This window comes from Typopeltis vanoorti, chromosome 20 (assembly GCF_054136105.1).
Source record: "Typopeltis vanoorti isolate ZY-2024b chromosome 20, IOZ_Tvanoo_1.0, whole genome shotgun sequence".
Taxonomy (NCBI): Eukaryota; Metazoa; Arthropoda; class Arachnida; order Uropygi; family Thelyphonidae; genus Typopeltis; species Typopeltis vanoorti.
The window spans coordinates 79,249,925-79,464,297 of NC_143568.1; the positions used below are offsets into that span (position 1 = coordinate 79,249,925).

The following is a 214,373-nucleotide window of genomic DNA, read 5'->3' on the forward strand; positions in this document are numbered from 1 at the left end:
TATGTTCAATGGGATTTATTGTAGTCATATTAGTGTGAGAAAATGATGTAAAACTTGTCTCCGTAGTATTGAAAGGTGAGAGATACTGGATCGGAACAACAAATCAGCTAACGCCTTTTATTCCCTAAAAATATTACTATTACTATTATTATTATTATCATGCAGCATTCCCTGTTGCATGTTAACAGAAAAGAAGCTGTTAATGTAAACCAGGGCTGTTCAAAGCATTGCCCGCATGCGGCCCGTGGTGCGATTTTGTGCTTCCCGTTTGTGAGTTTTGATTTTCACGAGCGAAAAAAATATAACAATTTGAAACGAATGCGTATTAGATATTTTAATTATATCACTAATCGATAATCTCGATGTTGATAGTTTTATTTGGTGTTTTTACATCTCTATATATATCCACGTGTTTTTCGGTGTTTTTCAAATAGTAGATGTATCAAAGAAGGGTTCTTACACTATTTTGTTTCAACATAACGTGAGCGCGCGATTAGTGCGCAATTAGTGTTGTTCGTTTGTTCAGCTTTCGTGGTTGTGTCGCTGCTGATCACCAAATTACTAGATACGCATTGTAATGCGGCCCTCGGATAATTTTTTTTTCTAATACGGCCCTCGGATTACTTAAGGTTGGATAGCCCTGATGTAAACTGTAATTCAAATATCGTAAATTGAAATTGAAAAAAAAAAATGTTGTTCTTTTCTTTAAAGGAATAACAGATTTGAAATACATTCAATAGTTTTTACGACTCTAGATTGAATCCCTTAAGCTTTTCTTTCAACAATTAAAGCAACAATTTTAAGTATAAACAGCATTTACAATTATGAAAAGCAAAGGGAAGTTAAAGTCTTTGTCGATCCAAATCAAATAAGTTTGGTTAATTCTTTACTCATCACTATAGATGGCGGTATGTGCGTACGATAAGTAAGGTTGTGAATATGTTTTGAATTGAAAATTTGCTAGTTTGAATCATATTATGTTATGTTTATGTGGAGATTGATGAGCTGAGAGTTGCTTTTAATTTTCTTGTAAGATGTTATGCTATTAGAATTGTTTCAGGTTGTAATGCACTGTCATTCTATTCAGTAAATTGTTACTAACTAATGATGACGAAATTTGGAAACCGGGAACCCGCATTTAATTTTTAGTTTCCTCGTAAGTATGGAAGTGACAAGTTCTATGCATGGTCACAAAAAAAGTCCAGAAGTTCACAGAGTATTAGAACTGTATAGCGGAATTGGAGGTATGCGTTATGCATTTCACGGTAAGAACAGTTAAGAAATACATTAGCTTTTTGTTTTTTTTCCCGATTAATACAGAACTTGATCTCATTCATCGCCTTTTTATTTTGGTTAGATATTCAGATTATTTTATATTTTGCCATAACTATAAAACTTTGACGTGCATTTCAGATAATTTATAATTTGTTAGAAGGTATAGTACGTGTTTAGTGTCACTCGACTTTATGTAGAATTTTCTTGCGATGTTTTTATACGACACTCTGTCCATAATTGTGACAAAATGATAAAGTTTTTATTTTTATTTTTAAAGTCCGCATCTATTCCATACTAGCGCAGGTTCTCCGTATAGATTTGCCTAGTGCTTTTTTTGGGGGAGAGGGCAATGGTACGGCGTATCGGCACCATAATTAACAGTGACACGTGACATAGGGATTATTATTATTATTTGTCACCTCCAAGGAGTCCAAAGACTCATCGAGGGAGGGCATCTGCTCTACAACTCTGTCTCCACCACTCGCAATCAATACACCAACGCCATCTGTCGCCGACCACCACCAGTATTTCCACAGACAATCGCAAACACCCATGCTGGCGAGATTCGAACCCGCAGCCTTTTGGCTGGAGAGCTGATACGCTAACAACTCAGCCAGCCAGGCTGGCAAAAGACACACCAGCACTCTGGAACTTACTGCAGATTCAAAGCTCAGGTGCTCGGTTTTACAAACGTCCATGCCTACATAAGATTTAAACTCGCAGCTTGCATGTTGTCTCAACCAACCCCGCAGAATATTTCTCCTAACCATTACACCACATATGCTGGCAATGATGGAGGATGCAGTATCGTTTTGAATTTCAACTTTCCTTCTAGCAAAGAATGCCTACCAGCACCTTTTGTTTGACTAAAACAACCTTTTTTTTATATTTGTCCATCTTAGATAACCAAACGGAATGCATGTCAGTGTCAACCTATACGCCTGGGCATGACCATATCTGGGAGTTATGTGTAGCATATGACTTTTTTGTTTACATTGAGTAGTAGGACTGTAATGCGTTCGCGGCTTAGCTCCTGCCGTGTCTGTCTCAGGCATGCACGGCATGTCGTGCCGACTATTGTCATCATCTTGCTGTGCCTTTTTTCCTTGAGAAATGAGAAAAAAAAAATACATTTGGGCAATTTATGTGATTATCTTTACAACCATTTTAACGATTTTAAGTTTCTTTTCCTATTTAAAGAGAATTTGTTATTATGTGAAAAAAGGGAAGCATTTATTTGTGGAGTGCCAAATGTATTTTTCCCCTCACATTATACCATGAGTGGCCTTAGGATTTTTTAAAATTATTTTTAAATAATTTACTTTTGATATAGACCATCTTACTCAAAAACAGTCACAAACATCTATGCTCATGGCCTGATTTGAACCTACTCTCTTTTGGTTGGAGAGAGTGGATCTGCAAACCAAGCTGCCGAATTTTAATTTGTGTATAACTTGTATAAATTGAATTCGTGTAATAACTACTGCTAGGAGACTGAATATATTATGCTAATATTCTATTATTCTATATTCTATTATCAACCTAATTTTTATATATATATATATATATATATATATATAAAAATTAGGTCAAAGAAAAGTTATAGGTAATATCTGCATTTATGTATTTATTTTTGAAAATGTTATTTTCATACATTAGAAAATGATGGGAGCTGAAAATTTTGCTGTTAACTAGAAAGCTTTCCCATTTTGGATGCACTAGTTATCTACACCTTCATTCTTATTATTATTATGGGCAACTCCAGGGAGTCATTAGACTCATCGAGGGAGGCCCAATCATATTCATCACAGCTATTCTACATTCATACGGTATCTATCATACCTCGCCTTAAGCTCATTCACTGTCACAGCATCCACCACAGACTCTGGGAGCGCATTCCACTCATTCACCACTCTACAAGTAAAGAGCCCAGCTCTAACACCTTTACTAACCACACTTTTGCCCAGTTTCCATGGATGTCCCCCCTAGTCCTCCCACAACCAGCCCTGTTCTCAAAAATACCTTCTGAATTAATTTTATAGAAACCCTTCAGTAATTTGAATGTCTCAATCATATCTCCCCTCCTCTGCCTATCAACCAATTTTTGCAACCCACAAATCCTCAACCTGTTCTCATAAGGTTCATTCCACAGACCTGCTATCATCTTGGTCACTCGCCTCCAGATCCTCTCCACCTCCTCCCCATCAAGAAGGAACCTAGGTGTCCAAATCTGGGCACAGTAGTCGAGATGAGGTCTTATCAAGGCTCGATACACAGGAACAATAACCTGCTTGTCTCTGCTTGTCAACGTATTCTTCAGCAACCAAGTGATTTGATGAGCTGATTTGGCTACTTTTGCAATGTGTCCCCTAAACTTCAACTCCTTATCCACCAACACTCCTAAATCTCGTGCCTCATCAATTTCCTGGAGTACAGTTCCACCAATGTAGTAATCTGCTGCTAATCTTTTCACCCCAAAATGTATAACCTTACATTTTGCCACATTAAATTGACATCCATTCACCTTAGCCCAGACCTCCAATCTATCCAAATCATCTTGCAAAATTTTGACGTCATCTGCATTCAATATTGCCCTACCCAACATTGCATCATCCGTAAACAAATGAACTGTTCCTCTCAGATCCTTTCCTATATCATTAATGAACAAATTAAACAGCAGTGGTCCAAGAACAGATCCTTGTGGCACACCACTAGTCACAGGCCGTCTTGTGGATTCTACTCCTGAATAAACCACTCTCTGATATGTCAACCACCCTCCTATCCATCTCACCAACCCTATATCCATCCCCATATGTTGCAATTTACCAATTAGAATTCCATGTGGTATCCTGTCAAAGGCCTTAGCAAGGTCCAGTAGAATCGCTGTAAACCCATTACTCTTATCCAGTTCAGCTGTCACTGTGTTATAGTACGTGAGCAAGTTACTGAGGCATGACCTACCCTTCACAAAACCATGCTGTCCCCGATACATTATCCCATTTTCTTCTATCCAATCTTGTATTTTCTTCTTGACTATTTTCTCCAAGACCTTGATAATGATTCCTGTTATGCTGATTGGCCGGTAATTTTCAATAGCAGCCTTGGAATCAATTTATGTAGCGGAACTATTTTCCCCTCTTTCCACTCCCTTCTGACTGACCCCGACCCGAGGCTCAAATTAAACAAAATGGTCAAGGGCACTGACAATTCTTTAGCCGCTTCACGTACGACACGAGCTGGTATACCATCCAATCCCACAGATGTATTGACATTGAGGATCTGTAATAGACTAGTTATCTCTACTTCATTCATCACAATTCCAGTATAAGCTGTTGGTTCTTCCATTCCTGCAATGTCACCACCTGGATGATATACTCTTGCAAAGTGCTCGCTCAGTAATTCCACTATATCGACTGATTCGGTTACCTCCCTACCCTCAGCATTTTTTAAGATCATTCTACCATGAACATTTTTCCTTTTACTTGCAACATATTGAAAAAACTGTTTGGGATTCTCTTTAGCCTGCATGGCCAATTTTCTTTCGTAATCCGCTTTTGCTTTTCTTACCACCCTTGTTACCATCCTTGCCTGAGCTTTATACTGTTCCTGCGCCTGCTGGTCACCTTTCTCCTTAAATTCCCTCCACAATTGTTTCTTTTTTTGCAGATCAAGCTTAATAGTGTTATTCATCCATTTAACCCCTACTTGATTTATTATTCGGACTCTTGGTATACAGTCAACCATTGCCTCCTGCAAACACTTCTTAACCACCTCCCATGCACTATCAACATCCAGCCCTTGCAGTTTTACATGCCATGGCACTGAACCAAGCACACACCTAAGCTTGTCATACTTACCAGCCTTGTAATTCCATATGTACCCTGTCTTAATTGTAAATTCCACTCCTTTAGCCACCTCCCAAGTCATGACCTTATGGTCACTCTTACCAGTTGGTGGCAACACGGTGATGTTCGTTACAGCCACATTCTCAGTTGCAATTACTAGGTCAAGCACTCTCTGCTCCCTGGTATTTTCCACTACATGCTGCCGCAGATAGTTGTCCCTTAATAACTGCATAAAATCCAATTCCTTCCTCCCATGTGCCCTCTCCTCTTTCCAGTCAATGTTATCATAATTGAAATCACCCATAATAATTACCCTTCTTCCACTCATTTCTTCTATTTGCCTATGCATACTATCTTCACCATCGATTCCATCACCTGGTCTATAGCAGCACCCAATTGTATATTTTGTTCTACTAGCCACAATCTCACACCAAATGGCCTCAAATGTGCTTTTTTCTCTATCCTGCATTTCAACTTCTATTCTCCTTGGCTGCAGCTCATCAGCTATCATCAATAACACTTCTCCCCCCTTTTTATTCACCCTGTCACTCCTGAACACGCTATACCCATCGCATTCAGTCCCACTAGCTTTATCATCTTCTGTCAGCCATGTTTCACTAATACCAACAACCTGTGGTCTGGAAGTGCCAACCAAGGACAAAAACTCTTCCTTCTTACTATTATTACTATTACTATTACTACGGGCAACTCCAGGGAGTCATTAGACTCATCGAGGGAGGCCCCAAATCATATTCATCACAACTATTTGACATTCATACAGTATCTATCATACCTCGCCTTAAACTCATTCACTGTCACAGCATCCACCACAGACTCAGGGAGCGCATTCCACTCATTCACTACTCTAAAAGTAAAGAACCCAGCTCTAACACCTTTACTAACCACACTTTTGCCCAGTTTCCATGGATGTCCCCTAGTCCTCCCACAACCAGCTCTGTTCTCAAAAATATCTTCTGAATTAATTTTATAGAAACCCTTCAGTAATTTGAATGTCTCAATCATATCTCCCCTCCTCTGCCTATCAACCAATTTTTGCAACCCACAAATCCTCAACCTGTTCTCATACGGTTCATTCCACAGACCTGCTATCATCTTGGTCACTCGCCTCTGGATCCTCTCCACCTCCTCCCCATCAAGAAGAAACCTAGGTGACCAAATCTGAGCACAGTAGTCTAGATGGGGTCTTATCAAGGCTCGATAGAGAGGAACAATAACCTGCTTGTCTCTGCTCGTCAACGTATTCTTCAGCAACCAAGTGATTTGATGAGCTGTTTTGGTCACTTTTGCAATGTGTCCCCTAAATTTCAATTCCTTATCTACCAACACTCCTAAATCTCGTGCCTCATCAATTTCCTGGAGCAGGGTTCCACCAATGCAGTAAACTGCCGCCAATCTTTTCACCCCAAAATGCATAACCTTACATTTTGCCACATTAAACTGACATCCATTCTCCTTAGCCCAGACCTCCAATCTATCCAAATCATCCTGCAAAATTTTGACGTCATCTGCATTCACTATTGCCCTACCCAACTTCGCATCATCCGCAAACAAATGAACTGTTCCTCTCAGATCATTTCCTATATCATTTATGAACAAATTAAACAGCAGTGGTCCAAGAACAGATCCTTGTGGCACACCACTAGTCACAGGCCGTCTTGTGGACTATACTCCCGAGTAAACCACTCTCTGATATCTCTCCGTCAACCACCTTCCTATCCATCTCACCAACCCTATGTCCATTCCCATATGCTGCAATTTACTGATTAGAATTCCATGTGGAATCCTGTCAAAGGCCTTGGCAAGGTCCAGTAGAATCACCGTAAACCCATTACCCTTATCCAGTTCAGCCGTCACTGTGTTATAATACATGAGCATGTTACTGAGGCATGACCTACCCTTCACAAAACCATGCTGTTCCCGATACAGTATCCCATTTTCTTCTATCCAATCTTGTATTTTCCTCTTGACTATTTTCTCTAAGACCTTGACAATGATTCCTGATATGCTAATCGGTCGGTAATTTACAACAGCAGTCTTGGAACCACCTTTATGCAGTGGAACTATTTTCCCCTCTTTCCACCCGCTCGGGACTAACCCAGACCCGAGACTCAAATTAAACAAAATGGTCAAGGGTACTGACAATTCTTTAGCTGCTTCTCGTACAACACGAGCTGGTATACCATCCAATCCAACAGATGTATTGACAGTGAGGTTATGCAATAGACTACTCACCTCCACTTCATTAACCACAATTCCTGTATAATCTACTGGTTTATTCGTTTCTGCAATGTCACCACCTGGATGATATACTTTTGCAAAGTGCTCGCTCAGTAACTCAACTATCTCAACTGATTCAGTTACCTCCCTACCATCGGCATTCTTTAAAATCAATCTGCCATGTACATTTTTCCTTTTACTTGCTACATATCTAAAAAACTATTTAGGATTCTCTTTAGCCTGCATGGCCAATGTTCTTTCGTAATCCTTTTTTGCTTTTCTTACCACACTCGTCACCCTTCTGGCCTGCGCTTTATACCGTTCATGTGCCTGCCGGTCACCCTTCTCCTTAAATTCCCTCCATAGTTGTTTCTTTTTTTGCAACTCAAGCTTAATGGTGTTATTCATCCATTTAACCCCTACTTGATTTATTATTCGGACTCTAGGTATACAGTCAGCCATTGCTTCATGCAAGCACTTCTTAACTACCTCCCATCCACTATCAACTTCTAGTCCTTGCAGTTGTACATGCCATGGCACTGAACCAAGTACACACCTAAGCTTGTCATACTTTCCAGCCCGATAATTCCACATGTACCCTGTCTTAATTGAAAATTCCACACCTTTAGCCACCTCCCAAATCAAGACCCTATGATCACTCTCACCGATTGGTGGCAGTGTGGTCATATTTGTTACAGCCAAATCCTCAGATGTAATTACTAGGTCAAGCACTCTCTGACCCCTAGTATTTTCCATTACATGCTGTCGCAGATAGTTATCCCTTAATAAACGCATAAAATCCAGTTCCTTCCTCCCGTGTGTCCTCTCCTCACTCCAATCAATGCGACCATAGTTGAAATCTCCCATTATAATCACCCTCCTTCCACCCATTTCTTCTATTTGCTTGTGCATACTGTCACCACCATCTTTTCCATCACCTGGTCTACAGCAGCACCCAATTGTATATTTAGTTCTGCTAGCCACAATCTCATACCAAATTGCCTCAAATGTGCTCTTTTCTCTATCCTGCAATTCAACTTCTATTCTCCTTGGCTGGAGCTCATCAGCAATACTCCTCCCCCCATTTTATTCTCTCTGTCATTCCTGAACACACTATACCCATCACATTCAATCCCACTAGTTATATCATCTACAGTCAGCCATGTTTCACTAATACCTATAACCTGTGGTCTGGAAGTGCCAACCATGGCCAAAAACTCTTCCTTCTTGTTCCTAATACTCCTAGCATTAGTGTACATGAATTTAAGACCCCCATTAGCCCCAACCCTACCTTGATGCCTTATATTAACTATCTCACTCAGATTTGTTGTCCTTATTTGCTCTGGCACATTATATTCATTCTTACATTCAACTGCCTCCATAAGGACTGTATCTCTACTCCCCCCCCCTAACAAATCTAGTTTCCCTGAATTTGCACATCCACTACATTCAGCAACACTTTCTCAAGTCTTCTTACACCGTAACCATTCAAATGCAAGCCATCCATCTTATATAGATCCTTTCGCCCATCAAACTCACTCCACACATCCACAAATTCCACACCACTCGTCATACATAACCCACGCATAAAGTCATTTGCAATTATAGCCCTCCTTTTAAACATTTCACTGTCATACCGTGGCAAAAGACTAATCATTCTAACTCTCTCACTCTTTTCTTTTGCTACCTCAAACAATTCATTCAGGTCTTCTATCATTTCCATTTTATCTCCTTTCAAGTCATTCGTACCTGCCACAACAATCATTTCTTTCACCCTTTCCTTTTGCTCTCTAATAAACGCAGTTACGTCCTTTATGGTCGCACCAGGTTGGTACGATTTTGTCAAATCCTCTACTAGCACACCTCGTACTAACGAGTCTCCATACAGCACTCTATCCTTCATTTTGTTCATGTTCACATTCCTACGTCTATTTTTCCTGTCATACCTTTTATTATTGGTTGGCTCATTCAGTCTACTTTTGTTCATGCACTCTAGCTGCTGTTTTGCTCTTTCTATCGCACTATTCAACAACGCGATCTCACTCAATGCATCTATCTCATCTTTTTTGTTCTCTGAGAAACCATTTATACTATCATTCACACTTTCTACATTCACACTCTCACAATTTTCATGTACAACCTTGCCGTTTCTTGTCATATCCCTATTTCCTTCATTCTGAAGGTTGACAAAAATATCATACTCACGATCCGAAATACACTTCAATTCCTCATTCTCCCTACATTTTCTACACACATTCAATCCTTTATTATCATCTAACCACACTCCGACCGCACTCCGCAAAACGTACATTCCACACCTAGTACACTGACTCATTTCTTTTATGCCACCGTTCTTTGATAACGATGGCGAACCTTCATTACTGGCCGCCATTTTCCTTCGCACAGGTGCCATAGTTATCTGTAACGTGTTTTGTCAAATTATACGTTATAACACACCAAAAATAGACGCACTAAAATACGCAAGGCAAACAAAACAAAACTACACAATATTAAGTAATTTGTATCGATAACTGAAAATGATACTTATCTTATCTGGAGCTTGCACGAACACTACTCATTACGAATTCATCTAGCGGCGACTTCCCGACATAGATTATGTTATAAAACACTTTAGTACACTAACCACGCTAATAAGGCTCCAATAATATACCAAAATTAAACACTTTAGTCCATTAAATTGAATCCAAAACACCAATAAATCGACAAAAAACACAAATCTCTCAGGAGCTCTCCGATAGCATGTCCGTTCACCAGCTAGCCTGGTATTAGTGTACATGAATTGCAGAAGCCCATTTGTCCCATCCCTACTTTGATGCCTTATACTAACTATCCCATTCTGATTTGTTGTCCTTCGTACTCGCTCGGGCATAATATACTCATTCATACACTCAACTGCCTCCCTAAAGTCTGCATATCCACTCCCCCCCCTTAATAAATCTAGTTTTCCTGAGTCTGTACATCCACTTCCACATCATTCAACAACACTTTTTCAAGCCTCCGTACACCAACTCCATTCAAATATAACCCATCCATCTTATATAAGTCCTTTCGCCCATCGAACTCATTCCACACATCCACAAATTCCACACCACTCTCCATGCATAATCCACGCATAAAGTCATTGGCAATTATGGCCCTCCTTCTAAACGCTTCACTGTCATACCGCGGTAAAATACTCACTATCCTAACTCTCTCTCTCTCTTCTCTTTTGCTACCTCAAGTAATTCCCTCACATCCTCTATCATTTCCATTTTGTCCTCTTTCAAATCATTTGTTCCTGCCACGATTATCATCTCTTTCACCCTCTGTTTTTGCACTTGAATAGATTCGCTGACATCCTTTATTTTCGCACCCAGTTGGTACGACTTCGTCAAACTCTCAACTATCACACCTCTTAATAGCGAATCCCCATACAGCACTCGCTCCTTCATTTTATTGACGTTTACGAACATTCTATTAATTGTCGTCACAGACTTACGGCGGTTATTAGTCGGTACGTTCAGCACACATTTTTCCATACGCTCCAGTTGCCTTTTCGCTTTGTGTATCGCACCGTTCAAACGCGCAATTTCACTACTTGCATTTATCTCACCATTTTCATTATCAACCAAATCATCCATTCGTTCTGTATTTCTACCTTCATTTACACTTTCAACGATGCTCTCACACCTATCTGGCACTACCACGCAATTCTATATCACTCTGCCATTTTCTACATTCTTACTATCGTTAACGATATCACTCTCGCCACCCGAAACACGCTTGAGATCCTCATTCTCCTTACACTTTCTGCACATATTAATTCCACTATCACCCTCTAACCAAACTCCCACAGCTCTTCGCAAAGCATACATCTCACAGACAGCACATTGCATAAATTCGTTTACATCAAAACTCTTAAACAAACATGGCGACCTGGCTGCCATTTTTTTCTTTATCGGTGCCATATGTACGCTATCTTATCTTAAAAATAATATTTAAAATAACAGAAAACACACAAAAATTGCACAGACACACCAAGAAACAAAAAGCAAACAATATTATTTAAAATTCTAGTAAAATTGCCAAAGTTAACACAAAATACTACTAATCTTTTCAGGAGCTCTCAAAAGCCGACGATCAAATCAGTGTGACACCAAGCAGGAACCAACCTACCACTGTCGATGGTAGGTTATGCACCTACCATGGTCGTAACTGGGAATCAGGGTTCGATTCCGGAGAGGGAGCATGAGAAACGGCTACCACATCCAAGGAAGGCAGCAGGCGTGCAAATTACCCACTCCCGGCACGGGGAGGTAGTGACGAAAAATAACAATATGGGACTCTATTGAGGCCTCGTAATTGGAATGAGTACACTCTAAATCCTTTAACGAGGATCTATTGGAGGGCAAGTCTGGTGCCAGCAGCCGCGGTAATTCCAGCTCCAATAGCGTATATTAAAGTTGTTGTGGTTAAAAAGCTCGTAGTTGGATCTCAGTTCCAGATGGGTGGTCCACCGCCCGGTGGTTACTGCCTGGCCTGAACAATCTTATGCTTAGAGAACATCTGTATTTCAAAGAGCAGTGTGTGCAGAATCCTGAGATGATTTTCTGCTTGGATGTATTCAACCTGTTTTTCCCCATCTTTTTTGTGGTAAGTGCCACTGCAGCTTCACTTTATTTTGTAACTAGGATCAGTATTGTAAGGAAGGGTGTTGGAACATAGTTTTATATTTTTTGTAATAGTGTAGGTGCATGGTAATTCATATCGATTGAAAGACTTGATCATTATAATACTCAAGAAAAGGCCAAACATTATAGATCTTTTCATTATAGCACCATGTTGATCTTTTGTGTGAATTTGGTACAGCAAACAGCACATTCAGGTTATACTAGAATTTCAAGGTTTTGAAAGACAAAAACAGAAAACAGACAAAGTGTACAGAAAATAAAGGAGTAAGTAAAAACTGTCAGCACAATATTGAACAACTTGACTCTGTTTTGAGGTGTGATAATTTGTTTCTGTAATAATGGATAAATATCTAGAAAATCCTGATGATTGCATCTTTGAAATGTTATGGGAAACTATCAACTTAGAATAATTCTAATATGACAGAGAAAATATACAGTATATATATATATATATATATGTATAATGATGGATTCCAGTTAATTGGACCACACCAGTAATATCATAATTTGGACCAAGTAAGTGGCTGTGCCAATTGCATGAAGTTGATGAAGCATTTAAAAAGTTGCTGACTTACAGATAAACAGTTGGCTTCATTTAAAGTATTTCCTCATAAAAAAATAATTTAATTTATATACATATTAAAAGCACATGTAGTTTTAGCAGTTAATGATGTTCCAGGAATTCATTGAATGTATCATGTCAGGTTTTTTGATTGAGGATGATGTGACACTTCATTTATAACAATATCTTGTGATGGCCTCTGTTATGTACTGCTATCTATAATGATTTTTAGTAGCCAGAATGAATGGTAAAATTAAAAAGAACAATGATATCCAGTGGGGGGGAGGGGGATATTTCTTAGTAAATTTAAAGTTTCAGAAAGAAGGATATTGGTAAAAAATGGAGGTGAGATGAAAGCTAATCACGATATTCTTTAAAAACTCAAATTCATTCTCTTTGGTTCCTGATGCTGTCTCTTCATTCCAGTCTATATTACCATGATTGAAATTGGCCATAATGTGATCACCTTTTTCTTATTAGTCAGACCAATTTGTCTAATAAACATTTCCTTCTCACTACCGTCTGCATTACCAGGTCTATAGCAACAACCTACTAAACATCCTGTCCACCACTTCATACCTCTTGAAAACCACTATCAGTATTTGTTTCTGGCATCTTCACCCTAAACGGACACAACTCCCCTGCCATAATCACAACTCGCCTGCCATAATCAATCGCACTCCTCCTCCTTTTGTTATGAATGCTTTTAGCATTTGTAAACATACACACTAGCTCATTTCTGTTTCTATAATGTATTTCACTAACCACTTCTCGGACATGACCTGTATACTCTTCCCTATCCATTCCTTATGAATGGTATCTTTCAAGTGAAGTAGCCAGAATGAATAGTAAAATTAAAAAGAACAATGATATCCAGTGGGGGGAGGGGGATATTTCTTAGTAAATTTAAAGTTTCAGAAAGAGGGATATTGGTAAAAAATGGAGGTGAAAAGAACAATGATATCCAGTGGGGGGGGGGGGTATTTCTTAGTAAATTTAAAGTTTCAGAAAGAGGGATATTGATAAAAAATGGAGGTGAGATGAAAGCTAATCACAATATTACGGTGTCTAAAACTAAATTTTGGATTAAAGATTTTAAATGAGTTAGATTTTTAATATAAGAAGAAGAATGGTCTGTTAGTGGGGTTAAGGATTTAGATATTCAGTAGATGGTCAGTAGCACCTACTATGGGATAGAGAGTTATTGGATGTACGAATATTTGGCAATCCATATATACAGGGGATGGGAACTAAATGGTTTGAATTTTAACTATTTTAGAATTTTAACTATTTTTTTAACTATTTGGTAATTTCTATTACCAAAAGAAAACATTTAATGTTTTCTTTTGGTAATTGGTGGAATCATAATCCAGTGGTTTATAAGTAGTGCAGTCTCTGAGTAACACATTCATTTTCTGATTTTATTCACTAGCATTGATGACCACAGTAGTGTTATCCATATTAGCTCTAGTGATTATTATGCTACTGTTTTCATCTAATTTACGGGGAGCAAGGAACTAGCTGTTGTAGAGATTTCTTCTAGGCAGCAAAGCCTGAGAAAGGATGTTCGCTGTGTCATAGCTGATGTTGTTGGTGATGGACAAAGGTCGAAACTGGTCTGGGTAGTGGCCCTTCCCTTAATGCATAGTAGTATACATGTCTGCAAGGAAATGTGTTTTGCATTATGGGAGATACTGAGACAAGGAGTGATGAGCGCTTGGTCCACCTTTGCTACGAGTTGCCAAGGGATGTACCACCTTACCTCAGTCCTGAAGATATTTTCAGGTGCAAACTTTGTTTGCTTACACTTGGATAAAGGATTAAACTAAATTTATTATAGTCTAACCAACTGCAAAATAAACTTCCAACATCTTTCTCTAAATCTAGAGTAATTTAATAATAAGGTGGTACACCGGTTGACAACTCGTATAGGTAAATATGACCTCTCCATTGTTTCTGCCTTAGTATCACCACTCTGGGTCTGCCTCCCACTGACAAGCTCTCAATAATGGTCGAAACTGGTCCGGGTAGTGGCCCTATGAAACTGTGCATAGCAGTATACATGTCTGCAAGGAGATGTGCTTTGCATTATGGGAGATACTGAGACAAGGAGTGATGAGAGCTTGGTCCACCTTTGGTATGAGTTGCACCACCTTACCTCAGTCCTGAAGATATTTTCAGGCGCAAACTTTGTTTGCTTACACTTGGCTAAAGGATTAAACTAAATTTATTATAGTCTAACCAAGTGCAAAATAAACTTCCAAAATTCCTCTTTGACCAGAACTGTTCATTAGTTCTCTTCAACTCAAGCTGCCACCAGTCATTGGCAGTGTTGATATCTTATTCACAGTCAGTGATGTTGTCTGTGCAGGAACACATGAGCTTATTATTTCCATGCAGGTACTGGTAGAGGAAATATTATCACACATCTCAAAAATAAAATAAATACATATAAATTAATCTTTGATGGTGAAAGAGATTGTTACATTTGACTATTCAAGAAAGGATGGAATGAACTTTCCACACCTTGTAAAAGTGACTTGCGAGACACTGACAAGCACATCAAAATTAGTAATGGCAATCAACAACATGATCAAAGACATTTGCCCCCAATCACTATACATACTTGACCAGACCTAAGATTTGCACAGAGGGAACAAGAATGCCAACTTCGAAGACAACTTGAAGAAAAATCTCGAAATGGAGACAACAGTTGGATCATCGATTACAGACAAGTTAATTGGTGCAAGAAATCAGGTGATGCCACTAGCTGCCATCATGGATACCAGTATGCAGGTGTAAGATCTCTCATGGTAAATTAATTTTTTTTTTTTGAGTTCGATTTTACAGAGGTTTTCAAACATATAAAATGGAATTTATGTTTTCATAAAATAAATGTAATAATTTTGCTGTAAAAATGCATAATTTAATCCCCATTGAATTTTGTGTAACATGGAATAGAGGGGGATTAAGCCAGATTAGAATGATGACTAAGCAGAAACAAACATTCTCAATCTTGCAAACATAAAAATATGTGCCCACGAACGAAGGGAGCCGAAATGATGTCATCATGCTGGCAGGTAACCCTGGAGACTACATCGTAGTAACAAAGGATTACAGATGATATAAAAGAGGATTGAGACGAACCAGCAACATTCTCAATTTTTAGATTTCAAGTTTTGCCCTTTCCCGGATAACGGAGGTTCCAAGTGTGGAGATGAGGCCGTTATTCGCCCTCATCTCCTGCTAGGATGCATGGATGGTTGGGAGAGTGCTACTATCCATAGACACCGTGGAAATTTCGGCAGTTCCTTTCCAGTTACCGATAGAAGAATTGCAGTGACCTTGTCCAGCAATTCCCAGAGTGAGAACAGATACATTATCCAAGCTATGATTGTAATCTATGGTGAAAACAGACTGAGGTATTGTGCAATTGACCAAAATGTGTATGTAAAGGGCTATTGTATGTAGGCATAAATTTTGTTAATGCTATGTAAAGGTGAAATTGAAATTATATGTAATGAGAGTGCTTACAGAATTTGCTAGTAAAATGTTAATTAATGAGTTATGGTCACAAAGGGGCAGATTGATTGTAAATTTGTACATATAATGGAAGAAAATAAGCTAATATGTAACTTAGGGAATAGCTACATGTTTAATTTAAATGAGTTAACATTGTGATGGGATTAAGTAAGTTGCATGTAATACAGTCAGTTGGATGTTGCCCCTATTGTATTTAGATAGGTTGAGAGAGAGATAGCATTTACTCCTTGATGTGTATATTATACATTCTTTCTAGGTTTAAATAAAATGTTTTGTTTAACTACCTTGCCTGATCAATTGCCAATGCACTATCTCTAAAAAAAAAAAAAAAACTGGCAAACCTGCGTACTCTATTGATTAAGAATTGCTATAACATGTTATAGAAAAATATGTGTATTGACTAAGATCTTACCTTAATTCTCAAACTACATTAGTTCAATTAGAATGATGCAGTGTTTAAAAAAATAAATTTTTGTGATCGATTAGTGCGAGAATTGGTAACTTGTGTATTGTAGATAGGCTAATAACTTAGTCTGTTTGCTAGCAGTGGGAACAGGAAATAAGATTTTGTAGGATTAACAGTGAGATATATGTTGAGCAGATTAACTTAAAGTAAAATTAAGAGTAAAGTAGCATAGTTAGTTAAGACATAAGGTGCTGGGAGTGCAGCACGTATAAGATTAACTAAGGCGCAGTTGATATTAAGACAATACGAATAAGGAAGAAGAAAAATTTAACAATGGTGCAACAGACAACCATAATGAAATTTAACAGAGGCATTGTATAGGAAATGTGCAAGAATCTTGTGATCAAACATTATGTAGAGAACAGAACCCTACATATCCACTTCACCAACATCCATGGCCTAAACTCCAAACTTAATAGTGTCCACTAAGTCTTCAGTCTACCAAACCCCACCTACTCTTTCTTCGGTTTCTCAAATCTCCCCCCCCCCCCAGCGTTATTTATCTCAACCTTCCTAACTGCACACTCTTTAACTCCTTTCGATTCAAGGGTGGTGTCTGCGCATATATCCGCTCCGACATACCTTGCCAGAGAACACCCAACCTAGATTCGCCCAACTTTGACTTTCTTTGGTTGAAAATATCACTTTCCCCACTCAGTCAAATTCATTTGTCCCTATTGCTCCCCTAATGCAACCGACCACTCTGAGCTCTTTAATTTTCTCTACTTAAAAATTGATTTTCTTCAGTTACACTTTCCCAACAGTGAAATCATCCTCCTAGGAGATTTTCATGTTCACAACACCAACTGGCTTTCCTCCTCCAGCTGTATATTTCTTGCGGGCAGAGATGCTGAAACATTTGCTGTCAGTAATGACCTTACGCAACTTGTTCAGATGCCAACCAGAATACCTGATAGCCCGAACCATTCCCCAAACATCCTAGATCTCTTCCTCACAAATGACACTTCCAAATGCACAGTGCATGTTGTGAGCTCCTGGGTGATTCCAACCACAATCTAGTGCTCACCTCCCCCACTCCATGCAACAATGTTTACACAGCCACTCCCATACAAGAGTAGTTTGGCATTATAACAGTGCCAAGTGGGACATCCTCCATAACGTCTATGCTTCATTCCCATGGTTGGACTATTGCTTCTGGCTTTCCAACCCAACATATGCACCGATCCTATAATGAAAATCCTCACCGGCATGGGAACATACATTCCCCACATTACACAGACCTGCCATTCCCTAACTAAACCCTGGTTTTCCAAAAGATGCACCAAGGCTGTTCAAATGAAAAACCAAACATACCATAACTGGCTCAAATCAAGAACTCCATCCTCCTTTAGAGCTTATACCCAAGCCCGAAATAGATGCAAAAAAAAAAAACCAATCAATGCTTCCAAAACAGAGTTTGAAAGAGCAGAAAGCAGAAATTAGCAGCCTGTCCAAATGGCAGCCGAGCCTTTCGGTCTTGTGCCAAAGCAATCGGTCATAACTTCTGCCCAACACTATTCCCACCCCTATCATACCCAGATGGCTCTATTGCATCATCACCTACAGAATAAAGCCAATCCCCTGGCCTCGCACTTTGCTCCCATTGTATGCATAATTGGCAGTGGTCCCTCAACTATTCCAGATGTCCACATACAATGCCCACTTTTGCCAGAAAGAAATCAGAAAAATACCATCCAAATTAGACACAAAAAAGTCTCCTGGCTCTGATGGCATTCCTTTAATTGTCCTGAAAGTTTTTGTATCAGAACTGACTCCTATCCTATGTCACCTGTATATACTGTCTTACTCCACTGGTCTATCCCACAGCCTGGAAATTGGCCTATGTTCAACCCATTCCCAAGAAGGGTGACAAGTCACTGCCGTCCAACTACTGCCCTATTTCACTCTCCTTAGTTCTGTCTAAAGTAATGGAAAAATCATCAATTCCCAACTTCTACACTACCTTGAAGGTACTCACCTAATAAACGACCACCAGTATGGATTCCATCACTGCTGATTAACCGAAGATCTGCTCACATATGTCACCCATCTCTGGACAAATGCCATGGAGAAATTTGGTGAATCAAGTGGTTGCACTTGATATTTCCAAGGCATCTGACCAGATCTGGCTCAAGAGCTTACTAAGCAAGCTGCCATTGTTTGGTCTGTCTCAAGACTTCTGTAGTTGGATTGCTAGCTTTCTGTCTGGATGCACATTGTGTATGGTGGTGGATGGTTTTTTATCTTCTCACCATTCAACTAATTCTGGTTCCACAAGGTTCTGTCCTCTCACTATCCCTCTTCCTGCTATATATCAATGGCCTACTTCAGCTGACCTCCAACACAATATACAGTTTTGCAGATGATGGCATTGCACTCCTCTCTTTCATTTGATAAACTTTACTCTACACAACTCTCCTCAACCTACAGAACATGGGAGTTCAGATAACCTAGTCAATTTCAATGCTAATAAAAACCAGTACTGTCTTTTTTTCTCATTAAAAAAAGTTTTCTCCCAGTATTATTTTTGACAACACTTAAATTTTGAGACAGTTTGAGATTTCTCTTCTTGGAATTACCCTGACATCAAGCCTCTCCAGGCATAAACACATTACAACCATTGCATCCTCAGCTTCTAAAAAATGAGGATTTTTCTTCGCTCAAGACGTTACTTCACCCTTGAACAGCTGTTAACCTTATACAAATCTGCCCAGCTATTGAATACTGCTCTCACATATGGGGTGGGGCTCCTAAAAGCTCCCTTAAAATGCTTGACTCAGTACAGAGGAGAGCAATTACTTATTAATGATCCATCTCATACCAACTCACTCCCCACACTTTCGCATGGATGATTGGTCTGTGCAATATCATTATTATTATTACGTGACACCTCCATGGAGTCCAAAGACTCCTTGAGGGAGGGCACCTACTCTACAACTTTCTATCTCCACCACTCAATCCACCAACGAACCGCAACTACACCAACGCCACCTACCGTCCATCACCACGACCACTTTTCACAAACAATTGCAAATATCCATACCCATGGCAGGATTCGAACCTGCAGCCATTTGGCTGGAGAGCGGATACACTAACCACTCGGCCAGCCAAGCCGGCTGGCTGAGTGTATTCTACATATATTTCCATGGAAATGGTCATCTGAAATAGCTTAAATAATTCCCCCATTTAGTATACTAAGCTCAATGGAACACATTCATCTGCTGCTCAACATCCCTTCACAAGTGCACCTTGAAACCCACAGAACAAGTTTCTTTTCCTCCTCCTTCATCCCTGCAACTGCTGTAGTGTGGAACTCTTCCCCCCTGTTGTGTTCCCCAAGGAATACAATATACAGTCTTTTAACCAAATATAAAGAAATTCCTCCTTTCCCAACCCACTACTCATACATAGTACTAATGTACTATAGGTTAGTCAACCAACCTATTGTGTATGGGCTCAACATTCAGATAGAAATGAAATATATTTGTTTAATACAAATTTGTTATGAATGGGTTTGTGCAGAACATATATCTCTATGATAGCAGCAAGGCAGTACTTTGAAGATACTATCATTTCCTTCATTAAGATAATTATAATATTTATTGAACTACAGAGTGCCGTCTTGTTTTAGTAATATGCCCTTCTGCTTTGAAGAACATTACATTTGTTGAATGTAATGTTCCTGGTTTCCCTTGCACCAAACCAAATGGTAACTAAGCTTTAATAATGGTTTAATAGTTTTAATTTTGTATTTAAATGCAGTAACTCATGTTATTGTGAATTGAGTAGCTACTTCCATTGGGATCCTCTTCTCTCCCATAATTCAAGTGAAGGATATAATGGAAATACATTGCAAATAGCCAGCCTAATTATTGAATGGTAAACATATCTGCTCTTCAACGCAGGCTATGGGGTCAAACCCCACCATGACATGTCTGTAGGTGGTAGATGAATTTCATTACCTGATGTGAGACCACCACTGCCTAAAGTGGTTTTAAAAAGTTCCATGTTTAATCTGTGAAAGAAAATCCCTAAATTATCTAACCCTAATTCCAACTATGGCAATAACACTAATGTAGTATAGGCTAAAAGCCTTTTATAGATGAAAATAAATAAATAAATAAAAGAAGTGAATGAGTTGGGGACACATAAGTGATCATGATATAAGTTGTTCAGAAACTAATATCGATGCTCGGTTTATCATCAAAAGGTCCAGAGAAGGCTGACTAAGGTCATAACTGATCTTTGGGATGTGAAAAATGAGGACAGATTGAGGGGATGCAGTTTGCAAAGCCTTGTGAATGTGAATAGGAGGCAGAGAGGGAATATGATAGAGACATTTAAGTTGGTAAAGGGTTGTTACTTGGTGAATGTGGAAGAAATTTCATAGGATGGGAGGAGGGAACAGAACAAGGGGTCATACCTTAAGCTGTATCAGGAGGGTGTGAGCAGGGACATATGGAGTCGATTCTTTGTATGGAGAGTGGGTGGTGAGTGGAATGCATTCTGACATTGTGGTGAATGTGGATGCATAGAGTTTAAAGCACCGTTTCGTGGGCTTTGTGTGTAACAGTGTGTGCCTCCTGCGATGAGTCTTTTGACTCCATGGAGGTCTGGTGTTAATAATAATTAAACAAGTGAGCAAGAGGACTAGTCTAGTGTTTAAAAAAATGTTATGTTAGCTACGTGGGCTATACTATAGGCTGAGTACAAGATTGGGATTTTTTACTCGAGTCTTAAAATATGTTAATTTTTTATCTTTGATGGTTTAGACACACTTGTTGGTGATCATTCCAGTGAGGATTATTTTATTTATTTGGTTTAGGGCTGGTGTTTTGGATCAAGGTAATAGAAACGGTAATCAGACCAAGGAAAGGAGACACATAAAAATAACACTAGGTATTCCATTTTGTGTTATAATGCTCAAGGACATGAGAATAATGAGGTGAAGGTCATTCATTAGAAAAAGAAACAAATGTTCTCAAGGTTATGCTGTGAATTACTAAGAGGAGAGATGATATCTATATATTTGGAAGTATAGCTGGTTTAAGGAAGTATTTAGGATCTTGAGAAAATTATGTGGATTATCCAGTATTCTGGTTGGTGGATGGATTTGTGTTAGCTCCATCAGCAAAATTTTCAGCATCACTTGATCTGTGGAGTTGCAGAAGGAAAGCCCATTAGAATTAGGAAAATGTCTCCAAGAGAATGGCCTCATTTGTTTGGATAATTGGAATGTGTGTGTAAGCTTTTAACAATAGCGGTCAGATAAATTCTTACTGATTCTTATAAGTTTCAGTCATCAAAACTTATTGTAGCTTGTTGAGTATTCTTCTTTAAGGAATACTAAATATTCCTTTCTAGAGGAAAATGATTTAGTTACTCACTTCTAGATCCTTTCTGAGATTTCTTAGCATTGGTAGATGTAGTTGGCAAAAATTTGTTATTGATGAGACCTGATTGACAGAGGAAGTTGTTGTTACTGGATATAACACAATGAGTTATGTATTCAAGGAGAATGGACAAATTAGGAAGGGCAGCGAGTAATTAATGATTGCAGCGAGTAGAAATCTTGAGGCTATCTGGTTTGAGATAAAGTCAACAGGACACAGTTGTTCTGTTGCAGACTAAGATCATCTGAAGAGGACCATGAACTGCATAAACAGATAAATCTTATGGATACAAGGAGGACTTATTTCACTATCAGTCATGGGAATATACAGAGTGTTCGGGATAAATTTGACATATTTATAATTAATTATATTTTTCCGTAAGTTACATGTATTAACACACACTTCTCTTCATTTAAAAGTTTGGACCCTTCTTCATTCATATACAAGATGTCAGAAAGGATGGATAGCTGGAACCCACCTGAATCATGGAAGAGAATAACTTGTATCATGATGATTCGTGCCCGCCATCAAAATAAGGATATTACGACTGCTGCCCAATGCTCCCTGAATACAGTAAAAACAATCAGGCATGAACTAGAGACTTGCAATGGTGACTACGAGGATGTAGCAAGAAGAAAGATCCCTAGCAGACGATCTGATTGCGTTCGTACAGCAGAATTCCTCGCAAATCTGCAGGAACAGGTGTTGAAGAACCCTGGCATTGGAATTCGGGCTTTGTTCGTGGAGTTGCTAACTGTAGTCAAGCCCTGGATAACAAGGGTAGCCAATGGTAGGCCGTATGTATGGCAGCAGGATTCGGCCCCTTGCCACACCTCTGGGAAAAGTCAAAAATGGTTGTCTGAAAATTTCTACGACTTCACCAGTCCAAATGTTTGGCCTCCAAACTCCCCAGACCTTAACCCCATGGATTATTTTGTATGGGGCGCAGTTGAAAAAGACACCAATCGCACTTCCAGTAATACAAAAGCCCAGTTAATGGATAAAATTAAAACAGTTTTTGCGGCCCTTCCCAGGGAGACTGTAGCATCAGCTTGTTCGAGGTTCCGAAGCAGAATTGAAGCTGTGATCGATGCTAATGGTGGTTATTTTGAGTAAATCTTGTTGATAGTATTGTAATTAACTCTGCCTGTAATGTTTTTTTGTCAATTCATTAAATTTAATAGATACAAAGAAGATTTTCTTTTTCCTTACGAAACTGTCAAATTTATCCCGAACACCCTGTATATACTGAATGGAGGAGAAAACATGCAGGTTTAAGGGGAAGTGAATTTATAGAATTACTCAGGGATAACTACTTAAGTAGCATAGGACTGGATTTAGGGTATAAGTACATTGAATCTAGTAATTGGACCTGAGAATCTGTCTCTAAATAAGGTGACCATTATGCCTGTGATTGTGAGAGTGATAATGCAATTTTGACTCAGAGGTGAAGGACATGAAAGCTTTAACTAAGAAGGAACATGTGGAACTATAAGTGATTCTGAGAAAGCAACTTTAGGCAGGGCTTTTGCATGAGAAATTACATGGTAGAGGAATCAGTGTATGGGAAGCAGAGTATGTCTGATGAAAACAGAATATCTGACTACATCCCTAGAGTTAGGAGAATAAATCATATGGGTATGAAATGGATAAATAACATTTTAAAACAAGAGCTGCATGCCAAGAAAATGCTGTGGATTCAGTATTATAAAGATTGATGACTAAGTTCAAGAGCAGTATAAAAAGCATGTAACAAGACTGACCTCTATGATAGAGCATTAAAAATTGGATTATAAAAAGAAGGCAGTGTACTTTTTAGTTTATAAGGCCAAATGAAATCTTAGAGAATTTGACATTGGTGAATAAGGATGGTAGGAAATTGTCTGACTCATTAGAAATAACTGAGTTGTTAAGTGATCACATTAGTAAGGTATACAATCTGGGTAGATCCATTAGCTCTCTGAATTGCATCTGAAAGGTAGCAAGCCTTTCAGATGCAAGCATAGCATACTGTATTGTTATCTTGTATAATAAATTTAGTTTAATCCTTTATCCAAGTGTGAGCAAACAAAGTTTGTGCCTGAAAGTATCTTCAGGACTGGGGTAAGGTAGTACAACACCGGGAAACTCATTGCAAATGGTGGAGCAAGCTAACATCACTCCTATCTCAGTATCTCCCATAATGCAAAACACCTTTGCAACGAGTTTCCCGGTGTTGTACCACCTTACCCCAGTCCTGAAGATACTTACAGGTGCAAAATTTGTTTGCTCACACTTGGATAAAGGATTAAATTAAATTTATTATAGTCTAATCAAGTGAAAGTGGAACAAAGGAAATAGCTGCTGTAAGAGGAAAAAATGGTGAACTGATAAAAAATAGAGATGCAATAATCAAAAGAATTCAGGAATTTTATACTGAACTCTATGAAGACAAAGACTGGGACATCCAAGAATCATCTTTGGATTACTCAAGTGAGGAAGAACATGATGCTCCTGAGATCTTACATGGTGAAGTGGAAATGGCACTGCGGGAAATGAAGAATGGCCCCAGGAGAAGATGGAATTATGGTAGACTATCTTAAAACTGGGAGGAAGCCCTGTCATCACACAGTTGAGTAAACTCTTCAATAAATGCCTAAAACAGAGAAAAATTCCAAAAAATTGGAACAATTCACTTCTAATATTAATTTTTAAAAAGGGCAATAAGGAAGAAATTAAAAACTACAGACCTATAAGCCTACTCCCCACCATATATATAAAGTTTTCACAAAAATTATAAATAATAGAATAAAATCTAAACTAGAGGGAATGTAATCCTGTGAACAAGCTGGATTTAGAAAGAATTACAATACTTTGGACCATATTCACACATTAAGACAGCTCATTGAAAAATCAATTGAATACAATTAACCCCTTATGTCTGGCCTATATAGACTATGAAAAAGCATTTGATTCAGTTAAAACATCTGCAACACTAAAAGCACTTGAAACCCAGGGAACTGAGAAACCATATATTGAAACACTAAAACATATTTACAATAATGCAACTTCTGTAATTAAATTATATAAAAACAGTGAAAAGTTCCCAATACAAAAAGGCATCTGTCAAGGCAACACCATATCTCCCAAATTATTTACAGCTGCACTAGAGGAAGTCTTTAGAAGCCTTGATTGGGAAACAAAAGGAATAAACATAAATGGAGAAAGGCTGCATCATCTGAAATTTGCAGATGATATTGTCCTGATAGCAGATAATTTTGAAGATCTGGAAGAAAGGCTAAATCAGCTAAACGAAGCCTCCAGAGAAATTGGATTAAAAATAAATAGAGAAAAAACAAAAATAATGATGAATAAATGCATAAACCATAGAACTATCAAAGTTGAAAACCATGAAATAGAACAAGTTACTTCATATGTATATTTGGGCCAATTGTTATCCTTTGAGGAGTGCCAAAGAAAAGAGATTGAAAGAAGAATTCACCTTGGATGGATGGCTTATGGGAAAATGAGAGACATATTCAGAAGTGACATCCCTATGAGTCTAAAAAGGAAAGCTTTCGACCAGTGCATACTTCCTGTCCAAACATATGGAGAAGAAACATGGACTTTAACAGAAGCCCTAAACAAAAAGCTGAGAACAACACAACATCGCATGGAAAGAAGTATGCTAAAAATAACATTAAGAGATGGGAAGACAAATATCTGGATAAGATCTCAAACAGGTGTCATGGATATTGTAAAATACATTAAACAGGCTAAGTGGAGATGGGCTGGCCATATTGCCAGATGCAGTGACAGGAGATGGACTAGGAAAACAACAGAGTGGAGACCAATGGATGGAGAAAGACAAAGAGGAAGACCGAAAGGAAGGAGGAGAGATAAACTGGAACAAATTGCAGGAGTGAGATTGATGGGAGAAGCAGAAAACCGAGTGATCTAAATCATAGGGGAGACTTTTGTCCAGCAGTGGACAGAACTAGAAGGTTGAAGAAGAACCAAGTGAAAAATAAACTTTCAATGTTATCTTGTATATTAAGGATATCAGGGATAAGTATAAAGATATCTAATTATTTCCTAATCATCTTCAGTGGGAAGAGTGATATGGAACAAAGCTGATGCAGAATACCTGAATGTTGATTTGAATAAATTGGTAAAATGACAATGAATGTCAGTTCAATTTTGCCAAGTGTAAAGGTATGCCATTGGATGGAAGAGTATTGTTGCAAATATAGTATTATTGGAACTTTACAGGAAGAGTATTATTATATTAAATGGAATTCACTGTGATGCCCAAGACTTAGGTATTATAGTGGACAGAGAGTTAGTACAGTTACTTAATCACCTTAGCAATGTGGTCTCTAAAGTTTAGGGGCCATATTGCTAAGGTGATTGTCATTGAATCTGATAACTGGACTGTGGAAGAGAACACCAACTTGCAAGAAAAAGAAGTTATTCTCCCATGTTACAAGACTTTGATGGACTATTTTGTGCAGATATGGTCACCTGGGGTCTGAGGAAATGGGAAGAAAGAGACTCCAGTAACCAAATAATGATAAACTGGTCTGAAATTGCACATTTAGGACAGATGGAGAGAATGTAGTCTTCAAAGTTTGAGAAATAGATTGGATATCATAAAAACATGCAAGTTAGTAAGGTGATCTTAACAGTAGAAATACAAATAAGATTTTGCAGCTTATTTATAGCAAGTGGGGTGTGGTTAAGAAACATGAGGTCTGAGTTCTTTTTATGGCATAGTGAGTATGTGTAGTATGGGCTTCTGTTAGAAACTGAGTGTATCTTCAATGAATGTGTTCAAGACAGATGATAGGTATTAAAGTATGAGTGACCAAAAGGCCCTTTCTTAATGAATCTTTGCATTCCCTGAAAGAGCATTCATGATAATATTGATAAGAATAATAGTATATCTTCTAGCTAATCAGGATTTCCATACACTACATACAATGGCACAATTTCTCTTTCTTATTCAAACTTGTTAGTCCCCATCTATCTATATATATGCACACACAGTCATCCCTCGACTTACGTCGAGGTTCCATTCCATCCGGCAGGACGCAAGTCGGTTTGGATGTAAATCGATACATTAAATCAACAGAGTTATAGGGGTTAGGGACTTAACAGTAATAAGTATACTGTCATTTTAATTTTTAAACTTTATTATAAAACTCTACTGTGCGTTATTACTGCCACTATAAAACAGGAGAATAATCACCCAAATCTTTGTCCACAATCTCATCTTCATTACCTTCCCTATATGAAGGACCATGCTGCAGCTCTTCTGGTATAACTTTTTTTTTTTTTGATGAAAATGTCCAGTATGCTTTGCTTATTGCTCTTCTTCTTTCCATCATAAATTTGTTTATAGCAAACAAACGCATCATGTACTTTCTTTTCTACTAATCAGCAGTGTTCAACATTAGGATCCATGTCTTCAGCCATTTTGAAAACATCGCTAACTGCATAGAACCTTTCTGCAAGACCCTTCACTGTAAATTGATAAACTACCTCTTCTTGTTCTTCTTCCTTTTCTCATTCTTCCTCTTCTACAACACGTTGTTCCTCCATTTTGACCCATTCTTCTTTGGTCAACTCTTCAGGGGCACTTCCTATGAGTTGAATGATGTTGTCATCATTCACTTCGAGATTCAGGTTGTTTGCGGCCCACTATTTCTTCACTCAATTTACAAAGATCTTAATTTTTTTTTCAAAACTTCCAAAGTCATGCACAAACCTTTTTAATGTCTTTTTCCATATGCCACTCATATATTGACAGATCACTTCGTCCCAAACTACAGCAATATTTTTAATAGTATGATAAGTATTGAATGCTTTCCAGAATTGTATGAGAGTCTTGGCATTTCCTTCATTAGCAGAAATGGCTCATGAAAAAGTTCTCCATAGATAAACTTTAAACACTACTAGAACTCCCTGATCCATCGGTTGGATCAGTGAAGTAGTGTTTGGAGGGAGAAACATGACCATGAACTTGAAGATCACCGATATAAGATGGATGACCTGGAACATTATCTAGAATTAATAAAATTTTAAATTCTACATTTTCTTTCACACAATAGCTTTCCATTTCACTTGCATAACAATTGATTAAGGCATCTGCAAACAATTTTTGAGTCATCCACGACTTCTTATATGTCTGCTAATTAACTGGAAGAGTATCCTTCCTAATGTTTTAGAAGGCTCGTGAATTCAGTTTATATCCAGCCACATTACCCCCTAACAGAATCGTAACACTGTATTTAAGAGCTTTGAAACCAGGCATAGATTTTAGCTTTTTGTGGATGAATTTTTCGCTTGGGCATTTTTTCCGAAACAAGGAAGGCTCATTCATATTAAATATTTGCTGTGGAATAATTTTCCTCCGTAATAATTTTATCCAATTTCTCCACAAACTCCTTGACAGCCTTCTCATTGGAACTTGCAGATTCACCATACATTTTCACATTATGCAGTGCAGAATGCTTCTTGAATCTTCTTGAACCAACTGGAAGAAGCATTGAATTCGTAGTCGGGTCCTGCTTTCTCCTTTAACATGCTGAAGAGACTTAGTGCCTTAGCAAATATGGTCATAGTGCTAAGAGGTATGTGCTTTTGGTTTAGGTCCTCTATGCATGATGGAAGTAACTTTTCCAATCACTGATAGGATCTTGTCGTTGCTTCGTCACTATCGCTGAACTTGCAACTTCGTTTCAAGATCAATTGCTCGCCTCTTTTTCTGTGATTCTTCATTAGGTTTTTTAATTGGGCATGTAGGGGCCATGTTGCACAAAATATCACGAAATATTTAATGATAAATACACAAATAACATATTTTTCAAGCACAAAATCAACAGAGGAACTGTTGAAGTCAAGTGCCGACTTCCAAGGGAGGTTGCCGCTGAATGTGCTGTTGCCACTGCATTGTTGCTAAATGAAAACTTTTTTTACTTTATGCTCGTTTGCATATTGTTTGAAAGTACAGTGTCAAAAATGTTATTTATTCCATTATGGGATCATGGATGTATCTTCGAAAGGACGTAAGTCGAGGGATGACTCTGTGTGTGTGTGTGTGTGTATCACAATTTTTTTTTATTTATGTCACTTAGAAAGGGTGAATATGGAAGGCTGACTTTAGTTGCAGGAGGTGGAATACCAGTCACATCTTCTGAATATGTAGTGGTAATGTTCAGTGAGTATTTTGTTTGTGTATTTCATGTAGTGTGTGTGTGGAGGGGGGAATGTTAGGAGAAGTGTTGAATTCCAATAGGAAGGAGGACAGAACGCTGACATTTCAGATTGGGTTAATAAGGCTGCTGAACTGGATGGGATATCATTATGTATACAAACCTGGATTGATGAGAATGGAAATCTTTCAAGAGATCAGCACATGTTTGTTACAGGGAGGTCTTGTTTTAATAACTTAGTTATAGTTTACAGTAGTTTGACTAGTGTTGAGGAGATGCTTATATAGTGATTTATCTGAACTTTGTTGAAGCATTTGATAAATACCATATGATAAACTACTGTTGAAATTGAGCAGGATGGGGATGGGTAATCAGTTGGCAGCTTGTTTACAGGGTTGGTTGACTGATAGGAGCCAGATGTATAAGTTGGTTAGAGGAACCTATCAGATAGATACAGGGGAATTAATAGGGTAATGGGAGAACAAAAGGTCATTCCTAGAAATTGTACAAAGGTCATGTAAGGAAGTGAAAAGGAGATTTTTTTTTTTGCATGGCAGGTCGTGAATAAGTGGAATATGCTAGAGTGGATAGTGAGTATTTAATAATAAGGTGACCATTTTTACTGCTTGTGTATGGAAAATATGACTTCTACATTAATTTAACCTTGATATCTTGAGTCTGGCTCTCACTGATGAGACCTCAATAAATGTCAAAACCAGACTGCATAGTGACCCTTTCTATAATGAAAAAGCATTATGGGATACTGAGGCAATTGATGCGAAGTCAAGAGCTTCTATATACAAAGGGACAGCTGTGAAGTTACTTCGGGTATAGGATTAAAGCAATAGTATAATTTTTTGTCAAGAATATACAATGTATAGTGGTGAGTTCACATTGTAGGAGAGTAGAGATGCAATACACTTGTCCAGCTGAGCTGGCATTCCTGGAACCCTGCTTTTGAGACCAGATGGATTTTACCACAACATCTGTACCACAATGGGATTCATTCCTCTCTAACCTTGATTGCCAAGTGGAGTTGGTCTCCACTTTGCAATCAAGACTAGTAAAAAGAAAGCGAGATACCTGTTTTCCATACTTTAGGATAATACTGTGTAAAATCTACATGCCAAGACTGAATCATTTTTGCATACAAAAGTAGGCAACGATTTATTTATTTATTTTTATTTTGAAGGAAAAACAGATTTGAGGAATAGCCTCTCATGTTTGGATTTGCTTTGGCGCAATAGAATGACCTTCTTCCAGTGTATCGTGTGGTGGGTGTCCAAAGCATGGTCAGCAAGCCCACAATGGCTGCAATGGTAGAACTGGATATAGTTGTTGTGTTTAGAAATAGTGATATTGGTTGTTCCCTGCCTGTTTCGCTTTAGTACACAGTTAGTAACTGGTAGGTGTAGGACTGTGGCTGGTCTTTGGTGGAGCAGATAAGGAATGCCGTATTTTTTTTTTAGTCCACTAGGGGCACTACTTAGGACTTTAGGCCTGACTTTGGTTGCCTTTCTTCAGCTTCATTTGCCCAATGTTAGTGTCTATATGTGCATATCATTGTTTTGTGATTCCTTATGATGGCAATGTAACATTGTTGAAATATAGGAAAGTATTAAAGTTATTATAATTAATATTTAGTATACATTGTTATTTTCTGAAAAATATTAGTTATGTAGCAAATGCATAAGCCTGTCTACCAGAAGTCTCCAAACTGCAGGTCTAGTTACTGATGCTGTCCTATTCCACAGAGTTTAATAGGAAATTTAATAATTATACTGTGCCATTCCTTGAACTTTCTTATGATTCCATCTTTCTTTTTTTCTATGTTGGTTGAATTGTGTACTTTATTTTTGAAGTTTTAAATAGCATAGAGTGGAAAATAGTGAGTTTTATTTTTATCTAGTTGCTGAAATTCCACATGAAGTAATAGGTGCCATGGACATAAATACTACAGCTAATGAGATATACTGCCATAATTTTGGAAAAACAGCACTGCTGCAACAAAATATTGAAGTATGTAACAATAATTGTACAGTAGTAGGTTTGCTGTGTTAATTATTTTCAAATAATGATACAAGAGTTTTTAAGATTTGAGGCATAAAATGCATGTACAATGCATCATATTTTTCAATCTTGTCAAAAATGTGTGTTAGAATGTTAAAAGCATATAATTCATAACCATAAAAGTACTTGATTATTCGAAAATAGAAATATACATTTATCCAACACATGGTTTTATACCAATAGAATTTGACCAAATAAAATAGATCATCCACTTTAATCATGTGATATTTGAGAGAACTTTTTTTTTTTATTCTTGTATTACCTTTAGATTATACTCAAGTTTATCCAAGTTTTGATACTGTCATAATTAACAACAGTTCATATTTCTTATCTTTTCTCTTTAGTCTTAATTCTTGTATTTCTGATTAATTTCTCTTAAGGCTTTTGATCTTTAGTTAAAACACAAAACCTCTTTATACAATTTCCAGAGATATGCTGTTATTCTATTCTTTTCCTTCTACTGTATGAAAAATCTCTTCAGCATTAATTTGGTAAAATCCCTTTAACTTAATATCTCTATCCAATAGGTTCTGAATCCAAACTCAACATGTCATAGATCTGACATTATTATTTGACCAGAGTGACCAGATCTGTATGTAGCGATTTGTATGGTCTGATTGAGGCCATGTAATGGAATCATAACCTCTTTACATGTCAGTGTTCTCCTCATCATTACCATAGTCCATTGTGTTGTCTCAAACTTTTAGTAGTGCAGACTCTAAATTTTAGGTCCTTGTCACCCATCAGGTCTCTTATTTTTTCCTCCACCTTTAAGATATTTCACCAGATGCATCGCATCTTTACCTTAACACATTTTCAGTATTGAATTGGTTGTTCTACTCATGTGTCTATACGCTCAGTTTGTTCATATCGTGTAGAGCCAGAATATGTGTGCTCTTCACTTCTCATATCTTTCCTAAGTTTTGCATGATATGCAAACAGTGTACATTCCCATTTAAACTGTTTTTAAGATTATTTAACAGTAATGGCTATAAGTTAAACAGTTAAGTTAAACAGATATAAACCAAAGATCAACAACACACTACTAATGGCTGCTTTTCCATGATACTGTCCCCCCCATACACAACTTGTTGCCTTTTTAGAATCTCACTATATACAATATATGCATATTTCTTATCTAGTACATTTGTCATCCTGTTCAAATGTAGTTGGATTGCTAAAACAAACAGAACAGCTCTTCTTAATAAACCTGTGGTTCCTCATAAAGCATCTTGTATTATTAACCCAATTCTTATCTCCAGGTAAACAGATTGCTTTGTAATTTGAAGACAAATCACAAGGAAGTCTATTTGTTCCTCCTTTTCTTTGGAAAATGGAACAGTTTTACTTTCCTTCTGCTCCTTTAGGCTCTTTTGTTGCAAGGCTGTCATTAATATACATTCCCTTAAAGTACATACCTTGTTACCTTCCTGGATTAAGTACACTTCCTGGATGCTCACCACTAGTCCTTTCTCCACTGTTCCTTCTTCACCTAAGCTGTGCACAATATCATATGATGATTAAATATGTTGTAGTTCATAAAATATTTCAGCTACATTTTCTGCAAAATTTATAAGTCTACTATTTACATCATCTAATATGATTCTCCCATAATAATTTTCTTTTTTAATATCAACATATCAAAATAACTCTGGATTTTTTTTGTCCTGCTTACTAATTGCTCCTCATTCCACACGTTTTTGTTACCAACAAAGGTCAAGTTCCTGATCTTTATACACAGTATGTGTCTGTCAAATAGCAAGACAACATTTGTATAAAATTATAGAGCAACTACAGGAAGATGAATCATTTATTTTCAGTATAATTTCCCATTCACTCAGTACAACATTTACTTCATTCAAATTTTCAAAACACCTGATAGGCATCTAAAGACATAGTGGTGAGCTTATCACACTCTTCTGGGTGACCTCCACTGAGTCAAACCAGTGTCCTTTGAATTTTGATTTTAATTTTGGAAACAAACCAAAAGTGCTGGTGCCATATATGGCTGGTGTTTGAATCCTGTGGTGGATTTGGAAGTAAGAACCTGTTGCACATTTAACACACAATGTGCAGGCATATTACCATACAGCAATGCAGCAAGTCTGTTTCCTTTCCAATATTTAAGTTCTGTGTAGTCAACAGACTTGTGATTTGATGATTGCTGTTATTCTCATTCCAACATTGCTCTAAGCAGGTCACAAGAATTTTCCTCACTAGCATGAAGGCCTTCATTTCCTATTCCATCAAAATTCTCACCCACTTTCCAAGTCATGGTTTAACAAAAGGTGTACCAAAGTATTTGAATTAAAAAAAAAAAAAAAAAATCAGCATGCTGTATCTGCAACATGAATTCCAGATTCATACCTGGCCTCTGCTTTAGCATGCCATAAATGGAAACCAACTATCAGCAGTTAAGTATAACTTCATAGAGGCCATCAGATGTGGCTTCTGCTCACCTGTGCTCTGCCTCTCTTTCTTTCTCTCTCATTCAGATCGCACTACAGTTAATAGCACTTGAATAACAGCTTTTGCTATCACCCTTTTTAATCTGTTTCATAATGACCAAGACAAATTACCTGCTATACCAGAAACAGTGCACTATGTGCTTCATGTGGTTTTTTGGCCAAAAGACATAAGGTGAAAACTAAACAACTTAGGCACTTACAAATTTTCTAATACCAACATCTCTCCAATTGAATTTATATGTTGTGCCTCAGAATACCAGTTCTGTATAGTCTCTGCAATCTTTTATTCTCAGCTGGCATTTATGCTATTGCATGGAAGGAAACTTCTAAACTGGATGAGACAAAATCATCCCTTATAATCACCTCAATGATTATGAACATTGTATCATTAACAGTTACGTAACTTAGTCACTCTACACATCCAAAAACTCGCAACCATTCCTACACATCCCATGTATTGAATTATTTGCCACCATAGCCCTTCTTAATTCAGTATTATTGTATGTTGGTAACAGACTAATGATTTTTCACTCTTCACTTTCACTTCTTCCAGTAATCTTTTCATATTCTTTCTCTCTCTCTGTATTTATCACTAGTAAAATCATTTGTACTTATGAAAACTAATATCTCTTTTACTTTTTACTGTTTTTCAATTGGGTTTCACATCCAGAGAACTTGAAGTAGTATTACAAGTAGTAAGATTATGAGTGGCATGCTTTATAAGTGAATTGTAATATCATTCTTTTTATATCCTACTTTACTTACTTGTTTCAGTGTTTTGTTGTTAATTTTCTTCCATAGGTGAAGCATATGTTCCATGAATTCTGCTAAGATTGTGTATAATGCATTGTATGTGTGTAGGCTAGAGATTAACATATTGATAAAACAAACATAGCAAGAACCTGTTGAAATTTTTTTTGAAAACTGCAAATATTATTTGAGTAAAAATGAAAGCATTTGAAAACAATCAGACCTTGGAGACTCATAGCAGACTGAAGAAAACATTGATTTAACCAGAGTCATATTTCAAAGTTATTAAAATTAAAAGTTGGAGAAGTGGTAAGAGATAAGCAGGGCTAAGAAGAGATAGAAGCAGGTGGTTATAGGCAAAAATCAAGACCATATGAACCAATGAGAAAAACAAGGTAAGAAGAAAATTATGTATGAAGACTATAATCAGAGGAGTATTTAACAAAAGTATAACAGAATCATGTGTTTCTCTGGTGCAGAAATTTATGATATTAGTTGTGGCACCTGGATACAAAAAAAGGTAAGGTGAAAGAACTAATTGTCTTGGTTGACACTAATGATCTGAGGGGTGAGAAGTATTCTATGAGGGGAGGACATGAAGAAGTTGTTGGATGAAACAAAAATCAAGAGCGAGAAAGTGAAGATTGTAAGTCTCCTGCTATGCTATAATGGAGGTGTTAGATCGAGCTTATATTTCCTATATTTATTTTATTTTGGCTCTTTTGTTCTTAGAACGTCGTCCTATACGTGCTTACTATAACCTACTCCTAGCTTTAATTCTGGGGAGGCACTTTCCTTTTATCTCTGAGAAAATTTATATTTTAACTGTGCCAGTCAGAAACTAGGGATGGAGATTTTCTCATCCTGAGAAAGTATACCAGAAATTAAATTTGCTATCTAAGCAGACTAAGAGTTTAAATAATGCTGGAGATCATGTAATTTGCAGTCATGGCTCACTTTCCCTTAAATCTATGGTATCCCCTCTATGCATAGGTCTGAACTTTTGTAAGTGGTAATTCAGTCTCGCATTTAGACAATTCTCAGATTAAAATTAACAAAACATTTATTAGAGCAAAAGAAAGGTTACAGTTCGATTACACATTCTAAAATATATGAATCAATAATCTCACCACTAAGTTATCCATTATTCACAATTGAAACTCTAAAATTCCCCTCCCCCCTCAAAATTTAAGTCATCAAAAAAATCATTTACTAAGTTTAAGTATCTTGACTATAATCTCTGTATCACAATTAAGCTCAGATTCAAACAATATTCACAAAAATTATGCAATATTCAATCTCTCTCTCTCTCTCTCTCTCTCTCTCTCTCTCTATATATATATATATATATATATATATATATATATATATATATATATATATATATATATATATATATATACATACAGGGTGTTCGGGATAAATTTGACAGTTTCGTAAGGAAAAAGAAAATCTTCTTTGTATCTATTAAATTTAATGAATTGACAAAAAAACATTACAGGCAGAGTTAATTACAATACTATCAACAAGATTTACTCAAAATAACCACCATTAGCATCGATCACAGCTTCAATTCTGCTTCGGAACCTCGAACAAGCTGATGCTACAGTCTCCCTGGGAAGGGCCGCAAAAACTGTTTTAATTTTATCCATTAACTGGGCTTTTGTATTACTGGAAGTGCGATTGGTGTCTTTTTCAACTGCGCCCCATACAAAATAATCCATAGGGTTAAGGTCTGGGGAGTTTGGAGGCCAAACATTTGGACTGGTGAAGTCGTAGAAATTTTCAGACAACCATTTTTGACTTTTCCCAGAGGTGTGGCAAGGGGCCGAATCCTGCTGCCATACATGCGGCCTACCATTGGCTACCCTTGTTATCCAGGGCTTGACTACAGTTAGCAACTCCACGAACAAAGCCCGAATTCCAATGCCAGGGTTCTTCAACACCTGTTCCTGCAGATTTGCGAGGAATTCTGCTGTACGAACGCAATCAGATCGTCTGCTAGGGATCTTCTTGCTACATCCTCGTAGTCACCATTGCAAGTCTCTAGTTCATGCCTGATTGTTTTTACTGTATTCAGGGAGCATTGGGCAGCAGTCGTAATATCCTTATTTTGATGGCGGGCACGAATCATCATGATACAAGTTATTCTCTTCCATGATTCAGGTGGGTTCCAGCTATCCATCCTTTCTGACATCTTGCATATGAATGAAGAAGGGTCCAAACTTTTAAATGAAGAGAAGTGTGTGTTAATACATGTAACTTACGGAAAAATATAATTAATTATAAATATGTCAAATTTATCCCGAACACCCTGTATATATATATATAAGTAAGGCTCACACATGGCATAATTAATTCACACTATTTCATATTCAAATATAGAGGACAAAGTTCAATTCTGTAATTAATGTGTCCACACCTTAAGTGTAAGTCAGGCTTACATTCAGCACTACAATTATTAGCTTCATTCAACAAACTGTTCAAAAAGGCATGTCTCCCCTTTGTACAAATTAAGAATAGCACAAGTCTTCTAACACAGACAATCAGCCAAAATGGTCACTAGAACACATGCATAGAATTCTTCCTTTCTTTGTCCCCCTTTTCTTCTTTACGATTTACAACTATATAAGGAAAATAAAGTGCTGTACTTTACCATCTTGTCTTTGCAAAGGAGGGTTCCATGGTTTCCCCTATGTGCTCACTTCGGATATGGCAAGACTTCCTTATCAATCAGCCCCTCACTTTCATGGCTGCTGCTGCGATTCACTTCTTTCTTCCTCGAAGGATGTCCTTCACTGTCTTTATATTGGTATGGTTTACCAATGACTCCTTACTGAGAATCTAGCATCATTCCGCAGGTAGCTTTGTTTGTCTCAGATCTAACAGCAATGGAAGGTAGTTGCTGTTCATTGGGGACAAGCTTCCTTAGCCAAGCAGGCTCGAATGGGAACACAGGAACAGAAAATCAAGAGAGAGTTTCAAATTGCGCACGGTTACTTTTATTGTACTTTGCAGCGCCCTCTTTCAGCACTTTACTCGTACTCCATGTCTCCTTCCCATTTGTCGTCATGGATGACATCAGATCTTCTCCCTTCTTTGAGTACTGCTTTCACGGAAGTACGCCATGCTTGTTTTCCTCGAGTGCCTATTCACCTTGCATTACGTCATCATGTCGTCATTAGGTAGTGACCTTTTGGACTCTCGTTGGCTGGTAGATGTGGAGTTTTTTTTATCTTGCACAGAGCATAATTTACATCTATGTTTTTTTCAACATTAGATTTTTTTTGTTAGGCATGTAGTTTAACACATTTTAGAATTTTGACTATAATATTTACACAAATCAATTTTTAATCTACACGTTCCATGTTTTTATCTTATTTAATCATACATTATAATTTTAACTTTAATACCCCTTTTCTAACTAGACTGCGACATGCTTTGTCCTACAGAAAGTGTTTATCATCTCCTTTTCTTGGAAGTACAGGTATATCTTTGCGTAATTTTGTCTCCTTGTTAGATCTTAGAAGAATGGCTCAAAATATGCTGGGACCCTTATTCTAAATCTAACAGAGGCAATTCGAGGAGGAGGGCACTTATAGCAAATGAATCAATACATAGGTTGCACAGAAGGAATGATATTGAGTTTGCGGACCTGTGCCCTGAGTTTGACAGAAAAAAGGATTTGTATAATGCTGATGGACTGCATCTAAATGGGTTTGATGTTGGGTCCAGAGAGAGAGAGAGAGAGAGAGCTTTGTTCGCTGAGCATGCTGAAGCACAAATTCAGGAAAACTTAAGCTGTTAAAGTGGATACAGGGATGTATGTGAAGGCACCCATGAATCGAGTGAGTGTGAGAATGACCAAGTGCAAAATCTAGTCTCTCGAGCAAAATTATTGAACAGGGTGGTCAGTGCAGGAAGTAAAGGTGATTGGGGGGTTTAAAGAGATGCTGCAGTTTCTATATACTAATGTCAGAAGTGTCAGAACAAGAGGGAGGAGTTCTTGACATTAGTTAGCGCAACCTCACCAAAAGTGATACGCATTAGTGAGCCTTTGCTAACAGTAAACGATGTAGTTACAGGGATAGAATGTGAAGGGTTTAGTATTTTAAGAGAAGATAGGATAGTGGGAGGAGTACTAATGAGAATAGATGAATTGCAACCAAAAAGAAAGGAGGTAGGTAGGAGGGTGGCTGTTTGTTTGAAGCTGTCTGATGTGAGATTAAGGCCAATAAAACAAAATATATGGTTGGTTGCTGATGCTGTAGGCCTGGGAGTTCCAGCAGGATGATCTGGAAGACATGTATCAGAATTAGTACAATGAATACAGGTCAAGTGATTATTATGGGGTACTTCAACTATGGAGATATAGATTGGAAGTAAGAGAGATCACATGGCAAGAAGGAAATGGAATTTATACACCTACTGAGAAGTAATTACTTGAGGCAGCATGTGATGGAGGGGACTCTGGGTGCAAGAGTATTTGTCTTAGTCATAGGATCAGAAGAGATCTGATCCTCTTCGAAGCAAGGTGGCCACGTTGCTTCTAATTTGAGAAAGTGACCATGCAGTATTGCTTTTGGAGATTGTAAAAATGAGGAATATTCTGTCAAGGAGAGGTATACATGGAACTACAAGGCAGGTGGTTATGACAAGCTTATAAGAAAGCTTGAAACTGTGCCATGGTATAAAACTTGGCAAGTTTTATGCCATGTAGTAGTGCATGAAAGATAGTTTAGGGGCATATGGAGAAAGCAATATTAAATTGTATAGCTAAGATAAGAAGGTTAATCAGGTAAGAGTTATGTGGATGACTAATGTCATTCAGCATAAACTGCAAAAAATAAATTGTTGCAGAGGGTATATAAGGAGAAAAGCTACCAGCAAGCTAACAAACAATACAAAAGTCATGCAATAAAAGTGACCAGAATGTAAGAAGGCAAAATCAGATTACGAGAAGAAACTAGTCAAGTAGTCCAAAGGAAATTCCAAAGAGTTCTTTTGATACATGGCAAGAAGAGGAAGAATAACTTTAATGAGTACTAATGGTCATGAGGTGACAAAATCAGATAAAATAATCGAGTTAATGAGTGACCCCCTTTGCAAGGGTATGTCATCCAAGTGAGGTTACTGCTGTGACATGTTACAGCAGTAACATGTGTTCTGCCTCTGTTCTCACATAAAATGTGAGAACAGAGGCAGATGAATTGGAGATTCTTAGGATATTGCAGAATCTCAATGTAAATACAGCAGTGGGATTAAATGCTATGTGAGCTCTGCTTCTTTTGTGGGAATGCGTAAGGGAACTGACAGTGCTTCTGACTAGACTGTTTAATTTAAGTCTCAGCTATGATAGAGTACCAAGGGATTGGAAAGAGGGCAAAATAATCATTCCCTTACATAAGGGATGGTCTAAGACTGAAGTAGCAAATTATAGACCAAATCAGTATCTGAGGTGTGTTGGTAAAAATACTGGAAAAATTGGTCAAAAAGAGAATTCAAGAATGAGTGGATAAGAATACAATACTATGTAAATGGCAACATGGCTATGTGAAGGCTTGGTCATGGTTTAGTAATTTACTAATTTTTTATAATAGTCACAGCTGAGTTGGATAAAGGAAATGTTGAAGTGATGATTTTGCTGATTTTGTATGGGCATTTGACAGAATACCACATGGAACTCTGTTATGTGAATTAGAACAAATGGGATCGATATGACCTATCTACACATAAACACAAGGAAAAATATTATTTATTAAATATGCTGCCAAATATTTCAGTTTGAAATTAACAAACTATCATCAGTGGCTTACAAAAAACAGTTTTTATAAGGTAGATTGCAAACAATTGATTCAAAATAGAACGAGCTACATGATGTTAAATCACTAAAAGTGTTATGCTTTCACTGAAGAAAAGCTTAATCATAAAAGTGTAAAATATAAATATATAATTTATAATATCATACAAGAAACTTAATCTATAATATCACAGTAAACAGATCATTAGACAGATGTGGCATCCAGATATCTTTGTAAATATTATTATTGGTTTTAATAAAAAAAATAAAAATAAAAAAAAAACCTTGAATGTGTTATTCGAATCAAACTTTCCCATATTTTTGCCATGGATAGCAGTCATTCCGATTCACATTAGGGTGGTGAAGTAAGGCCTCAGCACTCTCTTTAAATAGGCGTTTGAATTTATACTGACATCTGTGTAGAAGGCATGTTTCAGACCAGAGAATGTTGTGGTCTGCCTCTGTTCTGTGTTGCACCAATCCATACTTATCAGATTTTTGTGAAGAATATAAAATTGATGTTTTTGTATTCTTTTTTTTTCTATTGAACGTCCAGTTTGTTTAAAGTATGGCAGTCACACGGTACTTGGTATACACCAGAAAGAGACATAGTTGAGTGTTTATTTTTAGAAGAGGGGAAATACATGGATAGTTTCTTAATAGTAATATAAGTAGCTATTAAATCATATTTCTTCAGAATTCTTGAAATAGGTTATGAAATGCCGAAGATGTATGGATTGGAACTCGACACATTGATTCTTTGTTGTTTTGGTTAGGTTTGTAAGAGTCAAACAGATGGTGTGTAGTCCTTTCGGAGAAGCCATTTAATTTCATATATTGTTTGATAGTAGAGAGTTTTTACTGAAAATGATGGGGAGTTGAACAGTTAGTTCTAGCTTGTTGAATTAAACATTTTATGATTCCTGTCTTTTGAGAAGGGTGATGTGCAGATTATTGGAGAATGTATCATCCAGTAAAAGTGGGTTTTCTATAAACTGACGTTGTTAAATTACCTGGTGGTAAGTGGTTGAGAATAATGTCTAAAAAGGATTATGTATCATATTCACTATGGGCAATTTCTATAGTGAATATGATACAAGGGTGTAAAGTATTGATTTTATCTAAAAAAAATAATAAAAAGTAGGGAAGGAATCTATATTCTGAGGCCGCACTGCCAAAATGTCGTCTATATCTAACCCAAAATGAAGTATGAGGGAGTATAGATGAAAAAAGAATGTCTTCTAAATGCTCTAAATAAAAGTTGGCTAAAGCAGGTGAGAGTGGACTTCCCATGGCCATTCCTTTTTATTGGTTGTAGAATTTGTTTTGATACAAGAAATATCTGGAATGCATCACAATTTTGAATAGTTTTACTATATCTTGTAGGAAAATGTCAGTAAGTAGTTGTGAAGTTTCTGAGAGGCACATTTGTGAATAGGGATTCTACATTGAAGCTCACCATAAGATCAGTAGGTTGTATGGAGACATTTTTTAATTTGATTAAGAAATCTGAATAGTTTCTTTTTTTTTAAAAAAAGAGCAAGATTTGCCTATATGTGATTTCAATAGGTTTGCTAAATATTTGTGTATGTGGTACTAGGTGAATCAATACAGTCTACAATCGGAGAGGAATCTTTCTTATGGATCTTTGGTAGACCATAAAACCTAGGAGTTCTTGTAAAATGTGTTTTTAACTTATCTATAGTGTCTGCATCTAAACTTAACTTCATCTAGAAGGGAATTTAATTTCTTAAGTTGCCTATTAGTGGGGTTATGATCTAATTCTTGGTAGGTTGAGTGATCTCATAGTATAAATTTTTCTTTTATAATTTGAGGAATCCAGAACTACTGTAACTTTTCCCTTGTCTGATTTGGTGATAACAAAGTGATGGCTGCGTCTTAGGGAATGTAGAGCTTTCCTTTCAGATGGAGATATGTTCGATGGAGGAAGCTAGGCTTTAAGTAGGATGGATGAAACTTCTAAGCGGAGATTATTATTAGCCTTTTCACTGGAGAGGTGAAATAAGTTTTGTACGATGTTAAAAAGGAAATCTAAATATGGTATTTTTTTTTGGAACTATGGCGAATTCATGTCCTTTTGAAAGAATACGTATTTCACTATCAGTTAAAGGGTGTCTGGACATGTTGATAACCCACTTATCTGGAACATAGAGAGGCTTGATTTGTCTAGCAACAAGGACATCGAATTTACATTTAGATGCCAATTTTGTGTATTAAATGAACATTGCAGAGAGTGTTTAGCCACATTAAGAACTATGTGCTGAGCCTTACTTCACTGCCCTAACTTTAATTGGAATGACTGCCTATCCTTGTCACAAATATGGGAAAGGTTGATTCGAATAACACATTAAAGTTTTTTTTTTTTTTTGCTGCTGCTTATGATTAAGACCAATAATATTTACAGACATAAGGTCCTAAGAAACCATTTGGATAATACATCGGTCTAATGATCTGTTTAGTATGATATTATAAATTAAGTTTTTTGTATGATATTATAAATTATATATTTATATATGCAATTTATTTTACACTTTTATGATTAACCTTTTCTTCAGTGAAAGCATAACTCGTTTAGCGATTTAACATCATGTGGCTTATTCTATTTTGAATAAATCGATTGTTTGCATTCTACCTTGTAAAAACTGTTTTTTGTAAGCCACAGACGATAGTTTGTTAATTTCAAACTGAAATATTTGGCAGTATATTTAATAAATGATACTTTTCCTTGTGTTTACGTGTAGATAATTTATAATACTATGGCACAAGTTTCCCTCAAAACTAGTTGGATATGACATTGGTTATGTGGATAAGAGGATGGCTGCTGGACAGATATTGAAAACTGGTATACGGAGGAGTAGAATCCAGATGAAAGCTGGTGATTAGTGGTGTGCTGCAAGGTTCAGTGTTAGGACCACTATTGTTTAATTTATATATAAACGATATAGGAAATAACTTGAAAGGTTCAGTTGTTTGCTGATGATGCGAAATTAGGTAGAGTTATAGTGAATCACATTTACAGTGATACAGTCATGAAAAATATTGAAAAACAAAATATAGGAATCAGTATCGATGGTATAAAATACAACAATCGTAGATATGCTGATGATAACAATTTAATTGCAGAAAACAAACTAATCAGTTATCACCTTCTAATTGAAGAAGGTAAAGATTTTGGCCTGCATTTAAATGCAAAAAAGACCAAATTTATGAGAATCTCAAAAGAGAGTAGCTCCAAACCAGAAATGTTCATAAACAATATAAAAATTGAGCATATGACAGAATACAAATATTTAGGTACCTACTTTACTGCAGATGGAAAACAAGATAAAGAAATAAAAATAAGAACTGCCATAGCTAAAGATAATTAAAAGAAACACATGTATTAACTACAGTGAAAATTATTTAATTGTAAATATTTCATATTAAGTATCTTAGGACATCATTAGTACAGTAGTTTAAAACAATAATAGGAATAACATACAGTTAGGGTGCATGATTACAATAGAATCTCATTAAACGTGCATAACGTGTTACAGAAGTAAAAAAAAAAATTATTTAACACAATTTTGTATGACAATTTCCCATACTTTAGGAATAGTAAGAACGTCGTTGCAGTTTAAGTTTGGTCTGTGTAGTAGGGCTTCAGAACTTTCTTTGTATAAACGTTCACGTTTATATAAAGATCTATGTAAAAGTTTAGACTTTTCCCAATGAATCCTTTGGTTTGGATTTTCAATTCCGTGTTGAGAGAGGCCAGATTTCTGCGGTTTAAAAAGACGAATGTGGTCTTGATGTTCCGAGATTGTCTTACTTTGGACAGACCTACCTGTCTGTCCAAAGTAAGACAATTTGCATGAGCATGGAATCTCATAAACGCCAGGCAACATCAAAGGTGAGAGTTTGTCCTTAGGAGAAGGTAACAAGTTGTAAATTTGGTTGATAGGTTTGTAAGTAGTAGAAAAATTGTATTTCTTCATAATTTTAGAAAGACGTTCGGAGATGCCTTTGACGTAAGGTATGGGAATCCTATGTATTTCTTCCTGTCTGGTTTGATGTGTGGAGAAGTGACTGATGATTTTTTGAGTTGTTTTAGGATTATATCCATTTAGGATAGCTGTATTTTTGATTACTTCTAATTCCTGGTTTAAAGATTCTTCAGAGGAGCAGAATTTGTGTGCTCTGGAAACTAGTGATTTAATAATGCCAGATTTCTGAGATGGATGATGAGCGGAAGAATTGTGAATGTAGCGACCTGAGAATGTAGACTTGCAAAAGACAGACGTGGCGATGGAACTGTCTTCTTTTCTTTGTATGTGTAAATCCAAAAAGTAGATACCCTGTGGGTAGTTGATTTATCTAACCGTCCACTAACAAAAGACGAATTAAATGTTCTAGCAAGAGGCCATAAATTTGTGATTTCAGGAAAATGTTTCCCATATTTAGACTTTATACATATTATAGAAAGAAACGTCAATCATCCTTCCAGTATTATTATTATTCCGGGCAACTCCAAAGAGTCGACAGATTCATCGAGGGAGGCCCTAACATCATGTCAAGAACAACTATTCGACATTCACACAGTATCTATCATACCCTGCCTTGAACTCATTCACGGTCGTATCACCCAACAGACTCTGGAAGCTTATTCCACTCATTCACCACTCTCCAAGTAAAAAACCTAGCTCTAACACCCTTGTCAACCACACTCTTGCCCAGCTTCCATGCATGGCCCCTAGTCCTCCCACCACCAGTCCTATTTTCAAAAATATCTTCTGGATCAATCTTATAGAAACCCTTCAGTAATTTGAATGTCTCAATCATATCACCCCTCCTCTGCCTATCGACCAATTTCTGCAACCCACAAATCTTCAACCTATTCTCATAAGGTTCATTCCACAGACCTGCTATCATCTTGGTCACTCGTCTCTGGATCCTCTCCACTTCCTCCCCATCACGAAGAAACCCTGGCGCCCATAACTGGGCACAGTAGTCCAGATGGGGTCTTATCAAGGCTCGATACAGAGGAACAACAACTTATTTGTCTCTGCGTGTTAAAGTATTTTTCAGAAGCCAAGTGATTTGATGAGCCACTTTTGCAATGTGCCCCCTAAACTTCAATTCCCTATCCACCAACACTCCCAAATCCCTGGCTTCATCAATCTCCTGGAGTACGGTTCGACCAATGTGATATACTGCTGCTATTCTTTTCACTCCAAAGTGCATAACCTTACACTTTGCCGCATTAAATTGACATCCATTCTCCTTAGCCCAGTCCTCCAAACTATCCAAATCATCCTGTAAAATTTTGACATCCTGTGCGCTCACAATTGCTCTACCCAACTTTGCATCATCAGCAAACAAGTGAACACTTCCTCTCAGATCCTTTCCTATATCATTGATGAACAAATTGAAAAGTAGTGGTCCAAGAACAGATCCTTGCGGCACACCACTAGTCACAAGCAGTCTTTTAGACTCCACTCCTGAATAAACCACTCTCTGGTATCTCTCCATCAACCACCCTCCTGTCCATCTCACCAACCCAATATCCATCCTCATCTGATCCAGTTTACTGATTAGGGTTCCATGTGGTATCCTGTCAAAGGCCTTGGCAAGGGCCAGTAGTATCACTGTAGACCAATTACCCCTATCCAGTTCAGCCGTCACTGTGTTATAAAACTTGAGCAAGTTACTGAGGCATGATCTACCCTTCGCAAAACCATGTTGTCCCCCCATACAATATCCCATTTTCATCTTTTCCAATCCTGTATTCTTTTCTTGACTAATTTCTCTAAGGCCTTGACAATGATCCCTGATATGCTAATCGGTCGGTAATTTACAACAGCAGTCTTGGAACCACTTTTATGCAGTGGAACTATTTTTCCCCTCTTTCCACCCCCTTGGGACTAACCCAGACCCGAGACTCAAATTAAACAAAATGGTCAAGGGTACTGACAATTCTTTAGCTGCTTCTCGTACGACATGAGCTGGTATACCATCCAATCCCACAGGTGTATTAACATTGAGGTTATGCAATCATCTCCACTTCATTCACTACAATTCCCATATAATCTACTGGTTCATTCATTTCTGCAATGTCACCACCTGGATGATATATTCTTGCAAAGTGCTCACTCAGTAACTCAACTATATCAACTGATTCAGTTACCTCCCTACCATCAGCATTCTTTAAAATCATTCTGCCATATACATTTTTTCTTTTACTTGCAACATATCGAAAAAACTGTTTAGGATTTTCTTTAGTTTGCATGGCCAATGTTCTTTCATAATCCTTTTTTGCTTTTCTTACCACACTCGTTACCCTTCTGGCCTGCGCTTTATACCGTTCATGTGCCTGCCGGTCACCTTTCTCCTTAAATTCCCTCCATAGTTGTTTCTATTTTTTGCAGCTCAAGCTTAATGGTGTTATTCATCCATTTAACCCCCTACTTGATTTGTTATTCGGACTCTAGGTATACAGTCAGCCATTGCTTCATGCAAACACCTCTTAACTGCCTCCCATGTACTAACTTCTAGTCCTTGCAGTTGTACATGCCATGGCACTGAACCAACCAAACTCCTAAGTTTTTCATACTTTCCAGCCCGATAATTCCACATGTACCCTGTCTTAATTGAAAATTCCACACCTTTAGCCACCTCCCAAATCAAGACCCTATGATCACTCTCACCAATTGGTGGCAATGTGGTTATATTTGTTACAGCCAAATCCTCAGATGTAATTACTAGGTCGAGCACTCTCTGACCCCTAGTATTTTCCATTACATGCTGTCGCAGATAGTTATCCCTTAATAACCGCATAAAATCCAATTCCTTCCTCCTGTGTGTCTACTCCTCACTCCAATCAATGCGACCATAGTTGAAATCTCCCATAATAATTACCCTCCTTCCATTCATTTCTTCTAATTGCTTGTGCATACTGTCACCACCAACTTTTCCATCACCTGGTCTATAGCAGCACCCAATTATATATTTTGTTCTGCTAGCCACAATCTCACACCAAATGGCCTCAAATGTGCTCTTTTCTCTATTCTGCAATTCAACTTCTATTCTCCTTGGCTGTAACTCATCAGCTATCATCAGCAATTCTTCTCTCCCTATTTTATTATCCCTGTCATTCTTGAACACACTATACCCACTAGCTATATCATCTACAGTCAGCCATGATTCACTAATACCAATAACCTGTGGTCTGGAAGTGCCAACCATGGCCAAAAACTCTTCCTTCTTGTTCCTAATACTCCTAGCATTAGTGTACATGAATTTAAGACACCCATTAGCCCCAGTCCTACCTTGATGCCTTATATTAACTATCCCATTCTGATTTGTTGTCCTTATTCGCTCGGGCATATTATATTCATTCATACATTCAACTGCCTCCCTAAGGACTGTATATCTACCCCCCCCCCTTAATAAATCTAGTTTCCCTGATTTTGCACATTGTTGAAGCCAACAGACTTCGATTTGAAGTAGCTAAAGTGATCTACAATGCCAAGCCTTCAGAATTAAATATCCCACCATCAGAATTGAAAGCTATTATTTCCTTAAAACGTAATAAAAACATAATCATTACCAGAGCTGATAAAGGAAATACCACTGTGGTTCTTGATACAAACTCATATGACCGAAAAATGAATTTACTTCTTGAAGATCGTAATACTTATGCCAAATTGGATTATGATCCTACAAAATGTCAACTCAGAAAATTAAATAAGCTACTTAATGAAACTTCCTCCTTAGATAAAGAAAGAATCAAAAAACATATGACATACCATGCAAGACCACCTAGAATTTATGGCTTACCTAAGCTACACAAAACTAATGTTCCACTTAGACCCATCGTAGACTGTATCAGCAGTCCAACTTACAAATTATCAAGATTCTTATCTAATCTTCTCTGCCCTCACATAGGCCACTCAGTCTCTTCAATCAAAAATTCTACTGAGTTTCACACAAAAATTAAAGACATTCAACTATCAAGAACTGACTTGTTAATCAGCTTTGACATTGTCTCCCTCTTCACAAACATTCCCTATAATGAAATAATAGAATTACTAACTCAAAAATTTCCGTTTGATATAGTTGAATTGTTCAAGTTTGTTATTGCATCAGGTTACTTCACCTGGAAAGGTCAAATTTACAATCAAGAAGAAGGAACAGCAGTGGGATCTCCTTTATCACCAAACCTAGCAAACTTGTTTCTAGAACACCTTGAGGAAAAAATATTCACTTTTGAACCCAAACCAAAAATTTGGTTAAGATATATCGACAACGTATTTGCAGTCTGGGATCATCCCGAACATGAATTACAACTGTTTCTAGATAAAATTAACCTTCTTCATCATTGCATCAACTTTACGTTGAAAAAAGAATCTCCACAGGGTATCTCCTTTTTGCTTTACACATCCAAAGAAAAGAAGACGGTTCCATCGCCATGTCTGTCTTTCGCAAGCCTACATTCTCAGGTCGCTACATTCACAATTCTTCCGCTCATCATCCATCTCAGAAATCTGGTATTATTAAATCACTAGTTTCCAGAGCACACAAATTCTGCTCCTCTGAAGAATCTTTAAACCAGGAATTAGAAGTAATCAAAAATACAGCCATCCTAAATGGATGGCCATACCTTATGTCAAAGGCATCTCCGAACGTCTTTCTAAAATTATGAAGAAATACAATTTTGCCATTACTTACAAATCTATCAACCAAATTTACAACTTGTTACCTTGTCCTAAGGACAAACTCTCACCTTTGATGTTGCCTGGCGTTTATGAGATTCCATGCTCATGCAAATTGTCTTACTTTGGACAGACAGGTAGGTTTGTCCAAAGTAAGACAATCTCGGAACATCGAGACCACATTCGTCTTTTTAAACCGCAGAAATCTGGCCTCTCTCAACACGGAATTGAAAATCCAAACCATAGGATCCATTGGGAAAAGTCTAAACTTAGATCTTTGTATAAACGTTCACGTTTATACAAAGATCTATGTAAAATTTTAGACTTTTCCAAATGGATCCTATGGTTTGGATTTTCAATTCCGTGTTGAGAGAGGCCAGATTTCTGGGTTTAAAAAGACGAATGTGGTCTTGATGAATTTTTTACTTCTGTAACACGTTACGCATGTTTAATTGAGATTCTATTGTAATCATGCGCCCTAACTGTATGTTATTCCTATTATTGTTTTAAACTACTGTACTGATGATGTCCTAAGATACTTAGGATGAAATATTTACAATTAAATAATTTTCTCTGTGGTTAATACATGTGTTTCTTTTAATTGTGATGATCTCACCACAGGTTTTGTTATTTAAAAAAAATAGCTAAAGATGCCTTCTGAAGAAATAAAGATCTGCTCAGAAGTTCTATGAATATAGAGACAAAGAAGAGAATGATGAGAACATTAATTTGGCCAAAAGTTTATTTTTCACTTGGTCAGACTATAATAAATTTAGTTTAATCCTTTATCTAAGTGTGTGCAAACAAAGTTTACACGTGAAAGTATCTTCAGGACTGGGGTAAAGTGGTACAAAGTGTTGTACCACTTTACTCCAGTCCTGAAGATACTTTCAGACACAAACTTTGTTTGCACACACTTGGATAAAGGATTAAACTAAATTTATTATTAATTTGGCCAGTTTTCACATATGGAAGTGAGACCTGGGTATTCAAGAAGAGAGTAAGACAACAGAAGCCCTTAAAATATGGTGCTACAGAAGAACCCTGAAAATTTCATGGACAGAGCATGTGACAAATGCAGAGATACTACAGAGAATGAAAACACAGACATCTTTTTTGCAGGAAATGATCCAGAAAAAGGTGAAACTGGCAGGACATGTATTGAAGGGATCAGCAAGACAGAGGACACTAACATTTTTGGAAGGAAAGATTATGAAAGAGGATCAAGAGGTTAAAAAAAAAAAGGATATAATATAATTATGTTAGTTTAATGTGTAGAAATGTCGTTAGGCATTTTGGGGTAAATAGATTACAAGCTGTGTACCACATTGATGGAACCGTACTCTATGAAATAGATGAGGCTAGGGATTTAGGGGTAGTGGTAGACAGAATGTTGAAGTTTAGAGGACATGTTGCTAAGGTAGCTCATAAGATTATGTGGCTGTTAAAGAGCACACTAACAAATAGAGATAAGGAAGTTGTTATTCCCCTTTATTAAGGCCTTGATATATCCACATCTGGATTACTGTGCTCAGGTCTAGTCTCCTGAGTTTCTTGGGAATGAGAGGATAAGGAATGAGTAGTAGTGGAGAGGATTCAGAGGCAAGCATCCAAGTTTGTGAGTGGCCTGTAGAACATTCCCTGTGAGGATAGATTTAAGGTATGTGGGCTGCAGAAGTTGGTTGATAAGAGAAAAAGAGGGGATATGATAAACATTTAAGGTGCTTAAAGTGTTTTATAGGATAGATGCAGGAGGAAATGTATAATCACTTGGCTTGAGGCTGCAGAACAAGAGGTCATCCTTGGAAGTTGAATAAAAGTGTGGTTAGTAGGGTTGTGAGGACTAGATTTTTTTGCTTGGAGAGTTGTGAATGAATGGAGTGGGTTGCCAGAGTCAAATGTTAGTGCTTTGTCTGTTAATGGGGGTCAAGGAGAAGTATTGACAGATTGTGTGGATAGTGTGGATCTCCTGCAGTGAGTCTTCAGAATCCATGGAGGTGTCCATATAAAAAATAATACTTTGCAAGGATAGAAAAATCAGACTCCTTAGCAGACTTTGGAAAAGATGATATATAAACTGTGTGTGTGTGTGTGTGTGTTAAGAATCAAACTGTAAATATTTCTTTTTGATTTAATTAAATGGTTGTGAACAACACATTGGACTGATTCTGTCAATGTACTATCCTGAAAATTTTGAACCTGCATAAGATAAAGTTTAAGTGAGCAATTATCAAGCCACGACTAATTAAGCATAAAGATTAACATGAGCTGAGAATGCTGACAATATCTGCTTTAGTTTAAATTCTTAGTCTTGCACTCAGTACTGGCACAGTCATAAAACAAATAAATTTGTTAGACTATAGTGTGAGAACATAAGATATAGTGGAAAGAAATAAATGGTGGCAGTCAATAGTTAAAGCAATCAACCATTCACAAAGTTTAAGTAAAGAACAAAGACAAAGCAAGGTGATAGAAATTCAGAACGTTTATAACAAAGGAGTATCAAAGGCATGGTGTCTGCTAGACTAGACTTGCCATAACGATAGTGCAGATGTATTTTTTATATTCACCAAGGCGAATGTCAACAGTTCTTCCTGTCTGTTCATAGTAAGCCAGGTCACTTCATAAACTCCTGAATGTGATAAAGAAGAGAGTTTATCTTTAGGTGAATGGATGAGAACTGTTAATTAAAACCCCCTTGATTTGCTAAAGTCACTTCCCCCCCTTCCCCCAGATATATTTGAATTATTTAAATTTACAGTACATGCAGATTATTTTGCATGGAAAGGAAAGATATACAAACAACTAGCTTGCCCCCCCCCCCCCTTTAGCCAATTTCTACATAGAACACTTGGAAAAGCTAGCTATGAATACAGCCACTCTCAAACCAGTGGTTTCGCTATGTTATATTGATGATGTGTTTGCTATTTGGCCACAGGGTCCAGATACATTGGATACATTTAAATAGCCAACATACTAAAATCCACTTCACAATGGAACAGCAAGTTGATGGCTATTTGCCCTTCCTGGATACTAATCACATGGTTTCCAGATGGTTCCTAATCTTTTTCGGTTGATAGAAAACCAACACATAGAGGGGGATATTTGCATGAACAGTCACATCATCATCCAGCTCAACAGTATGGTATCCTAAAAACACTAATTCACAGAGCTAGAGCTATATGTTCCAGTGACACTGCTCTTACTGCTGAACTCACTCACTTGCATCACAATTTCTTAGCAATGACTATAATCTCCATAGGACATAAAAAAATACAAAATCTCTCCAGAAATCCTCCTCCATTGCTTATTTCACAAGACTACAGCAAAACTGTTACCATTCCATACATTCAAAGCATGAAAAGATATCTAGAGTCAGTGGTGTAGCTAGGAGGGGGTGGTCCGCCCTGGGCAGCACTTTGCGTTTAAGAAATCTTGCCATACTGTCTATAGAACAGCAATTGAGTGATGAAATAGATTTCGACAATGTCATCGATTTCGCTAACGTAAAAGCAAGAAAAATAACATTTTAGAAGGTTGGAATTAAAGTTTTACTTCAAAAATAAACATAATGTTTTAATTTATTTCCCTATATGTCATTTTGACCTGTTGTAGTATTTTTGGTATGTATTGAGAGGGGCGGCAAAACTCTAGCTACGGCACTGTCTAGAGTGCTTAATATATATCAGCTATTCACCATATTTAAACCATATGTCAAATTGGCAGTTCTCATTTATTCATCTAAGGACAAACTCTTTATCATGTGCCCTGTTCTTGTGACCTGGCTTACTATGGACAGACAGGGAGAACTGTTGACATCCACCTTGGTGAACATAAAAAATACATCCAGCACTATTGTTATGGCAAGTCGGGTCTAACAGACTATGACTTGGATACCTTCACATAGGATCAAATGGAAGAAAACAAAAGTGTTACATAGAAGTCATAAGTCAGAGAGAGATTGTTTTTGGAATCAATAGCAACTTTAAAACATATTCCAAACCTCAACAAATATAGCTGTATAAATTTACCAAAAATCTGGGAGACAGTCATTTTAAGATCCAATTAATATTTGTTTTCTTTTCTCTCTTTTTTTTCAACATAGAAGGCACCTAATTAGGATTTAATTTCCCTGTATTGTCCAATACAATTTTTTATTTTATTTTTTTTTTCAAAACTAGTCCCACTGTTATACCAAATTGTTGTTTTGTGTATTATGACAAACTGTTCTTGTGCTCTGAAGATGTTGGACTTATACCAGCAAAATATCAGCTAATACGTTAATAAATATTATTTTCTTATCATTCAATGTTGTAATCAATACCATGAAAATAAATTAACAAGTTAATAAACCATTGATGTACCATGGACAAATAGTCACATCTGTCATAGATGTGATAGGGAGGTCTGATGTGAGAATAGAGGTTGATGAATTGGAAGTACTAAGGATATTGCAGAATCTCAATGCAAATACAGTTTGGGGATTAAATGGCATATCATCTTGCATTTTGAGAATGTGCACAGGAACTGGCAGTGCCTCTGACTAGGCTGTTTAACTTGTCTCAGCTCTGCAAAGTCCCAAGGGAGTGGAAGGAGGGCAAAATAGTTCCCTTACATAAAGGAGCCTCAAAGACTGCAGTAGCAAATTATAGACCAATCAATATCTCAGGAGTGGTGGTGGTAAAATTACTGGAAAAGTTGGTTAAGAACAGGCATCAGGAATGGATGAATAAGAATGATTCTCTGTGGAGAACAGCATAGCTTGTTGCAGGGTCAATCATTCCTTAGCATGTATACTAACTTTTTATAATAGTGACAGTTGAGTTGGATGAAGGGATGGCTACACAATGATAACTGCTGGAGTTTTGCAAAGGCATTTTTTCCAATTTGTTAAATATTTTCACAAATTGGAAAAAATTGAGATGGCTGATGGGCAGATAACAAAAAGTAGTACATGGAGGAGGAGAAAACAGGTGACTGGCTGTGTGCTTGGACTGCGGCTGTTTAATGTGTACATAAATGATAATTTGAAAAGAGATATTCAGTCATTTGCAGATGCAAAATTGAGTAGGGCAATAATTAATCAAGCCAATGTAGACAGCTTACAGGATTATTTAAATAGGCTGTGACACTATGGGCAAAAGTAATGGGTATCCATTTAATGTTGAAAAGTGAAAGATATGAATTTTGGGATAAAAAAAAAAAATTACTGTGTACCACATTGAAGCTAGAGATTTGGGAGTGGTAGTAGATAGAGTTGAAGTTTAGAGGACATATTTTTAAGGTTGCTAAGGTAGCTCATAGGATTACTTGGTTATTGAAGAAATGTTAACAAGCAGAGATAAAGAAGTTATCATTCCTCTTTATAAGGTCTTGATATGGTTACATCTGGATTACTTTGCTCAGGTCTGCTCATTTAGTCACCTGGGTTTCTTATTGATGATAAAAAAAAAAAAAAAAAAGTGGACAGGATTCAGGGGCTCATGATCAAGAGTGGTCTGCAGTATGCTCCTTATGAGGATAGATTGAAGGTTTGTGGATTGCAGAAGATGGTTGATAGGCAAAAAAGAGAAGATATAATAGAAACATTGTGTTAGTTGAGTGTGGATAGTTTTTGGTCTAACATAATAATCCATGCAATAATAACTTTTAACATTTACAAAGATTTTTTTTATGTGTTACATTTTGGCTTCTTGATATTGAAATAAATGCTTTAGAATTTGTAAAGTTGTTGCAGGCTGACATAAAGATGTATTACTATTATTAATATATGGGAACCTCCATGGAGTCCAAAAACTCATTGCCAGATACACAACCTGTCATACCTCTCCTTGAACCCATTAACAGATAAAGCACTTACAACTGACTGGCAACCCATTCCACTCATTCACAACCCTCCAAGCAAAAAAATCTAGTCCTCGCATCCCTACTAACCACACCTTTATTCAACTTCCAGGGATGACCTGGAAGTTGAATAAAGAGATGGCCCCTTGTTCTGCTTCCTCTAGCCAAGGCCTTGATATGCCCAGATGCAGTGGAAACATTTCTGCATCTATCCTATAAAACTCTTAAACAACTTAAATGTTTCTCTCATATCCCCTCTTTTTCTCCTATCAACCAACTTCTGCAATCCACACACCCTCAATCTATCCTCATAAGGAACATTCCTCAAGCCACTCGCCATCTTGGTCACTCGCCTCTGAATTCTTTCCACTGCTTCCTCATCCCCAAGAAACCCAATGGACCAGAGTTGCGCACAGTAATCCACATGTGGGCATATCAAGACCTTGTAAAGAGGAATAACAACTTCCTTATTTTCTGTGTGATCATCTTTATGTCAGATTGACTTTGTGATCATCTTACTTCTTTGTATTGTTGTTCGAAATGATTTTTTTTTTTTTAACAATCTAAAACATTATTCAACTTAAAAACCATAAATGAGGTTTTATTAATTTAATCACAAATGACCCTCCATAGTTCACTTGGTTTTGATTATGCCTTTTGGTTGGAAAGACCTGGGTTTGAATCCTATCTAGGAAATGAAGAACCTTTTATCAGCATTTACAGCTGAAGGTAAGTTAGCTGAACTGATAGGAGCCAGCAGGGGTTTTTACCTCCAGACTCATGTTTTTCAAGACACACAGACGAGACAGGAGAACACACTTAATTGACGGCCGTAATACATTATGCATCTTGCAAAAGTCCAACCCCCACGTACAAGGCATTTTCCCACATTCAAGGCAGAAGGGGCAAGAAGTAGGGATTTGAAGCGCCAATGTGGTAGCATGAATTTTATTTATTTATTTATTTTTATTTTTTGCTCAATCCTGCCTCTGCCTTTTTTTTTAAGAGTTGGTTGGTTACATCAAACCCAGAAAACTTTCTAATATCTTACCGAAGTTTTCTTTTGTCTAAGCCTGCTAACCACTTTTTTTTTCACTTGGATTGTTATATCAATCCCTGCAGAGAACCCTGAAAATTTACTGGCTAACGGGGCTCTGGCAAACCCAATTCCATGAAGAACGTCTGTTCTGATCGCAAACTTACTAATGCGTCTGGGGTAGCCAATGCATCAAGAACTGCAGTCCGGGATCTCGATGAGAAATATGCTACGAGGGCTCTCAACATACTTCAGCTGAACATCAATGGCACTCAAAAAAAGACGGAAGAACTTAAGAACATTTTATACAAAAATAACATCCACATTGCATGCTTAAAAGAAATGAAACTAAATCAAAATCTGAAGCTTCAAATAAAAGCTATTCAACATTAAGGAAAGACAGATGGGATCGTTCTGTCGAAGGTCTAGTTATACTCCTATGGAGCAAACACATCAAATATAAAGAAATTTTATCAACTACAAACAGCAGCATAAATAATAACAGAGGCTCAAGCAGTCAAGATATTTCTACCAAAGCACATTATTACAATAGTCAATGCATATCACCCAGATAACACAAATATAAATACAGAATTACTTCAACAACTAAGCCAAACAATGTTGGACACAAAGATCCTTTTAGGAAATCTAAATGCGAAAAGCTCAACTTGGGGCTCCCCACACAACTAGATCGGAAAGGAGCACAGATAGAAGACATAATTGATGATCTAAACCTTGAGATCATAAACAACAGGCAAAATACATGCCTGTCACAGGCACAGAATCAGCATTAGACATCACAGCAGTATGAAACTGCAAGTCTTACCCAGTGGAAAATACTAAAGAATGCCATCAGTGATCATAGACCTATTATCACAACTATTAATTTGCAGCTAGACCAAAAACCACAGACAAAGGGATCTTGGAGCTTCAGAAAAGCAAATTGGCCTAAATACACACAACTATTAGAAACATATTGCACTGGCACATCCACTAGTAAACTTCATCAGCAACTACTAGAACTAACAACATACAGAAAGCTGCTATTCTTGGATCTCACAGCTGCCTACGATCACATCTCGAGACAAAAGTTAATAAAAATTGCATATGCTACTGGAATAAGGGGGAATGGATTAATTTGGATTTCAGATTTCATGAAAGGAAGAAGAATGAAAGTAAAAGTTAATGGAATTTATTCCAACATGCATCGAACTTGGGTAGAACCTGGAGTCCCACAACGTTCTGTTTTAAGCCCACTCCTATTTCTCATCTATATGAACAATATCCATCCTCACATAATAAGTGACGCAAAAATAGCATGCTATGTAGATGATATAGCAATGTGGCACACAAGCAGTAATCCTCAACAATCTGTAAAAGTCTTAAATAATTCAATAAAAGGCTTAGAAAGATGGACAAAGAAACTTAAACTACAGATAAACCCAGAAAAAACAAAACTGAGCATTTTCTCGACTGATAGAAAAAAAGACACAATTACAACCCTTAAATCAAAATATATAATACCAAAATAGAAAAAACAGTCTCCAAAAATAGACAAACCAATCTCCAAAATATTTAGGCCTAACCCTAGACACTGAACTGAGATTTACAACTCATATTACAAATATATCTAATAAAGCTCTTAAAAAGCTTAATATTATCAAAAGGCTTTGTGGAACAAAGTGGGGTGCAAAGCCGAAGACACTCAAAACTACATATGCGGCTCTCATACGACCCACTATGGAATGTGCCTCATCAATCTGGGCTCCAGCTTCTAGCTCAAAAGAAAAACTTGATAGAATACAATCAAGAGCAGCAAAAATTATCATAGGTGCAGTCTCATCCACAAATAATTTAAAAGCTCAACAAGAGTGTGGGCTTCACATACTAGAAGACGGAAGAAAACTCTCCACAGTTAAATTCACTAACAGAATCAGGAGCCACCAACAGGATCACATCTCACTCAGGACTTTCGATGCCTGGACAAGAAAATCTAGACTAAAGAGATCATCTACGTTATATGATCAAGAAATTAGAAAACAGATTGACTTAGAGCAGTGCTTCCCAAACTTCTGGATGTCAGGGCCCCTTTGCAAAAATTAAAATATTTCAAGGCCCCCCCTCGAAAAAAAATCGTAATAGAGAGATATATTATTATAATATTTATTGTATTTATATTCAATACAAAACATACACAGTGAATATTGCAAAAATCAAATGCATATATTACATTTTTGCCTCTTACCTTTTGGTTCTGAAGACGACGCAGGCTGTTCTGGTAAAATATGAAATACTGTCCTTTTTTTTGAGTCTGTTTCTGCTTCTTCTGATTGTTCGTGGGAATTTTTTTTATTTTTTTATCAACCACTTATCCATCTCATGGTTAAATTTTTTAACGTAGAATAGATCAAATAATATCACCACTTACCGATACTGGCACACCACAGACTGATAACATGAAATTAGTGAATGTTACCTGAATAAGATAAGGGAATCCCCAGACCAGGAACATTTTTCTCTTTTGTGACTTTTCTCCTTTTACGGTAATTAAGCCTAACGCGAAACAGACAGCAAAGGCAGGTTACTAAAACGTGCATATGATTGGTGCGGTATTAACAAAAGATCCCGCAACCGAAAGATAAAAGCATAGCTGACAATTGAGTTGAAATGCTAACTCTCTTCAACCGAATTCCATATGTGAAACTGCCATAACATTCATTATATATATATATATATATATATATATATATATATATATATATATATATATTACTTAGTTTTAACACTTTTATGAATTTTAACACATTCGGTGTTGAATTTTATTGCTGCCTTGGGAAATCGAACTCACACACATCTAATTAATAACAATAGTTTTTAGTTAGATACTGTGTTTGCCCATGCAACATATGGTTTTGTTTCAGTCTATACAGCATAGTTTCTGTATGAGGGGACATGTGATTCATTAATTAGTGTGTTTTTATCCCAGTTGTCTCTAATTGCACTATTTGTTGAGAAATATATTACACAGACTACTAATATCTTATTCACTGGCATAATAAAAGTACTTGTTTTTATTGCCTCTGCAGTATGGTGGCTGTTAGGGAGGGATGTTGTTTACCACTACAAGCGAGTTACTACTCCTCACATGAACTTGTTTAAGGTTTTTTTCATGTGTGAAGTATATGCGAAACTTTTATTGGTAACAGAAAACTAGCTCGGATGACAGTGATAATATAAAACGAGTTTTGATATGTATATAAAGTCAATATCAACAGTCCCTGATTGCGAATGCGTGATGAAAGGGACAGGAAGATTTGGAGCTTCTCTGGAGAGCATTCGAAGTAAATACAATTAACCACTGCTTTGAAATGAAACATATGAATAAGCAATATTTACTAATATTCATTCAGCGCTGAAATACGCAGGAAGCAAAGTTTGTGAACTAACACCAATGTGTGAATTTTTCCATTAAAATATAAAAAATAACAAAAAAGAAATAATAAATAAAAGTTAAATACGCTTCTTTTAAAATAAAAAAAATCTACTTAGTCTTAAAACATTTTTAATTTTGTTTTCATTATTTCACGGCTCCCCTCAACAAAATCTACGGCCCCCAAGGGGGCTGTGGCCCACAGTTTGGGAAGCGCTGACTTAGAGCACCTATCCATTGAAATAAGGAAAGAACCATTCTTTTCCACCATCTACCAAAAAAACACAATGATAAACTTAAATCTCCTAGAACCTTGTTCAAAAAAGGATTCACAGCAAGAAAATAAAAGGACTTGACACTATACATCACTTAAATAATCTAAACCATGTCATTGCCTACACTGATGGATCATCGGACGAAGCACTCAAATAAGGAGGTTCAGGGGTTTTTCTAACTCTACCTGGAGGCGAGGAAATGCAAGTCAAAACCACAGCTGGCAAAATAGCTTCAAACTTCACTTGTAAATTAACAGCCATACAAACAGCTCTCTCTCAAATCCAGTAATAAGCATTACAGAAGGAATAACGATCTACAGCGACTCAAAATCTGCACTTGAAGCATTAAAAAAATGGAAAAACAAAACTCACACAGGAAATTCATGAACTACTAAAAACCTTAAATTTGAAAAATAAGAACTGCACACTGCAATGGATACCAGTCCATGTAAATATTGAAGGCCATGAAAGAGCAGACAGACTAGCCAAAGAAGCAAGATACTTACCTCAAAAATTACACCCACTATCACTAACCGATGCTAACGCTGTTGCCAAAATAAGACTGGTAATACAAACTATCAAGAAGAAGAATGAAATCAGTGAAATTAATGAAAATAGAGAAATAACCACAATCATCACCAGACTAAGGATGGAACATTTTAAAGGCATGAAAATTCAGCCAGACTGTAGTAGGAACTATGAAACATGCAAAAACTGTCTAGAAGTTGAATTAACACCTGTCCATATTTATTCTTGTCCAGCAATTGCTGCTGCTCTACAGAAAATTGACAATAACCCTAGAGAAAAGCTCTACTTCAACAGATTGCCAAAGCAGTTCTATAGATCCACTGTCATATCTAGAAGCTCTTCAATGGACTCGACAACAACAATACATTATGCAGATAGGATTAACTCTTTATCAGAGCATCAATTAGGCTATAATAAGCCAAGTTTGACTGCAATTGGCCCTCAAGCCTAACATGCAAGTGAAGATGAGGTGATGAAATGTAATTCCGAGTCTAAATTGCAATTATTTTACTTTGTTTTCATGCAGAACAAATTTACTGTTTTTATATATTGGATCAGCTAGTCTTGCATCACTTGCAGGTGCAAACTTGACATTTTTGTCTGTTTGCTTACTTGGGAAAAATGGAGTAAAACCAGGTTTAAAATTGCTTGGTATCTTTAACGTGTGTGTGTGTGTGTGTGTGTGTGTGTGTGTGTGTGTGTTAAAGATACCAAGCAATTTTATAAACTTGGTTTTAATCCTTTTTCCCAAGTAAGCAAACAAGTAGGTAAGGTCAAGTTTGCGCCTGAAGTATTTTCAGGTCTGAGGCAACTCGTGGTAAAGGTGGAAAAAGCTCTGATCACTTTCCTTAGTAGCTCCTATAATGCAAAGCACATCTCCTTGCAGACATGTATGATGCTATGCATTAAGGTAAGAGCAGTATGGATTTTCACAGTAAGATTCCCTTAATGCATAGCATCATACATTTCCTTAGTATCTCCCATAATGCAAAGCACATCTCCAAAGAGATGTGCTTTGCATTATGGGAGATACTAAGGAAAGTGATCAGAGCTTACTCCACCTTTACCACGAGTTGCCTCAGACCTGAAAATACTTCTGGCACAATCTTCATTTACCTACTTGTTTGCTTACTTGGGAAAAAGAATTAAAAACAAGTTTATAAAATTGCTTGGTATCTTTTAACATATAATATACTCAAGGTAAAAATCTTTCTATATATATATATATATATATATATATATATATATATATATATATATATATATATATAATCCTGTGTATCATATTCTGCCTTGAAGAAAAAGAAAATTGAAAGCAAGTTCACATTAAAAAGAGATGCAAGCATTACACTTATATCTATGCATAAGGCATTCATGATTGCTATATTTCTAAGATCTCTTCCAGAACTTCTGTATTGCATAAAGGAAGAAAGACTTTAAAGCATAATAATTACATAACTTATTTAATTATTAATTAATATTTTGCCTCAGTCACTGTCATTTTGTGATATACACATGCATGCGGGCACAACCATGGGGAAGGGTTCCATGAAAATTCACCTAAAACAGTTAATCAAAAGACAGTTTGCCGAATGGGAATTCATCAAAAAGGTGATTTATTGAATAACCAGTTCGTCAAACCACAGTTCATCGCATGACAATTCATGCAAATGGAACTGATAGAAAAGATAATTTTTCGATGAATTATGACAGAATTCATTGAAAACGTACTTTTCTCGCAAGCTATTGTTTAAAAGTGTTCGGTAACGATACCTAATGTCACTTAAGATACAGACAACAATATAGGTGGCCATCGAGACATAATAATTATTTTGTTGTATTAAAAAAAAAATTCTGTAAACGTGCACACTTCATTGTGTTGATAGTGATTATCTTTAGACAACAAATTTCATTCTACCTAATTTATTCAAAACAATGGTTAGATTGAAATCAAAATTGACAAATTTTAATATCGATCTTAACTATTAAATTTCATCCAGCCAGAGTGGAATTACTAATATCATTTCGAAACTTCTTTATGAAAATGTTATAATAAGTGATCCAGTTGGAGCTAAAACTGAACTGCACAGATAACTTCTTTGAATTCCACTAAGTCAGAGAGTTATTGTAATATATAATTTTGACATGTCCCTTTGTAGCCCCGAATATAGTTGAGCTGAAAAATGAAACAGTTCGACAAATTTTTGTAAAAATTTCAAATACCAGATCTGAGTAAAATTCATCTCATATAACTGGTGTGTGCACCTGCGTGTACATGCAGAAGTCACATACTAATGCTAGGTTGGCTAAGTGGTTATCCACTCTCCAGTCAAAAGGCTGCGGGTTCTAATCCTACCTTGGGCATGGGAGTTTGTGATTGTCTGTGAAAATACTAGTGGTGGTGGGCAGTAGATGCCGTTGATGTAGTTGCAGTTCGCTGTAGTTGGTGGATTGAGTTTAGTGGTGGAGACGTAGAGTAGGTGTCCTCCCTCAGTGAGTCTTTGGACATCTTGGAAATGTCATGTAATAATAATAATAGAGCCTCTGTACTTCTGTTGGTATAAATAGAGCCCTTCAGTTGAAAGACTGGTTCGAATCCCCTCTGATATGAATAATTATCATCAGGCCTCTTCAATTGAAGGTAAATTAGTAGGCCTCATACAGAGATGGCAGGGTTTTTCTTCCAGGAAACAGGCAAACCAGTCCATGAACACACACATTTACAGTCAGGAAACACTTATCAGACAAGAAAGATAATGGAAACCATGTTGTTCTATAATTATTCCCTAGTAAAGTAGCATTGCTATCCTACTAATCATTAAGCTGATGAGAAAGGATGATGGCAGGGAATAACAATAACCATTATTATTACTAACAATAATAATAATGCACCTACTATTAATAATAATTAGTGATAATAGTAGTAATAGGTGCCTTTTAATTAGGAATGTAAGGATTCCATGCAGTAACGTATCCATGCTGATATAAAGATTTTTTTACATTATCTTTTCCAGATTGTGTAAAACATACATAAAATACACAAAGAGCATATACTGACTGAAAGTTATATCTCAAAAAAAAAAAAAGAAAGAAAAATTACCACATGCACATACACACATCTAATACGATAACTAATATTTAAGGAATTGACAGCGTATACTAGAAATATAAATTAAATAAACTTTAATATATACTTTCCGATATTTCGGCAAACGTCACGTTGCCATCTTCTTGGGAACTTAATACAAAGACAATGTTGTCTTTGTATTAAGAATAACGTTGATGATGTGTTTGCTATTTGGCCACATGGCCCGGATTCACTCCTCTCCTTCCTAACACACTTAAAAAACCAACACCCTAGAATCAAGTTCACCCTGGAAAAAGAGGAAAACAATAACCTCCCCTTCCTAGACACACTAGTCACCCGCCAACCTGATGGAACCTTGGTTTTCTCAGTTTATAGAAAACCCACCCATACAGGCAGATACATTCACCAACAATCCCATCACCCTCCCCTCACAACAATATGGAGTTATTAAGACACTATTCAACAGGGCAAAAATAATCTGTTCAAATGATCAAGCCCTAACCACTGAACTAAATCACATCCGTGACACTTTTTCAGCCAATGGCTACCCCCCCCCCCAAAAAAAAAAAAAAATCCAGAAAATACTTAACCCAGTTATCCACAACCCACCACCCCCTCCCCTTCACAAAAAAGATTACTCTAAATCCATCACCATTCCCTACATCTGAGGCATCTTGGAAAAAATCAACAAAATCTTAAGAAAACATGACTTAACCACTTGTTACAGACCACATAGAAAATTGGCATCCCTTATCTGCTCCACTAAAGACCAACCACTTCCCCTAGACCTACCTGGTGTATACCAGGTCCCTCGCAGCTGTAAATTGTCTTACTTTGGCCAAACAGGCAGGACAGCAAATATCAGAATCTCAGAACACAAGGATTACATCAGATTTCACCAGTACAGTCACTCTGGGCTTGCAGACCACGCTCTGGATACTCGCCACAGAATAAGATGGAAGAAAGCCACAGTCATACACCGCATCAAGTTCAAGTATGAAAGACTATTCATGGAATCTGCCTCAGCCCTTAGGAACATGCCAAACCTCAACAAATTTGGATGCATGAGACTGTCCCAAATTTGGGAAACATTTATCAGAAGAACTTCAGCCCAAAGGCCAAGAACCACCAATATAGCCTGCCAGGGGGCACCATCAGGACTTTAGGAAAAAGTTAGCTTCCTAGCTTCAGTTCTCAATTGCTGTTATGTAGTACTTGTGTGCACATGTCTTTGTATTAAGTTCCCAAGAAGATGGCAACGTGACGTTTGCCGAAATATCGGAAAGTATATATTAAAGTTTATTTAATTTATATTTCTAGTATATGCTGTCAATTCCTTAAATATTAGTTATCATGTTTAACCAGCGTATAAGCCTCTCAACAAGAATAACACATCTAATACATATATTAAAAAAAAAATATATATATATATATATATAAAGGGGATATCATGCTAACTTTCAACTGCATCACAAGTTAATCCAATAAAAACTACAGTTCTTTTTGATAAACAAACTTCACATCTTATAATTCATTTTTCGATGAACCATTCATTTGATGATTTGTAGTTTTGATGAATTGTTGGTTTTCAATGAATTGCCCTTCGATAAATTGTTTTTAGTTAATTGCTGATCAAGGAATTGCTTTTTTGAGGAACTGCTTTTCGATTAATTGCTTTTTCAGTTAACTGTTGTTCGATGAACCACCTTTTGATTTATTTTTTATTTGATTAATTGCTTTTTTTCAATAAATTGCCGTTCAGTAAATTATCGTTTGATAAATTGTTTTCAATGAATTTTCTGGATACCATGGGGAGGTAGACATAGAAGAGATTAAACATGTTTTAATTCTAATGTCCTAGTTGGTGCACTGAATAGGTGAGTGTATCTTGTTCTTTCAGCTGATGATCTCCTGATCATAGCCTCTCAGATTGTTGATAGTGAAGCAGCCAACTTTGGATTAGGTGAGGGTGTAGAACTCTGACAGATTTGGAAGCAGTCTTTCAGATTTGTGTTTGCACATGGGCCGTAGTGCAGCTTTTTCTCACAGAATCTGGTTTATATCAGTGGCATGGTCTGTAACCTGATAGTAGCTATAGTGTAGATGTTGGACATCCATTTGTGTTCATCCATTTGAGTATTATCTCTTCTTTCAGTTTGATTATAATGTTGGTTTGCAGGATTAACAAATACTGTAAGTGTCAGAATGGTTTAGGTAGTGGAGAGGATTTTTTGGTACTAGATAAGAGTGGTTAATTTTTGGTAAGGCTTCAAGGAAGTCTGAATGTTATATCTTTTATGGGCTCAAGATATTTTCTCTGAGGTTTACAGGCGTAAAGGATAGCAGTGCTTCTCTGTGATCTAGGTTTTTTGGGGAGGATTTGGTTTGGGAAAAGAATGTAGAATTTTGTTGATATTTTGGAGGGAGCAAAAATGGGTTGCCAGAAATATATAAACGGAACACATTGAGACCCATGGGTGATGTATTGGTGTCTTCCACTTGTAAATTGGCCTAATACTTAGCCCCAAGAGATTTTTCTTTATTGGCTGTACTTCCCTTCCATATAAAATTCTATGCACTTCAAATGAACAGTCTTGGATATGTTAGAAGAAGATTTTCTTTTCAATACCTGAATGGCAATACCCTGTGATCCTGTTACCATTTGAAAAAATTAACAACAGTTGTCTGCCCTTTCTTGGCATCCTAGTTACCGATCTATCCAGTGGATCCTTTTCATGCTACAGGAAACCTCCAAAGCTGGTAAGTGCATTTCCCACCTATCACATCATCATTCCTCCTCCAGCTCTGTTTAGACCAGCCTCTCCACAGAATCGTTCACATCTATGATACTTTTTTAGCCAGTAGTTTTCCCCTCTAAAAAAATCAGCAAAGCTATTTTTCTCCCAAACCAAAACCTAGATTAAAAGAACAAACAACAACAACAAAAAAATTGCCTCTTATATCTGAAGTTCTTAGAGAAAATTTCACTATGTCAGAATATGATATCTCTTTTTTAAGAGATATATCATATTCATTCTTTCAGCTTTACCAGACATTGGCTCCACATCTCTTTACCAAAAGATCCTTTCCATCTCTTAGATTCATCCTGACCTCTTTAGTATTTTGTGCTCTTGCAAAGTGCCATGTTTTGGTCAAACTGGAAGAACAGCCACTATTTGGCTGGATGAACATAAATATGTCCAACATCTACGTTGTAGCTGCTCAGGGGTTGCACACCATACCATTGACACAGATCATCACATTCTTGAATACAAATGTAAACAGAAATCTGCTGTGTTTGGAATCAGCAACAGTTCTACGAACTCGTATAATTTGAACCAGTTTGGTTGCTTTTCTGTACCAAAAGTTTTCGAAGCAGAGGCTATTTTCATGAGATCACTACCTGAAAGAACAAGATCCCCCTCTAGTTTGTGTTTGCTCTGCTAGGTTTGTGCTTGCATGTGTGTGTTGTTGGCCAAGGTGAAATATTGGTTAATCATTTAATAACAAGTTAAGTAATTATTACCCCTAGAAGTTTTGTTTTTTCTTTCAAGAAGCAAAAACATCAGTGATAATCAATAGGTATATCAAGTTTGTGATCTGCTGCAGAAGAGTGATCCAGAACTTTTGTAAAAATCCATATTTGAGTTTATTGATATTTTTAGAAAATATCAATATTGAATATCAGGCAAATAATTATTCAGATAAAGACAACTCCCCCACCCCCCCCATTGTCCTTTCAATCTCAAACTCCATTTTTGTCATTTTTTTTTTCAGTTATTTTCTTCTTTCATTTTTGATGCTTTGATCTCTTTTTTTTTTTTAGCAATGCAGAATAATCAGAATTTATGCTAGTCAGGACATTGTATATTTAAGAATGTTCTGCTGATCTGATAGAGAAACCACAGCATGTTAATTATTATTATTGTTTTAAGACCCCATGGAGTCCAAGACTCATCTAGGAGGTCCCTTTGTCATATACATAGCTCATCATACCTTGCCTTAAGTACATTCAAATTCTCTGCAGATTCTCTCAGGCAAGGCATTCCAATCATTCACAACTCTTCATGCACAAAACCTGCTCCTCTCTCTCTTGTTCACACTCTCCTTATACAGCTTCCAGGGATGACCTCTTGACTTTCTTCCCCGATCTCCCACCATTTTTTTAGCATTGATCCTATAACAACCCCTTACCAATTTGTGCATCTCTATCATATCACCCTTCTCCTCCTATCCACTAGACTATAAATTGCATCTTCTCAACTTTTCTTCACATTCAACATTCCAGAGATCAGAAACTACCTTAGTCAATCACCTCTGCATCCCTTTCAACATCTCCTCGTCCTTTTTGAACACCAGGTGACGATATCTAATTAATATTCATTTATAATGAAATAAATATATTTTCTTTTATAGTCGCTGAGTGCTAAACAGATTGACAAAATGCAACCCAGTATTATAACCATGAGTCCACCCTGCCAACCTTTCACAAGGTAATTAATTTTCTCATTAATGACTTAAGATGTTGAAATACTTGAAATATTTTTGCAGTAGTTAATATAAATGGCATTAGACCCGATGAGCTGATTGAATATCTAAATAAAATTTATTACAATAACGCAACCCTTAAGGACCTGTAACTCATAAGAGCCTCTGTAGCTCAATCAGTTTCATCAAAGTCCCTTTTTTTTAAAAGACCTGGATTCAAATCCTGTTTAGGACACAAAGAACCTTTATAAGAGCTCTTCATTTGAAGGGGGAGTTAGCCAATCTCACATGGTGGTGATGACAGTTGTTTCTTCAAGAAACTTGGAAATTTTATCCCACAACCAGGAGGCATATGACTTAACTTCACCAGTGGTTGCATGCTCACTGCATGAAAAAATCGATGAATCAGCATACACATTTGTGAACTTGAACCAGCCTTTCTTCTGCCCATTCTCCTCCCTTCCCACTCTGAGACAGTTCTTAAACTTGGGAAAAATGCATTGAAAGCAGTACTTTGCTTTCAATGCATTTTCATTTGGAGCAATGCATCGAAAGCACTGCTCCAATGCATTGGAGCAGTGCTTTGCTACTATTGATGAAGTGTTCTCCCAAAAAACCAAATTAATTGAAGCCAAGCTGGAATATATCCATAATCAGTGCTTAGGCAGAAAATCACCCACCACTGATACCAGTCAGCTCTGTAGCCTCATCGTGTCAGCGGTGCACAACTTGATTGAAAACAAAAAAAAAAAACTCGATTATACTCGACTTCAACACCAAAAGTGATGATACACTGAAGGAAGACATCACTAAACTAATAGAAAAATCTCGTTTTGATTGCGGCAAAATTACCAGTTTTCCACTGCTTTGGGCCTATGAACAAGAAATGGGATGGGACGACTTTCCACGACTGGTGAAAGTGATTACTTATATGTAATTACTTTTGTCTGACCTTACCTTTATCCAATGCATGCGAACAAGGCTGACTTCACAAATAACTGGAAGAAAAATGACAAAGCAACAACAAAACATGGTAAATTAATTACAAAAGGGGAATTTTCCCACTCAGTACTAAACATGTACAGCTGCCCAACATCCTTTCACAGTAACCCTTGAAACCCACAAAACAGAATTTAATGTGGAAATTGAGTGTTTTTTTTTTTTTTTAGCCCATACATGAGAGGTTGATTAACCTATGGTACATTAGTATCATACAGAGAATGGATAGACAACGTAAAGGACTGGTGTGGAATGGGTGTACAGAAACTGCAACACTGCACTGGACAAAGAAAGGTGGAGAAGATATTGAAGGAGGCATCAGACACCAATGGGCAGTGAGCCAATGGTTCGTGATGATGATGACATTGGTATCGTATATGGGTAGTGGGTTGAGAAAGGAGAAACTTGTTTACATTTAATTTAAAAGCCTGTATATTGTATTCCTTGGGAAATACATCAGGGTAGGAATGAAGGAGGAGGAAACTAAACTTGTTCTGTGGATTTCAAGGGTTACTGTGAAAGGATGTTGGGCAGCTGTACATGTTTAGTACTGAGTGGGAGAATTATTGATGCTATTTCAGATGAACATTTGCCTTGGAAATATTTATAGAGTACACAAGTTGCAGAAACCAAACATCTGTGTGAAACTGGGGTGAGTGAGTTGGTAAGAGATGGGTCATTTATCAATCTAATTGCTCTCCTCTTATTGAGTCAAGCATTTTGAGCTTTTAGCAACCCCACTCCAAATGTGAGAGCAGTATTTGATAGCTGGGCAGATTTGTGGTTTGTATAAGGTTATCAACTGTTCAGATGTGAAGTAACATCTTGAGTGAAAGAGAAATCCTAATTTTTTGGAAGCTGAGGATGCAATGGTTGTGATGTGTTTATGCCAGGAGGCTTGATGCTAGGGTAATTCCTAGAAGAGAAATATCATCTTTTTTGGAAATTTGAGTGTTATCAAAAATAATACTGGGGAAAATGGTTCTTTTTTGTGAGAAATATGATAGAACTTGGGTTTTACTAGCATTGAAATTGACGAGGTTGTCTGAGCTCCCATTGGAGGATGTCCTGGAGATCAGAATTGAGGGCAGTGGTGGTTGATGTTCTGTAGGTTGAGGTGAGTTCTGTAGAGTACAGTGACATAGCTAGAGCTTTTGCCACCCCTCTCAATACATATAAAAAATACTACAAAAAGTCAAAACGACATATAGGGAAATAAATTAAAACACTATGTTTATGTTTATTTTAGTTGTAAGTATAGTTGTTAAAAACTAATTATTAAGTAATAAAAATTACTAAGTTAACATAAATAAAAGAATCATCGAAAAATAAAATTGTCTCACGTGGAAAGTGCCACCTGGGGCGGACCCCCCCCCTAGCTATGCCACTGGTAGAATAAGGTTTATCAAATGCAAGGGAGGAGTGCAATGTGCTGTCATCTGCAAAACTGTATTGGGTTGGAGGTCAACTGAAGTAGCTCATTGATATATAGAAGGAAGAGAGTTGGTGAGAGAACAGAACCTTGTGGAACCCTGACAGTTGAATGGCGAGAGGATAAGGAGCCAAATCTCCAGTGCAACCATTTGAGATGCGCCAAATTTCTCCACGTCATTTGTCCAGAGATGAGTGATATATGAGAGTAGATCTGTTGATCAGCAGCGATGGAATCCATTACTGGTGGTCACTTAATATCTGGGTACCTTCAAAGTAGTGTAGGAATTGGGAATTGTTGGTATTCTCAATCACTTTAGATAGGGTTGAGGTGAGTGAGATAGGGCGGTAAGTTAGATGGCAGTGATTTGTCACTCTTCTTGGGAATGGGTTGAATATAGGCCAATTTCCAGGGGGATAGATACCAGTGGAGTAAGAGAGTATGTATAGGTGGCATAGGATAGGAGTCTATTCTTTTTTGTGTCTAATTTAGACAATTGGTTTCTGATCTCTTTCTGACAAAAGGATATAGGGAGCATTGTATGTTGTCAGCTGTCAGTTATGTGTGCATTAGATGCAAAGTGTGAAACCAGGAGATTGGCTTTTTCTGTGGGTGATGATGCAATAGAGCTTCTGAGTATGATAGGGGTGGGAACAGTGTTGGGCAAAAATTATGACCAATTGCTTTGGCAAGAGACCAAAAAGCACAGCTACCATTTGTGCAAGCTGCAAGTTTCCTACTTTTTGCCCGTTCAAATTCTGTTTTGGAAGCATCTATTCAGGCTTGGGTATAATCATTGAAGGTGGATGGAGTTCTTGTGTAAGCCAGTTCTTGATAGTTTAGTTAGGGGGCGGCAGTTCAGATTGCTCTCCCAGTGAGGAATGTATGTTTGAATGTATGTTATGAATTACATGCCAGTGAGGATTACTTTGATATGTTTGGATTGGAAGACCAAGAATGAAACATGGAAGTCACAGAGGCTATCCCACTTGGCACTGTTATAATGCCAAACTACTCTTGTATGGGAGTGGCTGTGTAAACATAGTTGCATGGAGGAGGAGATGAGCACTAGATTGTGGTTAGAATTATCCACGGGGCTCACTACATTCACTTTGCATTTGGAAGGGTCATTTGTGAGGATGAGATCTAGAGTGTTTGGGGAGTGGTTCGGGTTTTCTGAATTCTGGTTGGCATGTGAACAATTTGGCAAGGTCATTAATGATGGCAAATGTTTCAGCATCTCTGCCTGCAAGATCTGTATAACTGGAGGAGGAAAGTCAGTTGGTGTTGTGGACATTAAAATCTCCTAGGAGGAGGATTGATTTTGCTGTTTGGAGAGTGGGACTGGAGAAAATCAATTCTTAAGGAGAGGAAATTAAAGAGCTTAGAGTGGGTGGTGACATTAGGAGAGCAATAGAGACAGCAAATGAATTTGACTGAGTGAGAAACTGATATTTTCAACTAAAGAAGGTCAGAGTTGGGCGATTCTAGGTTAGGTGCTTTCTGGCAAGGTATGTCAGAATGGATATATGCGCAGACGTCACCCTTGGGTCGAAAGGAGTTAGTGTGTAGTTTTGGAAGGTTGAGATGAGTAGTGCTTGGGGAGGTGAGATTTGTGTTTCTGCCAGAAAGAGTAAGTGGGTTTGGTAGACTGAAGATGGTAGTGGACACTATTAAGTTTGGAGTTTAGGCCACAGATGTTGAAGTGGATATGTTGGGTTCTGTGAGGCATATGTTTGACTGCAAGGGTCTTGAACATTTCCTATGGTGGCTGCTAGTGGTGTCAGTTTATTTTTGCACTAATTTAGCTTGTTTGTAGTTGATGATCCAACTGTTGTCTCCATTTTGGTGTTTTGCTTCAAGTTGTGTTCGAAGATGGCGTCCTTGTTCCCTCTGGGCAAATGTTAAGTTAGGTCGAGCACATATGCACAATTTGTGGTAAGCATGCTTTAACTTGTTATTTATCACCACTATTAATTTGGATGTGCTTCAGTGTGTCACAGGTCACTTTCACGAAATGTGAAAGTTCGTTCTCTCCTTTCTTTGATTTATTGGTCCAAAATGATGGCATCTGTGATATTTCTGGGATTGATGTATGGACCATGGTGTCAATGTCATTATTTTGAACTTTCTGATGGAAAATTATTTACCATTTTCCATCAGAAAGTTCAAAATAATGACATTGAGTCTCCTGTTTTCGGCCTCAATCAAGTCTTGTATCATTGATGCGATTGTCGAGTAGCTCGAGCTTAGTTTCCAGCATTTAGATTTTGAAAGAGAAGGTTTCAATCATGGTATTAAGGTGTTGTTTGAGGTTTTCAACTCAAAGTGCCACCAGAGTACTAGAAAGTCTCAACCGCTCTCCAAACATATTGGACCTTTTCCTCAATAGTGTCCTTCCAAATATACTCTGAAAGTTGTATCTCCCTTAGGTAATTCAGACCACAACCATGTTCTTGTTTCTTCCTGCAACAAGTTACACACATACACAGTCATTCTCAATTCCCACAACCTCAAAGATTTGCAACTGCACATCCTCTTTCAACAGGGTGGTGCCCCGCCACACTGGTATTTGGAGGTCTGCATCTCTTGACAGGGTTTTCCCTCAGCAGTGGATTGGACGTGGAGGACCGATTCCCTGGCCACCATGATTGCGGATCTCAACCCACTTGATTTCTTCTTGTGGGAATATGTGATTGATACAGTCTATTCAACTAAATTGGACAGCCTAGAGAACCCAAAACATCACATTTCTGCTCCTGTTCTCCATCACCCCCTGACATGCTTCAGAGAACCTGGTTGGAGATAGACTATTGACTTGACATTGTGCATGTTACTAAAGGAGCACACGTGGAAGTGTACTGATTTTTTTTTTTATACAAAAACTTGGGGAGTGTTCCTTCTCATTTGTACAATTTTGACACCATGGTCCATACACTTAAGTAGTAGTAACATGTTGAAACTAGGAAGTCTGATGCAGACACCCTGTACTTAAGATTGTGCAGAAGTAATCAGTTCTTTAGTACCTGCTGTTAGTTTTCCCTTTACTGATTTAATTTGCACAAAAAGCACAATAATGATAAAATGTGGGAGGACAAGTTTAGAGTAGTGCCACTAGTGCCACCTCTGCTTTACAAATATACATGGTTTCTGCTCCAACCTCAATTGTCCACTTCCACCTCCAATCTCAAAACCCCACCTGCTTTTCTGACAGAAACCCAAATTTTAGAATCTCCAAGCACTACTCATCAGAACTTTCCCAAACTTGAACTTTCAGTTTAAGGCAAGGATAGCATTGGTGCATAGATTCGCTCTCACATACTCTCTGTCCCACTGTCAGATTCATATGCTGTCTATATTGCTCTCTCAGTGCCACCACTCTGAACTCTTCAACTTCCTCTCTTTGAAAGTCTGTATCCTTCAATTCAGCTTTCCTAGCAGTAAAGTTATTTTCCTCAGCAATTTCATTGTATACAATGCGAACTGACTTTTCTTTTCCAACTGCACAGACCAAGCAGGTAGAGATGCTGAGATATTTGTCATCACAAATGATCTTATGTAAATGGTTCACATGCCACCAGAGTACTAGAAAGTCTCAACTGCTCTCCAAACATACTGGACCTTTTCCTCAATAGTGTCCTTTCCAAATATACTCTGAAAGTTGTATCTCTCTTAGGTAATTCAGACCACAACCATGTGCTTGTTTCTTTTCGCACCAAGTTACACGCACACAGTCATTCTTAATCAAGAGTTGTCTGGCATTATAAGAATGTCATGTGAAAAGACCTTTTGAGATTTCTCTGCCTCATTTCCATGGTTGGATTATTGCTTTCTGCCTTCCAACCCAGAAACTTAGGCACTGAATTCATCATTGAAGTAATCCCTTTTGGATTGGAAATGCATATTCTCCATTTCATGCTAAATTTCCATCCACTAAGTAAGCCCTGGCTCTCAAGATGTGCCAGGGCTGTACAAATGAAGAACCAAGCATACTGCAACTGGCTATCATCAAAAACTCAGTTTTCTCTTGCTGCTTATATCAAAGTTCAAAACAGCATCAAGAAAATCATCAATACATCAAAACTGATTTCCAAAGAGCCAAAAGCAGGAAACTTGCATTGTGCCCAAATGACAGCTATGCATTTTGGTCTTTGTCCAAAGCAGTTGGCCACAACTTTTACACAACACTGTTCCCACTGCTGGTGCACCCAGATGGGTCTTTTGCACTTATCATCCACAAAGAAAGACAATCTCCTGGAATCATACTTTTCATCAAATGAAATAGAGGATTTTGGGCCCAAATATTCCAAACACCCAACACTCAATGCCTCCTCTCAACTTTCACCAGGAAGTGATCAGAAAAATCCTATCCAAGTGAGGTACCAAAAAGTCTCCTGCCCCTGAGGGCATTCTTCCAATTGTCCTGAAGATTTGTGCTCCAGAGTTGATTTCTATTCTATGTCTCCTCTTTATTTTCTCTCTCTTATTGCACTGGCATCTACCCTACATTTTGGAAATTAGCCCATGTCCAACATATTCCCAAGAAAGGTGACAGATTCTTACCATCAAACTCCCATCCAATCTCTCTTTCTCTCTCACTTCAGTCCTCTCCAAAGTAATGGAGAGAACCATCAATAGCTTACTCCTGAGCCATCATGAAAATATTTAATTAATAAATGACTGCTGGTATGGATTCTTCCAATGCCATTCAACAGGAGATCTGTTCCCATATGTCGCACACCTCTGGATAAGCACTATGGAAAAGTTTGGCAAATCCCAAGTGGTTGCACTAGATATCTCCAAGGCTTTTGACTGGGTGTGGCACAAGGACCTATTAAGTAAGCTTCCATCATTTGATCTGACCCGACATACTCAACATCCAAGTGGGTCACCAGTTTTCTCACTGGATGCACATTACATGTGATGGTTAATGGTTCCCTATCTTCTGACTGTGTAACTAATTCTGGGTTCCCACATGGTTCTTCTCTCCTCCACCTACCCTGTTTCTTCTATACATCATTGACCTGCTCCAGTTGACCACCAATCCAATACACAGTTACACTACATTCCTCCTTCTCACTTGACAAACCTTACACCAAACAACCTATTGCAAGTCACAGAGAAACAACATCTTCAAGCCTAAATTCTTATCTCCAAACCATTCTTTGATGACTTAGATAACCTTATCAATTTCAACTCCTGCCTTATTTCCCACAAAAAAAAAAAAGAGAACCAATATTATTCCAGTCTTACTTTGACAGCATCCAAATCCCTAGGCAAGATGAGATCTCTCTCCTTGAGATTTACCTTGACATCACAATTCTCTTGGCATGAACACATTACAGCAATTGTCTCCTCAACATCCAAAAAATTAGGATTCCTCCTTTGTTCAAAGCATTACTTTATCCCCAAACAGTTATTAACCCAGTACAAATCACAACTCCACCCACCCATCCAAAAATACTCAATGCAATACAGAAGAGAGCAGTCAGACTGATTAACAACTCATCTCTTACCAACTCACTTCAATGACTCTTGCACAGCCATCTAGTATCTACTGCATACCTCTTCTATAAATATCAAACTAATAAATAAATAAGCTAACACCTCTTATTCCCTTATAGGAAGTAGGTAAGGCCTTTTAACTCTATCTAGCTTTTAGAGACTGAGTAGGCAGCTCAATCTCCACTGGTAGGCAATCGGAGATAGCTGGCCCAAGACTATCACTAATTTACGTGGCCCACAGTAAAGAGACAGCTCAACAAGTGCAGCCATCTCGTCGTCCCTAATCCTAACACACTATTTTTAATATATGAAATACTGTGGGTTCTATGGTTGATTTTCTTGAGTTCACAGTATGAAAAACTTGAGTTTCTGGGAGAAAAAACCCGCTTGCCCATGCCAAAGATCGACTAACTTGGGAATTGGTCGAAGATAGGCTAAGAAAAAGTTCTTCCATTCGGTGACTAGACTTGAACTTGAAGTCTGTCTTTGGGCAACCTAGCACAGAGGATGCAAGCCACTTCCACTGAGTTACACAGGTCTTCTCTATAAATATCAATAATCCCTCCTACCCTCTACCAAATCCATTGGACTGATTGCAGCTACCATCCAGCATCCCTTCACAGTCAAACTCCATACCCATAGAACAAGTTTTTCTTTCTCCATTCTTACTACTGCTGTATTTTGAACAGTGTTTCATTTCCCATGTGCTTCCCAAGGAATACATTGCACAGACCCTTCAAGTTCAATGTGAACAAGTTCATTGTTTCCCAAATCTCTTCCCATACACAGTATTAACATATTATAGGTTTACCAGCCAACTGCTCATGTAAGCCCATCCAACATCTAAAAAAAAAGTTCCTTATCTTAAAATTTTGGTTACAAAAGCTAAACTGGGCAGGTCATGGGCCTTAAGTATTCATACATAGCATGGATTATTATGACATTACAGTAACTTGCTCAAGCATTCTAAAACCTATGAATTTCATATGCTGGGTAACTGAATTTATATAATCTCATATATAATAAATAATCATATATCATATATAATAAAAAATTAATATATAATAAATAAATAATAAATAATCTCAGACAATGACAAGATTGTCATTGTTTGAGAAGGCTTGTACAAACAAACAGAACTTCCAGTGTGCAGCAATTGACTGATGCATTTAATGAAGGCTGTTCCCAACCCTTATCTCACTGAACTGTGGAATTGAAGAGGATTGGTATTGGCAGTCGCATGCCTATACAGAAACCACTGATTACTGTGAAGTTTTTAATTCAGTGGCCAGTATGTGTACTAAGTTATGAAAATAATTCATTACCTTATGAATGACTCACTAAAACAGCAGAGCTACTATTAAGTGAATCTTAATAGTAGCTCTGCTACTATTAAGATTCACTTAATAGTAGCTCTGCTATTTGTGTATTGTGTATTGGAAATTTGTGTATTGGAAACTCATCTCAATGAGAAAGAACTGATTTTCTGTACTGATGCCAAGGTTAAGATGAATTGAGATCTTTCCAGCATAATAAATGAGACAGGAGTGTGTTTTGGTAATTTTGAAGGCATTTTCTCTTTGGTTACTCTTTTCCCAATGGAGAATAGTATGAAGATCATTAAGAAAATCTTAAAGCTTGGACTACTTTGACCATTGCAAGGTTTGTCAAGAGTACAAAAAATGGAGTGTACTGTTAGCAGCAAATCTGTGATAGGACTTGAGGTCAGTGAAAGAAGATAATTTATGTATACTTAACAATAGGTTATAAATAGGGGGTGCTTAAGGGTCAAAGCTATATAACTGAGAGGAGATCTCCACATAGCCTTCAAAGGAATGCGGAGAACCGACCAGGGCTTCTGACCTAATGTCCAATCCTCGTGGTGCACCCTGTTAGGTATCTACCTCGATACTGAATGGACGAGGATGGGCTGGCAATTTGGGATTTAGCCAACCAAATTGTATCCTTATTGGTACAATAAGGATACAATTTGGTTGGCTAAATCCCAAATTGATACAATCCCAAATTGATACAATTTGATACCAAAATTTCAAATGATGGTACAACATGACAGAATTTCATGCCGGCTGGGGCATCGCCCGGTTAAACAAGGTTAAACTTTTAATATTTTCCTCATTATTTTGGAAAAGACTAAGGAGGGACAGTGGGATAGCAGACTTTCATCTCCCCTTTTTCTTGAATGGGGTGAATAAAGGTTTTCTTACATGCTATGGAATTGATGCTTATTTCCATAGCATGTAAGAAATGAGTATGAAAGAGTATAGAGATGGTAATTTGATGTTCATTCTGGAGTATAGCTTTTGATACAACTGGAGAGAGAGAGAGAAAATACCATCATCATCAAAAGACTGCTGTAGATTTGCCAGGTTCTTCATGTGTCTTTCTGGCAAAAGACCACCAGAGAGATAGTAGGCAGGAGTTGTAAAGAATGAAACCAAATAGGTAATCTTTATCTTTAAGTTATGTTACTAGTACCATTTGGTACTAGTAACATAACTAGTACGAGGGAGAGAAACACTGTCATATTCACAGCATTTTCTGGGAAGAAGTTGCATCTTGCAGCCATCATAAGAGACTAGGCTTGAATGCCAGTCTACATTTAGCCCTTTCATAATCAAATTTGGATTTGCGGATGGTTGTTTTGCAGTTGTTGTGAGTTTCAGCATAGACTAAAAATGACATTGTTGTTTTTGAATATATAATTTTTTTCTTTAACTGCCTTGGCACTTTTGTTGGAAAACCAATTCTTGGATTAGTGGGTGTGAATTTGAAATGGAACAAGAATAATTTTTATAACTTGATATGAATAGGTGCTTGAATCAAGTGAGTGGAAATATTAGTCTAATCATATAAAGAGAGAGAGAGATGAAATCCTGGAAGTTGCCCCCCCCCCCCCCCCCAGTTGTATTCTATTGTATTATCAAGTGATGTTGAGAGTAGCTGAGGGAATGATATTTCATCGGAGGAATTTTGCACAGGACTGTGGGTCTGAGTTCCTGAGAGGAGAGCCGATCTCTTTGGATTACTTAGATTGTGAACTAGTTAAGAAAATATCAGAGTGTTAAGAGGATAAAGAGGGTTATTTGTTAACTATTTTGGTGGGTAAGCAGATGATATCTGTTAGGCAATTATTAATATCAAATACTTAAAATATTTTAAATTCTTCAATTCTGTTAATATATAATGACATCATGATTCTCTTTTTTAACATAATGTTTTTGCCATGAGCTATGTATGTATGATATCAAATACTTTATAGCATCTTTTCCGGCTTAGTAGAATTGAAATAATGGAAGCCATTTGGAGTTGTGGACAAGAATCTCACTAAGGAAGATGGCTTTGTTGTTTAGATAATTGCACTGCCAAAAATTTAGCTTCGGGGATAAAAAAAAAATCAGAGGTCAGTATCATATAGAATTTAGAGTGGTAGAAACAATATGAATATTTTAGAATGGGATAAGTAAACAATCCTTTAAAAAAAAATTCTTGTCGATCATGGAATATTGGATCACATGGAAGCTCATTGTAGTAGAAGACATCATGGAAAATAAAGTTTGAATAGTCAGTATGTATAGTGATAGATGTAGCTATAAATTTGAGATTGTTGAAAATAGGAGGCTCAGTTTTAGATGTCTGTCAGTGGATGTGCATGTGTAATTATTACTATTCACGTTATCTAATTGTGTAGCAAAAAATAATAATTTTTTCACGGTTGATGTTGACAGAGTTAGTCAGAGACATGCTGTGAGGGAAAGGTACTCTTCACACATTTCGTATACTGAGAGCAACCAGTCTCCTTACTGTATCATGGTCTTGACCATGATATGAGAGGGGTACATTCTCATTATATGAGAAGTACCCTGAACACATTGCAAGAGCTCTCAGTAAGTTTCGGTTGTGTGCTCTCTTAAAGACAAGCTTTAAGAGACCTTTGTCACTATCAGTTTATCAAAACCCATGCTATATTACTTCAAGCAAGTAGGCTGTTTGCTGAAAAGGAAATCTGCACTAACACTGTATTAGTTTATAAAACCTCATAAGTCCAGATTAGTCCAGCATGAAACTAACACTAGTGACAGCATCAGTTAAGTTTAAGGGAGCCTTATTATATCATCCAAATGGGAGGGGGGGGGGAAAAGACTTCATGGTCACTTTCCCTAATCAGAGGTAGAGTTTCTACTGTAGTTATAGATAGATCTGATGCTATTACTAGATCCAACACTCTCAAATCTCTGGTTCTCTCCATCATGTGTTTTCAGGTAATTCATTTCAGGTCATTATTCTTAGTAACTGTATAAATTCCATTTCCATTTTGTCATGTTCCCCCCCCCCCAATCTATATCCTCATAGTTGAAGTTTCCCATGATAATTGCATTGCCTGCACTCATTGTGCTAATCTGCCGATGCATGTTGTCCACATCTTCTTCTGGACCCTCAGGTCTATAGAAGCAACCAACAACATATTTTGTCCTATTGGCCTCTATCTCACACAAGGAAGCCACAAATGAAACATTTCCCTCAGATCTACAATCTTCCTTAACTTCTATTTTTGTTGGTTCTTCAGATATCATTAATAATACTCCTCCTCCTGCCTTATTTTCTCTGTCTTCTCTGAAAATACAACATATATTACATTTTATCTCTGTAACCATATTCTCTGACAAGGGTTCACTGATGCCAATACTTTTTGCCAAGTTGAGTTGAACAATGCTATAAACTTCACTCTCCACATTTCAACATCCCCTTGGGCCCACAGTTGCCCTTACATAATGTCATTACCAGTCCATTCATATTCATAAACTTGGAAAATGTACCCAGCTCTTCACAATCATTCTTGCACTCATACTCATCTATCCCAGAGGTGGCTATTTCATTCCTGCACTCGCACTCATTTGTCCCGGGGTGGCTAGACATTTGATTGTTTCCTCCTAATTTCTCTAGTTTCCATGGTTTTGTACTTCTAAACTCTAACTGAACAACAACACTTTCTCCAAGCATCTCACTGAACAACACTTTCTTCATCAGACATATAGGTCCTTTTGTCAATCAAATTCACTCTACACATCTATAAACTGCACACTATTTATCCCCATTAAAGGTACAGCAGATAGACTGGATTTACTTCTAAAACAAAATAAAATTTGAACAGTCTATGAACCTATTGACAAAGTCTCCATCTTGTTGAGACAAAACAGTACAGACCTTCTTGGTAAGGAGAAAAAAACTCATCAGTTATAGTCAGTATGGGCAACTTAAAAGCAGACAAACTGCTACACAGAAATTTGTCTTATTTCAAATCACACAGATTGTTCCTTGAAGCAGTTCATATTCTACAGATCCCAGTGAACTGCAATAGAACTGATGGTGTAACTCTGTGCAAATTTTTGCATGCCGCTCTATCCATACATGTTTGCCAGCCTGGCTGGCCGAGTGATTAGTGTGTTCGCTCTCCAATCAAGAGGCTGCGGGTTCGAATCCCGCTGTGGGCATGGATGTTTGTGATTGTCTGTGGAAATACTAGTGGTGGTGGTGGTCAGCAGTAGATGGCGTTGGTGTAGTTGTGGTCAGTTGATGGATTGTGAATGGTGGAAGCAGAGTTGTAGAGTGGATGCCCTCCCTCGATGAGTCTTTGGACTCCCTGGAGGTGACTAATAATAATAATAATAATGTCTCTAAAGTGCTTTGGATAATGACTTGAGTGAGCAAAATGTTGGTGTGTAAATATTGAATTTAGTTAGTCAGTTATTTATTTTCAATCCAGTTCCACATAGTGTTTATTCCAGTAAATTCAACATGAATAATTAACAGTGAGACCAAATTAGTGTTAAAAGCAGATTTTTTTTAAATGACTTTTCTTACAAAACTCAACTGGGCTATATTCTGGTGTTTACTACAGTAGTTTTCCCCTCAACTCTTAGTTATAATTATGTAACTGTTTCATATTTGTTAGTATCTGGAATGTCTATAGTAAGTTACAAAAAAACTTAAAACTTTCAGAATTGCTAATCCATTTTTTAGAAGTTTTATACTTGTTTGGAATATCACTTCACAACATATGAATGCTCATACTGTCATCAGCCCGATGCACATATTACATGACTAAAAATTGTGTTGTTATATGCAATTTTCAGCTTTTCTCCATTCGGTAATACAGTCGGTTCCACCTTATCCACAGGGGATACATTCCAAGATCCTCCCAATGGCTACCTGAAACAACAGATAGTACCAAATCCTATATATATATATATATATATATATACACTGTTTTTTCCTATACATACATAGCTAATATAAAGTTTAATTTATGAATTAGGTGCAGTAAGAGATAACCAACAATGACTAATAATAAAATGGAACAATTACAGGTAGTTTTCGCTTTATGAATTCCCACTTTACGAATTTTTTGGATCAGAATTTTTATTTTAAATTGTGCGTGGCGAAGGCGATTAAGAGTGTATAGGGGGAATTACGCAGCATGTAATGACGTAATGATCAGTTAGAACGAGCTTCAGTCACTCATGAACCTTGCCGATGCAAGTATGTTATTCATAGTTTTCTTCAATTACACCTGATTTTTTCCTTCAATTACATCTGATAACTATAACCCTTTCACTTTTCCAACAATGTCAAAAAGAAGCAACAGTGCAAAACCAGAAAATGAGCAAAAGAAACAAAGAAAAGCAATTACGTTAGAGAAAAAATACAAAATTATTGTGACATTTAAAGCACATTATCTCAAAGAGACCATTATCTCAATGATCACATTATCTCAAAGAGACTTTTGAAATAACATAGGAGCAACTGATAAAGATGGAAACTTTTCTATCAAAGAGTTTTGGAAGGGATTCAACATTTTAGATGCAAATCGAGTAATGCAGAGCGCCTGGCATAAAGTTTCCTAAAAAAAACTATGAAAGGAGTATGGCATAAACCTTGTCCTCAGTTTAATGATAATTTTGAAGGCGTCGAAGACCCAACGAAGATTGTGAATTCTGAAACTCAAGTGATCTTAGGTATGGCTAACAAGTTGCAAATGGAAGTTTCAGAAGGTGATGTTAATGAGCTGCTTCAATCTCACACTGTGGAACTCTCACCCAATGATCTCCTTGAATTAGAGGAAAAAGAAAGAAATGAAGAAAAAAACAAAGAAGATAACGAATATAAAGCTCCATCTCAGGTTTTCACTTTAAAAGGCCTAGAAGAAGCATTTAAACTTCTCTAAAAAGCTCAAGCAATTTTTGAATCACAAGATTCAGACTGAATGATTTAGTAAATTTTTCCACGAAATGCTTCTGCTTGCTATCGAACTATTTTAAATGAAAAGAAACGAAAGTCAACAAAGCAGATGACACTCAAGGCCTTCTTTGGAAAAAAAAAAAAAAAAAAAGAAGAAAAGATGCACCGAAGCTTCCTACCTCGACGGCTGCCGATTCACCCAGTGATATAGAAATGAGCTAATTTTTTTTCAAAGAATCTTTTTTAATTTAAAATTTTTCTTATGTTATTTTTTAAATATGTAAATCTTTGGCCAGTAAAGTATTTTTCTTATTTAATATTCATTTTATGTTTTATATATTCCCTCTTACAAACATAACTCTCGCTTATAGCATTATTTCTAAGGCAAATAAACTCCTGCTTTAAGAATTCCTGATTTATGAATGGTCGCTAGGAACCAATTAATTCGTAAAGGTGGGAACTACCTGTATAACAATATACTATAATAAAAGTTATGTGAATGGAATCTTAATAACCTCAACATGTGATTTTTTTTTTTTTCCTTTCCTTATGAAGTCGAGAACTTTCACCTTTTTACTTAAAGGAAGCACTTTTATATCTTCTTTTTGGCATATCCGAATTGCCAGCATCATTATTCTTGCACTTTGGAGCATTATTAAGTAAAATAAGCGTTACTTAAACACAAGCACTGCTGTACTGCAGCAGACGATCTGATAACCGAGATGGCTACTAAGTGACTAATGTGCAGGTAGCAGATACAGTACAGTGTGGATATGCTGGAGACAAAGGGATGATTCATGTTCCAGTTGGGACAGTGCAAGATTTCAGAACGGTGCACAATTTAAAACTTATGAATTGTTTATTTCTGGAATTTTCCATTTAATATTTTCTGAGTGGATTTGACTGCAGGTGACTGAAACCGCAGAAAGCAAACCTGCATATAAGGAGGTGACTACTGTTCAAAAAGCAGTGAATAAAAACAGTGAGCACTGAGGTAAACAATAATTGCTGTACTTGAGAAATCCTGCACTCGCTGTCATTCATTTGACTCTGTTTATCTAACAGAATAACCTAATCTAATTTCATTAATAATATAGGAGTCTTCTGTATAAAGTTGAAAACATGAGGCAAGAGTAAGTTATCACTTTAAATGCAGATTTTAGTTTTGTAATTTGAATAGCAATAATTTAAACTTCTTGTCACATTTTATTCATAGTGAACAGTGCACTAATTCATATATTTCATTTCATTTTTTTCTTTTTAATACATTCCAATTAGCTGAGTTTACTTTTTAAAATAGTTTTTTTTTATATATGTCTCCCATTCAAGAAAGGTTGTAAACCAATAGTATATAAGTACCATTGGCAGGCTAAGGATTTTTTACAACTTTTTTTTATCATTTTTGTTTAACTTTTTTGTATTTTTTATTTATTTTTTACATAGTCCAGAAACACTGCTTTATAGGGAACTTTATAGACCAGATAGGGAACTATACACTTAATTATCAGATGTAACAAATTGTGTTCATACCAAGTGTTAAGGAAAATTTACAAGAGTTCATATCTGACTGGTGATATGAACTCTTGTAAATTTAAACTTTAAACTTAAGTCTTTTTAAAATCCAGGAAATTGACTCAAGACCAAATATTTATATATATATTTATTAATTTATGAATATTTATATATATTTAATACAACTAAACAAAACTATATACAAATATAAAACAAATTGGATCCAAGACTTTCCAAATTCTTTTGAGGTTTCCTTTATCTTTAGAGGATAAAATTATTTATTCACTGACTCATCTGTTATTGCTTTGTTGTAATAGTGTAACACATTTTTGAATAAAGATTATTTTTAAAAATAATTTTTGACCAACCTGCAAGATTGAAAAGGACTTTTACTACCAATTTATAGATAATAAAGGTATTGAATATATAAACTTTTTGAAAATAAAAGTTTTTCTTTAGACAAGGCTTAAAGCAAGATTGTCAAGATTATAGAACAGAATCATTTCTACATCTGTTAACAGTATTGCCTGAGTAAGTATAATTTTCTTAAAAGGCGCATACATGTTGCACGTTAAAATTTTAATGTATTATTAACATTATAGCTTTAGTTCTGGTTTGCAAACCTGTTGCTTATAAAACAAATAAATAGATTTGAGTAAAATTTTTATCATATTACTGGAATATTTCTAAGACAAAGTGAGAATTATTGTATACATGCAGAATCAGTTTCTCACTCATTCACTCTCTCTCTCACATACACACACACAAGATTTTCTGTCAGCATAAATGGACTCTGTTTTTTGTAAAGTAAATATAGAAGTTATTGTACTAGCATTTTACAGTCCTCAACTTGATATTAGCATGTAAAGATTAGAGAATTATATTAAAAAAAAAAAAAAGCAAAATTGCAAGCTAGTAATTTCCTGCACAAAAATTAGTGAAAATTCACTACAAAGGCAAAACGAATAGTTTATTATTATGTGAAATTTGCTATAGTGAATTGCCTTAAGAATAGCATTGGTGCTATTGAGTTTTGTGCAAAATGCTTTGGTTGTTTAAAGTGAATAACTTTCTGTAATGCTATTTACTGTAGTGAGAGTTGGTTATAGTTGTTGCAACGTCCTTCTTGGTTCTATGGTTCGCCATCTTGTTCACGCTGATCAATACTACAGAATTTCTTGCTAAATAAATTTGCTGGTATCACTCAGTTACACTATATTTAACACTTAGCAAGCACTTATAACATTATTAATCACGGCAGTTATTGCTTCAAGTGGAATTACTTTCAACTTCTAACTTCGGTTAAATTCAGTGACAGCACAGTAAATGTTTAATATTCGAGACGGAACTATCACTTAAACCTTCACTCTGAAATAAAATAAAATAGGACTGTTCTTACCAGGATTAATCCTTAGCACATCAGATTCAATTGAGCACATTTCAAACTTATATTCACTTATTACTCCGATAGAACACTATTCAAAAGAATTCTTCAAGGAGATAACAGAATTATTATTTATCGCACTACACAATTCTTGATGGGCTTACTATAGGGCAGAATATTTATTCCATGTTTACTACTGTATAACAAATTGAGCTTTGTACAATCCTTCTTTAAAGCGATATAGGAATACGTAGTAATTCTAAAACTTAGTGGAATTATTCTGAATCTTCTGTTAATCTTCCGGTCTTTTTAAATTATCCTATTACAGCACTAAATTCCTATTACTGCCACTGCTGACTTTACTCTCAGCTGTCTATAAGTTTCTCCTCGTTTCCGTACACTTCTGAATGCTACTCCCTTGAATTCCCTGCCCTTCAGTGTTCTTGTTTACTTTTACCTCTCGCTTATATGCTTTCCTTCTTCCTGCCTAAAACTTGTTCACTCCGTCCAACTCATTAATTTCTCTTCTCCCAGTTATCGAAGCTCGCGCGTTCTATTTCATTTCTATCTCCATAGCAACGACCAAAACAGAACGTAAATATAAGCATTAGCGTTACATAAGGTTATACCTTTACACTGAGTAATGAAAAATAATAATAAAAATATTATAGTTACTTAATTTCTCTTTCATTTCATTTACAAATAATAATAATAAAATATATGTTACAGTTTATATAAGGCACATAAAAGTTACATACATAGAATTCCTCATAATATTATTGAAGGAATAAAGTAATAAGATAAATGTTATTTACTACAGAGTCCTTTCAGTAGTATAATATACATTAAAATTATATAATTAAATAATAGCTGATAAAATTCAAGGATAATACATGAATAATAAATTTTAAGCAAGGGACTAACAAATAATATTTAAACAAGTCTTGCTTAGTATATGGTAGATTATGTTAAATGTGAATGAAGAATAAAAACACGCAAAACAATTTCATTCACAGTTTAACATAGTTCACATATTTTATCACTTCATCAGTTGACTTACAGGTATGTTAAACAGTCTCCTGTTTTGACCTGTTAAGAAATAATAATGAGGCATTATCAAGACAGAAAGTAATAGTTGAAGTGGATTTAAATGGTATTGATGCGAACACAGATTGATAAGAAAATAACTATTTATTAACTTAAAAGCTAATATTTCACTGGTATTATATCCAACATCTTCAGAGCACACAAACAAAGTTTGTTACAAATGCAAGACAACCACAATTCAGTGTAACAGTGGGGCTAGTATAAGTAATTGCTGCAACACAAGACTAGTGTCCTAATACGGCACCATCTAAGTTAAAAAAAAAAAAAAAAAAAAGTAGTCCAAAGTTTTGAAAAAAATATAGTAGTCCAAATAGTAGTCTTTGAAAGTTTGAATAATAGTTTTGAAAAAAATAATAAAATAAAAATAAATAAATATTAATTTGATCTTAGGATGACTGTCTCCCAAATCTTTGGTAGATTTATATAGCCATATTTGTTAAGGTTTGGAGTATGTTTTAAGGCTTCTGTTAATTCTGGGAACAACCTCTCTGACTTGTAGAAGCTTCTATGCAGTACTTTTGTTTTTTTCCAGTTGATCCTGTGTGTCGGCGTATATCCAAAGTATGGTCTGCCAGACCTGACTTGCCATAGCGAAAGTGCCAGATATATTTTTTGTGTTCACTGAGGCAGATATCCACAGATCTTCCTGTCTGTCCGTAGTAGGCTCGATGACATGAACAGGGCACTTCATAGACTCCTGGATGTGATAAAGGAGTGAATCTGTCCTTAGGTGAACGGATGAGAGTTGCCAATTTCACATCCGTGTACAGTTGGTGTTTGTTAAGCACCCTAGATATCTTTTCAGATGTGCCTTTAATGTATGGGATGGTGATAGTTTTGTTGTAGTCTTCTGTGAAAGATAGTGGGGGGGGGGATTTCTGAGCTCACTAACTGTAGAACTGTAGACTCAAATGTATAAATATTATTGGAAGGAAATGAACAAGATTGAAAACCATAACCCTGGAGACCCAGTAGCATCTCTGAAAAAAACATTGATTCAGCCAGAGAGGCATGTGACGTTATCTGCAGGGAAAGAGAAATAAAAACTGGAACCTGGGAGGCTAAAGACCAACAAATGTGTAGAAAGGCTTATGTGTTCGTCGTGCATGTTGACTAATTTTGACGGTAATATATCAAAACATAGAAAGATAAGTAAATAATTATTTATTGACTTATTGCATATTTCACTGGTGTTATAACCAGCATCTTCAGAACACAAAACACAGTTTGTCACAGTATGTGAGACTACAACAACATGGTGTAATAATGGGATTAGTCTGAAACCCCTCCCACTATCCACTACAGAGAACTACAACAGAACAGTCATCCCATACATTAAAGGCACATCAGAAAAGATATCTAGAATTCTCAATAAATATCAACTACGCACTGTATTCAGACCATGTGTCAAATTAGCAACTCTCATCCATTCATCCAAGGACAGCATCTCTCCTTTATCACATGCAGGAGTGTACGAAGTACCCTGCTCGTGTGATCAAGTTTACTACGGTCAAACAGGAAGAACTGTGGACATCTGTATCAGTGAACACAAAAGATACATCCGGCACTATCGCTATAGCAAGTCAGGCCTAGCAGACCATGCTTTGGATACCCTTGCACACAGGATCAACTGGAAGAAAAAAGTACTGCACAGAAACTTTTAAGTCAGAGAGATTGTTTTTAGAAGCAGCTGAAGCCTTGAAACATACTCCGAATCTTAACAAATATGGCTGTATAAATTTTGTTCTAAGATTTGGGAGACAATCATCTTAAGACATAACTAGTACCTGCTTTCTCTCTCTTTTTTTTTAATTTATTTTATTTTTGTTAACATAGAGTGCGCCTAATTAGAACTTTAGTCTTTGTGTTGTTGCTCCAATCTTTCAAACTAGTCCCGTTATTACACCATGCTGTAGTCTTGCGTACTGTGTTTTGTGCACTGAAGATGCTGGTTATAACACCAGCAAAATATCAGCAATATGTCAATAAATAATTATTTACTTATCTTTCTGTTATATTACCGTCAAAATTAGTTGACAAAAGACCAACAAAGTACTCTTAGATTTTCAACAAAAAGATTTTTTCTTGTTTAATATTGGCTAAGCATGCACCTGTGCAGGCATATCAAACATTGTGCACAGGTGCTTGCTTAGCCAACATTAAACAAGAAAAAATCTTTTTGTTGAAAATCTAAGAGTACTTTGTTGGTCTTTTGTTGACTAATTTTGATGGTTGCATGAATCAAAGATGGCAGCAACAAAGCCAAGCATTGACAAAGCACTACAAGTCTGTCTCACTAACGTTACAAGAAAGATAAGTGGGATGATCTATGCAACTGTTACTAGACATTTTCTTGGATTATTGCTTCCTGCTATTTGACCCAAACCTGTGTTCTGAACATATCGCTGAAATACTTCTTATCAGAATGGAAACATTTATTCCTCGTTCCACCCTAAGTTCCCTCCCCTATCTACACCTTGGTTCTCCTACAGGTGTGCCAAAGCTGTACAAGAAAAGAATTGAGCATACTTGGCTTGCTTCCAAAACTCCATTTACTTATAGTGCTTATACCAAATCTTGGAATAGCTATAAGAAACTGTCAACATCTCAAACTGATTTTGAGAGCTAAAAGTAGGGAACTTGTATCTGTCAAAATGGCAGCCATGCATTTTGGTCTGTAGCCAAAATTATTGGTTGCAACTTCTGCCCAGTGTCACTCTCACCACTATAAGGAGGTAGGTTCCATAAGTTTTCAGCCTGACATCAAAATTCGTGTTAATTTTAAAATGCCATGTGTACCAGTTGCAACTCTACCTGTGTCATTCAGTTGGAGGCACTTGTTTGACTAACACATGGTACGCAAGTGGTTGTAATGTCAAAAATTGAGTACTGGGCTGTGATCAAGTTTCTCATCAAAGAAGGGCTTTCTCCAAGTTGCTATCAAACAGCAATTGGATGATGTTTATGGGGAAGCTTCTTCACATTCCACCTTGAAGGAATGGGCTGAACAGTTTCTCCTAGGAAGAGCATCGAAGATGATCCTCGTGATGGTTGGCCTGTGGAAGTGATGACTGAGGAAAATGTCTCTTGTTTAAGAGGACCTGCTCAATGGCAGATGACTGAAGCTCAAAGAAATCTCAGCAAGGTTGGGGGTTTTCTATAACAACTGTCTTTCACGTCATTCACAAGAAGCTTCATGTGATGAAGGTCAGTGCAAGGTGGGTGTCCCTACTTCTCTCTTAAATTCAGAAGGAGCATCATGTGATCTGTTCCCACACGTTTTTAGAGCTGTGGCAAGGGAATCGGAGAGATGTGCTGGAATCCATTGTCACTGGGGATGAAACCATAGTCCTTTCTTACAATCCTCTTTCCAAAAGGGAATCCATGGATTGGCACAAACCAGGTTAAGTACCACCGAGAAAAGCCAAGGTCACTCAGTCCACCAAGAAGATCATAGCAACAATCTTTTGGGATTGCCGGGTAATTCATTCTCTTGATTGGCTTGAAGGAAAGGAATACCACCATGAATGCAGAATATTATTCTTCACTCCTGCACAAACTGTGCAACTCCATAAAGGAGAAGAGACAAGGAATGCTGAGTCATGGTGTTCACCTGCTTTATGACAATGCTCGTCCATATGGCTATTGTTGCAAAAGTTGCAGTGAAGGACTATGGTTCCAGGAGATTGAACACTCACCCTACAGCTCAGATTTAGCACCGAGTGACTACTACTACTTGAAACTGAAGAAAGACCTTCGAGGAAGAAAATTTGCAAATGATAATGAGGCGAAAGATGCAGTTTTAGGCCATTTCCAGACAAAAATACACACTATTTTTTCAAGGGCATAGAAATGTTAAGATGTGAAAAGAGTGTTGAAGTAAAGGGAGATTATGTTGAAAAGTGACTTTCTTTCTATAACCTCTAAAAGTCGATCAGGCCAGAAACTGATGGAACCACCCTTGTACATCCTGATGATTCTGTTGTATCATCACCTACAGAAAAAGCCAACCTCATGACTTCCTGCTTCTCTTCCAATACTTGCACTTCTGATTTTGGTAAATATCTTCCCAACCATTCCAAACACTCAATGCCCAGTTTATCTTTTTGCCTGAAAGGGATCAGAAAATTTTTTCTCAAATTAGATACCAAAATGTCTCCTGGCCCAGATGGCATTCCTTTGATTGTCCTAAAGGTTTTTCTACTCCACAGTTGATTCTCATTCCATGTTGCTTTTTTACAGTTTCTTATTGTATTGACATCTATCCCATAGTATGGAAATTAGCCAACATTCAATCTATCCCTAAAAATTGCAATATATATATATATATATATATATATATATATATATATTCAACCTGTCCAATTTTTCTTATCCCAGAGTGATGGAACAACCAACTGCTATTCTACCTTGAAGGCTTTCAACTAATAGATGACTGCCAGTATGGATTCTATCACTGGAATTCATAATGCAGATGTGGATTCCATTCGATCGGTAGGTGATCTATTTATGTCAACCATATCTGGACAAATACCATGGAAAAGTTTGGTGAGTCAAATGGTTGCTCTTGATATCTCCATGGCGTTTGGCCTCTCCTGGCACAGAGGCCTATTAAGTAAACTCCCATCATTTGGTGTGTCTGTTGACTTCTTCAGTTGGACTGCCAGTTTCTGACTGGACACTCACTTTGTGTGATGGCAGATGGTTCTGTTAATATTTATCATTTACTTGTCTCTGTAAATTGGTTTTTATACTCGGAGTGTTTATTACTTACTCAAGGGTCCAATTCCGATTGGTGCAATGACTTTTATTTCTTTTAGAATCCAGAAAAACGCTGACTCAAGACCAAATAAAAAAAATATACATTTAATGAAACTAAAACAATACAGGGTGTCTCAATTAAGTTTTATCTGCAATGATTTGTTTCTTATTAGTGCTCAACATGACTTCCATCTTGTGCGATGCATGTAACTAGGTGATTTTCGAAGTTCCAGAAAATGTTTAGTAGTTAGTGAGCAGTGACTGCATTGATTGTGTTTGTGATTTTAGTCTTAAGGTGATCGAGAGAAGCAGGTTTTGAAGCATCACTACAGTTTTGATGTGACCCCATAAGAAAAAGTCTAATGGAGTCAGGTCAGGTGACCAAGGTGGCACACAAGAGCACCTCCTCTACCGATACACCTGTCTGTGAAAGTGTTATCCAGAAACTTTTGTACCTGTGTCGCATAATGACAGGGTGCCCCATCTTGTTGGAAAATGGTTTTATTCATAACATTTAATCACTTTAATTTGGGAATAAAAACAAATTCTAAAGCATTGCTAAATACAATTCATCCCCAACAGTGGGCTCATCGAAAAAGAATGGGCCCGATAATGCAACACCTCCAAACCATGCACCACACATTAACTTTTGTTGAGTCTTCCTTCATGTTGCCACATTTCCTCAGACTTTTCTGTATCTCAAATATGACAATTGTGAGGGTTAGCTTTCCCACTTATGTGAAATGTTGCTTCATCTGAAAAAGTCACATGTCAATAACATCTGTGTCATTTTCTATTTGTCTTCAACAGTTGACAGAAATCCAACCTGGCATGATAATCCTCTTCTTGTAGCATTTGAACAGTCGTAATTTTGTAAGCATGTTTATGGAGTTGTCTAGTTAGAATTCTGTGCACTGTGGTTTTTGGTACATTTAACTCAGCAGCAGCATATCACACTGATTTCTTGGGACTTATCAAATTCTCTTTCAATTCTGACAACATTTGCTTCCCTTGATGAATGCCTCCCTGATCTGGGTTTCTCATGAATTGATCCAGTTTCTTTGAATTTTTTCATCCAGTTATTAATTAAATTTCTGTGTGTGGGGGGGCCTCCTTGTTATAATGGGCAGAGAAGTTTCTTCTTACTGCTGTTATAGACTTGAGTTCAGCAAGCCACAGGATGCAATTGACTTTTTCTTCAACATTTGCTATCTTCAATCACACCAGTCTTAAAAAAAAAAAAAAAAAAAAAAAATGTAATGAAATAATAATATTCATGCATCAAAAATTCTAATAATTATACTTTCAAATGATATTTATTGCAACTCTGTAACTGTGATGCTTTTGAAGTAGTTAAAGATCAAAACTGCACTAAGAATTATGGGCTACACTGTGGAGTTTTCATGGAACAGCCCCATGTTACTATCAAGATGACAATGCCCCATGCCACAAAACTGCAGCTGTTATGGAATGGTATGAAAAGATGGTCATTAAATCGAACACCTGTAGGACAAATTGAGCAGCGATTGAGGTTCAGAGCAACGCATCCTTGATCTGTTGCTGAATTCAGTGCTGCTTTGATGGAAGAATGGTGACAAATTCCACCTGATGGCTGCCACACATTGATGGAAAGCCTCCCTCAAAGGGTGCAGGAGTATTTTTGAGGTATGAATTTACAGTTGATACTTCAAAGGATATCAACTGTAAATTGCTAAATTTTCCACACAATTATTGGTAAATTATTGGTAAATATGTGCACTCCTCCCATCTTATAAAAGTCCTATACATTAAACTCTAAACAAGGATGTCTTGGCTTCTGTTATACTGTTACTCTTCATGCCATTAGCCTGCATTATGTTTCTTCATCAAATAATCAAATTATGGTCTTCCTTTCTGAAGACTATTCACAACACACTTATACACATTCCCATTGGCTCAAACTTATGTAATGGTTTTCCATACGATATGGTGTCATATGCTTTGCAAATTCCAGCAGTCTCATGTCATAGCTATTGCATCATGTTGGAGGCTTAATGGATTTTTTACAACACTCAAAAAGAATTAAAATAGAATTTAATATTTCCTATATTTCGTCCTAGTCACTAGGACATCTACGGGGATTACAAAAATAGTTAATGCAACATACACACAAATAATAAACAATACTGAGCCCAACCACGTGGGTGACACTAAAGTCCTATCTAGTTGGAGCGCCCTCTAAGGGCAGTAGTAGGTGGCCTGGAATGTAAGGTGGGACCTCTGGTGATGAGTGTTTCCCAAATCTTCGGAAGCTTAATACAACCGTATTTATTCAGATTTGGTTGGTTTTTGAGAGCTGCTGCTGCTTCCAAGAAAAGTCTCTCTTTCTTGAATTTGCTGTGGTGGAGCATGGTGGTTTTCTTCCAAGATACCCTGTGGGTGGTGTCCAAAACATGGTCAGCCAAGCCTGAATGGCCATAGTTGTGTTTGCAGATGTAAGACTTGTGTTCCTCTAAGCGGATGGATGCTGATCTGCCTGTCTGTCCAAAGTACGCCAGCTTACAGGAACAGGGTACTTTGTAAACTCCAGGCAGAGAGAGAGGAGGGAGCTGATCTTTTGTAGAATGGATAAGCAACAAGAATTTAAAAATGCCATCACCATACCCTACATCCGTGGCACATCCGAAAAAATAGCCAAGATACTAAAAAAGTACAACCTACACACAGCATATAAGCCCCACCGCAAACTTGCTATCCTTATCTGTTCTACGAAAGATCAGCTCCCTCCTCTCTCTCTGCCTGGAGTTTACAAAGTACCCTGTTCCTGTAAGCTGGCGTACTTTTGGACAGACAGGCAGATCAGCATCCATCCGCTTAGAGGAACACAAGTCTTACATCTGCAAACACAACTATGGCCATTCAGGCTTGGCTGACCATGTTTTGGATACCACCCACAGGGTATCTTGGAAGAAAACCACCATGCTCCACCACAGCAAATTCAAGAAAGAGAGACTTTTCTTGGAAGCAGCAGCAGCTCTCAAAAACCAACCAAATCTGAATAAATACGGTTGTATTAAGCTTCCGAAGATTTGGGAAACACTCATCACCAGAGGTCCCACCTTACATTCCAGGCCACCTACTACTGCCCTTAGAGGGCGCTCCAACTAGATAGGACTTTAGTGTCACCCACGTGGTTGGGCTCAGTATTGTTTATTATTTGTGTGTATGTTACATTAACTATTTTTGTAATCCCCGTAGATGTCCTAGTGACTAGGACGAAATATAGGAAGTATTAAATTCTATTTTAATTCTTTTTGAGTGTTGTAAAAAATCCATTAAGCCTCCAACATGATGTCCTCACAGCACTTAAGCCTCTACACACGAATCATAGCTATTGCCTTTATCTGATTCTGCTGTACCTTTAAAATAATTCCCCTTGTGCAACAATGCACTTAGACAATGTTAGATGATAGAGGAATTACTTTGAAGGTGACAGTAGTCACTGGTCTACAGGTAAGCAAATATAGTTTTTATGTGCATCACAGGAATCTAATATTCGTAACTTGTATATATGAATCTCGCCTATGAAACATCAACCTATAACACATTAGTATTGGTACTCTGTGTGTGTGCTAAAAACTTGATAATCTGGAAACACTGTTCTAGACGCTAACAGAACGTGTTTAAGAAAAGCGACTATTTCCCTCCAGCAATCAAGGGTAGTGGTGCACTGGGCAATGAATTTCATAAAGACATTCACAAACATCCATGCTTGTTGGATGCAATTCCACACCCTGTTAGTTGAAGAGTGGGTATGTATGCTTTGGCCATCCAGGCTAATGTGTATGTTGAAGAATCACATTGATTAAGTGTTTGACTGTTGTTGCATTATAATGAACTTTTTCCAAATAGTTTTTTCATTTATGTCTGTAACCAGTTTTTATTTTTTTTTTTATTTGTGAATTTTGAGCCACCTGAATGGAAATAAAAATTAATTCCAAAATTTATGGCATATATCTGTTTTGATGTAATTGTGGATCTTGTTGCTTTATATGTTTTGTATAAAATTGTATAGTACAGAATAATATTGATTATGGAGTGATATATGTAAATATTTTACTTCTTGCAGAGTTAAACAGAAACCTAGTTTTTTACTTATTGAGAATGTAAAGGGATTTGAAGATTCTGTTACAAGAAATATTCTGATTGACACTTTAAGTGATTGTGGGTATATTTATCAAGAATTTCTTTTATCTCCTGATCAGTTTAATATACCTAATTCTCGCCTGCGGTATTTTTTGCTAGCAAAGTTAAAACCACTTGAATTTGGATTTTCAGTTACTAGTGAGGTAAGTAGTTATCTTATTTTATTAATTGATGTAACAGCATTTAATAAATATTTGTGATGAAAGTTTAACAGTCTGCTGGTCTGGTGTGAAGCTTTAGGGAAATTATTATTATTACCCAAGACTCCATGGAGTCAAAGACTCATCTAGGAGGTCATTTTTATCATACACATAGCTCATCATACCTTCAAACATGCTTTAAACACACTCAAATTCTCTGCAGACACCACACTCTCAGGCAAGGCATTCCAATCATTCACAACTCTGCATGAAAAAAACCTGCTTCTCACACCCTCTTTATATGGTTTCCAGGGATGACCTCTGGTTCTCCCCTAATCTTCCACTATTTTCTGTAGAACCTCTCCAGTATTGATCCTAAATAACTTCTAGGTCTCTATCATATCTCCTCTCTTCTTCCTGTCCACTAGACTCTGCAAGTTACATCTTCTCAATCTTTCCTCATACTCGGCATTCCAGAGGTTAGAAACTACCTTAGTCCGTTGCCTCTGGAGCCATTCCAACATCTCTTCATCCTTCTGAAAACCAGGTGACCAAATCTGGGCACAATAGTCCATGTGTGGCTTAATCAAAGCCTTATACAATGGAACAAGAATCTCCCTACTTCTACAAGTCAGTGTCCTCTGCATCATTCCCAGAAGCCTTTGTGTTGTCTTCACAATTTTGGCTATGTGTCCCCTAAATTTCAGACCCTTATCCACTATCATCTCCAGATCTCTTATTTCCTCCACCTCTGACAATATATCCTCACCAATTTTTGTTTTCCAAATTTTAAAACCTTACATCCACATTTCCGTGCCCAATCACTCAATTTATTCAAGTCTTCTCTACTCTTCATGGTTCATCTCAACTTTGCATCATCTGCAAACAACTGAATATCTCCATCCAAATTTTCACCAATATCATTAATATATAAGTTAAACAGCAATGGCCCTAAAACAGACCCCTGAGGCACACCACTAGTAACTTTCCTTTTCCTGGATATTGCTCCCCATACACAACTTGTTGATACCTATCAGATAGCCAGTCTCCAATCCAATGCACTAATCTAATATCCAACCCCATCTGCCTAGTTTGACTGTCAACTTATCATGAGGTACTCTATCAAAAGCCTTTGCGAAATCTAAGTATATTACTAAAACATGACCTCCCTTTAGTAAATCTATGCTGTCCATGAAAGATAATACCATTGTTGTCAACCCAATTCTGAATCCTAGTTCTCACAAGCTTCTCCAACAACTTAACTACAACACCTGACATACAGATAGGCCAATAGTATGATGCTTGAGTTCTATTACACCTTTATGAAGTGGGACAATCTTGCCCTCCTTCCACTCTTTAGGAACTTGACCCAGTGCAAGACTCGTATTAAAAAAAATATGTTGAGGCTGGTGTCAACTCCCTGGCACATTCCTTCAGAATACGTGGTGATATATTATCAAGTCTCACAGCTTTATCAACTCCCCATACACCTCTTGTTCACTTACAGTCAGTCTCTCCTCCCCATCATCAACTGCTCTCAATCTCTCCATGAAGTCACATTCACAAGATCGAAAGACCTTTATGAACTTCTCATTAAGTATCTCCACTACACCTTCTGCAACAGCTGCCTTTATACCATTTTTTCCAATCAGTGTCATCCTTCCATAATCATTCTTTCTTTTGCTGGCTACATATCGAAAGAACTCCTTAGGATTCTTTTTGGCTTCATTAGCTAACTGCTGTTCATTCCTCTCGTTATCTACCCTTGCCAACCAAGTCACCTGCCTTGCTTGGTCTTTGTAGTCCTCACGGAATTGGTTATTTCCGCTTCTCTTATGCTGCCTCCATAATGCCCTTTTTTCTCTGTATCGCAGAGAAAATCTTCTCACCGTTGGAATACATTTAGACATTGCATCTACTAGATAGTTTTTGAAAATCCCCCAAGCTGCATTGATCTCTTTTCCAGCTAACTCATTCCATGCTACACCTGTAAGCTGTCTCTTGAGCTCTTCATAATCACCTCCCTTGTAGTTCCACATACACCCTTTTCTTACAGGGATCCTCACACTGCTGGCAACCACCCAGGTAATCACCTCATGGTCACTCTCACCAATTGGTGGGTGATTTGACACTTTATAATTACATCCTCTGATGAGATGATGAAATCCAAGACCCTCAATCCTTTTGTGCCCTCTGTTACATACTCTCTGAGGTAGTTATCCCTCAAAAACTCACTCATTTTCTTTACTTCCAGTTGCTATCTCATATTCCAGTTAATTTTGCCATAATTAAAATCACCCATAATAATCACTCTTTTCTTATTTGCTTGACTAATTTGATTATACATTTCATAGTCACTACCATCCACATTTCCTGGTTTATAACAACATCCAACCAAGGATTTCATTCCATTCACCTCTATTTCACACCATACTGCTCAAAACCACTGGCACTATTTCCCTCTTGCATCTCTACTTTGTATGGATATAACTCTTTCTCTATCATCAATAGCACTCCCTCTCCCTTTTTATCCTTTCTATCCTCATGAAACACATTCATACCCTTCCATCTCTATTCCTATCAGGATGTTGTCCTGATCTAACCATGTCTCACTTATTCCAACAATTTTTGGGTGAACAGACTCAATTAGTGCAACCATTTCATCTGCCTTGTTTCTTACACTTCTAGCTTTTGTATATAAACATAACAACTCATTCCTGGATCTACAGCTAGTTCTACTGATACCACTCATTCAATGTGATCTCTCCATACTCGACTTGGGCCATTTCCCTTTCTGCTTATTTATTTTAGAACCCTCTTCAATTCCAACTGTTTCCTCTTGATCCCAGGTCATCCCATTCCTTTCCTGTCTACACATGCTCTCGCATCCTCTTGGATCATCCACCTTTCTCATGCCGTGTACCCCTGTCCGCCCTGAGCCTCCCCATTTTCCTGTTCATTTTGCACACCCATTCTCTCATTTTCCATACTCATGCCACTTACTTCCTCATTCATAACCACCTCTTCAATCTCTCCTGTCATACTCTCCTGCTCTTCCACATCACTTCCCACTTGATATGATTCATTCTCTGTACTCACTTCTCTATCTTCCAGCAACAGTCTCTCCAAGCGACTCGCATCATAACCCCTCAAATGCAGTCCATCGCTCCCATACAGTTCACTTCGTCCTTCAAACTCAATGCACTTGTGCAAAAATGCACAAGTGATAGAGTTATTACAGACATTTAGCCTGAAACCATCTGATACATACACTGCCAATGTCAGCAAAATGGTGATTCAGCAGCTGAATTGGATTGTATGTATTTAAACCGTTTTTTCAATTTGAAGTCATTTTTATCACTTATTCTTGGTATAAGTTTCATGTTCTAGTTAGAGAAACATAAAGCCTTGTGATGGAAAAAATAACATCATACATTTCATTTGAGATCCTGATTTTTCTGTGAATATAGTTAGCATTGCTCCACTTGTTTTGCTAATATTGCAGGTTCTTGACCACCACAATGACTTTGACTACTGTTTTGTTGCGAAACCTCAAAAATAAACTAATAAAAGGTGAATATACTGATTTGAGTCAGCTGAATCTTCTGTTAGTTCAGTGTTATGAGTCTGCATTCTTAGCCTGTCCTACTGCAAAGTTCCAATGCTAATTTTGTTTTACTTTAGGTTTTTGTCCTTTTTTTTTTTTCTTTCATTGTTAGGTATTAATCAGCATTCATTATGTAAAACTTATGGAGGAGTAGTAGTAATGTAGTAAAGTAATAGTAAATTATGGAGTAGTAATATTATTTTAACAAATCCTAAAACACACCCCAACTCAACATCCCCAGAGTTAAAGATCGGTACTATCAACATAAGAAGCCTGAATGGCAAAGAAATGGAGCTAGCTGAGGAATTAGATAAGTACCAGATCGACATAATAGGGGCGACTGAAACAAAAAAAGACAAAAACTGTGAGATCTTTTTGAGTAATAAATACAAAATGTTTTATTCAGGCAATGACAATCAAGGAAAAGAAGGAGTAGCCATAGTATTCAACACAAAATATGAGGCTAATCTTCATGATTGGCAGGCAGTCTCAAGTAGAGTGATGTTGGCAAATATCAGAATGAGGAACTGGACAATGAGACTTATTTTTGCCTATGGTCCTACAGAAGGTTCTACTAAGATAGAAATTTTTTCATGCTTTAGATAAGCAACTGACACAATGAAAAAGGAAAAGTTGGTCCTTATTGGGGATCTAAATAGCAGAGTAGGAAATGATTGTCAGACACAAAAATATTTTGGGAAAATTTCGAGAAAAGAGCAAAGGGTAAGGACTTCTGGTAAGGAACAAGATGAAAACAAATAAATGAAAATGAATTGCTCAAAAAAATGTATTTCAAACAATAACCAGAACTTTATAAAAAAAATGGCTACAATAGGAAAGTAGTCAATAGAATTCTTCATAAGAATATGTCCAAAAATAAAAAAAATTAAATATTATAATAAAGCTACAGCTATTCCTAATTATTAAGATGGACAAAAATGGACAGAATTCTACATGTAAAGCACCCACAAAATTTAAAAGTTTACTCAGCTCTTCTAAGGATTTCCTCTCCATCTGTACAAGTGTATACTAAAACTAATGTACCTATAACTTACTCTACATAGTGGAAACGGGATGCATGTTCTCAATAAGAAAATAACAGATATGCCACATCAAATTCCTTAATTATGGAAAATCAAGACTTTCTGATCTTGAAATTAAACCACCAAATTGGCAGGAAAGAAACTCATTCCTTGCAGATACAAATTCTACTGAATGAAACTTCAAGAAAGCTTGTAAAATTCTAATCTATCACTCCAGTCTCAAAAAGAAAGTCCTAAGGATATGGATGGCCCAAATGCAACCCACAAAACATCTAGTGACAAGAATATTAAAATAATAGGATTGTGTAGCTCTAGCATTTCTCAAATCAAGAGAAAAAATATTAGATATAGAAAAACCAACAACAATGGAATTATAGGCCAATAACCAGTGTTCCTCCTCCTCATCATCATCATCAAATTCCTGCCATGTACCCTCAAGGGGTGTACAGGATATGACAGTACTACATGAAAAAATTACATCATTACTAACTTCCTATCTACAATTTTCCTCCAAATCAGTCTGTTACTTGTCAAGACTCCAACATTATCAGATCTTATATTTCTATCGTCTAAGGCACTTTGTACCGTATCAATCCACCTATATCTTGGTCTTCCTCTGGGTCGTTTTCCTGCCAACCTGGCAGAGAACACTTGTTTTGCTAATCTTTCCTCTCCCATTCTATTTAAGTGACCATACCATCTGAGATTAGCTCTGCTAACGCATTCCTGGATGCTGACAATGTCAAGTTCTTTCCTAATATCCTCATTTTTAATATGATATTGCCATTGATGCCATCTGTTCACGCCTCTAATCTTTCTTAGGACTCTCATATCTGCGGTCTCTAGTCTTTGGTCAAGTGTTTTACTTCTGACCCAGCTCTCAGATCCATAAGTTAAAATTGGTTTGAACACAGTCTTGTATACAGCTAATTTAGTGTTCCGACTAATTTCTTTCTTATTCCATATGAATTTATTCAATTGACTTCCCACGATACCAGCTTTGCTGATTCTGTTGTCTATTTCTATATTTAGTTTACCATCTTCAGTAAAAATTGTGCCTAAGTAGCTGAAATGTTTTACTTGTTCCACAGGTTCTCCATTCACAACACAGTTGACATTTTCAATGATTCTGCCTATTTTCATTGTCTTTGTCTTTTTATTGCTGACCTTCATACCATATCTATTACAACAGCTATTCAATTTAGTCAGAGAATCTTGCAGACTTGTAGCGGATTTATTTAGAAGTATAACATCATCTGCATAAAGCAAAGAGCTGACATTAACATCTCCAATTTTGATATCAGGTTTAATACCACATTCCTTCATAATGTGATCCATATAGATAATGAATAACAGAAGGGATAATGTACATCCTTGTCTCACACCAGATTTAACAGTAAACCATCTACCTGTACTTCCTTCAATTCTAACTGCTGACTCACAACTGAAATACAGACTAAGTATCGCTTGATATAATGCCCCATTGATACAATATAACTGTAGCGTACTGAATAGCTTCTCTCTTGGCACCTTGTCATATGCCTTTTCCAGATCGACAAAACTTAAATACAGATCTTTGTTATATTCCCATGCTTTCTCGACTATTTGTCGTAAAGTGAAGATCTGATCCTGACAGCCTCTATTTGGCCTGAATCCAGCTTGTTCTTCACCAAGCTTTTCTTCCACAATTCTTCTCAACCGTTTCTCAAGTATACTTGCATAGATCTTGCCAGGAACACTCAGTAGGGAAATACCTCTGTAATTCTCACATTCAGTTTTATTTCCCTTTTTATATATGGGTACTATGAGAGCTCTACTCCAATCATCGGGAATTCGTCCCTCTGTCCAGGCTTTCTGAACTATGCAGTGCAGCCACTGTAAGACTCTTATACCACCATACTTCAGCATTTCTGGTCGAATATCATCTACTCCTGCTGCCTTTCCACATTTCAAGCCTTTGATGGCTTTTTCTACTTCAAGTATGGATATGTATTCCTGACTGCATGCCTGGTCAGTGTTTTTTATCACTGTGCTGTCATCACTGCTTGTTTCATTTAGCAGTTTATCAAAGTAATTACTCCATACTTCAAGGATATCTTTTTCTCCTGTTTTCATTTCACCTTTATCATCTCTAATTCCTTTTACAGCACTCTTTCCTCCATTCCTAAGCTTCTTCAACAACCTCCAGAATATTTTGCCACCTTCTTGATATTTATTTTCTATATTCTTGCCAAAGTCCTCCCATGACTTTTGTTTAGCTAGTTTTACACACTGTTTAGCTTTCTTACATTTGTCTCTGTATTCTGTAAGAGTAAAAGCTGACTTATTTGCCAGGAACTTTTGATATGCTTTCTTCTTTTCCTTCACTGCCTCTTTAACTTCCTGTGTCCACCAGGGAGTTCTGATTTTTTTATCTTTGCACACAACCTCACCACATGCCTCTCTGGCAGAATCAATCAATGTTTCCTTCAGAGTTTGCCACTGAATCTCCAAGGTTTGATTCCTGTTCTCAAACTCTTTCATTTTCTTTTCAATAATATTTCTGTATTTTAGTCTACAGTTTACATCTGAGAGCTGCTCAACTTTTATTCGCTTTAAAACTTTCTTACATGTTATTCTTTTCAATATGAAATTCAATTTTATCCTGCTCAAGACTAAATAGTGATCACTTCCAATTTCAAATCCTCTGTACACTCTGGTGTCCTGCACCAGGGAGAAAACATCACTATCAACAATAACATAGTCAATGAGACTTTTCTTATTCCTAGCCTCTTCTCTCCATGTGAATTTGTGCACATTTTTATGTTGGAACATGGTGTTAGTAATAACCAGTCCATGTCCTGAGCAGAAATCCAACAGATATTTGCCATTATTATTAGCTTTGCTCTTTTCTCCAAATTTTCCCAAAATATTTTTGTATGTCTCACAATCATTTCCTACTCTACTATTTAGATCCCAACAAGGACCAACTTTTCATTTTTCATTGTGTCAGTTGCTTTTTCTAAAGCCTCAAAAAATTCCTCCACTTCTACCTTAGTAGAACCTTCTGTGGGACCATAGGCACAAATAAGTCTCATTGTCCAGTTCCCCATTCTCATATTTGCCCACATTACTCTACTTGAGACTGACTGCCATTCAAGAAGATTAGCCTCGTATTTTGTGTTGAATACTATGGCTACTCCTTTACCTTGATTGTTATTGCCTGAATATAACATTTTGTATTTATTGCTCAGAAAGATCTCACCAGTTTTGGTCTTTTTTGTTTCAGTCACCCCTATTATGTCGATCTGGTACTTATCTAATTCCTCAGCTAGCTCCATTTCTTTGCCATTCAGGCTTCTTACGTTGATAGTACCGATCTTTAACTCTGGTGATGTTGAGTTGGGGTTTGTTTTCAGTTTGTTCCAGTAGCTGACTTTTCGCTGTTCGCCCTGGTTCCCTGGCGAAAACAACGGGGGCCTTGTTTAACCGGGCGACGCCCCAGCCGGCATGAAATTTTGTCATGTTGTACCATCATTTTTTTATTTTGGTTTAACCAATAAGAATACAATTTGGTCGGCTAAATCCCAAATTGCCAGCCCATCCTCGTTCGTTCAGTATCAAAGTAGATACCCAACAGGGTGCACCACGAGAAGGTGAGGATTGGACATTAGGTCAGAAGCCCTGGTCGGTTCTCCGCATTCCTTTAAAGGCTATGTGGAGGTCTCCTCTCAGTTATACAGCTTTGACCCTTAAGCACCCCACCAGTGTTCCTTAAGACTCAAAATAACAGGACTCTAGAGAATTAAGCTAAGCCCATAGTTAATGATGCAGTTCTTCTATACAAGTTGTATTTATTTTATTTAATTTTAATCTGTTCTCACCAGAGGTCAGGATAAGGTTAGTAGGTGATCAAAGTAACAGTTATATAGCACATTGCAGTGAATTATGTAGCTTGTGTCTCTCTGTGTATATATTATTTCTGATAATGACCTTAACATAAAGATTGAAATATCAAGTAGTTGTTTTATTTTAATGTTATTACTCCAGCATAGCAGTTATTGCTATACTTTTTATGTAATGAATTTATTCTTTTCTGTTTAAAAAGAAAACCTAGATATATTTATAGATGCTCATAGGTTCATAAACAGGATAGGCTAGATATAGGATCACAGCCTTTATGGAGAAATGTTACTTATGCAATGTTAAAACACTTAAATTTTCATTAACTGCATATACTGTGGACAGAATTTGTTAGCCATTCCTCAGAAAAACTGCAAAAAAGTGATGTCACATATGTAAGTTGACAGCTGCATATGAAAGATCTCACAAACTGAAAATTATATGTTACTAGTTTCTGCAAGAAATAACATTCTAAATATATATATATCCATTGTTTTACTTTGCTGCTTTGGTTTGTGGAATGGATTGTATATCCATTCTCCATCTGCCAGCTGTAAGTTTTAATCTTACCCTTACCTTAGATATGGATATTTGAATGTTTTTAGGTAGTCAGATGAATTTCATTACCTGATGCCGACCTGGTTGGCTGAGTGGTTAACGTATTCGCTCTCCATCCAAAATGCTGCGGGTTCAAATCCCACCGTGGGCTTGGATGTTTGTGATTGTCTGTGAAAATACTAGTGGTTGTGATAGGCGGTAGATGGTGTTAGTGGGGATAGAGAGTTGTAGAGTAGATGCCCTCACTCGATGAGTCTTTGGACTGCCTGGAGGTGTCACGTGATAATAAAAATTTTGCCAGCCTGGTTGGTCGAGTGGTTAGTGTATCCACTCTCCAGCCAAAAGGCTGTGGGTTCAAATCCTGCCATGGGCATGGATGTTTGTGATTGTCTGTGAAAATAATAGTGGTGATGGTGGACAGTAGATAGCGTTGGTGTAGATGAGGCGGTTTGTGGATAAGGTTGAGTGGTGGAGACTGAGAGTTGTAGAGTAGGTGCATTCCATCAATGAGTCTTAGGACTACCTAGAGGTGTCAAATAATAATAATGTGAGACCGTTACCTTGGTTATTGGAGGCCTGAAGTAGCTTGAAAAAGTTCCATGTTTGGTTTCTAGAGCAGGATTTCTGGATTATCTAGCTTTTAGCCCATCTACGGTAAGCACTTATTAGTACTAATGTACTGTAGATTGGCATAGTACTAATGTACTGTAGATACCAATGTGGGAGATTAGCATAAAATCAAAAATGCAGCGATGAGCCATTTTAACTGAAGTCATGCCAAAGTTAGAAGATGAAGAAAATTTTGTTGATAGTTATATTATCTGCTGCCTTTCATTAGATGAGAATGGTTGATCAGCATAATATTAAGGATGTGAGGTGCTGAAAACTTCATCATCAAATTCCTGACATTTACCCTCCAGGGGTGTACAGGATATGATAGTACTACATGAAAAATTTACATCATTACTAACTTCCTATCTACAATTTTCCTCCAAATCAATCTGTTATCTGTCAAGGCTTCAACATTGCCAGATCTTATATTTCTATCTTCTAAGGCACTTTTTACTGTATCAATCCACCTATATCTTGGTCTTCCTGAGGGTCTTTTTCCTTCCAACTTTGCAGAGAACACTTGTTTTGCTAATCTTTCCTCTCCCATTCTGTTTAGGTGACCATACCACCTGAGATTAGCTCTGCTAACACATTCCTAGATGGTAACAATGTCAAGTTCTTTCTTAATATTCTCATTTTTAATATGATATTGCCATCGATGCCATCTGTTCATGCCCCTAATCTTTCTCAGGACTTTTTGGGAAAATTTCAGCATTCATATCTGTGGTCTCTAGTCTTTGGTCAAGTGTTTTTCTTCTAAACCAACTCTCAGATCCATAAGTTAAAACTGGTTTGAACAATGTCTTGTATATAGCTAATTTAGTGTTTTGACTAATTTCTCTCTTATGCCATATAAATTTATTCAGTTGACTTCCTATCATACCAGCTTTGTTGATCCTGTTGTCTATTTCCATATTTTGTTTACCATCTTCACTAAAAATCATGCCTAAGTAGCTGAAATGTTTTACTTGCTCTATAGGTTCTCCATTCACAATGCAGTTGATATTTTCAATGCTTCTGTCTATTTTCATTGTCTTTGTCTTGTTATTGCTGACTTTTCATACCATATCTATTACAACAATTATTCAATTTAGTCAGGGAATTCTTACAGACTTGTAGTGGATTTAGAAGTATAACATCATCCGCATAAAGCAAAGAGCTGACATTAACTTCTCCAATTTTGATATCAGATTTAATACCACTTTCCTTCATAAATTGATCCATATAACAGAGGGAATAATATACATTCTTGTCTGACATCAGATTTAACATTAAACCATCTTCCCGTGCTGAAAACTTTGAGTTCTGTAATTATGCCAGAAATAGCTTAAAAATAAATCTCTTTTCATTTTAAATTATTTGTGGTCTTTATTTGATTTACAGAACTTTATTACCATCATTCTATATTTTGGCAAATATCTGTTGGAATAATGGCAAATATCTGTTGGATTTCTGCTCAGGACATGGACTGGTTATTACTAACACCATGTTCCAACATAAAAATGTGCACAAATTTACATGGAGAGAAGAGGCTAGGAATAAGAAAAGTCTCATTGACTATGTTATTGTTGATAGTGATGTTTTCTCCCTGGTGCAGGACACCAGAGTGTACAGAGGATTTGAAATTGGAAGTGATCACTATTTAGTCTTGAGCAGGATAAAATTGAATTTCATATTGAAAAGAATATCATGTAAGAAAGTTTTAAAGCGAATAAAAGTTGAGCAGCTCTCAGATGTGAGCTGTAGACTAAAATACACAAAGATTATTGAAGGAAAAATGAAAGAGTTTGAGAACAGGAATCAAACCTTGGAGATTCATTGGCAAACTCTGAAGAAAACATTGATTGATTCTGCCAGAGAGGCATGTGGTGAGGTTGTTTGTAAGGATAAAAAAATCAGAACTCCCTGGTGGACACAGGAGGTTAAAGAGGCAGTGAAGGAAAAGAAGAAAGCATACTAAAAGTTCCTGTCAAATAAGTCAGCTTGTGCTCTTAGAGAATATAGAGACAAATGCAAGAATGCTAAACACTGTGTAAAACTAGCTAAACAAAAGTCATGGGAAGACTTTGGCAAGAATATAGAAAATAAATATCAAGAAGGTGGCAAAATATTCTGGAGGTTGTTGAAGAAGCTTAAGAATGGAGGAAAGAGTGCTATAAAAGGAATTAGAGATGATAAAGGTGACATGAAAACGGGAGAAAAAGATATCCTTGAAGTATGGAGTAATTACTTTGAAAAACTGCTAAATGAAACAAGCAGTGATGACAGCACAGTGGTAAAAAAACACTGACCAGGCATGCAGTCAGGAATACATATCCATACTTGAAGTAGAAAAAGCCATCAAAGGCTTGAAATGTGGAAAGGCAGCAGGAGTAGATGATATTCGACCAGAAATGCTGAAGTATGGTGGTATAAGAGTCTTACAGTGGCTGCACTGCATAGTTCAGAAAGCCTGGACAGAGGGACGAGTTCCCGATGATTGGAGTAGAGCTCTCATAGTACCCATATATAAAAGGGAAATAAAACTGCATGTGAGAATTACAGAGGTATTTCCCTACTGAGTGTTCCTGGCAAGATCTATGCAAGTATACTTGAGAAACGGTTGAGAAGAATTGTGGAAGAAAAGCTTGGTGAAGAACAAGCTGGATTCAGGCCAAATAGAGGCTGTCAGGATCAGATCTTCACTTTACGACAAATAGTCGAGAAAGCATGGGAATATAACAAAGATCTGTATTTAAGTTTTGTCGATCTGGAAAAGGCATATGACAAGGTGCCAAGAGAGAAGCTATTCAGTACGCTACAGTTATATTGTATCAATGGGGCATTATATCAAGCGATACTTAGTCTGTATTTCAGTTGTAAGTCAGCAGTTAGAATTGAAGGAAGTACAGAAAGATGGCTTAATGTTAAATCTGGTGTGAGACAAGGATGTACATTATCCCCTCTGTTATTCATTATCTATATGGATCGCATTATGAAGGAAAGTGGTATTAAACATGATATCAAAATTGGAAATGTTAATGTCAGCTCTTTGCTTTATGCGGACGATGTTATACTTCTAAATAAATCCTCTACAAGTCTGCAAGATTCTCTGACTAAATTGAATAGCTCTTGTAATAGATATGGTATGAAGGTCAGCAATAAAAAGACAAAGACAATGAAAATAGGCAGAATCATTGAAAATGTCAACTGTGTTGTTAATGGAGAACCTGTGGAACAAGTAAAACATTTCAGCTATTTAGGCACGATTTTTACTGAAGATGGTAAATTAAATATAGAAATAGACAACAGAATCAGCAAAGCTGGTATTGTGGGAAGTCAATTGAATAAATTCATATGGAATAAGAGAGAAATTAGTTGGAACACTAAATTAACTGTATACAAGACAGTGTTCAAACCAGTTTTAACTTATGGATCTGAGAGCTGGGTCAGAAGTAAAACACTTGACCCAAGACTAGAGACTTCAGATATGAGAGTCCTGAGAAAGATTATAGGCGTGAACAGGTGGCATCAATGGCAGTATCATATTAAAAACGAGGATATTAGGAAAGAACTTGACATTGTCAGCATCCAGGAATGCGTTAGCAGAGCTAATCTCAGGTGGTATGGTCACTTATGGGCGAGGAAAGAGTAGCAAAACAAGTGTTCTCTGCCAGGTTGGCAGGAAAACGACCTAGAGGAAGACCAAGATATAGGTGGTTTGATACTGTACAAAGTGCTTTAGACGATAGAAATATAAGAGCTGATAATATTGAAGTGTTGACAAGTAACAGACTGATTTGGAGGAAAATTGTAGATAGGAAATTAATAATGATGTAATTTTTTTCATGTAGTACTATCATATCCTGTACACCCCCTTGAGGGTACATGGCAGGAATTTGATGATGATGATGATGATGACTTTATTACCATCTTGAGTTCATATAAATATATCACAAAGGAGCACAATCTGCATTTCATAGGCTGGTCTTGACACGAAGGCTAAAACTTTGTGTCATCTTTTTGTTAACTAGCAATGTGTTCATTTATCTCAATCTGTCTTCATAATCTGTATTTATTCCACAATCTTGACATCATCTTTAACACTGTCTCCACTTTATCAGCATCACAAAGGAAACCAGGAGACCAGGCTTGCATAAAATAGTCCAAGTGAGGACATATCAAGACCTTGTAAAGAGACAAAATGACTTAATTATCCTTACATGTTAAGGCCTGTTTCAGCATGGAATTATCCTTCTGAGTTGTATTTGCAATCTTTGCTATCCTTGAATTTCAACTTGCTATATGCTAAAACTCCAAGATCCCTAGCCTGGTTGGTTTCCTCTAGCATAATCTCACTAATATATGATGTTGGATATCTCATTACACCAGAGTGCATTTACATTATATTTACATTAACAATGTTTACACTACATTTCCACTAACATTACATTAGTAACATTTATGGTAACAACATTTACACTACATTTACGTTAACTTACATTAACAACTTTTACATTACATTAATTTTACATATGCTAACATTGAGTTGATAACCATTTTTACAAGCACATAATTTCAGCCTCATTACTTTTTTCACCATCAGCAAACATCTTTATCACTTATCAGATCTTTCCTATGTCATTAATGTGAATAGTGAATAACATTGGATCAAGGCCTTATCCCTCTGTTACACCACTGGTCACAACTGTATAAGAAGATGGTTGAGTGACGTATGAACCACTCCGATACCAATCAGTTAGCTATCATCTTATCCCTGCTAATATTTTATAATTCTTCTTCTTTGGCACTACAGCCCATGTAGGGCCTTGGCCTCCCATATTTGGGTTTCATAACTTACTACGAGTGGCATGGTTGAGTGGGGTCATTAGCCCCATGCTCAACCATGTGTCATTGTCTGTGAGTGTTGTGTTCTTAAGATTGGTTCGCTTGCTTTGCAGGAGGAAAAACCCCAGATAAATTAGGGAGAAAAACCCTGCAGTCCACACCCAAGACTGGCTAACTTGGCTATGTCTGAGAGAGGTCCTTAGCTCCTCACGTCAGCGACAAGAATCAAACTTAGGACACTCCTTTCCCAGGTGTATGGTTGCAGAGCGCATAACCACTTGGCTAACTGTGCAGACAATATTTTATAATACAATCTCCAATTTATGCAATAGTTTTTTCATGCTGTATCCTATCAGAAGCCTTAGCAAAGTTCAAAGTATCACGATATATCCAATCGTCTTGTCTAACTTGGTGTAACATTATTATAAAAATGCAAGCAAGTTGCTCAAACATGAGCTTTCCTTATTCGCAGAGAATCTGTAAATGCATGCTGTTTACTAAGTACAGATTCTCTGCGAATTCATTTCTGTAGGTTTAAATGTTTCCTTAAACTTTTATTGGAATTACTATCTGTGTGTTAAGGCTTAAGTGCTGGGAAGTCATCATGTTGGAAGTTTAATGGAGTACTGACAGCACTAAGAAAGGATTTAAAACTAATTTTAATCCTTCTAGTATTTTGTCTCAGTCACTGAGACATCTTCAGGGAATACAAATAATGCTTGTAACACACAAAGACAACACAATACTGAATGAAACATGTGGCTATGACTATAGTCCTATCTAGGTGGTGTGCCTTCTGTGGGCATTTGTAGGTGGTCTAGGGTGTAAATTGAACCTCTGACTATTAATGTTTCCCAAATTTTGGGAAGTTTTTTTTGTATTCGTTTAAATTTGGTTGATTTCTGAGTGTGCTGCTGCTGCAGATTCCAAAAACAGTCTTTCCTTTTTTAAATTTACTGATGGTTTTCTTCCATAAGATCCTATGAGTGGTATCCAATACATGGTCTGCAAGACCAGATTGACCATACTCATGATTTTGCAGATGTAAGTTTTGTGTTCATCTAAATGGATGGTAGCTGATCTACCTGTCTGTCTTAAGTATGCCAACTTGCAGGAACAGGGCATTTTATATACTCCAGGCACTGAGCTGATCTTTGGTAGAATGGATAAGGGGTAGCCAGTTTCCTGTGGGGATTAAAAGTTGTGTAGAGGTTTTACTTTTTTAAGACCTAGCTGTTTTTTTCCAATGTACTCTAGACATAGGGATGGTAATGGCATTTCTGAAATCCTGAAGAGATGGCTGAGGATTGGGGAGAGGATTATTTTTTTTTTTAATTTTGTAAACACTAGCCATTGTATTGGAAGGTGTTGTGTGTGTATATGGTTGAGTTTCATTGAACGAGAGGTTCCACTAGAACAAAGATTGTAGGTGCCATTGGTTAGTTTTAATGCCATATTGTTGAGATGGTGGTGGGAAAGTTTGTGTCTGCATGTGTGAGTGGTAGATTTCACTAAATGAGCTTGGAATTGATGTAGCAAATTGCAGAGGGCAGGCATATGATAATGCTAGTAACATGTCAGGCAAGTACACAGGATTGCAAGCAAGAATTCTTGAAATAAATCTATTGGCAGAATTCACATGCGCTGGACATTCCCTGTCTCTAATTGGTACTTGCACTGCCGAATCCTGTCAGTACTCTTCCACATTTTTTGATGTCCTTCAGAAACTGTATGTATTTTTCACATCTTCAGCACATCGGTGGAGTGTTCTAAGAAAGCACCTGGAAACTTCTGCATAAGTAATCAAATGTCCTTCGGCTACTCGTTGGCCAGCTTGTGATGATGCCTGTCGGAGTCTTCATAAGGGATGGAAGGAAATAATTTCCACTTTGTCCGAAATTGAAAATGACACTGCTCAGAAGAAAGTTACACAATATGAAGCAAGTGGGATTCTATGGCAACTTCAGTCACTAGAGGTTGGGATAATGACCTGCCTATGGGGTGATATTTTCGCAAGAATGAATGCCACGAGCAAGAAATTACAAAGTGTAAACATTGATGTAGGAACTGCGTGTGAACTGTATGGGTCCATTGAAGAATATTTCAAAGAACTAGAGTTACTCTATGAATCCTATGAAGAACAGGGCAAGAAACTTAGTAGAGTTTACTTGTATGAGGAAGAGAAAAAGAGGAAGATAAAGCCCACCAGGCTTTTTGACGACAGCGCAGATGAAAGTAACAAAAATGAAGACGAGTACAATCCATCAGTCAGTTTCAAAACTGATACTTATGATACAATTTTGCACAGTCTTTCATTCGAAAAGTGTCGTATGAAAATCTCTTGAAGGAGTTCCGGTTTCTCACAACAATGCATGTGATATGTGAAAAGGACGTCATAAAAGGGACAAAAAAAAACTTCAAGAACACTTTTCAACTGATATTGAACCTGAATTTGTAAACTAATGTCTGCACTTCAGAGCGCACCTGAAATCAAGTGGCCTAGAAATAAATACATTCCTACAACTTTCACAGAAAATTTGACAGGAAGTCCTACAGTGTATATATCCCAATCTGGACACTGCTGTTACAATTTTTCTGTGTAAGATGGCAACAAATTGCTAAGCTGAACGATCATTTTCTGTCCTCAAAAGGTTGAAGGACCTACCATAGAACAACTATGACAGAAGAAAGGCTCAGCAACTTGGCAGTTCTAGAAATTGAGAGCAATATTACAAAGGCACTGGACTATGAGGACGTGATAAATACTTTCACCGAGTGAGCGGGAAGCCGTAGAATATTCTAGAACATTTTGGGTGAGTCATAATATATTTATATTATGAATTTACAGTATAAATAGGTTATGCATGTAAATCAACATGTTCATTAAATATGAGGGGTGGCACTCTCTGCAGGCCTAGGCACCGGAAATACCTAAATACACCACTGGATATATATATATATATATATATATATATATATATATATACACATACACGTTGGTGCAGTCTATGTGATTGTTTCAATAATGAATACTAACTAATATTTAAGGAATTGACAGCGTATACTGGAAATATAGATTAAATAAACTTTAATATACACTTTCCGATATTTCGGCGAACGTTACGTTGCCATCTTCTTGGGAACTTACTAAAAAGACACGTGCACACAAGTACTAATACAACAAATGAGACTGAGGCTAGGACGCTAGCGTTTTCCTAAAGTCCTGATGGTGCCCCCTGGCGGGCTATATTGGTAGTTCTTGGCCTTTGGGCTGAAGTTCTTTTGATAAAAGTTTCCCAAATTTGGGGCAGTTTCATGCATCCAAATTTGTTGAGGTTTGGCATGTTCCTAAGGGCCGAGGCTGATTCCATGAATAGTCTTTCATACTTGAACTTGCTGCGGTGTATTACTGTGGCTTTCTTCCATCTTATTCTGTGGCGAGTATCCAGAGCGTGGTCTGCAAGCCCAGAGTGGCTGTACTGGTGAAATCGGATGTAATCCTTGTGTTCTGAGATTCTGATATTTGCTGTCCTGCCTGTTTGGCCAAAGTAGGACAGTTTACAGCTGCAAGGGACCTGGTATACACCAGGTAGGTCTAGGGGAAGTGGTTGGTCTTTGGTGGAGCGGATAAGGGATGCCAGTTTTCTATGTGGTCTGTAACAAGTGGTCAAGTCATGTTTTTTTAAGATTTTATTGATTTTTTCTGAGGTGCCTCTGATGTAGGGAATAGTGATGGATTTAGAGTAATCTTTTTTGTGAAGGGAAGGGGGTGGTGGGTTGTGGATAACTGGGTTAAGTATTTTTTGGATTTTTTGGAGGGGGTAGCCGTTGGCTGAGAAAGTGTCACAGATGTGATTTAGTTCAGTGGTTAGGGCTTGATTATTAGAACAGATTATTTTTGCCCTGTTGAATAATGTTTTAATAACTCCATATTGTTGTGAGGGGGGGGTGGTGGGATTGTTGGTGAATGTATCTGCCTGTATGGGTGGGTTTTCTATAAACTGAGAAAACCAAGGTTCCATCAGGTTGGCGGGTGACTAGTGTGTCTAGGAAGGGGAGGTTATTGTTTTCCTCTTTTTCCAGGGTGAATTTGATTCTAGGGTGTTGGTTGTTCAAGTGTGTTTACCAGGTCCCTTGCAGCTGTAAACTGTCCTACTTTGGCCAAACAGGCAGGACAGCAAATATCAGAATCTCAGAACACAAGGATTACATCCGATTTCACCAGTACAGCCACTCTGGGCTTGCAGACCACGCTCTGGATACTCGCCACAGAATAAGATGGAAGAAAGCCACAGTAATACACCGCAGCAAGTTCAAGTATGAAAGACTATTCATGGAATCAGCCTCGGCCCTTAGGAACATGCCAAACCTCAACAAATTTGGATGCATGAAACTGCCCCAAATTTGGGAAACTTTTATCAAAAGAACTTCAGCCCAAAGGCCAAGAACTACCAATATAGCCCGCCAGGGGGCACCATCAGGACTTTAGGAAAACGCTAGCGTCCTAGCCTCAGTCTCATTTGTTGTATTAGTACTTGTGTGCACGTGTCTTTTTAGTAAGTTCCCAAGAAGATGGCAACGTAACGTTCGCCGAAATATCGGAAAGTGTATATTAAAGTTTATTTAATCTATATTTCCAGTATACGCTGACAATTCCTTAAATATTAGTTATTATGTCTAACCAGCGTATAAGCCTCTCAACAAGAATAATAATGAATACTGTATTTTTTACCAATGGAAGATAGGCCATAAGATGGTATTTTCTATCTTAAGGTAATTGCCATCATAAGACAACAATTAATATGTGGTCATTCCGTTGTTCTGTCAAGAGTGATCACATAATTTTTTTAAACCTTTCTATTAGTTTTGTCCAAAGGGGGTTTAACAAGTATGCTACTGATTTTGGATCATTTGTCCTGATGTTCTGGAAGATAAGAATTTTGTTCGAGGTTGTGAATGTAGAATAAAAAAGAAAATTAATTCTTTTCAAAAAAAAAAAAAAAGTAATCTTTGAAAACTAATCTTCTCAAATACATTTTACAATAATGAAATTGTATCAAACACAAGATAATAATAATAAACAGGAAACTAATAACATTTACATGTCATTTCCTTAAAAGTCATAGAAATGTCAGTTTATTTACTTATTTCAAATAGTGCTATTTTTTGAGTAAACATAAATTAAAGAAATAATATACCAAGAAATTATATACTTGATTTAATCCTTTATCCAAGTGTAAGCAAACAAGTTTATGGGACTGGGGCAACTCGTATAAAGAAGCTAATGACTTCACATCGCTTGCCTTAGTATCCCATAATGCAAAGCACATATCCTTACAGGTATGTATAATGCTATGTATTATTGGGAAGGATCACTACCCCAGACCAGTTTCAAGAGGTTCTCATCGGTGAGAACCAGACCCAGAAGTGATACTAAGGTTGAAGTAATGGCTACTCGTATATGAAAATATGACCTCTGCATGACTTCAACCTTGGTATCACCTCTGGATCTGACTCCCACTGATGAGACCTCAATGAAAGTTGAAAGGCTAGTGAAAGCCGGTTTGGGTAGTGACCCTTCCCATAATGCATAGTATTATACATGTCCAAGTGCTTTGCATTATGGGATACTAAGGCAAGTGATGTGAAGTCATTAACTTCTTTATACGAGTTGCCGCAGTCCTGAAAATAGTTCAGGTGCAAAAAAGAATTAAAGCAGTATAGTATATAATTTCTTAATATGTTATTCACTTAATTTATAGTATAACAAAGTGGAAAAACTTCCGACGACAACTATCTCTAATTTGAGTAAACATCCAAGTTTATACATGTGTAATAGTCTATGAACTTGAACATTCAGACCAAATAATATTAAGTTTGTTACATTCTGAATGATAATTGTTTTTATGATAAATGCTAATTTTAAAATTTTCACTATGTATATATCATACATGGCTTCTAAAAGAAAAGTAAATTTAATGAAGACTTACAAAAGGAATTGTTTTATTAAGAAAATAAAACCTGACAGTGAACAGAAAGTGATGTACAATATTTTTAGAACAAAATCTTTTATATCTCATATTGATTGATCTGAGATCGACTGCCATTTTGTCTTGGATTATCTTTCTAAAATTTTGTCCCTGCTGTCTTTCTAAAAATGTGGTCACCTCAAAGGAGAGGTGTTTTTGCAAAATTCATATTGGCAGTTACTAATTAAGCTGATTGATACCTTTCTCCATTGAGGTACTTAGTATGTAACGCACATCAATTAAATAATCAGTGTATTGATTATTTTATTGATACAAAAAAAAAAAAAGCTATTTCAAGCTTTTTGTATCATTAAGGTTACCTATGTCTGCCATTTTTCAAATGTAATAATATGCACTGACATACTGATACACATTGTATTAATATGTCATTATTACAGTATGACATGTTCAACAGCTGTATGGTACACTTTTTAAAAAGCACTCTGCATGCTTGTCTAAACTGAAACATCAGCTATTTTTTTGAGAAAATGAAGATGGGCATCATTATTACATGAACCAATATGTGGTAAAGAAACAGAGGCTGCAGAAGAATTAGAGAAGTACCGTATTGACATATTTGATGTTACTGAAACTAAGAAGACTAAAACATGTGAGATTCTTATAAATAATAAGTAGAAGTGATTTTAGGAAACAGAAAAAAGAGAGCTTAGTATTCAAACTAAGCATAAGATAAAATTTGAGTAGATGTCAATTTCAAATAGGACACTGTGGGCAAATATACGTGTCCAAAACGAAGGACAAATATTATTACTTGAAGATTACAGCCACAAATCAGCTTGTGGCAATTTATGTAACTGATGATTTTGAATAGAAAGCAGGTACACATTCCAATTTTAAATTGTGTGCAAAAGGATCACATAGTGCTCAACAGGATAAAAGGCAAAAGGCTGCACCAATCAAATTGTATTTGAAGGAAGCTCTTTTCGTGAAGGCATGAAGTTGCAAACTTGGATTTCTTGCAATGTCTTGAAGACATCATCTATATGATTTCACACAGGGAAGAATTATTGGAAAGCTTGAAGAAGGCTGTAGAATTACTGATATTGCCAGAGAGTTTGGAATGTCACATAGCGTTGTATCCAGGCTCTGGGCAGTGTTTCAAACCAAACCAATAGAATGTGTTCCAGACATTTGCTAAGAGGTTGGCATTGCTATGCCAAGGAGCATAAAGACAGATTTTTGGTACACCATTGCTGGTCAGCTCCATGGATATCTCAATAAACTGTAGCAAGATGTCTGTGACAAGTAGGCCTATGACTCCCGAAGGCCTGTAGTTGGCATCCCTTTATCCATAGCTCATCATAGAGCACGTTTTCAGTGGTGTTATATCCATAAAAATTGGACAAGACATCAGTGGGCTAATGTACTCTTTACGGATGAGTCATTTTAGTCTTTCCTCCAATTCCAGTTGAACTTGATCTGGCATGGAAGTAATATTGCTTATCATCATGAGAATGTTCTTGAAAGGGATAGATATGGCGGTGCTGGGATCATGGTGTGGGAAGGCATTATGTTTAATGGATGCACGAAGCTACAAGTGCTGGAAAAAGGGAATATGACTGGTGAATGATATTGCAACGAAGTTCTTCAATGTCATGTTTGATTATTCCTTGGTGCTGTAGACAAAGAATTCATCTTTGGATGATAATTCGACACCACATCATACGTAAGCAGTGGAGATACTTCTGGAGCCCAAGGATATTAATCAAATTGAGTGGCCAGCACATTCCCCAGATATCAGTCCCACAGAACATGTTTGGGACATAACAGAAAGATGCGTTGCTCCTCAAAATTCCCCTCCAGAAAACAAACTAGGTCTTATTCTTACTCTGAAGGAGATGTGGGCCAGTTTGCCTCAAGAACATCTGAATCACTGGTGCTAAATATGGTACGACATTGCAAGAGCTGCATCGCAGTTCGGGGTGGACATATTCCATACTGAAATGTCTCTCCACATAGTTTTCTGTAAGTGCGATCCATTAATTCCTTAACTACATTCCTAGGAAATTTGTAACTTTTGCCAAAAATGTGTTGCAATTTAATTTGTGTGAAATTTCTAACACATTTTTTGTAATATAATTCATCAGTATGCTGGCAATAAATTTATATCCACATTTGGCTGTAGTCATGAAAATTTTTTCATATACAGGTAAAAATGTGTAGTCTGTAGCTTTTGGACATAAGTATATTTAGGAATGTGGAAATTGAATGATGAGACTTAATTTTGCCTCTAATCCTCATAGGACAGTCTAGCATGGCAGAAGTATAGGACTGTTTTGAGTCATTAGAGAGAGCTGCTGATGAGAAGATTAAAAAAAAACACAAAATAAACTGCTGTATTTATTCAAATATAACTTGCCTTCGTGTATAATTCGCACCCCTGATTTTACTTTATGAAAAAAGAAATTGAAAAGTTTCCCATATACCTCCCACACGAAAGTTTAAACACGTTCACGTAGGGGCAACAGTAACTTGGTTCCTGTGGTAAACAACACGCCCTCTCCAATAGCCACTATACTGCAGACACAAGAGAAACACGTAGTTTTATTGTATCACTGGTAAGTTACTGGTAAATTTTGCTTGAAATAATGGGAAAGAAGATGATGCTATTTGGGTAGATGACTGACGATGCACACAAGGAAATTGCTCTTGAGGCCAGAAGTAGCGATAGCAAATAGGAGATTCTTGGTAAGCCATACCCAGTTTCATTTTTTTCCTGAAAACGTTAGTTTCCAAAAATCCCTGCATATATCTCGCATCATGACTTTTTAGCTTTAATTTTGGGAAAAGTGCGTGTTATATTATTCAAGTAAATATGGTAGTTTCTTGTTGATGTTTAGGATATCTACAGGCATGCCATGGTCATATGACATGTTAGATTCCAGTAACCCTTGCATAGCAAATCACTGCCATTTCTCCCCCCCCCCTTTTTTTTTTTTGTTTTCCCTTCACATGTATGTAATAGGTTAAAATTTTTAAGCAGTCATATAGGTATATAAATCATGTAAATAAAGCATTTATGTCAGATACACAAATGAAAAATTTAGAATAAACTTTGCAGACAAAAAAAAAGTTATTCTGAATAACTTGGCTTAAGGAAAAATGCCAACCATCGATCTATACCATTATTTCATTTCAATAATAAAATTTTCACATTTACAGATAACGTATCAACTGGCATAGAACTTTTCACTAAATGATTTTATCTTTGTTTCTTAACATTTGTAACAACAGTATTGTGAGGTAAGTTTAGTCTATGGCCTATCTCTGCGTTTAATCATGAAATTTAATCATTATAATCATCAGTTTCCTGATATGTACTCCCAATGGGTATTCAGGTTACTATGACAGCAGTACATGATTAAGTTTACATTATTATTAATCTCCTATCAACAATTTTCCTCCAAATCAATCTATTATTTATGAGCACTCCAATATTGTCATATCTAACATTTTGTGCCTCTAAGGTGCTTCTGACTGAATCAATCCACCTAGACCTTTGGTTCTCTTTCCTGCCATCTTGACATCAAATACCTGTTTTGCTAACCTTTCTTCACCTATCATTATAATCTTAGTATTTAATGTAATAGATTTACACTTCTTTTCACTAGAAGTAACAGCATTTTTGCTTTTAATTTTATCTGGCATTATTAACAATAAAATAATAGTTATAAACACAGTATATAATTCACAGTGAAACACAGAGCAAGAGAGAGAGAGAGAGAGAGAGAGAGAGATGGGGTGAGTAGCACTGTATTGTAAACAAACATTTACGAAACTCTTTACAATATAAACAAACTGATGAAAACCATACATCAGTTGATTCACTGGAGCATCGCATTGCTAAAATTGTCATGAGTAATTGGAGTATTGTATAAATGGGCATTAGTCATAATTGAAAAGCATCATATGCATAGATGGTTGTAAAGTAGGGTATTACTGTATATATGTTAAGATGCCCCACATTTTTGAAGAACAAAATAGTTTTATTTTTCATTTTAACATGTATTTTATAACAGAATGGGAGCTTCTTTTACAAATTGGAGTAAATGGGGATGGATGGGAATCTGGTGATATGGATAGCACAGTAGCTTATGGTCGAATCTCAAAAGTAGTATATTGAGTAGAATTCAGGAGATGGCAGGTGAGTAATGGTGTACAATAATAGAGGATTGTACTTGGACCACTGTTGTGTAATTTGTACATCAATAATAAAGGAACTTATTTGAAGGGGAAATATTAAGTTGTTTGCTGATGATGCAAAATTGTTTGGTATAATACTTAAGGCAATGTAGGGAGTTTGCAGGAAGATTTAAATAAGCCGACAAAATGGGCAAAAGATAATGGGTACCATCTTAATGTGGAAAGGTGAGAGTTGTGTTTTGGGATGTAAAGATTACAAGCTTTGTATTACATTGACAGAACTGTAGTTTAGGACATTCATGAAGCTAGAGAGATTCTCTAGCTTTGAACTCAGATTAAATGCCTGTCCTAAGTTGTCTATACAAGCTGGCAGAACTGTCTTGCATCTACCTAGCAGTATGGAAGCAAACCTACATTGTCTATTCACCTACAAAAAAAGGGGAAGACATAAATGTCAGCCATCATATTATTGTTCTATGCCTCATTTCATTCCTTTCAAAAGCAATGGAGAAGGCAATCAATAGGCAGCTGTTCTCTGCTACCTGACATAGGTTAGTTAATTAGTAATCACCGCTGTTCTCTGCTACCTGACATAGGTTAGTTAATTAGTAATCACCAGTATAGATTGCTCTACTTGTTCATTTCTTATCCAAAATCACCCACCTTTGAATTCATTGTATAAGGGCTTGGAGAAACTCTTGTGCTTTCTGTTGACATTTCTAGGGTTTTAATTGGATGTTGCATAGAGGCCAGCTTACCCAGCTGTGGTCTGTTCTCTTTTCTTTAATTGCATTGCCAGCTTCCTCTCTGGTAGACCACTGCATGTCATGGCATAAGGTTTTCTGTCTTTGGATTTCTCTCTAAATGCTGAGATACTCCAGGGTTCTTCTGTTGACCATATCCTTTAATCTAGATCTTCTTTCACAAACTCTAAATCCTGGCCATAGTGCTGACTGCAGGATGTTTCATTCTTCTTCTTCACTTGATAAACAATGCTGTGGATTAATGAAGATAATTCAGTGAACTACAATGCTATCAAACGCACTCCTGTCTTATTTCGGTTTAGAAATATCTTGTTTCACTCTCCCTTATTTCAGATAACATTCAGATCTGTAGTCATGGTTGGATTTCTCTTATGTTAATTTACACATCTAGGCCTTTACAAATACCTAATTTTACATCAAAATATCATCTGTTCATCTTTCTATTTTAAGTGCTGACTTATAACTTGAGTATAGCCTATATGTTGTTCTGAATAATATCCTGTTTACACCACATAATTGTAGTGTTTTGAACAATTTTTTCTCTTAGTATGTTATCATGTTCTTTTTTTCCATATCTTCAAAAACTTAAATACAGATTCTTGTTGTATTTGTGTAATTTTTCAATTTTTTGCCTTAAAAAAATCTTGTCCTCATAATCTCCAGTCCAAAGCAGGCTGTTCTTCTTCAGGTTTCTTTTACAGAATTTTTCTTAACCTCTTCTCAAGTATACTTATATAAATTTTGTAATCCACCTAACAACAAATCTAGTGTGTAATCAGTGTTAAAAAAAAAAAAAAAAAAGTGGAAATGTTGACAAATTTGTATTTGGATGCTGCTTTTCTGAAATAGATAGTTCACTAGAAAAGGACCAGTTTCTTCTACTTTGTTCTGCCAAATGCTTAGCTTTATTCTCTTCAGCAATATAAAGTGACTTCAGTGTAAGATTTAGAGACACTGTAGCTGCTGTTACTTCAGCAATATTGGAGTATATGCACAGTAAGAGCAGAATTAAATGTGTGTGTGTGTGTGTACATGCAACATTCAACATCTAATAATCTCCTCACAACACATGTACACAAAAATCCCTTTACATGTCAGTTACGATATTTGTCACTGCTGTAACTTAATATTTTTTCCAATAAATTCCAATAAATATGTGCATTTGGAATATTAGCATTTGTGTGTGTGTAGGAACAAAAGCATTACACTCAGTCATCCCCTCCTGTTATTTTTCATCTATTCAATCTAGTCTTAAATGATATGTAGTGTTTATTTACCATAATTTATATGTGTAATTTCCACTGGAGTTCTTCAGCAAGATTCTCTGGCACCATATCTTTTTATTGTTACCCTACATTATGTATTTAGACTAACAGGAAATGGGTATGGAATAACTCTCAAAGATTCAGCAGGACAAACCCATTTTTACATAAATTATCTAAGTGGTTTTGGACAGTCTGTTTTGCAGATAATGTTGTACTGATTCACTCTTACATTCAGACTGTCCAAAACCACTTAGATAATTTATGTAAAAATGCAGCACTGATTGGATTGACAGTGAGCAGCAAATAAAACTAAAGTCCTAAAGAACAGCCTAGAAGGAAATATTAGGATAAATGACAACATTCTTGAAGTAAATGATTTTCAGTCTCTTGGTTCCTATAAATGTAGCTGGAAATCAATCTCATTATCACAAATACCAAAATTCATTTGTACAAAACCACCAGTCAAGCCATATTTACATATGGTGCTCAGAAATGGACCATCAATGTTCAGTGAGTAGAAAATATAATCAATAGCTTTGGACAACATGCCTTTGAACAATACTAGGATATGCATGGCAGGATCACATTCCTAATACAGTCATACATGAAGAAAGCCAGCAAAGACCCCTAATCGAAACAATTCAGAAAAAGTCAACTTGAGATAGTTGGGACACCACCTTAGACATCAGTCTTCACCTACGTTCATTGTTCTTGCTCTCTACAGGCCAACTAATAAATACAGAGGAAGAGGATGACCAAGAAAACAGTTTTGGTAATACATAAGCAAATTTCTTTTTGAAGATGAGGCTCATATACCATCTGACATTTACCACTTGGCACAAAACAGATCAACTTGACTCACTTTCCTCCACCAGACTATAATATCTCCATAAGTTTTTATGCTATATGACTATTTCTGTATATATTTCCTTGGACAGAATAAGGAAAACTGAACATAAAATGGAGAGAGCCATGCTAAACATCAGACTGCAAGACAAAATAAGGAATGAAGATATAAAAGAAACAAAAAGAGAGAAACAAATGGGAGAGGTCTGTAACCATAAATGGTTATAAAAACGGTTTAGTAGAAGAAGTATTCCCTAAATGATCTGCAATGATTTTTTTTCTTTTTTTGACTCCATGGAGATCTTGTGGTAGTAATAATAAATGAAGATGTGCTGATGATATATGTTATTGAAAATTGCGATTTAGGATCTTCCAGTTAGAACTAAAGTCATTGTGGATTCAAGTTCCATAGAGACATCACTTGTAATAGTAAGTAATATTAGTAGCTTGTAATAGAAAGAGTTCATGCAGGTAATCACTAAAGTACTTTTAATTCTAGACTTTTTATCACAGAGGAATTCACTTATAGTTAATAACTTATAGTTAATCAATTTTGATTAACTATAAATTCACTTTAGTTAATAGATTATTTACAAGCATCACAACAATTCAATACATATGGCAATCACATTGTATATGCTGTGTAAGTTTGATTTAAGGGTTCAAACTCATGTTGTATTAAGACAGTACTGGTATGAAGTATTACCTTGAGAATGCTGTATTAAATATCATTCAGACTTATTCTTGACTTTTCTTTCGATAACCTTAGCTTTTGTGCCATGTACTTTACTTTGTAAGTCACAGTTCCTCACTACATATTTCCCTGTTTCTTTTCTTGCTGTCCTGTCTTCCATCCTCATGTCTTTCGCACCATTTTTCTAATGTTATAGAGGGTTCTTATATATCTTAAGATTTGCATGACATAGCACGTCTCACCACAAGTTATGATTTGCAAGTTTGTTAGAATTTCAGTCATAGGGGTGTTTTTTCCTTATGACTGAATTCTAACACAACTTAAACAGAGAGAGGGAGAGAGATACTTAGTCTTCTGTTGCATTCATGCATCAAAAAAGAAGAAAAGAGGAGGATACAACATCTTTGTTGTATCTTCCTCTTACATTAAAGGAACCTAACGGAAGCCAATGTTTTGAAGGATCTCTCTCTCTCTGTGTATGTATGTGTGTATGTTTGTATATTGCTTTTTACGTTCTTTATCTTCTTGACTGTGTTTTTCATTCTTTTAAATTACTCTATTTTATTGTGTGTGTGTGTGTGTTTTACTCCCACACACACGAGGCAGCAGGGCCTATAACAAATAAATGCTGTGTGTGTGTTGGATTGGGGATGGCTGTACCATCTCTCTAAATATGATAAACTTAGTTAAATTAGCTGATCTCACTGGTGCAATTTTTTCATTAATATTGTCATATTATTTTGCCAGAACCAAGTTCATTAGCAGTGTGGTACAGTCAGTCCTGGCCAAAGCACACAGCTGTTCTAAGTGGAATTAGAATAACACTGTGCTTTGGTCAGGAAATTTAGAACAGCAATTAAACAGCAATTAGCACTCTCCTTGAGTTTGCTATGGTGAGTGTTGACTGTTGAATCTTTCTTGCGTTTGCTTTATTATGAAAACACAACACAACATCAAATCCCAGTCTTAGATCTTTATAACATAATTTTTCTTCTGTCAACTTTGTAAATATTATAGTGGCAATTTACAGTCTGGCAACAAAAGTTATACAGAATGTAATAAACATGAAAGTTTCTTTTATAATATAAAGAATGCATTTACTCACATCAAATACTTGAAACTGCTTATTTGTTCAGCTTTAGCACTTGGGATGATAACCAGAAAGTGCTGTTGCATGCTTTTGGGACATATTCTGTGTTGAGATGCTGAAGATTTACCAAGAAGTTAATTACAATGCTGTTTATTAAAAACAAGGAACCATGTACATTAATTCAGCTGGTGACATTGGTAGCTCTTTAATAATAATCAGAGTGATCTCATCTGTCATCTCTATTATATCCATTAGCTGATTGTAGTCCAAAAAAATGGAAATTTTGTTTGCTGTCAAATATACTAAAGTTTTATGTGCATAACAATGTGCATTAATATATATTTTAGATCCTCCAGATGTTGCCACCTATTGAAAGTAATTCATCTCACAAGCCTTATTTTCCAGTACAAGAACACCAAAGAATGGACTGTAATATGCAATCTTCTTCTAGTACTTGTGACATAAGTGCAGAGAATTACCAAAGGCTTTGTCTATCATCATTTTTAGAAAACAAGCCCATTTCTTATTTTGACCCATATCTGTTATCAGAGAAAGTACTATTGAAATATGCTAAAGTTTTTGATATTGTGACAAAGGAAAGTGACCATTCATGCTGCATTACCAAAGCGTAAGTATTTTATTGTTATTATTTTCATTTTAACCACATGTATTTAAACATAATAAGCATGATATAAAAATGCATGAGTTGAGCAGGAGGGATATCATCAGAAGAGACTGAATAGAGAAAACTTGCATTATAAGAGGGAAAGTTTTTCTTTACAAGAAATAATATTCATAATTGGCAATGCATTAAGTTCTTCAAGGTAGCCAGTTTCTGGTCATTCACCGTATGTCTTGTGTAAATTTCTTTCTCTCATTGAGCTTCTCCAGAATGAAAGTATTTCAGCTCTTTCTTTTATCGCCTACCCAGTTTTTTCCATAACCTTACGCACTCCATCTACTTCATTTGACAAACCATGCATTGCACAAACATCCTGATCTTTTACAACTATTACGTAAAACGCTGATTTCCATACAGTTCGCCAGTGGTTGGTTACATTCAGCACTACTAAAATGCTCACAAAAAGGATTTTTTCTTTTATTTTTAATAACATGCAAATCACCAGACATGATTAACTCTCCCTCTTCTTGGACTGCCATTTACCTTTAGTCTCTGTTGGTGTAAACACGTTACAACAATAGCTTGCTCAGCACCTCTTAAAAACAAGGCATTCTTTTTCCATTCAAGATTCTACTTTTCACTTATCCATCTTCTTCTACAGCTCCTTTCTATGCATTGCTTGATATAGGCACCCATAAGTTTCTAGTTGTCTCTGTTTCTCCGTCAGCTAATGTCCCCACTTTATGTCAAATCTTTGAAGATCATACCTCCATCTTGTTATATGATGACCTTTTTTTTTTCTCTTGGTGGTATCCACTCAGTGCTTAAATTTTGTTCATCTTTAATCTGTTAATATGGTAACATGTCTGGTCCATCTCCATGCTTTGTTTTACAGTACTTCACAATATCTTTCACTCCAGTATCTTTCTAGTGTGATTATTTCTGATACTGTTTCTTTTTGTTATTTGGAACATTTTTTCTTTCCAAGCTTTTTGAGTAGTGAAAAAAACCTTGGAGATAATTTTTTTTTTTTTTTTTTGGTCATTTCCATGTTTCATGTCCATAAGTAAACTGAAATAATGCATACATTAAGCAACTTTCTCTTCAAATGTATAGGTAGGTGATCTCTTAACACATCATCTCTATGCAGCAGAAGTGCTTTATTTCCTAGTGTGATTCTTCTATTTGTTTCTTTATCTTGTTTTTCCTTAAAGCTAACTGATTGTCTAAGGTAAATATACTCATCCACAACTTCAGTTTGATCTGATTTTATTTTTATCAGTTTTGTTTTTGGTTATGTTAAATTTTAAACCACTTTTCTTGCTTTCTCTGAGGTAAATAAACTTGTCCACAAATTCAGTTTGATCTGAATTTTTCATCAGTATTGCTTTGGTTATGTTAGTTTTTAAATCTTTTTTCCTGCTTTCTATGCCAAGGTCATTTAGCATTTCTTGAGCCACTTCTTTATTTTATGCTAACAGAACAATATCATTCTGCAAAGCACAAATGATTTAGATTTCTTCCATTGGAGTTGATTCCATAGTTTTTCTTGAGATATTCCTAAAGATTTCTGTTGCTGCAGAAAATAATTTGGGTGCTATTTGGATCACTTTGCCTCACTTCTCTTGTTGCCAAATTCCTTTCCTTGATGTTCTAACTTTATACTGACTGTTCCCTTTGATATATAGTTTCTAATAGTTGGATATATTTTTATAACAAAAGGGATGCCTTTTGTTTCAAGCTGTTTTATTAATGTTTTATTAATTTAAAAAAAGGCTTTCTCAAATCTACAAACACTAAATATGCAGAAAGTTGATAATCATTTATTTATTTATTTTCTATCACTTGGGTAATAGTGTGAATATGGTCTGTTTTTGTTATTTGGAATATTCTTCTCTCCAAAGATTTTTGCACTATTCACAATCTGTTTTCTAGTTTTTGTGGTCATTGCCCATGTTTAATGTGCATAAGTAAACTGGAATAATGCACATATAAAGTAACTTACTCTTTAAACTTATAAATCTAACTCACTGGGAATCATTGTTATTTTTTTTGTAAAATTAGAACACTGGCAAAGAAATGAGAATATGAGGAAAGAACTTGTGTTGTTATCATTCAGGACTGTGTTAGCAGAGCTAATTTCAGGTAGTTTGGTCACTTAAACAGAAGGGGAGAGGAAAGGTTAGCAAAAAAAAAAAATTTTTTTTTTGTCAGAATAGCAGATAGAAGACACAGTGGAAGGCCAAGGTCTAGGTGGATCAATACAATAAGATGTGCCTTGGCAGACAGAAATATAAGATCTGATAATAATGCAGTCTTGACAGATAGATTAATTTGGAAGAAAATTGATAGGAAGCTAGTAATGATCTAACTTTTTCATGTAATATTATTGTAATATTCTGTACATCCCTAAAGATAATATCAGGAATATGATAATGAACTTTTTTTTTTTTTTTTACTCTGGAAAAAAATGTTGAATCTACATATCAGAATTTTAGAAATTCGAAAATTCTGCAGAAATTAAAAAAAAAAATTAAAGTAGTTCTGGAATTGTCAGATTCAAGAGCTGTTTATTAAAAAATATATATCATCATCATCATGCGTATCAAGGATTTAGGTTTAGCATGGCCTGTTCCGGCCTTAGAAGTCATCGTTGAAATCGTTTAAGAGGACGTCCTGGTTTTCTTTTTCCTAATGGCTTGTACTTCAAGGCTTGTTTTGGTAATCTTTCTGTTTTCATTCTTCGAACGTGTTCCATCCATTTATGTTTATATTTTTTAATTTTTTCTATTACTGGTTCTTGGTTTAATTCTTTCATAATTTCTTCATTTCTTTTGTGATCAAATAGGGTATACTTTGCAGTTTTTCTCATAAACTTCATTTCTGCTGTTGTTAATCTTTGTTTGTCTTTTTGTTTTATTGTCCAGATTTCACTTCCATACATTAAGACTGGTAGAGCTAATGTATCATATACTTTTAGTCTGTTTTTTTTTTTTTGAACTAGGTTTGGTTTAAATATAGAGTTAATTACACCTGTTATTTTTAAATATTTTGCAATGTTTATGTTTATATCTTTTTCATTTTCATATGTGATCGTACATCTTAGGTAGTTAAATGAATTCACCCATTCTAAGATCTTGTTATCTATTACTATTTTAGTTCTTGCTGGATCTTGTCCTTAAAGGCCATAGTTTTTGATTTTTCTGTTGATATTATCATACCATAATCTTTGGATATCTCATTTTGCTAAAATAGATTTCTGTAGTTTATCGTCAGAATTTGTAATTATTATTTGGTCGTCCACAAAGAGGAGAGTGTTTAAGTTTACTGTAGGAGAAAGTTTAATTCCTTGATGTAAATTTTTATTCCATTTTATTATTATTTCATTTAAGTAGATATTAAAAGGAGTTGCTGAGAGGGGACATCTCTGTTGGACCCCTTGGTTTATCTCTCTCGTATATGATAGCTCGTGATTTAATCTTATTTGTATTTGATTATTTTCATATATACTTGTGATAGTTTTTAGGATATTATTTGGTATTTGTCTTTCTTTTAATATGTTAAATAATGTTTCTTTTAATTTTGTCAAATGCTTTTTCAAAGTCAATAAATGCAATATATGTTTCTAAATTGTATTCTCTTCTTTTCTCTATTATTGATTTTAGGCAAAAGGCCAGGTCTATACATGATTGTCCTTTTCTGAATCTATTCTGTACTTCTAAAATAAAGTTTTCGGAATATTTCATTAGTTTGCTATTTAAGATTCTGCTATATATTATGTAACAGGAATTTAGTATACTGATATCTCTATAGTTTTTAGGGTCATCTCTATTACCTTTTTTAAAGATAGGAATCACAATTGCTTTTTTCCATTCTATTGGGGGGATACCAGTTGAATAAATTTTGTTTAAAAATAATAAGAGTCTTTGTTTGAATCTTGTTCCTGCATATTTATATAGTTCTGAACTTAGTTTATCCTCTCCAGGTGATTTTCTGTCTCTTTCTTTCAGGCTGATTTCTAATTCTTTAGTTATTTCCTTTTTATTTTCGTTAATTGTTTGCCAGTTGTCTTTGTTAAAATATTTCTGTCCACAATTCTGTGTAGTAATTTAGAAATTCTTCTAATTTCAATTCAGTGTTTAATTTTATGTTTTCTTTGGTATCTGCATTTAAGTGTTTCGAAATTTTATATACATTGGGTCTTATTTTATATAAATCATGTTCTAAATTAGAAACAAATTTGTTCCATGATTCTATATGTCTTTTTCTGACTTCTTTTAGCTGTGGCTCTTATTCTTTTATATTCTATTTCATCTTCTAATCTTTTACTGCTTAACCATTTGTGATAGGCTTCTTTTTTTCTTTTTGATTATTTCTTTGATTGTATCATCCCAGATCTTCAGTTTTTTTCTTTTATTGAATTTTTTTGTCTTTCCTAAGCTTTCATTTGCTGCTGCATTTAGTATCATTTTTATATTAAGCCATTCTATATACTAAGGAAGTGGTCACTGCTTATTTCATATCCTCTGTGAATGCTAACATCTAGTGAAAATTTTGATGTCTTTTCATTTAATATGAAGTAATCTAATATTGATTTCCATCCTCTTGCTGCCCAAGTATATTTATGTATGTCTTTATGTTTATAGAAGGAATTCATTATTTTTAGGTTATTATAAACTACAAAGTCAATCAATTTTTTACCATTCCTATTTAGAGTATGTTCTCCATGTATTCCTATATTATTATTAATTTTCGTGTTTCCAATTCTCATTTAAGTCTCCTGCTAAAATTACATAATCATTTTTATTTATTTTATTATATATGTTTTGTAGCTGATTATAAAAATCAATATTATCCTGTTCTCTTCCCTCTTCTGGGGCATATAAACCAATTATTGTTAAATAGCCTCTATCTATTTTTATTCTAGCTTCTATTATTCTTTCATTCCATAATTTATAATGTTTTAACTGTTTTGAAAGGGAGTTATGAATCCAAATCCTGACTCCTGCTTGTGCTCTTTGGTCTCTGTTGACTCCACTGTATATCACATTAAAATTTTCAGTTCTCATGGTTCCTTTTAATTTCTTTTTTGTTTCAGTGATTACTGCTATTTTAAAATTTCTTTCATTTAATAATTAGTCTAATTCTATTTCTTTATATGCTGTTCCTCTTACATTCCAATTTGCTATGTGTATTATATTTTGTCATTTCCATTTTTGTTTTACCTTTTCCATTCCAGGGTCATTTCCCATAGATTCAATCCAATTATCTTTTTCTGTCAGCTTAGTAGTAGAATTATGTTCTCCATGTCAGGGGACTAGCCTGACGATGGAATAGTTCAGTGGTAGGGCTGCTACCTTTAGGCTTCTGAACTAGCCTTCTTTCAAATTTAAACCCATAGGAGGAATAGAGTATATTGAAGGAGGCAAAGAGTAGATTATAGAAGAATTATAGTAAGATTTATAGAGAGGGCATAGTTGTAAGGCCAGAAATGAAAAGACTCCATGGCTCTCGAGTACTCTAATAGCATAAGGGTCATAAAATAAGAGTTGGCTGATAAGGCCTTATAGGAAAGATTAAAGTAAGTGGATCTTCCTCAAAGTAGTAGAAGGAGAGGATAGATCCAGCTAGGGGTCCATGGGAGTGTCGCTTCCTTTACAATCAAGATGATTGCCCCTTATGGCCCAGTTAGTCCAGGAGTTCTTATTCAGTATATTCGGACCACCCCACCATATACATGCATGCACGCACGCACACACACGCACTCATCAAAAAAATATATATAATCAAACAATCCCTGGTAGTTTTGCCTAGGAATCAAATATTTTCCTTGGTTTCATTTACTAAAAAATGACATTTTACATCTCTTTTAAATTTAAAAATGACTGTCACATCATGAGGTTTGTTTCAAAATGCAGGTCATGCATAATGTTACACTATTGATAGATTTCACCTTTTTATCATGATTAATTCTTCTTCTGCATCTCATGCTTGTTGACATTACTCATTCATCTAACTCCTACCCGAATAACCCTCCTTACCTTAGGTATACAATTAATATTGCTTCCTCTAGATGGCCCTTAACTATCTCCCATGCACTACTAACATCCTTACCCTGCAGTATTTTATGCCATGGCACAGATTTAAGTTTCTTCCTAAGCTTGTCATAATCACCTGCCTTAATAGTTCCATATTTATCCCTTCTTGACAAAATATTCCTCATGTTGTACAATCTATCAGGACTGCTTGGTCATTTTCACCATGAAGGCAGTGTTGTCACCTTGGTGATGGATAGCTCTTCTGATCCTATGACTGGGTCCAATACACCCACGCCCCCCTAGTTCCCTCCATCACATGCTGCTTCAAGTAATTATCTCATAGTAGATATATAAATTCTATTTCCTTTCTGCTATGTGATCTTTCTTTCTTCCAGTCTATATCTCCATAGTCCCTCATAATAATATTTTGTCTTACTGGCCTTGATCTCACACCAAACTGCTTCAAATGAACAGCCACCCTCCCATGTATCTGCTATTCTTTTTGGCTGCATTCATCTATCCTCCTCCCCCCCCCCACCATCCTATCTTCCCTGAAAATATAAACCCTTTACATTCTTTCCCTGTAACTACGTCATCTTCTGTTAGCCAAACTAATGCCAATGATTTTTGGTGAGGTTGCACTAACTAGTGCCAAAATCTTCTCCCTCTTGTTCCTGATACTTCTGGTATTAGTATATATGAGGGGAGTGGTTTGGAAAGTTCTGATAAACATCTAGAACAAAAATGATATTAAAGCAATTGATATAACCACAAGAAAGAACATATGAGGATATAAGAACATAAGTTACCTTCATAACTCTGCTGCTGGTATGTTCTTGTGTTTATATCAGTTGCTTTAATATCATTTTGTTATAGGTGTTTATCAGAACTTTCTAGACCCCCATGTAGAAATTGCATCATCCCTTTAGGCTCCTGCCCATCTTTACTTCCTGAATTGACTACCCTGTTTAATATTTTTGCTTGAGAGACAAGATTCTGCTCTTGGTCATTCTTACACCTTGCTTCATGGGTGCCTTCACACGAATTCGCCTGCTTCTGCCCTAATTGCTTAGGTTTCCTTGAATTTGCACTTCAGCATGCTCAGTGAACAAAGATCTCCCTCTAGACATCTAACACCAGAACCATTTAGATGCAGTCCATCAGCATTATACAAATCGTTCTTTCCTTCAAATACAGACCATAGATCCACAAATTCTACATCATTCCTTCTGCACAACCTATGTATTGATTCATTTGCTACCAATGCCATTCTCAGTTTTCCGCTATCACATCATGGCAGGAGACTCCCAACCTTCACCTTTTTGCACTTCAGCTTTTCTTCTTCTAACAACTCCTTTACATTCTCCCTCATAGAATACTTCTCATCTCTCAAATCATTTGTACCATTCAAGACAATTAGTTCTTTCACCTTACTGTTTTGCATCTGGATGGCATGACTAATATTATGAATGTTTGCACCAGGAAAACAAGATTTTGTTACACTTTCATCAAGGTACTTCTCTTATTATTGAGTCACCATACATAATTTTCTCCTTAACTTATTTTCTAATTTATTTGCTTGGTCTTTATTATTACTTGGACAACTTGCTTTCTTCTCTTCTCAGCCCTGCTCATCTCTTGCTGCTTCTGCAATTTTTCAACTTCACGCTTTGTAATGTGAAGGATAATATTCAAGTGCACTATTTCTTTATGTCCATTTCATTCTCCTGTATTTCCATGGCTGAACATTTGACATCAGTTCTGACATTTACCATCATACTGTCGATACTGCCCTCTCGTTTAACATTTGCTCCATTTTCGTCACCTAATAGCCACTCACTTTTGAAACATTTAATGCACACCCTCTCTCCAGTTTCAATTTCTTTCCATGTATCATTTAATTTTTGTGACGGATAGATGTTGCACACACTGCACTGCACAAAATCCTGCAAATTCAAATCACCTAACAACATTGTCTTTGCCGCCATTGTTCTATCATGATTGGTGGCATACTGACAATGTCGTATTTAAACAAAAAAAAATACAAGGTTTACTTACAAACTAAATAACTTAATCAATCACACACTCATTTAAAACAAAAACTACAATAAGTTAACGTACTATTATTTACTGAAATAAGAAAAAATTACTTATCCTTCAGGAGCTACTAACACACACAATACACCACCTAATGGCATGTTTTCAAATGTTTACACAACAGTTATTTACATGCAAAAGCAGGCTAAAAATGTATGCTGTATGAAATATAGTGTCACATGGAAAACAAAATAATAAATATCATATTGCCTATGCCGTATGAAGGCTTTATTTCCATCATAGTCTGACCGAAATGAGGACCAAATTAACCATATTAAAATGGGGACCATAATGGGTCAAGAATGAGGCCTTGATTTTGTGTGAATTGAACATTGGATCATCTGTGCAGCTTCTTTGAGTTTTTGAACATTGCCATTGAACTCAATATATATGAGTTTTGTTAGCTACCAGTTTACTTCATTTTTCATTCTGGCTTCTGAGCACTTTTTTTTGTGTGTGTGAATGCTTAAGTGTTCTTTCATACAAATTTCTCGTTTGGTCCATGGACCTGAACAACAAGGACTTGCAGTTCAGGAGTTACATTGCACAGTTTGTGAAGTCATCACATCAGATTATGGTAATGATACGGAGGACCTTTACATGCAGGAATAAAGAGGTTATGGTTCCATTGTATAAGGTCTTGATAAAAGTCTCATGGATTATTGTACACAGATTGGTCACTTGGTTTTCATGGTAATATGGATATATTAGAAATAGGTCCAGAGAATATTCACTAAGGTGGTAGACTGGTCTCTAGAACAATGGTATCCAAACTTTTTTGATGGCGTATCCCCAATTGATTGAGCAAAAATCTATTGTAATAAGTATTATAAAGAGGAAATATGCCTTGTATCATCATATAATAATTAAAAAATCTAGATATTTTTACACATTATTTTTATTATTAACAAACATATTTATGACAATATTTAATGTGAACAATGGCCTTGCATTTCTTGAATTCTGGTTTGATGGTTCATAATTTCTTGAAAGTCTGGTTTGATGGCTTCTGATACTGCGATACGAAGGTCTGGTTCCAAGTTTAATTTATTTTGATATTTGGTTTTAATACCTGTCATTGCAGAAAATGATACCTCACATAAATAAGTAGAACCAAACGGTAGGAGTGCATCATTTGCTGTGTTTACTAAATTGCTATACTCGGACTTCAGTCCCATCCACCATTTGTGAAGAGATTTCTGTTGAAATTTGTTTTTCAAAGTTGTGTTGTATCTAATATCAATTAATTTATTATAATATTAATATTAATTCACTATTTCTAGTGTAAACATAAAAGATCGTAATAAACGTAATAGTCAAATAATTAATGCAACTATGGTGTCATCGGTAGATAGCAGAATAACTAAGCAATTTTCCTTCTCTAGTTGGGCTTGTCAACACTAGGATGCTCTACAAACAATGGCAATGATAAGAAGTAAGAGATTTACTCCCTAGTTTTAAAAAATATGACAGCTTTGCCACGGACGATTATGTGTACAAAGTCGCCCAACGTGCGCTACTCTCAAATTTAAGTTTACAGAATCTTTATAACATCTTTGTCTATATTAGATATATGTTTAATCGATGAAAGAAAGTAATATTCTTTATCTTTAATTAATTATTTAATTTTTTTCCTATCAATATAAAACTTTTTTTGACGTTCCCCCATGTATCGACTTGCATGCCCCACTTTGGAGACCACTGCTCTAGAATATGAAGATAGATTGAGAGAATGCAATTTGCAAAACCATCTGAATATAGGAGGATCAGAGGGATATGATTTAGACAAGTGTTCAGGAGTTGTTACTAGGTTAATGTGGTAGAAATTTTTCATAGAATGAGAAATGGGGAGGGGAGGAACTGGAAACTCTGGTGAATGTGAATATGTTGAATGAATATAAATGTGACAGTTTGCACCTCTCATGAAAAGTCTTGTGACTCCATGGAGGTGTGGCATTAATATAATAATAATTCGTATGAAAATAACTAGGCTTTTTTTTTTTGTAGGATGTCATTAATTTTTTTTTATTATTTTATTATGAGGATCTCTTTCTTAGATCATGTCTTGTTTACTATTTCAAAGTAATGAAAATATTACTTGATAAAGAGCATAGGCACTCCTTAAGGATTTTGGTGGTATAAGGGAAGAGTGATGGTAAGAAATGGCATGCAAGTATCTGTTTTTCTTTTTCTGTAGATTGCAAGCATCAATCTGTTTTAGTTGGACTAAAATGAAATCATCCAAAAAAAATTAACCTGTTTTCTTCAACTTCTAGTGTGAGAATTGTTTGGAGTTTAGGCGCTGTTCAGGTAAAGTCAATTGCTCTTTTGTTCCTGGATGAGGTGAATATCATTAGCATAATGTACCTATTTTCAGTTTTGTATGGTAGCCATCTATGGCTCTACTTTCAAAAGATTACAGATAATCAGCTAAAATTATCATAACTGAAAGATTTTGCTATGATAGAGGAATTTACTAATTATTTTGGAAGTGAGAGGCAAGTATTTGCTTAATGGCATAATACAGGAAGGAAGGAAACTGTTTATATAGAGCATTTATGAACTTTTTTAATGATAATTCCACAAACAACAGATTGGACACTCATAACACATCAGTGCTCTGAATTGGCATACAATTAAATAAATTCAGAAATCGTGATGTAGAGACCAAAGAATACTACCTTGCAAGATGATAATCATACCTGCTTAGCAATGACCTTTAATGACTGGTAATAGAAACAGTGACTTGGCTGCTTAAAAAAAAAGTTATGGGTGGAGAACAGGTTCATTCATGTGTACATGTAGGTTTCAGTGGTTAAGCAGTTCTGTTGGCAGTTTAATAAGGAGTTCATTAAAAATAAACAATTAAAACCTGATAAGTTTTGTGTGTCGTAAGACTTACATCATCAGGGGTAATGATACATAAGTTTTACACAACAAAGCCTATTAACGATTAATTACATCAAATTTTGATAACTTCACAACTGTTAAATAATTGATAACCCAAAATACAAACGATACATTCATTACTGTATGCGTATTGGAACGTTGTTAGCTGTTGCTATCACGTTCTGTGGTATCACGCATGCTATATCCTAGGTCCATGGCAGTTAAATTTTTGATGAAAGGAGACCTACTTGATGTAAAATTAAGCCTTGATTTTCATTGCATTGAATGCCCGACCTGATTTATGCTCTCTTCTTTTTTAGACTTCTTTTACATGTTCAGACATGCAGATCTCTCTCTCTCTCTCTCTCGGCCATTCTGTCTGGCCTACATAACAAATGATGCCTGGTTTTTTCATTAGGTGATGTGGAGTTTTGATGGATGTACGAATCTTGATATTTTTTAAAAAGGTAAAAAAGCCCCTTTTATAGAAAATAAGGGGATAAACATATATATAAAATAAGGGGATATTAAGGTGCCAGAAAACTAGCCATTTGGCTTTTTATCTTACTAAAGCCCCTTTTATGTTGTACTCGAAGATCAGTGCAGCCACTTTATCCGTGACATTTTTGATATAAGGCAGGTGATTGCATTCTTGAAATCTTTTTTAAGTAAGGGAGTTACAGAAGATACATTAAGAATTTTTCTGATCATCATCCAAAACCATTAAATGCAAGGTTCTGTGTCAGGTAGTGCAGTTCTTCATTTCTTTTAATTGGTGTGCTAGATATATCATATGCCCTGTCTTGTAAAGTTTTACAAGACAAGGCGAACAGAGAAAGCCAGGGATCCATCAGGCTGGTGTGTAATCAGAGTGTCTAGGAGACTGTTGTTTTCCTTTTCCAAGGTAAACTGAATTCTGGGATGTTGTTTGTGTTGAGAAATTGTGGAGTGTATCCAGGCCATGTGGCCAAATGGTGTACACATCATCCACATAGCCAAACAGTGGGTTTATGTGGGGCTTTTTCTTCAAAGGTCTCCATAAAGAAGTTGGCCAGGGGAGGAGAGAATGGAGAACCCATGGTTGTCTTCTCTATCTGTTTGTAGAATTTTCCTTGCCAAACTAAATAGCCTGAGTTCATGATGAACTGAAATAGGGCTGAATATCGGGAGTAAATTTGACTTGGGTGGGACATTGGTGAATAAGGAGGAGACATCAAAACTGACCATTATGTCAGTGTGTTGGAGTGAGGGTTTTTCTCTACTAGCTTTAAAGTGGGATGAGTTTTTTATGTGTGAAGGTGTGTTGCCAATATATTGTGTGAGCACTTTGGCTCAGTGTTTGGCTAATTTGTATGTGCGGAAGAATCAGTGCCATTGTTGGATTCTAATTATGTAGAAAATAGAATAAATGTTGTTTGATTCAGAATCCAACATGACTTTCCATCACAAGAACTATATTTATAAATATTATTTGGTGTAAATAACATATATTATAAATTAATATCATATAACTACCTTAATTATGTCAAATATTTAATTGCTTAATCAAAGAAATGTTTTAATGGTAAATAGATTCTGTATTAAATATTATTAAGCTGTTTTGTTTATTGTTTTGTCAATATTGTAAGAACTTATATTTGTAATTTAACTACGCATTTATTAGAATGCAAATATTCTATTTATTCTTTTCATGAAAGTTAACGTTATGTAATAACTGAATGTAGTTATATAACCTAATGTAACATTCGCGAGAATGTTCACGTCTATCGGTTGTCATAGAGACGCGTGGAAATAAACGAGCGCGTGTGAAGGGAGCGTTGGTAGAGGAGAAGAAAAAATAGATATGAGTAGTAAGTGGGGAGTTGGAACGGAACTTTGGAACTATAAGGTAGCAAGGAAGTAAACTAAAGAAGTAGAAGTAATTAAAAGATTCCTAAGAATAGGAGTTGAGTAGATATTTTTTTACAAGTGAATCTTATAGTTGGCTGAAAGCAAAATCAGCCGTAGTAATAAAAGGAAATTATTGCCGTAATCGGATAATTAGAGAACTGGACATTCAACGAAGAATTCTGAATAAATCCAGTCAGTCTACAATTAAGACTTATTTCTATACTACGAAAAAAGGAATTGTACAGAGTTAAACTAGTTGATGAATGATAAATAAGAATAATTAATGTACCTTATAGTTGTTATCTGGATTTTTGAAGCGCGATTAGTAATGTTTTAGTTATTTAGTGTTTCGCTAGCGTGATAAATACAATTTAAAAGTGTGCTCACAAAATATTGGAAGTACTGAAGATTATTTCTGGTAAAGACAGTCATATTAGTTTATTTCAGTGTATGAAGATTTAAGTATTAGTTCCGTTGCGCTGTTTCTAACATTAACTGTAGCATACCATCGAGGCTGAGAGTTGAAAATATAGACATTGAAATGATATCTGCCATGGTTAGTGCCTGTTATGAGTCAATCGTAGAGTGTAGTTGAGAGATACAAGGAAACTGATTAATTAAGAATTTCTATTGTGATAAGTTGGGTATAGGAACTTTGTGATTCTGAAACTGTGAATTTGTATGTGAAAGTTTGGAAGATTGGATTAATATGAATGACTTGACTTGATATGCTAACTTGACTGGTTTGTCATATTTAGAAGTGGAATTTATGTAATTGTTATATAACCATATATTAAATGTTTTGTTTGTTAATTTAAATATTGTGTTTGCCTGAATTTCTTTTTACTGCACCGTTCACAAAAACTTGAATCTAGCGGGAATCCCAGAAAGAAAGAAAATAAATACCATCGGCCTGAATGAATGAATAGACTGCTAACTAATTTTGAATTAATCCTACTAATTCATATAGACTTATCTAAGGATAGAGTGGCGCAGTATAATAGAAATTTCTCTACCCTTAGATCTGTGATTAATTTGCAATTAATTTTCCTTTATTTTAAGAAAGCGACTTTTAGCAAGATGGCGGATTCGAACATCAAGAGAACATGTAACGACAAAATGGCGCAGTCGACAGGATGTGATTTAATTGATAGAAAGTAATTTAACAGCTGTAAATTAACAGATTTAATTTAACTTGGTAATAATAATTGTGGAATTGCTCCCTGAAAATTTAGAAAGTAAAAATTGAATAGATCACAATGAACTGGTTGTAATCAGAAATCAGGCAAAGATAAACGTTTTTTGTGAAATTAAAGGATTATATTATTTGAATTGATACTCCAATTTTCACAATGGCTGTTACTTCCAATTCAGAGATGGAAAACAGTGAATTTTTTAGAAGTATGAATCCCCAACAAGTAATTCCCCAATTTTCAGGAGAAGACTCTGATGATGTATTATCTTTTTTTACTTATGTTGAGAAACTCAGAGAAACAGCAGGTTGGACAGACTTTCAATTGTTGGTATTACTTAGAAACAAACTAATTGGTAAAGCTAAGACATATTTTTTTTCATCTCCTGTACTTAAGGAAACATTTGAATACAAGAAATTTAAGGAAGTCTTGCTATCTCAATTTTGTAAACGTAGGAGTGTTGGACCGAATTTGTGGAAGCTACAGAGGATTATACAAAAGGACAAAGAATGTGTTGGTGACTTCTACAATCGATTACTAACTCTCTCTGAAAGTTTAAATGTATCCAATGAAGACAAACCTCATTTGGATTGGGCAGTTTATCAACAATTTAGACAAGGTGTCAGACAAGAACTGAGGGAGACAGCCTATAAGAAGAAGATAACCTCACTAGAGGAATGTCTTATAGCTGTCAAGGAAAAGGAACAGATGATTGGAGACCTTTGCCTTTCATCCAATATTGGCCATGTAAACATAGTAGAAACAACTGATTGTTCCATAGGAGTAAATAAATCATCAAAAGACAACAGAAAGAAAGAAGATGAAAGGAAAATCATTAGAGAGAATCCTATTGATCAGAACTGTATGTCCGACACAAAAGAACAAACCAACAAGAAATTATTTAAGGAAGTAAAAGACATTGTTCACCAGGAAGTAGAAAAATTGCAACAGCCAATGAAGAATAAATTAGATGAAGTAATAAAAAAATTGACAGAAATGACTAGGATTTCAAGAAAATTTCAATCCCACAGCAGAACATATTAGTAAAGTTGTCAAACTGGAGGTTGAGAAGCAAAATAAACCAATATTGGCTAAATTGGATAGAGTAGTGGAAGCCCTGGAGAATGTTCGACAGCAAATTCCCATTGATCCTCAAGCTCAGACAAGGAGAAAATTTCTCAGAGATGATGGAGATCCTCCCAAATGTTTTAATTGCAACAAGATTGGTCGCATCGCTAGGAATTGCTACTTTAATAAAAGAAACTACTCTAACAGCAGAAGAAACTCTAATTTTGGACATATTTCTCATAGAACATATAATAAAGCTCAAAATTTCCCTAGATCAAGAGAATTAATGATGAAGGTTACAGGATGTGTCAAAGGTCATAATTGTAACATTCTATTTGACACAGGTTGTAATGCCTCAATCATCAGTAAGCATTATTTCCTAAAGTTAAGAGATAGATTATGGAAGGATGTCACCAATTTAAGGAGACCTGTAAGAATTTCCACTCTTTCTAATTCGAGATCTACAGCATATGAAAAAGTTCGTGCACAAATTTATATACCTGACATCAACCTCTGTGTATATCAAGATCTATTGATAGTCCCTTTCTCTCCTAGCTTAAATGCTCACATAATATTAGGAACAAATTTTATGGAGAAGCATCACTTCTCTTGTGACTTTTCCACAGGTCAAATATCCATATTGAATAGAAGAATACATGTTAAAAGAAACAATAACTCTGAGTGCACAGGAACAAGGCAACTAACAAGAAGATTTTGTGTGCCTAATCAAGAAGAACAACCTGATAAGATGCAATCATCTATAGACAAACAAGCTGTGAAAAATACTGATTTAAGCCCTACTATACTTGATCAGCCTGTTATTCAACTTGACACTGACTTGACATCAATACTTCAGGTATCTGATTCTGAGCAAGAAATTTGTACTGAGAATCAATTACCAGCTGAGATTAATTTTACTGAGATATCAGCTTTGCATATCAGAACTAAGAATATGAGAAGAGGAGACAATTATAAGGACTTAAATAATTACAAAAGGAAAACCAGAAGAATCAATCACCAAAGTAGAAGATGTACTACAGTCAAATGTAATGACAGTAAGAATCTAAGTAAAGACCGAGAAGTTGTAGAAGATAGTACATGCGTTGTAGAAAACACAGGACGGAGTTTCATCCAAACAAGGTATAACCTAAGACAAAAAAAAAAAAAAAAAAAAAAAAAAAAGGAGTAGTAGAAATCTGATTCCACCACCTAAAGGTTTAGAGTGAAAAATTTTTCTTTAAGGAAAAATTTTTCAAAGGAAGAGTAAGCCTTTGTTGGATTCTAATTATGTAGAAAATAGAATAAATGTTGTTTGATTCAGAATCCAACATGACTTTCCGTCACAAGAACTATATTCATAAATATTATTTGGTGTAAATAACATATATTATAAATTAATATCATATAACTACCTTAATTATGTCAAATATTTAATTGCTTAATCAAAGAAATGTTTTAATGGTAAATAGATTCTGTATTAAATATTATTAAGCTGTTTTGTTTATTGTTTTGTCAATATTGTAAGAACTTATATTTGTAATTTAACTACGCATTTATTAGAATGCAAATATTCTATTTATTCTTTTCATGAAAGTTAACGTTATATAATAACTGAATGTAGTTATATAACCTAATGTAACATTCGCGAGAATGTTTACGTCTATCGGTTGTCATAGAGACACGTGGAAATAAACGAGCGCGTGTGAAGGGAGCGTTGGTAGAGGAGAAGAAAAAATAGATACGTGTAGTAAGTGGGGAGTCGGAACGGAACTTTGGAACTATAAGGTAGCAAGGAAGTAAACTAAAGAAGTAGAAGTAATTAAAAGATTCCTAAGAATAGGAGTTGAGTAGATATTTTTTTACAAGTGAATCTTATAGTTGGCTGAAAGCAAAATCAGCCGTAGTAATAAAAGGAAATTATTGCCGTAATCGGATAATTAGAGAACTGGACATTCAACGAAGAATTCTGAATAAATCCAGTCAGTCTACAATTACGACTTATTTCTATACTACGAAAAAAGGAATTGTACGGAGTTAAACTAGTTGATGAATGATAAATAAGAATAATTAATGTACCTTATAGTTGTTATCTGGATTTTTGAAGCGCGATTAGTAATGTTTTAGTTATTTAGTGTTTCGCAAGTGTGATAAATACAATTTGAAAGTGTGCTCACAAAATATTGGAAGTACTGAAGATTATTTCTGGTAAAGACAGTCATATTAGTTTATTTCAGTGTATGAAGATTTAAGTATTAGTTCCGTTGCGCTGTTTCTAACATTAACTGTAGCATACCATCGAGGCTGAGAGTTGAAAATATAGACATTGAAATGATATCTGCCATGGTTAGTGCCTGTTATGAGTCAATCGTAGAGTGTAGTTGAGAGATACAAGGAAACTGATTAATTAAGAATTTCTATTGTGATAAGTTGGGTATAGGAACTTTGTGATTCTGAAACTGTGAATTTGTATGTGAAAGTTTGGAAGATTGGATTAATATGAATGACTTGACTTGATATGCTAACTTGACTGGTTTGTCATATTTAGAAGTGGAATTTATGTAATTGTTATATAACCATATATTAAATGTTTTGTTTGTTAATTTAAATATTGTGTTTGCCTGAATTTCTTTTTACTGCACCGTTCACAAAAACTCGAATCTAGCGGGAATCCCAGAGAGAGAGAGAAAATAAATACCATCAGCCTGAATGAATGAATAGACTGCTAACTAATTTTGAATTAATCCTACTAATTCATATAGACTTATCTAAGGATAGAGTGGCGCAGTATAATAGAAATTTCTCTACCCTTAGATCTGTGATTAATTTGCAATTAGTTTTCCTTTATTTTAAGAAAGTGACTTTTAGCAAGATGGCGGATTCGAACGTCAAGAGAACACGTCACGACACCATCCACAATGGGATGTAATGGTACATTTTGTTTATGGATTTTTGGTAGTTCATATATTCATGATTCTCCACTCCTGACTAACTTCTTTATGGAGACCTTTGAAGAAAAAGCCTTAAATTCTGCCCAGCATAAATTCACTGTTTGGCCACGCTATGTGGATGATGTGTTCGCCATTTGGCCATGCAGCCAAATGGCGAACACATCATCCACATAGTGTAGGTGAACACAACACCTCAGGATCCTGGATACACTCCACAATTTCTCATCACACTTAAACAATCCACACCCCAGGATCCAGTATACCTAGAAAAGGGAAAACAACAAGTCTCTCTTTCTTAGACACTCTAATTACATGCCAGCCTAATGTATCCCTCACTTTCGCTGTTTACAGAAAACCTACACATACAGATAGATACATTCACCATCAGTCACCTTTCCCCTCCCTAAATATGGGATTATAAAAACCCTATATAACAGGGCAAAATTAATCATTTCAGATAAGTGTCCCCCCCCCAAAAAAAATTCAGATAATATTAAAACTAGTTAACCTCTACCTCCCTCCCTCTTCATAGCAGAGGTTACTCTAAATCTATCACTATTCCATATATTTGGGGTACATCTGAAAAACCAACAGACTAAGAAAATATGACCTCTCAACTAGTTACAAACCACATAAGATATTGGCAATCCACTCCACCAAATATCAACCACTTCACCTAGACCTACGTGGAGTATACCAGGTACCTTGCAATTGCAAACTGCACTGCTGCAGCCAAACAGTCAGGAAATCCAGACACAAGGACTACATCTGGTTCCACCAATACAGCCACTCGGGACTTGCTGACCATCTATTAGACAACCACCACAGATTATGCTGGAAGATGGAAGTATGAAAGATTATTCCTTGAATCAGCCTCAGTTCTGAAAAACTTCCCAAACCTCAACAAATTTGGATGCATGAGACTTTCCCAAATATGGGAAGCTTACATTCTAAGATCATCAGCCCAAATGGCAAGACAACCCAATTTCTTCCACTAGGGGCCAGCTTTTATTCAACTAGAACAGACTTAAGTTGGTTTTATTCAGCCTTATTTGCTTAGTGTGAGTGCCTGCGTGCACATATCATTGTTTTGTGATGCCTCAAGATGGCAATGTAACTGCTGAAATATAGGTAGTTATTAAGTAAAGTTTTTATAATTAATAATTTAGTTTAAGTTGTCATTTCCTAAAAAATTAGAGGTATGTCTGACCAACATATAAGTTTATCTACAAGAATTATGAAATGTTTACACATATTTGGTTGGGCATGTAAAAAGAAAGCGATCCTGATGGGAGACTTTAATTACAGGCATATAGAATGGAAGAAGGAGATAGTATATGGGAACAAGGAAAGTGAGTTAGTTGAATTTCTCAGAGATACATATCTTGAGCATGTGACTGAAGCAACTAGAGGTCTTAATGTTATAATGAGGTGTTGACACTGCTACCGATTAGTGACAGTGATCATGAGGTACTTGTTTGAGAAGTGGTGAAACAAGAAAAGGTTACTGCCAAAAATGGATATACAGGTATCCCTCATTATATGCGTTTTCACTTTATGCATTTTCGCTATAACGCGATTTTAAAAAGTTAATTAAAAAAAAAATCACAACTGGTAGCAATTTTGCAGTCACCCTGTGCGTGGTCATGTGACTTTGTGAGTGCACCGCTTTCACAAGGCGGCATTGTTCTGCATGTCAGTCTCACAGAAACTGTAGAACTAGTAAGCTCCATTGTTGGAGTCTTCTGCAACGCAAACATTATGGAAAAAAAGAGGTAATTATGATCAAAATACTTCCAAGACTAAAAAACAGAGAAAAGCTATAACATTGGAGGAAAAATTAGAAGTTATAAAGAGGTATGAACGTAATGAGCACAAGTCGACATAGTCAGAGCTACAGGAATTTCAGAATCAACTTTAAGAACAATAAGAAATCAAGCAGAGAAAATAAAAAAAAGTTGTAAAAGTGCAACGAGAATGTTGACAACTAAGATAACACAGATAAGGGCACCAATTATGGAAAAATTGGAACAGCTCAATGGATTGAACATGAAAATCAACATGCTGTTCTGTTATCTGCCTTGATTATCCAGGCTAAAGTGAAAAGTTTGTGTGATTTGAATGCTATAGATCTGATCCTAAAGTGCAACCTTTTGCTGCAAGTGCTGGGTGGTTTGAACGTTTCAAGGTGCGACATGAGTTCCATAATCTCAAGCTGACTGGCAAAGCTGTGGGAGCTGATGTTGTTGCTGCTGAGAACTTTCCATCAAAATTTTGAAGTGTTCAGGAACATGGTTATTTGCCTCAGCAAGTGTTCAATCTCGACGAAATAGGATTGTTCTGGAAGCGTATGCCTAGTAGAACATTTCTATCAGTGCAAGAAAAGAGGGCACCAGGTTTTAAAGCTTCCAAGGACTGTCTCACTTTGCTGTTAGGAGGAAATGCGTCTGGAGATCATAAAACTAAACCACCGATGGTTTATCACTCTGATAACCCACGTGCACTCAAGGGCTACTCAAAGGAGGATTTGCCTGTTGTATGACGGTCAAATAAAAAAACATGGATTATTGGAGCTGTGTTTGAATCCTACGTTTGCAATGAACTGCATCGTGAATTGAAGGCTTATTGTGACCGGATAAATGTACCCTTCAAAATTCTTCTGCTTCTGGACAACGTACCAGGACATCCTCCAAGCATCACTGAAATTGATGAGAATATCAGTTATTTTTATGCCACCAAACACAACATCCCTCATTCAACCTTATTGCAACTTTCAAGAGTTATTATCTCTGCAGAATATTTTTGCAGCTAGTTCAAGCTACATGTACCAGCGGTGAAGATAAAATTTCAGTGAAAGAATTTTGCAAGAAATATGATATAAAAATGGCAATTAACAACATTGGCGAGGCATAGGCAGAAGTTAAGCAGTCCTGCATGAAGGGAGTTTGGAAGAAAATTTGGCCTGGAGTTTCTGATTCTAATGATTTGGATCCTGAAAGTGAGCTTGCCAACTCAAGACATGACATAGTTAAAATGGCAAAATCTGTTGGATTTGAGGATGTAGATGAGACAAATGTGGATGAACTGCTCGAGTCCCACTCATCAGAGCTCACTAATGAAGATCTTCTGGAAATGGAAAACAACATGAATGATGAAAGGCAGGAGCCCTTTGTTGCTGAGCCCATCAAACAGCTTTCAACAAAAGAAATGGCTGAATTTTTTAAACACATTGACAGTGCCATCAGAATAATTGAAGAAAATGATCCTAATGAGACTAGAAGCGCCAAAATTATGAGAGAAATTCAGAATTGTTTGACTTGCTACAAAGAACTTTATAGAGAGAGGAAGGATGCTGCCTGTCAGCTGAGTTCTCGACTTTTTCATTAAAAAAGTTAATCATCAGCCTATCATCCCAGTGACTTCAAGAGAGTGATGATCCAGACTCACCAGACCCAGTCCGTTCATTATCCGATTGAAGGCTGTCAGAAGTATGTAGTGTTTAGGTATTTATGACATTGTATCAATTAAATTCATTCATTAAAATTTCTTTTGCTCACAGGTGTAAAGTTTTCATTTTTTTATCCTTTTGAAGAAACCCCTGTCCCTATCTCACTCATGCTAAATTCAACTAACTTTACACGATTTTGTTATGCAATTATTTCATAGAACTAATTAATTGCGTAAAGCGAGGGACACCTATATTGGGAAGTATAAAGCAGGTGATTATAAGAAATTCGTAGTCAATTAGCATCAGTACGTTGGGTAGATGAGCTGAGTGGAAAGGATGTTGACAATGCATGGAAATTCACAAGGCAGTATCTGACACAAGTAATGTATAACTGCATACCAAGGGAAAAAGCGAGTAAATAGAGTAGGAGTGAAATGGATGAACAGTAAAATCAAACCAGCTCTGCAAGAAAAGGCTATGGAGGAGGTAAAAGACAGTTGGTGGTGATTAGATCCACGAAGAGTATAAAGTGCAAGCTAGAAAGGAGACAAGCATGGTAAAGAAAGAACAAGTGCAGTATGAGAGGTGATTGGCTGCTCAGTCCAAGGTTAACTGAAGGGAATTTTTCTGCTATATGGTAAGCAAGAGAATAAATGATTAGGGCAGGTCAACACTGGTGGATAGTCATGGCAGCAGAATAACAGTTGCAAATGATATGTGTGGTGCAATATATAGAAGGGAGGCATGTATTAGAAATGCAAGTGAAAAAATTAGAGGTGCATCAGGTGTTGATTGGATTAGATGTTAATAAGACTGTGGGAATGGATGGCATATCACCATGTATTCTTAAGGAATGTGTACCACAGTTGGCTATGCTCTTGACCTGGTTATTTAATGAAGGTTTTGCAGTGGGTACAGTTCTTAAGGAGTGAAAAAAAGGCAAAATAGTACCACTCCACAAGCATGGTTCTAGGACATAAGCGTCCAGTTATAGACCAGTCTGTATAACTGCAGTTGTTTTCAAGGTGTTGAGAGATTGGTTAGGAATAGAATACAGGATTCTTTGTTATGGTCAGCACGGATTTGTAAAGGGTTGGTCCTGTTTTAGCAGTTTAATTGCATTTTATGATAGGGTAATGAGTGTGTTAGATAAGAGAGAATCATATACAGTGATGGACTTCGCAAAAGCATTTGATCGATTACCACATAAGTTGGTGTACAAGCTGCAGAGGATGGAATAGTATATTGGTTAGGTGGATCACTCAGTTTAAGGCTCTGTACTATATCACCAGTGCCATATTGTAGGAAGTGGATGAGATTCAAGATTTGGGAGTGATGGTTGACAGGCAGGAGATTGAAGTTTAGAGGGCATATTGCTAGTGTTGCAAAGGCTGCACATTTTATTGCTGCTATGAGAAGAAGTACTCTTACATAAGGATAAGGAAGTGGTTGTACCACTGTATAAAGCACTGGTCAGACTACACTTGGACTGTTGTACTCAAATCTGGTCACCTGGTCTGCATCCACCAAGTTGAAGAAATGTGGATTGCAGAGTTTAGTGGATAGGAGGAAAAGAGGTAATATGAGAGAGACATTTAAGTTAGGATTTTATTGGATTAATCCAGATGAGATTATAAGAAAAGTAGAAGGTGAGTGGGGGAAAAACCAGAGGCCATTCCTGGAAGTCATCTATGAGTACGGTGAAGAGGAGTGTGTGGAGTAGATTTTTTAAATGCATTACCAAAGTATATTGTTAATGCAGGGAGTATTAAGGAGTTTAAGATTCAGTATGATAGATATGTTATCAGTTGAATGAACCTCCCAGTGAGTGCTGATTCCATGGAGGGTGCAACAACAATAATATAATTGTGTTATAATAGATGACCTGGTTATAGTTGATGGCCATTGCTGGCCTAGTTGGACAAATGATTAATGTATCCGCTCTCTAACAAACAGGCTGTGGATTCGAATCTTGCTGTGGGCATTAATGTTTGTGATTGTCTTTAGGTGTGAGATGAATTTCATTGCTCATAGCGAGACCATCCTGAAGTGGCTTGGAAAGTTCGATGTTTGGTTTCTGGACTGTATAAAAAATGAAGAAAAATACAATATATACAAGGGACGTTCAGATGGGCTGTCAGAGAAACAAAAATATACTTAAAAACGGGGTACTAAGAGTTGTATACCTTTGTCGTAGAAGGTTGCTGTCTGTGATGCAAACCACATATTAACTGCTTCTTTGACCTCGTCGTCGTCTTGAAACTGCTGGCCGTCAAGGAAAGATTTCAGATGTTTGGACAGGTGAAAGTCACTTGGCACGAGGTCAGAACTCTATGGGGAATGATGGAATTGTTCCCAGCCGAAGGTGGTGAGAAGTTGTGTTATGCTGGCCGTGGGGGTGGGCGTTATCACGAATCAAAACAACGCCCCTGGTAAGCATGCCACATTGTTTATTCTGGATCGCACGATGCAGTTTCTTAAGGATTTGGCAGTACATGTTCGCATTGATTGTGGAGCCTTGACCCAAGAAGTCTACCAGCAAAATTCCTTGTCTGTCCCAAAACACAGTACACGTTTTCTGAATGGAAACCGTTGTCTTCAATTTTGTCTTGACTGGTGATGAGATGTGCCTCCACTCTATGGATTGTTTTTTTGGATTCAGGGGTTGCGAGTGACACCCAAGTCTCGTCCCCAGTGAGAAGTCTGCTCAGGAAAGCATCACCATCCTCATGGTAGCGTGTTAACAATTCCAGTGCACTGCCCATCTGATTCACTTTGTGTTGTTCTGTGAGCAACTTCGGCACCCAGCGTGCACACAATTTCCGATAATTCAGTTTCTCTGACACAATTTCATGAAGACATCAGCTTGAAACTTCTGGAAATTGCAGCAAGAGCGACGTCATAGTGAATCCTCTATTCTGTCGAATCTTCTTTTCAACGGAACGCACCAAATTGTCAGTCACTAAAGATGGTCGCCTGCTCCGTTCATCATCGTGCACACCTGTCCTTCCTTCATTAAAGTCTTGCCCATATTCATACCATCAAATCACTCATTGCGTGTTCTCCATAAACCTCAATAATTTGCCGATGAATTTCAGTTGCTTTAACGTTCCTCTCATTCAAGAAACGGATAACTGACCTAATTTCACATTCGGTGGGCGATTTGATTTTACATGCAGCAGGCTATTCGATTTTCTTAGACATTATAAGCACACACACCAAGAAGTGTACGCACTGCAAGAATGTCTGAAAATGGCACCAACACTTGCTAAGGAATAAACAAACTCGGCATGCATGTGCACCATAGCAATCGCAGTACTGCAGTGAAAATATTTAAAAACGGAACTTACTTTCTGGACTTCACTTGTGTGTGTATGTATGTATATATATATATAAAATTAATAAAAATTGGGAAAAAACTCTTAGTCCATCCATGGTATGGGTGAACTAAAGGTTTGTAGAAACCTTCTATTGCAAATTTTCTTTAGAATAATTGTTTTTGTGGGATGCTTTGGTTAGAACTTTTTGATAGCCTATTATAACAGATTGAGAGTTGATTGTAAAAGGATGAGAGGAAATGGGTGACATGGATGTGAATGCAATTAGAAGCAGAAATCTTTTGCTATGCTTATTAGTTTTATTGTACTATAGTGATGGTAATTATTCAGGTTACTTGCTGTGTATTAATACAGTTTTTCTATTTTTTCTGAATTAGTCAGTTGTTAAAGCAGATGTAGTTCAAAATTACAATGGAGAAATATGAATCTGAGCAGTCATTTGCTAATGCTGAGACTTATGCAATTTTGAAATGAGTTTTGTTGGTTGAATCAGCAGGTCAAATGCTGTTTTCTTCCTGCATGCATAAAACAGACTTTGGACATCTTTTAATAGTGGCATTACAATACAATACTGTAAAATTCCTTGCAAAAAAATTTATTAATTTTTTAAGATCGATTTTACAGAGATTTCGGAACATTTAGAAAATAGAAATTATAATGTAATAAAATGAATGTTATATTTCTACTGTTAAAATGCATAATTTAATGAACATTGAAGTATATGTAAAATGGAAAGTAAGGGATTAACCCAGATTATAGCGATGAAGTAAAAACAAAAGTTCGCAAGGTCATGTGAACATAGAAATATGCCCCCAAGAACGGAGGGAGCCGAAGTGATGTCATCATTGAAGTGACCCACCAGTCATCGTGCTGGTGGGTAATCCTGGAAACTACATCAGAAGAACAAAGGATTAGCAATGATATAAAAGGGCTCTTGGTTCTCGGTTTTTTTTGTCTCCAGATTTTGGTTTCAAGTATGTGACTCCAGGTGCAGGGAGGGGGGAGGCCATAATTTCGATGAATTTCCTGTAGATGTAAAGATGTGCTACGAGAGCATAGTAACCTGTTACTGTTAGACATCGCAGTGACTTCGGCAGTTTCATTCCAGTTACCTGACAGAAAAATCAACTTAAGCTTTCCTGGAAAACCTACAGCAGAACCACCAGGATTGTCCAGGCAACAGCCAGTACCCAGGAAGTAGACGCAACATCAAGCTAAGTTAGCTGAAGTTTGTTCAGTTTGATAGAACTGTGTTTGTAAAAGTCAATGTAAGCAAGCACAATTTTGTTAATGTCTTAAAAGCTTGCAACTGAGAATTGTATGTGTGCTTACAGGAAATTGTGAGTATTTAGTTACTTAATAAGTTAACGTAATGAAAGAGAAGACGAATGTTAACCTATATATGTAGTGAACGAAGTTTAGCTAATTGCAACGTAAGGAGCAGCTACATGTCTAATTTAGATAACTAAGCATTGTGACAGGGTTAACTAAGTGTTGTGTGTATAAAGTTCAGTCACATATTTTGCCTACTGTGTATGTAAAAGGCCTTAGAGAGATAATGTCTCCTATTTGTTTGTGCATTGTACTATTTTACTAGGTTAAAAATAAATGTCTTGTTTGTGTAACTACCTTTCCTAATTCATTACCAATGCACTATCTCCAAAAAAATTAGCAAACCTGTGTGCACATTAAGTTTAGAATCAGCACGACTTGAAATAAGAAAATTTGTGCATTGACTAAGATCTTGACTGTATTCCTTACCTAATTCTTAAACTACGTTAGTTCATTTAGAATGGTGCAGTCGATAAAAAAAAAAAAAAAAAAAAAAAAAATCTAATTGAATAGTGCGAGGATTGGTAAACTGCATATCGCAAAATGGCTGATAAATTAAAGTCTGTTTTAACAGCAGTGGAAACAGAAGTAAGACTTAGTAGGGTTAACATTGAGACTAGTGTTTAGCAGATAATAGTCTTATTTTGAGTAAAGTAGATAGAGGTTAGGTAAAGTACAAGGTGCTGGGAACGCAGCACGTGTAGAATATAACAAAGGTGCAGTAGAAACTAACACACATAAATAAATTATATATAAACCATAAATATATATATAAAAATTTTTACAATACAATAGTAGGTGGTTAGAGAAAAGGAGTACAAAGTAATTTTAGAAAGCTACTACGGATTTATTTAATTTTATTTTTACGAACCTGATTCATGACTGGTTTAAGCCTATGGTACTGAAGTACTAGTAGATAAACTGTGGGTTAGTTAATTTAGGAATTCTGCTCCAGAGAAACATACTAATTTCAGGCTTCTAGTAAGCTAGATAGTGATCTCACATCAGGTGATGAAAATTGTTTTTCAAATAAAAGATGGATTTGTCTTTTGGTGAAAGATGGATAATTACTAATAATGAAGCATGCGTCATTTTGTGAATTCCTGAAATTACATACTACCTGTGTGATAAGTGCTTCTTTAAATTTTTTTAATAAAAGTAGCAAAAAATTAATTTGCTTTATAATTGATAGTTTTTGATAATTTATAGCTTGATGGGGCCATTAATTTACTGAATTGTTCAAAATATAATTAGTGATGTTTATACTTGGAAAATAATTTTTAAACTCATTTTCTTTTATGCAAGCTTCATCCCAAACTTTTGACATTCTTTCCCTTATCAATTGATCATTTTAGTATATAAAAATTCTGAAACTCTTTCATTTAGCTCATAAAGTTTGAGAATTGTGATTAGCGAAGCTTATAAAATGAAATGGAGCTGTATATATTAACATTTATAACTCTGTGTATTAACTTTTTACTGGCTAATTAACTTTTCATTAACTGGAAGTTTAAAAGTATCACAAAGAGTACAAATTTGAACATAACCTGCATATCTTGAAGGTAGGGATGTTTTCAGTATATAGTACTGAGTTTAGAATAAAGAAAGTATACCAAAAAATTTGAGATTTGAAAAAAAAATTGGGCACTTCCTACTGTTGGAAAGTGAATCAAACTATGAATAAGGAAAAAGCAAAAAATTAAAACTAAAAACAAGTGTCATACATTGCAAACCAATAGTTGGAAGGATAATGTATATCATCAATTAATCATGCAATCCATTCAGCCTCAAAATTATGTGCCCTTTCCTTAAAACAACACATATCCATTATGTAAGATTTTATAATTTCCATATATTTATAACATCCTGAAACCCATTAAACATATCTTCAGATATTCCATTTACAAAATTTTCTTTGGGACTAAAAGTAAACTATGAACTTATTAAAAACATGTTATTAAAAACTCATTTTATGGTATTGGCAAAAATTCAATTTAAACCAAAATGGCTAAAAATAATATCAACTGAGTTACAAAATGTCTTCATTACAAGATCCCCATACTAAGCAATACTATCAGAAATGCACTGATTTAAAAACAGAATGGCAAAGAGAAATGGGAAAAATCTGAAACGAATTCTGACAAAAGCAGCACAAGAATCTTAGGAATAAAGAGTAAATGGAATAGAAAAAGCAGACTATGAAATTGAGACAAAAAAAAAGGTACCAGAGATGACTCAATTCCAAGACAATAGAAGCAAAAATAGAGTACAAAAGAAACAGTGCAATTATAAAACAAAAGGAAAAAAACATAGAGAGAGAGAGAGATGAAACAATTTTGTAACTGAACTAGAAAAGGATGTAACCAGGCCACAACCAAAAACCTATAAAATACATGAACAAAGAAATAAAAGAAAAATTTATTATTATTGTTTAGGGCATCTCCATGCAGTCCGGAGACTTATCGCGTGAGACCCAAATCAACCATCATACCTTTTCAAGAATTAATTCACCATCAGGGAACTCGCAATCAGTTCTGGCAATCCATTCCGCTTACCACTCTCCGTGCAAAATATCTGGTCCACACACCCCTACTAGCCACACTCTTACATAACTTCCATGGATGGCCCCTAGTTTTCTGACTACTTGTCGTTATCATAATCAAATTCCTGACATGTACCCTTGAGGGGTGTACAGGATATGATAGTACTACATGAAAAATTTACATCATTACTAACTTCCTATCTACAATTTTCCTCCAAATCAATCTATTATCTGTCAGATCTTATATTTCTATCTTCTAAGGCACTTTGTACTGTATCAATCCACCTATATCTTGGTCTTCTCCTGGGTCGTTTTCCTGCCAACCTGGCAGAGAACACTTGTTTTGCTAATCGTTCCTCACCCATTCTGTTCAACTGACCATACCACCTGAGATTAGCTCTGCTAACACATTCCTGGATGCTAACAATGTTGAGTTCTTTCCTAATATCCTAATTTTTAATATAATATTGCCATTGATGCGACCTGTTCACACCCCTAATCTTTCTCAGTACTCTAATATCTGTGGTCTCATATTGAAAAGTTTCACTTGCATCAATTTTATAAAACCCCTTTAATATCTTAAAAGTTTCTGTCATGTCCCCCTCTTTTACGCCTATCAACTAAACTTTGTAACCTATAAATCTTCAATCTATCCTTGTAGGGAGTATTCCCCAGACCTATAACCATCTTGGTCAGTCATCTCTCTGATCGTTTTGACCACCTCCTAATCCCCAAGAAACCCAAGTGACCAAATCTGTGAACAGTAGTCAAGAAGTGGCTGAATCATAGTTTTATAAAGAGGGATAATAACTTCTTTATCTTTACTTGTTAGTATATTTTTCATCTTCCAAGTAATTCGTTGAGCTGTTTTACCAACTTTTGCACTATGCCCTCTGAACTTGAATTCCTTGTCTATTATCCCCAAATCCCTAGTCTCATCAGTTTCCTGCAAACCAATACTATCAATATGACACACCACATGCAACCTTTTCAACCTGAAGTGCATAACCTTACATTTTGCAACATTAAATTGCCAATCATTATCTTTTGCCCACAATGCTAATTTATTTAAATCACCCTGCAGGATATCTGAGATCCCCAGTTTAGTATCATCAGCAAACAACTGAATATCCCCTTTTAAATCTTTTCCTATGTTATTGATATACAAATTAGAGAGTAGTGGCCCTAGTACTGAACTCTGAGGTACTCCACTAGTCACCATCATTCTCCTAGACTCCAATTCACCAGATACTTCTCTCGTGTCTGTCAGTCAACCATTCCTCTATCCATGCTACTAGCCTCATATCCATTCCCTTCCTCTGTAGTTTTTTGTAATAGTTATTATAGTAATAGTAAATGTGGTATTCTGTCAAATGCTTTTGGTAAAGTCAAGCAGTATCACAGTGTAGTGATTTCCTTTAGCCACTTCTGCCGTTACTTTATTAATAAATGTAAATAAATTCTACGACAGGACCTACTTTCTACAAAGCCATGCTGCCCACTATAGAGTATCACATCCCTATCCCCCACTGTTGTATTTTAGCTTTCACCAACTTTTTCAATACTTTAACAACCACTCTCGATATATTAATTGGTCTGTAGTTTGCTACCTCTGTCTTGGAGCCACCTTTATGCAATGGTACTATCTTATCCTATTCCCACTCCCTTGGGACCTTACCAGAGATGAGACTTAAATTGAACAGCTTCGTCAGAAGCAATGATAATTCTCTTGCACATTATGTAGTACATGGGTGATATGCCATCCAGTCCCACTGCTGTGTTCACACTCATATTTTTTAATATGCTTGAACATCTGTTCATCTACCTCAGTGTTGATATGCATCTCTCTAACATCTGCAACTGTAAAATCACCACCTGGATGATATGCCTTTGCAAAATGATCACTCAGCAACTCAACTATTTCTTTTGGTTCCAGTCACCTTCCTACCATGAGCATTGTTTAAATCATTTTCCTCTTACTTGCTACATAATGAAAAAAACTCTCTTGGCTTTACTTTGGCCTGTTTGGCTAATTCTCTCTCATAATCTGATTTGGCTTTCCTTACCATACCAGTCACCCTCCTTGCTTGCATTTTGTACTGCTCATGGATATGCTGTTCAATTTTTTCTTTATATTTCCTCCACAATGTTTTCTTTTTTTGTAGTTCTTGCTTTATATACCTACTCATCCACTTAATTCCAACTTGGTTTATCCTCCTGATCTTGGGTATGCAGTCTGATACTTGCCATGCACTACTGGCATTCTTCCTTATAACTTTTCAAGCCACGGCACTGTTCCAAGATGACTCCTGAGTCTCTCATAATCACCAGCCTTATAACTGAACAATCACCAGCTTTATAACTGAACATAAACCCCTTCTTGACAGAGAACTCCACGTGTTGGCAACTTCCCAGAACAAGACCGCATGGTCACTATCCTCAGTTGGAGGCAGAGTGTCTACCTTGGTTATGGATACATCTTCTAGTGCTATTATCAGATCCAACATCCTCAAACCTCTTGTCCCCTCTATAATATGTTGTTTTATATAATTATCTCTTAGCAACTTTATAAATCCCACTTCTGTCTTGCTATTCCCCCTTTCCTCCCTCTAGTCTATGTCCTCCCATAGTTAATCTCCCATAATAATTGTTTGGCCTACACTCATTCTGCTCTGCTGATTTGCCGATACATGGCATCTTCCTGTGGACCCCCCCCCCCCCCCCCGGTCTATAGCAGCACCCAATAACGTATTTTGTCCTGTTTGCCTCTATCTCACACCAGACAGCCTGAAATGAACCATCCCCCTCAGATCTAATATCCTCGTTAATTTCTAATTTTGTTGGTTTGTAATTCTGCAGCTGTCATCAGCAATATTCCACCTCCTGTTCCCTATGTTCTTCCTGAAAATACAACACCCTTCACATTCTATCCTTGTAATTATATCATTTTCAGTCAACCAGGTCTCAGTGCTGCCTATAAATTTTGGCCAAGTTGAGCTTAAAAATGCCTGAAATTCCTCACCTTTATTCCCAATACCTCTTGCATTCGTGTACATGCATTTCAACTTCCCTTTGTACCCATAGTTATACAGATTTCATCCTCCTTAATATCTCTAGTTTCCCGGGTTTTTGCACTACCACACTCTTACTAAATAACACTTTCTCCAAACATCTAACTCCAAAATCATTTAAATGCAGTCTGTAAGGCATATACGAGTCCTTTTGTCCATCAAACTCGCTCCATGCATCAATAAACTGCACATCATTCCTTCTGCACAATCTTTTCTTTGGCCATCATGGTCCTCCTTCTCAGTTCTGTCCTATCATACTCACAATCTTTACTTTCTTGCTCTTCATTTTTGCTTCCAACAACTATTTCATATCTTCTTTCATTTGCATATTTTTCACCTTTCAAATCATTTGTGCCTGCCAATACAATCAACTTGTTCACTCCATTCTTCTGCATGCTTATAGCATCATTAACATCCTTTCCTCTGTTCTTCTAGTAGTTTGTCCTCTACGGTGCTGTTTAGTTTCTCTTTTAATATTCCTGCTTATATTTTGACTTTATTTAAAATACAATGAATACAAACAATAGATTTAGAAAAAAATGGATAGCTTTTTTTTTTCAAAATATCTGGACTGAAAAGAAGCAAATTTTTATACAACAAAAAATGATTTAACAGAAAATATTACAATGTCAGAACTTAAAAAATACAATAAATAGATGAAAAATAGAAAAACATTAGGTGAATATAAACATGGAACTGTACAAAAAAATGGTGAAAATTTAATAGACTTCTGAAATTCTTGAACATGGTCTGTTCAAGAAAAATCTCTAGAAAAACTCTAGACTGTTGGAAAAAAGTACTGTTTATACCAATTTATGAAAAAGGAAATAAAGATGACTGCAATAACTATAGGTGAATTGGTCTGATAAATGGGGCACAAAATATATGCAGGAATATTAAAAGAGAAACTAAACAGTACTGTGGAAGACAAACTACTAGAAGAACAGAATGGATTCCGATCTTGCATATGCTTAATTTTCACTATAAAAATATTAATTGAAAAGCCAAGAGAATTTCAGAAAGAAACACACAGTGGTCTTTGCTGCTTATGAAAAAGAAGCTTTTGATAATATTAATAGATAAAAGTTATCTAAAATATTAACTGATCTAAATATACCAAACCTACTCGTACAGTCTATACAAGAAATATACACAAGAAATAAAATAGTCAAATCAGAACAAATTATCAGAATGGAAAGACATATCAAGAGGAGTACAGCAAGGATGTACCCTCTCACCTCTGCTTTTTAATATATATAAAATAAAATTACAACAATCAGGAAACAGCATAACCCATTTGGTATATAAATAAACTCACAAATAAAGACAGATACACTATTATTTGCAGATGATCAAATTGTATTAGCTACATTAGAAGATGGTCTACAGAGATCAGTAAAATCGTTAAATGAAATTTCAGAACAATATAATATGAGAATATTAAAAGTAAAGACAAAAATAATGGCTTTCAAAGAAGGAAAACGAAGTAAAATAGTAATAGGTAATAAAATATTACAAGTAAATTAAGATACCTGGAATGTGACATCATATGAAGATGAAAAAATATAGACATTCAAATATGAAGTTTTGTTATAGTAAATATATTTAATCCATCCTTGGTTAAAAAAAAAAAGAGGTCAGAATATATAACATTCTGTCAAAAGCAACATTATTATGTATGGAAGTGAAACATGGACCATAAAAACAAATGAAAAATGGGTACTCAAGCAGCAGCTGAAATGAAGTTTCTGAGAAAAACAGCTGGATATACTAAGTGGGACCATAAAACAAATGAAGAAATTTTATAATCCCTGTATATAAAACCAATTAACCACTATATAAGTAAATATAAACAAAAACAGAACATCTATATCAAATGGCCAAATAAATGGAAAAGAAGAATTGCAAGACCAAGAAAGTGATGGCGTGAGATCAGAACAGGCCACTTGACCTAAAATCCACAATAGGAAGAAGACTTTTTAAAACACAAAAGCGTTATAATGATCTGGCATAATGTGGTTTACAAATTTAGTTAATCTCTATCCAGTACCTCCTATTTTATTGTACAATGAAACCTGTGGAGAATTCATGACTAAACAAACGCACGTAATAAGTTTTAATAAGTAAATATTTCATCCTAAGTATCTTAGGACATCGTCAGTACAGTTAATTCAAACAATACTAGGAATAACATACAGTTAGCATGCATGATTACAATGGAATTTCAATATGTGTGTAGTAGCTTATAAAATTCAATTAAAATATCTCGAGGTGGGGGGGGAGGATTACATTAAAATAACATATATAAAAATTATTTTACAAAGTTTTGTATGACAATTTCCCATACTTTAGTCATTACGGTTTAGATTTAGTCTGTGAAGTAGGGCTTAAGCACTTTCTTTATATAAACGTTCATGTTTATATAAAGATCTATGTAGAAGTTTGGTCTTTTCCCAATGGATTCTATGGTTTGGGTTTTAAACTTCATGTTGTGCGAGGCCAAATTTCTGCAGTTTGATAAGACGGATACGGTCTCGATGTTCCGAAATGCGTTTATGAACAGATCTACCTGTCTATCCATCATCATCATCAAATTCCTGCCATGTACCCTCAAGGGGTGTACAGGATATGATAGTACTACATGAAAAAATTACATCATTACTAACTTCCTATCTACAATTTTCCTCCAAATCAGTCTGTTACTTGTCAAGACTCCAACATTATCAGATCTTATATTCCTATCGTCTAAAGCACTTTGTACCGTATCAATCCACCTATATCTTGGTCTTCCTCTGGGTCATTTTCCTGCCAACCTGGCAGAGAACACTTGTTTTGCTAATCTTTCCTCTCCCATTCTATTTAGGTGACCATACCATCTGAGATTAGCTCTGCTAACGCATTCCTGGATGCTGACAATGTCAAGTTCTTTCCTAATATCCTCATTTTTAATATGATATTGCCATTGATGCCATCTGTTCACGCCTCTAATCTTTCTCAGGACTCTCATATCTGCGGTCTCTAGTCTTTGGTCAAGTGTTTTACTTCTGACCCAGCTCTCAGATCCATAAGTTAAAATTGGTTTGAACACAGTCTTGTATACAGCTAATTTAGTGTTCCGACTAATTTCTTTCTTATTCCATATGAATTTATTCAATTGACTTCCCACGATACCAGCTTTGCTGATTCTGTTGTCTATTTCTATATTTAGTTTACCATCTTCAGTAAAAATTGTGCCTAAGTAGCTGAAATGTTTTACTTGTTCCACAGGTTCTCCATTCACAACACAGTTGACATTATCAATGATTCTGCCTGTTTTCATTGTCTTTGTCTTTTTATTGCTGACCTTCATACCATATCTATTACAACAGCTATTCAATTTAGTCAGAGAATCTTGCAGACTTGTAGCGGATTTATTTAAAGTATAACATCATCCGCATAAAGCAAAGAGCTGACATTAACATCTCCAATTTTGATATCAGGTTTAATACCACATTCCTTCATAATGTGATCCATATAGATAATGAATAACAGAGGGGATAATGTACATCCTTGTCTCACACCAGATTTAACATTAAACCATCTTCCTGTACTTCCTTCAATTCTATGGTTGATTGGTTTGTAGGTAGTAAGTTTGTATTTCTTCATAATTTTTGAAAGACGTTCGGAGATGCCTTTGACATAAGGTATGGGAATCCTATGGGCATGTTCTTGTCTAGGTTGATGTATGGGGAAGTGACTGATGATTTTTTGAGTTGAGATTGTATCCATTTAGTATGGCTGTATTTTTGATTATTTCCAATTCTTGGTTTAGAGATTCTTCAGAGGAGCAGAATCTGTGTGCTCTCGTTACTAATAATTTAATGATGCCAAATTTTTGAGATGGATGATGAGCAGAAGAATTGTGAATGTAGCAATCTGAAAATGTCTGCTTGCGATAGAAATGGAAATGGTACCATCTTTTTTTCTGGATGTGTAAATCCAGAAAGGAGATACCCTGTGGAGATTCTTTTTCTAGCATAAATAAATTTGATGTGAGGATGAAGGTTTATTTTATCTAGAAACAGGTGTAGTTCTTGTTCGGAATGACCCCAGACAGCAAAGACGTCATCGACATATCGTAGCCAACCCTCCACACACACACAGATATATTTTAATTCTATAACACACTACTTTAGGATGAAATATTTACTTATTAAAACTTATTACTGTGGTTATTACGTGTGTCTGTTTAGTCAGTACCTCCTATGTCCACCATTTGTTCTTTAACGTCATGCTTAAGAGTATACCACAATTATAATATCTTTATACCAGCCTACTTACATTATTATTGCTGCACAGATATCTCTCTGGATATGCCCAATAGTGTATACCAGCCTACTTACATTATTATTGCTGCACAGATATCTCTCTGGATATGCCCAATAGTGTAATTGGAAGAATGATGGCAAGTTGTGCCATTTGGTTGGAAAAAGCCTAAGTTTGATGAGAGGAATCTTTATATGGGTTTTTTAAATTGAAGGTGAGTTAGCCGATCTCATATGGAGGTAGCAGGGATTTTTTCTCATAGAAACTCCAGGTTTTTAATTTCTTGTACAGTAGCAGTTTCTGTGTAGTTGGTAGATTAAATTGTGGAGACGGAGTTGTAGAGTGCCCTCCTTTGATGAGTCCTTGGAGGTGTCACATAAAATTGATAATAATAATCTCCATGGAATCGGAAGACTCATCACCAACGATCCACACCTAATCTTCATATTAACAATAGTTATCATGCCATTCCTTAAATTCGTTCATGGTCAGAGCACTTACAACTAATTCTGGCAATCCATTTCACTTATTCACCACTCTACCAGCAAAAAATCTTGCCTATACATACATACATACTTGCTAATGATACTCTTATATAACTTCCAGGAGCAATCCTTATTCTGTTTAACATGTATTGAAAATTTTCTTTTGTCAATCTCATAGAATTCCTTTAATAGCTTATAAGTTTCTGTCATGTCTCCTTTTTTCTGCCTATAAACTTTGCAATCCACACACCTTTAGCCAGTCCTCATAGGGAGCATTCTATAGACCTGTCACAAGCTTGGTGACTTGTCTCTGAATCCTATCCATCACCTTATTGATCCTTCTCCCCCCCCCCCCAAAAAAAAACAACAACAACCAAGTGACCAAATATGTGCATGATAGTTGAGATGCATTCAAGTTTCACAGAACACGATATGCTCTGTGAACTTCACCTCCCTGTTCCTGTCCACCATTTTTCCAAAGTCCCATTAATCTAATGCAATCCAGTAGCATCAGTGTGATACAAAGTATGTAACCTTTTCAGCCCAAAGTGGATAATCTTACATTTTGCAATATTAAATTGATAATTATTATCCTTTGCCCATAATGCCAATTTATTTAAATTATCCTGCAGGTTTTCTACATCACCTTTATTAGTTATTGTCTTCAGAAGTCTTGCACCATTTGGAAACAATTGAATCTTCAATATATAATAATCTTTAAACAATTGATTATGTAATTTTTTTTTTTTACTGATATAAGAAATGCTGCTAAGTAATCTTGCAAAGTGGTGTGAATAAATGAATTTTCTTTTCAAATTAGGTATGGACATTACGTACAAGGAACTGGGTCTGTTCTTCAAATGAATACCAGGATTGAGGTATATTATCTGACTAAATATTTTACAATTACATTTTGATTTTAATGGTTATGCAAGTAAATTTATTATTATCTGTCAGGTATCTCCATAGACCTTTGTTGGAAACCTCTTCTAGACATCACTCGTCATATCTTCTGGAATGCATTCACTGAAGAAACACTCCCAGTATTCCTTTTGCTTACCACATGCCGTGATATAAAAACTAACATTTCACATGCTTGTTGACATAATTTCTTACTCAGCTTCCAGAATTAACCCCTTTTTCTCTTCTCGCCTGCCAAACTTTGAAAAATATCTCCTTCATAAGTACTATAAAATATCCTTGGTAATTTCTATGTTTCTGCCCTATTCCTCCTTCATCTGCTTACCAGATTTGGAAGCCTGTGCTCCTTCACTGTGTTCTCATAATCAGACATTCTGCAGATCTAATATTATTTTAGTTGCCTTCCTCTAGATTTCTATGTTATCTTCTTATCCTCATCAAAATATCTGATATTTAAGTCTGGTATAAATTCTATGTGGAGACTGTTGATCAGTTATTTTATTATGGTTAAACATCTACCAGTTTTATATACACATCAGTCTTTTTAAAGTGTGCTCCACAGCCCGACAGTGGGCTGCAGATTTTTGTGGTGGGCCATGATATTAAAAGATCCAAAGAACATTTATGGAGTGAATGTGTGTAGAAAATGTAAGGAAAATGAGGAATTAAAGTGTATTTCAGGTCGTGAGTGTGATAGTTTTGTCAAATTTCAGAATGAAGATAATAGCGATATGATAAGAAATTGCAAGGTTGTACCAGAGAACTGTGAGGGCATGAATGTAGAAAGTGTGAATGATGGTATTAATACAGAGGAAATTAATGGTTTAACAGTTAATAAAAAAGATGAGATAGATGCGATGAGTGAGATCGCGCTGTTGAGCAGAGCGATACATAGAGCAAAACGGCAGCTAGAGCATATGCACAAATGTCTACCGAGTGTACCAGCCAATAATAAAAAGTATGATAGGAAAAATAAGAGTATGTTTGTGAACGTAAACAAAATGAAGGAGTGAGTGCTATATGGAGATTTGCTAGTACGAGGATGTGTAGAGAATTTGACAAAATTGTACCAACCTGGTGCGACCATCAAGGACGTAAGCGAGTCTATTAGAGAGCAAAAGGAAAGGGTGAAAGAAATGATAGTTGTCGCAGGTACGAATGATTTGAAAGGAGATAAAATGGAAATGATAGAGGACCTGAATGAATTGTTTGAGGTAGCAAAAGAAAAGAGTGAGAGAGTTAGGATGATTAGTCTTTTTCTGCGGTACGACAGTGAAGTGCTTAGAAGGAGGGCCATAATTGCAAATGACTTTATGCGTGGGTTATGCATGACGAGTGGTGTGGAATTTGTGGATGTGTGGAGTGAGTTCGATGGGTGAAAGGATCTATATAAGATGGATGGTTTGCATTTGAATAGATTCGGTGTAAGGAGACTTGAAAAAGTGTTGTTGAATGAAGTAGATGTGCAGAATCAGGGAAACTAGATTTATTAAAGTGGGGGGAGTAAATATGCAGACCTTAGGGAGGCAGTTGAGTGTATGAATGAGTATAATATGCCCAAGCGAATAAGGACAACAAATCAGAATGGGATAGTTAGTATATAAGGCATCAGGTTGGGGTGGGGCTAACGGGGGTCTTCAATTCATGTACACTAATGCTAGGAGTATTAGGAACAAGAAGGAAGAATTTTTGGCCTTGGCTGGCACTTCCAGACCACAGGTTATTGGCATTAGTGAAACATGGCTGACTGTAGATGATATAGCTAGTGGGATTGAATGTGGTGGGTATAGTGTGTTCAGGAATGACAGGGAGAATAAAATGGGGGGAAGAGTATTGTTGATGATAGCTGATGAGCTACAGCCAAGGAGAATAGAAGTTGAATTGCAGGATAGAGAAAAAAGCACATTTGAGGCCATTTGGTGTGAGATTGTGGCTAGTAGAACAAAATATACAATTGGGTGCTGCTATAGACCAGGTGATGGAAAAGATGGTGGAGATAGTATGCACAAGCAAATAAAAGAAATGAGTGGAAGGAGGGTAATTATTATGGGAGATTTCAACTATGGTAGCATTGATTGGAGTGAGGAGAGGACACACGGGAGGAAGGAATTGGATTTTATGCGGTTATTAAGGGATAACTATCTGCGACAGCATGTAATGGAAAATACTAGGGGTCAGAGAGTGCTTGACCTAGTAATTGCATCTGAGGATTTGGCTGTAACTAATATGACCACATTGCCACCAATTGGTGAGAGTGATCATAGGGTCTTGACTTGGGAGGTGGCTAAAGGTGTGGAATTTACAATTAAGACGGGATATATGTGGAATTATCAGGCTGGTAAGCATGACAAGCTTAAGAGTTTGATTGATTCAGTGCCATGGCATGTAAAACTGCAAGGGCTAGAAGTTGATAGTGCATGGGAGGCAGTGATAAGACCTCATGAAGCAATGGCTGACTGTATACCTAGAGTCCGAATAATAAATCAAGTGGGGTTAAATGGATGAATAACACCATTAAGCTTGAGCTGCAAAAAATAGAAACAACTATGGAGGGAATTTAAGGAGAAAGGTGACCGGCAGGCACATGAATGGTATAAAGTGCAGGCCAGAAGGGTAATGAGTGTGGTAAGAAAAGCAAAAAATGATTATGAAAGAACATTGGCCATGCAGGCTAAAGAGAATCCTAAACAGTTTTTTCGATATGTTGCAAGTAAAAGAAAAAACGTATATGGCAGAATGATTTTAAAGAATGCCGATGGTAGGGAGGTAAATGAATCAGTTGATATAGTTGAGTTACTGAGCGAGCACTTTGCAAGAATATATCATCCAAGTGGTGACATTGCAGATGTGAATGAACCAATAGATTATACGGGAATTGTAGTGAATGAAGTGGGGTGAGTAGTCTATTGCAAAACCTCAATATCAATACATCTGTGGGATTGGATGGTATACCAGCTCGTGTCATACGTGAAGCGGCTAAAGAATTGTCAGTACCCTTGCTATTTTGTTTAATTTGAGTCTCGGGTCTGGGTTAGTCCCGAGGGGGTGGAAGGAGGGGAAAATTTCAATTTCATTGAAAACTCAATTTCAATGCAAGTCTTTTTAGCTTATGTATTTTAAACATACACAAACATTAAACTGTAATACTGATTTTATACAGACTAAATTGTAATCAAGTAAATGCTTCATTAAAAATTAGCACTACATGTAAACACGATGTATTAGCCTTGCATGACTACTATATATGAACAACAAATCAATTGTGCATTTTTACACAATATAAATGCACTAACAACAGAAAATAGTAATTTGAAACAGAATATTTATGCTGGCCTGGTTGGCTGAGTGGTCAGTGTATCTGCTCTCCAGTCAAAAGGCCGCAAGTTCGTATCCCACTCTGGGCATGGATGTTTGTGATCGTCTCTGAAAATACTAGTGGTGGTGGGTGGTAGATTGCGTTGGTGTAGTTGTGGTTCGTTGTAGTTGGTGGATTGAGTGGTGGAGACAGAGTTGTAAAGCCCTCCCTCGATGAGTCTTTGGACTCCCTGGAGTTGTTATGTAGTAATAATAATATTTAAGTTAACTTTAATTTACATAAACAGAATTCTGTAGAACATCTGTATGGATGTGCTGATGATCTACACCATTCCTATCCTGATTTTATTCCACAATTTTGTACTTAGGGACGATATATGAAGGCTCATTAATAGTAGAAAATATGAGACTAGTGGGCCTCTGAGTTATTTGCTTTGTCCCAGTGGGCCATGATGAAAAGTTTGAGAAACGCTGATATACGTTATTGTACAATTCATTAGGAGAGCAGAGTTAAAAAGCAACCAAATTAACAGAAACTATAACAGAATATTTGGATGTTGTGGGGATGACCAACAATGGTGAGTACATGCAATTTTGTATTATTATGGGATAGCTGTGTTATAAGTGCATCTGAGACCTCCTCCATGTAGTTCTGCACTCACCAAGTTTTTCTAGATTTTACATTTTTGTGATATTATATTAAGTGTGTATGTGTGTAAAAAAGAAAAAACACCAAGTTCGGAAATTTCTTCTCTTTTCATGCTACACTTCTCTTCTTTTTTTATCCATTCATTTCTTTCATGTCTCTTTTCATTTAATAGAGCAGTCAGGAGGAGTGAGTTCAGTTGGAAACTGAGTTCGGATCTCATCTATGATGAGATTTCAGTTTTTTTTTATTTATTTTATTATTTTATATATTATATAAGGACCTTTCATCTGAAGGTAAATTGGCCAGCCTTGTATAGAGATAATGTAACTTTTTCTTCTTGAGGATCCAGGTCTTTAATTTCACAAAACAGATAAATCCAATTAGAGAAAGAACATGCAAGTAATAAACATAATAATATACTGGCCTCAGTGTTCTTAGTTACTTCATCTGGAATTCCACCCAGTTTCAGTCGCATATCGTTTCTTGTGCTTTTTAATTTATTTGAGTCTTCTGTTTTCCATTCTTTAATCTTTGTGCAGCCTTCATTTCTATATATGAAGGATGCACAAATTTCATTTCAAGCTATGAATTTTAATTTGCATTCTTTCTTGCACATCTCTGCACATTCCACATCCTACCACTGCAAATCACTTCAACTGTCCTAGTAAGTACGGAAATAATAAATAAAACTGTGTATTCTTTCAGTACGTTTCCTTTCTACCATCGATTGCTCATGCTTTTCTAATGAATACATTTTGCGAACATTAAATCAATGAAATATGATTAAATTCAAGTATTGCTCCTTGAAAGAAATAACAGAAATACTAAAGCTTTGCTCAAGTATTCTGCAGAACCCTTTTTTTTTTAATGTATGTATTATATTTTCTTTGTTATTTTCATTGTTCAGCACTATACTACTACTGCATTATAAAATTCATTTGTATTTTCATGTTGCATTTTTTTTGTTGCTGTTAACTGTTTTTCTGTATTAATCGTGCATGTATTTACAAAAGTAAGAATATGCATGTTTCTTTGTTCTTGATATTATTCATTAATCATGTTTATCTACAAAAATTAGCACAAAGTTCTCTTTTTTTTTAATAAAAAAAATGACAATGCCACTTACAACAAAAGATTTATAAACCTAGCACATTAGTAATGCAAGGGATGATCGGGACTATGGATTAGATGATCTGGCACCATACTGTGTAAATAATACAGGACTTTACAAGCCACTTCTCACTTCTAATAAGCAGAGGGATATAGTCTTACACTGTAATACAAAAATCATCTAATACCTAAAGCCATTATAGCATGTCCTTGGTTCTTTGTTGAGGAAGCTATGTGAGTGAATTATGTTAGTAGGTTCTTTAATACAATGTGAAGGGAAGTTTTCTTCAAAATAGAGCATGATAATTTTATCCCAACTGATGACATAATTTATGTTAGAATAAAGAGTCTTGAATACATAAGTTTCTGTGGTTTAGCATTTCTGCAGAAAATTTTTGGTATTGAGACCACATGTTTTTAGACATAACAAATTTAATAAACTAAATAATATAACCTTGCAAGTTATGTAAGTAGTCAAACTTACATCATCAGGCTAACAGAAAAGCTTAGGTGTTGGCGGTTATTCATGACTTTTGAAAGTTTATTTTTCACTTGGTTAGACTATAATAAATTTAGTTTAATCATTTATCCAAGTGTGAGCAAACAAAGTTTGCGAATGAAAATATCTTCAGGACTGGGGTAAGGTAGTACAATACCGGGCAACTCGTAGCAAAGGTGGACCAAGCTAACCTCCTATCTCAGTATCTCTCATAATGCAAAACACATCTCCTTGCAGATATGTATAATGTTATGCATTAAGGGAAGGGCCACTACCCGGACTAGTTTCGACCTTTATTGAAGTCTCTTCGGTGGGAGCCAGGCCCAGAAGTGGAGATACCAGGCAGAAGCAATGAAAAGGTCATCTTTACCTATAGGAGTTGCCAAAAGGTGTGTCACCTTTTTATTAAATTACTCTGAATTTAGAGAAAGATGTTGAAAGTTTATTTTTCACTTGGTTAGACTATAATAAATTTAGTTTAATCCTTTATAGCTTGGTCCACCTTTGCTATGAGTTGCCTGGTGTTGTACTACCTTACCCCAGTCCTGATGATATTTTCAGGGGCAAACTTTGTTTGCTCACACTTGGATAAAGGATTAAACTAATTTATTTAAATTAAGGGGATATTAAATCCCACATTGTTTTAAAACCGAATAAGAAACTCAAAGATTGGAATCAAAGAGCCAAATATAGTATACACAATATGTTGTACTACCTTACCCCAGTCCTGAAGATATTTTTAGGTGCAAACTTTGTTTGCTCACACTTGGATAATATCCCCTTAATTTAAATAATGTTTACATTGCCGAAATGAAGCCTATTGGCTCTTTATTTTAAATAATTTATGGGTGCACATTTTTGACAACTTCTATTTAGCAGAGTATATAATTTCTTTTTGCTATACCCTTAGTAATATTTTGGTCTAGCTACTCACTGATGAGATCTCAATAAAGATCGAAACTGGTCTGGGTAGTAACCTCCCACTGTAATGTATAACATCACCCATCTCCTATGAGATGGGTTTTACATTATGGAAAATACTAAGAATAGCGATCAGAACTTTCGCCACCTTTGCTACGAGTTGCCCTAGTTTGTACTACGTACCTTGAACTACGTGCTTTAGCTTACGCTAGTAGTCGCCGATACTTTTATCGTTTCTATATTCGGCGTGAAACTGTTTGATTCCAATCTTTGAGTTTCTTATTCGGTTTTAAAACAATGTGGGATTTAATATCCCCTGAATTTAAATAATGTTTACATCGCCAAAATGAAGCCTATTGGCTCTTTATTTTAAATAAAAGGATTAAACTAAATTTATTATAGTCTAACCAAGTGAAAAATAAACTTTCAACATCTTTCTCTAAATCCAGAGTAATTTAATAAAAAGGTGGCACACCTTTTGGCAACTCCTATAGGTAAAGATGACCTCGGCATTGCTTCTGCCTGGTATCTCCACTTCTGAGCCTGGCTCCCACTGAAGAGACCTCAATAAAGGTCGAAACTAGTCTGGGTAGTGACTCTTCCCTTAATGCATAACATTATACATATCCGCAAGGAGATGTGTTTTGCATTATGGGAGATACTGAGATGGGAGTGATGTTAGCTTGGTCCACCTTTGCTATGAGTTGCCTGGTGTTGTACTACCTTACCCCCAATCCTGAAGATATTTTCAGGCGCAAACTTTGTTTGCTCACACTTGGTTAAAGGATTAAATTAAATTTATTATATTATTCATGACTTATTTTACACAAAGTAACTTTGCCGTCACGCCCAAACAAATTCCTAAACTAGAAATTATGATAAAAGTAGAATGAGGTATCCATGATCTTCTGCCGGCGGCAATGGCCAATAACGTGCGACTAGATATAGCAAGTATTCTAAACAAGGCTAGCCTCCAAAAAGCAATATTCCACTTAATCAAATACCTGCCCTAAAAAGTTATATAATAATTAAAATATTATTATTACAAAAGACGATAAAGGAAATGCAACAGTTATCATGAATCAAGAAGAGTACAACAGAAAAATGCAATATCTCCTATGTGACAGTTCCACTTATCAAATTATACATTGAGACCCTACGATGTCTAAAAAGAAAAAAGTCCGAAAATTACTGAAAAAAGCGACGTCATGGCCCAAAGAAATCATCAAGAAAATAAAACCAATTCATGTTAAACCACCCTGTATTTATGGATTACCAGACATCCACAAAACTAATATCCCCCTATGCCCCCATAGTCGATAGCACATAGTCCCACATATGAACTGGACCTGCATTGAGCCAAGTCACTTGCCCATAAAACTTTTTTGTAAAACAATTATGATCAGTATCTTGCCAAACTACTTGATCGCCTGAGTTTGTTGTATGGGATGCCAACCTTATGTCGTCTTCTTTTTTTGAAGATGGCATACGTGTTCAGACACGTGAATTTCCTAAGACTGCAGTCCACACACCTTCATTCCCTCAATAGGGAATGTTCCAACTCCCCATCTTGCTTGCTCACCTCTGAATTCTCTCCACCACTGCCTCATCTCCAAAAAACCCAGGACACAAGATCTGAGCACAGTAATTCAGGTGTAGACATATCAAGGCTTTATAAAGAAGAATAACAATTTCCTTATCTCTGCTTGTTAGTGTGTGCGTGTGTGTTCTCCAGTAGCCAAGTAATCTAACTACCTTAGCAATATGTCCTCTAAACTTCAAATCTGTCTACGCTTCCATATACTACTTTTTGATATCTGTCCAGCAGCCATCCTCTTATCCACATAAGTCTTATCCATCCCCATTTGTGTTTTTTAATAGCCAAGTAATCCTATGAACTACCTTAGCAGTTGTTCTGTAAACTTCAGCTCTCTGTCTACCACTATCCCTAAATCCCTAACTTCATCTATTTCCTGGAATACAGTTCCATCAATGTGGCACATAACTTAAACTGTTTATACCAAAATGTATAACTTCACATTTCTTCACATTAAACTGATATTCATTATCTTTTGCCCATACTGATAACCTATTTAAATCATCTTGAGCATCCTGCAAGCTCTCTACATCACCTTAATTCACTATGAAGGTGATGTGGAGAGCTTGCAGGATGCTTTGCATCATTGGCAAACAACTGAATATTTCCTTTATTTTCTATATCATTTATATACAAAATGATTTGAATAGGCTGGAAATTTGGGCAGACGAAAATGGCTATGAGTAAGTGTAAAGTTTATGCACTTTGGCATGATGAGATTTCCAGCAGCATATTATATCGGCAGGGTTATTGCTACAAGAAACTGAGGAGGCAAGGGATCGTGGCGTATTGGTGGATAGGGATTTGAAGTTCAAAGGTTGCATAGCAAACGTTGCAAATACAACTCAGAGGATAATTGCGATGTTGAAGTGAACCTTGACATCTAAGGATAAGGAAGTCATTTTGTCTCTTTATAAGGCTTTGATAAGACCTCACTTGGAATATTGTGTGCAGATTTGGTCTCTTGGATTCCAAGGAGATAAAGAAGCTGTGGAAAGGGTGCAAAGAAGAGTTACAAAAGATTATATCTAGATTATGGGATTTAGATTATGAGGACGGATTGCGAGTATGTGGATTGCAGACTCTGGTTAACAGGAGAAAGAGGGGTGATGTGATAGAGGCCTAGAAACTTTTGAATGGGTGTTATAGGATATTGTCTGAAATTTTTTGTTATATGGAAGGTGGGGAGAGTACATGGGGGGCATCCATGAAAGTTAAGTTTGTTCACAGTCAAGAAAGGGGTAAGAGCTAAGGTTCTCTGTCAGAGCAGTGAGTGAGTGGAATGGTTTGCCTTTAGGGGTAGTGAGTGCATCTAGTGTGAATGAATTGAAGGGAAGGTATGACAGCTGGTTTGCATGATTTATAGCCTCCTTCGAGTCCTTGACTGCCTGGAGGTCTCAGATAAGAATAATAAATTAAACAGTAGTGGTCCTAGCAAAGAACTTTGCAGCACACTACTAGTTACCAGCTTTTGCTTGGATCCTGCTTCTCTGTATACCACTTTTTGATATCTGTCCTGCAGCCATCCTCTTATCGACATAACCAATGTCCATCCTCATTTGTTCTAATTTGCATAACCAAGTTCCTTGTGGTATTCGGTCAAATGGCTTTGCAGAATATCATGTAACCATTTCCTTTATTCAACTCATCTGTCACTCTAATAGAGTTTATATATAATAATAGTTTCTAATGGTGTTAATTTTTCTTATGTCGCATTTCCATTGTCTGCTTTAACTATCACTATGCTTTTTCTTGTCATAATACTTTAAGAGCTGTCAACTCTAATTTCAGGATTTTTCTAGGTGGTAATTAATTTAGTTTTGAGTAATAAGCTGAAGTTTGAATGTGGATGAGGTCTGCAAAATCTCTTGGGAGATGGTATATTCCCTTTTCAGTGTGTAATATCCACTTTTAGAATGTCTGGAAACAATGCAAAATTAAAACCTCTTGCTAAGTTTCTTTTCAGTGCCAGATAAGACTTTGGAAGAAGGATTAATTACAATTTTCAAGTGATTAGATTTTTTTCCTTGTTGAAGCAAATTAAAATCCAAACATAGTAATAATTAAAGCACACAGAGGAAAAGGACACGCACAGTGGTTATGAACACAGATGAATACATAAGAAAAATGAACACCTTTACTAGAAGATTCCAACACTTATGTAGTCTTAGCCTGGGATCCACATGGCATACACATCATAAAAGTAATGACTTAAAATAGTTTCTTGATCTATGGATGTTGTTTCATCCAGTAACCTATTGTGGATTCCATAGGCAGTCCATCTTATAAAAACTTAAAACCTCAACATTTTTGTCTAACTTTTGACCTATGGAATTGTCATATGAAATTGTGCATATAAAGACAGATTGAGGGGAAATATGGTTTTCAAAGTTTGAGATGAGATATGATAGATGATACATGTTAAATTACATAATGAAATAAAGAATTTTTTAATATAATTCACCAATATTTCAAGATGAGTATCTCATCACATCATCAGAGTGAAACAAATAAACTATTGAAGTTACATGAAGCAAGAAAGGAAGAATTACACAAAGGTTAAAAAGTGCTATTAGAAAAAAACTTTGTGTATGCATTGACACATGCATATTGCACTTTGAAAGTAGAATGATTGGTGAGAGTTCAGGGTCACTGTTCACCAGAATATTCTGGATGTATCCATTTCAGTTATAATATTAAATAAGATTACAAATGAACAGTAATAATAAAATAATTATTACTTGAAAAAATTGAAACGTTTTGTACGAACTCCCCCCCCCCAAATTTTAATTGAATATCTGTAAATAATGTTTTTGTAATATTGTTTTTCTGTATTAGTTGTCTCGCATTTTTGCTGACCTTCTTAAGTTAGATTCTTGTGATCCTCAGAAAGTTGCCCTACTACAAGAATTAAAGTTGCGCTACTTTACTCCACAGGAAGTTGCAAATCTAATGTGCTTTCCCAAATCTTTCAGTAAGTAATTTGTCTTTATTAATTTTATATTCAATCAGTATTATGAATCTAATACACTTGTTGAAATACGAGGGGGGGGGGAGTCTGGAAAGCTCTGATACTAAAGCCAACAAAATTTTTTAAGTCCTGCCTAAATGATAGTAATAAAAACTTCCTGTTGCAGCTTATAGGATAGACAGCTACTTAACAAATGTTCTGGAAACAAGTTGCTCATGTGGTAAACCATACAGAAGCCAGAGCATTATTGCTGATGATCTAGTGCATGTGCTACTTCCTTGTTGGGCAGTTACATTTACACAGAGCTTATATGGCATGTTAATTGCAACTTTTTTTTTTTTTTTTGTAATTTTATTTGTAAAGTTAGCATCTGTGAAGTGTCTTGATGATATTGAATATCTCAAATGTAATTAGAATTGATTTCCAGTTTTTTTATATATATATATGTTAAAGATACCAAGCTATTTTAAACCTGGTTTTACTCCATTTCCCAAGTAAGCAAACAGACATACAAGTCAAGTTTGTGCCTGCAAGTGTTGCAAGTCTAGCTGACAATGCACGTAGTGCAAGATCAAGGCAACTCATGGTAAAAGTAGAATAAGCTCTGATCACTAATTTTAATATTTACCCTTAATGCAAAGCACATCTCCTGGAGGAGATGTATGATGCTTTGTATTAAAGGAAAGGGACCACTACCCAGACCGGTTTCGACCTTTATTGAGGTCTCATCAGTGGGAGCCTTACTTGGGAAATGGAGTAAAACCAGGTTTAAAATAGCTTCGTATCTTTAACTTTATTTTACCCAAGGTAAAATACTTTCTACATATATATATATATGTATATATATAGATTCTCATATGCATCTTTTTGCTTTACATAAATTGTGCTTTCTGTACCCAATAACTAGGATTTTGTTGTTGCTCTCTACCAAGCAATTTGTAATGTGCATGTTTCAAGCATAAATTATTAATAATTCGCTTGTCAGTAATGAAAGTATTCCTATTCACACCTGTTCTTTATATCCCTTATATTGCATTCTCACATGGCTCATTAATGGTAGTTCACTTATTTACACCTTTCAGTAATTCAAATATAAAAGCTATAGCATTTTCCTTAATTATTGTTTTTTTATATATCCTAAAACACACTTATTCATCCCCCCACCCCAATGCAGGTTGTCTGCCAATATGAAATGGTGGTGGGCATGGCATTTTCTCTTACCCAAACAGAAGGGTAGGATGGCAGTGAGAGACTTCTGATTGTCCTGTTAATGTGTGAATTACCAGTATTAAAGCTTATATGTGAACTACTTATATATATTAGTGTATTTAATAGTCTGAGACACAAAGAAAAAACTGATATACGGAGTAGGAAGTGATTGTCAGATATACAAAAATATTTTGGGAAAATTTGGAGAAAAGAGCAAAGCTAATAATAATGGCAAATATCTGTTGGATTTCTGCTCAGGACATGGACTGGTTATTACTAACACCATGTTCTAACATAAAAATGTGCACAAATTCACATGGAGAGAAGAGGCAAGGAATAAGAAAAGTCTCATTGACTATGTTATTGTTGATAGTGATGTTTTCTCCCTCATGCAGGATACCAGAGTGTACAGAGGATTTGAAATTGGAAGTGATCATTATTTAATCCTGAGCAGGATAAAATTGAATTTCATATTGAAAAGAATAACATGTAAGAAAGTTTTAAAGCAAATAAAAGTTGAGCAACTCTCAGATGTGAACTGTAGACTAAAATACATAAAGATTATTGGAGAAAAAATGAAAGAGTTTGAGAACAGGAACCAAACCTTGGAGATTCAGTGGCAAGCCTTGAAGAAAACCCTGATTGATTCAGCTAGAGAGGCATGTGGTGAAGTTGTCTGCAAGGATAGAAAAATTAGAACTCCATGGTGGACACAGGAAGTTAAAGAGGCAGTGAAGGAAAAGAAGAAAGCATATCAAAAGTTCCTGGCAAATAAGTCAGCTTGTGCTCTTAAAGAATACAGAGACAAATGTAAGAAAACTAAACACTGTGTAAAACTAGCTAATCAAAAGTCATGGGAGGACTTTGGCAGGAACATAGAAAATAAATATTAAAAAGGTGACAAAATATTCTGGAGGTTGTTGAAGAAGCTTAGGAATGGAGGAAAGAGTGCTGTAAAAGGAGTTAGAGATGATAAAGGTGACATGAAAACGGGAGACAAAGATATCTTTGAAGTATGGAGTAATTACTTTGAAAAACAGCTAAATGAAACAACCAGTGATGACAGCACAGTGGTAAAAAAACACTGACCAGGCATGCAGTAAAGAATACATATCCATGCTTGAAGTAGAAAAAGCCATCAAAGGCTTGAAATGTGAAAAGGCAGCATAAGTAGATGATATTTGACCAGAAATGCTGAAGTATGGTGGTATAAAAATTTTACAGTGGCTGCACTGCATAGTTCAGAAAGCCTGGACAGAGGGATGAATTCCCGATAATTGGAGTAGAGCTCTCATAGTACCCATATATATAAAAAGGGAAATAAAAGTGAATGTGAGAATTACAGAGATGTAATTCTCACATTCAGTGGGTATTCCTACTGAGTGTTCCTGGTAAGATATATGCAAGTATACTTGAGAAACGGTTGAGAAGAATTGTGGAAGAAAAGCTTGGTGAAGAACAAGCTGGATTCAGGTCAAATAGAGGCTATCAGGATCAGATCTTCACTTTTCGACATATAGTGGAGATATCATTGGAATATAACAAAGATCTGTATTTAAGTTTTGTTGATTGACAAGGTGCCAAGAGAGAAGCTATTCAATACGCTACAGTTATATGGTGTCAGTGGGGCATTATATCAAGCAATACTTGGTCTTTATTTGAGTTGTAAGTCAGCAGTTAGAATTGAAGGAAGTACAGGAAGATAGTTTAATGTTAAATCTGGTGTGAGACAAGGATGTACATTATCATCTCTGTTAATCATTATCTATATGGATCACATTATGAAGGAAAGTGGTATTAAACATGATATCAAAATTGGAGATGTTAATGTCAGCTCTTTGCTTTATGCGGATGATGTTATACTTCTAAAATATCCTCTACAAAATAAAATAAATCCTCTACAAGATTCACTGACTAAATTGAATAACTGTTGTAATAGATATGGTATATGAAGGTCAGCAATAAAAAAGACAATAAAAATAAGCAGAATCATTGAAAATGTCAAGTGTGTTGTGAATGGAGAACCTGTGGAACAAGTAAAACATTTCAGCTACTTAGGCTAGATTTTTACTGAAGTTGGTAAATTAAATATGGAAATAGACAACAGAATCAACAAAGCTGGTATGGTAGGAAGTGAATTGAATAAATTCATATCGAATAAGAGAGAAATTAGTCGGAACACTAAATTAGCTGTATACATGACTGTGTTCAAACCAGTTTTAACTTATGGATCTGAGAGCTGGGTCAGAAGTAAAACACTTGACCAAAGACTAGAGACCGCACATATGAGAGTCCTGAGAAAGATTACAGGCGTGAACAGATGGCATCAATGGCAATATATTAAAAATGAGGATATTAGGAAAGAACTTGACATTGTCTGCATCCAGAAATGCATTAGCAGAGCTAATCTCAGGTGGTATGGTCACTTAAACAGAATGGCCGTGGAAAGATTAGCAAAAGAAGTGTTCTCTGCCAGGTTGGCAGAAAACGACACAGAGGAAGACCAAGATATAGGTGGATCGATACAGTACAAAGTGCCTTAGAGGACAGAAATATAAGATCTGATAATGTTGGAGTCTTGATGAGTAACAGACTGATTTGGAGGAAAATTGTAGATAGGAAGTTAGTAATGATGTAAATTTTTCGTTTAGTACTATCATATCCTGTACACCCCTTGAGGGTACATGGCAGGAATTTGATGATGATGAAAATAGAAATTTTTTTTCCAAACGTCAGTTACTGATTAGTGATTCATCTTCTAGTTTATATAAATTGAAAAGTGTGCTTAACATAATATTTTTTAAAAGTAGTAATTATGGCTGAATAATGCTTGTTGTATTGGGTGGAAAAACACTGCCTGCACATTTGGATGTTCTAAATGTGGATGACTTGAAACAATGTACACTGCAACAGTGTGACTTGGTGCATTGTCAACAATTAATAAAACTTTGAAATCGAAAGTGTTTTTTGCTTCATATACGTTTCCACTTCTGTTACAAAGCAATTATTGAACCATTCAGTAAATATAGTTGTTAGCCATCCGCTGTACTGGCAGCTGTTTTAGATCTTTGCCTTTTAGAGCACATGGTCTCAGAAATCGATTTAATAGGATGGGGATTCAACATTCGATCCTGATGCATTGCTACAAAGTAACAACATTACTTGATCTTTGCTTGCTTTAAACCCACTTGCTTTTTTTCTCAGACTTTGCGATGAAAATTCGACTATGCATTTTCTTCCAATACAGTCCTGTTTCATCAGCATTAAAGAATTGATCGGGGCAATATCCACCATCTTCAATAATTTTGGCTAACTTCTATTGAAAATTTTTGGCGGCTGCTTCATCTACTGCTGCAACCTTGCCTGTAATCTTCATGTTATGAATTGCATTCCTTTTTAAAAACCCGATTAGCCATCCTTTGCTATCCAAAAATTCTTTATCAGCCTGGGAAGTAGAAGTAGATGGCTCCAATTTTTTCATCTGTTCATAAAGCCGAAGAGCTTTTTGTTTAATTAAATAACCGCTTATAGGAATTATTCTTTGAGTTAATCCTTCAATCCAAACGACGTTCCGTTTATTCTAATAAAGCATCTCTTGAGTACAATGATAATTTGACATTTAGTTTTGTGCCAGAAATGACAGATTTTCTTATTGCGACTTCATTCTTTTTAATTGCTCTTATAGTAGATTTGCCTAAATTAAAATGTTTACCAATCGCCGTAGATCCCTCTCCTTTTGTTAAGCAATCTAAATTGCAATTTTCATTTCCAAAGTAATTGCTTTTCTTTCGTGCTTTTTTTTCTCCACTGGGCCAAATTTAATCAGCAAAATGTAGACTTATAATAATGAAAAGACAAACACTTACTCACATGCAAAATTAAACTTCACGGACACTCACTGCTTACGTGTTACTCACGTTACGCCAGAATATGCTGTAACATGCTGTTCATTATGTACAATGGGGAAACTCTGAATTTACATGAAATATGCACCGCATAACTTCAAAACCGCATAAAAAAGAGACCTGAGTGTATTTTACTAGTAACAATACATGACCATTTATTATCATATATTTATTAATTATACATGATCAATTTCATAGATGTTTTCAGTTCTGATACTTAAAAAGTTTATCTTGAAACACTTCTCAGATAAAGAAGTCAGTGTTTTTTCTTCCATTGAAAACAAATGTTGAGGGTAAAACCATTCGAAATTAACATAAAAATTTGCAGTGATTTAAAACCCCTCTGGTCTACACACACATTTAACCACATTAGGTTTTCTGAATTCTAATTCAGAAAACATTGGCAAATGGACAGTGCTGGTGATGTCATATGATGTAGCAGCCACTGAGAAAACACTCAGAAATATTGATATACAGTAAATTCTCGATTTAACAGACATAATTTGATAATGAAATAATTAATAAAAAAAATGATGGTTCATTTGAAGTGATTGGCAGTTTATAAATTGCTTCCTTGGATACATTCGTATATATTTGTGATATTTTGTGCATGCTCGTAATAGTTGGCACGTGTGCATGTGCTTTGGATCAGTAGCATTGCTAGTGATCCAAAACACGTGGTGTTTAGGCTGTTGCTGGAGCAATTTTTAGTTAAACTGTTATTAATCATTATTAATATCAATTAATATGTCTGGGATTAAAAGAAAACGAGTAAACTTGATGATAGCACAGAAACTTGTGCTATCGTCAAGAAACTTATAGAAAGTGGTGCATCTATTGCTCATGGTTGTGAAAAAGCAAACAGTTTCAGATATAAGCAAAATAAAGACAAACTTACTTGGTTTTCACGTTGAGAGTTCCAAAAGTGGTTTCACTGTGGCAGATAAGAAACGTGATGTTGACCAAGCATAAGAATTTAGAAGGAGTTTACAAGTGGTTCATTCAACAGCAGTCAAGTGGTGTTGAACTAAAGTCATCTGCTGAAAAACTGGCACAACACATGGGCATACAGTTCCAGGCGAGTGATGGGTGGCTTTGACACTTTCGTAAATGGCACCATTACTAACAGGCAAACATGTGGTGAAGCACTGAGCACTGATATTGAACAAGTTGAGCCCTTCAGAAAATACATCAATGAAGTCATTGAATCTGAGGGTCTTATTTTGTTTCAAGTTTACAGTGCAGATGAGACTGGCCTGTTCTATTGTGCTGTTCTTGAAAATACCCTTGCAAACAAACATGAGATTACCATGCTTGGCCGCAAATTAAACAAGGAGCGCATTTCAGCCCTACTTCATGCTAATGCCAATGGCACACATCGCCTCAAGCCTTGCGCTTTGAAAATGTTATGAACCAATTGTCTGTCATCTATTCCAGTTCAAGGAATGCCTGGTTTGCAAGTGACATTTTTTCCAACTGGTTTTTCAATCACTTCATACCAAGTGCAAAACTAACAAGAAGAGATCCTGAAAATCTCTCTTGAAGATGTAAAAGCTGTTTTACTTCTTGATAATGCATCAGCCCATCCTAATGCCGAGAAGTTAGTTAGTAGGAATGGAAGAATAAAATGTATTTATTAATTTATTATTATTTTTCAGGTCTGTTTTGCTCAGTTCTTCCATTTCAGCTTTCTAATGCACTCAACAAACCTCATAACTGCATAAACTCATATATATATATATATATATATATATATCTTAGTCTTTTTTTGGGGTATTTTTTCCTGCTGTCATAACATATATATTTGTTTTACTAATCTTGCATGTCCGATTCTGTTTAAGTGACAATACCATTTTAAGTCACTTGCTTACAGATTCTTGAATAATGTCAAGGTCTTCCCTCATATCTTCATTTTTTTAATGTGATTATGCCATTGATTTCATCTGTTCACTGTACTAATTTTCTTGCACATTATAGCTCTGATTTCTATTTGATCAGCTGTCCCATATTCTGCATGGTCATCACTGAGAATGCAGATTTGATTCAATTTTCTTGCCTATTTTCATAATTTTACTCTGCTTATCGCTCATTTTTGCACTATACCTCGCTAGGCAGTTATTGAATTTGGTTCAAGACTTGCAATAAATTTACATCAATTAATAGGATAACACCAATTTCAGAGAATAAAGATATAAGCCTAATATATCTTATTTAAAAATAAGGTTTAAAAGCACTTTCCATAATCATGTGATCCATATAGAACATAAATATAATGACCTGCTTTATATCCAGTTTAATAACAAACTCTTCTTGAATGTCCTTGAATTGGTACTAATGTATTGCTTTTGTATAAAATTCTATTCAGACTATACAGATTTAATGTTTTGTGCAGTCCTTCCAATCATGAAACTTTGTCACATAATTTTTTTTTAATAGATCAATGAAGCTTAGGTCTCTTTATTATATTCCTCTCATTTCTTGATATATCTCCATTATTATCAGTCTATATCTTTAAGGAAAGGAGTATTAAATCTAATATCAGAGTTATTATTCATACTAGGCAGGTAGTTATTAATCATCAGCATCAAATTTCTCATGATATGTATCCTTGGGAGGGGGGGGGGATATGAACAAGAGATTATGATAGTACTATGAGAAATCATTACTATCTACAACTTCCCTCCATATTACATATGCCAGGATGCAGTGTAATCAGATCTTATATTTTGGGTCTTCTAAGGCATGGTTCCCAAACGTTTTCGGCTGAAGAAGCCCTTGCACCAGAAAACATACATGCTGGAGCTCTCATAAAATTTTTTACATTAATATTATGAACATTCAATAATGACAGTTAAATTTTACAAGTCTTTTCAAACTTCATACTTGAATAAATATTCAAAGAAAAAATTGCCATTTGACATCTACTTATTTGTGCTAAAAGTTCCACATTCAAAATGCAAAATTTAAATCATTATATATTTATTTATTAGTGGCTTAGGTAACGGAGGCCATGAAGAGGATGAGGAATGGAAAAGTGGTGGGCCCCGACAGAATTCCAGTGGAGGCATGGAAGGCACTGGGGGAAGAGGGAATTGACCTGCTGTGGGACCTGTTCATGAAAGTTTGCCAACAGGAAAATATACCCGAGGAATGGAGGGAGAATACTGTTGTTCCCATCTACAAGGGTAAAGGGGATGCACAAGACTGTAAAAATTACAGAGGAATAAAGTTGATGTCCCACACAATGAAGATCCTAGAAAGGGTTCTTGATGGTAGATTGAGGGAGGAGGTGGAGATTGCAAAGGAACAATTTGGCTTCATGCCTGGTAGATCAACAACAGATGCTATCTTTGGGTTACGACAGATGATGGAAAAATATCGAGAGAAACAAAGGGAGCTACATCTGGTATTTATTGATCTGGAGAAAGCATACGATAGAGTGCCAAGGCAAGAAGTCTGGAGGTGTCTGAGGGAGAAGAAGGTGCCGGAGAAATATGTCAGCTTGGTGCGGGAAATGTACAGAAATGTGAAGACAAGTGTTCGGACCTGTTTGGGACAGACAGAAAGTTTTCAAGTAACAGTTGGCTTGCATCAAGGGTCAGCATTAAGTCCGTTTCTGTTTAATATTGTGATGGAGGTGGTAACAGAGGAGGTGAGAGAAGATGCACCTTGGACAATGTTGTATGCAGATGACATCTTGCTGTGTGTAGATTCAAGAGAAGAAGCGGAAACTAAACTGGAAAGATGAAGAAAAGTACTGGAAGAGAGAGGTATGAGACTGAGCAGAAGTAAGACAGAGTATATGTGTTGCGCAGTGGGCGGTGGCCAGGAGACAGATTTGGAGCTGGAAGGAAATGTCATTAGGAAGGTGAGAGACTTTAGATACTTAGGTTCAACAGTGGAAGAAGATGGAGGAGCTGAGAAGGAAGTGGGATGCAGGATACAAGCGGGTTGGAGGAACTGGAGGGAGATGGCTGGAGTGTTATGCGATAAGAGGGTGCCGATCAATCTGAAAGGCAAAATTTATAGGACAGTAGTGAGGCCAGCTATGACATATGCTATAGAAACTGTGGCCCTGAGGAAAAATAACATCAGCAGGATGGAAGTAGCAGAGATGAGAATGCTTAGGTGGATGTGCGGTGTGACCAGAAAGGATCATCTGAGAAATGACTATGTCAGGGGAACAGTGAAAGTTACGAACTTAGGAGCGAAAATACAGGAGGCAAGGTTGAGATGGTTTGGTCATGTGATGAGGAGGGAGGACGAATATGTGGGAAGAAGGGTCATGCAGATGGATGTGCAAGGAAGGTGGAAGCGTGGGCGGCCAAAGAAGAGATGGAGGGAGCTGTTAGAAGAGGACTTGAAGATGAAGAACTTGGATGTGGTGACAGCCCAAGACAGGAAGGTGTGGAGGAGACTCATAACAAACAGTGACCCCACTTAAGTGGGAGAAGCTGTAGAAGAAGAAGAAGTGGCTTAGGTAGGCTTGCTTTTGATCACAAAGTGCTTTAATATTTGGAGTTATAGTTGTCACCTGTAAGCACAGGTGTTATCTGTGTTTAACCTGTTGCTAAATTTAGTCTTTGTAGTGTATATAATGAAAAGGTTTGCTCACCAAGATATGTTGTTGCAAAATAAATCAAAAATTTCAAATCTTGATTGCTTATTTTAGGGTATTCCATGAATATTTCTATCCAAAATTTTGTAATTTTGGATTGAAATATCCATGAAGTATTCTCCCCCTCCTCCCAAAAAATTTGTTTTTAAAGTATAATCCATTCTTTCTCTTTTTAAACACGATTCATTGGTACTGGCAGATTCAATGAGGGGATAAGTACTCCCCAATACTCTTACACAAATAAGATATATGTTGCATGATTGAAACTTTAGCACCTTCATTTAGGGTAATTTCATAAGTAGAAAACTACTGAGATTTTTGAAGTAATCAAATTCTCTAAGTACACATTCACTACTTAGTTTTAATTTATGTTGAAGTGCCTCCATTTTACTCTGAATTTTGTAGTACGTTACCCCAGGGCCCTGCATTCCAACGTTTACTTCATTTAGACATGCAAATATATCTGAAAGGTGTGCCATTTTTTGTATCCAGCATTTATCTTTTAAGTTGCAAGCAAGTTAGGAACGACATCCAGATAAAAAGAAACCTATATCTATGAAGTATAAAACAAATGGAAAACATCACATGTTCTGGCTACTCCTTTGGCAAATATCCTTTATTCAGATTTGAAAAAAATGACAATCTTAATTACAGATGATATTTTATAGTTTGAAAAACAAATAAAGAATATTCTAAAATTAGAATATCACAGAGCCTGAGATAACTGTGATGGAGCCCAATGGCTCTTCTCTGCTCTAAGGCACTTATTACCCCCCCCCCCAACTGGCCAACGTCTATAGACGGATAGTTAAATCTGGATACGATTCTGTAACACCCATTGAATATCATGGATAAGAAGTGCAATTTGGTCTCACTATTTCATCCACCTCGGTGGTAGGGAGGTTAATGTATCAGTCTGCCTTGATCTTGCTTTGCCATTCTTTCCTTGGTAATTGTTCCTTTCCCATTCCATTTAAGTGACTCTACCACCTTAGTATATTTACACATTCCTAATACAAGCAAGCTAGCAATGTTAAGTTCCTTCCTAATATCTCTAATTTTTCATATGGTTCTGTCATTGATTCCATCTATTCTAACCCATAATTTTTCTCAGAACTCATAACAGTGGTCTGATTGATTGCATTTTATTTCTAATCCAGCTCTCAGATATCTGTAAGTTAAAACTCATAGCAATGCTGTCTTGTATACTTTTTTTTTTAAAGTGTTCTTACTAATTTCTCTCTGTACAGATAAATTGATTGTTAACTCACTACTATGCCAGCTTTGCTAATTTGTCTCTTTCCATATTTTATTTACCATCTTCACTAAAAAATTCGAGATGCAGTTGATGTTTTCAGTATGCCTGCCTATTTTCATAGTCTTTTTATTGCTGATTTTCATACTGAATTTATTACAACAGTTATTCAAATTATGCAAGGAATTCCATGGACTGGATATATTTGAGAGTACAACTTCATTCCCACAAAGAGCTGCAATATCAGTTTCAGTAGCCACTTTCCATCATACATTCATATAGGTGAAGAATAACAGTGGATATTGTGTGTACTTCTTGTTGATAAGCTTATACGTTGGTAACACATGATTATTAAATTATTTCAGGAAATCACAATGTATACTAAATATTAATTAAAAGAAAACTTTAATCAATACTTCCTATATTTTGGCAATGCTACATTGCCCTTCATGGGAACATAAAACTATGATAAATGCACACAGGTACAAATAATGACAAATGAGGCCAAAGAGAGTATCTAATGAACTTAAATTGGGATATCATGGCTGTTGGGCTGATGTTCACATGATGCAAGCTTTCCAAATTTGGGGCAGTCTCATTCACCCAAATTTGTTGAGGTTTGGGAAGTTTTTTAGAGCTGAGGCTTATTCCATGAACAATCTTCGTTATTTATATTTGCTGTGGTGTAGTAAAGTGGCTTTCTTCCATCGTATTCTGTGGCAGGTATCCAGAGCATAGTCCGCAAGCCCAGAATGGCTATATTGGTGAAACCGGATGTAGAGTTTGTATTCAGATATCCTGATATTAGCTGTCCTGCCTGTTTGGCCATAGTAGGACAGTTTACAAGGGACCTGGTATACTCCAGGTAGGTCTAGGGAAAGTGGCTGGTGTTTGGAGCAGATAAGGGATGCCAATTTCTTATATGGTTTGTAACAGGTTGTTAGGTCATATTTCTTTAGGATTTTGGTTAACTTTTCAGAGATGCCATCATATCAAGACAACTAAATCATTTAACCTTCTTAAAATGCTGCCGGGATAATAGGGTAATCCCAAATTGCGTGAAATTAAAGCACCACTTCTCTTCACAGAAGGCTCTCTGCATTTATAAACTCCACACTAGCTTTGCCATATTATGCAAACAAATTGTCGCTACCCACTTTCTCTTAGCCAACATCAATGAGACTATTCGTGCGTTAGAAGAAGAGTTTGCTGCTACTCTGAACCACGACCTATGGACGATTCTCTACGACATCTTGTGCACTTCAGCAAATAAAGAATTTAAAAAAAGTACAATGTCGGCACATCAAAAAATTTGAAAATCTGAAAAGGAACTCTACCTCCAAACCTCAACTAAACACGGTAATTAACCTGTCTTCCGTTACCTTGAAGCACTCAGCGCACTTACATGTGGCCACAATTTCACCTTAGCACCGAAGAAATAATGATACATGTAGAATGTGAAATCCACAACCTTCCCAACCATATTTCCAACAGTATCAGACTGGATGTAGCTGGTGTTCTGACCAAAGCAAAACCACCAGAAACCAACCTATCCAAAGCAGAATATAAAGTGCTACAAGAAATCAAGAACAATAGAGAAATAGTAATCACCAAAGTGGATAAGGGTAATGCCACTGTGGTTCTCAACCAAACAGACTATACAGGTAAGCTTACTTCTTTATTGTTAGATTGGTCTACCTACCTCCCTATTGAATATGATCCCACCAGCTCCCAAATCAGAACACTCCAAAGGCTCCTTAAGAAGGTTACTTCTTGGTCTGAGGAAGTTACTAACAAACTAAAGCCTTTTAACTCTAGACCCTCCTGAATATATGGACTACCAAAAATCCATGAACAAAATATGCATTACATCCTATTGTGGATGGCATTGATTCCCCCCACCCACATACAAATTAGCCAAACATTTAGCTAAAGCGCTCACACACTGTACTGGCAACACACCATCACACACAAAAAACTCAGCCCACTTCAAAGTCAGTATAGAAAATCTCTCACTCAAACACACAGACATAATGGTCAGTTTTGATGTCTCCTCCCTATTCACGAATGTCCCACTCAAAGATACCTCAGAGCTCATCCAAGCCAAATTTCCTCCCAATATCTCAGCCCTATTTCAATTCACAATGAACTCGGGCTATTTCGTTTGGCAAGGAAAATTCTACAAACAGATAGAGGGGACAGCCATGGGTTCACCACTCTCCTCACCGCTGGCCAACTTCTATATGGAGACTTGAAGAAAAAGCCTTAAACTCAGTCCCACAAAAATCCACCGTTTGGCTACCCTACGTGGATGATGTATTCGCTATGGCTCAGATACACTCCACATCTTCTTAACACACTTAGACAACCAACACCCTAAAATCCAGTTCACCTTGGAAAAAGAGAAAAAAAAACAACAGTCTTTCTTTCCTAGACAACGATTACATGCCAGCCTGATGGATCCTTGGCTTTCTCTGTTTACAGAAAGCCAGCCCATACAGGCAGATACATTCCCCAGCAACCCCCCCCCCCCCCTCACAACAATATGGGGTTATAAAATCCCAAAATTAATCTGTTCAGATGATAATGCCCTAATCACTGAACTAAACCACATCCTTAACACATTCTTAGCCAATGGCTATAATCCCCCAAAAATATTAAAACTAGTTACCCCCCCCCCCCTTTCATAACAAAGATTACACTAAATCTATCGCCATTCCTTATATCCGAGGCATCTCTGAAAAGTTAACCAAAATCCTCAAGAAATATGACCTAACGACTTGTTACAAACCATATAAGAAATTGGCATCCCTTATCCGCTCCACCAAAGACCAGCCACTTCCCCTAGACCTACCTGGAGTATACCAGGTCCTTTGCAGCTGTAAACTGTCCTACTATGGCCAAACAGGCAGGACAGCTAATATCAGGATATCTGAACACAAATTCTACATCCGGTTTCACCAATATAGCCATTCCGGGCTTGTGGACTATGCTCTGGATATCCGCCACAGAATACGATGGAAGAAAGCCACTTTACTACACCACAGCAAATATAAATAACGAAGATTGTTCATGGAATAAGCCTCAGCTCTAAAAAAAAACTTCCCAAACCTCAACAAATTTGGGTGCATGAGACTGCCCCAAATTTGGGAAGCTTGCATCATGAGAATAACGGCCAAGACAACCCAACTTAGCCTGCTAGGGGACACCTTTATAATTCTAGGAACAACGTTAGTTACTTTCTTCGGCTTCATTTGTTCGATTTTCGTACCTGGATGCACTTATCATAGTTACGTGTTCCCATGAAGATGGCAACGTAACATTGCCAATATATAGGAAGTATTGATTAAAGATTTCTTTTAATTAATATTTAGTATACATTGTAATTTCCTGAAATAATTTAATAGTCATATAGTGTGTACTTTTTTTTTACACACCTCATTTTACATCAAACCAACTTTCTGTATTTCCTTCAATTCTAACTACTGATCTACAACTGAAATACAAATTGTGTATTGCTCAGTATAACAATCCAATTTATACCATACAACTGTAGCATTTTGAATTGCATCTTTCTCTTGGTACCTTTTCCAGATCTAAAAAACTCATACAGATCCTAGTTATATTCCCAGTTATGATTTCTTGATTATTTGTCATAAAGTGAAAATTGAATGATAAATCCCATTTAGAATGAACCAAGTTATTGTTCTCCATGGTTTCCTTCCACAATTTTTCTTAGCCTCTTCTCAAATATGCTTGTATAAATCTTATATGGAACACTCAGTAAAGAGATTCTTCTGAAAATCATAGTTTCAGTTTTATTTCCCCTTTTATAAATGGACACCATGAGAGCTCTATGCAATTGTTTGGAATTCAATCTTCTGAAAGTGATTTCTGGATTATGTAGTGCAGTACTGCTAAAAACTTATATATCTCCATATTTGAGCATTTCTGGTTGAATATCATTTACTCTAGTGGTTCTTCCACATTTGAGGTTTTTGATAACTTTTTTTACTTCTAGTCCATATTGATATGTACTCCTGAGTGCATTCCTCTTGAATATTTTCTGTCATTTCTTATTTCATTTAGCAGCCTTTCTAAGTAATTACTCCAGACATAGAATATCTTTATCTTCAAGTTTTCATGTCACTTTTTTTTTTAAAGCTCTTCCATCATTTCTGAGCGTTTTCAGTAGCCTTCAGAACATTTTCCTACCTTCTTGATATTTATCATCTATAAGTCTTCCCACGATTTTGTTTAGCTGCTTTTATATTCCTGCCTCACTTCCTTGCATTGTTCACTGCATTCTTTCAAAAAACACGCTGATTTACTAGACAATAATTTTCGATATGATCTCTTTTAACTGTTTGAGTCCACTATAGAGTTCTGATTTTTCTATATCAATTTTTCAATATCCTAGCAGATGACTTGACCACATGCTTTCCTGGTTAAATCAGTCAGTTTTCTTCAGAATTTACCACTGCATCTCGAAGGTTTGATTCTTGTCTTCAAACTGTTGTATTGTTTCTTGAATAATATTTGTATATATGAGGCTGAAAGCTGCTCAATTGAGTCTTTTTAAAAGACTTTTTAACTTTTCAATATGATATTCACTTTCATCCTGCTCAGAGCTAAATGATCACTCTCTATTTCAAATCTAGTTTCAAAGTTAATGGGACATCTTATTTTTTGTGCTCTCCATGTGCATTTGTACACCACTTTATGTAGGAACATCATGTTAGTAATGACCAGTATATCCGGAAGAGAAATCCAGTAGGTATTATCATTATTAATAGCTTTGCACCTTTCTTCATTGAAAAGTGTGCAAGAAAGTTTTAAATAGACTCAGTTGAGCTTTCAGAGATGAATTGTAAATTCAGATATATAAATATTATTCAAGAGACAGTGAATTTTTTTAATATTTTGAAGACAAGAATCAAACCTTGGAGATGCAGTGGGAAAGTTTGAAGAAAACATTGATTCAGCCAGGAAAGAATATGGTCAAGTTGTTTGCTAGGATAAAAAAATCAGAACTTCTGGAACAACCGGAAAAGAAATCATATTGAATTAGGAACATCATGTTAGTAATGACCAGTATATCCTGAAGAGAAATCCAGTAGGTATTATCATTATTAATAGCTTTGCACCTTTCTTCATTGAAAAGTGTGTAAGAAAGTTTTAAATAGACTCAGTTGAGCTTTCAGAGATGAATTGTAAATTCAGATATATAAATATTATTCAAGAGACAGTGCAAGAGTTTGAAGACAAGAATCAAACCTTGGAGATGCAGTGGGAAAGTTTGAAGAAAACATTGATTCAGCCAGGAAAGAATATGGTGAAGTTGTCTGCTAGGATAGAAAAATCAGAACTTCTGGAACAACTGGAAAAGAAATCATATTGAAAGTTACTAGCTAGTAAATCATCATGTGTTTTGAGAGAATTACAGTAAAAAAGGGCAAGGAAGCTAAGCAGGGTGTAAAAGCAGCTAAACAAGTCATTGGAAGACTAAGTAAGAATATACATGATAAAATCAGAAAACTGTTCTTGAGGCTATTGAAAAAGGTTAAAAATAGAGGTAAAGTACTTTAAAAAAAATAGAGAGGATAAAGATATTCTAGATGTGTGGAATACTTGTCCTTGGAAAGATAGCAAAATCAAACAAGAAGTGACAGAAAATAGAGAGGAATGCAATCGTGAGTAGATATCAATGCTTGAATTAGAGAAAAGCAGTTGGAATAGATAATATTCCATTAGAAATGCTCAAATTTTGAGGTATAAAAGTTTTACCATTGTTGCTCAGTTGCTGAAAGTTTTTTTCACTTGGTTATACAATGAGTTAAAGATGCCAAAAAAATTATCTTTTTGGTTTAATCCTTGATCCAAGTGTAAGCAAACAATGTTTGCACGTGAACTATTTTTACAACTGGGCTACTTGTACATAGAGTCTAATGACTTCACATCAATTACCTTAGTATCTTATAATGCAAAGCACACACCCTTTGGGATGTGTATAATGCGATATATTATGGGAAGGGCCACTACCCAGACTAGTTTCAACCTTTATTGAGGTATGTTAAAGTGCAGGGATACCTCTCCAAAACTGAGTGATCTACAAGATCACTCTAAATCTCACTGAGTGACCCAAAAGGATGACTTCTAAACTCATCACTCAAAAATAGACAAACACCAGCCACCGAGCAGATCCTCTCTACTCCTCTGGAAGCAAGCTAACAACAGTGAGAACCAGACCCAGAAGAGATACCAAGGTTGTATTAATACAGAAGTCATATTTCCCAATATACAAGTAGTCAAAAGGTGTCACACCATATTATTGAAATACTCTGGATTAGAGACAGATGTTGAAAGTTTTTTAAAGATGCCAAGGAATTATAGTCTTGGTTTAATCCTTTATCAAAGTGTAAGCAAACAATGTTTGAATGTGAAGTATCTTCACGACTGGACTTGTATATAGAGGCTAACGATTTCACATTCAGTTGCTTTAGTATATCCTTAGTATATGCATAATAGGAAGGGCCACTACCTAGACTGGTTTAGACCTTTGTTGAGGTCTCATCAAGTGGGAGCCAGACCAAGAAGAGATACCAAGGCTGAAGTGATGAAGAAGTCTCTAATCCAGGGTATTTTAATAATAAGGCGTGACATCTTTTGACTACTTGTATATGGAAATATATGACTTCTGCATTAACTTGATATCTCTTCTCGGTCTGGCTCCCACTGATGGTAGCTTGCTTCCAGGGGAGTAGAGAGGTTTTGCTTGGTGGCTGGTTTTTTGCCTATCTCTGAGTGTGAGCCACTGTCGAGTTTCCTGTCCTGGAGTCATTCAGGTCGCTCAGTGAGATTTAGAATGATCTTGTAGATGAGAGTTTTTGAAGTGGTATCCCTACCTTAATAAACATCAAACTGGTCTGGGTAGTGGCCCTTACCATGATCCATAGCATAATACACATCCGAAAGGGTGTGTGTGCTTTGCATTATAGGATTTTAAGGCAGTTGATTGAAGTCATTAGTCTCTGTATACAAGTAGCCCAGTCATGAAGATACTTCATGTTTGCTTACAGTTGGATAAAGGATTAAATTAAGAATATAATCTTGGCATCTTTAATTCTTAGTTACACAGTGTTATTCAGAAGGACAAATTACAAATGATTGGCGTAGAGCTGCAATTGTACCAATCTATTAAAAAAATAATAATAAAATAAAACTGAATGTGAGAATTATAGAGAAAAATGTTTTTACATTGCTACTGAATTTTAAAGGTAAGATTTTGCAAGCATACTTGAGAAGAGGCTAAGAAATACACTGTTGACAAAAGTATTTAGACACCTAGTTGTGGTCAAAAAATGCATTTTAATTACATTTCTAGTACCAAGTGGAACTATCTTTGGCCTAAATGACAGCAACTATCCTTTGAGGCATGTTTTCAACTAAATTCCTTGCACAAGGCTACTCCCATTGCTGATGCTGGCCACTGTGGTCTGGAGTGAATTTGGCAAACTAATTCATACCAAAGATGCTTGATGGAGTTGAGGTCAGGACTCTGAACCAGCCACTCAACACTTCATTGTTTTGTGAAAACTAGTCTTAGGCATGCAGTGAAGTATGGCATGGAACATTGTTGTGTTGGAAGCATGAAGTTGTCCAGGATGTGCAGGTAGCCATCAGACGCTATGGTTTTGGATACGTTCACCAATGGACCAAGCCCCCATCCAACCGAAAGCCTCCCCCATACCATTACCGAGCCTCCACCGAACTTGATGGTTAGAATGATGCATTCCTGTTAGAACTGTTCCACTGGGTCCATGACCATTAGATGAAACATTTGGAAGCATGATTCATTGCTCCACAGAACCCTTTTCCAATCATCTATGATTCAGGAATGTGTGAAAGACACCAGTCCAAACATCATTTAGCATAACCCAACTACCATCCCATATTGGAATTCTCAGTTCAGCTGAACATGGCATCTTGACAGTGCAAAGCATGCAACACATCCCATCTTTTATTACCAGACTTACACAAACACTCCCTGAATATTTGTATGTGGTGGGATCCGAAATTTGTATGGCACATAAGGTGTCCAAATGCTTTTGTCAACATAGTGTATTATGGAAGAGAAAGGTGAAGAAGAACAAGTTGGGTTTAGACCATGTACTTGTTGTCAGGATGCAATTTTCACTTTAATGTAGGTAGGTAGTTGAGAAATCATAGGAATATAAAGATCTGTATTGAAATTTTGCAGATCTGAAAAAAAAGCATGTGCCAAAAGAAAAGTTTTCCATAGTGCTGCATAAATTGGATGTTATGTTATGTTGAGCACTCAGGTGTAAGTCAAGGGTGCACACATCTGATGCCAAATTGGAGATGTTAATCTGAATTCTAGTCTGCAGGTTTTGTTAATTAAATTGAATAACTACTATAACAAATTAGATATTAAAATCGGCACTAAAAAGACAGACTCTAAAAAAAGGAAGGAACATGGAATAACTGCCTCTTGAATGAAGAATCTATAAACAAATAAGATACTTCAGCTATTTGGGCACAATTTTTAGTGAAGATGACACATTAGATATAAATAAACTAGATAATAATATAATTAATATAATATAATAAACTAGATATAAACAAACAATAAGTGGAGTAAATTTATATGGAATAAGAGAGATTAGTCAAAGCTCTGAAATTAACACGTCCAGATCCAGTTTTAATTTGTGCATCTGAGAGCTGGGTTAGAAGTAAAAAGTTGATTAAAGACTGCTGAGAAAAATTAAAGGAGGGAACAGATGGCATCAATGGCAGAATCATATTAAAAATGATATTTAGAAGGAACTAGACATTTTTAGCATTCAGGAATATGCAAGCAGAGCTAATGTCAGATGAAGGTCACTTATATCGAATAGGAGAAGAAAGATAAACAGAAGTTTCATGTAGCCAGAAGTGCATTAAAAGACTAAGATAATAAGGTGTTAGAGTATTGGTACTCGTGTCAAATAACATGCTAATTTTGAGTAAAATTGCAATGTTCCCTCTAATTTTTGTTTGTCCATAAGTACATGAAAAATATTTTGCGTGCAAATTTCCTATTCCTCGGCCACCACATGGGAACAAGAATAGCCCCACCGTAGCCTATGCATGTTGTACTGTAATAACGTATGTTGACTGTGCCTTTGTAATATCTTATCTTGTAGAGTGTGGTCGTCAATTTCTTAATCCTTTCTTAGTATCACTTTAACAAATCTGTATTTAAATTCTGCAGATCTGAAAAAAAAGCATGTGCCAAAAGAAAAGTTTTCCATAGCGCTGCATAAATTGGATGTTATGTTATGTTGAGCATTCAGGTGTAAGTCAAGGGTGCACACATCTGATGTTACACATCTTATGATTCCTACAAATGGTGATGCTGCTGCTGGTGAATAAGCCTGTGAACTTGGCTTATTCACGGGTACAGATAACTATCTCCTACACTAACAGAAAACAAAAAAAATTTATTTAATTAATGACTGTGCCACCTGAATTCTAGACGTAGAGCATTGGAGATATGTTATAGCACTGTACGATATAGCTAAATCTATTTGTGGGCTTAATTGATAAGGCAGTAGTCTCTATTAAACAAACAAAACACATTTATTGTAACTTAAAGAAAAATTTACACTAGGATATACTTTTCATAACCTTAACATGAATCTCAATTTCTGTCTAATAATATTGAACTTCCTATTTATAGTGAGAGAAGACTCTCATATTCTATAATTCTGGCAGTCACTATCCTTACTTATGTTATCACTACAATTTCAATCTTTGCTTTCCGCAACATTCTCATTTAGCCTAGTAACATTATGTCCAGTGGACTCACAATTATCCTTTTGTACTTAATAATTAACACAAAGATTTTTACTCACAGGTCCTTGACAATACATAGTCCTATTAGCACATAAGATCCTTAGCTATTTCTGCCGACTTCCGATCTGTTCAGCGGACTGGAATTCCTCGTACGGTACTTGACAGGCATCCTTCCGTAATTCACATGCAGGAGCAGCAGTGCATCTTTGCCAAAGGAACTAGGTCGACTCATGGCACCAGGCAAGTTCCTTTACTTCCTATACATCACTGAAACTATCACTTCTTCCTTATGACTGCCCGTTTCTCCATGGGTCACGTACCGATGAAAATCCAAACAGGCCTCCTGTATACCGTTTTCGGGAGTTCCGTGTTTCAGTGTCAAAGATCCCCGAATATCCTGTGATCACTCTGACGCCAGCGGTCTTGACCTTCAACGAAGGCGGGAAACTTCCTTGCTTGAATGACCTTAAGCTCTATAGTTAGCTTTAAGGTCCCAGATATAATCCTTTTTACTTAAGGTAAACTTATTTTAATACTAGGTTATTTTTTACAATATCAATTTGATAAGCATACATAAAGTGCACAACTTGAATATTTATACTAATTAATAATTTTAAGAACAAATCTGCATTACTCTTTGTGCCAGATACCCCTATGGGTTTACAGTTAGCATGGCAACGTGTAGTTTTACTATATTTACATATTTTTACGATCTCCGTAAAAGTTGGTGCTTGTAATTTAAAAATTTCTGTTACATCGAATTTTACAGTATGATGCGATTAAAATGGGTACCCAGAGCCTTGGGGTATAGCTGGGTCACCCTGTCTCCGGAGGTCATAAATACGGAGGCCTGGTCCTCTGGCTTGGACGAGGGGCTGCCGACCCTACCCTGGAAAAAAAAAACTTGTTACGAAATCCAAAGAAAAAACTGCTGAATGGACAAAATGGCAAATGTCTTAATTGAAAATTGGATCATGGAATGTACTTTCTCTTTACTGATCCAGAGCTTTAAAAATGCTGCTGGAGCAATTGGATAAATACAGGATACTTGTTATGGCTATACAAGAAATGAGATGGACAGGAGAGGGGGATTATGGAAAAGAAAAATCATATTTTTGGAGTTCGTAACCCAACTGTGAAATTTGGAGGTGGCGGTGTGATGGTATGGTCCTGTTTTTCCTAGTTTGGCTTTGGACTTCTGTTTGTAGTGCCACAAACTGGCACTACAAACAGAAGTTTGTAGTACCAGTTTGCACTTTGAGAGGTATCTGAACATTCTAGACAATGCAATGCTTCCTACTTTATGGTGTTTCTAAGGAACTGACTATTGTCCTTTCAGCATGATAATGCACTGCGTCTTAAGGCTACTCTGTAGCTGCATGGTTTGTGGATATAAACATTGCCATACTTGACTGGCCTCCACAGAGCTCCGATCTCAACTCTATTAAACATCTGTGGGATGAACTGAAATGTTGGGCGAGGTCAAGGGATGTCCACCCACAACAGACCAGGACCTCATTACATGCCTACAGGAAGAATGGTCTAAAATTCCCATTGATTGCTATCATATGCTTGTGGCAAGTATGTCCCATAGAACTTTTGCAATCATCACAGCGAAAGGAGATCCTACATCTTATTAAGGCGGGCGCCATGGCTGTTTGTTCCTCACACTATGGTGTCCATTGACTTCTTTCCAAGCAGTGTACATTATCATTAAGACAGTCTAATTTTACAATTAAAATTTAATCGAAAATGTTAAAACTAACGTGTCGTATATATATTTAAAACTTTGTAAAAATGTGCTCACCCAGTGCAGAAGGGACATAATATACCATCAAACGGGTTCCATCTTAAAGGGAAACTTAAGATGTGACACCACCCAGCATGAACATGTGAAAGCTATGAAATTTATATTTCATTAAAAAAAAAAATGTTGATTGTGACCCTCTCATCTGATTTCACAGCTCGCTAATGGGTCACAACCTGCAGTTTGAAAAATGTTGGTCTAGACCAGGGGTGGCCAACCTTTTAATGTTCATGCATCAATTTTTTCATTTTTTAGTTAAGATGCGCCATACAAACTTATACCACTTTTCAGCCCTTTTAAAATATGGTAATATGGATATATTTAACAGTTATGCATAAAATGATTTATATGGTAATATAGACACTTTTAGCAGTTTTAAATAAAAGGATTTCATATAAAGACAAGATAAACATTATTTTATTGAGACTTTTGAAATTGCTTTGCTTTTGTTGTTTGGAGTTAAATCAGTTACAGAAAGCATCAAACAGTTTTTCAAATTTGAATCAGTCAGTCACGATCGTAGTTTGTTCTTAATCATTTTCATTGATGAAAATGTTTGTTCGCATCTGTATGTAGTTCTAAAACGACAGATATAACTCTGAACAAATTTTCTCAGTTCTGGAAAATGTTCACAGGGCAACGATAGCCAGAACTTAATTATATCAGAAGCATCTGGGAGTGATGGAAGTTCATTAAATTTCATATTCAATAAAGAATTGGTTTTGAGATCAGTAAGTTCCATTTGTATGTTACTAGGCATCATCAAGATTTTTTGTTCAGTAAGTGAAAAGGGATTTATAAATACAAGTATGCAGTCTTCTTCTTCTTCGGCAAAATTGCTAAAATGACTGTTAAACGACTCTTGCAATAATCTGAGTTTCTCAGTATATTCTGTAAAGTTGCCATTATCTTCAACAGATTCACTATGTTCTTTTAAATGTGGAAATTGACTTAAATCTCTGTTTTCTAACTGGGAGATGGACAGTTTTAATTTCATTTTGAATGCACTGATGTCATTTACTAAGCTAGGAAACAATTTGTTCTTGCCCTGCAGTTTCAAATTTAGATCATTGAGGCGGCTGGTAACATCAACTAAAAATGCATCAGCTTCCAAAATTTACTGAGAACTTGTCTTTAGAAAGCCAGCGCACCTCACAATGAAGGATGAGATCACCATATTCCATATCTAGCAGTTCACAATATTCTCTTCTGTTTAACCCTCTTGTTCTAATTTTATTCACACACACTTTACAACTGGTATCATAACATGTTTCAAAGTTAGAGTTTTCCCACACAGAGATTCTTCATGTATAATATAGTGATACTTTAGTAGAGAACGACCTAAAAACCTTTCAAGTAAAGTTACAGTCCCAGAAACTCTACCTACCATTGACGGTGCTCCATCGGTGCAAACACTGATGAGCTTACTAGAATCTAGTTGTTGGTTGATTTTCTAGACATGACCTTCTGGTTTTTCCATGAAGTGACTCAAGACCGATAAGTTCTTCAAAGATGTTAAAATTACCATCTATTCCTCTTATAAAAATGCTTAATTGGGCTATCACATATGTCAGCAGATTCGTCCAAGGCTAAAGAAAAGAAAGAACAAGCATGAACATGGTCTTTCAGTTGCTCAGTAACATCATGGAAAAGTTCTTCGATGCATCTTGTAATTGTTTGTTTGGACAGAGCAATTTGGTTTACTTTTCTTTCAACATTCTTATCACCAAGACATTTTGCAAATTTTTCGAGACAGGCTTAACAACTTCCTCTCCATCAGAGAAAGGCTTGTGTTTTTTAGCCAACACAAAGGCAATTTCATAAGACACCTCCAGCATTGCCACACTTTCACACTTTGTTTCACAAATATATTTTGTCTCTTTTTTATTTCTTCCTTTTTCTTAACCACGTATTCTTTCTGCAACTCAGACCCAGGAACTAACTTCAGTTTGATGTTTTCTATAGTGTCTGTTAAGATCATGTCTTCTATTATCTGAGAGAGTGCTTTCACAAACAATGCACAACGGTTTTCCTGAAGGACCCACAGTTCATTAAACTGGCGCTTGCTGTCACCTTCTGCTCATTTTCTTTTGCAAAGTAATGGGTAACTGACAGTAAAAAAAATTATTTCAAAAAGTAAAGCTTATTATTAAATAATTATTTTATCATTTTAAACATTATGAACATTCAAAAACAGTTCAAGTTTTAGATAAGATTCCTGTTTTCATGAAGGCCTAATACAGTTCTATAAGTTTAAAAATCACATATCTTTTTTCATAGAGAGTTTTCGTCTCTCTCGTCATATATTATGTCCAATGAAATAAGAGATCGCTTCCTGCCATAAAACAGTCGATCAGCTGGCCATCACACACACAACCCAAACATCCTCATTACGAAAGCTTTGCTGATGATCAGTTAAATTTTAGGAATAAACCTACTATACGTAAATAAAAAGGAAAAATATTTTATTAAAAAAACATACAAATACATCGAATAATTGCAGGTTTTAGTAATCAGCAAATTAGGGGGAGGGCAAGAACTTGACATGTGCGTTCAAAATGAAAACATTTATTTTTTGATTTAAAGAACTATATGAAAACAGAAATCTTATCTTAAACTTAAAGAACTGTTAATAAAAACATAAAGTTCGAAAACACAGAATTGTTCACTCACATCGAATCAGAAGTTCATCAAACGTTATGACACGAGAGTCAGCTGTAAACTGATTGAGTAACTGGTGATGCTTGTCAGCATTTGCCGGTGCCTGTTGCTTCAAGATCAAACAAGTATAATAAGTGCGCACTCTAGAATTCAGTGGTAGGTTAATTGTGTGTTTATATAAATCGTATACAAATTTTTTTAAAAATTTTTCTCTGGGGTTCAGTGCACCACTTCTAATCATGCAATGCACCACTTTTGGCACATGCGCCATAGGTTGGCCACCCCTGGTCTAGACAGTAGACACTTTAAACAAATATGTCACGGCAACTTGTTGGCATCAGCACAGGTTCGCCCACATGGCACAGGATAAAAGTAACTAATTAGTGTGTGTTAAGTTTGAATGGGTTAGAGTAATTACTAAATTTATATGATTTGTCATATAATTCATTTTTATAGTATGTTCAAAAATTGACTGTAAATTAGGAATTATGAAAACAAAAATTTTGTGTATGCCGTTACTGTGGGTATGTGCACTGCCTTTTTGACCAGTGTGCATGCGCACATATGCACAGCTTAAAGGGACCATTTTTCTGCATGGACTGCTTTTGTCAGATTATCCTCAACTTTGTATATGGGAGATCAAATCTTCATGCATTTTTGCAGGAAAAAATGCACCGTTTTGTGAAAGTAGAGTATTTCAATATCCATTCTAAAAACTTAGAAAAAAAATAGAACTTACGATGGGTATAGCAAATGTCACTCGTAATGTACTGAAAAAGGCCAGTGTTCCAAAGGTACAATGCCATGCAGAAAGCAACTTATTATATCTAACTATTTTTGTGGGCACAGTGAGTTTCTATAGCAAGAGTCAACTATATAAACAAATGCCCATGGTTGCTAGTTTAACTAGTAGTTTGATTTTTGAACTATGCAGGATAATCCAGAGTGTTATATGTACAATATAAGCCTATGTATATAGGATAAATAGGTTTGCAAGCCTCATATCACATTGTTTTTGTCATTTTAAACAAAAATCTCATAGGGTGGGAAGGGATATGAATTAGAATGATCGAGCTAATTTAAACATATGTTTAAGCTGTTACAGGTGAATTCATTATTATAATGAAATTTGAATTATGTCATTTACAACCAAAGACAACAGTTTTGTTTCTGAACCTGAACTTTTATTTCACAGCATTATTTAGTTTTTTGGAGTCAGCTGATACCATTTAGGTCTGATGATAATATAGCAGTATTGGTGACATGAAAGTTTTCTTAATCCAGAAATTTCTGAATTTGCTAAAACATTACTTGTATATCATAAAAATGTATGCTATGAATTATGCAATTTTACAAGGTTTTTTCAGCATCATAATGGAACTCATATTTTTTGCTTAATTCAAATAAGAAAATATAGTTTCTTGAAATGTGAAACAAATTCATGCAACACTCCATCTGTTAAGAGAGATTTTTTTTCTCTCTCATTTTTAAAGTATGTAATTTTTCCTTTTTAATTTCAGGTTTTCCAGAACACATAACTACAAGACAGAGATATCGAGTTTTAGGAAACAGTTTAAATGTTTATGTAACAGCTCAACTTTTGAAATTTTTGATGAACACTGAAAGTACTTCAAATGTCACATAGATGAAAGAATTTTAGTAAAAAAAGTTGTACATGTTGATTACAATAATCAAAATTAATTGCTGGCTTTTATTCCTTATTTACTCCTTCAAGTAAGAAAAAAAAAAGTTGCTTTATCTCCTGGAGTTGCTAATTGTGGGAAACATGATGATCAAATAGCAATTGAAGTGATTCAGCCAATGCCATTCCCAGAGTGTATCACATGGGCAGAAATGATGAGACATCAACTGATGAAATATGAATAGATTAGTGAAGTAGTTAAATGAGCAGTAGATGCTAGAAATATTGTTGAGTCTGGATGTCACTGAGGCAGTGGGAGTAACTGCCATGTTGCCCTGTACGTTAAAATAATACACAAAACAATTTATCACTTTAACTTAGCAATTTGTGAGTATAGTTATCACCAGTCTAGTTCATTATTATAATATTGCTAGTGTAATAGGAATGTGAATCCTTTGGGTTATCAAAGATTTGTTAAATGGAGATTTTGTTTCAATACTTGAATCCCTTTTATAATGGGATACTGACTGATCTAGCTTTTTGTAAGGTGGTATTCAACAGAGTGTAATTTCACATAGTGTCAGATCATACAAAAGTGTCTGCCAATTAGTACAAAAAATGCACTATGGTTAGGGGTGTGATCCCTTCCCATAATGCATGACAGTATACCCATGTGAAAGGAATTATATTTTTCCGTAAGTTACATGTATTAACACACACTTCTCTTCATTTAAAAGTTTGGACCCTTCTTCATTCATATACAAGATGTCAGAAAGGATGGATAGCTGGAACCCACCTGAATCATGGAAGAGAATAACTTGTATCATGATGATTCGTGCCCGCCATCAAAATAAGGATATTATGACTGCTGCCCAATGCTCCCTGAATACAGTAAAAACAATCAGGCATGAACTAGAGACTTGCAATGGTGACTACGAGGATGTAGCAAGAAGAAAGATCCCTAGCAGACGATCTGATTGCGTTCGTACAGCAGAATTCCTCGCAAATCTGCAGGAACAGGTGTTGAAGAACCCTGGCATTGGAATTCGGGCTTTGTTCGTGGAGTTGCTAACTGTAGTCAAGCCCTGGATAACAAGGGTAGCCAATGGTAGGCTGTATGTATGGCAGCAGGATTTGGCCCCTTGCCACACCTCTGGGAAAAGTCAAAAATGGTTGTCTGAAAATTTCTACGACTTCACCAGTCCAAATGTTTGGCCTCCAAACTCCCCAGACCTTAACCCCATGGATTATTTTGTATGGGGCGCAGTTGAAAAAGACACCAATCGCACTTCCAGTAATACAAAAGCCCAGTTAATGGATAAAATTAAAACAGTTTTTGCGGCCCTTCCCAGGGAGACTGTAGCATCAGCTTGTTCGAGGTTCCGAAGCAGAATTGAAGCTGTGATCGATGCTAATGGTGGTTATTTTGAGTAAATCTTGTTGATAGTATTGTAATTAACTCTGCCTGTAATGTTTTTTTGTCAATTCATTAAATTTAATAGATACAAAGAAGATTTTCTTTTTCCTTACGAAACTGTCAAATTTATCCCGAACACCCTGTATATCCAAGTAGCCTTGTTGTGAAGATACTTCACAGGCAAACTTTGCTTATGCTTGGGTCAAGGATTAAAACAATATTATAATTTCTTGCCTGTGCTTGTTATGAAATATTAGTTGTATTAAAATTTCACCATCATCAAATTCCTGATATGTACTCTCAAGGAGTGTACAGGATATGATAGTACATGAAAAATTTACATCATTACTAACTTCTTATCTACAATTTTCCTCCAAATCAATCTGTTTCCTGTCAAAACTCCAGCATTTTCAGATCTTATATTTCTATAAGATCTATATATTACTGTATTAATCCACCTATATCTTGGCCTTCCTCTGGGTTTTTTTCCTGCCAACCTGGCAGAGAACACTTGTTTTACCAATCTTCCCTCTCCCATTCTGTTTAAGTGACCATACTACCTGAGATTAGCTCTGCTAACAATGTCAAGTTCTTTCCTAATATCGTCATTTTTAATATGATATTACCATTGATGCCATCTGTTCACGCCTCTAATCTTTCTCAGAACTCATATATGTGGTCTCTAGTCTTTGGTCAAGTGTTTTACTTCTGATCCAGCACTCGGATCCATAAGTTAAAATTGGTTTGAACACTGTCTTGTATACAGTTAACTTAGTGTTTTGACTAATTTCTCTCTTATTCCATATACATTTATTTACTTAACTTCCTACCATTCCAGCTTTGTTGATTCTGTTGTCTATTTCCATATTTAATTTACCATCTTCACTAAAAAATCATGCCTAAGTAGCTGAAATGTTTTACTTGTTCTATAGATTCTCCATTCAAAATGCAGTCAATATTTTCAATGCTTCTGCTTATTTTCATAGTCTTTGTCTTGTTATTGCTGACCTTCATACCAAAACTATTACAAGAGTTATTCAATTTAGTCAGGGAATCTTGTAGTGGATTTATTTAGAAGTATAACACCATCTGCATAAAGCAAAGAGGTGACATTAACATCTCCAATTTTGATACTACTTTCCTTCATAATATGATTCATATAGATAATGATTAAGAGAGGGGATGATGTACATCCTTGTCTAACACCAGATTTAACATTAAACCATCTTCCTGAACTTCCTTCAATTCTAACTGCTGACTTACAACTCAAATAAAGATATAATGCCCTCATTGACACCATATAACTGCAACGTTTTGAATAGCTTCTCTCTCTCTCTCTCTTGGCACCTTGTCATATGCTTTTCCCAGATCTACAGAACTTTGTTATATTTCCATGACTTCTCAACTATTTGTTGTAAAGTGAAAACCCTGATCCTGACAGCCTCTGTTTGGCCTGAATCCAGTTTGTTCTTCACAAAGCTTTCCTTCTACAATCCTTCTCAACAGTTTCTCAAGTATACTTGCATAAATCTTACCAGGAAAACTCAGTAATGAAATACCTCTGTAATTCTCACATTCAGTTTTATTTCCCTTCTTATATATGGGTACTATGAGAGCTCTACTCCAATCATCTGGAATTTGTCCCTCTGTCGAGGCCTTCTGAACTATGCAGTGCAGTCACTGCAAGACTTTTATCCCTCCATACTTCAGCATTTCTGGTCAAATATCATCTACTCCAGCTGTGTTTCCATATTTCAAGTATGAATATATGTATTCCTGATTGCATGCCTGGTCTGTTTTTTTTTTTTTTTACGATTGTGCAGTCACTGATTGTTTCATTTAGCAATTTTTCACAGTAATTATTCCACACTTCAAAGATATCTTTTTCTCTAGTTTTCATGTCACCTTTATCATCTCTGATTCCTTTTACAGCACTCTTTCAACAATCTCCAGAATATCTTACCACCTTCTTGATATTTATTTTCTATGTTCTTGCCAAAGTCCTTCCATGACTTTTGTTTAGCTAGTTTTACACAGTGTTTCGCTTTCTTACATTTGTCTCTGTATTCTCTAAGAGCACAAGCTAATTTATTTGCCAGGAACTTTTGATATGCTTTCTTCTTTCCTTCACTGCCTCTTTAACTTCCTGTGTCCACCATGGAATTCTGATTTTTCTATCCCTCCAGACAACCCCACCACATGCCTCTCTGGCTGAATCAATCAACAATTGCTTGCCACTGAATCTCCAAGGTTTGGTTCATGTTCTCAAACTCTTTCATTTTTTTTTCAATAATCTTTGTGTATTTTAGTCTACAGTTCACATCTGAGAGCTGCTCAACTTTTGTTCGCTTTAAAACTTTCTTACATGTCATTATTTTCAATATGAAATTCAATTTTATCTTGCTCAAGACTAAATAGTGATCACTTCTAATTTCAAATCCTCTGTACACTCAAGTGTCTTGCACCAGAGAGAAAACATCATTATCAACATTAACACAGTCAGACTTTTTTTATTCCTTGCCTCTTCTCTCCATGTGAATTTGTGCACATTTTTATGTTTGAACATTGTGTTAGTAATAACCAGTCCATGTCCTGAGCAGAAATCCAACAGGTACTTGCCATTATTATTTATGCTCTTTTCTCCAAATTTTCCCAAAACATTTTTGTATGTCGGACAATCATTTCCTATTTAGATCCCCAACAAGGACCAACTTTTCATAAAATTTCATAATAAATTTTTTATTATTATACAGGTATCTCCATGGACTCAGAAGACTCATTGTGGAAAATCCATCATTCATACAATATCTGTCATACCTCTAGTTAAACTCATTCATTGACAAAGCAGTCACAGCCACTTCTGGCCCATTCTATCCATTCACCACTCTCCATACCAAATATCCAGTCCTAACAACTTTACATAATTTCTATGAGTGACTCATCATTCCCCTTCCTGACATATACTGAAAAAAGTCTTCAGTGCTCCTTTAATAACTTACATGCTTCTTATATATCTTCGTCTTTTTTTTTTTTTTTTTTTTTGCCTCTCAGCTGCTCTCTGACACCCACAGACCATCTATTCTCACAGGGAGTATTCCATAGACCTTGCACAATGTTTGTCACTTTAATAAAGCCTTATAGAAGAGAAAATAATCTGATGTGCTGTTTTGACTATCTATGTAATATATCCTCTAAACTTAAACTCCTCCATGTAATCACACTGAAGTCTCTGGCCTCATTAGTTTGTGCAGTTTTTGGTAGAGTTCGCTACAATTACTTGTTTTATTTTGTAGTGATTTGCAGAGTACAATTTTTTTATGTGTATCATACACATCAGTCAATCTGCATGCTCTTACTTAGTGCGTTCTCTTTTTCTGCGACTTTGAACCATTTTAAAATGTCAGTTGAACCTGGTGTAATTCGGGCTTGTTTGCTTTACAAAAAACTTGGTTCAAAGGCTTCTGAAGCGATATGTGTGTGGCATTTGGAAAAAATGTGGTAGCAGGATGTACTGCACAGAAATGGTTTAAAAGATTTGTTTCTGGTGATGAATTACTTGAAAATGCACCATGTTAAGGAAGACCCTCCATTATTGATAATGAAGAGTTACGTGCTGCTGTTGAAAATAATTCAAGATTAACACATCAAAAACTTTCACAAATTTTTAACATGAGCAGTGAACACAATTTGTTTACACTTGCATCAACTGGAAAATCATGGAAGCTAAACAAATGGATCCCACATTCATTATCAGATGACAATAAACTTTAAAGGCTATCAATTTGTTCTTCACTCCTGTCATGTCATAAAAACAAGCCATTTTGGATTACTTGCTCACTTGTGATGAAAAATGGATCTTGCACTCTAACAGGAAGTGAACTTTTCATTGGTTGTCACCAAATGATCCAGTACCGCACACTTCAAATGCACTGCTTCATCCTCAGAAGACTATGCTTTGTGTGTGGACTGGAGCTGGTATTGTCAATTACAAGTTTCTCGCTGCAGGCCAAACAGTTATGGCTGAGATCTATTTGATGCAATTCAAGCATGTGCAGAATGTGTTACTTCAGAAACAGCCAGGACTAGTTAATTGGAAGAAAGTGCTATTTTTACAGGGCCATGCAAAATTTCCTATGAGAAGATTTGTGCTTTAGGATGGGAGATACTCTCTCATCCTCCACATTCTCCTGACATTTCTCCAAGTGATTATCACCTGTTTTCAGCACTAGACAATCATATGCAAAATAGTTCTGCAATAAAACAGATTGAAGCGGAAGTTGTTAGGTTTATTTACTTCTAAAGACAAAACATTTTATAAAAGTACAATTTAGAAACTTGTATCTCATGGGAAAGAGTTATTTTAATGAATAAAAAATTTTTATGAAAATTTCTGCAGTTGTTTAATTTTATTATGAAAAACTGCACAAACTTTGCAAGCTGTATACCTGATAGTATACAGCTTGCAATCTCTTCCCAAAGTGCATCACCTTACACTTGGCTACATGAAACTAGCAGCCATTTAGCTTTGCCATCCTGCAGGATCTCTACATCACCTTCATTTACTATTGCTCTCCCTGTTTTGCATCATCAGCCAACAGCTGAATATTTCTTATGAACTCATATGTACAAATTAACAGCAGAGATAATGAATCCTGTTGTATTCCACTAGTCGCCTTCCTTTTCCTAGACTCAACTCTTCTATAAACCATTCTTTGATATCTCCATCAGCCACTCTCTAATCCAGTTCACCAGATTTATATCCATCCCCATTGGCTCTAACTTATGCAGAATACTGTCAATACCTTTGCAAAGTCCAGCATACAGTTGGACTTTGCAAAGGTTTTTAAATGTCACTGAGTAGTCATTTCCTTTAACTCCATTGTCACTTTATTATACAAAGTAAGGAAATTATTAAGGCATCCTTCACAAAACCAAGTTTCCCCTTATAATTTGATACCTCTGTCTTCAAGCCTCCTTTATGCAGTGGGACTAGTTTTCCCTCTTTCCATTTCATTGGCACCTTCCCAGTACTGAGGCTTAAATTAAATAGCTTTGTCAGAGGAGCTGATACTTGTAATACATGGGCTGATATGCCATATAATCTCATAGCTGTGTTCATGCAGAGGTTCTGCAATACTTCCATTTCTTCAACTCCCATTTTCCAGTCAATCAACATCACATTCAGCATTTCACTATAACCACTTAACAGGACCAAGGCTTACTGCTGTTCTGGTATGGCATCTATGTGTGCTCATTATGGTGCTGAACCAACTTGCTCCTGAGAATGAATAATTTTTCATCATCTTGTTTATCGGGTCCCCCCTTCCACTGAAGTTCAGAAACCGTTGCAGCATCAGCAGAAAACCAAAATACAGTAAACATCAGAGATAGCAATAAATGCACCATTTTTCTTAATTTTCACCTTTCTTCATCCAGAAGTGTTTAGATGAAAAACTACTTTATGAACATCTGTTGGGGGAAAATTATAGTTACCTCTCCAACCAAATTTGGAACTTTTCTACATGCATAATGTTGGAGTGAGATTTCTCAGTGCTCCTGATGAGATCTGCTTGGAATTAAAGGACCAAAGAGAGACACCCTATACATAAGGATGAGCACCTGGTTCCCACCAGAAATATTATCTTTACATTAAGTACAATGAAACTACCAACATCTGTGAGAACAGGTTATCTACTCAGTTAGGCTTTACAACTCTGAGCTACTTTAAATGTCAGAAGTATGGCCGTTCCCAACTTGCCTGTTGTGGCAGTAAAGATCAGAAGAAAAATTAAGTACAAAACACTGAAATGCCCCATTACAAAAATTAAAACTGAACAGAGTATCCCAGAACAGGAGGCAAAAAGGCTATTTATTTATTTTAATGATATTCCCATATGTGAGAGGTTGACGTCTCAAGCCCATCCATGGGGCTAAAGTCTAAGTTGAACAACTTAGACTTTAGCCCCATGGATGGGCAAGAAGTAACTTGTTCACATTGTTTGAAATTTCCTGGGAAACACATAAGATGGAAGCCTGTTCCAGAAGGCAGCAACAAGGGATAAATGAGGAGGTAGAGTCTTAATGGATTTAACAGAGGAATTATTAATGACAGTTTAGCTGCACATTGTAGAAGATGCAACCAGCAGAAACTGTGTGCCTCTGTGAGAGTGGATGAAGTGAATTGGTGATTAATCAGCCTAATTGCTCTTCTGTATTGAATCAAGTAATTTTAGGGAGCTCTTAGTGGAGGGGGGGGGGCACCACCCCAGCTGTACAAACAGTATTCAATAGTGGGATGGATTTGTGATTTATATATGATTAATAACTGTTCAGAAGCATCCAAAAAATGCTGAGGAAACAATTTTTGGATGCCTAGGAAGCAATAGTTGTAATGTAGAGAGGTCTGATGAGAGAATAATCTGAAGAAGAGAGAAAGAGATCTCATCTTTTTGAGAGTAAGACTGGAAGAAAACGATTTTTGTGGGAGATAAAAACAGAACTATGTTTTGCTTGAATCTCTATGAAAGGAATGGTTTGGAGATCGGAATTAGGGGGGGACCACCTAAGAGGGTAATACAGTTTTTTAAGATTGTGGTGACTTCTGTGGGGCATGGTTTGTTTAATGATTTAGTCCTTCTTCAGCATTTAACAACAAAGCTGCGTACTGGGTTGGTTGTCAACTGGAGTAGGTCATTGATATATAGAAGGAAGAGAGTTGGTGAGAGAGCAGGGTCCTGTGAAACCCCAGAGATGATGGAGCATACTTAATAGACCTTTTGCACCAGACCCTGTCAAGGATATTAGGGATATCAAGGGCCACCTAAAACTCACCAAATTTTTTCATGGCATTTGTCTAGAGATGGGTGACATAGGTAAGTAGATCCCTTGTTGATCAAACAGGGTCAGAATCTAAACTGGCGATCCTTTATTAGTTGAGTGCTTTGAAGGAAATTGCATGTTGATGGTTTATTCATTACTTTAGTGAGAATTGAGGTGAGAGAAATTGGTTGTTAGTTTATTGGCAAGGATTTGTTTACCCTGCTTAGGAATAGGTTATGTTGGCTAATTTCCATCCGGTAGGATAGATACAAGTAGAATATGTGTAAAAAGATGACATGGAATGGGAGTCAACTTTGGAGCATACACCTTTCAGATGATTAGAGAAATCCCATCTGCACCAGATTTTTTTTTTTTTTTTTTTTCTGATTTGTATAAATTTCTTCTGAATTTTTTGGAAGGTCAAAGGAGGCATTGTGTGGTTAGTATCTCAAGCTTCCCCTCAGGAATCAAACCCTGATTCTATATTACTTGTCACAACCATGGTAGGTGCTAACATCTCATTAATAGCTGATAAAGCAGACACTTGAAAGATCACTGGTGCGAGATTATGTGACTTGCTAAAAGTTATGTAAAGTCACCAGTAGTTTTGAACTGAAATCTGATTGGTCTTAAAATGGTGCTTGTCTCCAAAAGTCAGAGTTGTTCTGCATCTTTAGGTCTAGAATTACCATGGTTTTCCAAGTAAAAAGGAGTCATAACTGATTTTATAAGCCACATGTGGTTTCACTTGCTTAGACATGTAATTAAACACGTATGGCTTAATCTTTGAGAGAAGCATGACTGCTAGCAGGATCGATCGGGTAGCACTCGATGAATAAATGCATCGAGTGCATTTATTCATGATTGTTTTGACTGCTTCACAGCTGTGTAGCACTACAGTATGCACTTCATGGGTACCAGCACTGCACGGAGTAAAAAGCAGTTTGTCTCAACTCCATTCTGCACACAAATCAGCTTCAAATCTAAAAGAAATAAGAAATGTGCTTGGTTACAGAGGCAGCAGATTTGAACCAGAACCTGCAGGAGCCACTGAATAGAGCAACATCTACTTGATTCCTTAACAAAAGTGAATAACTACTATAACAAATTTAAAAGATCACTGGTGAACTAGCAATAAAAAGAAACACTATGAAAATAATGTTTTTTATTCACTTCATCCCAAATAAAGCAAGTAATACATTTCAACTATTTAGGTACAACTTTTAGTGAAGATGGCAAATTAGAAATGGACAGTAGAATTAGCAAAGCTGGTATGGCAGAGAGTTAAGTGAATAAATTTATGTGGAGAGAAATTAGTGAGAATGCTAAACTATTTAGCAATATACATGACGGTATTCAAACTAATTTTAATTTATGGATCTGAGAAGTGGGTTGGAAATAAAATAAAGCCCAAAATGTGAGTCGGGAGAAAAATTAAGGAAGTGAACAGATGGCATCAGTGACAGAATCATTAAAAAATGAAGATATTAGGAAGAAACTTGACGTTGGCTCTGCTCACACAGTCCTGAGTGCTAACAGTCTTGGGTGATATGGTCACAAACAGTATGGGAAGCAAAAGGTTAGCAAAACAGCTGTTTGATGCAGTAAGTAATGCCTTCAAAGACCAAAATATAATATGACAAAATTGGAGTCCACAGGTACTAGCTTAATTTGGAAGAAAATTGTTAATAGGAAGTAATAATATAAACTTTTCATGTAGTATCAGCAATTTGATGTTGTTTCCTGGTTAAGTAAAGTTTAAAATGTCTATTCTCTACTAATGTAACAGTAAATTTCTCTTATAATACTAGAAAAAGCTGAAAATACAATATATGCCATTTTAATTGAAGAGAGAAATATTAAAACTGAAGTAGTGCTTCTTTTGCTATAGTATATAATCCAGACATATTTCAAAACATTAATAATGCTGCAGCAATACTTTCACTACACGAACAGCATCATTCGATTGTGTGTATGGGTAATTGAACTATTTTTTTCAGTTGTAAAATTGTAGCAGTCAAAATTCTGCATGCTGTTTTACCTTGAATTTTTCTTTCTTTCAAAATTATGCACCTATCACACTATTTTCATTAGGACAGGAATTTAATGTGTTACCTTAAATAGAGAATCAATTTTTCAGAAATGAGCTGCTATCTACACAGACTTCATAACTTTTAATTAAGCATTCTCTTATAAGAAAACAGTATGAACTTATGCCAGCTGTCCATTAAGTATCTGTCCAGTTGGGAAGCTGACTTGTACACATCAGCAAAAAAGTACAAAAAAAGCTCAGTGCAGATAGCATAGGAGCAACATTATTCTATGATGAATTAGCAACAATTATTCAACAATTACTCTTGAATACAATCACAAATTTATGGTGAGAAACATCTGCAGAAACATTATTTAAATTCATTAAAAAATGATTACACTGAAGTTTTACAAATTCGTGGATATAAAAAGAAAAATAGAATAAAAAATAATGCTACAAAGAAAACAAAGCATCACAGACTTTCTAAATAATTAAAAAAAAATTTCATTTTGTATTTACATACTACAAGAATGTTTATCTTATGTTTCTATAGGTTTTTTTTAATGTATTTAACCCAATAAAACATAATTTGGATTAACTTTGGATAATTTGGTTTTTCAGTTATCCAGGCTCTAGCATTTCTCAGTTATCACGGATAATTGATATCCAGGCTCTAGCATTCCTCAATTATCACGTATAATTGATGTTTTTCTTGCAGAAAATATAGTTTTTATTTATTTATTTATTTTTTTAATAAGTTTGGAAAAATATGTTGACATAACAAATATCTTTATTTGCTTTCTTGTGTACTCATTTTAAGTATTCTTCTGTAAAGTTCTTCCACTTGGTTAAAGGGTAATTTATACTAGACAAATATTCTTGTTTTAATCCTTTACCCAAGTGCACAAATTTCGCATCTGAAGTATCTTCATGACAAGGCTATTTATATATAAATCTGGGCTGTTGCCATAGTATCCTATAATGCAAAGCACACTTCCTTTGATATGCATGTGTGTGTTATCATACATTGCAGGTTTTGAGCTTGATGGAGGTGAAAGAGTGACTTGGCATTTATCATAGATTTAGAAATGGGGTGGCAGAGAACCTGATACTGATAAGAGAGAGAGAGAAGAGGCCTCTGTTTTATCATCATAAAACCAAAGGGCATATTTTCTTTCTCTCTCCATTATCATGCAGCTGAACAACTGCAATACAGAGATGACTGCCCCATGGCTAACTTTTTTGAAGGCCAACTGCTTTCTTGGTCTTTGCTCTGCAGCTAACCTAAGAGGATGGAACAGTATGAAAACTCTTTTATAAGAATACACGGAATTTAATTTTACCCTGATGAATATTGTATAACATGAGTAATCTACACCACCTCACATCTCCTAGAATGGTTTTTTTAAATATGAAAGTTGACAAACTGAACAGTTGAATTTCCATAAAAAAACAGTGTTGTAAAGCATTTGTATGTCATATTGCCAATTTTCAAAACCACGTTTTTTCTGATCCATACATGATATTTTAACCAGTTAATTATAAGTATCAAAATTCTTTTCCCATTGCTAACTGACGGGGAGGTATTGTAAAAAAAACTTGCTTCATGTTGGAGGTTTATATTTCAACACTATGAAAGGATTAAAACTGATTTTAATGCTTACAATATTTCTTCAGGGATTACAAAAAAACTATTGTAACATACACTCAAATATAACACAATACTAAGTGAAAAATGTGGGTAATTCTAAAGTCCCATCTAGGTGGTGTGCCCTCTATGGGCATTTGTAGGTGGCCTGGGATGTAAAGTGGGATCTCTGATAATGTTTCCCAAATTTTGGGAATTTTTATGCAACTGTATTTAAATTCGGTTGATTTCTGAGTGCCACTGCAGATTATAAAAACAGTTTTTCTTTTTTGAATTTACTATGGTGGAGCATGGTGATGTTTTTCTAGGAGATCCTGTAGGTTGTATCCAAAACATGGTCTGCAAGGCCAGATTGACCATATTCTTGATTTCAGCTGTATGTTTTGTGTTCTAAATGGATGGTTGCTGATCTATCTGTTTGAAGTAAGTCAGCTTGCAGAAACAGGGTACTTTATGGTGGGTCTTAAACACCGTGTGGAGGTTGTACTTTAAGGACCTGGCTATTTTTTCTGATGTGTCACAGATGTAGGGTATGGTGATGGCATTTCTAAAATCCTTCTTAAGGGATGGTCAGGGAATGGGGGAGGAACTGATAATTTGTTTAATTCTGTAATCACTGTAGCCATTGGAAAGGAAGGTGTTGTGTATGTCGTTAAGTTCAGTTCAAAAGAGGGTTCCACTGGAACAAAGATTGTGGGCTCTATTGGTTAGTTTTAATAATGCCATATTGTTGAGAAGGGTGGTGTGAGAGTTGGAGATCTTAGCCAGATAGGTTTGAGAGGGTTCTATGGCTCATTTTTCAAAATTTTCCATGTAAAAATTGGTGAGGGAGAAATCCATAGCAATTCCCTCTGTCTGTTTGTAAATTTTATTCTTCCAAGAAAAATAAC

The 214,373-nt window shown here is 36.1% G+C and overlaps 1 protein-coding gene across 7 annotated transcripts; it reads left to right on the plus strand.

The window, feature by feature from the left end:
* The first annotated feature begins 630 nt into the window (after positions 1 to 630).
* Positions 631 to 201,639, plus strand: Mt2 (tRNA (cytosine(38)-C(5))-methyltransferase). Of its 7 annotated transcripts, none has more exons than XM_090410013.1 (9): positions 631 to 1,265; positions 31,119 to 31,228; positions 67,629 to 67,705; positions 84,865 to 84,936; positions 95,766 to 95,985; positions 125,711 to 125,991; positions 163,450 to 163,507; positions 174,480 to 174,615; positions 201,446 to 201,639. In XM_090410013.1, exons 1-9 carry the CDS (start codon positions 1,163 to 1,165, stop codon positions 201,568 to 201,570), a joined length of 1,182 nt encoding a protein of 393 aa, XP_090266139.1. In that variant the 5' UTR covers positions 631 to 1,162; the 3' UTR covers positions 201,571 to 201,639. The 7 variants fall into 7 exon arrangements, with proteins under 7 accessions (XP_090266139.1, XP_090266140.1, XP_090266141.1 ...); XM_090410014.1 differs by having other exon boundaries at positions 631 to 1,244; XM_090410015.1 differs by lacking the exon at positions 201,446 to 201,639 and adding an exon at positions 195,519 to 195,975.
* The last annotated feature ends 12,734 nt before the right edge of the window (positions 201,640 to 214,373 follow it).

Coding starts and splice junctions, on each gene's coding strand:
- Mt2 (XM_090410013.1), top strand. CDS start 1,163: ATGGAAGTGACAAGTTCTATGCATGGTCACAAAAAAAGTCCAGAAGTT. Junction 67,706..84,864: donor CCCTGCCAACCTTTCACAAG/GTAATTAATTTT, acceptor GTTTTTCTTTAG/ACAAGGCTTAAAGCAAGATT. Junction 163,508..174,479: donor AAATGAATACCAGGATTGAG/GTATATTATCTG, acceptor TTTCTGTATTAG/TTGTCTCGCATTTTTGCTGA.